The 276989-nt window shown below is 44.3% G+C and overlaps 6 protein-coding genes across 10 annotated transcripts in view; 4 read left to right on the top strand and 2 right to left on the bottom strand.

Moving 5' to 3' along the window:
• Nucleotides 1-29770, top strand: part of TELO2 (telomere maintenance 2) — a 41798-nt gene extending 12028 nt beyond the window's left edge. For both annotated transcript variants that reach the window (XM_089683201.1, XM_089683208.1), the window contains exons 4-21: nucleotides 1016-1084; nucleotides 3030-3177; nucleotides 6766-6868; nucleotides 6952-7020; nucleotides 9833-9974; nucleotides 10072-10208; nucleotides 10339-10439; nucleotides 10533-10610; nucleotides 12739-12827; nucleotides 12966-13054; nucleotides 15787-15903; nucleotides 16043-16114; nucleotides 17308-17496; nucleotides 17582-17673; nucleotides 19928-20027; nucleotides 25329-25393; nucleotides 27293-27408; nucleotides 29366-29770. In XM_089683201.1, coding sequence (XP_089539327.1) covers nucleotides 1016-1084; nucleotides 3030-3177; nucleotides 6766-6868; nucleotides 6952-7020; nucleotides 9833-9974; nucleotides 10072-10208; nucleotides 10339-10439; nucleotides 10533-10610; nucleotides 12739-12827; nucleotides 12966-13054; nucleotides 15787-15903; nucleotides 16043-16114; nucleotides 17308-17496; nucleotides 17582-17673; nucleotides 19928-20027; nucleotides 25329-25393; nucleotides 27293-27408; nucleotides 29366-29475 — 1886 coding nt within the window. In that variant the 3' untranslated portion in view covers nucleotides 29476-29770. The remainder of the gene's footprint in view (nucleotides 1-1015; nucleotides 1085-3029; nucleotides 3178-6765; nucleotides 6869-6951; nucleotides 7021-9832; nucleotides 9975-10071; nucleotides 10209-10338; nucleotides 10440-10532; nucleotides 10611-12738; nucleotides 12828-12965; nucleotides 13055-15786; nucleotides 15904-16042; nucleotides 16115-17307; nucleotides 17497-17581; nucleotides 17674-19927; nucleotides 20028-25328; nucleotides 25394-27292; nucleotides 27409-29365) is intronic.
• Nucleotides 29771-31638: 1868 nt separating this feature from the next.
• EARS2 (glutamyl-tRNA synthetase 2, mitochondrial) lies at nucleotides 31639-72335 on the bottom strand. Of its 2 annotated transcripts, XM_089683219.1 has the most exons (9): nucleotides 72172-72332; nucleotides 65843-65998; nucleotides 63287-63476; nucleotides 50839-51311; nucleotides 44840-44948; nucleotides 39702-39840; nucleotides 37186-37316; nucleotides 33885-34020; nucleotides 31639-31933 (listed from the first exon to the last, which is right to left on the bottom strand). In XM_089683219.1, exons 1-9 carry the CDS (start codon nucleotides 72275-72277, stop codon nucleotides 31850-31852), a joined length of 1524 nt encoding a protein of 507 aa, XP_089539345.1. In that variant the 5' UTR covers nucleotides 72278-72332; the 3' UTR covers nucleotides 31639-31849. The 2 variants fall into 2 exon arrangements, with proteins under 2 accessions (XP_089539345.1, XP_089539353.1); XM_089683227.1 differs by lacking the exon at nucleotides 33885-34020 and having other exon boundaries at nucleotides 72172-72335.
• Nucleotides 72336-72537: 202 nt separating this feature from the next.
• Nucleotides 72538-98418, top strand: UBFD1 (ubiquitin family domain containing 1). Of its 2 annotated transcripts, XM_089683179.1 has the most exons (8): nucleotides 72538-72643; nucleotides 78543-78602; nucleotides 79008-79253; nucleotides 83239-83447; nucleotides 84886-84951; nucleotides 87033-87138; nucleotides 93758-93840; nucleotides 97584-98418. In XM_089683179.1, the coding sequence occupies exons 1-8, from the start codon at nucleotides 72628-72630 to the stop codon at nucleotides 97692-97694; spliced, it is 897 nt and encodes a 298-aa protein (XP_089539305.1). In that variant the 5' UTR covers nucleotides 72538-72627; the 3' UTR covers nucleotides 97695-98418. The 2 variants fall into 2 exon arrangements, with proteins under 2 accessions (XP_089539305.1, XP_089539316.1); XM_089683190.1 differs by lacking the exon at nucleotides 78543-78602 and having other exon boundaries at nucleotides 72613-72643.
• Nucleotides 98419-106477: 8059 nt separating this feature from the next.
• Nucleotides 106478-184846, top strand: RAB40C (RAB40C, member RAS oncogene family). Of its 2 annotated transcripts, none has more exons than XM_089683155.1 (7): nucleotides 106478-106658; nucleotides 131363-131668; nucleotides 154889-154949; nucleotides 159186-159246; nucleotides 160405-160482; nucleotides 165775-165997; nucleotides 173858-184846. In XM_089683155.1, the coding sequence occupies exons 2-7, from the start codon at nucleotides 131527-131529 to the stop codon at nucleotides 174151-174153; spliced, it is 861 nt and encodes a 286-aa protein (XP_089539281.1). In that variant the 5' UTR covers nucleotides 106478-106658; nucleotides 131363-131526; the 3' UTR covers nucleotides 174154-184846. The 2 variants fall into 2 exon arrangements, with proteins under 2 accessions (XP_089539281.1, XP_089539290.1); XM_089683164.1 differs by lacking the exon at nucleotides 106478-106658 and adding an exon at nucleotides 128645-128772.
• Nucleotides 184847-205051: 20205 nt separating this feature from the next.
• Nucleotides 205052-217272, top strand: WFIKKN1 (WAP, follistatin/kazal, immunoglobulin, kunitz and netrin domain containing 1). Its single transcript, XM_089683141.1, has 2 exons — nucleotides 205052-206448; nucleotides 214900-217272. Exons 1-2 carry the CDS (start codon nucleotides 206290-206292, stop codon nucleotides 216391-216393), a joined length of 1653 nt encoding a protein of 550 aa, XP_089539267.1. The 5' UTR covers nucleotides 205052-206289; the 3' UTR covers nucleotides 216394-217272.
• A 6243-nt stretch (nucleotides 217273-223515) lies between these two features.
• Nucleotides 223516-241163, bottom strand: METTL26 (methyltransferase like 26). The gene is made up of 6 exons (XM_089683129.1): nucleotides 240887-241163; nucleotides 238960-239119; nucleotides 235399-235458; nucleotides 233007-233074; nucleotides 229394-229472; nucleotides 223516-226384 (listed from the first exon to the last, which is right to left on the bottom strand). The coding sequence occupies exons 1-6, from the start codon at nucleotides 241108-241110 to the stop codon at nucleotides 226337-226339; spliced, it is 639 nt and encodes a 212-aa protein (XP_089539255.1). The 5' UTR covers nucleotides 241111-241163; the 3' UTR covers nucleotides 223516-226336.
• Nucleotides 241164-276989: the final 35826 nt, after the last annotated feature.

Here is a 276989-nt window from a genome sequence, read left to right as displayed (position 1 = left end):
GGATTCTTCTTTACCTCATGCAGCATTCTGCTCTGTGCTCTTGCAGTCATTTTTACAGGATGACCAAGCCTAGGGAGAGTAGCAACAGTGCTAAACTTTCTCCATTTGTAGACAGTCTGTCTTACCATGGACATATGAACATCAAGGCTTTTGGAGATACTTTTGTAACCCTTTCCAGCTTCATGCAAGTCAACAATTCTTGATCGTAGGTCTTCTGAGAGCTCTTTTCTGTGATACATGGTTCACATCAGACAGTGCTTCTTGAAACCAGTAAACCCAAAACAGGTGTGTGGTTTTTTAAGGGCAGGACAGCTGTCAGCAACACATCCAATATCATCACACTGATTGGAGTCAAGGTTGGCTCACTCCTGGCTACAATTAGCTCTGGGAGAAGTCATTAAGCTAGGGTCTCACATACTTTTTCCTCCCTGCACTGTGAATGTTTACATGTTATGTGCAATTAAACCATGGCAACATCTAATGTTTGTGTAGTATTATGTTCAGCAGACTGTGTTCTTCTATTGTTGTGACTTAGATGACGTGCAGAGCACATTTTATGCCCAATTCATGCAAAACTCCACGTAATCCCAAGGGGTTCACATACTTTTTCTTGCAACTGTATACTCGCCTGCCACCCTGTTGATCTGCTGGAAGTGAAGAAAAGTCCTGTGTAAGCTGCAAGTTGTTGTAAGTCAAAGCAGAGGACTATGGACATCCCAATATACAGTGCTGGCTGGCCCAGGTCTGTCACAAGGAATAAGTCAAATGCTCATTCCTGTCTGGTCCACTCACTGATTCTGGGATACCAGAATGATCCCTTTTCATACTCCATACCCAGAAGTATTGGCTATTTCTTTTTAGCTTCCAGCACTGAGCAGAATAGAGGAGGAGTGAAGGAAAGGTAAGTATACTGTATGTCACTGGGAATGAGGAGAGTAAAGCAATTTGGTTGCTTTGCCATGTTAGGGGAAAAATGATTTGCCTCATTTTTTCATGTATTTTCTCTTCTTCATAGACGGGAAAGGCTGCTCCATCAATTTTGTGTCCCAGCTTCTGGGAAAAGTCTGCATGCAAGGCCGGCACAGTGAGTAGACTCCAACAACATGATACAGGCATGGCGGTGAAACAAAACACGCAATAATATTGGTCACAGAATGACTGACTGCTTCTCTTCTACATTGGCACAATTTCATACAATGGTTTACTATTTGCTCCCCTTTTCCAAATGTGGCTTCCTGTCAAAGTTGCAGAGAATTGTAGTGGTGATCTCAGATTTTCTACACCGATTTACAATTAAAAGTTGTTTCCATGTAGATATAACTGTGATCTGTGAGCCTTTTGTATACTACATTTTAATATGAAATACAAATTTGACCTTTCCAATCATTATAATAAAGACCAAATCATCCCACTCTTCTTTACTAAAAGTCAGTAATTTTATATGTTTTATATTTTATATAGTTTTATTTAGATTTATATATTGTATAATATTATTATACAGTATTTATAAAGCGCCAATGGTTCGCTCAGCGCTGTACATTACAAAGGGGGACAGAACATGTGACAGAACAATACCAATACAATGCAAAACATGAGGGGATCGAGGGCCCTGCTCTTTCGAGCTTACAATCTAGGAGGGATGGGATGGTGGCACAGGAGGAGATAGCTGTGGGGGATGGAGTGGTAGGAAGAGTGGAGGAGGTCGGCAAGTTAGCAGGGGGTGGGGTAGGCTTCCCTGGAGAGATGGGTTTTCAGGGTGCGCCTAAAGGAGAGGAGAATAGGTGATAATCTGATGGGTTGGGGCAGGGAGTTCCAGAGGATGGGTGACACCCTGGAGAAGTCCTGGAGGCGGGCATGGGAGGAGGAGACCAGGGAACTAGAGAGAAGGAGGTCTTGTGAGGAGCGGAGTGTGCGTGCTGGGTGGTACTTGGCTATTAGGTCAGTGATGTAGTACGGGGCAGTATGGTGGACAGCATAACGTTTATAGGGAAATTGCTGGGTCTCCCTATACTGAGTGCATCATTACAGACGTGTAGCCCCAAAGCCTAAGCCATGTGGCAGCTATTATACCCTCTTTTTAAGTGAATGGAGTTGCTCTGCAAGCACCCCGCAGCCTCATGCAATGCACGCAGTTGTGATGCACTAATGCAGGGATCAAGGGGTTAAAGCAGGCAGTGAAGAGGCGGTGGATCGCTCTTCAGAGAGCAAAGCATATGCAAATGAGCCCTTACTGAACAGCTAATGTGTGGTTCTCAAGTGTTGTGTTCTGGAACTTCACTCTCTGTCAACATTGACTATTTTTAATCCTTATACTGCTAGTATTAGTAAATACTGTAGATAGGAAAGTATATTATATTTAATCGTTTTAAACTTTTTTTTTTTTTTTTACATTTCTTCTGTTACTTCCTGGTTTCCATGCCTAGGCAAATGATGTCATACATTCCAGTAGTCTTCAGGAGGGGCGGATGGGCTTTCTCCGCTAAGCGCACCCTCCTGCCTGCATGCCTGAGTTAAGGGCATATGGATTCCAGGAAGTGAATGCTACATGAATCACCTGCCCTTACTCAAGTTGACCACAGCCAGAAATGCTAGAGGGTGTTTTTCAATGTGATTTCTCAGCAAAATAAAGCATGGAGCCATGGGTGAATGGTGGAGTTTGCTTTGAATGTTAAAAATGAATTAAATCTAGTTTTTGATTTGTGGTGCTCAGATGCAAGTCCTATCTAATCTAAAAAAATAGCATGTAATAATACAGCATATTAGTCCTTAGATGTGGTGGCTGCATTAGTTTTCATTTTATTCTCCAGGTTTTATTTTTTTTATTTTCACAAGGACTACAAAAAGCTCCCCCCTCTACTCTTCTCCATAACCTCGAGGGCTATAGAGGGCGATCTGATATAACAGACAAGGGAGCAGATAAGAGAAGTTTATTGCTGGGGTTTTCATTTCATGAACATTTTAGATAGACATGAAATGCATACCGGCGTTTGAACAATAATGGTGGTGCACTTTCTCATGTTTATTTACAGGAGAGCTGTTTTCAGTTCTGTTGCCACGTCTGACTGCCCTAGTCCAATCAGATTGCATCTGGCAGAGAATCTGCTGGAGACTGGTGGAGTCGGTCCCTGACAGATGGATGGAGCCGGTGGTGACTGGGCTTGCACAAATGGCACCTGGGTAAATGTCTTCTATTGTGTTCTCTTGTTGTCTTGGCTTCAGATTCCAACAGAAGCATTATCTGCATGGGGTTTGTATATTCTCCTTGTGCTGAGGATTCCTCTGTTTTTATGCTGGTTTCTTCCTGCAATCCAGAAACATACTGGTAGGTTACACAGCATCCACACCGACTAACCCCACTGTGTGACTGCTGTAGTGTTATTACATAGTTACATAGTTAGTCTGGCTGAAAAAAGACAAAAGTCCATCCAGTTCAACCATAGGAAAAAAAAAAAGTTATAATCCTACACCCACAGTTGATCCAGAGGAAGGCAAAAAAACCCAGCAAAGCATGATCCAATTTGCTCCTGCAAATTACACTGTATTTTCTTTTGGGAGGAAATAGATGTGACTGGTTCATTAGGCTAGGTTCACATCTGTGCGGGTGGTGCCGCTGCGGATCCACACAAAAATCTGTGCAACCGCACCACCCGCACAGAGGAATGCGGACCCGCGGACAGGTGCCATTAGTTCTAATGGCACGCCGCCCGCACTGGAAAACGCAACCGTACTGGGAACCGAGGTTCCCATGCGGGCTGCGTTTTCAGAAGAAGTGCAGGGACTTCTTCCCTACGGGCGCGGGAGTCCATTCAAATGAATGGGCTCTTGTGCCCGTGCAAAACGCAGCCCGCACTGCCACATATATGTGAACCGGGGCTTATTCTCTGTAAAGCTGTATGTCAGAACCATAGAAGTATAAAAATAAATGTCACTGTTAATGTTGATTGAGAGAGTTTACATCCGCCTTAACCATTGTAATCCTTTTGCTCCTAGCATTAGTAAATAGATTGGAAGGTATATCAATATTTGTTTTAAATGTGTGTTTTTGTTTTTTTGAGGTTTTTTTTTCTACATTTCTTCTTCCTGGTTTTTGGCCTAGGCCAAAATGATGTCATACATCCCATGAGTCGTCATTTCTCTTTCATCTGGAGAGGAGGAGGGGCGTTCTTAGCTAGGCACACACTCCTCAGCTAAAGGCAGATGGATCCTAGGAAGTAAATGCTACATGAATCCTTACTCAAGATGGCCATGGCTAGAAATGCTAGTGGGGTATTTTTTAAAGTGATTTGTGTTGCTTAGATACAGTTGCGTTCCACTTTAATAGCCTTCCAGATGCCATGCAAAGGCAAGTCCACAGCATGCCCTACAAGGCAAGGCCCTCTGGTTTCTCTGGGAGAATGAAAAAGAAGGGGACCACAGTGGGTATAGAACCCACGGGTTAAGGGGGTCCAAATGAGGACAAACTGCAGCTTCTGGTTTCTCTCTCTAGATATTTTCCATCTGGGGATTTTGTTAGTATGGTGTGAATAGTTGCTGCTGTGCAGGGCATGACAGGAGGATGATAGCATGGCAAGGGTACTTAGAGCAGACCTTTACCCAAAAATGAAAGTTGCTCTGGTTGTTTTCCTTCCTTCCAGCCTCTATCTAATTTTCAACCCCCCCCCCCTTTTTTTTTTAACAGTATCTGATCTCACTTTCTTAATCCTCACCTAGGTGATATTGAAATTGCTTCTGTTGTAACAATCCAGACCCCCCCTACCCCCCATACAGTATTTTCAGCTTCTGATTCAAAATTTTCACAAGCCCGGTTAACTTCCTCTTTAAAGGGTTCACACCACAAAGTGTATGTTGAGTGCAGACAAACACATGTTATGCACACTGATGTGCAAGACTCATGGGACGTATGACATCATTTTGGCCTAGGCCAAAAACTAGGAAGAAGAAATGTAAAAAAAAAAACACATTTAAAATAAATATTGATATACCTTCCAATCTATTTACTAATTTTAGCAGCAAAAGGATTACAATGGTCAATGTTGATTGAGAGAGTTTTTAGATCCGCCTTAACAGTGGCATTTACTTTTATATTTATATGGTTATATACAGTTGCAAGAAACCCCTTGGGATTACGTTGAGTTTTGCATGAATTGGGCATAAAATGTGCTCTGAACGTCATCTAAGTCACAACAATAGAAGAACACAGTCTGCTGAACATAATACTACACAAACATTAGATGTTGCCATGGTTTAATTGCACATAACATGTAAACATTCACAGTGCAGGGAGGAAAAAGTATGTGAACCTTTGGACTTAATAACTGGTTGACCCTCCTTTGGCAGTAATAACCTCAACCAAACGTTTCCTGTAGTTGCAGATCAGACCTGCACAACGATCTGGAGTAATTTTGGACCACTCCTCTTCACAAAACTGTTTCAGTGTAGCAATATTCTTGGGATGTCTGGTGTGAATCGCTCTCTTAAGGTCATGCCACAGCATTTCAATCGGGTTGAGGTCAGGACTCTGACTGGGCCACTCCAGAAGGCGTATTCTGTGCTGTTGCAGCCATTGTTTTGTTGAATTACTTGTATGCTTTGGGTCATTGTCCTGTTGCATCACCCATCCTCTGCGGAGCTTCAGTTGGCGGACAGATGGTCTTACGGTTTCCTGCAAAATGTCTTGATAAACTCTGGAATTCATTTTCCCATCAATGACAACAATCCATCCAGGCCCTGAGGCAGCAAAGCAGCCCCAAACCATGATGCTCCCTCTGCCATGTTTTACAATGGGGATGAGGTTTTGATGTTGGTGTGCTGTGCCTTTTTTTTCTCCACACATAGTGTTGTGTGTTCTTCCCAAACAACTCAATCTTGGTTTCATCTGTCCACAGTATATTTTGCCAGTAGTGCTGTGGAACATCCAGGTGCTCTTTTGCAAACTTCAAACGTGCTGCAATATTCTTTTTGGACAGCAATGGCTTCCTCCGTGGTGTCCTCCCATGTACTCCATTCTTGTTTAATGTTTTCCTTATTGTAGATGTGTCAACAAAAATGTTAGCATGTGCCAGAGATTTCTGTAGGTCTTTAGCTGACACTCTGGGATTCTTCTTTACTTCATGCAGCATTCTGCGCTGTGCTCTTACAGTCATTTTTACAGGACGACTACGCCTAGGGAGAGTAGCAACAGTGCTAAACTTTTCTCCATTTGTAGACAGTCTGTCTTAACGTGGACATATGAACATCAAGGCTTTTGGAGATACTTTTGTAACCCTTTCCAGCTTCATGCAAGTCAACAATTCTTGATCGTAGGTCTTCTGAGAGCTCTTTTCTGCGAGGCATGGTTCACATCAGACAGTGCTTCTTGAAACCAGTAAACCCAAAACAGGTGTGTGTTTTTTAAGGGCAGGACAGCTGTCAGCAACACATCCAATATCATCACACTGATTGGAGTCAAGGTTGGCTCACTCCTGGCTCCAATTAGCTCTGGGAGAAGTCATTAAGCTAGGGCCTCACATACTTTTTCCTCCCTGCACTGTAAATGTTTACATGTTATGTGCAATTAAACCATGGCAACATCTAATGTTTGTGTAGTATTATGTTCAGCAGACTGTGTCCTTCTATTGTTGTGACTTAGATGACGTTCAGAGCACATTTTATGCCCAATTCATGCAAAACTCCACGTAATCCCAGAGTTCATCTTTAGTCTACTATGCAATCTGCACCTTGCTGTAATGCCTACATCTGTATTATATACCTCTGTGTTATTCCTAGACCATCTGCTCTTTCCCAGTTACTGGGTGATCTGGTTTTGAAAAATAAGAAGACCCAGTTCATTCTCACTCAGAAGCTGCTGTTCCTGCAGTATGGTCACAAGGTAAATGGAAGCTTGCCACACACTTTGATAGAATTCACAGTGATGTTTGTATGTAACATTTCTCAATTCATGTTCTTGTGCAGAATGAGATGCTGCAAACTATTCTGGGATATCTGTCTATGGAAAATAATCGCCGGGCATTGTTGATTAAGGTGGGTATGATTGGTGGATATTTTTATGTTGCAGATTAGGAATGTAATACGGATTTTGTGTCAACGTGGTTCTAAAGGCTCAGAGTTTTTTACCTTAATGCATTCTATGCATTAAGGTAAAAATCCTTCTGGGTGCAACCGTCCCCCAGCCACCCCTAATACTTACCTGAGCCCCATCTCGATCCAGCGACATGCATGAGACCCGCAGCTCTCTTGGGTCTCTTTCTCCTCATTGGCTTACACAGCTGCTGTAAACCACAGCCAGTGAGGATAGAAAAGGGGGGGGGGCAAGTTGTGCTCCACGTATGAATGGACATGAAGAGCTTGGCTTGGAAGCGAGCCTGCTGGAGTGCCCAAATAGCAATTTGTTTGCTATTGGGGGCACTCAGCGAGGGACCCAAAAAGAAGTGGATCGGAGCTGCTCTGTGCAAAACATTACACTGAGTAGGTAATTATAACAACAACTGCCATAAACAAACCTTGAGAAATCAGCCAAGACCATAGCAAGTCTTGATACTTCCGCCAAACCCTACTCGCCGGAAGAACCAAGCCTACATCCTATATGCCCTGTCTAACATGGCATTATGTTTACTGCTACAGAGTATGTGCATTGTAAGAGCATTATTGTAGATCAAAGTAGGACTGAGGCTAGAAGTTCAGAGATGTGGCCTGTGGTGGGGAGGTAGAAAGTAGTTCAGATATCAGGACTAAGGCTTGTAGTAGAGGGGCAAGCTGTTTATGGAATATGCCTGAAGAGGTAGGATGTAGATTCAATAAAAAGAATAAACAAAAATGGAGAAGTTCAGGAGTGAAAGGCAAATGTGATGGCCGGCACAGTAAATTGGAGTAGAGATGTAGTATGTACTCTATAAAGAGTTGGAGATATTTAGTGGCGAGGTAGTATGTAGATCAAATAAATAAGTAGAGAGGTAGTATGTACTGTAGATCTGATAAACAGAATTGCAGATGTTAGTGAAGAGGTAGTATATTGAAACAGGTCTGTCACTTGCATGGTGAGGTAACACACACACACATGCACTGCTCAAAAAAATTAAAGGAACACTTTTTAATCATAGTCTAGCATCAAGTCAATTAAACTCCTGGGATATTGATCTGGTCAATTAAGAAGCAGAGAGGGTTGTTAATCAGTTTCAGCTGCTTTGGTGTTAATGACATTAACAACAGGGGCACTAGATGGGCAACAATGAGATGATCACAACAGGAATGGTTTTACAGGTGGAGGCCACTGACATTTCTTTCCTACTCATCTTTTCTGATTGTTTTTCACTAGTTTGGCATTTAGCTAGGGTCAGTGTCACTACTGGTAGCATGAGGCGATACCTAAACCCTACAGAGGTTGCACAGGCAGTCCAACTCCTCGAGGATGGCATATCAATACGTGCCATTGCCAGAAGGTTTGTTGTGTCTCCCAGCACAGTCTCATGAGCATGGAGGAGATTCCAGAAGACAAGCAGTTAATCTAGGAGAGCTGGACAGGGCCATAGAAGGCCCTAAACACAACAACAGGACCGGTATCTGCTCCTTTGTGCAAGGAGGAACAGGATGAGCACTGCCAGAGCCCTACAAAATGACCTCCAGCAGGCCACTGGTGTGAATGTCTCTGACCAAACAAGTAGAAACAGACTTCATGAGGGTGGCCTGAGGCACCATAGAGCTTGATTGACATTTGCCATTGAACACCAGAATTGGCAGGTCCACCACTGGTGCCCTGTGCTTTTCACAGATGAGAGCAGGTTCACCCTGAGCACATGTGACAGATGTGAAAGGGTCTGGAGAAACCGTGGAGAATGTTATGCTCCCTGTAACATTGTTCAGTATGACCGTTTTGGTGGTGGGTCAGTGATGGTTTAGGGAGGCATATCCATGGAGGGACGCACAGACCTCTACAGGCTAGACATTGGCACCCTGTCAATAGGTATCGGGATGAAATCCTTGGACCCATTGTCAGACCCTTTGCTGGTGCAGTGGGTCCTGGGTTCCTCCTGGTGCACAACAATGCCCGGCCTCATGTGGCGAGAGTATGCAGGCAGTTCCTGGAGGATGAAGGAATTGATACCATTGAATTGCCCCCACGCTTGCCTGACTTAAATCCAATAGAACACCTCTGGGATATCATGTTTATCTATCCGATGCCACCAGGTTGCACCTCAGACTGTCCAGGAGCTCAGTGATGTCTTGGTCCAGATCTAGGAGGAAATACCCCAGGACACCATCCTTCATCTCATTAGGAGCATGACCCAACGTTGTCAGGCATGCATACAAGCACATGGGGGCCATACAAACTACTGAGTATCATTTTGAGTTACGGCTCAAATTTTGGCCAATTCCTGCTGCATTGGTGAAATTTCATGCCCTGAGTGGCCTTGCAAACCCTACCTGGCTTGACGGAAGTCGATTAAAAATTGACTGGGCTGGATGGAAATATTTGGCCAGAGAGCAACTGCATCCTACCAAATTCATTCACTGTTTGGCAGTGCCATTGTATTCAATCCATTGTAATACAATAGCTGACAGTGGAGGTTCCTCCATCTAAGCTATAAGTATGGATAGGGGGATTGATTGAGAAAATTGAGCCATGTATGGTGGTCAGTAGTTTATAGATTGCATAAACAGGACTGTGATATGAGGACTGAGGTAGTATATAGATCTAGGTTATGAGGGGAGATATATTGCATAGACCAGATGAACAAGACTGTGATGTAAGTGTAAAGGCAGCATGCAGATCAGATGAGCAGGATGGGTGTTATGAGCGGTATATTAGAATGTAGATCATTGTTTGTTCTTGTGACAGGTTTTGCGGGAGCTTCTGGAGATTTGGTCATCGGGTAGCATGGTTAAACACTCGCCTTACCCCCAAATGCTACATCTCAGTCGTTGTATCTTCATCTGCATAAGTCTTCTGAATAAAGAGGAGATGGAGGGGTGCAAACAAGGTAGGAGACTGTACAACATGGCAGCAGTTCTCCACCTGTAACATGTTTCGTTTTTTGTTTTCCTACTACCAACTCATCTTTTGTCTCCTATGCACAGAGCTGCTGCATGCTTTGACTTCTGGCACTCGCTTATACCTGGACAGTTCTCTTCTTCCAGTCAGGTGTTTGGGAATGGTAGTGGCTGAGTGCCTGAGCCAGCAAATCGATCTTGAAGGTCCCAGTCTTTCCTTCCAGGTAGGGACCTTTGTCTAATCAGTGGACAAGGTTTTCAAACTTGCCCTCCCTCCTTCATTGTACAGGAGTTGGGCTTTAAAGGTAAGTGTGACAGTCCATCTAATGCACACAAACTCTCTGCATCCTGCAGTATGAGGAGGATGACGACATCAAAGACTTGAAGTCACTACTAAACCCACCATGTATTTGTCTGCCAGACCTTCCAGATCTTGCGAGGGCTCCATCTGAGAGGTCAGTGGATTTAAAGAAAGCTTCATACTGTGCTGGCATGTGTGTCTTGTTGTTATATTGAGCTTTGTAACAGATAGTATGTTGTTCTTATAGTTCTACAGTTCCAACCAGTAAGAAGGATGTAAAAGACCAGGATGAACAAAAAACTGGGTCCGAATCGGAACTGGACAGGTTAGTTTAATACTTGAAAGCCCAATTGCTGTTATTGCAGCTAATTTGAAGAATTAGGGTCTGTGCATTGTAAAAATCGGTCAGTTTTTGTTTGTTTTTTTCATTTTTATTTTAATAAGTCTTATACATACATTGCTTTCTAGCTGTATGTTTGTTCAGAGTTGATCATTCGCTGCAGAAAAAAGCTTGGTTATGTCGGCCCCTGTAGTAAGCGCTGGGACTTTGATGCAGACTTTCAGGGCAGCTTTGATGCCACAGATCTTCAGCATGAGAGTGAAAATTAGATATTTTATTTATTTATTTCAGGTACTTATATAGTGCCGTCAATTTACGCAACGCTTTTACATATATATTGTACATTCACATCAGTCCCTAACCCTCAAGGGGCGCACAATCTAAGGTCCCTAATTCACATTCATACATACACATACTAGGGCCAATTTAGACAGGATCCAATTCACCTACCAGCATGTCTTTGGAGTGTGGGAAGAAATCGGAGTACCCGGAGGAAACCCACGCAGGCAGAGGGAGAACATGCAAACTCCAGGCAGGTGGTGCCGTGGTTGGGATTTGAACCAACGACCCTAGTACTGCCAGGCGGAAGTGCTAACCATTTAGCCACTATTATTTTCTCTTTGAATGACCCATTAACACATGCCTTTTGACGTACGTTATGCTGTGCATCATCGAATGTTGGATTCATGCAGCCCATTTAAAATGATTGGGCTGCTAATGCACCAAAAGCGGTACATGTTTCATTTCTGGGAGTGCACCACAACTCGCATCAGTGCGCTGCGCTGTTCTGCAATGCACATCTATTGGCAAGGTGGGTTGGGGTGCCATGTTGCACCATTGCATATAACTTGAAGTAGTCCTTGAATGTTCATTGGGGGACACAACCTTCGGGGATAGAAGCCCTGCTCCAGGAGGATGGGCACAAAGCAAAATGATGTAAGGCACTGCTTGCATTCTGTGGGCTTTACCCCTCTGAACCAGAGCTGCATTGTCAGTTCACTTTTGTGTGCTGTCAGTGCTACAAGTAAAAGAATCCAATATTTCCAATGTGCCAAACAAAGAAGGTCGGCAATGGCAGCCTTTATGTTTGATTTCCCCCCGTGTAGCCCCTTAGCTCAGTTGTGCTGTGGTGATTATGGCTTTGGAGCCAGGAGAGCCCAGGATCCTGCATTGCTTCGATAGGAAAAATCTTAGCATAATTTCAGCTACTTGTATCTATGAATCTAATGATGAAAACATTTTGCATTTATGATAGATTTACTTTAAAATCATAAAATAAAAAGATAAAATCCCCAGGATATGGAGGTGCCCTCTAGTGCTTGACTGACCTTCCCTACATCTGACTGCTTTCTAATTGTCGCTGTAGGCTCTGCACAAATGTAAGGACAATACCACCCAACTCTGCACTCTTGTGACAGTTCTTATACCCAGTGAATGAGCACTGCCTTGTAGGAATGCAAAGAGGGTGTCAGGTATTTCTTTAAATTACTTGGAAGCACCTTAACTTTCAAGAAGGCTACAGCAGGGGAGAGGTGGAGGATGAGAGCAGGGAAGGTAAGTTATGGCACTTTGAGACTACCTGTTAGTGGGGATTATTGGAATATTTTGGCTTAAGAATGGCTGTGGAATGGCAGTGACATTGCCTGCCCCATTTGACAGAAAGGGTCATGTTGCCTCTGAGCCCACTATTATCCTTAGAAGAGGGAGGCTGACATTAGGAACCCTAAAAAGGTCAATATAATTTTTGCCTTTATGCCTTAAAGAGACTGCCGCCTGACCCTGCTTCCCTGTTGCTCATTCTCCATGGAATTCATGTTATTGCTCCCTGCCAGTTACAAAACCTTCTACTTTGCAGTGCTGGGACAGAGGATAGAGTGTAGGGGCATCTCTGTAAAGGCCAGTAAAAATAGGTCATGGGTGGGCTTCAAAGAGACCCCTTCACTGTGCCTTGAATGCTCAGGGTGACAGGGTCTCTGAAGTGAACCAGTAGTGTGATGATGACTCCTCTTCTGGGTAGCAGATATGTACTTTGCAATGCACACAGCTGCTATATTTCTGTCCTTACAATTTTTTTTTTCATTTTGCCAATGCTTTTTCCAAATCTCCACAACAGTGATGATGACCTGACTCCATATGACATGAGCACAGACACTGAGCTGAAGAAGAACAAAACCCCAGCGTATATTCGGGACTGTATGGAAGGTGAGATGGACACCCATTTGGTTCATCCATTTATACCAATTATTATATTTCATGAATATTGCTATGGCTAGAACAACTTGTTATGAGTCACATGTTTTTAATAATTATTATCTTGGTCTCATCATCTTATCTCTGTAGTACTGTTTTCAGAGGATGTGGAGAAGCTGGAAGCAACGATGTCATCAATGGCCACCCTGATCCGCTCAAACTCTACTGCCACCAAAGAGGTACTAGAGTAAACCCATAATCAATCTGAGAACTAGAGATGGTCCTTAACCACTTGCCGTCCACCTGCTGTTTATAAACGGCAGGGCGGTGGCACTCCTGGGGCGGGTTGCCGTTCATAAACGGCACCCGCCATTTCTAGCTGTGCGCGCTCCCTGGGAGCGCGCAGCACCGCGGTCCGGTGCCCGCTGTGTATTCCGGACACAGTGAAACACCGATCTTTGGACGGGACCTCTGTACGAGGTCCCGATCATGTGATCACTGATTGGCCAATCAGTGATCACATGCAAAGTAGTAAGCAAGATGTCACTTGTGACATCATTGCTTACTACGTGTGAAATCTGTGAATGATCACCGAGGTCACATGGTACAAGGCTATTCACAACAACCTTGTACCATGTGACAAGCTGTGACCAATCACAGCTCACTCAGTACTTCTCAATGGCTGCAAGAATGCAGACAGAGAGAAAGAGAAATGATTGCTTTTACATCCTTTATGGGTGTAAAAGCAATCACTGTAGTAAAAAAAAAACAAAAACATCACCCCCCACAAGTAGTACAGTGTCACCATGGTGACACTGTACTGCTAGGGTGACAGTATGGGAAAAAAAAACAAAACAAAAAAAAACCCATAAATAATAATATAAAAAAAATAAAATAAAAATGTTTAAAAATTATAATTTTTGGTTCTAAACTAATTTGGCTTATTTTTTTTTTTACTAAAAATATAACGGAATACATTTTGGCCAAGATTTATGATGAAAGATTATTTATTTGCAAAATTTTATAAGAAAAACACTTTTTTTTTCAAAATGTTTGGATTTTTTCATTTACATAGCAAAAAAAAAAAAAATCCCAGCGGTGAATAAATACCACCAAAATAAAGCTTTATCTGTCTCAAAAAAATGGTAAAAAATTCATATGGGTACAGTATTGCATGACCGCGCAATTGTCATTCAAAGTGTGATAGCGCTGAAAGCTGAAAATTGCCCTAGACAGGAAGGGGGTGAAAGTGTCCGGACTGGAAGTGGTTAAGGCCTTTATTGTGTTAATTCTGATTGAACAAATAAAGTAAATCTATACAGCACAATTTTCTTTACCATTTCTGCATGTTCATTTTAATACAAATGTTTACTTTCTGGTACGTTCATCATATGGATCTATATAACTGACTGCACACAGTATCTGTTTAACTCCCATTGTAAATTCCATCTTTTATTCCCCTGGAACAAAACTTGCTGTCACTGCAACGCTGTCGTTACAGCAAAAACGCGTTTGGAGCTCAGTTCCTATTGACATTGGCATACCCCAGAACTACAGATACCAAGAGCCCTTTCTCACAGTGTGGGCAGGATCTTGGAAGTGAAGGCAGCAGCATTGTTTTGCATGGGAAGAAATCGGTGAATGCATATGAAGAGGAACAGCAAGGGGTGGAGGATAGATGGAGTTATGTAGTCCAGCAGGTAGAGCTGACAATGCTGCATAGAATGTCAGTGCAGCACTGGAGTTCTGGGTGATCATCAGATATTTTTCTGTAGTTGCATCATTTTAAAAAAAAAACGATTGTGAAATGTGCATGTAGGGCAGAGATGTGCTGATCCCTTTTTTTTTTTTTTGCCCCAAAAACCACTACAAGTACAGAAGTGTAAAAAAGGAGCTGAGCAATCACAGCCATGCACCAACTCCATTCCGAAGAATACATTCACTGCAATAGGGAATGGCTTCTTTCATGTGAGCCTCTGTATGGCTTTGGCTTTAGAGGATGTGAGTTTCTGTATTAATTGCTGGAAGAGCCAGCGCTGAGGGGCAACTTGGCTTACTTGTACAGCATTAATGCTGCAAAAATAATTGCCAGGCTTTTTTTTTTTTTTTTTAAATCAGAAATAATGTTTATTAATGGTAAAGTCATATATTTCCAAAATGACAAGGCATGTACAGAATGGTAGCAAAGACTGAATCATTAACAAACCAAACAACATGGTAAAGAAAACCTTCCAGTGCCATCAATAAGACAAGAATTCAAGAGTCTGTGCAACATATACGGGCAGCACAGTGGCTAAATGGTTAGCACTTCCGCCTGGCAGTACTAGGGTCATTGGTTCGAATCCCAACCATGGCACCACCTGCCTGGAGTTTGCATGTTCTCCCTGTGCCTGCGTGGGTTTCCTCCGGGTACTCCGGTTTCCTCCTACACTCCAAAGACATGCTGGTAGGTGAATTGTATCCTGTCTAAATTGGCCCTAGTATGTGTATGTATGAATATGAGTTAGGGACCTTGGATTGTACACCCCTTGAGGGTTAGGGACTGATGTGAATGTACAATATACATGTAAAGCACTGCGTAAATTGACGGCGCTATATGAGTACCTGAAATAAATAAATTACAGAGAACACATTACAATACAATCAGATGATAAGACAATTTTGCATATACAGGACAATAGGAGTATCCCCATAACAGTGGACCCACGGGAAACAGAGAGCACTCCGCCCCCACCAGGGGATACAGGAGAGACATAAATTGGTCTTAAGAAAGTGATAATCAAATTGCAATCAAAAGTAACTACAGCAGCCTATGCATTATTAGATCAAAAGGGGCTAAACCTGGAGTGGCCAACCAAGCATCAATTGCCAGGCTTTTGTTCACAGATGTGCTTGATCATATCACATCCCTGCAGATGGAGTCTATTTTGCAGCAAACTACTAACTGCCATTTATTGTTCTTTTCATGCAGGTCAGTACAGAACTTGCCAAAATTCTCTTACACCTTGATGACCGTTTTGGAGTCGAGAAGTTCACAGAGCTGAGGTTTGCAGCCATGGTTGCTGTCACTGTTACTGATCCTGTACCGGTAAGACTTTCTAACCATCCAGCAGCCCTGTATTTATACTAAAGTGGAGTAAAATCTGCAATCTTGCATTCAAGGGTGTGATCCTTTGTTCTGTGAGCAGCTTTATGTGAGTGCAGCTTGACCTTTTCTATCTTGGCAGGTGTCTCAGTATCTTACAGAAGAATTCTACTCCTTGAACTACAGCCTGAGACAGAGAATGGACATTTTGGATGTATGTATGTCTCTATAATAATGAGTTTTGTGCTGTCAGATGCACCATTCCAGCATTAAGTTGGTTTGTTTGCTCAGTGCTAGTAGTGTAATCACTTAATGACCTTAAGTCAGTCCATGTATTACCCTATTTTTCGCTCCATAAGACGCACCTAGGTTTTAGAGGAGGAAAACAAGAAAAAAAAATATTATGAACCAATGGACTGCAGACACAGTACAGGAGATGACCAGAGACTGCGGACACGGTACGGGAGATGACCGGAGACTGCGGACACGGTACGGGAGATGACCGGAGACTGCGGACACGGTACGGGAGATGACCGGAGACTGCGGACACGGTACGGGAGATGACCGGAGACTGCGGACACGGTACGGGAGATGACCGGAGACTGCGGACATAGTACAGGAGATGACCAGAGACTGCGGACCTTTTGGGGGGATGGGAGTGGGAACTCAAATTTGACAGGTACCCGCTCCCACTTCCTCCCTCCCCATCTTCTGGAGACACATGAGACAGGTCCCAGAAGACTGCTGGACCATTCACAAAGCTCAGTGCTCTCGCGCATGCGCAGTGGGCACCCGGCTGTGAAGCCGCAAGCTGTCACAGCCGGGTGTCAACACTAAAGATGCCAGCGCCAGGGAGAGAAGACCATGAAGACACCGCTGGACCAAGGAACAGGTAAGGTTCTGCTGCAAAGAAGAGTCAAGCGGCTGACGCGGCGGGAATACTGGGCCGGCCGCTCTATATTCGCTCCATAAGGCGCACAGACATTTTCCCCCATTTTTTGGGGGGGAAAAAAGTGCGTCCTATGGAGTGAAAAATACGGTAATCATCTTTTTTTTTTTTTTTTTTTTTTTTTTTTCATCCAACTAGCGTGTTCGATTAGGGTTAGGGACTGATGTGAATGTACAATATATATGTAAAGTGCTGAGTAAATTGATGGCGCTATGTAAGTACCTGTAATAAATGTGAATGATTATATCATCAGTCTCCTGTGGTGGAAGCCATCCTTGTACCAGAGTGTGACATACGAATTCTCTGTATTGTCTATTCTCAGTTCTTGTTTCAGACCATTTAAAAAGAAGGTCCATGGTTGTCAGGCAGACTGCAGCAGCAGCAGCAGCACTGAGCTGAGTCCCGGCTTCTGGCCAGTAAGGTTTTCCTCTATCCTTTATATGTTCCTCTTTTTGCAGATTTTGGCATCAGCGGCTAAGGAACTTTCAGATTCAATAATCCCAGTAAAACCAGTAGATCCTGAAGCAAAGGCTGAAGATCACCTTTTATCTAGTCGCCTTGTAGCGACACAACAGAGTGAGGAACCTGTTGATTGGAGGAAAGTTGTGGAGGAGAGGATAGCAAGCAAGGTTAGACGCTTTGCTAAGGTAGGTGACTGAAACAGAAACGCAACACTTCAGGCAAAATGTACCCTACGCATGCACAGAATCCTGACGTTTGTTCTGCCTGCAGGGTCAGACAAGAGGCACCCCGGCTCCAACCCCAAACAGATTTCATACTGTTGCCGGCTACTTTTTCTTCCCTCTTATTCAGAACTTTGACAGGTGAATATAACATTATTGTTTGCAACATATGAAGTGAATCTTCTTTTGCTGGTCATGTGCTTGAAAAACTTGTTGCTTTTAAAGTATATTTAAGCCCAAGAACATAAATGTAATATATTGCAGCGTACCGTGGCTTAGATGTGGTGGCTGCATCAGTCTTGCCTTGTCTTGTGGTATACTGCCATCTACAAGAGGATGGGACCCTAGCAACCCTCAAAAACTGTAGGCCTGCTCAGGATAACCCTGCCCATTAGTTAGCATGCCTCAGTTTTTGGTATTGCCATAGGACGATGGACATCTGTGGGTCTGACAGGATCTGACAGGTCTGCTGTGCTAAGCACTTTTTCTTTGTGGTTTTTTTTTTTTTTTTCTTTTTTTAATTTTAATTCTCTACACTCTACTCGACATTACCGCAGGAGTTGCTTTTTGTCCATTACATAGTTGCGGTGCGGTTGTCCTCAGCCTGGCTTTTGGAATACCACATTTGCACCCTGTGACGGAACGCGGCGCCCGACCCCAGCCCTTTTCACCAATTCATGACCAGGGGCGGATTGACAACTCATGGGGCCCCCGGGCAATAGGGGATCATGGGGCCCCTGTGTCCTTGCCCAAACTCAAAAAAGCCTATGAAAAAGGTACCAGGGGCATCTCATGGGGCCCCCTACTAACCCTGGGCCCTCGGGCACTGCCTGAGTTTCCAAATGGTCAGTCCGCCCCTGCTCGTGACTGAAGGACCAGCCGATCTTACACCACGCTGTCACTTGTATAACAATGCCACTCTCAGCTGCGCCCTGCACAAAGATTTTCCAGCTCACGGGACTATCTGCAGCCTGAGAGCGATTGTTACTGGGTCAGGTTAATTACGCAATTAACCCTTCACACTGCCACCACCACCTTTTTACAGAGAAGGAGGAAACTATAATATTAGTATAAGCGTCTAATACACACTAAGATTTGTGAGTGTTACTGCTGTCACCCCAGACAGATATATTCAAAGGATTATTACATACATTAGCACTCTTCAGAGACAGGGATTTTTTAATTTGCATTAAAAGCTTTAGAGACAGTTCAACACTTTTCAGAAAATAGGATTTATTACTAAAAAGGTCAGAATGATGCAATTTAAATATTTACAGAAAAAGATATAACAAAGATATGAAGAGAGCAATAAAACATGGCTGAGACCTAAGAAGATGGTTGTCACATACAGCGTCCATGCCTCTATGGCGCACAGTCGTCACCCTACTAGACTAGACGTGGGAAAGGCTGGAAATTACATTCGGGCATTGGGATCATATAGAGCACTTTCCAGACTGCATTCTGGTAATTGTCAGCTGCAGAGCATTTTCAAGACCCAGAGATGTTGTTTGCCCGTTCTCTGAAGACTCCCAGGGGTTTATTTACTAAGGCTAGGTTCACATCTGTGTGGGTGGTGCCACTGCGGATCCGCACAAAAATCCGTGCAGCCGCACCACCCGCACAGAGGAATGTGGACCCGCGGGCGGGTGCCTTTAATTCTAATGGCACGCCGCCCGCAGTGGAAAACACAACGGTACTGGGAACCGAGGTTCCTGTGTGGGCTGCGTTTCCAGAAGAAGCGCAGGGACTTCTTCCCTGCGTGTCCCGGGGCACGGGAGTCCATTCAAATGAATGAGCTCTCGTGCCCATGCAAAAAGCGGACCACAGGAACACAGCTATGTGAACACGGGTCACTCAGGATCTGGTGCACTTCTGCATGGAAAGCAATCGGCTTTCAGGTTTCATTGCTAAAGCTTAATTGCACAAGCTGAGGTTAGAAGCTGATTGGCTACCATGCACAGCTGCACCAGATTCTGAGTGAACCAGCTTTAGTAAATAACCCCCCGTGTCTTTCTTAGGCTGGAAACAAAATTAATGCAGCCACCATACATAAGGACTGGTAAGCTGCAATACTGTATATTAATTTGTTGTTTTTTGGGTTTAAATACAATTTTATCTGCTTCCTTCGACATTATCTACTGGACTAGACAGAAGTGAACTTTTGGGAATCTGAAAAAAACTCGTTAAAAGGAAATGCCCTTCAGATCTATTGGTGTAAAAACCCATTCATTTCCTCTTTTTCGGTGTTCCAAAAAAAAAGTTATAGTGCTGGAGGGACTGTTCTGTTTACCTTTTCCTGTTATCTCGTTCATCCATTCTGCACTGAGAAGGCAAGCTTAGAACAATTGTATAATGTAAATTCTTTTTTTTTTTTCTTCTTCTCCATAATTTGAAGGCCAGTTGTCACGTTCAACCTTCTGGGTGAAAACCATCTCATGCTAGGAAGACTGGTACACACGCTGGGCATATTGCTGCACCTGGCTAAGAATGCCATGGTAATGTATATGCGAAGGGAGAGGAAAAACATGGCAGTTACCTGCTGCTACCAGTATTGTAGATGCTGACTCTATGGTGTATGCATCAGTTGTATGTGATAGGAGAGGACTTTTTCTCTTTTTACGCAACTTCAGTCTGAAGCCATCCTCCATAGTACTTCTTTACCACTAGATGCCACCATTTATTCTCTTTCATGGAAAACTCACAATCAATTATATTACTCAATAGCTTTAGTTGATATATAATCACTGTGTTTGTCTGTCTGTGTTCACCATGTGAAATCCAGAGGTTCCCATATTGGATTAGCAGTGACTTCATCATTGTGCTGCACATAACTTGTGCAGAGGAAAGCTGCGGAAAGAACCCAGCATACCTGCAGATAACTACGGGGGGGAATGCTGCTGCTGCTCCCTCTCTTTGTACAGTCATCCTGTACAAAGGGAGCAGCAGTGACCAAGTCTTTATTACAGTATAGAGGCATAGATTCATACTGGATTACTGCACAGATCTAGCATTAATACACAAAGCACACCCAATATTCAAGTAAAAATTCACATGCCTCCTGTTTTTTTAAATAATATTTTCATATCCCTAAGTTCCGCTTTAATTTAATTTTGGTATCCAATGCTAAACTTTTGAAAAAGCTATAAATACGTCAAATTAAGCAAGACAAAAAGAGAGGTTATTATTTATTTATTTCAGGTACTTATATAGCGCCATCAATTTACGCAGCACTTTACACATATATTAGTATTATACAGTATTTATATAGCGCCAACAGTTCGCTCAGCGTTGTACATTACAGTGGGAGACAATACATGAGACAGTACAATAACAATACAATGCGATACACGAGGGGTTCGAGGGCCCTGCTCCTTGGAGCTTACAATCTAGGAGAATATTGTACATTCACATCAGTCCCTAACCCTCAAGGGGTGTACAATCTAAGGTCCCTAACTCACATTCATACATACACATACTAGGGACAATTTAGACAGGAGCCAATTAACCTACCAGCATGTCTTTGGAGTGTGGGAGGAAACCGGAGTACCCGGAGGAAACCCACGCAGGCGGAGGGAGAACATGCAAACTCCAGGCAGGTGGTGCCGTGGCTGGGATTCGAACCAACAACCCTAGTACTGCCAGGCGGAAGTGCTAACCATTTAGCCACTGTGCTGCCCCTATTAGTTTAGTACCATTTTTTTATGCAATAAAGTAGGGATGCACCGAAATGTCAGCCACAGAAACATATCAGCCAAAAATAGCCCTTTTCGGCATTTTGCCGATAGGGCAAATTTAGCTGATACAAGTGCTGATACAGCGGACTGTGTGTACTGCAGATGTGAGGGGGGGACGGCTGAGAAAGGAAGGAGAGGAGTAGTGTATACAGTGACTGGCTGTCACTATAGATCAGTGCCGGTTTTTAAATGTAATTACTGACTTTTTTTTTTTTTTCTTCACTATAGCTCACAGAATTAGCTGTCACTTTCCGCCCAGCTAAAAGAAAACAAAGTTTCCTTTTAGTTTCTTTCCCAAGATAAAAAAAAAAAGTTTCCTTTAGCTCTGGGGAAAGTGACAGCTAATTCTGTGAGCTATAGTGAAGAGAGAAAAAAAAAAGCCGGTAATTACATTTAAAAACTGGCACTGATATATAGTGACAGCCAGTGAGGGAGCCTCTCTGTATACACTGCTCCCTCACTGTATACAAAAATAAAAATATACATGAAAGTAGAAAAAAATACAAAAAATATGGAGCCTCCCCTCCCCCACATTTTTGGCCATATGCATTCTGAATTTTCGGTATCTGTTTCGGCACCAGAATTTTTATTTTGGTGCAGCACTACAATAAAGTAATATTCCACAGTTCAAAGTGATGGTATGCATTTTTCCATTTGTGATAGTATAGAGAAATTCCATTTACTAGACATTTCTTTGTAAAGTATACAGACAAATATTACTAAGATGGTATTTGGAATTGTTCGTTGCAATGACTGGTAACAATAAAGCAGCTGAGTAAACAAATGTGAACCAACCAGGGGCGGACTGACCATTTGGAAACTCAGGCCCGGTGTCAGTAGGGGGCCCCATGAGATGCCCCTGGAACCTTTTTCATAGGCTTTTTTGAGTTTGGGCAAGGACACGGGCCCCATGATCCCCTATTGCCCGGGGGCCCCATGAGTTGTCAGTTCGTCCCTGGTCATGAGTTGGTGAAAAGGGCTGGGGTCGGGCGCCGCGTTCCATCACAGGGTGCAGATGTGGTATTCTTTATGTAGAAAACTATGATTTAAATCAAGCCTTACTGACTAGTGATTTAAATCAGTTTGATTTAAATCAAATCCACCCTGCATTTGAGCACTCGGACACTGCCCGAGGGCCCGGGGTCAGTAGGGGGCCCCATGAGATGCCCCTGGTACCTTTCATTGTCTTTTTCATAGGCTTTTTTGGGTGTGGGCGAGGACACAGGGGCCCCATGATCCCCTATTGCCCGGGGGCCCATGAGTTGTCAGTCCACCCCTAGAACCAACTGTTATCCTTTTTTAGGCATCTGAACGGGCAAACTAATAGGGCATAGTGTTGCCTGAAATAGCTAGTCTGCATAAGGGAGGAACGTTACTGACTCAGATACTTTCTTTTGGGGTTCAGGATAAGTAGAAGTTAGAGCTCTGAATGTTTCAGGGGTTGATTGGACTTTGGAGCCACACTTGTATATCTTAACCCTTTGATGCCGGGTGCACGCAAATATGCTGCCTCTCGGCGCCTGGGCGTTGATGCCGAGCGGCCACATATTTCGGTGCAATTAGAAAAAACATATGTGCTGAGAGCGCGCGCCCTGCGCGCTCCGAGCACATATGTCCGTGACTCTCGCAAAGGTCCTGATCTCCCGTTTCGATCGGGACCTTTTCAGATCATGTGAGTACTGTGACGGCGAATCACGGTGGTCACATGACCCTAAAACCCTGCCCGCCTCCTGGCTTCTGAAACCTCTTAAAGGGCCAGGAGGTGCAAGATCTAAGAGGTTAAAACTGAACTCCAGGCAGATATAAAATATAGAAATTAGCACAGCACTGTGGTGGATATAAAATTACTAGATCTATTTTTGTACTTACAAGCAGAGCAAGCTCCTTTGTTTGACATGGCTTCAGGCTCTTGCAGTCTCTTGTACAGTCCAGGACAGTTTCTCTTAAGTAATGGGTCGCGACCAGGGGTGGGCTGGGCCACGGAGCAAGTGCCCCCCCCCCCCTCCAAGCCCTCTCTAATGCACCTACCATCACCCCAGACTTTGGAACACTTATCAAGAGCAAGATGCATCCCCAATTTTCCCATTTAGTTTTGATTAATTACATATGGTTTAATTACCATTCATTTTTTTGTTTTTTTTTTTACCTAAATGGCACTTTTATTGTCACTAGTGCTGCTATTACTACACTATCCATTTTGGAAGGAAGCTGTTTGTTTTGCTGTTTAAAAGTGCATATACATTATACAATACTGCGCAAGTTGTTTTGTGGAATCAATTATAATGTTTCAGAAATTAAATTATTTTTTGGTCACAACTTAACCAAGAACAAATGTAGGTCCTGAGGTTCCACAGGTTGAGAACCACTGATAGACAGACAGACAGGACTGATAGGAGGTACTGATAGGTGGCACTGATGAGCTGGCACTTGTGGGCAGCACTGATGGCTGGCACTGATGAGCACAGGTGGTTGGCACTGCAGGGCATGTGGTTGGCACTGATGGGCACAGGTGGTTGGCACTGCAGGGCATGTGGTTGTCACTGATGGGCACAGGTGGTTGGCACTGATGGGCACAGGTGGTTGGCACTGCAGGGCATGTGGGTGGCACTGATGGGTACAGGTGGGTGGCATTGCCGGGCACCAATCATCAGCGCCGATCCCTTCGCTGACAACTGCCGGTTCTCGGCAGTACATTCCTCACGCTGTGACAGCGTGAGAAAAGTGCAGCTGAGAACGGCAACTGTATTTACAAGCTGATCACGTGGTAAATGGCTGCCGTGATTGGCCATTTACTGTGTCCGTAGGACACCTCGATCACCGGCGGTGCCGGGTGTGCGCCGCTGGGGACGCGTAGGGGGTGGGTTCTGGAATGATGTCCATGGTCGTTGTCCCAGGATTCCACAACCGTTCTGTAGTCTTCCTTCGGCTATAGCACGGTTGGGAACTGGTTGAAGCAGCACAAGAGTCAGGTGTTCTGCAGCAAATATGTGTCAACAGGAAACATGCTGATAGGAGGAAAGAGCAGAGTGACAAAGAGATGAGCTCAACTACCTGCTGCTTCTCCTTTTACTGTGCAGTCAGAGATTGGGGGAGGGATAAGACCCGTAAGTGTTACATGACCTCAGCAGAAAAAAAATCAGGTTGTCAACCCTTCAAACAGGATTATGCTTCATGTCAGAGTTTTGTTAATCTGAGGACAGGAGGGACAAAAATACAAATCCATTATATGTATTTCATTAGTTTATTTAGCCATTTGCCTGGAGTTCTACTTTAAAGCCGTGAATGTTGGCTGATCCATAGAGCCAATATTTAATTTTTATCTGTAACACATCACACATGGTTATTGGGCTCAATTTATATTTTTTTAATTTTGTTTTAAGTTTATAAACTTGCATTTTATATTATTTGAGAATTCGTTAAAATCCTCATTTATCAAATGTTTCTTGACAGTTTGCAGAGCACACTTTTAATCAGAAATCCCGGCACTACTTTATTTATTTCAGGCACTTCTATAGCGCCATCAATTTTACGCAGCACTTTACATAAATATTGTACATTCACATCAGTCCCTAACCCTCAAGGGGCGTACAATCTAAGGTCCCTAACTTACATTCATACATACACATACTAGGGACAATTTAGACAGGATCCAATTCACCTACCAGCATGTCTTTGGAGTGTGGGAGGAAACCGGAGTACCCGGAGGAAACCCGCACAGGGAGAATATGCAAACTCCAGGTAGGTGGTGCTGTGGCTGGGATTCGAACCAGTGACCCTAGTACTGCCAGGCGGAAGTGCTAACCATTTAGCCGCTGTGCTGCCCAGCTTACATACATATTGGCAGGCTCTGCTGATAGTCAGGATGTATCATCCGTGTTGAGAGAGGGAGGGTGGGGTGGTCTTCCAATGATCACTCAGCTGTCAGTATTAATACCGCAGATCATAGAGATTGTTTGTTTACAGTATTTGAATATTTGCAGGATTTACAAAGAAAATTATATATAAAAGATAAATATGCATTCCCCCCCAACAAAAAAAAAGTATCATGGTTCTGTTTTGTAGGTGGTCTCCCAAATGGGGAAAGCGCTGCTGGAGTTTGTTTGGGTCCTCCACTATCATACTGACCCGTGAGTATGCCAGCTTTATGGAATCTGGGATTTCCAATCGTTATCGCAATGTTAAAGCAGAATTTTGTTTGTAGTTTTAGATGATGGGAAAGGTTATAAACAGTCAGGGACATGAGGGGAAATCTCTTCAAAAGAGACTCAGACAGCAGTGTAAACCTGAAAAGTCTTAAAGTGGTTATAAACCCTTACATATATCCAGTGAAGTGACTGGCCTCAGGTGATACACAGAGATGAAACCAATCCTCCTACATAAGTTGTACCTGTTTATCTGTATCCTTTTCTTCTCTACATCTGTTCAAAGTGCAGAACTTCTACAGCTTTTTAAAGCTTCTAGAAAGCAGGGGGTGGAGAGCTGAAATTACACTCTGCAGAGCTCAGTGAAGAGATCTCTGAGAGCTGATTGGATGGAAGGTGCACAGCCCCCTCTACACAGCAGACAGAAACAGAGCTGAGTCTGTCAGTCACAGCCTGTACCATCCCGTCACCCTTTTTCTCTTGTCAGAAGTGACTTGAACAGACAGAGGCAACAGCTCTTAATGCTCTGGATTGAGACAAATACACATTATAGAGGGATAAGCTTTGCTCCTGTTTCATGTCAGGTTTATAACCACTTTAAAGCTGAAGTTTAGTCTGCCTAGGTTTCGCCTCCCTTCCTTCCTCATCAACGTGCCAATGAAATGATTAAATAAAAACTTGCTATTTTCATCGCATACTTTATTTAATACCCAGTGATGTTATCATTAGGTCTCTGTGCAACGCAGGCAGATCATGGCTGTTGGGAGCGGCTGGCAGGGTGCTATGTTTATATTTCAATATTTTTATTGAAAATCTGTAAAAACAGTATACAGAAATATAGAAAACATAACCCACCCACATGAGTTGTAGCAACACAATCAAAGTCATGGAATATATAGCCACATAATAATACATTGACCAATAATGTAGTAAACAATAAACCAGAAACCCCAATCGGGTATAGTGGAGTATAAGCAATTATTCCATCAATCAAATAGGTGTGGGTATTATTATATAAAGGGCGCCATGATTATGAAAACATCACAACACCCTGCCTTAATACTCCAAGAAGTTATGCAAAATGTCTTCATGGGCAGGTGCCTAGAGGAGTGGGCATTCCTAGTCAGGCTGCGTTGGCATGCAGAGCACCCTGGGTAATGCTCACACATTTTGGAGATGCAAACTAAATAGGAATGTCACTTTAAGAACAGAGTAGAAAACAGGAATAAGGATGGACTCTTTCCTTAGGACTGGAGGCAAAGTGCTATAATGACAGGACCCAGATGCTGCCCAGCAAACCTCAGAAAGAATTTGCATAACGTCAGATGGCTTTGCACCATAGAAAGGTTTCAAGTCAGGTACCGTAGGTAGGAAGGGATGAGACTAGTGACTGTCTGGGCGGCCAGCTTGCAGTGATCAGGACAGACAAGCAGCTTGCAGTGGCAGTCTGTTGTCCAGGCAAGGGTCAGGGCAGGTAGCCATCAAAAAACTAACCCGTTATCCAGGAAAGGGGTTAGTAACAGGGAATTCAGAGATGACAAGGGTACAGGAGCCTGGTACCAATCCCTATCACAAGTCCAGAGCCCTGGGCTTGCTATGCTCAAATACAATGCTGCAGCCAATCAGAGGGGAGAAGCATTGCAGACAGACCCAGGGGCGCAGGAAAACAGATCCAATTTACTGCTGAGCGATGGGAGACCAATGGAAGCAGAGGGCATTGTCTGCAGAGCTGGGCCTCTTACCCAGAATGGATCCTAAGCTGGGGAAAGCTTCGGGACTGCAAGGAGAGTGAGAGGTCCCTCCCTCTTAGTACCCATTTATTCAGGCTCTGCTAGGTGTTCCTCACTTCTACTGGCTGTGATCATTGTCATGTGTTCTGTACAGTTTTGTCAGACAAGGTCTTCTCTTCTGTGTGTCCACTGTACTGCTGAGTGTTCCCTGGGAGAGGCTTATGACTGATATGGCAGAAGAGGTCCTGGAAATGAAATGCTGGTTAGCAGGTGAGAAATGTTTAACAATCATCCTCAGAAATGTAACTTCCTGTTTTTCCCAGAAGGCTGCACTAAGCTACAAGTAACATTTTTTTTTTTTTTTGGTATTTTCGACAATAGGAATGAGATGCTTCCTAAGGATTAATTACTTTTAAAAGGAAAGAGACACTGAAACTTTCCTCATTAGAACACTGAAAGTGCATCAGCTGATTATATTGAACACAGACTCCCCCATTCAGGAATCAGTATTCCCAGGAATAGCCACTTCAGCTTCAGCTGGAGTTTGAGCTGCTATACCGGGATGATGTCTGCTACCATTTTTTTTTTTTTTAAAGAGGTGACGGTTGGCTTTGTTGTACTAGCAATCGGAATGGTTAGCTAGCCGCTTGATTGCTATTACAAGCAGTGGGAGGGGATGTCCCCCCACGGCTTTACCGGGATCTCCTGTCCCACTGGGAGTCATGATCGACCAGCCTGATCATGGTGCCGAACAAAGACCAAGATCGGCTTTGTTTGGCTCTATGCTATAGTAACCTGGAAGTGATGGAAGCGATGACCTTACATCACTTACGGTTTACTCGGAAATAAACAGTCCCATTTTTAAAAAAGTAAAACATTTGATCACACTGGTCTTGGTGTGATTAAATGCTTTTAAGGGCAGAGAGGGATTTGGGGTCTTATTGACCCCAGGTCCCTCCATAAAGAGTACTTGTCACCAGGGGCAGACTGACAACTCATGGGGCCCCCGGGCAATAGAGGATCATGGGGCCCCTATGTCCTTGCCCAAACTCAAAAAAGCCTATGAAAAAGGTACCAGGGGCATCTCATGGGGCCCCCTACTGACCCCAGGCAGTGCCCGAGTTTCCAAATGGACATGCCTATTGCTGTCACAAGGGATGTTTACATTCCTTGTGACGGCAATAAAAGTGATCTTTTTTTTTTTTTTTCTCTAAGGAACAGTGTAAAAAAACTAAACAAAAAAAAAAAAAAATCTGCCCAGGCTTGCGTGCAAAGGCAAATGTTCGTGTTGGTCCTGTACGTACGCAAACAGCGATCATCCCACACATGTAAGTATCGCTGCAAATGGCAGATCAAGGGCAGTAATTCTAGCACCAGACCTCCTCTGTAAATCTGAAGTGTTAACCTTTAAAGGCTTTTAAAGCGACGCCTATAAATAGTAAAATTTACATCATCTGTCGCTGGGTATGCGCAATTTTAAAGTGTGACATGGGGTGTTTACTTGGGGTAACATCAGCTAAATAAATGCCCAAATAAACAGTGCTAGCAAATAGCAGACTGTATAAGCTTTTAAGTAGGCATCTTTGTTTCTATGCTGTGTGCCCCCAGCAGCTTATGAAGCCCTGCTTACTCAGCTATACTATTTGCATAAGCATGCTTTGCATATTTGGGCACTTTTTTGTTTAAAAGGTCTTTTAGTAAGAACTAAATAGTCAGGTTTGTTCATATTCAAAAGATAAGTATGGGTTTCGATCCTCCACTGCTTCTCAGACTGAGAACTGAGCAATCAAAGACCGTTGATCACTCAGTTCTTAGCTTTCAGTGAGCAGAGAGATGGGGACTGTCAGTCACCAGCTCTCTGCACTTTCCCTCCAGCACACAGTGGAGCATCAGGCTGAGGAGGGGTTCAGAGCAACTGCCAGTCCAGGCATCTGGGTGGATCCTGGGAAATTGGGATCTTTCCAGAGCCCGGACCGGCTGAGTGACATCAGCGGACATCAGGCTTTAGCCCACTGTTGGTTGAAAACAGGTGACAGGAATGGAGAATGAAATCACTCCTGTGATCCATAGAAGTATAGCCAAAATATCTTTGGCCATACTTCTCTTAACTGTCATTTGCAGATAACATGGAAGACCAAGACTTCTTCAGTGTGTCTGACCTAATGAATGAAACAAGTATTTTTTGCATCTATATTTTCATTCTAAGCACAGTCATCCTACCTTACAGATGTGGCTGAGAAAGATCCAAATGAAGGCTGCCGCCGTCTTGCTGTAAATGGCTTGATTCTAATGGACAAGTACAAGAAGGATAACCTTCAACCAACCCCCCTTGAGTGATCGCCAATGTGGACTTCAGAATGGCTTCAGAAACCAGAATTTGAGAACTGCGTCTATCGCTGAAAATAAAAAACACAGAGGGCCCATTCACACTATATTGTGTTAATGAACGTATATCGTGTTGCAGTAAAATATATAGGTTGCCTTAATACAAGTGTGAATGGACCTTAAGACTTTGTCACTTCTAGAAATCATCGGGGATCCATAATTTACAGGAATCTACCACTCGGTGTATGTAAAAAGAAAGTGAAATGGTTTTCTTAACATGTAAATAAATATAATTCCTTGCACCCAACTGGTTTGTTTGTGCTTTGGTCGAAGTACAGTGACTGTAACTAACTGGAATGGGCCCTGTATGTCGTATCTAAAGCAAAACAAATGCAAATTCTAGAGCACAACTTTAGCCTCACCTGTTTATATCTCTGGTGCTTGCTGTACTTTTCCATTTTCTCCCCCTTCCCTCTCTTCTGCATCCTGCATTTAATGAAGGACATTGCAGCAATTATGCTTCCTGTCACAAGGAGATATCTGTCACGGCTGCTTTGTCCTATTGGGAACACACAACTTCCACAGAGCCAGTTTCATCTGAAAAAGTCAGTTGCAGAGCGCACTTCTTCTCTATGCATACTAAATCACAGGGCTCATGAAAAACAAAAACTACTTGATTGCAAAGTAACTGCTTTTTTATTCCCCCACTGTAATGAATTAGATGAAAAAATGTCAGCTGGTTAACCCCCACCCTGTCTACCTTTTTAGGTGATCTTTGAAAACTCACATATTCAGGGAAGCCTACCCTACCTCCACCTAAGAACTGTACTTGAATCACCTCCACCAGATCATCCCCCACAGCTATCACCTTTTGTATCACCTCCCCCTTCCTTTAGATTGTAAGCTCCACGAGCCGGGCCCTTCTATTCCTTCTGTACTGAAATGTATTGTAATTGTACTGTCTCCCTTATATTGTAAAGTGCTGAGCAAACTGTTGGCACTATATAAATCCTGTATAACAATAATAATATATAAATCCTGTATAACAATAATAATATATAAATCCTGTATAGTAATAATAATATATAAATCCTGTATAATAATAATACTTTCAACAGATCCTCAATTTAAAGCGGAACTATACTTGCCTCTGATCCCGCGATGCGCCATCCCAGAGCTCCCTGCTGGGTCCTGAACACCGGCCGCTGTCATTGGCATTCACAAGAGTTCCGTCAAATTCGACATTGCCAAATTTGTACATTGAGCTGCACGGCTCACTGTACAGGGGTGGGCAGGCGGGTAGATTTAGCTTTTTTAATGCAAAAGAGACAAAGCATATCTCTTCTATGTTAAAAAAGCCTGCCTGTCCACCCTTTTTTTTTATTTATTACCCAAAAGTTCCACTTTAAGGGCCCCTTTAGACCTTGTGCTGCAGTAACCTAGTTTAACCACTTGCCTACAGGGCACTTAGACCCCCTTCCTGCCCAGGCCAATTTCAGCTCTGTCGCACTTTCAATGACAATTGCACGGTCATGCAACACTGTACCCATATGACATTTTTATCATTTTTTTTGAGAGAGCTTTCTTTTGGTGGTATTTAATCACTTCTGGGTTTTTATTTTTTGCTAAACAAACCAAAAACTGAAAAGTTTGAGAAAAATGTTTTTTTTCTTAGTTCCTGTTATACAATTTTGGAAATAAGTGATTTTTCTCCTTCACTGATGTGCGCTAAAGAGACTGCAGTGATGGGCATTGACAGGCATCACTGACTGGCACTGAAAGGCAGCTCCGATGGGCACTGATATGTAGCATTGATGTGCACTGATGGGGCTACACTGATCATCAGGGCACACTGATGATCAGTGTACATATCCCCTCTGAGTAATGCCGATTACTGGCTCTCCTCATGAGCTGTCAGCGTGACACCTCGTGAGGAGAGAAATGCTGATAAACGGCATTTCCTTATTTACATGCGGTCAGCTGTAATTGGACACAGCTGATCGCTAGACTGAGCCGACGTCTTTGGCTCTTTCCCTTGATCTGCTGTGTCCCAGGGTGCGCAGTTAAGAGTGGGAGGACGTCATATGACGTCCTCTCAGAACGAGAGAGCCGCCTTGCACCTGTCATTTCCTTATATGGCAGGCGATGGTTAAACACAGAATAAGACACTTGATATTTTGGATTTCAGATATTTAATTACAAAAACAGTATGTACAAAGTGGTCCACATATGTTCCATTGAACAGATTTGTCTCCATGCTAACAGGTGGCTGTGTTAGTGCAATTGTAAGAACGCCGTACTTAGCCTTGTTCTCCTCATGTACACAGAAACACAGCGGACATGTAATATTGGCACTTTGGATCCAGGCAATTTAAATATCCTCTCCTCAGCTAGACAGAGCATTTTGTATCCGTACTATAGATTCCTGAGGACCCAAAGCCAGCATCATCTCTGCTACACTGGGACCAACCTAAGGAAAGAGAACACAAACCCTTCATCACTGGGCAATGAACATTCAGTATTCCATCTGCAAATGAACATTCCCCTGTCTTATACCAGATGCTAAATTATACAAGAGACATCCACCCCAATTCAAGGAACTTATGGCCAGATTTGTTTTCTCTTTGTATTGCATACAGTATATGCTCCCTAAAAAATTTTAACAACCTTCCCTTCTTCATTATGACTTTTCTGTGTTCAGGTTCTACCAAATTGTCACCATTATTGCACACACATACATGACTACAAAAGGGATGCTAGAGACTGCCATTAATTTTAACTGCCAGTAACACAGTTACAGAAACCAAACCATAGAAGAATAAAAAAAAAACAGTTCTCAGAGCTCTACTCACTGGGCTGTGCAGGGTATAATTTTAGCTCTCCGCCCTCTTTTTCTGGAACTCTCAGACAAGCTTTATAAACTCAGCACTTTGAACAGATGTAGGGAAGAGCAGACTGCAGATAGACAGGTACAACTTATGTAGGAAGATTTGTTGCATCTCTGTGTATCACCAGAGGCCAGTCACTTCACTGGGTATATGTAAGGGTTTACAACCACTTTGAATTCAGAGACAGACAGGTGGCTACCATGTTTAGAAAGAGGTCCACAATGGTAGCCTCCATGTATATAGGTCTTTCGGGCTAGTCACATGACATGCAGGGTCCTCTGTCTAGAGAAGTATTGATGAGGAAGTGAGTGGTCCTCAATGATGCAGAATGAACAGTGGTGATACTCCTCAGGGGTGGGCTATGGCTCCCTGTACTCACAGTATGTCCTCAGTCTTTCAGGACTGAATGATGTTGGGCACCATTCAACCCTCCAGACTAAGGACAGTTAGTGGCAGAATGGGATTTCAGCACTGGAGAGGAAGCAAGTATTGCAGCCAGAAGTATTTTTCGTGTTTAATAATAATTGGGGAGGGGTATAACAAGAGCAGGCTTAGGCTTTAACCACTTCCAGACCGGACACTTTTGCCCCCATCCTGACCAGGGCAATTTTCAGCTTTCAGAGCTATCACACTTTGAATGACAATTGCGCGGTCATGCAACACTGTACCCAAATGAATTTTTACCATTTTTTTGACACAGATAAAGCTTTATTTTGGTGGTATTTATTCACCGCTGGGATTTTTATTTTTTTTGCTATGTAAATGAAAAAGTCCAAAAATTTTGAAAGTGTTTTTTTTATAAAATTTTGCAAATAAATAATATTTCATCATAAATCTTTGCCAAAATGTATTCCGTTATCTTTTTAGTAAAAAAAAAATCCAAATTAGTTTATAACCAAAAATTATAATTTTTAAACTTTTTTTTTTTTACATTTTTATATTATTTTTTATTTACATACTGTCACCCTAGCAGTACAGTGTCACCATAGTGACACTGTACTACTTGTGGGGGGTGATGAAGTTTTTTTTTTTTTTACACTGATTGCTTTTACACCCATATAGGATGTAAAAGCAATAATTTCTCTTTCTCTCTGTCTGCATTCCTGTAGTCATTGAGAAGTACTGAGTGAGCTGTGATTGGTCACAGCTTGTCACATGGTACAAGGCTGTTGTGAATAGCCTTGTACCATGTGACCTCTGTGATCATTCACAGATTTCACACATAGTAAGCAATGATGTCACAAGTGACATCTTGCTTACTACTTTGCATGTGATCACTGATTGGCCAATCAGTGATCACATGATCGGGACCTCGTACAGAGGTCCCGTCCGACGATCGGTGTTTCACTGTGTCCGGAGGACACAGCGGGCACCGGATCGCGGTGCTGCGCGCTCCCAGGGAGCGCGCACAAGCAGGGTGCGGGGATACCGTTTATAAACGGCCACCCGACCCTGCAGTGCCACCGTCCGGCCGTTTATATGCAACCGCCGGTCGGGAAGTGGTTAAAGGAAGATGGAAGTGGAAAGACTTACCTCCAAACCACTTAGAATCCTGCGTAGAAGTTTCATAGATACACTGTACTTTGTGGCTTTCAGCTGCTGCAGATGGAGTTTGAGATCTTTGTTTAATGTTTCCACATTCATGTCATTGTGGCTTTTTTCTAAAATCCTATAAAGAAAAAAGTGCAAATTAGGACCGTTCCTTAATGTATGTGATCCTGCTCCATGTACATCTGAGGACCCTGTACATCGGAAAGCCATTACTTGCAACATTCATTATATTCATAGATGAATAAAGTAATTAACCACTTCCTGCCTGGCCCAGACAGGCGCGCTGCCGAAGCGGGTTGACGTTTCTAAATGTTACCCGCGTTCACTGCCTGTGCACACTCCCTGGGACACCGATTGCTGTACGGGACCTCTGTGTGAGGTCCCGATTCATGTGATCACTGATTGGCCAATCAGTGATCACATGAATAGTAGTAAGTAAGATGTCACTTCCTGACATCATTGCTTAATACTTTTGAAATCTGTGAATGATCACAGAGGTCACATGGTACAGGGCTATTCACAACAGCCTTGTACCATGTGACAAGCTGTGACCAATCACAGCTCACACAGAGACAAGGAGAAATGATTGGCTTTACAGCCTTTATGGGTGTAAAAAAAAGAAAAAAAAAATCTTCATCAACCCCCGCAAGTAGTACAATGTCACTATAGTGACAGTATGTTAAAAAAAAAAATTTAAAAAAATTAAAATGTAAAAGAAAAATAAAAAAAATTATAATTTTTGGTTATAAACTAATTTGGGTTATTTTTTTTACTAAAAATATAGCTGAATACATTTTGGCCAAGATTTATGAAGAAAGATTATTTGCAAAAATGTTAAAAGAAAAAAACTTTTTTTCAAAATGTTTGGACTTTGTCATTTATATAGCAAAAAAATTAAAATCCCAGTGGTGAATAAATACCACCAAAATAAAGTTTCAGCTGTCTCAAAAAAATGCTAAAAAATTCATATGGGTACAGTGTTGCATGACCGCGCAATTGTCATTCAAAGTGTGATAGCGCTGTAAGCTGAAAATTGGCCTGGACTGGAAGGGGGTGAAAGTGTCCGAACTGGAAGTGGTTAAAGTATAGTGTGGAAACACTTGCTCTCTATGTCCCCATTGAGGAGATTTTGCGACCATTGTTACTGGGAAAGAGAATAATGATCAATCCAATAAATTACAATGGTTATTCCAACAAGATTAGAAGGTAAATATTTTAATTGGGACACCATATCTGATATCTAACACAGGTTTCCCCCTCACTGAGGAGAGATTTCTACTCCCTTCCTGTTGTGTCTTTGGGACAGAAAGCAAAGACAATCTCCCAGATGAGGCAAACAAAAAGAGGAGTTACAACCTCTCCCACTGTGCCCAAGTCTACAAAGGCTTCACCTTTAACCCCTCGCCTACAGGGCACTTATACCCCCTTCCTGCCCAGGCCAATTTCCAGCTTTCAGCACTGTCACATTTTGAATGACAATTGCGCGGTCATGCAACACTGTACCCATATGAAATTTTTATCTTTTTTGTGACAGAGCTTTATTTTGATAGTATTTAATCAACTCTGGGTTTTTTATTTTTTCTTAAACCAGAAACCACTGAAAATTTTGAAAAAAAAAATGTTTTTTCTTAGTTTTTGTTATAAAATTTTGTAAATAAGTGATTTTTCTCCTTCACTGATATGCGCTAATAAGGCTGCAGTGATGGGCACTGATAGGCTGCACTGATGGACACTGATAGGTGGCACTGAAATATGGCACTGATTGGCATTGATAGGTGGAACTGAGGTGACATTGAAAGGCAGCTCAGATGGGCACTGATATGTGGCATGATGTGCACTGGTAGGTACTGATATGTGGCACTGATGGGCACTGGCACGTGGCACTGATGAGCACTGACAGCTGACACTGACAGGTGGCACTGCTGGGGATACACTGATCATCGGGGCACACTGTCCCCTCCGCGGAATGCCGATTACCGGCTCTCCTCTCCTCTGTCAGCATGGCAGCTCCAGAGGAGAAAAATGCCGATAACCGGAATTTCCCTGTTTACATGTGATCAGCTGTGATTGGACACAGCTGATCACATGACCAAGCCGACATCTTCGGCTCTTTCCGTGGATCGGTGATCCGCTGTGTCCAAGGGACATAGCGCACCACCGATCGCCGCACTCCGGGAGCCGCGCATGCGCGGGTAGAATGGGAGGACGTCATATGACGTCCTCCCAGAATGAGAGAACCACCTTGCATCCGTCATATTACTATATGGTGGGTGGGAGGTGGTTAAATACACTTTAAAGCAAACCCTTCATAAGAGAAACACAGGGGCTTCCTTTGCTAGTGTCCTTATGGATGTATGTGCCAATTGCTGGCTTACAGACTGATCCTTTGGCTTAAATACTTTCTAAGTCATTGAATTATAACAAGTATGAAGATCGGGAAAGTCAAACAATTGAAGTAAGAAGTCCTCAGCTGCATACCTGTTTTGTATTAGTAACTTAAATTAGTCAAACCAGAAGATTAACATGACTGCCAGGCAACTAACATTTGCAGAAAAAGCCAGCAACAGGCCCTATGCTCTTAACTCTTTATCATTTAGAATACATGTCAAACCACAAAATGCTTACAAGCTGGAGAACAAGTGCATACACACAAATATGAAAATAACACAAGAAATATGTCATTCAAGATGAACAAAGCTGGCTGCTTCTACATTACTCCCAAATGAAATCCTGAACAGCCACTCTATAGACTGGGACGCTATCTCCAATAGGTACAATATCTATACTCAACCTATGAGGTTTCCATTTAGGATGTTTTGCTTTCTCTCCTAGACGCCTTTCCTCCTGGCAGCGGCATTTTGGCAGAGCAAACAGCTGACCCTTTACACTTGTGTAGCACGTGTAAGGCAGCAGGGCTTGCTATTCATTTCATTAGCCAGAATAGGAATTTATTCTGACCACTGAAATGAATTAACATTCAAGTGCTAAGCGTTAACGTGCGCTGAGACACGTTTACATGTGTCAAGTGTTTTTTTCTGCCAAAACTGCACTGCTACTGAACATGCTGGCAGTGGGGTTTTCTTTCTGCTTCTAAATGCCTATGTGTGCATGGACACATAGGTTAACAGAGGGGCCTTAAGAGGCAGAAAAAAAAAAGGCAGCCACCCCTAGGAGCGTTAAAAATGTCCAGTGTGTATGAGGCCTTAGTGTTGCAATTTGAACCATGAAAGATCATTGGTTCCACTCAATAATGAAACCCCACAGGACTAAGAAATATACACACCCCACAACCAGACTCCCGATCTCAGTAGCCTCACTTGACAAGCTGTGCAGATCTTTGAGGTGTACAGAGGGCCGAATCCACAAATAGGAGTAATTTGGAGACAGGAAATCTGTGAGCAAACACAGGTGTCCCTGAAAAGGCAAAAGAAGAGGATTTTTAATTTAATACAAGCATAAAAATACAATAGTTACGATACATTTAAATTAAAATAACATCAAACTTATTATTGTAAAAGAATATATATATATGTGGGGGGGGGCTCAGATGATTTCCAATGCCGTAGTATAACTCTCCGAGCCTGTAAAAGATCTTTCGCAACTGCCTCCCTGGTAAGAGGCGGTAGTTGCAAATCATCTAAGACAGCGGTTCTCAACCTGGGGGTCGCGACCCCTTTGGGGGTCGAACGACCATTTCCCAGGGGTCGCCTAAGACCATCGGAAAACACATATTTCCGATGGTCTTAGGAACCGAGACACCGCTGCTGTCTCCGGCGATGTGTGGGCGGGATGATACGCTGCTCCTGTCACCTGGCCACACCTCCGGGATCGCTCAGCAGCTCCGCCTCCTCGCCGCTGATTGGCCACCGGAACTGTAGCTCAGGAGAGGCACACAGGCGGCCAATCACCGGCGAGGAGGTGGAGCTTGGAGAGGAGGAGCCGAGCGGCAGCGCGCGTACATCAAAGAAGACCGAGGGAGCTGCCGGAGCGAGTGAAGAGGAGAGCGGCCAGAGAAGGAAGACAGCTGACAGGTAAGTGAGAGAGCGAGCCCAGGCTGGAGCAGGGGTCAGCAAAGTAAGTATCATTGGTGTCAGTGGGAGGAATAGTGCCCCATCATTTGTGTCACTAATACCAACGATGGGGCACTATTCCTCCCACTGACACCAACGATGGGGCACTATTCCTCCCACTGACACCAACGATGGGGCACTATTCCTCCCACTGACACCAACGATGGGGCACTATTCCTCCCACTGACACCAACGATGGGGCACTATTCCTCCCACTGACACCAACGATGGGGCACTATTCCTCCCACTGACACCAGTGATGGGGCACTATTCATCCCACTGACATCAGTGATGGGGCACTATTCCTCCCACTGATACCAACGATGGGGCACTATTCCTCCCATTGACATCAGTGATGGGGCACTATTCCTCCCACTGATACCAACGATGGGGCACTATTCCTCCCACTGATACCAATGATGGGACACTATTCCTCTCACTGATACCAACAATGGGGCACTATTCATCCCACTGACATCAGTGATGGGGCACTACTCCTTCCACTGACACCAATGACATGGCACTACTCCTCCCACTGCAAAATTACAGTTATGAAGTAGCAATGAAAATAATTTTATGGTTGGGGGTCACCACAACATAAGGAACTGTATTAAGGGGTCGCGGCATTAGGGAGGTTGAGAACCACTGATCTAAGATGCCCAGTAGACAAGATTTAGGGACAGTGGGAATGGAGATTTGGAACATGGTATGGTATGCACCACCCCTGCCCAATAGATGTGTAATTTGGGCCATCGCCAGAATAAGTGAATTAGATCCCCATGGTCCCTGGAGCATCTACCACAGGTAGGAAAATTCAAAACACCCATTTTATATAACCTGGCTGGGGTAAAGTGTCCCCTCAATACTATTTACAGTTGCATAAGCTTTTGTGTCACATCAAGGGAGCATTGGGGTATTGCCTGAAGTGTCTCATCCCATTGATCTTCCACAAAGGGACCAATATCTGTCATTTGTCCCCTACTGTCTGAGTAAATGCTTTGTTATAAACCATTACTTCTGATATTGGTCACGTATGCACTGCCTATCTGATGGACTTCAATGTGTCAAAACAAAAACAATTTTTTGTTAAAATAAAATGTTGATCTTTTAACAAGTGACTTCTTTGTATATGTTTCACAGTTGCCTTAAAAATCCCACAAAAATGTAAAGGTAAAAAATTATCTTTGTATGAAAATCGGGATGATGGCAACCACACCCTAAGCAACACTGACTGACCTTCCACTGTCAGAGGACAAGACTGTAAGATCGCTTAGATTGTAAGCTCCAAGGATCAGGCCCTCCTATCCCTCTTGTATTAAACTGTATTGTTGCTGTATTGTCTCCCGTTATATTGTAAAGAGCTGAGCAAACTGTTGGCGCTATATAAATCCTGTATTATAATAATAATAATAATAATAACTGTAACATACTGCAGCACCTGGAAAATGCATTTCATCATTGACCCATGAAGCTGCACACCAAAGCAATTGACCAATAGTGAGCCGCAAAGGAACTTCAGGAACTAAAGTTGCTATATGCATGTTTGAGAGCCTCTTGGGGAACTAGAAGTACATGCAGGAGCTTCTGGGTGCCTGCTCTTTATGTCTTCTGGTGGCATTGTAGTTTGAAAATGAACACTGATTCACTTTAAATAAAAAAAAACCTTTAAAAGTTGCAATCAGCATGGTCTGAAATGTCTTCATAGTTTGCAAAATACAATTCAATTCACCTTCCTCAACATCAGTATCCTCTCAATATACTCTTTATTAAATGTCACGTCTTTGTATTTTTCCTGCAGTAGAGTCTGGAGTTGTGTGATCAGCTCTGCCCGGCTTTCCATGTTATCAATCCTCTTGGATAGATGAATCCTAACAGAAAGATGAAACGGTCAACCATCAAAAAGGATTTGCTGTAAATGGTCATTATGATTAGACATGATGTTCATACAGTGTACATGACCCCCGAACTAAATCCTACCCTTTATCCGTTAAGTAGTGTCCATAAAGGCTTTGCTCTGCAGGCTCTATTCTAATTTAGGGTTTGCAGACAACTAAATCAGTGTTTCTCAACCTTTTTTCAGTCAAGGCACCCTTTAAAATTATGGACAGTCCCGAGGCACCCTTTACAATTATGGACAGTCCCGAGGCACCCTTTAAAATTATGAATTATGGACAGTCCCGAGGCACCCTTTAAAATTATGGACAGTCCCGAGGCACCCTTTAAAATTATGGACAGTCCCGAGGCACCCTTTAAAATTATGGACAGTCCCGAGGCACCCTTTAAAATTATGAATTATGGACAGTCCTGAGGTACCCTTTAAAATTATGGACAGTCTTGGGGCACCCTTTAACCACTTGCCTACCGGGCACTTATACCCCCTTATTTACCAGGCCAATTTTCAGCTTTCAGCGCTGCCGCACTTTGATTGACAATTGCGCGGTCATGCAACATTGTACCCATATGAAATTTTGATCATTTTTTTCTCACAAATAGAGCTTTCTTTTGGTGGTATTTAATCGCCACTGGGCACTTTACTTTTTGCGCATTAAATAAAAAAAATGCAAAAAAATTGAAAAAAAAAAAAAAGTTTCTTTGTTTCTATTATAAAACTTTTCAAACAGGTATTTTTTCTCCTTCACTGATGTGCGTTGATGAGGCAACACTGATGGGCACTGATAGGCGGCACTGATGGGCACTGATAGGCAGCACTAAAGGGCACTGATAGGCAGTACTAATGAGGTGGCACGGATAGGCGGCACTGATATGCAGCACTGATAGGCGGCACTGATAGGTGACACTGATGATGGGTACTGATAGACGGCACTGACTGGCATCACTGCTGGGCACTGACTGGCGGCACTGACTGGCACAACCCCTGGGCACTGACTGGTGGCACTGACTGGCAGCACTGCTGGGCTGCACTGGTGGGTGGCACTGGTGGGTGGGCACAGGTGGGTGGCACTGGTGGGCACAGGTGGGTGGCACTGCTGGGCACAGGTGTGTGGCACTTCTGGGCACAGGTGTGTGACACTGCAGAGTGGCACAAGTGGGTGCACTGCTGGGCACAGGTGGGTGCACTGCTGGGCACAGGTGGGCGGAGCTAGTGGGCGCACTGCTGGGCACAGGTGGGCGGAACTTGAGGGTGGCACTGCTGGGCACCGATCATCAGGGCACTGATCATCAGTGCCCTGATGATCGGTGCCGATCCCCGCTCTGACAACTGCCGGTTCTCGGCAGTACTTTCCTCACGATCTGACAGCGTGAGGAAAGTGCAGCCGAGAACCGGCACTTGCATTTCCCTCTGATCAGCGTGTCATTGGACACCGCTGATCACGTGGTAAAAGGCCGCTGTGATTGGCCTTTTACCACATCACGTGATCAGCTGTGTCCGTAGGACACAGCGATCACGGAGATCGCTGGGTGCGCGCCCCCTGGGGCGCGCAGGAGAGCGCGTTCTGGGAGGACGTCATATGACGTCCACTCAGAACTGGCCGGCCGCAGTGCAGCCGTCATTCGGCTATCTGCGGTCGGCAGGTAGTTAAAATTATGGACAGTCCCGAGGCGCTCTTTACAATTATGGACAGTCCCGAGGCACCCTTTAAAATTATGGACAGTCTTGAGGCACCCAATAAAATTATGGACAGTTTTGAGGCACCCTTTACAATTATGGACAGTCCCGAGGCACCCTTTAAAATTATGGACAGTCTTGAGGCACCCAATAAAATTATGGACAGTTTTGAGGCACCCCTTAAAATTATGGACAGCCCCGAGGCACCCTTTAAAATTATGGACAGTCCCGAGGCACCCTTTAAAATTATGGACAGTCTTGAGGCACCCTTTAAAATTATGGACAGTCCCGAGGCACCCTTTAAAATTATGGACAGTCCCGAGGCACCCTTTAAAATTATGGACAGTCCCGAGGCACCCTTTAAAATTATGGACAGTCCCGAGGCACCCTTTAAAATTATGGACAGTCCCGAGGCACCCATTAAAATTATGGACAGTCCTGAGGCATCCTTCAAAATTATGGACAGTCCCGAGGCACCCTTTAAAATTATGGACAGTCTTGAGGCACCCTTTAAAATTATGGACAGTCCCGAGGCACCCTTTAAAATTATGGACAGTCCCGAGGCACCCTTTAAAATTATGGACAGCCCCGAGGCACCCTTTAAAATTATGGACAGTCCCCAGGCACCCTTTTTTTATCCATCACTGAGCTAATGTGACCCCAGCACTGATGGAGAGGGGCAGGGGAGGGGCAAACTAGGATGCTGTGCAGGCAGCTGACATCCTCCTTATCAACTGATACTGTTGGCTGAAAGGACGCTGGCGGCTAGAAGGTTGTAATGGTGCACAATGCACCACCTGTGGCTTTGTGTAACTAAAAGGCTTCTTCCACCCGCTGGCTTGTATACAAGTTTTGGGCAATTTAGACATTTTGCCAAGGCACCCCTGAAGAAACCTCAAGGCACCCTGGTTCAGAAAGGCTGAACTAAACACATATTACAAGGGCCTGTAACAACTGTGACATTAGCCTAGGTCCAGTGTTGCCACTCACACTGATCCCAGGTAGTTTAAAAATCCTAATATCATTCCATATCCAGCATCTCACGTGTCGCAGTGTTATAGCTTCATCCACTTCCAACATCTTGTGATGTAGTAGAAACATCCAGGGGAAATTAAACTTTGCTCAAGCCTTCAAAAACTAAAGGAAAACTTTGGATGGAGTCTTGCTCTAAGGTAGCGTGACATATATACATCCATTGTTTCCTTGATCCACAATGTCAGTCTTTGGGGCTGTGAAAGGAGAAATTCCGGATTGTTTTTAAGAGCACTGCAAAGCAGGGAGGACAAGAATTATCTTTATAAAGGTCTGTGTGAGGTATTCACTATGCTGACCTTTGTGCTGTCATTTCTTAAAGAAATACGGCTCCAAAAAGTGAGCGCAGACGTACTATGAGTTCACTACATTGGGTCCCTGTGCATTCTACTTTTGGTCCCTGCCTATTTGAATGAAAATGTGAGACATTCAAGAAGCGCTCCTTTAGTGCGGCACAATTTTGCCTTTTGGTCTGTGAAATGTACCACCGAAAGTGTGTTGTTATGCCTGTTGGATAAGTGTAATATAAAACTTGTGGATCCTGCCAGAAAGCTAACTTCTCATGCTCTCTGCTGATTGCTTTCAGTTATCATTGTTTCCAAAGGTTCTCAGCGGACTACAGAACTCCTACCTCTTATGATATGGTGCAGAAAAGAGGCAGAGGGGTGTTTTGTAGATTTGTGCTAGGGTGACAATGTTGCTCCTAAATAGGTGCAGTAATTGAATGTTGACACCGTAGAACAGGAGGTGTGCTACTGGCAGGATCATCAGGTGAAAATAAACAACAAAACAACCTTACAAGGAAAACTAATACAGCTACCACATCTAAGAACTGTTAGGCCCCATGTACACGGGACAATTCTGAACGATAGAAACTGACTGCTGGAAAACGTAGGTTAAAAACGTCTGTTTAGCCGCGTTTGCATAACATGTTTATGTTTAGAAGCGTTTTTTAAAGATAAGCACAGGAGAACCTCCCAAATGTCCAGAATGCACTGAAAAGTGGTAAATTATTAACTATTTCAGACTGTTGCAGAGAAATACAGAGTTTAGAAGCAGAGACAGAAGTATGTGTTGAGATTAGCTTAGGTGTGAGTTGCTCATTAACATTTCTTTTGTTTCCAAGGGTGGGAAGGTGTCTGGTGGAGGGAGTCATTAAGGCCACCTGGCAGGGGGTCTTCATGAGGAATTTGAGGTGTGAATGATCATTAACATATCTTTTGTTTCCAAGGGTGGGAGAGGTCTGAGGTGTGAATTGGTCATTCCAATGTGTGACAAGCTTGGTAGGAACATCCTGTGTTCAGTGTTTTGTCCATCTGAGTACCTTGAAAATGCTTTCCATGCATTTTTCATGATGAAAAAAGGCTCTGGACAGCATCGGGAAATGGAAGAGTTTTGCAAACGCTTATAAACGCGATATGCATTTGAAATGCTGATAATGCTGAAAAATAAAATTCTGCGTTCAAAAAAACGACTGTAAACGAAGATGTGTACATGGACACATAGGAAAACATTAGGGAGAGTTCAGGGGCTGCTGAAAAAACCACTGAACAGTTCCTAAACGTGAGTTTATCAGCTGCAGTGTACATGAGCCCTTAAAATGCAATATATTACATTCTTGTTCTTGCATTCAAGCCTCTACATTTTACAGCAATTCACTTAAAACAAATCCTGCTTGGTGCATATTTGATGTGGATCCCAGGGAAAAGTGATTTCCATAGTGATGCCTGTGAAATGTGTCCTCATACACACGGGACGTTTTTACAGCGGCTGTTTTTGGCTTTTGACGTTTTTTTCTACAGCCAGTAACCCCCCCAGCATGTTATCCTATGTGTCCATGCACACAGACTTGAATCAACGTTTTTTGGCAGAGACATTTTTTGGCTGGAAAAAAAACAGGATTAGTGGGTTTCTAGGGGAGTTTTTTAGCTGTAAATGCTGAAAAACGCGCAAAATGCCGCAAACCTGCGTTTTTTTTACCCCCCCCCCCCCAAAAAAAATTTTTTATCGGTAAAAACCGCAAACACAGAAAAACGACGCTAAACGCTAATGCAAAAACGCTAAAAGAAGCTGAAAAACTCACGTTCTTAATGTGACTTTACACAGCTAACGTTACCAGCGTTATCGAACCGTCCCGTGTGGACTAAAATGCTCTGCACTGTAATTGCACCATGTGAAAGGCAGAGGTAATGTAGCCTAAAATCTTTTGGAAAGTTACACATTAACTTGTAGTGATTCTCTGACACCCTACCATGAATAACATTTACCTGTTGTACTCTGGAAGATTGCTAAGGTCTATGAATGCCGAATGGGAACTCACTCTTTCCAATTCAAATTGCTCTATGAGTTCAGGCAGAGTGCGGCCCATCTGATTTCCTGTATGAAGAGAGAACACAACAAATTAAATCTGCAAAAGTCCAGCTTCAGGTTGTGTGTGTCACCTTTACAAAGTGGACATGTTTTATTTTTTTGTTGAAGCCTGGATGAAGGGGGAGTTATGTGACCCCCGTAACGTGTTGGCTTATGCGAGGGCTTGACAAATCCCAGGCCCCAGGTCGCCATGGCGACTAGAAATTGCATCCTGATGCGTGCGCAGCCATTTGCTGTCTGGCACCGGGACGCAGCCCACTGATCTAGAGATTTGATCCCCTCCCCGGTATACATCATGAACAGTTTTCTCAGGTAATCAGGTCCGAGCGCTAGGGACATCACAGTGATGTGACTGCTGGAGCAGGGGCGGACTGACCATTTGGAAACTCGGGCGCTGCCCGATGGCCCAGGGTCAGTAGTGGGCCCCATGAGATGCCCCTGGTACCTTTTTCATAGGCTTTTTTGAGTTTGGGCAAGGACACAGGGGCCCCATGATCCCCTATTGCCCGGGGGTCCCATGAGTTGTCAGTCCATCCCTGTGCTGGAGCCATCTGACCTCCTGCTCGATCTGAGATCAGAGTGTGGGAAAGTGTGCAGGGCGGGACGGCTGAGGAAGAGAGGCTCTATAATGGTGCATAGAGTGTGTTGGTGTGTTTACTCTTTTATTATGTGCCTGTTCTCCCCCTTCCATCCCTAATTCCCGCACCCTGAATTCTTATGTATTGTATCCTGACCATCCTTCCTAATGAAATGTCTAATCCTCTCCCCCCTTCCCGTTCAGATATCTAAACCCCCTCCGCCCTCTCTCTCTCTCTTTCGCTGTTCCGGGTGTCGGGCAGCCGATTTAAAAAACTGGTTCCAAGATTCAAAGCAAATTTGTCAAGCCCTGGCTTGTGCTTTCAATATATGTTTGGAATAAAATCCTACTTTTTGGACTCTAAAAACTGCATTGTGGCGCTTTGATTTATAGACTCAAAACACTGCACCTATACAAAGTGGAGGCAGAGAACTTGAACAGATATACGGTCCATCATTGTTCCAGGTTGTAATGACAATCTTGCACCATTAAAGCGGAGTTCCAGCCGTTTACTTATTTTTTTTCTAAAAGGCACCCACGTGAGAGTGGCAGCTTAGGCAATGAAAGCTGAGATCACCTGTACTTGGAATCCTTTGCTTTCCGTATAAAAAAAAAAAAAATTGTGCAGCTGGCTACCCAGCATGCACTTCCCGTTTTCGCTCCTGTGCAGTGTGAAAGAGCGATCTCGCACCCGCACAGTGTAAAGAAGGAGCGATCTCGCACCCGCGCAGTGTGAAGAAGGAGCGATCTCTCACCCGCGCAGTGTGAAGAAGGAGCGATCTCGCACCCGCGCAGTGTGAAGAAGGAGCGATCTCGCACCCGCGCAGTGTGAAGAAGGAGCGATCTCGCACCCGCGCAGTGTGAAGAAGGAGCGATCTCGCACCCGCGCAGTGTGAAGAAGGAGCGATCTCGCACCCGCGCAGTGTGAAGAAGGAGCGATCTCGCACCCGCGAAGTGTGAAGAAGGGCGATCTTGCACCCACGCAGTGTGAAGAAGGAGCGATCTCACACCCGCACAGTGTGAAGAAGGAGTGATCTCACACCTGCACAGTGTGAAGAAGGAGCGATCTCGCACCCGCGCAGTGTGAAGAAGGGCGATCTCGCACCCACGCAGTGTGAAGAAGGAGCGATCTCGCACCCACGCAGTGTGAAGGAGCGACCTCGCACCTGCGCAGTGTGAAGAAGGAGTGATCTCACACCTGCACAGTGTGAAGAAGGAGCGATCTCGCACCCACGCAGTGTGAAGAAGGAGCGATCTCCTACCTGCGCAGTGTGAAGAAGGAGCGATCTAACACCTGCGCAGTGTGAAGAAGCAGCGATCTCACACCTGCGCAGTGTAAAGAAGCAGCGATCTCACACCTGTGCAGTGTGAAGAAGCAGCGATCTCACACCTGCGCAGTGTGAAGAAGCAGCGATCTCACACCTGCGCAGTGTGAAGAAGGAGCGATCTCACACCTACGCAGTGTGAAGAAGGAGCAATCTCACACCTACGCAGTGTGAAGAAGGAGTGATCTCACACCTACGCAGTGTGAAGAAGGAGCAATCTCACACCTACGCAGTGTGAAGAAGGAGTGATCTCACACCTGCGCAGTGTGAAGGAGCGATCTCACACCTACGCAGTGTGAAGAAGGAGCAATCTCACACCTACGCAGTGTGAAGAAGGAGTGATCTCACACCCGCGCAGTGTGGAGAAGGAGCGATCTCACACCTGCACATTGTGAAGAAGGAGCAATCTTGCACCTGCGCAGTGTGAAGGAGGAGTGATCTCACACCTGCGCAGTGTGAAGAAGGAGTGATCTCACACCTGTGCAGTGTGAAAAAATCCCCGCGATCGCGTCACTTCCAGTCCCATAATACCGTGAGATTTTGGTATTAGGCATTCCCAGGATTGCTGGGATTGATGACGCCGATATCTTAGAAGCCCTAGGGAATGCCTGATGATGTAATCGCCTAGGCAGCCGGGACTGGAAGTGGAGACAGAAATTATCAATAAAAAGGTATTTAGGAAAAAAAATATAAATATGTATTGCCAAAACGGACTGTGAAAAGGGAGACCATTGTCTTTCAAGGGAGAAAAAAAAAAGTCTGGAACTCTGCTTTAAGCACAATGAAGTTTGTTTGCATCCCTGTTTTAGTTTAATCTTCAGGCAAGAATAAGTTTTGGGGCAAGGAGCAAAACCTGTTATTTGGGGCTCCCCTAGAAAGATTTACTCTCACTTTCTGTATGGCTAACAATCCTTTACCAGATAGGAAGTGAGGGTAACTCTACTACTATTCTAATAAAAACACAGACAGAAATTAAAAATGCGTTTCTTTAGTAGGGTAAGGAGCCGTTCCTGCAGATCTTGCCTCCCTTTCTCTGGTGAAACCATAGTTAGCAAAGAAATCTCTCTAATGGAGCCTCAGTGAACGGTAAAAACCCAACACTCCTAATTCTTCCCAATTTCAGTCAAAAGTAGAAAAAAATAAATAACAAGGTTGCAGAATATTAAAGTAGACTTAAAAACCAATAATGCACTTGCATTCCGACCATCTCACCTGGGTGTATTCATACACAGTATGGCTTGACTAGTTATCTATCCCAAAGAAGCCATTGTCAGGGCCTGGATCTGAACCCCGGACCTCTGCTGTATTTGGCAGTAACTCTTCCTGAGCCACCTGAAATTCTGGACAGCTCCCTGGACAACTCCTTGAATGATCCTGCCTTGAACTCCCTGCTCCTCCTATGAACTTTCTATTAAAACCATGCCTTTGCACTTCCTGTATGCCAGATTATTGTGCTCTCTCCAGCCAATATCTCGCTTTTGTCGCTTTTGGTGCCGCCCATATGTTTGCTACCACTCATTACTGACCTTTGGCTTGTTCCTTTTGCTTGATCCCAATGTGCAACTACTTGTTACCGACCTCTGGCTAGTTTACTGACTACACTTGTTTGATCCCTACCTGCTGTATCTACTACTGGATCCCGGCTTGCTCACCTCCTGGTGGGGCGATCCTGAGGACCACAACCTGGTACTAACAGGTAGAAAAACCCATCTCCACCTTCAGGAGCTCCAGTAAATACCAGTTAGTACTTAGACCCTGTACCTCTGGTGAGCCCGCATCATCCGCAATAGTGACTTGCTTGTATACCTATCCTGCTGGTTGGTGGGAGCCTCACTGCTGCTATAGCTTTTGGTCTCTGGGTCTGACCCCTGACCGTGACACCATTCCTCCAGAAGTAGGATGCACTTAGCAGTATGGACATACTAACATAGGATATAAACGAGCGCTAGGTATAAAGATGCTAGCATCATGGTAAACCTCCTACCCTCTAAAAAGTCTGATAAAACAGGGATGCAGCGCTAAAATTATACAAGTGAAGATATGTGCAGGCGCCTATAGGCGTAAAGGTGAAATCATGTGAATCGTCCAAATGTGACGTAAATACTGTAAACGCTATCTAATAATAAATATACTATAGTCATGTGACTATGGTGATGAATATGAAGTCCACTGAAGTGATAATCCAATTCCGTGACTTGAGTGCTTACAAAATGGTAATGTGAATGCACTAACCAGAAGCGCAATCTTTTTGCGCATTTGTGTAAATGGTATAACCCATCATGGTCATCTGGATGTGGACAGGACCAAGGCAATCATCTGGCACTCGTCAGCATACAAGTAGATTAGCGTATCCTACGCACACTTTCCAAGGACATCTCCTCACATGTACATGACCAAATGGACAGAGAGCCTCAAGGCATGTAGTGGTATCCACCCTGGAAGGCTGTATCCAACTCGCTTTTTACTTGTCCTTGCTTGGAAGAAGGGAACCCTTCAGAGTTGGTAGACGGATCGGAAGTAGTAAGGATGCCGGGTGATTTGAGAGACAGCAGTGAAGAAAAACATCCGTAAGTGATCACCGGTAACAGATCTTCACGCGGGATTTGTGATCGGATTCAATGTGTCGGATCTCTCCGATGGGAGTCACGTGTCGGATGACCCGTGTTCATCCGACACGTGACTCCCATCTGAGAGATTCAACACATTGAATCCGATCACAGATCCCGCGTGAAGATCTGTTACCGGTGATCACTTACGGATGTTTTTCTTCACTGCTGTCTCTCAAATCACCCGGCATCCTTACTACTTCCGATCCGTCTACCAACTCTGAAGGGTTCCCTTCTTCCAAGTAAGGACAAGTAAAAAGCGAGTTGGATACAGCCTTCCAGGGTGGATACCACTACATGCCTTGAGGCTCTCTGTCCATTTGGTCATGTACATGTGAGGAGATGTCCTTGGAAAGTGTGCGTAGGATACGCTAATCTACTTGTATGCTGACGAGTGCCAGATGATTGCCTTGGTCCTGTCCACATCCAGATGACCATGATGGGTTATACCATTTACACAAATGCGCAAAAAGATTGCGCTTCTGGTTAGTGCATTCACATTACCATTTTGTAAGCACTCAAGTCACGGAATTGGATTATCACTTCAGTGGACTTCATATTCATCACCATAGTCACATGACTATAGTATATTTATTATTAGATAGCGTTTACAGTATTTACGTCACATTTGGACGATTCACATGATTTCACCTTTACGCCTATAGGCGCCTGCACATATCTTCACTTGTATAATTTTAGCGCTGCATCCCTGTTTTATCAGTATGGACATACTGACTTTCATAAGACAGGGTTTGCATAGGATTTTCTGGAGGACCAAACGGAAGGCCACGCTGTTGGCAAAACTTGGCATCAGAGTGTGTATGGTATGTGTGAGGGAAATTGGTAATTTTGCCTTGAATATCCAGATGACAGGTGAGCTTTAAAGCATCCCTGTCACCACTTTTAAGGTTAGCAAAAAACCTGCAAAAGATGACAGTTAATGATGCCTTGTTTCACCATCTTTATGGCAAAGACTGCAGAATCCTTACATCTGACAATTCCAGATGTGCTGGTTGCTTGCATCCCCGCAGCATGCTGTGGTTGCCTCCACTGCCCACTACACAGTAGTGATGTATATGCCATCAGGAGGTACCACAGCACACAGCATGGGAGAAGAAATTTGACACATCCAGAAATGTGTCCAATGCAGAAGAATTTTCTGCAGTGGTAGCTCCTGGAAGAGAATGAAGATCAGTGGTGCTACAGGTGAGTAACTCTCTTCTATTGCAGGCCGATTGTTTTTAAATGGAGTCAGAGTTGCTTTAAAGAAAAACCTTTGCATATGCGCTGCATATTACTTTCACCAGTTTCTGTTATTCACCCTCTGCCAAGCATGGTTCTATGCCCATGTTCTTCGAAAATGGACACCACTTGCTTTCCAGTGTTACCAAGAAATCCTGATCCACAGTTTGATATAATGTCAAGCAGGGTGTCCGGCAGGTATCCACTCTTGGCGTAATGCTGGATAAATATGTCCCCCTGTCGTTTGGACAGTTTGCTGCCATCTTTGTTGAGAAGGAGTGGGAGGTGGGCATACGACGGAGGCTGCCATCCGAATGCGTGGTATAGGAGTAGATGCTTAGCAGTGGAGATCAGCCATTCCTCTCCTCTAAACACGTGGCTTACAGCCATTTTGTGATCATCTACGACATTGGCCAAATGGTAGGTTGGAAAACCATCTCCTTTCAGGATCACTGGATCCCCTTCTGCGCTTGCCACATCATGCTGAGTCCGGCCAAAAACCAAGTCCTTAAAAGGCTGAGGTCCTACGGCCAGCTGGAACCGTACCACAAACGGGAACTTTTTTGACAGTTTTTCTTGTATTTGTGCTGAGGTCAAGTGTCTGCAACGATTGTCATACCTACCAAGAGAAAAGACACTGGAATATTAGAGGACTGGATTTTTCATAATCCCAAAATGGCTTACATATAACTCACAATGGCTCACATATAACTCACAATGGCTCACATATAACTCACAATATCTCACATATAACTCAAAATGGCTCACATATAACTCACAATGGCTCACATATAACCCACAATGGATCAGATATAACCCACAATGGATCAGATATAACTCACAATGGCTCACATATAACTCACAATGGCTCACATATAACTCACAATAACTCACATATAACTCACAATGGCTCACATATAACTCACAATATCTCACATATAACTCACAATGGCTCACATATAACTCACAATGGCTCACATATAACTCACAATGGCTCACATATAACTCACAATGGCTCACATATAACTCACAATATCTCACATATAACTCACAATATCTCACATATAACTCACAATGGTTCACATATAACTCACAATATCTCACATATAACTCACAATGGCTCACATATAACTCACAATGGTTCACATATAACCCACAATGGATCAGATATAACCCACAATGGATCAGATATAACTCACAATGGCTCACATATAACTCACAATGGCTCACATATAACTCACAATATCTCACATATAACTCACAATGGCTCACATATAACTCACAATATCTCACATATAACTCACAATATCTCACATATAACTCACAATGGCTCACATATAACTCACAATGGCTCACATATAACTCACAATATCTCACATATAACTCACAATATCTCACATATAACTCACAATGGCTCACATATAACTCACAATGGCTCACACACAACTCACAATATCTCACATATAACTCACAATATCTCACATATAACTCACAATGGCTCACATATAACTCACAATGGTTCACATATAACTCACAATATCTCACATATAACTCACAATGGTTCACATATAACTCACAATGGCTCACATATAACTCACAATGGCTCACACACAACTCACAATATCTCACATATAACTCACAATATCTCACATATAACTCACAATGGCTCACATATAACTCACAATGGTTCACATATAACTCACAATATCTCACATATAACTCACAATGGCTCACATATAACTCAAAATGGCTCACATATAACTCACAATGGTTCACATATAACTCACAATGGCTCACATATAACTCAAAATGGCTCACATACAACTCACATTGGCTCACATATAACTCACAATGGCTCAAAGTAACATACTGATTATTACCGACGATCATCTCGCGTTGTCGGAGTTACCTAATTACTTCATGTTAACTTCAAATTTTTAGAAATGCTCAATTCTAGTACCAGGTGACCGATGAACTGATCACAGCAAGAAGTTCTACACTGTTAGCTGTATGCAGGTTTAGTTTAAGTGCCAGATGAGGAAAAAGAGAAAGAAGCGGGGGGTCAAGTAGTTTACAGAAAACAGAGACGCCATTGATGGCTAGGGATGTATGCGGGTACAGTAGACCTATACTGTATTCAGGTAAACCTGTTCTTTGCTCATGCACTTTAAAACCAGCCCCTGCAATATCTAATACTTTACTGTTTGCTGGCAAAAGCAAGGTATCCCTGTGTAAGGTATGCTGAGTTGTTTCCAGTGGAAGCTTACTAAGGACTGAATTGCCGCCCCAATGTGCCAGTGCTGGGCCATCCAACAAGCACTAGTTCTGTCATATGAAAAGCTCAGTACTGCTGTGACGGGAGAAAGTGCAATGCCCATGCGAAGCTCCGCTGATGCTGGGGGCAAGCATCAAACTGCTACAGTGTCCTAACAACAGGACAGGGTACAGATAGCTTGGGGAGTTTTTGGACAGGCTTCTGTGGGGGTGCCAATGGCCTACAGGTATTGCATTTATATTATTCAACGTTTTTAAAAGCTGCACACTTTTTATTATTATTCCTGTGTTTTTTGACTGCATAGTCTATTTTTGAAAAGGTGAACCTAACCTTTAAGGGACCAGGAGATCCAATTAGTTGGTTCTTCATATAGCACATGTCTTCAATAAAGACATTTTCCCCAGTTGAGCTGTTATTGGTCAATTTGGCAACAACTTCACGTTTATGGGACAATGAACCCTTTCCTATAGCTATTGTTTCTTCTGATATAAACAGCATTAGGAGTATCTTGTTCTCTCCTTTCAACGCACAGAGATGCACACTCAAGTGAAAAAAATGTACATGTGTCAATATGAAAAAGACCTCCGATGACAGTGGGATCATACCTGCACGTCCATCATCTGAGGTCTATGGCCACCCTAAGTGGTATGTCCAACCATCATCCAAACCTTCCTCTCCCCACTAGAACATGTCCCAGAATTATTTTGGTCACCCTGCACCCAGCTACCAGGCACCCAGCTACCACCCCTGGACACCCAGCACCCAGCTACCGAGCACCCAGCTACCGGGCACCCAGCTACCACCCCTGGACACCCAGCACCCAGCTACCGAGCACCCAGCTACCGGGCACCCAGCTACCACCCCTGGACACCCAGCACCCAGCTACCACCCCTGGACACCCAGCACCCAGCTACCGGGCACCCAGCTACCGGGCACCCAGCTACCACCTCTGGACACCCAACACCCGGACCACCCAGCGAATCGAGACGTCGCCCAGCGAATCTCCCGGACCACCCAGCGAATCTCCAGTCACCGAGCCGCCAGCATCACCAGACGCCGTGCCTACCAACACCCCCAGGCATCGCACCCTACGACCCCTCCACTCGCCGATCCACCGGACCCACTGAAGACCCCTCGGACGCCAGCATACTACACCCACAGATTGCAACCAGCCAGCTGCTGCCCTTTACTCCCACTCTCCCCCTACAGAAGGACTCTAGTGGACTCTTCCACGGTGATACAGACTCTCCACATCACCTCGCCCTGACCCGTATCCCTTCACCTCCCCTGACCCGAACAGCACTGCACTCACCCCAGCATGCCACCTGCACTTCTCCTCCTCGTTTTCCTCTCCTCCATCCCAAAAATCGCCTCCCTCTACCCGCCCACCCCCCCAAAACAGCTCTACATTGCCCCTTCACTTCTGCCCTCTCCCCACTATGGCACTCACCACCTCCTCCTGGTACTCCACTCCCCGGTCGACCCACGTGCCACCACTACCAGACCCACACGCTCCTGCACCTCCCATTCCCATGCCACCCTCCTCACCCTTCTCCTATCCGCTGGGGACATCTCCCCGAACCCTGGCCCCTCACCACCTCACCCCCCCCTCCAGGAACCCCCCCTCCAGGGACCCCCCTGCTCCCGCCAGCCGCCGCAACCCCCCCAACCTCATACCTGTGCACCTCCTCCCCGCATCCATCCCCCCTCTCTCGGTTGCACTTCTGAACGCCCGTTCGGTCTGCAACAAACTAACTGCCATCCATGACCTCTTTATCTCCCGCTCCCTCAACCTCCTAGCCATCACCGAAACCTGGGTACAGGCCACTGACTCTACCTCCCCTGCGGCACTCTCCCATGGAGGTCTCGTCTGGTCCCATTCACCAAGACTGAGCGGTCACAAAGGTGGTGGTGTCGGCCTGCTCCTATCAACGCTGAGCACCTTCCAGGTCCTCCCTAACCCCCCCTCCCTAACCTTCTCCTCCTTCGAGGCTCACTGCATCCGGCTCTTCTCACCCACCCCCCTAAGGATCGCAGTGATGTACAGGCCCCCCGGATCCATAGTCCGCTTCCTGGATGACTTCGCCGCCTGGCTTCCCTTCTTCCTCTCCTCTGAGCTACCGACCATCATCCTCGGGGACTTCAACATCCCCATCAACGACAACACCCCAGCTACCTCCCAACTCCTCCACCTAACCTCCTCCTTCGCGCTCACACAACACACTCAATCCTCCACCCACATCAATGGGAACACCCTGGACCTCGTCTTCTCCCACCTCTGTACCCTTAACCACTTCACTAACACCCCTTTCCCTCTCTCTGACCACCACCTCCTCACGTTCTCCATCTCCCCTTCCCCTAACTCCCCCCCCCCAGTGCGCCAAACCATCATCAGCCGCAACCTCCGCAACCTGCACCCGGCCCCCCTCCACTCGGCTGCCGACCGCTTACACGACAGCATCCAACCACTGTCATGTCCTGACCTAGCCACCACCGCGTACAACGACTCACTATCAGCTACCCTAGACTCGCTGGCACCCCTAACCACACGCAACATCAAACCCAGACCATTCCAACCATGGCAGAACGACCATACTAAATGCCTCAAACGTCGCAGTCGTGCGCTGGAGAGACTATGGCGCAAAACCAGGTCCCCTCATACATTCTCCCTCTACAAATCTGCCTTCCTCACCTACACCTCCTCCCTCCACGCCGCCAAGCAGGCCTACTTCGTTAACTTGATCAACACCCTCTCCACCTGCCCTCGCCGACTCTTCTCCACCTTCAACTCCCTGCTCTCTCCCCCCCCTCCTCCACTCAGTACCTCACTTACCGCCCACGAGATTGCCACTCATCTCCACAACAAGATTGACGCAATCCGCAAGGACATAGTCAACTTGCAATCTACCTCCCCATCTAGCCTCCCCCCTTCCATCACCCCCTCATCTCTCCCCTCCTCTGACCTCGCAACGGCACTGCCCCCCACCACACCCAAGGCCCTGCCTACCGTAACCCCCCCATCACTGCACTCCTTCAGCCCTACTACCACTGAGGAAGTCACCAGAGTCTTCTCAGAAGCCTGCCTCACTACCTGCCCCCTGGACCCTATCCCCTCTCAACTCCTCCGGTCACCACCCTCTTCCCTCATCCGCTCCCTTACCCACATCTTCAATCTCTCCCTCTCTACTGGCGTCTTCCCCTCCCCCCTAAAACATGCGCACATCACCCCCATACTCAAAAAGCCCTCCCTGGACCCAACTGACCTCAACAACCTCAGACCCATCTCCCTGTTGCCACTCACTTCCAAACTCCTGGAGCGCTTAGTCTACGACCGCCTAAGCACCCACCTAACTGACAACAACCTCCTTGACCCACTACAGTCCGGCTTCCGTCCCCTACACTCCACCGAAACTGCCCTCCTCAAAATCACCAATGATCTACTAACCGCCAAAGCCAAAGGCGACTACTCTGTCCTCCTTCTCCTAGACCTCTCCGCGGCCCACAGTCGACCACCCCCTCCTCCTTAATAAACTACTCTCCCTTGGCATCAGAGACACCGCTCTCTCTTGGCTCTCGTCCTATCTATCCCAACGCTCCTTCAGCGTTTCCTACAACGGTGCCACCTCCCCTTCCCTCCCCCTCTCTGTTGGGGTCCCCCAGGGCTCTGTCCTTGGACCCCTTCTCTTCTCCATCTACACCTCCTCCCTTGGCAAACTCATACACTCCCACGGCTTCAATTACCACCTCTACGCTGATGATACTCAAATCTACCTATCCACCCCTCACCTCACCCCCACATTCTCCGCCCGCATCACTCACCTCCTAAACGACATCTCTAACTGGATGTCGCTCCATTTCCTCAAGCTCAACCTCTCCAAAACCAAGCTTCTCATCTTTCCCCCTTCCCGCGCCCCCCCCCCATCCTTTCCATCACTACCAACAACACCACCATCAATCCCGCCCAGCAAGCCAAGGTCCTTGGCGTCATTCTGGACTCAAACCTTTCCTTTCAACCTCATGTCAAATCACTTACAAACACATGCAGGCTCCACCTCCGGAACATCGCCAAGATACGCTCCTTCCTTACCCCAGACACCACTAAACTACTCGTACACTCCCTGATTATCTCACGCCTTGACTACTGCAACTCTCTCCTCACCGGCCTACCCCAGTGCAAACTCTCCCCGCTTCAGACCATCCTGAACTCAGCGGCCAGACTCATCCACCTCACCAGCCGCTCCACCTCTGCCACCCCCCTCTGCCTCTCCCTCCACTGGCTCCACCCCCCTCTGCCTATCCCTCCACTGGCTCCACCCCCCTCTGCCTCTCCCTCCACTGGCTCCCCATTGCCCAACGCATTAAATTCAAACTGCTCACTCTGACCTATAAGGCCATTCACAACACTGCCCCTAACTACCTCACCAACCTGATTCCCAGGTACCACCCTACCCGTACCCTTCGCTCTTCACAGGACTTCCTTCTATCTTGCTCCCTGGTCTCCTCCCACGCACGACTGCAAGACTTCTCCAGGTCCTCCCCCATCCTCTGGAACTCACTACCCCAATCCATCAGACTGTCACCTTCCCTCCTCACCTTCAGGCGCTCCCTGAAAACCCACCTCTTCAGGGAAGCCTACCCCACCCTCACCTAACAGCCGCTGCCCTTCCCTCCTCCTACCACTCCATCCCCCACAGCCATTTCCTCCTGTACCACTACCCCCTCCCTCCTAGATTGTAAGCTCGAAAGAGTAGGGCCCTCTTACCCCTTGTGTGCTGTTTGTTGTTACTGTACTGTTTCATGTATTGTCCCCCCCTCTATTGTACAGCGCTGAGCAAACCCTTTGGCGCTATATAAACTCGATAAATAAATAAATAAAAAATTTTTTTTCTTTTACCTTGTTCTTTTAACAGTTTTATTACTCCGTGACAAGATCACTAGCCCAGCTTTTCCCAACCAGGGTGCCTTGAGGTTTCTTCAGGGGTGCCTTGTCAAAATGTCTAAAAATTGCCCAAAATTTGTATACAAGCCAGCCGGTGGAACAAGCCTGCCTTTTAGTTACACAAAGCCAAAGGTCTTCATTGTTCACCATTACGACCTTCTAGCTGTCAGCGTCCTGACAACCAATGACATCATCAGTTGATAAGGAGGATGTCAGCTGCCTGCACAGCATCCTAGTTTGACCCTCCCCTGCCCCTCTCCATCAGTGCTAGGGTCACATTAGCTCAGTGATGGAGAAAAACTGAGGGAGAAGAGAAACACTGGAATACTAGTCAGTACCAGTGTGCAAAAGTGTATTTGCTTTGGAAGAATAAATCACCTCTAATGTTGGGTGTCCTACATATATGGATGTGGCTGCGTTATATATAAAACTTTTCACATTTAGAATGGGGTGCCCTTTTAAAATTATGGACTGTCTTGAGGCACCCCATTTTAGAATGGGGTGCCTCAAGACTGTCAATAATTTTAAAGGTTGAGAAACACTGCACTAGACCACCATGCAGCTGCTGCTAGAAGCTCAGTCCTCACTGGTGTGGCACATCCCCAGGACTACATCTCTCAAGAGCTCTTTCCCTACAAACAGTTTATGGGCAGGTCCTTGGGAGTCAAAGCAGAAGTACTGATTGGGTGGGTAAGAATCAATGTATGCATGTGAAGTGGAACAGAGAGGGGCACGTGAAGGGAGGAGTTCTATTGTCCAGAAGGCAGAGCTAACCCAGCTCAGCATGTATTTGCAGCAAAGGCAGCATGTTGTCAGCCCAAACTGAAAGTTAGGAATTCTAGATTTCTGGCAGAGCAATAGGTATTCTTCTTTGCTTGCAGAAGTTTTAATACTTTTGCTGCCACCATTGTAACTATTGCAATGGTATCACATAGTTACATAGTTAGTCTGGCTGAAGAAAGACAAAAGTCCATCTAGTTCAACCATTAAAAAAAAAAGTTATAATCCTACACCCACAGTTGATCCAGAGGAAGGCAACCCAGCAAAGCATGATCCAAGTTGCTCCTGCAGGGGAAAAAAATTCCTTCCTGATCCCCCGAGAGGCAATCGGATATTCCCTGGGACAACTTAGTCAGCGCCAACATGTAAACATGCTCCAAACCCAAAAATGTAATATATTGCAGCTTATCAATTATTAAATGTTGTAGCTGCATGAGTTAACTTTTTTAGGCTTTTTTTTTTTTTACTTTCACCAGATGGTCTGTACATTGAAGTGCAGTTTACAGCGCCAGAGACGATAGCGAGTAGGCAGGTAGGGTCAATTTTATTGCAGAAGAGATTTTGTATGTCTCTTCTCCAATAAAAACCGGCCTGCTCGCTGTTTGTTACAGCAGGACTTTAATACCACTTTAACACACCAAGCTGTCCACCAAATTGGCAGTTAGAGTGTTGAGACAAAGTATTTAATGCCGGCCATAGACGGGTCGAAAATCGGCTGGTTTTTCAGCTGGAAAAAAAAAAAAATCGGCCGATTTTCGCACCGTTTGTGAGTTAATTGGTCGGCCGTTTTTCGGGATTTTTGCACATTTTTTTTATTGGGCATGTTGGAAAATTCGCAGCCCATTTTCCCGGTAATGATGGGCAAATTGGCCGATCGTTTTACCGATAAAAAATCTGCGCATGAGCCGTGACCTGGAAAAAGAAGAAGAAAATGAAGAAAAAAAGAAGGAGAAGAAGAAGAAAAAGAAGTAGAAAAAGAAGAATTCCAGTTCGCTATTATATTTTATATGAAAAAGTCTTGCGGTTGCAACAATGTATCCATTTGTATCCGAATAAAAACAGCTGTATCCGAAATGGATACATTGTTGCAACCGCAAGACTTTTTCATATAAAATATAATAGCGGACTGGAATTCTCCGTCTTCTTTTATTCTTCCTATTCTTATGTATTGCTCCCCTGTCTCTGCAAGGGACAGAAGTAATTACGGGGTTAAATGCCGGCTATAGATGGGACGAAAATTGGTTGATTTTTTTTAACGTTGGTGGTAACGTCGGCTGATCGAACGACCGATTTTACGTTTTGTTTTTTTTGTAACGGCCGATTTTTGACCCATCTATGACCTGCATTAGACTGACAGGGGTGCTTACAATGGTCAGCTTTTATTTATGTGAAAAGGAAAAAAAACTGTTACTGTAATTGCTTTAATTTGTTAGCCAAGTCCATCTAAATCCGCTAATGCATCTAACAATAACCTCTCCAAAGGCTGTCAATGCTGCTGTCCAAAGGTGCCTCTGTTGCTTCTCCACCCAGAGTGAACACAACTTAACATAGGAAGTGTGCTGCTGGCTGGATCACCAGGTGAAAATAAAGGGAAAAAGCCTAAATAAAGAAATCTAAGGCAGCCATCGCACCTAAGGATTGGTAAGCTAAAATATATCAATTTTTGGTTTTGGCGAATAATACCACTTTAAAGCTTAAATATTAAATCCATAAAATAAAATTCTATATAATTTATATCTATATACTGTAAATTTACAGTGCATTCAGAATAAACAAAGAGAGCCTCCTGCGCTGTCAATACAACTGATGACAACAAAGGAAAAAACACAGTAACCAGGAGTGGCTGCTAGCAGCCAACTATAATACCAAATAGTGAAGTAAACAAACAAAGGTGGTGCTGCGCTAATCCTAAATATATCTAAAGGTGAAAATGTGTATGGAAACTCAATCACATGCGGGGATGGACAGGTAAAGGGCACTGAGGAAGTCACGTGACCTGTGATGTAACGTGTAGGACAGAGGCGTGGTGACATCATTTCCAGTTTGGATGGCAGCCGCCATCTTGCTACACCCATGCAAGTACACCCTGTGTGTTTTCTTGCTCATTTTATGCTTGTGCCCTGCTTTTTTATTGTACGTAGGCATTTGGCTTGTGTTGCCTTAATAAATTTTACTAATTTACTACACTATGGGAGTCCGGTTTTTCCACTTCTTTTTGTTGGATCGTTTGAGAGGCTGTGTGGCTGACCACTGCTAGGAGGGGGATACCACCACCATTGGTACCATTCCTGGATTGTTGCCAAGGGTACAGATGTGACTAGGATCGCCCCACTGAACGCTACTTTGAAGTGTGTTGACCCTCAGGGGTCGCAGCGTGGAGGTGAGAGTGCATGCTAGCCGGTGGAGGATTTATGTGTTAAAGTGATAACCGGAAGCTGTCACCGATTTAATGTACACAGAGTTACTTTTTGGATTGAACACTGAGTTTACTCTGGACTGAGGCATCAACAGCGAGGCTCTTTCTTTCCATACATCATACATCCGCATCAGAGGTTGGTCATCAGCTCAGAGGAAAGGGATTTGTCCCTGAAACGCGTCAGCCATTTGACCGCACTGACAGTGAGAACACCTTGCTCGTCGTTGTGGTCATTGTCATTTTTCTATGCTTTTTAGATACATGCTTCGTCTGTGAGTATGTTTTTATTATTTCATTCCTACAATAAACCTTGGATAATGCACTAGGTGTGTGCACCACCTGTTTTCTCTCTCTCTTTACTCTGGACTGTGCACCATTGTTTCAGTTCACCTTTTTTGTCATTGGTTTTATACTTCCAATATTATGTCATTTAGATTTGCTGATCATTTTGATACACTCACTTCATTATCTATCACATTGTGGTTTATGTCATTGTGTATATGATTGCATTGCATTTATGGTCACGTGTATGATCACACTTCTTTACCTGTATATATGTTTTGTCCATCCCCACACGTGATTGAGTTTCCATACACTTTTTTTCACCTTTAAATATATTTAGGATTAGCGCAGCACCACCACCTTTGTTTGCATAAAGTATTCAGACCCTCTTCAAATTTTTCAATGTTGTTATGTTACAGCATGATTCGACAGTTGCTTAAATTCATTTTTTTCTCATTAAAATACACTCAGTACTCCATAATGACAAAGTGAAAACAGATTTTTAGAAATGTCTGTGAATTTATTAAAAAGTCTTTTTGGGTATGAAGCGACAAGCTTTGCACACCTGGATTGGGGGATTTTGCCATTTTTCTTTGCAAATCCTCTCAAGCTCGGTCAGGTTGGATGGAGGCCATCAGAGGAGAGCCATTTTCAGATCTCTCCAGAGATGTTCAATAGGGTTCAAGTCAAGGCTCTGGCTGAGCTACTCCAAGACATTCACAGAGTTGTCCCTAAGCCACTCCAGTGTCTTGGCTGTGTGCTTAGGAACCTTCGGCCCAGTCTGAGGTCCTGAGCACTGTGGAACGAGTTTTTGTTGAGGATATCTCTGTACTTTGCTTCATTCAGTTTTCCCTCAACCCTGACCAGTCTCCCAGTCTGTGCTGTTGAAAAACACCCCCAAAGCATGATGCTGCCACCACCATGCTTCACTGATGAGATGGTATTGGCTAAATGATAAGCGGTGCGTGGTTTCCTCCAGACATAACGTTTAAAATTGAGGCCAGACAGTTCAATCTTGGATTCATCAGACCAGAGAATATTGTTCCTCACAGTCTGAGAGTCTATCAGGTGCATTTTTGCAAACGCCGAGCAAGCTTTTGTGTGTTTTGTACTGAGGAGAGGATTCCATCAAGCCACTCTGCCATAAAGCCCAGGTTGGTGGAGGGCTGCAGTGATGGTTGGCCTTCTGGAACTTTGGATCAGGATCTCTGGAGCTCAGTCAGAGTGACCATCGGGTTCTTGGTCATCTCTCTCCCCCAAATACTCAGTTTGGCTGGGCGACCACCTCTTTGAAGAGACCTGGTCCTTCCAAACATCTTCCATTTGAGAATTATAAAGGCCACTGTATTCTTGGGAATCTTCAATGCAGCAGAAAGTTTTGTAGCCTTCCCCAGATCCCCCGAGTGCCTTGCAATAATCCTGTCTCTGAGCTCTGCAGACAGTTCTTTATACCTCATAGCTTTTGCTCTGAGACAGTATGCATTCTCAGCTGTGAGGCCTTTTATAGAGGTGTGTGCCTTTCCAAATCATGTCCAATCAATTTAATTTTCCACAGGTAGACTCCATTCAAGAATCATCTCAGCAACTATCAAGAGAAATGGGGGGCACCTGATCTAAATTTCAAGTGTTGTTGCCAAGGGTCTGAATACTTATGCCAATGTGATATTTCAGTTTTTCCTATTTAATAAATTCACAGACATTTATAAAATTCTGTTTTCATTTCATCATTATGGGGTACTAAGTGTAGATTGATGAGCAAAAAAATAAAAAGAATTTAAACAACTGTAGTATCAGGCTGCAACATAAAAAAACTGAAAAAAGTGAAGGGGGTCTGAATACTTTATGAATGCACTGTATATACATTCACTGTACAGCTCTGCAACCAAGGAAGTACAGTCATACCGCGGAGTCTCTTTGTTTCTCAGAGCTTCTTTCTTCAGTAGTTCCAGTCTCTGTAAGGTGCAGAAACAGCGGTATGCCGCCCCACGTTCCAAGAGAGTGTGTACAGCCTCATGGTACAGATTTAGTCGCTTAGACTGTTCATAGGGGCCGAATGCTCCCCCTCTCCTTGGACTCTCATGTGGTGGAATCCCTAAGACAGTAAGCAGTAATAATATTACAAAAACAATATATATGGTCATATATACAGTATTTTACAGGCAATGTTTAGTGGCTTTGCATTTCTTCTCTTCATTTATTGCAGTTAGGGGTTAATAGAAATTAATTTTTTCTTAGGTAGATATAAAATGTTACTTATGAATATTTTGCATGATCACCTCCTCCAGTAGGTGGAGCCCTTAGACTGAAGCTTGTGTTTTCCTGGCCATCCTTGCCTGCTTTGCTTAAAAAAAAATATATATATATATATTTTTTTTATAGAGTTTAACATCTACATAAGCTCATATTTACACACACACGTGAATTAATCAGGACAGTGATTCATCCCATGTTGCTGTTTTTGGACATACTCAAGCTCTTCCTGGTAGAGTTCAAGACACTCCCAAATGATAGGCCTTGTAGCAGATTGTATATGCCTGGATTATATTATATATGCCTGGACAAGAGTAGCCGCCTGATGTGTAAGCAAATACACTCACTGGCCACTTTATTAACTACACCTGTTCAATTGCTTGGAAACACAAACTGCTGATCGACCAATGACATGGCAGCAACTCAACGCATTTAGGCATCTAGACGTGGTGAAGACGACTTGTTGGAGTTCAAACCGAGCATCAGAATGGGGAAGAAAGGGGATTTAAGGGTCTTTGAACATGACATGATTGTTGGTGCCAGATGGGCTGATCTGAGTATTTCAAAAACTGCTGATCTACTGGGAGTTTCACGCACAACCATCTCTAGGATTTACAGAGAATGGTCCGAAAAAAAGAAAATATCCAGTAAGTGGCAGTTGTGTGGATGAAGATGCGGGTTTGCAGAGGGTGGTCCGAAAAAGAGAAAATATCCAGTGAGCGGCAGTTATGTGGACAAAGATGCGGATTTACAAAGGGTGGTCCGAAAAAGAGAAAATATAAGTGAGTGGCAGTTGTGTGGATGAAGATGCGGGTTTACAGAGGGTGGTCCGAAAAAGAGAAAATATCCAGTGAGTGGCAGTTGTGTGGATGAAGATGTGGGTTTACAAAGGGTGGTCCGAAAAAGAGAAAATATAAGTGAGTGGCAGTTGTGTGGATGAAGATGCGGGTTTAAAGAGGGTGGTCCGAAAAAGAGAAAATATCCAGTGAGCGGCAGTTGTGTGGACGAAGATGCGAGTTTACAGAGGGTGGTCCGAAAAAGAGAAAATATGCAGTGAGTGGCAGTTGTGTGGACAAAGATGCGGATTTACAAAGGGTGGTCCGAAAAAGAGAAAATATAAGTGAGTGGCAGTTGTGTGGATGAAGATGTGGGTTTACAGAGGGTGGTCCAAAAAAAGAGAAAATATAAGTGAGTGGCAGTTATGTGGATGAAGATACGGGTTTACAGAGGGTAGTCCGAAAAAGAGAAAATATCACGTGAGCGGCAGTTGTGTGGACAAAGATGCGGGTTTACAGAGGGAGGTCCGAAAAAGAGAAAATATCCAGTAAGTGGCAGTTGTGTGGATGAAGATGCGGGTTTGCAGAGGGTGGTCCGAAAAAGAAAAAATATCCAGTGAGCGGCAGTTGTGTGGACAAAGATGCAGATTTACAAAGGGTGGTCCGAAAAAGAGAAAATATAAGTGAGTGGCAGTTGTGTGGATGAAGATGCGGGTTTACAGAGGGTGGTCCGAAAAAGAGCAAATATCCAGTGAGCGGCAGTTGTGTGGACGAAGATGCGAGTTTACAGAGGGTGGTCCGAAAAAGAGAAAATATGCAGTGAGTGGCAGTTGTGTGGACAAAGATGCGGATTTACAAAGTGTGGTCCGAAAAAGAGAAAATATCCTGTGAGTGGCAGTTGTGTGGACGAAGATGCGGGTTTACAAAGGGTGGTCTGAAAAAGAGAAAATATAAGTGAGTGGCAGTTGTGTGGATGAAGATGCGGGTTTACAGAGGGTAGTCCGAAAAAGAGAAAATATCCAGTGAGCGGCAGTTGTGTGGACAAAGATGCGGGTTTACAGAGGGTAGTCCGAAAAAGAGAAAATATCCAGTGAGCGGTTGTGTGGACGAAGATGTGGGTTTACAAAGGGTGGTCCGAAAAAGAGAAAATATCCAGTGAGTGGCAGTTGTGTGGATGAAAATGCCTTGTTGATGTCAGAGGTCAGAGGAGAATGAGCAGACTGGTTGCTGCGACATTCAGATGGTAGGGTCAGAATTCGGCGTAAACAACATGAAAATCATGGATCCACCCTGCCTTGTATCAACGGCTCAGGCTGGTGGTGTACTGGTGTGGGGGAGATTTTCTTGGCACTAGTAAGGTGTACCTAATAAAGTGGATGATGAGTGTACTATTCCTGTACCACCCCAATGAGCTCAAACAGCAAACACATACCTGCCCACTCCAACATGTCTTCTATGCCTTCAGCTGCTCCGGGAACCAGGCGGCTCCTGTCTGTGTCTTCGAGTCGTAGAATGAAAGATCCTCCATGCTTCTTCGCAAAAATATAATTGTAGAGTGCGGTGCGCAGCCCACCCAGGTGAAGAAAGCCTACAAAGAGAAAGAACAGTACACACCAACTGCAAAATGACAAATATCAATAGGCAGCACTAAATCAGGTAATACCATACACTAGGTTCACATTAGTGCTTGCTTCCCTCTAAAAAGCAATCCACAGTGGACCACTTTTCAGAGGAGCTGCACATGTGGTGAGGAGGTGATATGTTGCCACCTTAGCACCTGTTTTAAATTGGTCAGTTCTGCACCACTGCACCATTGCAATGCATTAACATGAGCTTGCACGTGTCGTGTTTGGTGGCGGTACTGCCTTTTGAATGTGACAGGGGAGATCATTTTTGCCACAGCTGGAAAGCACTGCAACTGCAGAAGGTGTACAACCCCATTGCAGCCTAAGGAAGGATGGTACAAATGTGGCACTTCCTGTCTCACGGTGACAACACTTCCTAACCATACAGTCTAGAGAAAACAGCGTTGTCACACTGGGACAGGACTGCAGAACGTGGGGTTTTTTTTTTCCTTCTTTTACCCCACAGTGCTAACCTTTTCTAAGTTGTTTCGGAGATGCAGAACCTTTCTTATGCATCATTTTATCCGCTGGTGCATAATATATAATATTTGTTAGCTCCACTGTCATTTTATGTGAACAATCAAGTGGACCCTGAAGAAGCTCTCTGTTTTGGGCGAAACGCGTCGCTCCATATGTTCTATGCATGTCTGTTTGTACACTTCGTTGCTGTAATTACAATTGATGACAAAACATTTTATACTGATTTTTAATATGGAAATAATAAAAAAGATGTGCATTTATTGATGTGTTCCTTAATTTTGTTTGATATTTTGACACATTAACCACTTGCCTACAGGGCACTTATACCCCCCCCCCCCCCCCAGGCCAATTTCCAGCTTTCAGCGCTGTCACACTTTGAATGGCAATTGCGCGGTCATGCAACACTGTACCCATATGACATTTTTATCATTTTTTTGAGACAGATAAAGCTTTATTTTGGTGGTATTTAATCACCTCTGGGATTTTTATTTTTTCTTAAACAAACCAAAAACCACTGAAAATTTTGAAAAAAAACCCTTTTTTTTCTTAGTTTGTGTTATACAATTTTGTAAATATGTGATTTTTCTCCTTCACTGATGTGCGCTAATGAGGCTGCAGTGATGGGCACTGATGGACACTGATAGGTGGCACTGATGAGGAGGCACTGGTAGGTTGCACTGATGGGCATTGACAGGCATCACTGATGGGCACTGAAAGGCAGCACTGATGCATGACATTGATATATGGCACTGATAGGCAGCACTGACTGGCGGCACTGACTGACACTGTTAGGCGGCACTGATGCGCACTGATAGGCAACACTGACTGGCAGCACTGATAGGTGGCACTGATTGGCATTGATAGGCGGCACTGATGCGCACTGATAGGCGACAATGACTGGCACTGATTGGCAGCACTGATAGGTGGCACTGACTGGCACTGATGGTTGACATTGAAAGGCAGCTCAGATGGGCACTGATATGTGGCACTGGCATAAGGCACTGATGGACTCTGACAGGTGGCACTTCTGGGGCCACACTGATCATCAGTGCCCTGATGATCAGTGTACATGTCCCCTCCGCGCTGATTACCGGCTCTCCTCTCCTCTCGAGCTGTCAGCATGACAGCTCGAGGGGAGAGAAATGCCGATAACCGGCATTTCCGTGTTTACATGTGATCATCTGTGATTGGACACAGCTGATCACATGACCGAGCCGACATCTTCGGCTCTTTCCGTGATCCACTGTGTCCAAGGGACACAGCGCACCGCCAATCACCGCGCTGCGTGCTCCATGAGCCGCGCATGCGCAGTGAGAATGGTAGGACGTCATATGATGTCCTATCAGAACGAGAGAACCACCTTGCGCTCGTCTTTATACTATAGGGCGGGCGGAAGGTGGTTAAAATCCTCACACTGCCGTGGCCCCTATTGGGTTACCATGGTAACTCTGTATCCTTTTACTAGATAATACATAGGATAGTGCCATTTATTTTGATAGCACAGGTTCCCTTTTTACCATGTACCAACGATATATTTAACTGACCAAAAGACATCAAATATGAGAAGGTCATTGCTTGAGGTTGCAAACACTGTAAAGCTGAACTCCATGTAGATCTAAAAGACACAAATGAATGCAGCTCTGTCATCATGAACACATTATTATCAGCATCTCTCTATGACCTGATATCAGCCTCTTGCAGTCCCTGTAAAGCAGAGCTCACATTGGGGGAGGAAGTATCAGCACAAGAAGCCAGTCAGTTCATAAGCATGCTGATAGGAGGAGAGAGCAGAGTGACAAATGGACAAGCTCATCATTGTACTGCGTTTCCATTCACTGCCCAGTCACAGGCTGGGGGCGGGTCCCCAACAACCTGGGCACAGAGGAAATGCTGGTCATCAGACTGAGGACATCTAAAGGCAGAAAAAAGTACTGCAGGGGAAATCTGTGGATTAAAAGTGCTTATTGAAGCAAAACTGCCTTTATTTCATCTTTTACTGGATCATTCATTTTTATCTTGTTATTTTTGCCTGGAGTTCAGCTTTAGTTTTTTTGGTCAGCTATCCTTAAAGTATAGATTGTGAATTAGTCATTTTGGACACGGCTCTCCAATGAGAATCAGACAGGATGGCAACACACCATGCAAACACAAGAGTAGTGGTCTGACCATGTGTCAGTAGGGTTGCCACCTCATCCCTTTAAACCCGAACACATATTAACTGCTTCCCGACCGCCCTATAGCAGATATACTGCAACAGGGCGGCACAGGTGCACAAAATCACACACTTATATACTGTGTATATATATACACACACACACACATACATACACACACATACAGTTGCAAGAAAAAGTATGTGAACCCCTTGGGATTACGTGGAGTTTTGCATGAATTGGGCATAAAATGTGCTCTGAACGTCATCTAAGTCACAACAATAGAAGAACACAGTCTGCTGAACATAATACTACACAAACATTAGATGTTGCCATGGTTTAATTGCACATAACATGTAAACATTCACAGTGCAGGGAGGAAAAAGTATGTGAGGCCCTAGCTTAATGACTTCTCCCAGAGCTAATTGGAGCCAGGAGTGAGCCAACCTTGACTCCAATCAGTGTGATGATATTGGATGTGTTGCTGACAGCTGTCCTGCCCTTAAAAAACACACACCTGTTTTGGGTTTACTGGTTTCAAGAAGCACTGTCTGATGTGAACCATGCCTCGCAGAAAAGAGCTCTCAGAAGACCTACGATCAAGAATTGTTGACTTGCATGAAGCTGGAAAGGGTTACAAAAGTATCTCCAAAAGCCTTGATGTTCATGTGTCCACGGTAAGACAGACTGTCTACAAATGGAGAAAGTTTAGCACTGTTGCTACTCTCCCTAGGCGTGGTCGTCCTGTAAAAATGACTGCAAGAGCACAGCGCAGAATGCTGCATGAGGTAAAGAAGAATCCCAGAGTGTCAGCTAAAGACCTACAGAAATCTCTGGCAAATGCTAACATCTTTGTTGACACATCTACAATAAGGAAAACATTAAACAAGAATGGAGTACATGGGAGGACACCACGGAGGAAGCCATTGCTGTCCAAAAAGAAGATTGCAGCACGTTTGAAGTTTGCAAAAGAGCACCTGGATGTTCCACAGCACTACTGGCAAAATATACTGTGGACAGATGAAACCAAGATTGAGTTGTTTGGGAAGAACACACAACACTATGTGTGGAGAAAAAAAGGCACAGCACACCAACATCAAAACCTCATCCCCACTGTAAAACATGGCGGTGGGAGCATCATGGTTTGGGGCTGCTTTGCTGCCTCAGGGCCTGGATGGATTGTTGTCATTGATGGGAAAATGAATTCCAGAGTTTATCAAGACATTTTGCAGGAAAACGTACGACCATCTGTCCGCCAACTGAAGCTCCGCAGAGGATGGGTGATGCAACAGGACAATGACCCAAAGCATACAAGTAATTCAACAAAACAATGGAGGGTCAACCAGTTATTAAGTCCAAAGGTTCACATACTTTTTCCTCCCTGCACTGTGAATGTTTACATGTTATGTGCAATTAAACCATGGCAACATCTAATGTTTGTGTAGTATTATGTTCAGCAGACTGTGTTCTTCTATTGTTGTGACTTAGATGATGTCCAGAGCACATTTTATGCCCAATTCATGCAAAACTCCACGTAATCCCAAGGGGTTCACATACTTTTTCTTGCAACTGTATATATATATATATATATATATATATATATACCGTATTTTTCGCTCCATAAGACGCACTTTTTTCCTCCCAAAAAAAGGGGGGAAAATGTCAGTGCGTCTTATGAAGCGAATATGGAGCGGCCGGTCCGGTATTTCCACCGCCACCGTGTCAGAATACTGGGCCGGCCGCTCAGCTCTGCAGCGGGACCTTATGGAGATGACTGCTGACCTTTGGGGAGGTGGGGAGCGGGTACCTGAATTTGACAGGTACCCGCTCTTACTTCTTTGTTCTTTGATCTTACCTGTTCCTGTCTTCCCGGCTTCTGTAGTGTGGGCGCTGGGCATGACAGCCGGGTGCCAAGTGCGCATGCGCAAGAAGCGGTGCTTTTAGTGAATGGTAAGGCGGTACATAGGACACATGACAGATCCCATAAGCCGCCGGACCAATCACAAAGCGCAAGTGCTTCTCGCTCATGCGCACTGGGCACCCGGCTGTCATGCCGAGCGCCATTACAGAAGCCGGGAAGACAGCGCGCGGCTGGATCGAGGAACAGGTAAGATCAAAGAACTAAGAGCGGGTACCTGTCAAATTCAGGTACCCGCTCCCCCCCCTCCCCAAAGGTCAGCAGTCATCTCCTGTACTGTGTCCGCAGTCTCTGGTTATCCCTGTGCTGTCCGCAGTCTCTGGTCATCCCTGTGCTGTCTGCAGTCCATTAGTTCATAATTTTTTTTTCCTGTTTTCTGCCTCTAAAACCTAGGTGCGTCTTATGGTCAGGTGCGTCTTATGGAGCGCAAAATACGGTATATATACACACACACACACATATATATATATATGGTTATGCACTTCCAGGTAGGGGATAGATATATATATATGTGTGTGTGTGTGTGTGGTTTTGCACTTCCGGGTAGGGGGCACACACGCCCTACCCTTGCCTCCATTCATGTTCGCGGCTCTCAATCACCAGATCCCGCCCGGTAATTACTCGCCGGCGCCTGGTGATTTCCGATGATCTCCAACAGAGAGGACTGTTTTGTTTACTAACAGTTCTGCTCCCTGTCAGCTTGGGCACACTGCTTTGGATGGCACAGCCATCCAGAGCAATGTGATTACAGTGAAGCACACTAATACCGCCCCCCAGAAAAACACACCCAACACAGTTAACCCTTTGATCGCCCCTCATGTTAACCCCTTCCTGCCCAGTGCCATTAGTACAGTGTCAGTGCTTTTTTTTTAGCACTGATCACTGTATTGGTGACACCAAGTCAGTCCCCCCCCCCCCGTGTCAGAATGCCCGCCGCAGTCCCGCTACAAGTCGCTGATCGCAACCATTACTAGCAAAAATAAAATCCGAGTATCTATACCGCCATTTGCAAACGCTATAACTTTCATGTAAACCTATTAATTTACACGTATTGGGATTTTATTTAGCAGACATGGAGCAGAATACATTTTGGCCTAAATTTATGATGAAATTTGACGTTTAAAAATTTTTTTACTGGACATGTTTAATAGCAAAAAGTCAAAAATATTGTTTTTTTCTCAAAATTTTCAGTCTTTTTTTTATAGCGCAAAAAATAAAAAACGCACAGGCGATCAAATACCACCGAAAGAAAGCTCAATTTGTGGGAAAAAAAGGACGTAAATTTCATTTGGGTGCCGCTTTGCATGACCGCGCAATTGTCAGTTAAAGTAACGCAGCGCCGTAATGCAAAAAATGGCCTGGTCAGGAAGGGGGGGAATCCTCTGGAGGGCGAGGGGTTAATGACTCAGGTGCTGAGGCTGACTAAGGCGGTAATTAAACTCACCCAGTGCCTAATCTGCATTAAATCAGCCTCACAACCTGGCTCATTAATATGTGTCCGGGCATAAAGGGATGAGGCGGCAGCCCATTGGGTCAGTCCTGTCCAGGTAGATATGACTGGTCCTTTTTAGGCCTCTACCATTACCTGTAGGGCTGGGAGCAAAGCGGACCCGAACTTCCCTGGGTGTCCCCCCTGAGCACCTCCTGACCCCCCGGGGCAGAGCCGAACACACAACCCGGAGAAGTCTCATCTCCTCACACAACGTCTTCGGTCACAAGACCCTCTACCACCTGAGTCCCAGCCTGTCACTTCTAATTCTTACTTCTCCACATAAAGTGTCTTCATTGTAGTCGACATTTTGTCAAAGCCTCCCCATAGAGTTCAATGGTAGGTCTACAGCAAAATGTCCGCTTAGAAGGCTATATTCTGCACCTGCAGGAGGCGGGCGCTCCGGCCGGCCAGTGTTTGTCTCTATGGTACTTAGACCTCCGAGCGGCTCTCTTCCGGTCCTGGACAGGGCTACAGTTGCCGGCTGGGTCCAAAGGGGCTGAGTGTGAGTTTCCCGGCAGCCCTCGCGCTGGAGACTTGTACACAATCATCATGGCGTCCCAGGACGGTGGGTACCGGGTCCCCCGAGGGCAGAGCGCATGTGTGACCCGATTTGGGGTCACCGGGCACATGCTGCTATAGGATGGAATGTTATTGGCTCTGTGCTTACAAGTGACAGCTGTCCTCCACCCGTTGACTGTGTCTGTCTGGTCACCCCACCATAGCATGTGTGTGCCAACCTCACCACCCTGCCTGCCATGTGTCCTGTGTGAGGGCCCTGCTCTGACCTCTCTTATCAGGACTTCCACCCCTCCCCCTCTGTGTCCTATATGGGTGACCCCTCTGTGTGTTCTGCTACGTGGGTGACCCCTCTGTGTGTTCTGCTACGTGGGTGACCCCTCTGTGTGTTCTGCTACGTGGGTGACCCCTCTGTGTGTTCTCCCACGTGAGTGACCCCTCTGCGTGCTTCCCTTCATGGGTGACCCCTCTGCGTGCTTCCCTTCATGGGTGACCCCCTCTGTGCCATCTGCTTCCTTTGTACCCCCCAATATGGGTGACACCCTCTCTGCCATCTGCTTTCTGTGTTCCCTCTTATATGGGTGACCTCTGTGTGCTGTCCTACATCTGTGCCCACCTGCTTCCTGTGCCCCACCCATATGGGTGTACCATCTGCTTCCTGTGTCACCTTTCTATATGGATGACCCCCTCTGTGCCATCTGCTTCCTGTGTCACCTTCCTATATGGGTGACTCCTCTGTGCCATCGGCATCCTGTGTCCCCCTCTTATATGGGTGACCCCCTCTGTGCCATCTTCTTCCCTGTGTCCTGTATGGGTGGCTCCTTTGTGTCCCCTCCTGCATGGGTGACCCCTCTGGACCATCTGCCTTTTTGTGTGTCCTACATGGGTGACTCATCTGTGCCATCAGTTTCCACTTTTGTCCTTTCTTGCATGGTTGAACCCCCACACCCAACCCAGTGCTATCTGCTACATGTGGTCCCTCCTACATAGGTGACACCTCTGTGCCATCTGCTTCCCATATCCCCTCCTATATAGGTGACCCCTGTGTGCCATATGGCCCCTTGTGTCCTACATGGGTGACACCTCTGTGCCATCTGCTTCCCATATCCCCTCCTATATAGGTGACCCCTGTATGCCATATGGCCCCTTGTGTCCTACATGGGTGACACCTTTGTGTGCCCTCTTACATAGGTGACCCCTTTGTACTATCTGCTTCCTATGTATCCTGCATGGGTGACCCCTCTGTGCCTTCTGCACCTTGTGTGTTCTCCTACATGGGTGACCCCTCTGTGCCATCAGCTGCCCATGTTCTCTCCTACATGGGTGACCCCTCTGTGCCATCTGCTGCCTGTGTTCCCTCCTACATGGGTGACCCCTCTGTGCCATCTGCTGCCTGTGTTCCCTCCTACATGGGTGACCCCTCTGTGCCATCTTCTGCCTGTGTTCCCTCCTACATGGGTGACCCCTCTGTGCCATCTGCTGCCTGTGTTCCCTCCTACATGGGTGACCTCTCTGTGCCATCAGCTGCCCGTGTTCTCTCCTACATGGGTGACTTTGTGCCATCTGTTTCCCCTCCTAAATGTGTGACCCTTCTCTGTGCCATCTGCTGTCTGTGTGCCCTCTTTGTCTGCACCATCATAGGTGACCACTCTGCCATCTTCTCTCTGTGTGCTCCCTGTGTCCCCAGCTACATAACCATTCTGTGTTATGTCTGATCTCTCCTGGTGTACCAGTCTTCCCCTGTTCTCTGTGGAGTCATGTGTGTGCCTTGTGGCTGATATGGCTGGCCATTGAGTCATCACCCTGACATTTACTTTCATTTTCACTTTGGTGCGATCTCTTGATGGGTCATATATTTCTGTGTTTCAGGTATTTAGACTCCCCACCCCCCCCCCCCTTACTTTGACATTGTTGGTACTTCTGCTGGCTTTTTAACAACTTTGCAGCACTTGTGTGAATTGACGTCTCCTGGCTACAATGACAGTTCATACAATTTCCTTGATTGTATGCAGGGTGGTTTTAGCTGTTAGGTCAACTCCGCAGAGAACAATGGGGGAGGGGGTTTTCAAGGCAAGGTTCAGAAAAAATGGGAAAACCTTTCAATGGGAACAAAGACAAAACTGCGTTTTTAGTATAGTAGGAAAGAGTTTGAATTTTTGAAAATATTTTTATTGCTATCTGTGCCTTCCTCTTCCACAGTTTGAAGGAAAGAATCACTCAATTCCTCCATCAATCCCTTCTGCTGTGCTATTGTATTCTGTTAGTGGCAGGTTTCCCCGCTGTCAGAATACGATTATAGCTGGTGGCTATACACGGCAGCATTAGTGATCGTATGGAAAAAATCCAACAGGCTGGTTGTACTGAAGTTGATCAATTGATCGACATCAGTACAACCAGCCTGCCCATAGATGGATTGAAATTCGCCTGGTTCCTGCTGAACCTCTGGAATTTTGATCCATCTATGGCTGAATTTAAGGTTACAATCTTTCTACAACCAACCTTAGATTTACCAAAACGTTGACTTAAACACTGAGAGATGTAGGAATGCAGTCCTAAATCGTGGTGTCTTTTCTGGCTATTCTGAATGACAAATTGTCTGTCTTGAATCCCTGGGTCTGAAGACTGACAAAGACTGATTTCTGGAAATCCTCCAGCTGTGTATCCAAGAATGCTAAAAGCCAATGCACTCCAAAACTGATATGTCCAGTTTCCTGGCCCTTTAAATTACATTCTGCCTTCTTACAAAAGACTGCAATAGAAAGATTCTCCTTCATATAAGAAAAATCATTTGAGAATCCAGCACAAGAATGCAACATCTTCTTAAAGTGGTAGTAAACTCTGCTACAATTACTTCTTTTTAGGGGCCCCCAGGTGTGTTATTTCATCATGTACTAGTATGCAACGCATATTGGCACATTATGACACACATGTCAAATCGAGCCCTCCAGCGCTGAGCTGTGATCGATCCGGCAGGTCTCGGGAGCTTCCATCTTTGCCCAGTCTTCCATCTGGGTTCTGTGCCTTCTGCCACAATGTCGCTTCCACACGTGCGCACAGGAGTCACATTGCAGCGGCACAGGCCATAAATGTTCGCTGAGCTGCACATGCATGGCTCCGAGTACAAGATGGCTGACATAGGAGGAAGCATTGAGGACAAGAGACCAATAGGGTCTCTTCTATCATAAATATCCTGTATGTCAGCAATTTTAAGATTTGTTAATTTAACAAACTCTACTACCACTTTAAAGCCTTGCTGGGTTCAAATGGAGATCAGTGAGACATATCGGAATCTGGGTGTTCCTAGAAGTACCCACAATTTAAAAAAATCTGTTTTGGGTGGAGCTATGCTTTAGGTGAGCAGAACCAATTCACTTAAAGGATAGGTTCACCTTTTGTAACCTGTAACAAACACATTCACGGTGTAACATATTACTGTTGCAGCATCTCTTGCACCCCCCCCAATCCCTTGTTGAGACTTCTCCCCGAACTTGCTGTCACAATGTTTTTTTAAAAAGCGTCCGTGTAGGGCTCCACCCACCCATCCGCATCATTCAATCAGAGTTCTGTGAATGGGAGAACTACAAGTACCAACAGTCTTTGCGACTGTCGGCTTGTAATTCTCAAACTGCCAGGGTGCTGTTGAGTTCTTTTATGCTTCCTGTCATTGTGTAACTGCCTGTCCATACGAGGTACGATCAGATAGAACACACTAACAGTCGGCAGGAGCCCTGCATCGCACATGTGTTCAGCTGATCGCAGGTACAATGTTTTGCAGGCTCCAAGTAAAATAATAAATGCGCTTTTTTTTTTTTTTTTTTTTCCTGCAAAAGATGTGCATTTTATTTATATTTATTTTTTAAAGGTGATCTTATCCTTTAATCGGGAAGTGAATGAAGTGACGTTAAGCTGGCCATAAATGGATTGGCTGGTTTATCAGGGACCGGGTAAATTTCGATTCATCTATGGCTGTCCCTGTTCGAGAGGAGTCGATTGAATGATTGACTCCTCTCATACATGACTAGTAGTAAATTTTCACTTGATCAGCACTGCAGCCGATTGCAGTGCTGATCAGTGTATTTTGACAGTGAATACAATAGCGCAGATGGGAGGATCCAGTCAGTTTTTTTTTTTTTTTTTTTTTTTTTTTCCCCAAACAGCCCGCCAGTCATCTATGTCCAGCTTTGGGGATGTTCGTTTTAGCAGCCATTCGGCTGTCTAGTTCAATTGCTTGTCCTGCACTAAACTGTCATTATTATTCAAATGATTGAAATGCTGATAGTAATTATTAGACCTTTCTTTTCAGTTTCCCATAATGCATGGGGCAGAAGAGAGTTTGGTTGGATTGCTATTGGCAACATTTTTTTTGTTTTCTGATTTCTCAATAGAATTCTTAACGTATATCTAAAGGCAAGACTTTTTTTTTTTTTTTCAGAAAGAGTGGAGATGGATTAGAACCCCTGTCAGTTTTTATTGCTGTTTGTGCACCTTTAGGGAGATTCACCCTCTCTACTTGTCCTGTTTAGCATTACCATTGATAGTAAAAGAAAATCCCAGATCTTGGGTTCTCCCCAGAACCGGAAAAAAGGGGAAATCTTCCAATTGGGACACTGGTTCCTGTGACCCTGGTGACAACCAGGGATTTCCACTTCCCGTTTCAGCTATGGGACAGGAAATAACAGGAAATCTTTCCAATTGGCTGCAGCCCGCTGATCAAGAATTTTTTTCCAACAAGTCTAAATGACAGGAGTCAATCGTTGAACAGATTTGTTTTAAATGGGAGCAGGAACAGATGAATTTAAGCTGGCCATAGATGAATCGAAATTCATCTGGTTCAGCAGGGACCAGCCCGAATTTTGATCCATCTATGGCCAGCTTAAATTCAACCAAAACTTCTGTATTACAAATTTTAGAAAGCATTTGGAAGAATTAGAATATACTAGGTTTTCATAACTGTGTCCTTAACTTCCTGTCCGAGTGAGAGTGGTCAACAGGAAACGAGGGGAGATGTCTCTAATTATGGCCATACATGCTTCAATAAATCAATTTCTTTTCCGATTGATCTTTCCAATAGGATCGTTATTTTACACTTTGAAGTGGATTTCAATCAATCGGATACTATTGTAACTTACGCTTGTAAGTTCTTGATCGCATCTCTATATCTACCATGTAATCTCATCATCTGACCGGTTGAAACATAATCATAAACAAAGGGGTTGATTTACTAAAGGCAAATAGTCTGGGTACTTTAATTGCAGTTGCTCTAGATCTGCGGGGAAGCTCTGCTCCTTTCTATCATCCAATCATGTGCAAGCAAAAAAAGCTGTTTTTTTTTATTTTCCTTGCATGTCATTGGGTATTCTTTGCATAGTGAAGCTTCACCTCATTTATTAAGCTGTGGAGCAACTGCACTTCCAGCGCACGGTATATTTGCCTTCAGTAAATCAACCCCATGGTATATCAGTGATGCTAATTGATGCAAAATGGCTGATAAAATTAAACCCCGTCTTATTGGTTGAGTCTAAATCAATCAAAAGGGAAGTTGCGGCTATTCTGTTTGCATATTTAATCATTTTGATCGACGCCTATCGATCGGATAGTAAAATTGAAGTGTGTATGGCTACCATTCTAGGGATCCATCCTCCAGATGGCATTGCAAATATATTGCCCCTTCCTCACTCTGTGCAAAAACCATAGTATATATGTATAGAAAGCTGTGTGAATCTTGGATGGAAGCATTGATAAACAGACAATTTACTGATTGAGCTGACATATTGCTTTATTGGGTCTTGTAGCACAAAGCCTAGTAAAGTATCCCATAACATCCAGATTTGAGTTTTAATGGCATCATCACAATCCGTGAAAGATAAAATTTGATTGGTTGCTGCATGTTACAGCGCTTTATACATTCTTTGCCTCTTTTATAATATAGAAGAATTTATTGTTCACAGCCGGTGAGACCGATAAGTGGAAGGAGCAAGTGTCCTCCCAGTCTTCGATGGACATAGAAGGTATGCAGGATTGCCATTTGGACCTTATCACTTGGAGTTTTTTTTTTTTTAACCATTTTCATATGTAATGAATGAGAATATAAAGTGGGAATTCAACCCTTAGGACCTTGGGATCTAAGTATCCTGAGCAGGAGATAGAGATTCTATTGTCTTGATTACCAGATTCAAGGCTTGTTTCACTTGTGATACCTATAGAGATAACATAATGAGAAGTCATAGTCCTTTTTTTTTTTTTTTCTTTTTTTTTTATGAAGCTTGATTATGTGATCCTAGCATGAGCTGTATGTTGGGATGAAGGGAAGAGGCCCCTGATTCTGCTGACACCATTTATCATTCAGTGTGGAATAATCTGCTTTGTACGTTGCTGCCCTGACCAGCTCTCCTGTCTTTTATTTCCCTCTGCAGAAGTGGAAGAGCTGGGGATGGAGGCGGATGGACAGAAGTTACAACTGAGCTGTGCAGAGGGTGAAGGCGCATGTTCTCAGGACGGTGGCTCTGCACAGCCAGAGGCAGTCAGCAATGGAGAGGACTCTGAGTCAGAGAGAGAGCATGTGGAGTTTAAGATCATCTGGAATAAGAACAAGTATGACGTGAGGCTCCCATTGGACAGCACCGGAGCAAGCCTTAAACAGAAGATTCATACACTCACAGGTGTGACTTTTTGCATATGCTGTCATCGGGATTGCTACATTGGGAATTTGGCTTTAGAAAGAAGATAGACTCTTTATGATGTTGGTTCTCAGTCTTGTCGGAGCATGGCAGGCAACCGGCTTCTTTTACTGATGTTTGATTGCCATGCAGGACCACTAACCTTTAATAAGAGTGTGAAGTGTCAAAAAATGTTAAAGCCACATTAGTAGTGGCAGACTACATATTTCTGTCTATATAGTCTTTAAAGTTAGCCCTTTAAACCCTGGGCTGTATAAGAAGAGCATGTATACTTAACTTTGTGGTAGCCAGGGTCTTCAGATTTGCTTTAATACTGAAAGGATGAACCTCCTGCGCTAGGAATGGGGCCCTATCTTACAAGCCGCTGACACTAAACCTCCTACCAAAATGAGTGAATAACAATAAATGATCTAATTGTTTATTGTTAGCGCTGCACTTTATATCATTCAAATTTGCTTTGCTGCTTCCAGGTAGATATCAGTATTCCACACTTTCAGGCATGGGAGATACCTGCTCCCCCTTACTGCACACTTTGGTTCCTTCCTCTACCCTGTACATTCTCCAGTGATGTACGAGATGGCTGGAGGAACCAGTGTGCAGTGGGAGGGGTAGGTTTTGACATGCAGCAGAAGTATGAAATACATGCAGCAGCCTGGGAGCAGCAAAGTGGCGATGTTGGGATACCGAAAATAATACCAAATAAACGTTTTGGCTGCTATACCTCAAAATAAATATTGTTAAAGTGTCACTAAACCCAAATCATAAAAAAGCCTATCAATACATTATTATTACAAGTACTTTTATATAGCGCTGTAAATTTTACGCAGCGCTTTACATATATATTGTACATTCACATCAGTCCCCAACCCTCAAGAGGTATACAATCTAAGGTTCCTAACTTACATTCGTACATACACATACTAGGGCCAATTTAGACAGATGCCAGTTAACCAACCAGCATGGTTTTGGAGTGTGGGAGTAAACCGGAGTACCCAGAGGAAACCCACGCAGGCACAGGGAGAACATGCAAACTCCAGGCAGGTGGTGTTGCGTTTGGGATTTGAACCAACGACCCTAGTACTGCCAGGTAGAAGTGCTAACTGTTTAGCCACTATACATGCTGTTACATGCTGTTCATACTCACTCAGTGAGTATTCGTTTTCTGTATTCTGCAAAAAACCTGGTTGATCCTGCTGCTCTCTCTCTACCTTCTGTTCATGTCCCCAATTCAGCTACGGATTTTGCAACTGTAGTGGCAACTCTACACATGCTCAGTGAGCTTCTATGCTGAGCATTTCCTCGCTATCATATCTGAGCAGCCCATGTGATTATAGAGCCACACACGTGGGCGTATACACAGTGGTAAATTACAGCCCACTCCCTCCCTCTTCCTCCATACCCGCTAACCAACTAAACACAATGAGGGGAGGATATTACATGTAGATTAATGGCTGCGTCATCCCCCGGTTATGCTAAGACACAGGCTGGAGGGCCGTGACACAGCCTGAGACTGGCAGAAATCCATCCACACCATGTTTTTTTCACAAAATAAATGTTTGATTTCAAATATGTATTTGTATGCCAACTTTACACAGTTTATTTAAAAAGCTGTTTTATTTTGAACATGTGACCAGCAGCAAAATACTTAGAGCCAACATCCACATACAGAAATTAAACCGTGTGCGTTTTTAGTATCACTTTAATGATTAACCTCATCCAAACACAGTAGCTGCTCACACTCTGCCACTCTCATACATTTGTGAAATAAAAATTAAATCCAGATCAGTGCCGCGTTACTTAATAGTAATAAATAAACATTAAACTAACACTGCAAAATTTGTGCATCTGAAAAAATGGTGTGTTGCAATTATATGTAGACTTCCCACGCCAAAAACAGTCTCCTTGTGCTTTACTTTCAACTTAAACCACCTCACTTTGTGCATCCAGTATCATAATCGTGTCAAATTCCAACTTCTTTCACCTCTATGCAACACCAGTTGTGCTCTGACTTTCTATCCATGACCAGGGGCGGACTGACAACTCATGGGGCCCCTGTGTCCTTGCCCAAACTCAAAAAAGCATATGAAAAAGGTACCAGGAGCATCTCATGGGGCCCCCTACTGACCCCAGGCCCTCGGGCAGTGCTCGAGTTTCCAAATGGTCAGTCCGCCCCTGTCCATGACCCATATATTATATTGGGTCATATATGGCATCTTTCCCTTTTTTAAATAGGGTTCCCAAATCTTTCAATCCGGCATGCACCTTTTCTCCTCCTCCTCCGGTCTTCAGGGCAGACAGTAAAAAAAAAAACCCCAAACACTTTATAGCGTTTTTTACCATTTTTAAAACCTTTTATTTAAAAAACATTCCAGTAAACCACTCACGTTATAAAGGGCACGTAATTGCATTATAAAGTGCACTGTGGAACATCAGCTGCCTATATACATACAGAGAATCACTGTTACTTCCTGGGTGATGACGTCACCCAAGCTCCGTCTGTTGTGTTTAATCACTAACATGTCTTCCTCGGATCGTTTTTGTGGTAGAGTTTTTATTGAATAATAGTATCCTAATTTATGTAAATAAGTTTGCTCATCTGTGATTTGGTAAGGGCAGACTGCTCAAAACAATCACAAATGAGAGCAGGTTCACCCTGAGCACATGTGACAGACATGAAAGGGTCTGGAGAAGCCATGGAGAATGTTATGCTGCCTGTAGCATTGTTCAGTATGACCGTTTTGGTGGTGGGTCAGTGATGGTCTGGGGAGGCATATCCATGGAGGGACGCACAGACCTCTACGGGCTGGACAATGGCACCCTGACTGCCATTAGGTATCGGGATGAAATCCTCAGACCCATTGTCAGACCCTATGCTGGTGCAGTGGGTCCTGGGCTCCTCCTGGTGCAGGACAATGCCCGGCCTCATGTGGTGAGAGTATGATGGCAGTTCCTGGAGGATGAAGGAATTGATCCCATTGAATGGCCCCCATGCTCGTCTGACCTAAATCCAATAGAACACCTCCTGGGATATAATTTATCGGTCCATTGGACGCTGCCAGGTTGCACCTCGGACTGTCCAGGAGCTCAGTGATGCCCTGGTCCAGATCTGGGAGGAAATACCCCAGGACACCATCCATAGTCTCATAAGGAGCATGCCCCAATGTTGTCAGGAATGCATACAAGCACATGGGGGCATACAAACTACTGAGTACCATTATGAGTTTCTGCAATGAAATTTCAGCAAAATGGACTAGCCTGCTGCATAATTTTTTTTCACTTTGATTTTCGGGGTGTCTGAATTCAGTCCTCTTTAGGTTGATAATTTTTCATTTCCATCAAACGATGGGGCATCCTTACATTCCTAACACATTACCCAGTCCATATCAGTATAGATATCCAGCATATTTTTCCCCGTTGAGGTCTGATGTGTTTTCAAAGTGTTTCTTTAATTTTTTTTGAACAGTGTACAAGCTTTAATATATTAATGTAATTCCAAGCATTAAGTTTAATCTTTTTAAATTTGCAGATTTCATTAAAATACTTGGTGGTCCTGCCATGAAGGTACTTCCTGTTGCAGGGTGACAACTGCTTCTCTTTTGTGCTCCTGTGTTAACCACACTGGTGGAGACCATAAGCTGCCATGTCATCACACATTGTGCAGGCAATAAATACTGTTCTTCCAGGAGGCCAGTCCACAACAATGATATGTAGCTGTTGCTGGAGTGTGTATGTAGACAGGAAATGTTAAAAAGCAATTTTATTAAAACAAAATGTTGATTATTTATAATACAAAGTGATTTCATAAACTAAAGGGGTGTAGTTCCACTTTAAGCTAGCTCTATGAGATTGTCGTATGGCATGGCATGAAAATTAGCAACCAAATGTTTGTTTAAACATTCGACTGACACCAATTTGCTGAACATTTCTCTTCGGATAATTCTGACTCTTCTCCTTTTTTCCTGAGCAGGTCTTCCACCAGCTATGCAGAAAGTCATGTTTAAGGGGTTACTTCCCGAGGACAAAACGCTAAGGGAAATCAAAGTCACCAATGGGGCAAAAGTAATGGTAGTAGGATCCACTATTAATGATGTCTTGGCTGTTACCACCCCCAAAGAAACCATCCAACAAGAAGTGAAAGAAGAAGAGAACAAGAAGGAGCCACTGTGCAGACAGAAGGTAAATGTAAAATAAAATGGATTATAGTCCTTCCTCCCAAAATCAAAAGCTGAAACGAGTTTTATCCTTTCCCTTTGCTGCTAAATAGAAATAAAAATGCTTTTTTTTTTTTTTTTTTTTTTTTTTTTTATATCTGTATTGCTGTTGGAGATGTACCCTCATTTCTTACAAACATTCCATACACATTCTATGCACCACTCCTGGTGTCTGTAAGATGCCAAGAATGGAACCAGGTGCCAGTGCAGTATAATACATTTGCTGGAGTTACAGCATCAGCAGCTTGACAGTATAATACATATACAGGAGTTATATCATCAGTGGCTGCCCAGTGGCCAAAAGGAGAAGACCGTGGGCTGGAAGAAGACCAGGAAAAGCGACTGTGGACAAATATCCATGTTCTAATTTGCATTTCAACAGAGCCAGGGGTGGACTGACAACTCATTGGGCCCCTGGGCAATAGGGGATCATGGGGCCCCTGGGCAATAGGGGATCATGGGGGCCCCTGTGTTCTTGCCCAAACTCAAAAGCCTATGAAAAAGGTACCAGGGGCAGCTCATGGGGCACCCTACTGACCCCGGGCCCTCGGGCAGTGCCTGAGTTTCCAAATGGTCAGTCCGCCCCTGATGTCAGATATTGTACCCTTCAAAAGACATGTAACCTCTTGGACAATCCATCGGTGTGGTGGTTTTTTTTTTTTTTTTTTTTTTTTTTTTTGACAGATGTTACCAATTAGCAATATATTCTTACCATGAGTATTTTTTTATAATTCAGTATGCTGGTAACACAGTGAGCTGCAAGTCTGAAAAATAAATAGTGTCCCCGTCTGGCTGTGCAGTTTGTGGGAAGACTGGCTGAGAAGTGTTTACAAAATATTTTGGCAAATCCGGTCACGTGCAATGTATTTTAATTGCTTATTTAGAGGTTTACCTGGCTCTTCGAACATACATACTGTACATATATAATATCTTTGCCTAGAATATACATTTTTCTTTTACTGGCTTTCTTTGTCCAGTGTACCTAATTGTAAGAGCCTAGGACTAAGTGCCTCTAGGTTTTTTTTTTTTTTTTTTTTTTTTTAAATGTAATACGTGTTTATTATTATTATTATTATTATTATTATTATCTTATCTGATTTGAGGTGTAACTACTTAAAGTGCAACTTCAGACAAAGCCTAATCAAGGTTCTATTATATATAAAATCCATCTCTTCTGACTCTTCTCAATCAGTTGATAAGACAAGAAGAGAGAAAAACACTCCCTAACAGGGAAACGGCCGTAATAAAAATCAGACACAGGTTCTAAACTTTCCCATTTACTTGTGCTATAAAATACAGCATGTTTTGCCTGGTGTACAACTTCAGGGTGTTTTTTTGTTTTTGTTTTTTTCCTTTTAGTTTCCTGTTGCTCTGAACTCTAATCTAATATTCTATATTTTTAGCAACATAGAAAAGTGCTGGATAAAGGAAAACCCGAAGATGTAATGACATCTATAAAAGGAGTACAGGTGAGAAAGCATGCTCCTGCTCTTCAGACCATTGGGAGTGTAAAGTCATCTGTCCTCTAACCGTAGCAGCTGTCCAGTGTTCAACAAGAAATGTGGGCGGCCTTTTCATTGACCGTCATCTGTGGTGTTTCTAGAAACAAGCAAATGAAGAGATATTGCTGTTTCATAGCTGCTGGGTCACCTTAACACGCATTTCATTTTCACCTTGCATTCTCGGCTCTGCCATTGAAAATATTTCCATTTTAATGCATGTTTGAATGCATAGTTGGCATGCATTTTGGTATGGTGCGTTTTACACGTTGAATTTTTAAATTGAAGTGGGAAGAAGTTGCTTGTTTTTAAGGCCCACAGACTCTCTGGACTCAGTGGATCTGCCCACTCAGTGGGGAATCTGTCTGCTAATCACCCTGCTGAGCAGGTGTATGACAGGTCCGTGTCCCCTCCGCTTGTGCAAAGTTGACACGGACACAGACAGCTTTTCTCAATGGGCGCTCGGATGTAAATGAACCATCAGTACATTTTCATCCAACTGTATTCCGATTCGTTCTGCTAGACAGATTGGGAACGGATCCCTCATCTGTCTGTTTTTAGCAGTTTGGATGCAGGTAGATGTACATACGCCACTTTATAAAGGGCAATGGATGGTCCCATTGTGTCTGTCTGTGTGAAAGGGGCTTACCCCAATAAATCTTAGATGAGATGAGTTCTGTTTAACAGAATTTTATCTAAGGCTGGCCACAGATGATTTTTATTTTTCATTAAGTACAAAGCAATTTGTTTCCACATTACATAGTGAATGCCAACATCTCTGAATTATTGTACACACAAAAAGAGACCGCTATGGACTGGAACTTTTCAGGCATTTCAACTACTTTATAAATAGCTGTATAAAATGAACTTTTTTTTTTTTTTATATAACCCATCAGAAAATACACTAAAATATTATATGGGTTGCTGTGTAAACAGTTTGTGTTTAAAATATTTGTGTACAATTTTTTTTCACGTTCCAAAGCATTTAGAGGTTACTCACTTCTTCAGGGGAACTGAGAGTGCCTACAGGCAGAAGGGTAGGCAAAAATACCATCACTTACAGTGCTTATATTTTGTCCCCAAACAAACATACGCTTTTTTTTTAATGCACTTACTACCTAAATAGATCACAAAGCATGCAGCAAATAAAATCAACTCCACACTGTAGGTTGAACGACGTCGGAACATGAGAATATTGACCACCCATACATGTAACCTGTTATGAAAGGACCAGATCCCCCCCCCTCCCCCAACCTAAAAAATAAAACGCGTCGCTCATTAACAGTATTCTGTGAATGGGATACTATAATTCCAAACAGCCTTAGTGGCTGTTGGCTTGTAGTTCTCAATGAACTACAATGGTGCTGTTGAGCACTGTGGTAACTCCATTGATTCTTCCTGTCAGTAAGTATCTGCTTGCCCGTTCAATGTACCTGTGTGGAATCAGCGATCTGCTGATTGCTGTTGTAGTGCTTTTAAAGGCTCCTTCCTCAAAAAATAATAAATGCACATTTTTTTTTTTCTTTTCTTTTTTTACCTTCAAAGAAATTGCATTTAATATTTTCTGTTGAAAGGTGAACTTATCCTTTTAACTGCAGCAGAGAAAGTCTCCTGCCCTGCCAGATTAGGCTGGGCTATGCGGCAGGGCTCTGTAAATCGCAGGACTGCATTATCAAAAATACAAACCATTTGATAGTAAGAGGTTCCCTTATGTGTATTTCATCTGTGTATTTATCTGATTCCTGGAGTTTAGCTTTATAGTGTGATAAAATAGAGGTATGAATGGGCCTTAAGCTGATAGCAGATTTAACCTGAGAGTTGATTTTATCCTTTTTAATAAAACTCTGAAGCTGCTTGCCTAATCTATGAAATATTTGTGATTTGTAGTAAACGATGGGTCGTAACACAGTTAGCATTGCATGTTGCAAAGTGATTTGTACAATTTTATACCTGAGCAGTAGAATGCTTGTTCACTGAGCTGGATGAATTGTGATTTCATGATTGCCAATACAACAGCCACAGCTAGTGCTCACTATTACTGTGTGTTGCAGGAGCGGCTTCCAACTACGCCAATATCCGGTATGTACAATAAGTCTGGGGGGAAGGTCAGACTGACATTTAAACTGGAGCAAGACCAGCTATGGATTGGTACAAAAGGTGAGTAAGAAGTTGCGATCACTTATAAAAACATACATTCCAAAATTAAAGGGCCAGTCCAGCCAAAAGTGATGTTTTAATTATAAATGCAGCCTTATGCTCTGATTCAGCCCCTAGCTTAATATCAGTTTTTGAATACTGCAACAATGAGATTCTCTGCCAGAATTTATTACTCTGCTACTCTATTTGTTCTTGCCTGCTATCAGTTGATTTAACTCTCTAGCATCTACTGGAAACTAAATAAATATGAACTTTGTACTTCCCCCTAAAAATATTTTCTTGTGGTCCATTGAGGTACACCGCAATTCTATTATAGTTTCGTTATATTGCTGCCTACACTGGCAAACTGGACACTGATCTACAGAAAAAGTTGTAAGCCAGTGCCCAAATGGTCCCTCCTCAGTCTTGTGAGAAAGCAATACACAATGAAATGGCCTGGTCAGGCAACCAATTTTGGATCAAGATATCAATTTTGTAAGAGCCCCCACAACATAACATTTCAATGGATGGACAAACAGGGGTTAGGCAGAACCAAGGGTACCTCACAACCCAACTGGTGCACCAAAAACGCCCTATCTGAAGGATAAGCAGAAATCCTTCCACCCAACATTTAGTGTGGCTGAGGTGACTGATAACACTGGCCACCTGTCTGACTAATTCTGCAATATGATTCTAGGGGGTTGATTTACGGTAGACTGTGCACTTTGCAAGTGCAGTTGCTCCAAAGCTCCGTAAATGAGCAGAAGCTCTTCTGACTTCCATCTTCCAATCACGTGCAAGCAAAAATGCTGCTATATATATATATATATATATATATATATATATATTGCACGTGATTAGGTACTCTTTTCAAAGTGAAGCTTTGCCTCCATTTACTAAGCTCTGGAGCAACTGCACTTTGCAAAGTTCAGTCTGTTTGTCTTTAGTAAATCAACCCCTTGGAATCGGACACTTGTCCCAAGCTCATGCTGCATCTTTCACTGAGAAGCAGGTGGCAGGCATCTCCAGACTCACTAATAGAAGCATTCGTCTGGGAGCAGGAACAATTAAGGAATCTAAAGGAACTTCGTCAGCGGCTGTTTTGAAGCACCCACTTTCTGATGATCAGGTCCCATGGACACTTCTGGACTCCATTTCCTTCACAAGGAATACATGCAACAGGATCCTTGTATGTTCCATCTGCTGTCAGTCCAGGTAAGTACAAGGCCATCCAGATATGAATACTTCCTGCTGAATCCTTGCACCTCGATGGGGAGATCCGGAAGCGGTCTTCAGATTTGTCACCAGGAGAACCATTGTGGTCAAAAAGGAGAGTTTGCAGACCTTCCCAGGAGAAGATCCTGGAGAACTCAAAAGATGTCCAACAGAGCTCTGGTCTGTACACACTCACAGAAGGATCCGATAAGGTGGTTTTAGTGAGCCAGATGTGGAGACCCACTGAACGAGAAACCTTTCCAGGGTGACTGGAAGACACCTCTCTATCTCCAGCCATAAACAGCAAAGTAGCATCTGGGACTTCTTGATATCGAGGAACACCTGGATGCCTCTTTGAGCCCAGTCACTCCAACAAAAATGGGGAAGCTGAAGATGGCTAAGGTAAGGAAAAGAGCACAGGTCCACAGAAAGATGATCTCTTCAGTGAGGGCCTAAACTGAACTTCATTGCCTGTCGATGAGGCAAAATTACCAGCGTTAAATCCAGGAGAGGCCATCTCCAAGTGAGGCTTGCACGTGTGAGGTTCAGAAAAAAGACTCAGACTGTGAGAGTCCAGGAAATACACTCTTTATGGAGAGTCTCCGAAGTGTTCCACAATAGAAATGCAAGAAGAAAGTAAATACGGAGTTCTGCTTCGCTCTATGGGGAGCTGCCTTCACCTTCCATCCACCACCTAGGACCCTTTTGACTATGGACTTCCCCGTCTCCATTTGTCGCTTCATCGCCACCCCATTTTGAACTCATTACTATTGTACGCTTATTCCCCTATTTGTAATTGTATCCTGCTGTATCTGTCATTTTGTCACTAACCTATCTAGACTCTTCGTGTGTGGTCCTCTCCCAGCGCCATTTTGTTTTTCGCATGCAAGAAGAAAGCACTGGGGTGGAGGTAAAGTCTACTGCTTAGAGCGGGTTCTTTGGGGGATGTTGAATAGATGGAATGTTATCAGCAAAAGAACTGTGAGCCCTTCTGTCTCAGTGGGAAATGGACTCTAAATGCTTACATACAATGACTGCAGTAGTTGTTGGAATACGGTGGGATTCCTCTGACCTTTCCACACTCCTCCTGCACTGAAGCAGGAGTATATCCCCAGCCATTGCCAGCATTGCTAAGGTCAAGCGCAGGTATAAAGAGATGGCATCCCCCCAAGGACAACCAAGTCAGATGTTCCTTTCACATATTATTGGCGTCCGAAATACTTAGCCAGAGTGCCTTACTCATCTATACAGACATTAATTCAGTGCAAGACACAAGTTTTGATGCTTGCTAAAAGCCATCACAACTTAAGCACAAGACTCCGGACAATTTTTTTTCTAATCGCTCAATGACACAGGGGCCTGCTTTGGCAGTGGAGGAGTTCTCTTTTAAAGGATTTTATCTGCTCTGACATGGTTTAGCAGATTAAGGTCATCACCAATATAGGATGGAGAGACACTCCAGTGAGTTCAAACTTGGATCTGAGCAGGGAGTTAAGCTGTATGTCAGTGAAATTCTGAAAGATAAGGACATTTCTAACCTATCAGGTGGTTTGCCTGTAATTGTGGATAACTGGTGCATCTGCTATGGAATGGCGCTGTCAATTTGAGGTCTCTCACAAAAGGGAAGAGTTTTGACACACTGTCAGGAGCGGCCCAGGACCCTTCAGTGTTTTTTCAGTCCTCATAGAGGAATGACTTAAATAGCAGTTGTAGTGGGAAGGTCTTGGCAGCTTTAGGAGCTCTAAAATACCTAAGACCTGTGACAGCAGGTTGAACCCCCAGATAAAGGGTTGTACACCCTATCAATCAGGTTTGGGGCAACCCTTTGTAAATCCGAGTCATCAGCAGGCGGCTCAATATCCACCTCTATAGAGGAGGACTGTTGGAACTTTGAATCAGAGATGGTGACCAGGCCGTTGGGCTGAACTAGATTTTGGGGTTCAAAGGCTGGTTCTGCTGGAGATGGTGCCCAGTCATGCTTGGAGCCTCTGTGGACAAATTGTCTCAGTAACTGGGCACAAACAGGAGGTCCAGAGTGGACACTGAGGTCCCTGTGGACATGAGCAAGGCCTTTGTCTCACCCAACAGAGCTGCAGGAGAATCTGACAAAAAGGATACAATGACCATAAGGGTCCCAGGTTCGAAATTGCAGGCGTCTGTTCCTTCTGGAGATGCTGGATAAATTTCTCTAGTGGGGTTTGGTTACGGGCCTCCGAAGCAAGTGCGGTGGAATTGAAGATTCACATATGCTGCTATGTAGAGACCAGCTCAAGCAGCAGTATAGCAAGGAGTCTTGATTGAAGTCCTTAAGAAAAAAATACCAGCAGTGTGGTAAAAGTTGTTGCCAAACAACTTTTTGTTTTTTGGCTGTTTTAAAATGTCCTAGAATTGAACTGGCTGTTCATTAAAAGTGATCAGTTTTACAGTGGTGGGGTTTTCCAGTGTCCTAACTCATTGTAGGAAGCAGTACAGCCTGACTGTGGATGAGTTCCTGTGTCCGTCAATGAATGGTAAATAAAATCAGTTTTGATGCGCATGGCACTTTAAAAATTCAGATATCAAGAAAATTCAGATATCAAGAAATGAATTTCAGTAAGTACTAAAATCTTACTGACCTGGGGTACACCAGTAACCGTATCCACCAGCTTCCTTTTACTCTTGTTCCTTTTTTATTGAATGCATTCTGTGCTAACTTTATATTGATCAATCCTGCTCATGTAAATAGGGAAAAGATGAACAAGCAATTAAATATTAATGGACCAATATAGGCTTTCATTATTCATAAACTGCTAAGTTATTTGCCATTAGTAATTACATACAGTAATTGCAAAGGGCAAACAAATCAACTCTAGCTTTAACTTGCTGCAAACATTTTCTAGTTCAGTGAGCCAAACAAATGAAATCAGAGACAGGCAAACAGCTGGCTGTGTGAATTCAGCCTTTGAAAAGCACAGATGACCCAGAGACCCATATACCTATCACAGCCTTTGTGAATTAATCATCCTAAATTGATGTCTCCTTTGTAAATACCCCCCAAAACCTTTTTTTTTTTTTTTTTTTTGTCTTTTCACTGTATAATGGTTTTCATAGACAGAGGAAGTTGCAAGATATTTCATACATACATCTAATTTCCCATTCTTCTGAAGCCTGATCCTGGTGGTGAGAAAGCGATGTGATGCCTCCCCACTGCCTGTTTTAACCCCTTTTTCCAACAAATGGGAATTTGTGGCACTTCCCCATTGGCTTGACTGTGTTGCGTTTGGCGGGCTTACTGCCTGCTTATCACTACATGTTGGGTGAACTTTGTTGCGGGCGCAAGGAGAAGTTCCATTGTACATAAACACCCCTGTCTGCTGCCTATAGCAGCTTAGAGTAGAGTTGTTGTTTTTTTTGTGGCTCAACTATGCATTTTTTTTTGCCACCCCTGTGCACTTTGCAAAGTGTAGGTGCTCCAAAGCTTAGTAACTGAGGTAAAGATTCACTTTTGCAAACAATACTCAGTCATATGCAAGGTAAACTAAAAAAACAGCATTTTTGATTGCACATGATTGGAAGATGGAAGTCAGCTGAGCTCCTCTTTGCAAGAGCAGGTGTTCCAGAGCTTAGTAGAGTGCAACTGCACATGGCAAAGCGCACAGTCTATTTTGCCTTTTTAGTAAATTAACCCCAATGTGTCTATACTTTTACCACTTGAGGGCACCCAGATGGCAGCGATTTGTTACAGTGCAGTTTTACAATGGGGCCTGAACTCGGCATATTCTTGCTGCAATCGGCGTTGGACCATGGCTGTCACTAACAGTTGGTTCCAGCAACAAGCCCAGGAGCTGAATTGATCAGTGATCCTGCTACAGAAAATTCATTAAGGGCAGAGCGATTTAAAAAAGGCTGTCTATCCAACTTGTGTCTGTGTGTAATCTGAGATCCTGCTATTCAGGACTACATTTACAGCACAGCAGTAAATTGGCTATCTGAAACCATGGCATGCCAAACCTGCACTTGTCACCTGCTTGCTGCAAAAGTGAGAAACTTCTGGTAAATGGAGACTAAAGGCATTTTAAAAAGCAAAGTGGGGATGTCGGTGTCCCTTGTTCAGGTAGTGCTGGTAAATCTCCCCAATAAGGCATGTATAAAAATCTAGAATTGATGAAGATTCTAACTTTTTTTTTTTTTTTACTGCTTTGTGTAGTCGCCAAAGAATTATGTTCCAATTTTGTTTATTGGAATGTTTGGTGATTAGATAATTACATAGTTGTATTATTATTATACAGGACTTATATAGCGCCAACAGTTTGCTCAGTGCTTTACTATATAACGGGAGACGATACAGTTCAATACAAGAGGGATAGGAGGGCCCTGATCCTGGGAGCTTACAATCTAGGTCACACTAGGTTTGTTCGCAAAATTAAATTGAGGTTCAGCTGCGGTAACCCTGTAACACAAAATACTCATCTCCTGGTATAAAATCTAAAAATAATTGTATTGTTGGCAATTGTCAAGTATACCTGGTGTATGGATAATTCCTTATTTGACCATTTTTCAATACAGCACATCACAAAGGTGCTAATATGGGTTAGCAATGAACTGTATTATGTGTATTGGTTCAGCTTACTAATTCATGCTTTCATTGTGTCCTTCTGAAAAAAAGAAATCAAACTTGTAACTGGCTTGGGTCACGTGATTGTAGTTTGTCCATGGGTGCAATGACTAAAAGCCGTAAAGTAATAAAACCATTAACAGTCTGCGTCTTGAATGGCACCAGCTGTACAATTATCAGAGTGAAACCTTTTTACAGAAATTTGGAAGGTACAAACATAACTTCTTACAGTAAGGGCTCGTTAACACTTGTTTCTAACTCTTGCCAATCGCCCCTATAGCGTTTGACAGGCTTTAGACAGGAGTTTGGGAATCGTTTTAACGCTACTCAAACGCCCTATGCGTGTTCTTGAGGCATTTGTGGTATGGTTTTAATGCTTGTCTAACGCCTATAATGAAGTTTAAAGGTGTTAATGCTCTGCAAACGCCTGCCAAGCGTTTCAGGAGCATCACCATAGACTTTAATGGGAGGCTTCAACTTCTCCTGACTGGACATGAGGCGTAAGTTTTGCCACGACGCTAACTCTTCAGTGTGAACAGCACTGTGTGCTGCCATGTGCAGAATTTTCATAGCCATTTGGGAAGCGTTAACGCATCTCAAACGCCTGTCTGACTCCTGCTGACGAAGCTAGTGTGAATGTAGCCTTAGACAGATCTACAAACACATCCAGACAGGTCAAATTGTAGGAAGAGATTGAGTCCAAAGATCCCAGATGCTATTGAAGCAGAACCCTTAGCTGGTATAATGGGAGAGCCTTATTGATCAGTTGTTTCCATTCTGATAGGGTTTTGCAATATATCTTAGGATATTTATGCTTTTATTTTTCTGCAGAGAGGACAGAGAAAATCCCCATGGGTTCTATTAAAAATGTAATCTCTGAGCCTATTGAAGAACATGAAGATTATCACATGATGGTGAGCATTTTATGTATTTTCCAAGCTTGTTTATGCCCTGAGCCTTGTTTTACACATAGTTTGCCCCATCTAAAAATAACCTTTTGTGTAATTCGTAGTTAAGCAGAATTATTAAAGGTGAAGTAGGGCCAAAGCTCCTTTAGGCCTACTTCTCCTATGGATCACAGGAGTGCACTTCATTCTGTGACCTGTTTTCAGCTGGCAATGGGCCAAAGCCTGCTGACGTCACAGAGCCGGACCGGACTCTGGAGAGATCCCGAATTTAGTGTCAGGATCCACGCAGATACTCAGTCTCTCAGTGATCCACTGAGAGCCTGAGCAGGCCAGTCCCACCCCCTCCACAGCCTGGTAATTCAGTGAGCACTGGAGGGGCAGAGCAGAGAGTCAGTGATTGACCGTTACTGGCTGTCAGCGGTCTTTGCTCAGTTCTCAGTCTTAGAAGGGACAGATGCAGCATCGGATCGATGCTGTATCCACCTAGGTGAGTATACATTTTTTTTTTTTTTTTTTTTTCTTTTTTTACAATCCCAAACTTCTTTTTTAATGTAGGTATTGTAATCACCAAGGTATGTGTAATTCTATCCAGATTCAGTTAAGTGTTGCCTTCCCAGTCTGAACATACTTATTTTCCTTCAGTCTTCTGCTGGTTTGTTTGCCCATAGGAGTCAAGTGAGAAAGTCGTGTGTAAGCTCTAAGTTGCCAGTTGCCCAAACAGGGCTGATGATTCTCTCCCTACTCCTTTGTGAAATCACGGAGTACCTCAGGGGCCAGTCTCCATTCACCTGTGCTGTCACGTGAGGGAAAGGGGGAAGGGGGGGGTCACAAGCTCCCTATACCCAGAAGTACCACGTATGTCACTTCCCTCTCCTAGGGGAGGACTGAAGGTTAGTATATACTTTTGAGGATGGCAGAAATTAAGTGAACCTGTTGCTTTTTGCTGCATGTGCATCATTGGTTTCAGCATTTTAGTATGTTCGGTTTGGGTTCCACAGGACCTTTTCCCAGCACTGACTCCCAAGTAGAATCTGTGTGCTATGCTTAATGTATATCTAAAGGCAAAGCATTTTTAGTAGTTTTGGATCAAATAAAGTTAGAACCCTTGGCAGGTTTTTATTCCTGTGTCCCAGCTGGGGACATTACCCACTTTCTGACCATCTGTCACTGAGATTGGAAGTGAGGGAAATGCACATTTTTGAGTTGTTACCAATGCAGTGATCACTTTCTAAGAGGATATCCTTCACTATTGAATTCCTCTCACTTCCTGTTGTCTGTGAAAGAGGAAGTGAAGGCAAATCTCCCCAATGGGACACAGATGACAAAAAATGGGTGTTTTTTTGACTTTTTTTTTTCTTACTCTGTTGAAATCCTAACATTAAAAAAAATTGGCTTTAGTTAGTTTAAAGGCTAAGCAAAAATCTGATGTCCCAATGCCGCATTCTCTCATGTTTATGGCTAGCGTTTTAGGTTAGGCTAACAGGACAGTTTTAATGGCATGCTCCTTTACAATTTAACTGCTCAAGGAGCTACTAAAGAGGTGGCTGTCAGTGAGTGGTTGCATTTCACAGTAGTATGTGATTTAAAATCTCCTAGTTGGCGTAGCTCTACAACTAGCCTTTGATATGTGATAGCGGTCAGGAATGGTACTCTGGATCTTTACATTAACCTTTCTACACCTATCCCAAGAGATCTGAGGGAAGGTTAGAAAGACTTGGTCAGTCTGTCTTGTTTTTTGCAATACAAACTGTCACTGGGATTGCCTGCAATCCTTCCCATTCAACCCACTTTACACAAAACATGAATGCTCCCATAAGGCCAAGTATATATGGGTTTTAATAATAAAATAAAAGTGCAGCTCTAGAAATAAAATGTGACACAATAAAAAGTGATCAGAAAGTCCCAATTGTGGTGACCTAGGGTAACAATGCACACTAACCAGAAGTGCACATAAATAGTGCAGTGTAGGAAGGATGGAGTTCATAAGGTAGTCATCAGCATGGGGAGGGTAGATGTATTCCCTTGATCAATGAAGGTCCACACGATGATACAGAGCTAGGCAGAAGAAATCCACTAGATGGCAGAAAATGATCACGGCTCCACCAAAGAAAACACTGCTCCTCCACTGTACACCAACGATATCTGAGAGAAAAGATGCTCCCCACAAGCGATCAAGAAAAAATGCCCATAGTGAAGTATAGTTAAAAGGTATTTATTGGGTTTTGTCTTGCTAAAGACCTCTCAGGGCAGTGGAATTTTGTTAATCCATCCAATCAGGGCTTAAAATTTTGAGTCTAGACCTACTAGCCAGGCACAAACCTTACACTCCACCAGTTGCTCCACCCAAACCTTGCCCAGGTCCACCTCCAACCACACCCCCTTCAAGCTTATGAAATTACATTTTTCTTTAGAATAGAGTCCAAAATATAAAAAAAACTGCAATTATAATATGTTTAAATTGACATAAAGCTAACAGCAATATTATTATTATACAGTATTTATATAGCGCCAAAGGGTTTGCTCAGCTCTGTACATTAAAGTGGGGGACAGTACATGAGACAATACAGTAACCATACAATACACGAGGGGTTCGAGGGCCCTGCTCTTTCGAGCTTACAATCTAGGAGGGTGCAATTACAGCCAATAAGGAGAGGGAGGGCGGGGACGAGCTGCAGCTCTGCATGTGAATTGATACGCAGAGCAGCGGCTCGGGTGCCCCATAGCAAGCTGCTTGCTCTGGGGGCACTCGGTAGGAGGGAGGGGCCAGGAGCGCCGCTGGGTGACCCAGGAAGAGGAGGATCGGGGCTGCTCTGTGCAAAACCACTGCACGCAGCAGGTAAGTATAGACATATTTGTTGTTTTTTCTTATTCAAAATAAAATTACCTTTAAAATCACTTGAACCTCTGACAGGGGCAGCTTAGCCACACTCTGAAAAACAATCCACCATGGATCACTTTTCAGAGCAATGAGTGTGAACCTACCCTAAATGTGTGGAGATCTTTGCTCCTATTATTCTGAAGTTTGTAAACTGACTTTGCAGAGTGGGAATGGCTGAAATTCAGTGCAGAAATCAGTGTATGCTTTGAGGCCAGACCACAGAAGCCAAGAGTTACCCCATAGAGATGAAGGCAGTGCCCCCTGTCAGGGGCCCTCCTCACCTGCACTCAGTCAGGCCCAGGACACTCCATGCAGACAGGTGACCTGCCCCCAATCCCATGCCCTGGCTGCTGATACCCTGTCACTGCTGTTGTCGTGCTCGGCTCCCCCGGGCCTCTCCTCTGGAGCTCAGACATGTCGCTGTGTGTGGTGATGAGGTCTCCGGATTAGCAGCAGGTAAGTAGATGGAGGGATCAGTGGGGAGGGGGCAGGTCCTGGCACTCCTAGAAGTGCGGGCTCCTCTACTCCCAGCCTGTTACCAAGGGACACAAGGGCTTCACTGCTAGCGCGGGCTGTCCTGGAGGTGCCAGTGAGCTGCACCTTCCCCTCCTCTCCCCTCTGACAGTGGGGCGAGCTCAGTGAGGAAGGGCCACTGTCCATTCACATCATACTGGGAGTGGCCGTGTGTGGACCGCACCTGCCTCGGGACGCCGCTGCTTGCCACACAAGGATTTCCCCTCGCATTGGGCGAGCGGCTTTTTCAAGCCCTGCACCCGATAATGTTCTCATGACTATTGCCAGTGTGTGTATATAGTGCACTTGCTTCCCATAATCTCTGCTTACATTGGTGTTTCTTTTGCTATGTTGGCAGGCTTTCCAGCTGGGTCCTACTGAAGCATCTTACTACTGGGTATACTGGGTACCAGCGCAATACGTGGATGCCATCAAGGACACAGTGTTAGGAAAATGGCAGTATTTTTGAAGTTACGTTCACCTCTGGCATAGAATGGAAGACGTTGGGAGGAGCCAACCAGACCGCCTATTTCCATCCTGCACCACAGACACCAATTTCCCCACCCCCTCCCATGGTGATTTCCCATTTCCCAGTGCTCCATAGAACCTTACAGGGGTGGAACTTTTGCCATGCGAAGCATCCTGTGGGGCACAGAAGGCTTATTCTATAGGAGCCAGAGGTGACTGATCGTACCTAGTTTACATTTTTAACGTTTTTCAAGTTGTGGGATCCTGACCGCAGCTACATCAGCCATATACCCAAGAATAAAACAAAACCCTCTTTTTTTTAAAAATCCTTTATCTGCAAGAGAGACTAGTAGAGATCACTCCCCCCTTCCTTCTCTATTGGTCTCCCTGAACCACTTTGACAAGTATTGGTTCTTTTTTGATGCTGACAAGCCGCTATCTGGGGACACGACCTGCACAGGGCATCCTCACAGCAGACAGGGTTTCCTTCAATACATGCTGACAGCCCCCGGTTATGGTTATCGCCATTCATCAGATTGCTGTGATTATACTGTGACAGCAAGACAAGTCTTTTCATGATAATTAGCATTTGCCACAACCATGATGGAGGATATCAACCTGCTTCATGAATTTTTTTGTTTTTGTTTTTTTTGTTGTTTTTTTTGAATTATTAATTTAGAAAACAAAATAATTAAATTGGTGCAGGAAAGGCTGTACTGTCTAAATTTGTTCTTGTCGCTGTGCTTCATTTACCTGTGCAGTATTATATAATAGGATGCAGACTGAAGTGTAAGATGAGTCAAATATGTTTTTTCTACTGTTGAATAAAGTTGGAAAGGATTAGAATGTCTGAGTCTTTATTACTATCCAGTGCTGAGATTTACCCTTACTTCCTGTGCTGCTGACAACAGTTTCACCAGACAGGAAGTGAGGGAAAATCTTCACAAAGATACAGATATTTATTTCTGTCAAGGGTTCTGGTTTCTACTCTACTAAAGGACAGCATTTTTACTTCTATTGCTGTTGGAAAGTTCCCCTCGCTTTCTGTCTAGTAACACTTTTTCAGCAGGACAGAAAAATAGTAGAATTCTCTCAGACTCTGATAGTCCTCAAAAGAAGGGAGTCCTGGATAGTAGTAAAAACCTTTCAGATGCTAATCCTTCCCACTGTTTCCAAAATTAAGAAAAATGTCTTAGCTGGACATACTAACACTGAAGATATATACAGGTTGCCATTGCAGATTTCTTTTTTAAAATGCTAGTTGCCTGGCTGACATTGCAAACCTTTTGACTTTTGTATGCCTAAACACTGACTCACAACTAGTAATAGAGATAAGGAATTCTGCTTTCTTCCAAGTTTTATTAGCTGAAAAATTGATCCAGGTATTTGACCGTTAACCACTTCCCGACCGGCCGTTGTGTATAAACGGCCGGACGGTGGCAGTGCAGGGTCGGGTGGCCGTTTATAAACGGCCTCCCCGCACCCTGCTTGTGCACGCTCCCTGGGAAGCGCGCAGCACCGCGATCCAGTGCCCACTGTGTCCTCCGGACACAGTGAAACACCGATCGTCAGACGGGACCTCTGTACGAGGTCCCGATCATGTGATCACTGATTGGCCAATCAGTGATCACATGCAAAGTAGCAAGCAAGATGTCACTGGTGACATTGCTTACTATGTGTGAAATCTGTGATCACAGAGGTCACATGGTACAAGGCTATTCACAACAGCCTTGTACCATGTGACAAGCTGTGACCAATCACAGCTCACTCTGTATTTCTCAATGACTGCAAGAATGCAGACAGAAAGAGAAATGATTGCTTTTACATCCTATATGGGTGTAAAAGCAATCAGTGTTAAAAAAAAAAAAATCTTCATCACCCCCCACAAGTAGTACAGTGTCACCATGGTGACACTGTACTGCTAGGGTGACAGTATGTAGAAAAAATAAAAAATAATAATATAATAAAATGTAAAAAAAATATTTAAAAATTATAATTTTTAGTTATACTAATTTTGATTTTTTTTTTTTTACTAAAAAGATAACGGAATAAATTTTGGCCAAGATTTATGATGAAATATTATTTATTTGCAAAATTTAAAAAAAAAAACAAAGTCCAAAAATTTTGAAAAGTATCATTTCCATAGCAAAAAAAATAAAAAATCCCAGCAGTGAATAAATACCACCAAAATAAAGCTTTATCTGTCTCAAAAAAATGGTAAAAAATTCATTTGGGTACAGTGTGGCATGACCGTGCAATTGTCATTCAAAGTGTGTAGCGCTGAAAATTTCCCTGGTCAGGAAGGGGGTAAAAGTGTCTGGTCTGGAAGTGGTTAAGCCTCATGCACACGGATGGTTAGAAGGTGTAACATCCCTGGCACCAGGGGAGCCCTACATGCCTTGTGCAGCTGCCAATACAAGTGAGTAGCTGTATGTGGCCATGCCCTTATACTTGCTAATGACGTCTGCATGAAATATGGTGAGAACTGCTGTATGTGCATACACAGGTAAACGCTGATACAGAAGACATGAGCGTTTACTCGAGTATGGCCAGGTACAGCCATTCACTTATATTTTTGGCTGTACACGACACATGTGGCTTCTCCGTTGCCAGAAAGCCCCAGAGATGTTACGCCTTGGCACACAGGAGCTGCAGAGCACCTGTGTGCATGAGGCCTTAAAGCCAACCATAGCATCTTTCACTCCTGACAGGTACAATTTAGGTTAGGTACAGACTGACGCGGTGCGAATTGATGCGATTTCACAGTGCAATTTGTGTTTTGACAGGTCCAAATTTAATATAATTTCTGAGGGGATTGGGCATAGCTGGAGATTAAATTTGCACCACACCCTCACTAAACTCACACAGGTCTCTTTTTTTATTTTCTGGATCAAAATTGCACAGCATAGATGTGAATGACCTTCATAGAAAAAAAATGTATTTTCAGACAACATGCAAATCTATTCCTTATGGATCACATCTGATCTGCATCAGAATCGCATCAGTGTGAACCGGGACATGAAAGTTCGAGTTCAACTCAGACAAACCTGACATGAAATATGAGCAAATCCTATCCCTCAATAGTGTGTGGTCATGTCAATCCAGACCAGTAAGTGTCATTTCAGTCTGCTGCCTTGGACGTCTATCTCCATGAGTCCTGTCTGACAAATTTTCCAACACTGACCACAAGAATATTTAGCTAGTGTCAAAGCCGCTATAGTGCAAACCTAGATCGAAAGATGACATCAATCCCTTCAACATCTGGCAGTGATCTGGCCTAGGGATTGTTGAGGAAAGTAGAAAAATTGTGTCGGTTCCATAAGGTCATCCTAATGGTATTGCTTTCTTAGTATATTGATGCAATTGATCTAGTTCTCGGGAAGGAGGCTTCTATGCACCACTGCTAATGGCCCAGATATGACTTCAAAGTATATGTGAAATCTCACCTTGTAAAACATCCTATTCAGTTGAAAATAGAAATGAATAGTATAACATAAATTCCATTGTCCCCCCCCCCCCCTTTTTATTATTATTATAAGAAGTGGTCCCATACCCTCTATTCTCAGCAGCATAAGGAGCTTAGAAAGCTGAAGAAGGGGAAACAGCAGTACACTGGTCTTCCTAATGAATGGATGTGCGGGGGCGGGGGGGGGGTCAGGGCCAGTCTGATCATTGAAAGAGAGCAGGCTGAGTTCCTAGCACAGCTAAAGAACTGACTACATTGTGCTCTCATGCCTAGTATGATCAGTTTTTAATAGAAAAGCAGAGGGACTGGCAGGAACACCAAGGTATTTCACACAAAGGAAGCAATATAAAGAGAACAGCATAGTTTTTCATACAAGTACATGGAACTGCAGGCACATATCAGGAATATGAAATTTGGGGTTTACATATTCTTTAATTCTATAAACATCAGGGACAATCCAAAGAATAGCCAATGCATTTTGGGGGTCCAAAAACACCCTCTTTATTGGGGCTAGGAAAAAACATAAGGACATCTCCATGTCAATACAATGTTGATTAGCCACCAGGCCTGAGCACTGCATCATGAGAGGATGTTGCATACTCCCCTATATGTGAAGCTCAAATGAGTCAAATATATCAGTTAATACAGGTGTTTATTTGACCTGCCCTAGTATTAATTAAAAAAAAAGGTATGAAGGACTATGTGACAGCTCTAGGCAAATAATCTAGAACAATGGATATTACATAGGGAGTCCATAGCTGGGTACTTTTAGCTGGAGAGGGAAGATATAGGTACATGGGTTAAAAAAAAAATTGACACCACTCCTAGCTCAGGGCTTGTCCAACCCACGGCCCAAGATGGCTATGAATATGACCCAACACAAAATTGTTAATGTACTTAAAAATGTTAATTTTTAAAAAACATTTTTTGTAAAAATGCGTTTACACTTAGCAAACACATGCGGCCGAACAAAAATTTGACAGTGTTGCTTTACTGGATTTTTATACATTTTATCTTCCCAAAGAAAAATCTCCCACTCTTCACATTCACGCCTTATTCACCGCATTCGTTTTCGGCAGCACCTATAATTGTGAGCAATTTTGATCAAATATGAAGGGCAAAATTAGAACCAAAATATCTGATGAGCACCTTGGGAATTCATTGGGAATTAATACTACATCCATCAAACCAGATATTGATGTGTTAGGTTATCCAAAACAGTGTCAAATATTGCACTAGTTTTATGTTGCCCTCTTTTCTAATTAAGTTTATATATGTTTTATCACTCAGATAGGTACATTATCTATATCAGTGACCATTAACTGCCCAACCTTTTCTGCTCATCAGTTGTCATTATAAGTAGATTTTATGTACGGCCCAAGACCATTCCTCTTCTTCCAATGTGGCCCAGGAAAGTCAAAACGTTGGATACCCCTGTTCTAGTTCATCCAATAGAAAACAATAAATAAAAAAATAGAAAACATCCATGCACACAATCTCATATGCACAGTTGATCCAGAGGAATGCAAAAAACCCCTATGAAACATGGTCAAATCTGCTGTAAAGGGTGAACAAAATTCCTTCCTGATTCCCCAGGAGACAAACAGCTAATCCCTGGATCAACAATTTCCGGTGTTATCATCTATAAATGTTAGATAAATATATATACAGTGGGGAAAATTATTTTTTTGATCCCCTGTTGATTTTGTAAGTTTGCCCACTAGGGTCTATACTTTTTATCATAGGTGTATTTGAAATGATAGACACAGAATATCAACCAAAAATTCAGAAAACACACATGGTAGAAATATTATAAATTAAGTTGCAGTTCAGTGAGTAAAATAAGTATTTGATCCCCTACTGGCCAACAATTCTGGCTCCCACAGACTCGCTATGTGCTCATGTGGTGCACAGATTAGTCCGGTCAATTGAAGAAGGTGCTCCTAACGACAACTTGTTGTGTGTATAAAAGACACCTGTCCACAGAAACGTTTTCTTCCATTCAAACCTCACCACCATGGGCAAGACCAAAGAGCTGTCAAAGGATGTTAGGGACAAGATTGTAGACTTGCATAAGGCTGGAATGGGCTAAAAGACCATCAGCAAGAAGGTTGGTTAGAAGGAGACAACTTTTGGAGCGATTATTCGCAAATGGAAGAAATACAAAACAACCATCAATCGCCCTCGGTCTGGAGCTCCATGCTAGGTTTCCCCTCATAGGGTAAGGACGATGATGAGAAAAGTGAGGGTTCAGCCCAGAACTACACTGGAGGAGTTTGTGAATGATCTCAAGGCAGTTGGGACCACAGTCACCAAACAAACCATTGGTAACACAATATGCCGACATGGATTGAAATTCTGCAGTGCTCGTAAGGTCCACCTCCTGAAGAAGGCACATGTACAGGCCCATCTGAAGTTTGCCAATGAACATCTAAAGGATTCAGAGGATTGGGAGAAAGTGATGTGGTCAGATGAGACCAAAACTGAGCTCTTTGGCATCAACTTGACTCGCCGTGTTTGGAGAAAAGAAAAATGCTGACTATGACCATCCCTACAGTCAAGCACAGAGGTGAAAATATTATGCTTTGGGGCTGTTCCTCTGCTAAAGGTACAGACCGAATTTGCCACACTGAGGGGCCAATGGACAGGGCCATGTATTGTAAAATCTTGGATGAGAACCTTCTTCCTTCAGCCAGAACACCGAAGATGAGTCGTGGATGGGTCTACCAGCATGACAATGATCCAAAACATACCGCCAAGGCAACAAAAGAGTACCTCGAGAAGGAGCACATTAAGGTCATGGAGGTGCCTAGACAGTCTCCAGACCTTAATCCTATAGAAAATTTATGGAGGGAGCTGAAACTTCAAGTTGCTAAGCGACAGCCAAGAGTAAAATTTAGAGAAGATCTGTAAAAAGGACCAAAATCCCTCCTGAGATGTGTGCAAACCTGTAACCAACTACAAGAAACATCTTGCCAACAAGGGTTTCTCCACCAAGTACTAAGTCATGTTTTGCTTGGGGATCAAATCCTTATTTTACTCACTAAACTACAACACAATTTATAACATTTGTATCGTGTTTTTTCTGTCTTTTGGTTGATATTCTGTCTCTATCATTTAAAATACACCTATGATAAAAATGATAGACCCGTCATTTCTTTGTAAGTGGACAAACTCACAAAATCTGCAGGGGATCAAATAATTATTTTCCCCACTGTATAAAAGCATAACTAAAGGCAAAACTTTTATTTTAGTTTTGGATAGATTGGAGAGGGATTGCGAAACAAAATCTGACGGGTTGTAACCTTCCCTTGCTCTAACCAAAAAAAAAAAAAAAAAAAAGGTTTTGCCTATAGTTCTACTTTAACCACTTCCCGTCCGTCCCATGCACATAAACGGCTGGACGGGAGCAGTGCCGAAGCGGGTTGACGTTTCTAAACGTCACCCGCATTCACCGCCTGTGCGCGCTCCCCAGGAGCACATGGCACCGCGATCCGGTGCCCGCTGTGTCTGGATCGCTGTAAGGGACCTCTGTGTGAGGTCTTGATTCATGTGATCACTGATTGGCCAATCAGTGATCACATGAACAGGTGTAAGCAAGATGTCACTTCCTGACATCATTGCTTACTACTGGTGAAATCTGTGAATGATCACCGAGGTCACATGGTGCAAGCCTATTCACAACAGCCTTGTACCATGTGACAAGCTGTGACCAATCACAGCTCACACAGTATTCCTCAATGGCTGCAAGAATGCAGCCAGAGAGAAGGAGAAATCATTGCTTTTACAGCCTTTATGGGTGTAAAAGCAATTAGTGTAAAAAAAAATCTTCATCAGGGTGACGGTATGTTAAAGAAAACCCCATAAATAATAATATAAAAAAATGTTTTTGAAAAATTATAATTTTTGCTTATAAACTAATTTGGGTCATTTTTTTTTTACTAGAAAATTAACTGAATACAGTTTGGCCAAGATTTATGAAGAAAAATTATTTATTTGCACAATTTTATAAGAAAAACACTTTTTTGTCAAAATGTTTGGACTTTTTCATTTATATAGCAAAAAAATAAAAATCCCAGTGGTGAATAAATACCACCAAAATAAAGTTTTATCTGTCTCAAAAAATGCGGAAAAATTCATATGGGTACAGTGTTGCATGACCGCGCAATTGTCATTCACAGTGTGATAGCGCTGAAAGCTGAAAATTGGCCTGGACAGGAAGGGGGTGAAAGTGTCCGGACATGAAGTGGTTAATATCCATTTAAATTTTGTGCATTTAGGACTGCATCCAGCTCTTTGGGGCAGCCTGCACAGGTAAGCATGGAACACCTGTGAATCCCCATGCGGATAAACACGTCACATGAGCATATGATGTATCCACCTGTGTGAACGAGGCCTTAGGATGCTTCTCTCTTAATGTCTGGTCATTAATCTCCCATCAATGTACATGAGGGGCAAATCCAAAATGTTGAGTTGTCACCAGAACAGGAAGAGAGGGGTAATCTTCCCATGGAGACGTGTTTCCGTGACAACTGTCTAAGGCCTAGCTCACATGAATGGCTGTATTTATGACAGCCCTGAAAAGTGATCTGCAGTGGAACACTTTTCAGAGCTGGTGGACAGGCAGTTCCTAAGCACCTCCTGAATGGCTTTTTTTGGGGGGGGGATCCTGTTGCAACACAACTGTGTTCATTACATGCAGTTGCAACTTGATCCCATTCACTTGAAGGGGTATGTTTGGCCAATACCACTTGCCAAAGGGCATGCTGTATAAAACGTGCTTCACATTGGAAAGATACCACTTCCTGTTGGGTCTACAGAACAGGAAGTGAAGGTAAATCTCCCTAAAGAAGCACCATGGCAGAGATTTTCTAACAGCTTCCCTTTGCTATCCAGAATAGAATAAAAAAGGTTCTTTTCTGGTACTTTCAATCAACTTTCGTTTCAAACCAGCACACATCAACACTTCATTTCCCATTATAGATCCTTTTATTCCCTTCTTTGGGCATTTGCCTGTACACTGCAGCGTCTGCGCACGCGCTGGGCAAATGGTTGCGCGTGCACTGTGTGCCTCCAAATCCTCGCGGGAGCGAGCACGCACTCTGGGGGAAGCCGGCGTGCCTAAAGCGAAGGGAATGCCGCATAGGTGGGCGTAACCTAGAAAGCTTTCCATAGGAGGCGTGGCCCGGAGCTGCAGGAGGCGCTGTCACTTGGGTCTGAGGCAAAATGAGGGGGCGTGAATGGGAGATGCTCTGCGATGATTGGGCGCTGGTTCAGGAAGGGGTGGGGAGTTCTTTGTGTGACGGAGGTCCTGTTGTTGTGGGCATGCGCAGTGTGATGGATCTGTGTGGGGGAGATTGGACGCGGTAAAGCTTTGAGTGCTGAGCAGAGAACACCTCCGGAGAGGACGGCGTGTGGGTGCGGGGAGGAGGCCGAGGCAGCTTCGGCCTGGAGTATTCTGCGTCCGCTTTGTTGGGCCTTCCACCTGGACGTGTAGTGGTGAGTTCCGCCTGTTCTCCGGCCAGCATCCGGCCAGCCTGCTCTTCTCCTCCTGGCTGTACGGGAGGTACCGGGGAGGCGAGGTACTTCCTTCTCCGTGCACAGCACTGGGGGCTTCCTCTGGACAGGGCTCATGGATCCCTCCTTGCTGGAAATTGTGCAATCAGATTGCATGGCCAGCCTACACCTTCCAATCTGATCGTACGATCTCTGCTATAACAAGTATGCAGTGGAAGGGGCGAGCCTAAAGGAGACATTACAATCAGATTGTATAGACCTTGTACAGACTCCTGTAGGGTCGCCCCACACCTTACTATCTGACTGTATAATCGACTGCATATCTACCAAATCTATGCGATGACCTGCCTATGCCATCCTATCGAGCTCTCTGCATCCTGACAGGGCCTTGTACTGTTTATGGTAGATCTAAAAGAGGTTGTACAATCAGATTGTATAGACTTGGTACAGGTTGTGCGCCGTGCGATTGGATTGTATAGACTCGGTCTCGGCCGTGCGGTCGGATTGTGTAGACTCGGTCCCGGTCGTGCGCCGTGCGGTCGGATTGCGTAGACTCAGTCCCGGTCGTGTGCGGTCGGATTGCGTAGACTCGGTCCCGGTCGTGTGCGGTCGGATTGCGTAGACTCGGTCCCGGTCGTGCGCCGTGCGGTCGGATTGCGTAGACTCGGTCCCGGTCGTGCGCCGTGCGGTCGGATTGCGTAGACTCGGTCCCGGTCGTGCGCCGTGCGGTCGGATTGCGTAGACTCGGTCCCGGTCGTGCGCCGTGCGGTCGGATTGCGTAGACTCGGTCCCGGTCGTGCGCCGTGCGGTCGGATTGCGTAGACTCGGTCCCGGTCGTGCGGTCGGATTGCGTAGACTTGGTCCCGGTTGTGCGCTGTGCGGTCAGCTGTATAGTACAAGGGTCTGGCTGATTGGATGGATTGTTTAGGTTTGTCATTCTCTCCCGTAGGTTAGGTAACACTCCAGCCTTACTGTATACTAGCTGTTGGGGGTCAGATATACTAAGAAGGAAATTGATATTTACCTCTTTGTGCCCCAGTAACCCGTGTGTGCGGCACCAAAAACGTGGGCTTTCATGTCCACACACTGCACATACAGTCCTTGAAAAAAGTCGTCATACCCCTTGAAATTTTTCCCCCATGTTGTCATGTTACAAACAAAAACGTAAATGTATTTTATTGGGATTTGATGTGATAGACCACCACAAAGTGGCTCATAACTGTGAAGTAGAAGGAAACTGATAAATGGTTTTCAACATTTCTTACAAATAAATCTGTGAAAAGTGTGGTGTCCATTTGTATTCAGCCCCCCGGAGTCAATACTTTGTAGGACCACCTTTCACTGCAATTCCAGCTGCAAGTCTTTTTGGGGATGTCTCTCCCAGCTTTGCACATCTAGAGAGGGACATTTCTGCCCATTCTTCTTTGCAGAATCGCTCAAGCTCTGTCAGATTGGATGGAGAGCGTCTGTGAACAGCAATTTTCAAGTCTTGCCACAGATTCTCCATTGGATTTAGGTCTGGACTTTGACTGAGCCATTCTAACACATGAATATGCTTTGATCTAAACCATTCCATTGTAGCTCTGGCTGGATGTTTCGGGTCGTTGTCCTCCTGGAAGGTGAACGTCCAACCCGGTCTCAAGTCTTTTGCAGACTCTAACAGGTTTTCTTCTAAGATTGCCCTGTATTTGGCTCCATCCATCTTCCCATCAACTCTGACCAGCTTCCCTGTCCCTGCGGCAGAAAAGCATCCACACAGCATGATGCTGCCACCACCATGTTTCACAGTGGGGGTGGTGTGTTCAGGGTGATGTGCAGTGTTAGTTTTTCACCACACAGTTCACAAAGTTCCATTTTGGTCTCATCTGACCAGAGCACCTTCTTCCACGTTTGCTGTGCCCCCCACATGGCTTCTCACAAACTGCAAACGGGACTTCTTATGACTTCTTTCAACAATGGCTTTCTTCTTGCCACTCTTCCATAAAGGCCAGATTTGTGGAGTGCACGACTAGTTGTCCTGTGGACAGATTCTCCCACCTGAGCTGTGGATCTCTGCAGCTCCTCCAGAGTTACCATGGGCCTCTTGGCTGCTTCTCTGATTAATGCTCTCCTTGCCCGGCCTGTCAGTTTAGGTGGACGGCCATGTCTTGGTAGATATGCATTTGTGCCATACTCTTTCCATTTTCGGATGATGGATTGAACAGTGCTCCATGAGATGTTCAAAGCTTGGGATATTTATTTATAACCTAACCCAGCTTTCAACTTCTCCACAACTTTATCCCTGACCCGTCTGGTGTGTTCCATGGCCTTCATGATGCTGTTTGTTCACTAATGTTCTCTAACAAACCTCTGAAGGCCTCACAGAACAGCTGTATTTATACTGAGATTAAATTGCACACAGGTGGACTCTATTTACTAATTAGGTGATTTCCCACGGCAATTGGTTCCACTAGATTTTAGTTAGAGGTATCAGAGTAAAGGGGCTGAATGCACATGAACGCCACACTTTTCAGATATTTGTTTGTAACAAGTGTTTGAAAACCATTTTATCATTTTCCTTCCACTTCACAATTATGTGCCACTTTGTGTTGCTCTATCACATAAAATCCCAATAAAATACATTTACATTTTTGGTTGTAACATGACAAAATGTGGAAAATGTCAAGGGGTATGAATACTTTTTCGAGGCACTGTATGTACCTCACTGGACGGGCAATGTGTATATGCTTGGAGCACTGCCAGCACAGAGACCAGCTGGCAGAAATGCTCTTAGTCCTGAGTAAACATCGGTATCCAGTGGGACAGTCAATCACACTGGTCACATGGTCATCCTTGGAGTATGGAAATCCACATGTGGGGGGGGTTATTAGCCTTAGTGTGTTTCACAGGAACACCCCACTTCTTTTTACCCCGGAGGAATGCCTGGCAAAAAGTTGAGATTGCGGGGGACACCTGAAGTAATGTTTACATCTACAGCTCCTGGAACATCAGTGGTGTGATCAGTGAGCTGTCTATATAACAATTATTTTTTGAAATGGCATAAAATAGAATCAATATGTAAATGTACCTGTTTATTGCAGAGCAAAGCACAGGGTGTCAGGAGGGCACACTACATGGGGGGGCAGCAGGGCACATTACATGGGATCTCAGCACATGGGATCACAGCACTGTACATGGGACCAGGGCACATGGGATCACAGCACATGGGATCACAGCACTGTACATGGGACCAGGGCACAAGGGATCACAGCACTGCACATGGGATCACAGCACCACACATGGGACCAGGGCACAAGGGATCACAGCACTGCACATGGGATCACAGCACCACACATGGGACCAGGGCACAAGGGATCACAGCACTGCACATGGGATCACAGCACCACACATGGGACCAGGGCACAAGGGATCACAGCACTGCACATGGGATCACAGCACCACACATGGGACCAGGGCACATGGGATCACAGCACTGCACATGGGACCAGGGCACATGGGATCACAGCACCGCACATGGGACCAGGGCACATGGGATCACAGCACCGCACATGGGACCAGGGCACATGGGATCACAGCACCGCACATGGGACCAGGGCACATGGGATCACAGCACCGCACATGGGACCAGGGCACATGGGATCACAGCACCGCACATGGGACCAGGGCACATGGGATCACAGCACCGCACATGGGACCAGGGCACATGGGATCACAGCACCGCACATGGGACCAGGGCAGCTGTTTCTTTATTTGCAGAGCTAAGCAGGTCCTCCTCTGCTGTGCTGTTCCTCACTGGCCTCTCCTCCAATTTTCCCTTCCTGTCCATTGTGGGTGATGTCACATACAAGCAGGAGGAGCCAGCGGCGAGCAGCGCTGCACCGCTACATAGTCAGAAGCCCCATCTCAATCCAGCACTGTGCACGTGAGCCTCGGCTCTCCCTGTTCTCTCTCTCCTCATTGGCTGAGACACAGCAGCGAGACCCATTGGCTCCCACTACTTAAATTTACAGCCAGTGAGGAGACAGCAGGGGGTGGGTCCAAGCCGTAGCTCTGTGTATCTTATTGAACGCATAGAGTGGGGCTCGGGAGTGTGCACACTCAAATGGTCCCATAGCAAGTGGGGGAGCTCCCAATCCATTGTAGGCTAGAATGAGGCACTGCAGTTCCAGAGCCTTTCCGGATATGCACAGCATATGTGCACATGGGGTCAAGCTCAGTGAGTCTTTTAAAAGGCTCATTTTTCCAGAAAAAAAAAATGAAAAGGCAAACGAACACTTTAACTTACCCACTCAGCCCCGGCCCTCACTGTACTTACCTCCATTGATGATACCTGTCACTGTCCACACAGCTGCGGGAGCAGTCCAGACTGTTCTCCCCTCCTTTCTGTAGGGTTCCCAGGATGGATCAGAGCGGTTCTGATTGGTCAAAGTAGTCATGCCGGTAGTGACCAATTGGGATTCACTGTGATCCGTTCCACAAGGGGGAGTGACTGGGGGGCTGGTGTGGAGTAGGGTGGATAGGGTGTTGAAAAGGTGAACTGTGCTGAATAATTGATAACATCGATAATCTGCTATGTGGAAACAAAGCACAGTTGTATGTAACACTTAGGCTACATTCACAGTAGCTTTGTCAGCAGACCTCAGACAGGCATTTGGGAAGCATTTTTAACGCTTTTCAAACGCCTATGAAAATTCTGCACATGGCAGCACTCAGTGCTGTTCACACTGAAGCGTTAGCGTCACGGCAAAACTGATGCCTCATGTCTAATCAGGAGGAGTTGAAGCCTCCCATTCAAGTCTATGGTGCAGCTTCTCAAACGCCTGGCAGGTGTTAATACTATTTAACTTTATTATAGGCGTTTGTGGTGCGGTTTTAACACTTGGGAAATGCCTATCAAATGCTTCAAAACTGCGCATAGGGTGTTTGGGGAGCATTTGAGGAGCTTTAAAAATGCTTCCCAAATGCCTGTCTACCGCTTGTCAAACCCTATAGGGGCGTTTGGCAAGAGTTAGAAATAAGTCAAGTGTGAACGAACCCTTAGTCCTCATGCACGTTGGGCACTTTTTTTCTACAACCAGTAAACCCCCCAGCATGTTATCCTATGTGTCCATACACACATAGGCTTTAATCAGCGTTTTCTGGCTGGGAAAACCCCACAACTAGTGGGTTTCTAGAGGAATATGTTAGCTGTAAAAACATTCTAATGTTGGTAAATGCAGCAAACTGGCGGTTTTTGAGCCAAATTTTTTGGTGCTAAAAAAACACTAGCGCTGCTAAACGCTAATGCAAAGACGCAAAAAAAAATGCAAAACGACTTTATACAACTAACGCTACTGGCGGTTTTAAAATGACCAGTGTGCATGAGGACTTATTACCAGTGTGCATGAGGACTTATTACCAGTGTGCATGAGGACTTATTACCAGTGTGCATGAGGACTTATTACCAGTGTGCATGAGGACTTATTACCAGTGTGCATGAGGACTTAAAATATTACCAGGATATGGGAGTATTGAAGAATGGGACAATAGATGTCCTGCAAACAACGAGAAATCAGACCACAGACATCTTGTAAATCGGAGAACTGACTTGGCTGACCAAGTTTTCTCTCTTCGCTTTTCTATGATTCAAAGGTCATTCCCGTCCCGATTAGTATGCATGTGTGTACTAACAGATATAACCAGGGGCGGACTGACCATTTGGGAACTTGGGCACTGCCCGAGGGCCCGGGGTCAGTAGGGGGCCCCATGAGATGCCCCTGGTACCTTTTTTTTTTAATAGGCTTTTTTGAGTTTGGGCAAGGACACAGGGGCCCCATGATCCCCTATTGCCCGGGGGGGCCCCATGATCCCCTATTGCCCGGGGGCCCCATGAGTTGTCATGCCCCTGAATATAACTGAGTGCGAACCATGTCTGTTATTTGTGTTACTGGCGGGATGTTGATGAGGCAATTATGTAGAAACCATTTTCATCACCTCACTTACTCTGGGCACAGGTGATCTGTCCTTGAATCTGCACTGCAGGGTGCAATGAATACATTGAATGTATTGTACTGACTCATGATGTCCTCACTCAGAAAGGTGTGTTGTCTGCCATTGTTACTCTGCTGTGAATCTGGAGATCAATTGACCTGGAACAGTCCAGGGTTGGTTTCTGTTGTTTAGATGCGGTCATTGTTGTTGCTGGTGTGTGGGTTTTTTTTTTTTGTTTGTTTGTTGTTTGGCTTCCCTTTGTTCCCTATCAGTAAAACTTCATTAGCTCTCAATGTGGCCAGTATGGACAATGCTTACTTGAAGCTGAAGATGGAGTAGGCTGTCCCATAGCCCAGAACAACAATGGCACCCGTCCTCTGTTGGCCTTGTATAGGCAGTGCTTTGGCTGTAATATTTTGCATCACAGACCTGTAGAAGGTATAGAGATGAGAAATTCTAGCTCATAAAGCAGATCTATAGGACATGTCATATTTTCCTGCCCCCCCCCCCCCTTTTTAACAATTGTTTATATATATATTATTTAATAGTGCACCGACATGAAAATTCTGGTGGCAAAACCAAAAATGAATAATGCACTTGGCCGAAAACTGAAACCGAAATGCGCATTTTTTAACAATGAATATATATTTTTTGGGAAAAAAATACTGATTAAAAAAAAAAAATATATATAACCCAATTTTGTTTTGTAAAATATGAAAGAGGATGCTACGGCGAGTAAATAGATACCCAACATGTCACGCTCTAAAATTGCGCCCGCTCGTGGAATGAAACTGCGGTATTTAAAAAATCTCCATCAGTGATGCTTTAAAAATGTCTACAGGTTAGCAGTGTAAAGTTACAGAGGAGGTCTAGTGTGAGAATTAGTGCTCTTGCTCTGACGTTCGTGGTGATTATCCCACGTGTGTGGTTTGAACACCATTTACATATGTGGGCGTGGTCTACATATGCGTTCTACTACAAGCGAGCATGGGGGGACGGGCACTTTAAACTTTTTTTTTTTTTTTTTTGTTTTTTTGCACTGTCCCTTTTTAAAAAAAAAAAAAAAAAATGTTTAATCACTTTTATTCTTATCACAAGAAATGCATGCATCCTTTGTGATAGAAATAATAAGTGACAGGTACTCTTTATGGAGAGATATGGGATCCATAAGACCCCACATCTCTCCTCTGCAATGAAAAACATTGGATCAAAAAAAAAGCATTGATTTAGTGCTATTAAAAATTGAAAAAAAAAGCACCGATACAGGTGCTGAAAAACCCCCGCCCCTTGCCGCCCGGTTGTTTTCAGCCTTACCTGAGAAACCATCGATCCCGTCGCTGGGCATAGAGATGAGTGAAGGAAAGATGGCCACCACTCATCTCTATAAAAAAAACAAAAAAAACATTGATCTAGTGCTTAAAAAAAAAAAATGGCCGGAATCGTAAGTGACATCGCTCCGGTCCACCAAGGGCATAGAGATGAGTGGTGGCCATCTTTCCTTCACTCATCTCTATGCCCTTCTAGGACTGGAGCGATGTCACTTACGGTTCCGGCCATTTTTTTTTTTTTAAAGCACTAGATCAATGTTTTTGTTTTTTTTTTTTTTAATAGAGATGAGTAGCGGCCATCTTTCCTTCACTCATCTCTATGTCCAGCAACGGGATCGATGGTTTCTCAGGTAAGGCTGAGAACAACCGGGCGGCGAGGGGCGGGGTTTTTTCAGCACCTGTTTCGGTGCTTTTTTTTTTTTTTTTTTTTTTTTTTCAGTTTCGGCCAATGGCTGAAAGGGGTGTTTTCGGCTGAAACGTTTTGGCCACCAAACGTTCGGTGCATCCCTAATAATATTTCTTTTTATAATCTCTTTTATTTGTACTGCCGTGTTTCCCGCCTAGGTCAGAATTATATTTTCTTCTCTTTCCCCCAGCATGCACAGATGTACTGCAGGTCTTTGAGCCCTGAGCAAGCTCTTTGGTACAGCTGCACAAGAATAGGTTTTCCCAATCATCTGTTCATGCGCTGACAACTAATAGGGAAGTCACATCCCTCCGTTGTCTTTGCGCATGCATCTGAAATCACATCTGCGGATGTGCCAAAGGGCTCTGCCAGGACCCAAAGGGCAGAGCCACCTGAGAATTGGGTCTGCTTTAACAGCATGCTTGTTCCAGGCACGTTGGTGCAAAGGGGTTGAAGCCGGACTCAAGCTTGCCATAGACAACTCAAATTTCAGGCCAATTCTGGCTGGCTTGGTCACACTTTAACCCCTTGACACCCGACATAACACAAATATGCGGCCTCACGGAACTGGGCTTTTTTCCGTGGGGCCGCATATTTGCGTGCGGCGCACTCCCAGCACAAAGACCGCGGTGTCACTGAGAGCACCAGGTCCCGTTCTAACGATCAGGACACGGGACTCCCAATTCCGGGTCACATGATCGCTGTGTTAGCCTCTGATTGGCTATCACAGTGATCAGTCACTGTACAGCCCACCCCCTTGTTTGTTTGTTTTTTTTCTCTCTCTATGAATGGAGAAGAGAGATACATTGTATCTCTCTAACTCCTGGCATAGAGGGGAAAAAATACCTAGATCAAGTTTTGATCTAGCTTAGTGCCAGGGTTAGTGTCAGGGTCTAGGTCAGGGTCAAAGGTCAGGATTTAAAAAAAAAAAAAAACACGCTTAAAAACGCTGTGTTTTTAAGTTAAAAAAAAAAGACAAAAACAAAATGCGCACTATTGTTTCTGGGCTGTACTACGGGTACAAACCACAAATAACATACACATATATGGTATCACTGCGATCGTCAAGAGCTGTAGAATTTATTTTGGGTTGTTCTGTGGTGGTAGGTTATGGTAGTAACAAGAAACACACAGCTAAATTTAAAAAAATATATTTTTTTTTTACTATTTTGAGCCAGTTTTCCTTTTTTAATAAAAAAAAAAAAAAAAAAATCAGGAGATATCCATTACCATTTACCACCAAATGAAAGCCCAATTGTTCCTGGAAAAAAAACGCGGTATAAGTCACCTGGATGTACAAAGCAGTTGTGATGATATGGACGGTTTTACTATCACATGTCAACGTTGCAAAATTGTGCTTGGGCATTAGGATTTGTTTTACCCTTAGGTGTGAAGGGGTTAAGCCATGAGTGCCCTATTTGGCACCATCCGGTTCAACAAACTTCAATTAATAAGTTGAAGGAGAAGGACAGAAAAATGAAAATCAGCTGAACGGTGACTGCATCTGATCAAATGTAGTCACTGTTTGAGTATTCAGACAGCTGTGGCACTTATAGCCATCGGGAATTTCTTCTATCCGTGCTCTTCACTGTGGATGAGGAAATCGCAAAAATTCTTTAGTTCATTTTGCGGAGCTGAAAGAAAGATCTAAATGTTTATGGATGGCCTTGGCTAACGTAGTCCCTAGCATTTTCATAAGGAGTCCAGCAGTCCCTGTACTTCTCTGATGACAAATGATATCAAGAGACCCTTTCAGTTTGCCCATCAAAGACCTAGTGAGAGGGTCTGTGTAGAGCTGACCACCTGATACTTTCCATCAGAACCTGGGAGAACATGCTCCTGCTTCAGAACCTGGGAGAACATGTGACCTTCTCCTACAATGCGGGGCTTGGGCTTAGCATCCAATCATCGGGCTGGAGAACTGTCGGTCTTCAAATGGGGCACTAGTTCTGGCGACACACCAAGATTCCCTCACTTTGGAGGGATTTTCTCTCACTTCCTCTTTTGGCTATGGGACAGGAAGTTATGGGAAGGCTCCCCAATAGAACACAGAGGGCAAGAAAGACCTGATAAGGGTTATAGCCCTCCCCTTACCCTGTCCTAAATGAAAATAAAACATTGTGCCTTTAGGCTACTTTCACATTGAGGAGTTTTTGAAGCAAATGTGCGGCCTCCCGGTGTCTGGGTGTTGGCACATTTGCGTGCAATTAAGAAAAACATAAGTGCTCCCAGCACACATGTCTGGTACTCACAGGTCCCAATCTCCTCTTGCGATCGGGACCTTTCCTAATCATGTGACAGCGAATCACGGCGGTCACATGACCCTAAAACCCACTCGGCTTCTTAAACTCTTAAAGGGCCGGGAGGCGCTGTTGCCAAGGGGTTAAAATAAGTGTGTGTGTGTGTGTGTGTGTGTATATATATGTATATATGTATATATATATATATATATATATATATATATATATATATATATATATATATATGTGTGTATATATATCTCAAGAAAACCACTTCCCTATGTATGTGAATGTATCTATGTACAGTTGTGCTCAAACGTTTACATACCATATTCAAGGCTTTGGACATCTTTTTATGTCCTTTTCCATCTCTATAAAGCTCCATTACCTTGTTACACAGGACTTTTGACAGTTCTTTTCTGATCCCCATGGCTCAGTATCTAGCCTAGTCAGTGCTTCCACATAAGATGTGGGACATTAACCTCTAACTGGCATTCTAACCCGTGTGTGTCACCTTGTGTGTCTGTACCAAGGCCAAACATTCCAGGGGATGTAAACTACTGATCCGGGCCATTTGGGTGATTTCTGTTATTATGATTTAAAAAGGAGCCAAACAACTATTTGATAATAAATGGCTTCATATGATCATCATCCTTCAATAAAGAGCATTTTGTGACATGATCAGTCATATTTTCAATATCTGCCAAAATTTCACAATTTCTGTCAGGGTATGTAAACGTTTGAGCACAACTTTGTTTTCCACATTCAGGCGTTGCGCTTGCTGTGCGGCGTAAAAACTCCTGCTTGCAGCATCTTTGGAGCATGTATGGGGAGTTGGAAAACAAATGCCCCAAAAACACCTCTTGCCATTGAAATGCCTGAAAAATGCCTCTGAGAAGCGTTTTTTGGTGCTGTTTTTAAGTCACGTGTCCTTTAAAATGCTCAAAGCGCGGTAAAAATGCCTATGCGTTTTTGCTGTGTTTTTGCGGCAGATCAGTGTGAAAGTAGCCCAAGGCTACGTTCACACTAGCGTTGTGTGCAGGCGGCAGAGAGGCGTTTAAGAAGCGTTTTTACCGCTTCCCAAACGCCTCTGCCAATTCTGCACATTGCAGCACATGGTGCTGTTCTAACGGGAGCGTTTGCGTCGCGGCAAAACGGACGCCTCTGGTCGAGCCAGGAGGCGTTGAAGCCTCCTATTCTAGTCTATGGTGCCATTTCGCAAACACCCGGCCGGCGTTTGCGGTGCGGTTTTGACGCGGTTGCGGGGCGTTTGCGGAGCGGTAACTCCATTCAAACTGCATTATAGCCATTTGTGGGGCGTTTTTAACGCTCGGCAAATGTCTAGCAACCGCCGCTAAACCGCGCATGCGGCGCGTTAAAAAAATGCTCCGCAAACGCCGGACCAACGCTTGCCACACGCTATAGGGGCGTTTGGCAAGCGTTGGTAAAACAGCCAAGTGTGAACGAGCCCTTAGTTCTACTTTTAACCTCCTTGGCGATAATCCCGAGTGTAGCTTGGGCTTACCCTGCGGAGTTGCTCTGGGGGTCCCTGCAGTACTTACCTTGTCCTTCGCTCCCGCGATGTGTCCCCTGCAGCGTCCCCGGCCATCTCCTCCGGCCGATGCCGGCATCCGGCTTCTGTGTTCCGGACCCTGTGACATCGGGACGTACGGGCGGCGGGAAATTTGAAATTTTTAAAGAAATGTCATTTTTGCTGTCATTGCTGTTTCAATGCATTTCACATATATTTTGTCCCTACTGCTTTGTCCTGCGCCCTGCCTGCATTTTGAATGTTCTTTCTGCCTGGAAACTTAGAAAAGTACATGGCGTCCAAAAAGCGTCCCTTTACGTCAAAAGCGGTTTTAGAACAGCGATAGTAAATCAGAACCACTTGCAGAATTGAGTGATAATGATTTGTGGGGAAATTCGTCATCAGACACTGAAAACGATTTTGCAACTTTGCTCAGCGATGTGCAAATTTGCCTCTGTATTTCAAATTTCAGTGTTTTTGGTTTGATTATATTATTGAATTAAATTTGTTATTATTTTTTTGATTATTTATTAAATTATAATTTATGATTTCGTGTTTCAAATTTTATCATATCCGGAATGTTTAATAGACTCTTGTTCGGACAGATTTCAGTGAGTTATTCCTAAATATTACAGCCTACAATAAAAAAACTACATATTTCCATGCAAAATAATGGTACCGCTTTCAGCAAAAAAAATCGGAAAGAATCATACTGCCAAGGAGGTTAATGGTGACTGTGCACTTTGTACCCGCGAGTGGGAAGTTGCACCCACAGGTGGGAAGTTGCACCTGCACAATTATAACATACAAGAGAAGCCTGGGGACCGTGACGTACTTTGCATGGTTTCAGAGAAGCCAATACACTGTAAAGCTCTTCTTGTAGAGATGAAACAATTCTGTAGGTGTGTTTAAAGAAGAGTGCATACTTTGTGGTTTTCTCTTTGTTTTCTCCTTTCTCTAGTGTTCAGAAGTCACACGCATGTAAAGGTAATTATATACAAATGCTCCGTCAAGAATGGAAAATAAAAACCGTAGTGGAGTGCTACAGGATCTAAAGGTCATCTTCACGCAGAACTGAAATCTCACTTTTTGGATGGCTGCAGCGAGTTGAATCACATTGATGTGTAGTATGTGTCGGGGCCTCTGCTGGTTAAGTAATTCAGCCAGATTTTCCAGTTCTGTTCCAGTAGCGGTTACAAAGTAAAATCCTAGTGTCACACTTCCTCAGGGGGTTCTTTATAATAAATAATTACTCACCGGACAATTTATTAGGTACACCTGTTCAGTTGTTTGGTAACACAAATTGCTAATCAGCCAATCACCGGGCAGCAACTCAAAGCATTTAGGCATCTAGACGTGGTGAAGATGACTTGCTGATGTTCAAACTGAGCATCAGAAAGGGGATTTTAGTGACTTTGAACATGGCATGGTTGTTGCTGCCAGATGAGCTGGTCTGAGTATTTCATAAACTGCTGATCTACTGGGATTTTCACACACATTCATCTGTAGGGTTTACAGAGAATGGTCCAAAAAAGAGAAAATATCCAGCGAGTGGCTGATGTCAGAGGAGAATGGGAAGACTGATTCCAGATGATAGATAGGCAATGAAGATCAAAATTTCTAAGGAATGTTTCCAACACCTTGTTGAATCTATGCTATGATGCATTAAGGCAGTTCTGAAGGCAAAAGGGGGTCCAACCCGGTAGTAGCAAGGTGTCCCTAATAAAGTGGCCGGTGAGTGTAGGTAGTGTAGTAGGGATACACCGAAATTTCAGTGGCCGAAAACACCCCTTTTGGCCGAAATGAAAAAAAAAAAAGCACCAATAGAGGTGCCAAAGAAACGCCCGCTAGCCGCTGCTCGGTAGTTCTCAGCCTTACCCAAGAAACCATCGATCCCGGCGCTGGGCATAGAGATGAGTGAAGGAAAGATGGCGACCACTCATCTCTATGGCCTTGGAGGACCGAAGCAATGTCACTTCCCATTCCGGCCATTTTTTAATGTTTAAAAACTACTAGAATTTTTTTCTTCCAAAATGCTGCTGCCAGGAGGAATGACCTCTAGGAGAGATGGCCAAACGTCCAGTGTGCAGGAAGCCCTAAAGAAGGGGCGCAGTACCTAATGTAGAGCTGGTGGTCACAGAGGTATAAACCCCTTCTTCCCCCCCCCCCCCCCCCCAGTCTGATTTGGTGTGCACTGAGATCTGCTAGTGCAGGGGTGGGCAAACTTTTTACTTGAGGGCTGCAATGGGTTCATATATTGGACCCGGGGGCCGGACCAAGAGTAGATGAATGATGTGTATGTGTCATCCATAGTAAGTATAGTAATATTCCCCCATAGTAAGCATAGTAATTCATCCCCCATGTAGTAAGTTCCCCCTGTGTCAATTTACTTACCTTTGCTCCGCGCGTTCCTCTCGCCGTGTTCCCGCGCCGTTCCGGTCTACAGGGCGGACTGTGAGAGGAGCCTAGCTCCCCTCACGTTCGTCACGCTGCCCCGCCTACACACATCCTGACAGCCTCACATCATGCTCCGCGGGCCGGATTAAAAGGTCCGCCGGGCCGTAGTTTGCGCATTGCTGTGCTAGTGTGTAGCACAGATACAGCCTACGATATCGAGCCACTTTACATACAGCTGTCTCTGGCTCTCTCGTATTGAGACAATGGCTTGTATGTTTTAAAGTCTTGAGGAACAATGTGGTAAGAGGACCTGTCAGGTTCTAGTGAAGACACCGGACGTAGTGATGGAGAATAAGGGGCTATCTAGGGGAGGAATGACAATTTAATGGAATACGAGAGAAAAGAGGCCAGGGAAATTCAGGCATGCTTACCATCCTTACTATCCTGTTTGCTCTGAAAAAAAAACTTCTCCTGGTTGGCTGAGATGGTTATTTTGGCTAATGGTCATTTCTAGCACCCTCTACTGGTAACAATGATATAACCACAGTGCTGGTTAGACGCACAGTACCAGGCCATGCAGCAGATGCAGAGCTTACCTTCACCACCTCCCGCCCGCCCGCCATATAAGGCAATGACATGCGCAAAACGGTTCTCTCGTTCTGGGAGGAAGTCATACGACGTCCTTCCACTCTAACCGCACGTGTGCGGCTCTGTGTGTGTGCGGCGATCGGTGGTGTGCTGTGTCCCTTGGACACAGTAGATCACCGATCAACGGCAAGAGCCGAAGATGTCGGCTCGGTCATGTGATCAGCTGTGTCCAATCACAGCTGATCGCATGTAAACAGGGAAATGCCGGTTATCGGCATTGCTCTCCTCACGAGCTGTCACGCTGACAGAGGAGAGGAACCATTAATCAGCATTCCTCAGAGGGGACATGTACATTGATCATCAGGGCACTGATGATCAGTGTGCCCTGAGGATCAGTGTAGCCCCAGCAGTGCAATCTGTCAGTGTCCATCAGTGCCAGCTGTCAGTGCTCATCAATGCCACCTGCCAGTGCACATCAATGCCACATATCAGTGCCTACCAGTGCACATCAATGCCACATATCAGTGCCTACCAGTGCACATCAATGCCACATATCAGTGCCTACCAGTGCACATCAATGCCACATATCAGTGCCTACCAGTGCACATCAATGCCACATATCTGTGCCTACCAGTGCACATCAATGCCACATATCTGTGCCTACCAGTGCACATCAATGCCACATATCGGTGCCTACCAGTGCACATCAATGCCACATATCAGTGCCTACTAGTGCACATCAGTGCCGCCTTTCCGTGCCCATCATCACTCATCGTCACTGCCCATCTGTGCCACCTACCAGTGCCTCCTCATCAGTGCTACCTATCCGTGTCCATCACTGCAGCCTCATTACCACACATCAGTGAAGGAAAAATTTCACTTATTTACAAAATTTTACTGTATAACAAAAACTAAGAAAAACCTTTTTTTTTTTTTTTTTTTTTCTCAAAATTTTCAGTTTGGTTTGTTTTAGCAAAAAATAAAAAACCCCGAGCTGATTAAATACTACCAAAAGAAAGCTCTGTCTTCAAAAAATGATAATGTCATATGGGTACAGTGTTGCATGACCGCGCAATTGTCATTCAAAGTGTGACAGAGCTGAAAACTGGCCTGGGCAGGAGGGGGGTATAAGTGCCCGGTAGGCGAGGGGTTAAAGGAAACCCTTGTCATGGAATCATGGAGCCTGACGTTTATCTCTCCTAATAACAAATCACACTGCTTTGCACGCGCTCAGAACAGGTGTAGTTGCAACATTCCTGATCTGCAGACTTTGGACTGTTAGGAGGTAATTATAGTGACTTTAGTTCTGCTTTTAAGGGCTTGTTTACGCTTCTAGATTTGGGCAGTAAAAATGTGCATTTGAGTTGTGTTTTTACCACTCCCCCTTAAAAGGTAAAAGTGAAAGGGGGTGTACATATGCAGCAGCTGTGATGCTTTGCAATGCAAAAACTATCCCTGCGGAACTACCTGCTAAACATGATCCATTCAGCTGAATAGGGGTGCCATATGTTTTTGTTGGGTTTAAGGGGTTAAAACAGGAGGTAATAGAATAGCCTGTTAAATGCCCCCTGAAGAGCAATTGTTCTTCAGAGGGCACAGCATGTGTAAGTGAGACCTAACTGAACAACGTGAAGATCGGTATGCACGGTTGCTCCAGGTTTGATCAGTTCTCTCCCTGCTGTGCAGTAGAATATAAAGCAGGGGTGAACAATGAATATGGCATTCAGGAGCAAGTCTGTCCAATCCTGGAGCCAGCAGGATGTTTTAAGGAGCCGGCTCCATTGACAACTAGAAAAAACCCCTCAAAAGTTGGGTGGCAGCTGTAATGTCCAATAAGCTTTGGCTGCCGGACTCCTGGGATTGGTCAGCCCTGATGTGAAGGTAAACCTCGATCTTTGGTGTCATTGCTGGAGTGGGTGACAGTTGGGGCTCATTCACACCATGGCGCACAGTCATCAGTTCTTCTGCAAGGGCACAACCAAATCAGTTGTTCTCTGTGTCCTGTTCACACCACGACACTGCTGTCACGCACAGATTTTTTTCTGCGCAGGAATCTGAAACATGTATAAAACTCATCGAAGCACGCATGAAATCTGATGTCTCTGCAAGTGAAATCTGCGCATCAGTTTCCATGAGTTTTCCTGCATGTATGGTGTGAATGAAGCCCTAAAGTGTTACTAAACCCACAACAGTCTGTTTATGCAGTACAGCATGCTTGTTATACTCACTGTGCAACCTAAGGGGTTAATGCTTTGCATTGTGTCAAAAGTGGGTTTGATCCTGACTTCTCTGATCCTCCCCTTCTTCCAGGGTCCCCCTCTTCTCTCCTGATAAGACATATCGGGTGGAGTCACTCTGCACATGCTCAGTTTCCTGTGTATTGCTAGAGTTTTTTTCTTCTTGGGAGGGTGTTTGATTCTGACTTCTATGATCCTCCCCCTTATCTCTTGATAAGACATATGGTGTGGAGACACTGCACATGCTCAGTTTGGTGTGTATTGCTAGAGGTTTTCTTTTTTTTTTTTTCCCTGGGAGAGTGCATGTGATTAGCACGGGGCCAATCAGCCCTGTCCAGATAGAGGGTCAGGGGTTCTGCATCCTTCTAGAGCAAAATGAAAACTCCTCCTACAATCTTTAACCAGTGCTCGACTGGACAGATAGATGGATAGAAGTCACAAGACTGCTCTAACTGCTGATGATAAAAGGTGTTTAGCAGTTTATATTTACTAAAATAATTGCATTTCCATGTTCTGTGTACTGTGAGAGACCAGATATAGTGAATGTAGGTCTGGGCAGACCAGATATAGTGAATGTAGGTCCTGGGAGACCAGATATAGTGAATGCAGGGTCCGGGGAGACCGGATATAGTGAATGCAGGGTCCGGGGAGACCGGATATAGTGAATGCAGGGTCCGGGGAGACCGGATATAGTGAATGCAGGGTCCGGGGAGACCGGATATAGTGAATGCAGGGTCCGGGGAGACCGGATATAGTGAATGCAGGGTCCGCGGAGACCGGATATAGTGAATGCAGGGTCCGGGGAGACCGGATATAGTGAATGCAGGGTCCGGGGAGACCGGATATAGTGAATGCAGGGTCCGGGGAGACCGGATATAGTGAATGCAGGGTCCGGGGAGACCGGATATAGTGGATGCAGGGTCCGGGGAGACCGGATATAGTGGATGCAGGGTCCGGGGAGACCGGATATAGTGGATGCAGGGTCCGGGGAGACCGGATCTAGTGGATGCAGGGTCCGGGGGGGGGGGGGGGGGCCGGATATAGTGGATGCAGGGTCCGGGGAGACCGGATATAGTGAATGCAGGGTCCGGGGAGACCGGATATAGTGGATGCAGGGTCCGGGGAGACCGGATATAGTGGATGCAGGGTCCGGGGAGACCGGATATAGTGGATGCAGGGTCCGGGGAGACCGGATATAGTAAATGCAGGGTCCGGGGAGACCGGATATAGTGGATGCAGGGTCCGGGGAGACCGGATCTAGTGGATGCAGGGTCCGGGGGGGCCGGATCTAGTGGATGCAGGGTCCGGGGGGGGGGGGCCGGATCTAGTGGATGCAGGGTCCGGGGGGGGGGGGCCGGATCTAGTGGATGCAGGGTCCGGGGGGGGGGCCGGATCTAGTGGATGCAGGGTCCGGGGGGGGGGGGGCCGGATCTAGTGGATGCAGGGTCCGGGGGGGGGGGGGCCGGATCTAGCGGATGCAGGGTCCGGGGGGGGGGGGGGCCGGATCTAGCGGATGCAGGGTCCGGGGGGGGGGGGGGGGCCGGATCTAGCGGATGCAGGGTCCGGGGGGGGGGGGGGCCGGATCTAGCGGATGCAGGGTCCGAGGGGGGCGGATCTAGCGGATGCGGGGTTCGGGGGATGGGCTTTCATGCTTGCACAAATCGCGGCCCGCGCAGATGTAAATCAGGGGTTATTGTGTTCTGCCAGTGGGGAGCTCCAGGGAGCATTCCAGCATTCCCCACCACAGAATACAATGATCACCGCTGGAGGCTATAGCTGCTGGCAAGGATTGGGTAGAAAAAAAAAAAAAACAGGTTGGTTGTGCTGAAGTTGATTGACAGATCGACTTCAGTGCAACCAGCCTGCCTAGAAATGGATCGAAAAGTATTAATCCACTGGATCAAAACCAGATTAATTTTGATCTCTCTACAGCTGCTTTTGTTGTTGAGTGTATTACTAGCTAGAGCATACACCCCCCCCCCCCCCCCCCCCCCTCAGCCAGTTACGGGAGTGAGGAAACCTGGTCCAACATGCTCAATTGTCATGATTTCCTGATGTACTACAATACACTGCTGGGCAGAGAGACTGTATAGCGCTGCTTAGCATGTTCCCACCTGAGCAGGAAGGCTCCATGTACACCAGCAGCTCCTAAACTCGAGTTTAGGAGCTTTTGGCATTTTTTCTGCCAAAGTTCCTAAACTCAACTCCATAAAAGCCTGTCCATGTACACCTACAGCGAATGATTATTATACAGTATTTATAAAGCGCCAATAGTTCGCTCAGCGCTGTACATTGCACCAACTGTTGTCACCTTCTCACCAAGCTGCTTGGCGATAGTTTTGTTGCCCAGTCCAGCCTTGTTTAGGTCTACAATACTGTCCCTGACATCCTTGGACAGCTCTTTGGTCTTTGCCATGGTGGAGAGTTTGGAATCTGATTGTTTGATTGCTCCTGTGGACAGGTGTCTTTTATACAGGTAACAAAATGAGATTAGCAGCACTCCCTTTAAGAGACTGCTTCTAATCACATCTTGTTGCCTGTATGAAAGACACCTGGTAGACAGAAATCCTGCTGAATGATAGGGAATCAAATACTTATTTTCCTCATGAACATGCAAATCAGTGCATCATTTGTTAGACATGCATTTCTTTTGAAGTTTTTGTTGCTATTCTGTCTCTCAGTGTTACAATACACCAAACATTCGATTTTTAGACCGATCATTTTTTTGTGAGTGGGCAAACATTCCAAATCAGCAGGGGATCAAATACTTATTTATTTCACTGTAGGCTTTTAGCAGAGTTTAGGAGCTGCCGTGTTTAGGTGAGGTTAAACCTCCCTCTCCTGAACGCGGAAGAATCACATTAAGGATAGGAACGCTTTGACCGCCGGAAAATGCAAAACCGCGGTCAGGGTAGGCTCATGTACATGGCCTTAAAGCGTGACGTATTTCTGATTTTGCGTCTGTGCATCCAGCTTTGTTCTGTCTGTGTCTAGCTTTATGCTGCCCAAGTATTGCCTAGTCAGAATCTTCTCAAGCATTGGTCTTGTTTATATATGTACAGGCGAACCTCGATTTACGAACACCTCGGTTAAAGTAATTTTCAGTTTACAAATGAAAATAATGGCTCGGTTTATTAATTATTTTCGCAATACGAATGGATTAATTGGTTTTCATTGCATTTACAATTTTTTTTTTTAATCATGTCCCTGTACAGTACTATGCCTTTAAAGTGCACTTTATAAAACGTTTTGAACAGATAAAAAGACTTTTTTACTTTTTTTTCTGACCTCCGGAACGGATTAATTGGTTTTCAGTGCATTCCTATGGGAAACCGCGTTTTTGGTTTACAAATTTTTCACAATACGGAAAGTCCCGTGGAACGCATTAAATTCGTAAACTGAGGTACGCCTGTATATTGATTGGTACAGTCCAAAAACAATGGAACTTGACAAAGCGTCTTTAACCACTTGCTGACCGCAGATAGCCAAATGACGGCTACACTGCTGCTGGCCAGTTCTGGGAGGACGTCATATGATGTTCTCCCAGGGCGCGCATTCAGCAATCTCCGTGATCGCTTTGTCCTATGGACACAGCTGATCGCGTGATGTGGTAAAAGGCCAATCACAGCAGCCTTTTACCACGGGATCAGCTGTGTCCAATGACACAGCAGATCACCAGTAAATGCAGTTGCCGGTTATCGGCTGCACTTTCCTCACGCTGTCACATTGTGAGGAGTACTGCCATTAACCGGCAATTGTCAGAGGAGGGAACGGCACTGATCATCTGGGCACTTATAATTGGTGCCGCCCACAAGTGCCCAGCAGTGCCGCCAGTCAGTACCGTCGGTGCCGCCTATCAGTGCCCATCATTTTTGCCTATCAGTGCCAGCTCATCATTGTTGCCTATCAGTGCCTTTCAGTGCCCATCATTGTTGCATATCAGTGCCAGCATATCGGTTCTGCCTCAGTACCACCTCAGTGCTGCCTATCAGTACCACCTCATCAGTGCCGCCTATCAGTACCACCTCATCAGTGCCGCCTATCAGTACCACCTCATCAGTGCCGCCTATCAGTACCACCTCATCAGTGCCGCCTATCAGTACCACCTCATCGGTGCTGCCTATCAGTGCCCATCATTGTTGCATATCAGTGCCAGCATATCGGTTCTGCCTCGGTACCACCTCATCATTGCCGCCTATCAGTACCACCTCAGTGCTGCCTATCAGTACCACCTCATCAATGCTGCCTATCAGTGCTGCCTCATCAACGTACATCAGTGAAGGAGAAAAATTACCCGTTTGCAAAATTTTATAAAAGAAACAAAGAAAAAAATTTTTTTTTTCTAAATGTTTGCTTTCTTTTTTTGTTTATAGCGCCAAAAATAAACCAACAGCGAGTAAATGCCACCAAAAGAAGGCTTTATTTGTGTGAAAAAAAATGATGTGGGTACAGTGTCACATGACCACGCAATTGTTATTCAAAAGTGCGAAAGCGCTGAACATTGTCCTGGGCAGGAAGGGGGTATAAGTGCCGGTAGGCAAGTGGTTCATTAACTGTGTATTAGCCCAGAGCAGCCATTTGAATCGGATTTGTTGCTGTCGGCCAAAACGATTCCATAAATGAGGCCGGGGATGATTTCCTCCTCCTGAAATGGTCTCTACTGCGTGTATAGTGCTGCGGATGGACATGATTGCTTCTTGGTCTTGGTTCGGGATTGATGCGTCTAGATTTAAGTACTCTGTTGAATAAGTCGGTTGTATATAAACAAATCTTATAGACGTCAGTCCATTGCTGCAGAATGTCTTCCATTTCCTTACATCTGACATGCAGCACCCAGCTCTTTGTGAGTAGAATTTCCTTTTTTCTGTTTCTATTTCTGCTTTGTCCTGTGTGCCAGCTGGATGGAGTGATGTCAGCGGGGGGCCCGTGGAGACCCCCATCTTTGCATACACGAGAATTAAGATGAGTCACTATCCACGGATTCTCATCTTGCGGGCTTTGAATGGCCTCCAGGTCGCTATATGGTGAAAGCATAATGCATTCCCCTCATTTCACTCATTAACCCTGCCATTGCCAGGAAAGCTGGCCTAAAGCTGTGATCTGAATCCCAGTGCAGGACTCCTCAGCCTTGCAAGGGTTAAGATGCCGAGCCATCTGCCTGTGTTTTGCTCTTTATGCAAATAGCTCTGTAATCCGCCCCCCTGTCCAGGGAGGGACTGGAAATACAAGCCGGGTTGTGATTGGATGAAGCTGGCTTTACCTCTCCCTTCATCAGTATGCTAATACAGGGTGGGAAGAATGGGCTTTTATGCTGCGCTGTACTCTATGACCAGAGGATGAGGACAGCGTGGATGGACAAGAGGGGAAGCATCCTACAATACGGGGATCCTGTAACGCAGGTTGTATGCATCTGCAGATGTGTGTGATATCCTACAGGGCAGGGGTGTGTGGATCATTGTTTACTATCCTTTAATATGTGGGGGAAATATTAGGCACTGGGTGTTGTTTAAAGGCAAATTTGTCTTTATTAGGTTTTGTAATACATCAAACAATACATAGCATCAAAGAGAGAATTATGAGAACATCAACAGTGACATGGGTGGGAAAGAACAACAATATAGGAATTGGTGTGGTCTATGGATTGGAGAGATACGGATCCCCCCCCCGTAGACTTGGTGTTGTTTCGATTGTCCCATCAAGAATTGTCGGCCATTCAGAATAGCTTTTTTTTTTTTTTTTTTTTTTTAAACTGACGTACCATTAATCGGTGCATGCTGTGATAAATTCCCATCGAGGCAGCAGAGATGACAGGAACATCTTATGTAATGGTGGTTTCAGAGGACAAAACAAGTGTTTTAACACCAGCAGTGGGCAGATCGATGTCGAATTTAGAAGCTAGTTTGTGCGATTTGTTTGTCAGCGAGCTGTTTGCTGGAGCTGCATACATGGGCTTCGAGAGATGCAAAAAATAAGGCATGTGTGCGGTTTAATTTTTTATATTTCAATATTTTGATTGAAAAACTGTGGAAAGTAGTATACAGAAAAATAGGAAACATAGCCCACCTATATGGTGAGTTGTGGCGAACGAACAGATTCATGGAATATATAGGCACATAAGAATACATCAGCCAATGAGGTTGTTCCCTGGTCTCCTCCTCCCCTGCCCGCCTCCAAGACTTCTCCAGGGCGTCACCCATCCTCTGGAACTCCCTACCCCAATCCATCAGACTATCACCTACTCTCCTCTCCTTTAGGCGCACCCTGAAAACCCATCTCTTCAGGGAAGCCTACCCTACCCCCTGCTAATTGCCGACCTCCTCCACTCTTCCTACCACTCCATCCCCCACAGCTTTTCCTCCTGTACCACTATCCCCTCCCTCCTAGATTGTAAGCTCCGAGGAGCAGGGCCCTCAAGCCCGTCGTGTATCGCATTGTATTGTTCTTGTATGTCGCATGTATTGTCTCCCATTGTAATGTACAGCGCTGAGCGAACTGTTTGGCGCTTTATAAATACTGTTTAATAATAATTATGTTGTAAACGAGAAAACACAGCCCCAGTAGGGTAGCACATATTCCATCGGTCAATAAACAGTGGTTTAATTTTTTAAAATGTATAATTTTTTTCTATTCTTTTAATTTTTTATTTTTGGAGCATTGGCTTTCTGTGGTCTGGAATATTTCCAATCCTGTTTGTTGTCCTTTTTTTGCCTTTTTAAATCATATTCTTGGAGTGATCATTGTATCCCGTATAGGGTATGAGCACTCATAGGCTGTCCATAAACATACACATCTTGTTTCTTAAATGGAGATTTAATAATCAAATTCCACAATTTTTCCATTGTCCGTATCATTACATCATCTAATTTCAAAACTTTTCCTCTTTTTTTACTTTTTTTATTTTAAGCTTTTTTTTTTTTTGTTGAAAGGATAGTACATGGGGATACTGATAAAGCCACAGCAAATGAAACTATTTGGTATTGGTATCTGAACCCTTGCAGCAGTTTCAATGAACCCTTGTGCTTGGAAACGATGGATTGTAATTTTGACGATCCCTCTCACTCGCTCTAAGCAGGATAGTCATTGACATTCCCTTTTTGCTTGCTCACAGCTAATCATTTTCATGCATTGCGGGATGGTGTTCACTGGTCGGGCTGCAAGAGAAGATCACTTTGTGACCTTAAAGGGATGGTTAACCCTTACCTTGTAATACAACCCATTATGTTTAATATAGAAATAAAAGGCAAAATATTTGTGTATAGATGAACATAAATACCCTGTGTTTTTTTTTTTTTTTGTTTTTTTTTTTCCTCCCCCCCCAAGGATCACATTTTCTCTGTTCTCAGCTGTATAAGAGCTGGGGGAGAAGAAACAGCAGAACACTGAACTTTCCAGGCTTTGCCTAGTGGGGGACAAGTCTGATCATTGGAGGAAGCACATTGCGTTCCCAGCATATCTGGGGAACTGACTATGCTGTGCTATCATGCCTACTGTGGTCCGTTTTTAACAGGAAAGCAGAACGACTGGCAGAAACACCAGGGAAAGGAACCAATACAAAGAGAACAGGATACTTATTCATCCAAGTACATCAGGGGTGTCAAACTGACAGCCCTCCAGCTGTTGTCAAACTACAAGTCCCATCATGCCTCTGCCTTTGGGATTCACCCTTGTAACTGTCAATCTTGCAATGCCTCATGGGACTTGTAGTTTGGCAACAGCTGGAGGACCGCCAGTTTGACACCCGTGAAGTACATGGTACGGCAGACACTTATCATAAATGTGAAATGTTGGGTTTACATATTCTTTAAATGGTACAGATACTTCTCTTCTGATGCAGAATGGTATGGATGGAATGTGTTGGATATTTCTGGCTGGGAATATACAGCATATTGAGATCTGTGGGTGTGTAGTTGGCTCACTATACTGTTTAAGAAGTGTAAATTGGCAGCTTGTTCTTTTCAGTGAAAGTTGTGGTTTTGTTTTATCTTGCAGGATCATCTCTCCAGCCTGTCTCCCAGGAATATTTAAATGAGGCGATAGAAGCCAAGCATCCCATCTGCGGTCTCACTACCACCCCGGGCATCGCTAACCAGCAGCATCTTCTTACAGAGGCACCTGGAGGGGCCTGACATGCCGTTTGCCTCCTGACAAGGAGGATGGGCACCCAGGGCAGCCCTGTGAAGAGCTACGATTACCTCCTGAAATTCCTGCTGGTGGGGGACAGTGATGTCGGGAAGGGGGAAATCCTGGAGAGTTTGCAGGATGGCGCATCAGAATCTCCATACTCCTATAGTAACGGTGAGCAGCTGTCGTACTGAAAGCTATGTTTTTGTCTTCTCAATTCCATGCACCTGGTAATCCCCATGGCGCTATGTCCCAGATCGCTGTCAGTCTGCCAAAAAAAAAAAAAGGGGGGGGCAGTCTATCTGAATAAAGAATAGATTGGGCAATCTGAGACGACTCATGCTTAAATTTAGAAAATTTGGCTGTAGATGTGTATAGCCAAACGTGGGCGATTTCTTTTGTTCAGCGCAGCTTGCCAGGCTTCTGTAACCTGAGGGGGACAAAGTGAAAGGTTGCACAATGACTGCATCCATGAGAAGATACTAACTTGTAACTGAGCATATAATAAATGGGCAAGCAGGGTATTTACTTTCCATACATATTCCGAATGTCAGATAGCTAGGTTTTGTAGCTACTTTTTTTTTTTTTGTTCAGATGGACTCTTACCCTAGGTTCACATCTGTGCGGGTGGTACCGCTGCGGATCCGCACGAAAATCCATGCAGCCGCACCACCCGCACAGAGAAATGTGGACCCACGGGCGGGTGCCATTAATTCTAGAGGCTGCCGCCCGCACTGGAAAACGCAACCATATTGGGAACCGAGGTTCCCATGCGGGCTGCGTTTTCCAAAGAAGTGCAGGGACTCCTTCCCTGCGTGGCACGAGGAGTCCATTCAAATGAATGGGCTCTCCTGCCCGTGCCAAATGCGGCCTGCACAGATATATATAGATATAGATATATATGTGTATGTATGTATGTATGTATATGTATGTATGTATGTATGTATGTGTATATATATATATATATATATATATATATATATATATATATATATATATATATATATATATATATATATTGGTGTGTGAACCAGGGGTCGAAATGTAACACTTGGCAAGTCGTTGTGACCCTTGCTATATGCCCCCCCAACTGCCGGCACTGATTAGTGTTATGAGCCTCAAGGGTGCAGTGCAGGGGGCCTCAAAATGCAGCAATAGCCAATAAGTATCTCATGGTGAGTCTACCTGCTGGCAGCATTCCAGGTTGGAATAATGCCTTCAAAGGTCAGAATAATGCCTTCAAAATATGTGGCCTGTTTGTTTTCAAGCTCCAACTTTCATAACCCTGTGTTCTACATGTATCTTTCATTGGCTAATGCAAGCCATACATGGTTTGAGTTCCGAACTATTTTTTGTCTGAAAATCGAAAACGTTGTTTGCTCGGTAATCCGATGATGCCATCAATGATTTCAAAAATCCGCCGACCAAGTCATAAAGTTCATCCCATATAACAGGTGAAACTTCTGTTCCTTCCAGGTCACGGCTCATGCGCATATTCTGTTTGGGGAAAAAAACGATCGTACAATTTGACCATCATTGAGTCGAAAATCGGTTTGTTTTTCCCAAATTTTCCAACATGCCCGATCACCGAAAAGGGGAGGAACCACGGAAATCGGCCAGTGTCATTGACCCACTAACAGAGCGAAAATCGTCCGATTATTCTTCGGACCGGTTTTTGGACGAAAATTCGATCGAATTTCGACCCATGTATGGCCAGCATTAGGAAATGCCATAGTAAGCATGCTTATGTGACAGACGTTTAGGTAGAAAAAGTAGGGAATCACATAGTGATGGTCCACAAAATGCCCATTTGACAGCCTAAAGGAGAATTCCTTTTAATATGTCTGCAGTGGATGGCTGTTGGGGAACCTTTCATCTAAAGTTATACTGCCTGCAGACCCCAGAGACTTCTTTCCTTTGCTGCTCCTGTTTCTTTGCCTTTGAGAATTGCCAGCTTTGCATCTATGCCACCACATTTAGAGGCTTTCCTTGCGAAGACTCTATGCTGAGCTCCAGGCTACTGCTGCTATCGGGCAGTAACAGAAAATGGTTTAATTTCCTTCTTCGGGTTTGAATTGCAGTGTAGTAGCTTCACAATTCAAAAACTGACATTTTAATGTATTAAAGTGTTTGTAAACCTCAGACATAAAATATGAACAAAGCATATCTCTCTATATTGTGTACTGGTCTCAATCCAAAGCACGGCGTGTTATTTTTGTCTGCTGCCTTGTTCCTCTGCTATCTGCATGATTCACTTCTGACATGTTTTCCTGACACCAAGAGAAAAATGGTGACGAGGGAGGGCACAGCCTGTGAAGAACTGTCAGGAATGGACTTGCCAATAGTGGTGGGACTCACCTGCCTTGTGGGCTGCAGTACCAGGGCTGGCCAGCGGGTGCTCTCAACAACCAGAGGTTCACTTCGGCAATTAGCCATCACCTGGGGCTGATTGCAGGTGTATTTTAAGGGATGGTCAGACCTGCAGTCTGTGCCTTGGTGTGTGTTTTTCCATGGGCCCCTGTATCTTGTAACCTGCATTCCTGTTCCTGTTTCTGCCTGACTTGTTGCTGACCCTGCCTGATCCTGACCTCTGCTGACTTCTCCTGTTTGATCCCTGGCTTGTGACCCTGACCATTCTCTGCCTGACCCCCTGTACCTACCTGTCCGTTAGTTGCTGTACCCGGCTCGTGACCTGACTACTCTCCGCCTGCTCCTCCTGTACCTACCTGCCCGATAGTTATCGACCCGGCCTGCCTGACTACATTGTGCTCTATATGTGTATGTACCTGTGTATCTATATCAGTTTGGGTTTGTTTCACCTTGTTGTATGTATTTGTGTTAGCTTGGGGTTTGGTGCACTGCGTTTATATTTGTATTGTTAGTCTTAATAAACTGTCTTATTTATACCATATCTGAAGCCTGCATTTCCCTGTGTCAGTCCACACATCTCTGGTCATACCCGGAGCCCTGACAGGAACAGCCTCAGCAATGTTTCTATGTACTGTGTGAAGAGGGGGGGGGGGTGTCCCTTTCCTCCAATCAGCTCTCAGAGCTATCCTTACTGATTCAACTTCACAACCCCGCCCCCTGCTTTTCAGAACTGAGAAATCCTGTGTAAATTCTGTGCTTTGAATGTAGAGGAAAGACTGCTGTAGATAAACAGGTACAACTTGTGTAGGATTTGTATCATCTGAGGCCAGTCACTTCATTAGGTATAAGTAAGGGTTATCTCCCATTGCTGCAGTGCATGGGGGAGATCTGTGAAAGATGTCCCTAAAGGCGAACCAACCCTTTAAATGTGCGCAGCCATGCTGCAATTTAGTTGTTTTCCAGGCTATTGTGCTTATCCAGGGACTTCCATATTTTGAGTATCTTTTCCACATCAGGTGTCTGGACAGAAGTTACAACTTGCCTCTGACTGCACTAGTTTGCTAGGTTCAGGTCAGTGACTTGGGGCACAAAACATACTGAGCAGTATTAGAGCAGATTATAGATTTGGTTGGCATACAATAAGCCTCCAGTCATACTATGAGACTTGTGCTTTCATCTGAGTGGGCACAAATGTACAGAGGGAGCCGTACATTCCGCTGGCTTGTATTTTCAGAACAAAATCGACAACCTCTATTTCTTGGTTCATAGTTTTTTTTATCCTATGATACTTTAAAGTGTTACTAAACCCACACCAGTACAATCAGTCTGTATATGCAGTAAAGCATGCTTGTTATACTCACTGTGGAACCCAAGGGGTTAATCCTCTGTATTGTGTAAAAAGGCTGTTTGATCTTTACTTCTCTGATCCTTCCCTTCTACTGTCCTCAGTCCTTCTGATGGTAATGAGCCCTAGTAGGCACATGCTCAGTTTGGTGTGTATTGCTAGAAAGGTGTTTTCTTTTTTTTAATTTTGGGAGAGTGCAGGTGATGATCAGTACAGGGCCAGTCGACACTGTCCAGACAGAGGGTCGGGGTCATGTAGCCTCCATAGGACAATCAGAGGATAATGATAACCACTCCTGAAAGATTAGCCAGTGCTCAGCCAGACACTGATAGAAGTCACAGGACTGCTCTATACTGCTGATGAGAAAAGGTATTTACCGTATTTGCCTGCGTATAAGACGACTTTTTACCCCTTGAAAATCTTCTCAAAAGTCGGGGGTCATCTTATACGCCGGTATACAGCATACTGACACTTTTTAGGGGGGCGGCGCGGTGCCGCCGCCCCCCCCCCCCCCTTCCAACAGAAGGGACACTAAGTATAGGGGTGGGCAGGGGCTGCTGTCTCTTACCTGGCTCCGGTCCCACGACGATCCGGTCCAGGAAGCGCGGCTGCTCCTTCCGTTCGGCCACTGGATGTTCGTGCGGCTGCTCGGCTCCACCTCCTCACCGGTGATTGGCCGCCAGAACTGTAGCTCAGGAAAGGCACACAGGCGGCCAATCACCGGCGAGGGGGCGGAGCCAAGAGGCCCCGCGAAAATCGAGTGCAGGAGCAGCAGGTAAGTGTGCAGTGTAGAGGTGCTGCTGCAACCACATATGCTGGCTGCAGCAGCACCATACTGCAACAGGGGTCAGCAAGTGTAATTGGTGTCAGTGGGAGGAATAGTGCCGCATCATTGGTGTCACTGATACCAATGATGGAGCACTATTCCTCCCACTGACACCAATGATGGGGCACTATTCCTCCCACTGACACCAACGGTGGGGCACTATTTAAGGTATTAATAATGCCGCGCTCCTATTTGTATACATATATATCTCTATGTCTCTATATCCAATCTGTGCTCATTCTACTTAATAAATAGTGATATTCCATAAACTAATATAATTAAATAATTGCTGATATATTGCCAATACACACATACACAACCTAAATTTGTGTGATAAATAATAATCAATATAGGACCTTGATATAATGTGAATAATAAATAAGTGAATATATCAATAAAAGTATAAATATAATTAGTGCCACTCTAATTATATGTGATCAATCCGGCAATATTAGTGCAAAAATATACTAATGTGCACGTGCATAAGTGTAATACATGAAAAATAAATAAATAAAGTCTTTATAAGCAAGTGCCAAAGTGCAGGTGAATCCTTGTTTCCTCTCGCCAGGTGCCTTATGGTCTCCCTATGCGCTCACCTTTAAGTTTGCCTGAATGAATTCAGGCAAAAAAACTATTTCCCCCCCCCCCCCCCCCACTGACACCAACGATGGGGCACTATTCCCCCCCCCCACTGACACCAACGATGGGGCACTATTCCCCCCCCCCCCCACTGACACCAACGATGGGGCACTATTCCCCCCCCCCCCACTGACACCAACGATGGGGCACTATTCCCCCCCCCCCCCACTGACACCAACGATGGGGCACTATTCCCCCCCCCCCCCCACTGACACCAACGATGGGGCACTATTCCCCCCCCCCCCCACTGACACCAACGATGGGGCACTATTCCCCCCCCCCCCCCACTGACACCAACGATGGGGCACTATTCCCCCCCCCCCACTGACACCAACGATGGGGCACTATTCCCCCCCCCCCCCCACTGACACCAACGATGGGGCACTATTCCCCCCCCCCCCCCCACTGACACCAACGATGGGGCACTATTCCCCCCCCCCCCACTGACACCAACGATGGGGCACTATTCCCCCCCCCCCCCCCCCACTGACACCAACGATGGGGCACTATTCCCCCCCCCCCCCCCCCACTGACACCAACGATGGGGCACTATTCCCCCCCCCCCCCCCCCACTGACACCAACGATGGGGCACTATTCCCCCCCCCCCCCCACTGACACCAACGATGGGGCACTATTCCCCCCCCCCCCCCACTGACACCAACGATGGGGCACTATTCCCCCCCCCCCCCCCCCCCCCCCACTGACACCAACGATGGGGCACTATTCCCCCCCCCCCCCCACTGACACCAACGATGGGGCACTATTCCCCCCCCCCCCACTGACACCAACGATGGGGCACTATTCCCCGCCCCCCCACTGACACCAACGATGGGGCACTATTCCCCCCCCCCCCCCACTGACACCAACGATGGGGCACTATTCCCCCCCCCCCCCCCCACTGACACCAACGATGGGGCACTATTCCCCCCCCCCCCCCACTGACACCAACGATGGGGCACTATTCCCCCCCCCCCCCCCACTGACACCAACGATGGGGCACTATTCCCCCCCCCCCCCCCACTGACACCAACGATGGGGCACTATTCCCCCCCCCCCCACTGACACCAACGATGGGGCACTATTCCCCCCCCCCCCACTGACACCAACGATGGGGCACTATTCCCCCCCCCCCCACTGACACCAACGATGGGGCACTATTCCCCCCCCCCCCCCCACTGACACCGACGATGGGGCACTATTCCCCCCCCCCCCCCCCACTGACACCGATGATGGGGCACTATTCCTGCCACTGATACCGATGATGGGACACTATTCCTGCCACTGACACCAATGATGGGTCACCTATTCCCCCCACTGATACTAATGATGGGGCACTATTCCCCCCACTGACACCAATGATGGGGCACTATTCCCCCCACTGACACCAATGATGGGGCACTATTCCTCCCACTGACGCCGATGATGGGGCACTATTCCTCCCACTGGTGTGCATTGGAAGAGGGGTAGTCTTATACGGCGAGTATAGCCCAAACACTACATTTTAGCAGGAAAAGTAGGGGGTCGTCTTATACGCCGGCAAATACGGTAGCAGTTTTTTATATTTACTAAAATAATTGCATTTCCATGTTGTATGTACTGTGGGAGACCAGATATAGTGAATGCAGGGTCCGGGGAGATCAGATATAGTGAATGCGGGGTCCGGGGAGACCAGATATAGTGAATACAGGGTCCGGGGAGACCAGATATAGTGAATGCAGGGTCCTGGGAGACCGGATATAGTGAATGCAGGGTCCGGGGAGATCAGATATAGTGAATGCGGGGTCCGGGGAGACCAGATATAGTGAATGCGGGGTCCGGGGAGACCAGATATAGTGAATGCGGGGTCGGGGAGACCGGATATAGTGAATGCAGGGCCCGGGGAGACCAGATATAGTGAATGCAGGGTCCGAGGAGACCAGATGTAGTGAATGCAGGGTCCGGGGAGACCAGATATGGTGACTGTAGGGTCCAGGGAGAGCGGATATAGTGAATGCAGGGTCCAGGGAGAGCGGATATAGTGAATGCAGGGTCCCGGGAGACCGGATATAGTGAATGCAGGGTCCCGGGAGACCGGATATAGTGAATGCAGGGTCCTGGAAGATCACATATAGAGAAAGAAGGGTCCTGGAAGACCAGATATAGTGAATGCAGGGTCCGGGGAGACCAGATATAGTGAATGCAGGGTCCGGGGAGACCAGATATAGTGAATGCAGGGTCCGGGGAGATCGGATATAGTGAATGCAGGGTCCGGGGAGATCAGATATAGTGAATGCAGGGTCCGGGGAGACCGGATATAGTGAATGCGGGGTCCTGGGTTTAGTTATACGTTTAGCGTGTAGCTGCTCTTACTGCTCATAATATTAAAGCAGTATCAAACCCAAAAGCTTACTTTCTTAGATGTGTTGGCTACATTTTTGTTTGTTTTGGGCTTTCTTTCCTTTTATTTTTAGGACACCATGCCCTCACAGGAACGTGCTGTGTTCACATGCAGTTATGTGCATTTTGAATGGGCTATAATCGCACTGCACTAAAAGTAGTGCATGCACTACTTTAGAAACACACTGCAGCTGGATCACGTGGTACCAATGTTGTGAGCTCAAATGCACTGCGTTTGTAGTGTCAATCAGCCCTAAAGTCCTTTTTTTTTTTTTTTTTTTTCCCAACAGAGCAGGCTGTCCTGTAGATGTAGCAGTTGCAGGATCGCGGCAACCCTTTACCACTGACAGTGGTGTTTACAATGATCAGCTTTTATTTATTTATGTAAAACTTTTATCCCGAAAGGAAAAAACTTTTTGCTGTAACTGCCTATAAAGTATTAGCTGCAGTTTGGCATCAATCTTGTTAGTTTAACTAAATCTGCTAGTACAGATAAAACTCCTCTCCCCCAATATTAACAATGCTGCTGTCCAAATATGACCCCCTGTGCGCCTTCATCCAGAGTGGGGGCACTCTAATACAGGAGGTGTGTTTACTGGCTAGATCACCAGAGGGGAAAAAGCCTAAAAAGAAAACGAATGCAGCTACCACATCAAATGACAGGTAAGCTGCAATATATAAAATTTTTAGTTTTGGGTTTAATGTTGCTTTAAAGCTGGTGGATCAACACAACAGCCAGGCATCGAACATTTTCAGATGGTGAAGTCAGCAACTACAGCCATAGGGGTAGACTTACTAAAACTGGAGTACTGAGAATCTAGTGCCGCTGTGCATGGGAGCCAATCGGCTTCTAACTTAGGCTTGTTTAACCACTTGCCTATCGGGCACATTTACCCCCTTCCTGCCCAGGGATTGGCAGCTTTCAGCACTGTTGCACTTTTGACAATTGCGCAGTCATGCAACACTGCACCCAAACTACATTTTTATCCTTTTTTTTTTGAGACAAATAGAATGTCAGAACTAGCAGACCACGCTGTAGCAGTTTTTTTGGCTATAGCACGGTTGGGAAGTGGTTATTTAAGATTTGACAATAAAACCTGGAAGCTGATTGGTTTCTATACAGAGCTGCACCAGATTTTGCACTCTCCAGTTATAGTTAAAAAAAAAAAAAAAAAAATCCATATTCTCTCAGTGCAGGTTTTCTGTATTTGGTGATATAACACCTGCCTTCCTCCACTTACGGATTAGATTGTGTGGCTAAGTAGAGTTGCTTTAAACAGGTTAAACATCGTTTGCTTTAAGGTTGTTGCAAATTACAAAGGGGTACTCTTTGCGTGTGAAGTTGGAGGGATATGCTCTGGAAACAGGGTTCTTTACAGTAAAAGCCATGAAGATGTGAATAGCCTTCCACGTAGGATAGCTCAAGCCAATTATGAAGTTTGTATTCATGAAAAGACTAGATATGATTCTAAATTGCTCCGAATAATAACTGATTGTTTAGAAGTAATAAAACAGTGGATTCTTGCTCCAGAAGATATACAGTTGCCCCAGGGCAGGTAGGGTGGCATGTCGTGTTTTTACTATAACACAAGATATAAAGTGAGTGCAGATATTATGGTAGTTGTGCTAGCACAAAAGGCAACGTAGGAAACCCACAGGAATCCATTCAAATGGAAGTGTGCGCTAAAGCATAAGTGACAAATTTCATCGTAGAGTGCTTATGTGAATAGAAGTGTTCATACAATAAAAACATCTCAGATCATATAAAATCATAGAATCATAAACATAGTGAATATAAAAAGTCCGTGGCACTACAGGTCACAGAAGTGCCAAGTGATATGTGTGAGCTTATTAGCAATATTAGTGATTATATATAGTCTGTGGCACTGAAAGTCACAGAAGTGCCAAGTGATACATGTCCGCTTATTAGCAATATTCGTGACTATATATAGTCTGTGGAAGTCCCGGGCATTGCTGTGACCTGTATATATAATCACTAATATTGCTAATAAGCTCACATGTATCACTTGGCACTTCTGTGACTTTCAGTGCCACAGACTATATATAATCACTAATATTGCTAATAAGCTGACTGACTTTTTATATTCACTATTTATGTGCAGATTTTTTGAGTTTTTTATGATTCTATGATCTTATATGATCTGAGATGTTTTTATTGTATGAACACTTCATGTTTTAATAGGTTTACAGAAAGATGCTCCCAGATGATCTCCTGTTCCACTCCTTGCATCATTTTATAATCTAAATCATTTATAATTTACATCTAAACATTTCTGGCAATGTTTTGTGAAATCTTTCTCTGGAAGTTAACATTATAGTAAAAAATGCAACCTGCAATATTAAATCCCGTAGTTACCCCGTAATATTTTTGTGGGGGGGAAGTAGGTGTGGCCCATAGGTAGACCTAATACAATCCCCCTGAAAATGTGTTCCTCTGCATTCGGCACAATGTTTTATCGGAGATTGACGTGCCTGCTATAGGGGATCAGGAAGGAATTGTTTTCCCTGTTGGAGCAAATTGGTTGTAGTGAGCTTAATTACTGTGCTCATCCCAAAAACTGACATTCCTCTCCACCCTTTTGTTTCTGTAAAATTGCTTGGGACTCCCTATGGGATGTGAGTCAGACCAGAGTTTTTCTAATGTAGTCACAAGATTGCACAGCTGTCATTGGCTGGCCTCAATCACACCCAATGGCGTGCTGGTCAGAGGGACACGGCTATCATTTTTATAGATCCAGTCCCGCTCGCTCCACAAACACTTCTTTTGTTTGTTACAGTGAAATGTAATTAATAGCACCCTGTGATGATAAAGCGGTGATCTGCACCAGTCCCTAGATTAATCATCATTGATTGCTGCAGGTTGATGTTACAAATTACAAATCAAATCCTCAGAAATGGAAAAGCAGAAGTGTTTATGGCAGATATTCAGATGTGATTCCAATATTAACCCGTACTTCCAACATGCACCTATCCACCTTCTGTTCTTTATATTACTAGACAAATATTCGTATAATTGAAAAGGATATGTCTACTTTTAAACTGTCTTTATTATCCTTGTTTAAAATAACTCCATTGTAGGATCCTGGCTATTATCATCTTTTTGTTTGTTTTTTTTGTTTTTTTTTTTTGTTTTTGTTTTTTAAATGCGTTGCAGACTTTGATATATTAAGGAGTGTATTAGCATTATTATTATACAGGATTTATATAGCACCAACAGTTTGCTCAGCACTTACAATATAACGGGAGACAATACAGTTCAATACAAGAGGGATAGGAGGGCCTGATCCTGGGAGCTTACAATCTAGGAGGTCATTTGCATTTAGTAAAAATTGTATGTCACAGCAGGGACTATGCCCAGAGTTAAAGGCAGCTACATCTGTATGCATCTCTCATCTTTTCCTGTAAAAGTTGAGCTTCTTCCCACCCCTTCCTCTTCCATATCCTCCCTGTTAATTATTAGGCCCTATTTCTACTGTTGCACTTTGAAAACAAATGCTTTTTGCTTCTGGTCTGCATGTGTCCAGGAACCTTACAGTAGTGACAGGCTTACTATTTAAGACTTAACTAAACATATCTATTTAACGGTTTTTCAATGCAGTGTCATTCAAGACATGCCGTAAATAAGGTTCCATGTACGGGGGGCGTTTGGAAAACGCTTCTGAACAATGGAAACTGACTGCTGGAAAACGTAGGTTAAAAAAAAGTCTGCTTAGCCGCGTTTGCATAACGTGTTTGAGCGTTTGCATTTAGAAGCATTTTTTAAAGATAACCTCAGGAAAATTAACTATTTCGTACATTTTGAGAGAAATAGAGAGAGTAGAAGCAGAGAGAGCAGTATTTGTTGAGATTAGCTGTCTTTTTTTTTTTTTTAGATTTTTTTTTTTTAGATTTTTTTTGTGGTGTTTGGATGTGTTTCAGCTTATTTCTGTGCAGAAATTATTGCAGCAGTGTCTAACATATTTTCTTTCATGTGAAACCTCAAAGTATGGTGTACCAGGATTATTTGAGTACTGGGAAAATGCTTTGCATGCATTTTTCATGATGAAAAAGGCTCTGGACAGCATCTGGAAATGGAAGAGTTAAAAAAAAAATTTCAAACGCTTATAAACGTGGTTAGCTGTGTTTACAAGCATTTGGCGTTTTGAACCGCTGCTAAAATCTACCAAACGCAAGTTTGGTGCGTTCACAAAAAAAGACTGTATACTCAACTGCCTGTAAACGAAGATGTGTACATGGACACATAGGAAAACATTAGGGGGAGTTCAGGGGCTGCTGAAAAAAAAAATGCAGAAAAGCTCCTAAACGCGAGTTTATCAGCTGCAGTGTACATGGAGCCTTACTGTCATGGTTGCTTGTGCTCTCAAATGATCTCCTAGATTGTAAGCTCCAAGGAGCAGGGTCCTCCTATCCCTCTTGTATTGAACTGTATTGTTGCTGTATTGTCTCCCGTTATATTGTAAAGCACTGAGCAATCTGTTGACGCTATATAAATCCTGTATAATAGTAATATATAAATCCTGTATAATAGTAATATATAAATCATGTATAATAGTAATATATAAATCCTGTATAATATATAAATCCTGTATAATATATAAATCCTGTATAATAATAATAATCATGTGCAGCACCAGCTGCAGATTATTAGGAGGCTAAGATGGCAGCTTTCTTGGCTATATAGGACATTGGGGTGTAGTTCCCCCTTAAGCTGGCCATAGACCTGGTGACAGTCTGATTTATTTGCATTAGGCAAAGTGCCTGTGTCTGTGGCAGTGGCAAATGTCCGCTGTGCCAACCACACTTGGGTAAGGCCCCATTCACAAGTCCTATATGGCCGTGGTGCAGTAAAGTATACTACGTGTATCTGGATCCAGGATCCCAGGTGTTTTGTTCAGTGGCAGCTGACTAACCTGTACAACTAAACGACAGGCTGAAAAGAGTCTGGGCTGTAAGCATATATCCACATATCCAGCAATTGACTGCTGTTAGGGACAGATATCCTATCCCTGCAATCTAGGGCAGGCCTCTGTCCTTAACAGCAGGTAACTGCTGGCTGTGCAGACATGTTTACAGCTGCGGACAGCCCCGACTTTTTACAGCCTGTCATTATTATTATTATACAGGATTTATATAGCGCCAACAGTTTGCTCAGTGCTTTACAATATAATGGGAGACAATACAGTTCAATACAAGAGGGTTAGGAAGGCCTGATCCTGGGAGCTTACAATCTAAGAATCAATTGTATGGGTTGAGCCAATGCTAATTTCAACACCTGGGATCCCAGCTGCAGGTATACTTGCCATTTGAAAGCCTTTCTCTTTATCATACACCACAGGAGAAAGTGTATCTTCATCTCCATTATGATAGGGTTATGCTGCCACCTTCAAGTGATTGGATACCGGCAAAAAAAAAAAAGATACAATTCTCCTAGGCATAACCCTTCCCCATTAGGCAAGGCTTCAGTTTTTTGCTGGTGTCCTAGGTCTTTTACAGCTGAGTGGCCTCCCAGTGAGGGTTCAGTGGAACAAAGTCACAGCTGTGGTGTACATAAATCATCAAGGAGGCTCGGGGGAAGTGGATCTCGCCCTGTCTTAGGTGGAACTCCATTTTCCTATGCCACGGGTGTCAAACTGGTGGTCCTCCAGCTGTTGCCAAACTACAAGTCCCATGAGGCATTGCAAGATTGACAGTTACAAGCATTCCTCCCAAAGGCAGAGGCATGATGGGCCTTGTAGTTTTGCAACAGCTGGAGGGCCGCCAGTTTGACATCCCTGTCCTATTCTGTCCACTGTCCACATTCTAGCTGTGCAAAATTGGCAGGCGGATTTTCTCAGCCGCCTATAACTGTCTCTGAGAGGATGAGATCTTCACCCAGAGGTGTTGGAAGAGCTCTGGTGACAGTGGGGAACCCAGGATGTGGTTCTTATGGCGTCAAGGTTTAATGTGAATCTGCACAGTTTTGATTCCAGGATCAGGGGGTCTCAAATTCTCCCTAATGTGCTTTTCTGCGGTTTAAAGCTTCTACCTCAAATACTTTGCAGGATTTGAGTGGAAGGAATTCTGGTGATTCTGATTGTCTATGCCGGTGGATGACCCTTTTGGATCATTTCGATCTACTGAGGTGTGGTCTCCCATTCTTTCCACTCACAGGCTTGGCAGTCTTTTTTTTCAGAGACTGTTTGCATCACACTTGTTGGTGCAGGCCTTTGTGCAAGGTGTAGCGTGCATTGTGCCACCAGTTAAGGTTCTGTGGGAATTCAACATGGTACTTGCAGAATTTTCAATTTGAACCCATTTGGAATATTTTTTAGTCCTCCTGACTTGGACGGTTATTTTTCAATTTGCAATTACTTCAACTTGCAGAGTATCGGAGTTGGCTGCTGTTTCCTGTAAGGAACCGTTCTTGCTGCTCCACCGTGACAGGCTGTTTTATGGCCTGAGCCAACCTTTTTACCTAAATTGGTTTCTTTTTTCCATCTCAAGAAGAACATTGTGTTGCTATCCTAAGCCTCAGATGCCAAGGGGACAAGGCTGTTCACACCTTGGATGTGGTTCATACTGTTAGGTTTTACTGAAGTCTGCTGCTGCAATTTGTCAGTTGGGTTCCCCCTTTGTGCTTCCTGAAGGCCCAAGGAAGGGTCACTTAGCCTCCAAATCTACAATTTTCTCAATTGCTCCATCAACTCCTCTCTCAAGCTTATGGTCTAAAAGGAAATGTTTCACCATTTTTGGTAACTTCTTTCTACTAGGAGTGTCAGAGCTTCTTGGGCTATTTGTCATCAGGCTTCAGTAGCTCAACTTTTTAAAGCTGTACCTGGTCTTTTAACAAAGTTTTACCAAGTGGATGTTGGAGCTGCTGAAGTTCTAACCTATTATGGTTTAGTTTTGGGACCTGTTGGCTTGTTGCCGTGTTTCCCTCCCTCATGTTCAGTGTTTTTGGATATCCCTGTTGTAATGGAGACAAAGATACCCTGTGTCTTTATATGTACAATAAAGAAAATTAGATTTTTGGTTTATCTGCAAAATCCCAGGACACCGGGATCTCCCCACTCTTCCTTGTGGTTTATGGCTTGCTGCAAAAACTGAAGCCTTAGGCGGGGTTTTGTCTAGAAGGGGACTTCCTGGCTTTTTTTTTGGGTGGCAGCATAACCCTATGGTAATGCGGATGAAGATTCCCTATGTCCTGGAATCTACTCCAAGAACAGGATGTTACAGGTAAACCAAATATCCAGTTTCTTATAATTTGTTCAATATAAACAACATTAGTATTGTCTAGAACACTGGTGTCAGATGGGCGGCCCTCAAGCTGTTGCCAAACTACAAGTCCCATGACCAGGGGCGGACTGACCATTTGGAAACTCGGGCACTGCCTGAGGGCCCGGGGTCAGTAGGGGGCCTTATGAGATGCCCCTGGTACCTTTTTCATAGGCCTTTTTGGGCAAGGACACAGGGGCCTCATGATCCCCTATTGCCCGGGGGTCCCCATGAGTTGTCAGTCCGCCCCTGCCCATGAGACATTGCAAGACTGATAATTACAAGCATGGCTCCCAAAGGCAGAGGCATGATGGGACTTGTAGTTTCGCAACAGCCAGAGGGCCGCCAGTTTGACACCCCTGCTCTAGAAGCTCCTTTTTACCTCCCCTCTTCATTTATTAATCCCGTACACTCGGCTGCTGCTGGCTGTTTAGTACCCTAACTTGCCGTAGGACACTTGTATGTCTGCGTCCCCCTTTGGGAATGTTCACAGCTGGCATTAATACCCATATTTAGTAACTGTCATTGCGCACACACAGTGACAGTTCAGAGACAAGCAACATACTAGAGAAAGAAAAGTGTGGCAAGGGAAGCATGTGCTCATGGTTTACAAACCACAAATAACAATTGTTGGTGGGAACATTCCTAGTTTGTTAAATATACTCTGAAGATGATGATCTGTGCCCCCCAAAAAGGACAAATCTAACAGACATAAGGAATAGACCTGAATAAAAAAAAACAATTTTAATTCTGTGGCTGCAGATTAGCCTGCGTAGATTAATTGTGTGTACTGTAGATATTGCTGGTAGGTAATGGATTCGTCTGTGTGATGCTGCAGAGGAGGTTTCATCAGCCCGGAGTATCCTCTTTCCCCGGGTTGTAGGATTGTATTACAGCAAACAGGGGGTCCGCAGGGAAAGCCATTTGCTGGATTGGAAATACTGGATCAGCCCCTAATGGCTTTGGGGAAATGGCTGAGAGAGCGGTGAATGCATTATTCCATCTTATTACAGGGATGTTCTTGTATGGAAAACACATCTTCCAGGCTGTTAATATCATTTCTACACTGTTAGCATATCGATTTGGACAGAACTAGAAAGAGATGGTGGTGTACAGGCGTAATAAACACATTCACAACCGCAGCGCTGGTCTGTGGCTACAATGAATTCATGCAGGATTTAGCTTTATCCAAAAATACTTTAAGGGCTCCATGTACACATAGTTAGTCTGACCGAAAAAGACAAAAGTCCATCCAGTTCAACTATAGAAAAAAAAAAAGAAAAAAGTTATAATCCTGTACCCACAGTTGATCCAGAGAAAGGCAAAAAAAAAAAAAAAAACCCAGCAAAGCATGGTCCAATTTGCTCCTGCTGGGAAAACAATTCCTTCCTGATCCCCCGAGAGCCAATCGGATATTCCCTGGATCAACTTTTACCTATAAATATTAGTATCCAGTTATATTCTGTGTATCTAAGAAAGAATCCAGGACTTTTTTGAAGCAATCCACTGAGCTGGCCAGAACCAACTCTTGAGGGAGTCTATTCCACATTTTCACAGCTCTCACTGTGAAGAAACCTTTCTGTGTTTGCAGATTACATTTCTTTTCCTCGAGACGTAAAGAGTGCCCCCTTGTCCTCTGTGATGACCTCAGGGTGAATAACTCTACACCGAGTTCACTATATGAACCAATGATGTATTTATACACTTACTTACACTGCAGCTGATAAACTCACATTTAGGAGCTTTTCTCCAAGGATCGGGCCCTCCTATCCCTCTTGTATTGAACTGTATTGTTGCGGTATTGTCTCCCGTTATATTGTAAAGTGCTGAGCAAACTGTTGGCGCTATATAAATCCTGTATAATAATAATAATATATAAATCCTGTATAATAATTATTTTCTGTGTTTTTTTTTTTTTTTGTTTTTCTTTTCAGCATCCCTGAACTCTCCCTAATGTTTTCCTATGTGTCCATGTACACTATGTTGTTTACAGGCAGTTGAGTTTACAGTCGTTTTTTTTTTTTTTTTTTTTTTTTTTTTTTAAAGCACCAAACTTGCGTTCAGGAATAGATTTTATCAGCATTTCAAACGCTTGTAAATGCAGCTAACCGCGTTTAGAAGTGTTTTTTAACTGTTCCATGTCCAGATGCTGTCCAGAGCTTTTTTCATCACCAGAAATGCATGTAAAGCGTTTTCCATGTATTCAAATGGACCCGGTACACCAGCGCAGTCAGTTCCAGGTTTTGCGTGAAGGAAAATGGTAGAACGTGCTGCATTATGCTCATGATGGGATCCATAGTGAATACAACCGGAAAAGACAGGTCATCTCCACACATACTGCTCTCTCTGCTTCTGCTCGCTCTATTTCTCTCAAAATGTCTGAAATAGTTAATTTTTTACTGTTTTTCAGTGTATTCTGAGCATTTTGGAAGTTCTCCTGAGGTCATCTTTAAAAAAAACGCTTCTAAATGTGGTATGCAAACGGGGCTAAACAGACATTTTTTTTTTTTTCTTTTTTTAACCTACATTTTCCAGCAGTCCGTTTCCATCGTTCAGAAGTGTTTTCGAAACCTCCCGTGTACATGAGCCCTAATAGTAAAAAAAAAAAAAAATTCTGCATATACTGCTGTCAGGATCAGCGGCGGACTGACAACTCCTGGGGCCCCCGGGCAATAGGGGATCATGGGGCCCCTGTGTCCTTGCCCAAACTCAAAAAAGCCTATGAAAAAGGTACCAGGGGCATCTCATGGGGCCCCTACTGACCCTGGGCCCTCGGGCAGTGCCCAAGTTTCCAAATGGTCAGTCCGCCCCTGATCAGGATTGATGTGGACGGCTTTGTATTGAGACGTGTGTAGTTGGGAACATGAAGCTTGGTTTCAGGTACATTCAGCTTTGAATTTGAGATTCTTCTGAGAACATTCAGCGTTCCTTCAGAGGTTCTTCTGACCTTTTTTCTAAGCCGTTTAAAGCTGCTTTTGCATTCCAGTTGAGTTGTATGGAAATAAGTATTTTGATGCAAACAAATGGTGTACACAAGTCCTCAGACCGCACGACTGGCAGTTATAATCCGGTTGGGGTGTTTGCAAGAGCTATTTTGTCTAAATCTGTTGCAACCGTGAAAATGTGAAATAATGGTAACGTGAGTAAATTCTCACATAAAAATACTGTAAATTAAGATTTTTAAAGCAGTATTAAAACCTAAAACAAACCTTTTATTAAATAGTCGCTTATCAGTTCTTAGATGTGGTGGCTGCGTTAGTCTTCTTTTTTAGGGTTTTTCATTTATTTTCACCTGGTGATTCAGCCAGCAAGTCTGTTTTTAAGTGTACTTTTAAAGCGGAACCTCACGTTCTCAATCAACATTGACTATTTTTTAATCCTTGTGCTGCTAGCATTAGTTAATAGGTAAGTATGTTATATTTGCTTGTTTTTTAAGCTCCACCCCCAGTCTTCCAGGACAGCCCTTGAGATATAGCTCCTCCTCCTTGTGAGCAGGAAACACATTGCCTTTATTATAAAAGGACGTTCCAGCTCCTCCCTCAGCTATTGTGTTTCGTCCAGCTGGATTCGATGCTTTGCCCATACAGGAACCCCTTATGATTTTCTGATGGGGAAGCGGGCCACAGTCCAGGGACTGGCCAGAAGCAGGTGGATGTGAAGGCTGGTGTATTATGCTTTGTCTTACTCCCTTCTTGGGCTGGCAGACAACCTCCTTTTTGTAGGAGGGATCTGCAAGCCATCTTCCCCGCAAGTCGCCGTAAGCTCGCGGTTGGATGTTGAAGCTGACGTCATTTCCAGCGGACGTGCCTCATCACTATGTGCTGAGGTCAGTGCTTCCGGACCTGGTTTTAAAATTCTTAAGTTACTTCCTGGTTTCCCTGCCTAGGCAAATGTCATATATCCCAGGAGTCTTCAGGAGGGGAGGAGGAGTTTTCTCAGCTACTGCTTGGACCTTGAAGAAGGGGACATTCCCCGAAAGCTTGTCCTCAAAATTGTATGTTGGTGCAAATAAAAAAAGTGTCACGTCAGTACTCAATAGTTTCTGTCGCAAGTGCACTAATACGGCTACAATCTCCTTTTTGGGATAAAATGTAAACTGGAGTTCATCTAACACTACCCTCTCACAGACTGACAATGCTGCTGTCCAAAGATGTCGGCTTTACTACTTCATCCAGAATGCAGACACCCTAAGCCCTGCTTCACATATATGCGGCTGTGCGGGCTGCGGTTTGCACGGGCACGAGAGCCCATTCATTTGAATGGTCTCCTGTTCCCCGTGACATGCAGGGAAGTCCCTGCACTTCTGAAAACACAGTCCGCGCGGGAACTGAGGTTCCCCAGTACGGTTTCGTTTTCCAGTGCGGGCGGCGTGCCATTAGAAGTAATGGCACCCGACCGCAGGTCCGCATTCCTCTGTGCAGGTGGTGCAGCTGCATGGATTTTTGTGCCGATCCGCAGCTGCACCACCCGCACGGATGTGAACCTAGCCTTAGGCTGGAAGTGTGTTATTGGCAGATGAAAGGAGAATGAAAAGCCTAAAAAAAACAAAAACACAAAAAAAAGCAAATGCCAACACATTTAATGATTGGTAAGCTGCAATATATGAATTTTTTTTTTCTGTTTGTATAATACTTCACATTACGAAATGCAGAGCTGTGTAAATGTACTGATATATATAGAACGGAGATCAGGTACCACGTACGGTGTGGGCAGCTCCTCATCAATCAATGTGTGTTGTGGATCTCTGTAACCGCTGCGCAGCGCTCTGAAACTGTTTGTACTCTTTAAATAATTGATGATGAGCATAATGTAAGGAAGCCAGCCGTGCTTGTACAGCGGGAAACAGGAAAGCTCGCCATTTATTAATAGCAGGAAAGTGTTTGTCTTTCAAGAGCCCTTCATCAAGTTTTCACCCGTCAATAATGTAAATAGAATGAAATCCGCTTGGTAATCCTGGCGATAAGCTGGAGGCAGAATGATTAGGGAAGATGACAATACTCTGCTGTGCTGACGGGAATGTGAAGCAATAGGGCTGATTAGGAAAACTTTGGACAAGTGAACTCAGTAAGTCTTCAGTTTTAACATGAATTACATCAGTCGCTATTAGAAACGGATTGCTATTGGTAACACTGACCTATTCATCCTGTGGGGTTAGGGCGGGAGTCTCCAAACGTTCTAAACAAAGGACCAAGTTACTGTCATTCAGACTTTAGGAGGGCCGGAGGGGCCGGTGGGAGTAGTAAATATCTCAGTGTCAGTAGGAGTAAAAAATAAGACACAGTGCTTATAGTCAGTGGAAGGTGGGGAATAGGAGGAACAGTGCCCCATCATTGGGAGTAGTTGGAGGAACAGTGCCCCATCATTGGGAGTAGTTGGAGGAACAGTGCCCCATCATTGGGAGTAGTTGGAGGAACAGTGCCCCATCATTGGGAGTAGTTGGAGGAACAGTGCCCCATCATTGGGAGTAGTTGGAGGAACAGTGCCCCATCATTGGGAGTAGTTGGAGGAACAGTGCCCCATCATTGGGAGTAGTTGGAGGAACAGTGCCCCATCATTGGGAGTAGTTGGAGGAACAGTGCCCCATCATTGGGAGTAGTTGGAGGAACAGTGCCCCATCATTGGGAGTAGTTGGAGGAACAGTGCCCCATCATTGGGAGTAGTTGGAGGAACAGTGCCCCATCATTGGGAGTAGTTGGAGGAACAGTGCCCCATCATTGGGAGTAGTTGGAGGAACAGTGCCCCATCATTGGGAGTAGTTGGAGGAACAGTGCCCCATCATTGGGAGTAGTTGGAGGAACAGTGCCCCATCATTGGGAGTAGTTGGCGGAACAGTGCCCCATCATTGGGAGTAGTTGGCGGAACAGTGCCCCATCATTGGGAGTAGTTGGAGGAACAGTGCTCCATCATTGGGAGTAGTTGGAGGAACAGTGCCCCATCATTTTTATTAGCAGAAGGAATATTGCCGCATCATTGGTGCCAGTGGGAGGAATAATGCCCCATCATTGGCGCCAGTGGGAGGAAAGGTGCTTCATCATTGGCGTCAGGGGAAGGAATAGTGCCCCATCATTGGCGCCAGTGGGAGGAATAGTGCCCCATCATTGGTGTTGGGAAGGAATAGTGCCCCACCATTGGTGCCAGTGGGAGGGCTAGTGCCCCACCATTGGTGCCAGTGGGAGGGCTAGTGCCCCACCATTGGTGCCAGTGGGAGGGCTAGTGCCCCACCATTGGTGCCAGTGGGAGGGCTAGTGCCCCACCATTGGTGCCAGTGGGAGGGCTAGTGCCCCACCATTGGTGCCAGTGGGAGGGCTAGTGCCCCACCATTGGTGCCAGTGGGAGGGCTAGTGCCCCACCATTGGTGCCAGGGGGAGGGATGGTGCCCCACCATTGGTGCCAGGGGGAGGGATAGTGCCCCATCCTTGGTGCCAGGGGGAGGAATAGTGCCCCATCCTTGGTGCCAGGGGGAGGAATAGTGCCCCATCCTTGGTGCCAGGGGGAGGAATAGTGCCCCATCCTTGGTGCCAGGGGGAGGAATAGTGCCCCATCCTTGGTGCCAGGGGGAGGAATAGTGCCCCATCCTTGGTGCCAGGGGGAGGAATAGTGCCCCATCCTTGGTGCCAGGGGGAGGAATAGTGCCCCATCATTGGTGCCAGGGGGAGGAATAGTGCCCCATCATTGGTGCCAGGGGGAGGAATAGTGCCCCATCATTGGTGCCAGGGGGAGGAATTGTGCCCTATATTTGGTCTCAGTGGAAATAATGGTGCCTTCTTGTTGGTGTCAGTAGGAGGAATAGTACCCCGAGGGCTGGATAGAGGCAGTCAAAGGGCTGCAGTTTGGAGACCACTGGGTTAGGGAAATGACCATGAATTCTCAGTGAATGTGGGCAGCTAAGGTCGTCCTGCTTGAGCCTTTTGATCTGTGCGATTTAGAAGGCTGTAAATAAGAGGGCTGCAGATGAACAGGTACAACTTATATAGGAGGATTTGTTTCATCCCTGGATCGCCTGAAGCTTGTCACTTCAGTGGGTGTTTTATATAAGGGATTACAACCACTTTAAACTAGCTAAATATATTCCATGCAAATCAAAACAGAAGGTGTGCAAAGTCGTACATTTTTGTTTTCTTAAAAAATCAGCCACAACCTGAGTAGGAAAGCCTGCCCCCTGCCAGAATGCTGTAAAGAATGAGAGTTGCTCTCTGTGGTCCCTTTGCAGAGATCCAATATACCCCCTTCTGGGTCAGAGCTAAAGATCTGCAATCAGCAGGGAGCATGAGCTTTGCTGATTGGAGAGGTATTAGTGTGACTCATGAGGGGGTTTCATCAGACCACTACAATAAAGCCACTGCTTCCCCACAGAGGCGAAGGGTCCCATTTTTGTAACTGCTGACAGGGGACAGGCCTATCTACTCATGCTATGGCTGTTTTAGAAAGAAAATTACCTGTTCACATTACTTGAGAGATCAGACCTGCCCAGAGTGAGCTACAATCCCCCCCCTTTTTAATAGATTGTATGTTTGTCCCAGTTTTGATAGAAAAAGTGACATGGGATACACAAGGCTTTCTAGACTAATGTGATCTGCTGTGGTATTACATTTATTTATTTTTTCTTCTTGCAGTGTCTAATCAACAACTTTATGTATGAATGTTGCAGTATGGTGGTTTTGGCACCTTTTGCTGACAGTTAGAATATTTGGCACTATAAGGTACCCAGTATGCACCTTCAGTTTTACTCTCAGACCTGCCAAGTCACCACACGCTCTGCTCAGAGCGGAGGGGGAGAACTGAGCGATCAGCGGTGTTTGGTTGCTCAGCTCCCACAATAAAGCCGATGGGGGACAGATGCAGCATCTGCATAAATGTGTTTGATAAAAAAAAAAACCCCAAAAAACAAAGTTCATTCTTTTTATGTCTTCCATGTGTATAATATATTCAGTTTGTGGAAACCATTGTTGTACAGTGGGGGATTTCCATCATGCTGGAATGCAGGAGTGGGCTGCGTCGACCAAGCGATTAAGAACTGAATTGTTAAGAGGGATAGCATTATGGTGAAAGAGGAGGAGGCCTGGGTCCTTAGAAATATTATCAGTGAACCTTTGTGTTAGGTGTGTACTTGAGTCCAAAAATGATGTAAGCGGAGGGCAGGACCAGAAGTTGTGCAGTAGATCTGCTTGTGGTGTGCATCACACAGCCCACAGGAATCCGGGATGAACGGATTAAAATGGTCCTTTGTCATATGAGTGATGACATTCCTCCATCGTCTTACGAAAACCTGGTTTTGTTACACTTTGCTTGGTATACTTGGCGTGACCTTTGTGATATCATCTCTTCCGATTCCCTATGACCAGTTCTTGAGCTGCAGTATCAAGTTTCACCTAATGGTGGCACTGCGGGATAACTGTGAAAGAACATCACTGGATCGCATTAAAACCACGCAGATCAAAAGTACCCATCTGTACCAATCACCAATTGACTGGATATAATAATGTTGGTGGGAGATACTGATCTGTCTGGAATTTTATTTTGTCTTCTCCACTAATTTTTTCTTTTAAATTTTCTTTCTTTCAGGTATTGACTACAAAACCACTACTATCCTACTGGATGGTCGGCGGGTCAAGCTTGAACTCTGGTAAGGAAGACGCTGGGAAAAGCTTAGTCTGGTTCAGACTATGGGAATTGAAATAGGATTCTAACCTAAAGCTAACTAGTCTTGAAAATGTCCCTTCCCCCCTCCTATTATTATTATTATTATTATTATTATACAGTATTTATAAAGCGCCAATGGTTCGCTCAGCGCTGTACATTACAAAGGGGGACAGAACATGTGACAGAACAATACCAATACAATGCAAAACATGAGGGGATCGAGGGCCCTGCTCTTTCGAGCTTACAATCTTACAACCTAACACCTATGCTGATTGCTTGTCAGTTTGGTCACATGAACCAGCTTCCCTGTGTCAGCCAGCAGCGGCTGCAGGGGAGAGGAGCAAACGTTGACAATGACTGGGACATGGGAGACGTCACCGCTCCCAGGCATTCCTAGCTGTTGAGCTTTCTCCTCTCCCATGCAGCTGCACGTGACCAGAACGGTTACTCGGCATAGGATCAGGGGCGGACTGACAACTCATGGGGCCCTCGGGCAATAGGGGATCATGGGGCCCCTGTGTCCTTGCCCAAACTCAAAAAAGCCTGTTAAAAAGGTACCAGGGGCATCTCATGGGGCCCCCTACTGACCCTGGGCCCTCGGGCAGTGCCGAGTTTCCAAATGGTCAGTCCGCCTCTGCATAGGATTTAAGAGGTTGGAAAGAACAATTTTAAGACTAGTTAAGTTAATGCTGAAATACAAAAGTTTTGACTGAAGCCAGCAGGCCTTATATTATTCCCCCCCCGGTTACCCAACTACTGAATCAGGAGGTTTTTTGGCTGGATCAGACAATGGCCTTGTGTCTGCATGCACTATTCTCCTCCCTGCTCCCACAACCTCTCTGCTCACACCTCAACATGACCTTCCTAAGTCAACCTCCAGGACCGTTTACTTGTGAGATGGCTTTACCCAAATGCAAGATGCATTAGACCTATAGAGTTCACAAATCTTCCAGTAGTTCTCCACCCTTAGGCTGGCCATAGATGGGCCAAATTGTTGGGCGATAAACAAAAAATCGGTTGTTGCCGATGCTGCCACCAATGCCTACAAAAAACAGCTGTTTTTCGTGGATTTTCCAGCATGACCGATATGAAGAAACGAGAAGATCCACGAAAAACGGTCGACGGCATTGCCCCGCTAACGGCGTGAATATCGGCCGATTTTTCGTGCAGATGAAAATGCAGCCAATAAATAACCCGTCTATGGCCTGTATTCTTGTGGTTCCTGTATACACACTCATGCTCAGCACTGTTTCCCCACGTGGTTGAATGAGAAATACCCTAAACAGCACCCCACCCTTCATTTTATCTGCTACCTTAACCCCTTGACGCCGATGTAACACAAATATGCGGCCTCACAGAACTGGGCTTTTTTCCGTAGGGCCGCATATTTGCGTACCTGTCTTTCTACTGGGAGCGCACCGCACAGCACGCTCCCAGCACAAGACCGCAGTGTCACTGAGAGCACTGGGTCCCATTATAACGATCGGGACCTGTGACTGCCGATTCCGGGTCACATGATCACTGTGTTAGCCTCTAATTGGCTAGCAGAGTGATCAGTCACTGTACAGCCTGGCCCCCTTGGGTTTTTTTTTCGAGAGATCGAGAGAGAGAGAGAGGGGGGGGGGGGAAATGTTTGTATAAAAAAAAAAAAAAAAGAAAGATAAATCTAAAGCGAAAATACCTAGATGAAAGTTTATCTATTTCAGTGCCAGGGTAAGTGTTTGGGTCATGGTCAGGGTCAAAGGTCAGGATTTAAAAAAAAAAAAAAGTGCACTATTGCTTCTGGGCTGTACTACGGGAACATATAACATACACATACATGGTATCGCTGTGATCGTCAAGAGCTGGAAAATTTATTTTGGGTTGTTCTTTGGTAGTAGGTTATGGTAATGACACACAGCTGAATTAAAAAATAATTTTTTTATTTTTTTTTACTATTTTTAGCCAGGTTTCCTTTTGATAATAAAAAAAAAAATCAGGAGACATCCATTACCATTTACCACCAAATGAAAGCCCAATTTGTCCTGGGAAAAAAAAAGAAGGTATAATCTACCTGGATGTACAAAGTAGTTATGGTGATATGGACGGTTGTCAACGTTGCAAAATTGTGCTTAGGCATTTAGATTTGTTTTACCCTTAGGCGTGAAGGGGGTTAAGGACCTTCCAATGACTCTGGTGGCAGCCATTCAAACCTCCCCGTGAACTTTTGTTAATCTCCGACATCCACAAGGTGCCTTCATGGCAAACCATCCTGCTCCATGTGTTGGCACCTGAATTCCAGTAGAGGGCTCTTTCCTTATACCTATAATGCTGTCATTCCCTCCATTCCCCAGCAAATTCTTGGTAGGAATTAATAGAGAATGTGTTTGGGTGAGATGAGCCTGGCAGTTCAGCTCAAAGCAGAGCCCTGACTGTCACTATAAGGATGGAGATCTCAGTAGCGGGGTCACAAGCAGTAAAGACCCAACAGCAGGTAAAATTGTGCTCCCTCCATGGTGCAGAGATGTGAGCAATTCCTCCCACACCTGTATCGGCAGGGTATGATACTCCTTTAGTCTAGGGAGGTGTAATAGAGAAGACCTGTCCACCAGATCACTTGGCGACAAGGTTTTTCCACAAAAGAAGGCTTTATTGGAAAAGTCCCGATATACAAGCCAGAGGAAACCTCATAATACTGTACAATTAACAATACATTGCAGTATACAGCAATATTTATTTCAGGTACTTATATAGCGCCATCCATTTACGCAGCGCTTTACACACACACACACACACACACACACACACACACACACACACACACACACATAGTACATTCACATCCGTCCCTAACCCTCAAGGGGCATACAATCTATGCTCTCTGACTCACATTCATACATACACATATTAGGGCCAATTTAGACAGGATCCAATTCACCTACCAGCATGTCTTTGGAGTGTGGGAGGAAACCGCAGTACCCAGAGGAAACCCACGCAGGCACAGGGAGAACATGCAAACTCCAGGCAGGTGGTGCCGTGGCTGGGATTCGAACCAATGACCCGAGTACTGCCAGGTGGAAGTGCTAACCATTTAGCCACTGTGCTTCCCATAGGAATGAATGGGCTGCTTCGTTCAGACATAGGCTGCTGGAAACTACTGAAGGCACATTGTGAAGTAAGCTCAAAATATCTTGCAATAAAAGTAGAACATTTTTTATTATTATTATACAGGATTTAAATAGCGCCAACAGTTTGCTCAGCGGTTTACAATATAAAGGGAGACAGTACAGCAACAATACAGTTCAATACAAGAGGGAAAGGAGGGACGTGATCCTGGGAGCTTACAATCTAGGAGGGAGGGTATACATATATATATACATACATATATATATATATATATATATATATATGGAGGGGACATATATATATCTAAATAATGCTTAGGAAGAGCAGTTCAGCAGGATGCATTCGAAGCTAATAAAAAGAGCCACATAATTTCCTGAGAGAAAATACATTATTGTACCGATATGATCACGACTTTCCAAAAATTGCTAAACCAGTGGAAAGGCCAAACCAGGAGTGTGACCAATAAAGCTGCCTTTGCTCTTTGACAGAGGTTTTAAAGAATATGTCAACCCAACATTTCATATTTCCGATTTATGTTCCTACTGTACCATGTACTTGTATAAAAAAAAAAAGTATCCTGTTCTCTTTGTAGTGCTTCCCTTTGTGTGAAATCTTTGGTATCCCTGCCAGTACCTCTGCTTTCTTATTAAAACTGAGCACACTAGGCATGAGAGCACAGCGTGGTGAGTGTGCTGGTGAGTGTGCCTGCTCTCTTTCAATGATCACACTTGTATTGACACCCCCCCCTCCCTGCACAGCTATTCACTGGGAAGATCAGCTTGCTTGCTGCTTCTCCACCCTTACCTCTGTATGCAGCTGAGAACAGAGGGAAAGTGATCACAATAAAAAAAAAAAAAGGCAGAGGGAGGTAGCAAAGGTATTTATAGTGTGTGTGTTTTAATATCTATATACAAATGTTTTTTCATTTCTATTTTAAACAGAATGAGTTGTTTTACAAGGTGAGGGTTTACATATACTTAACTCTGCCCTACTGTAAAAACAGAAAACTACAGTTGTGGCTGGAGTTCCACTTTACATTGCTACCAGCACTACAAAAGGTTTGTCATTTTTTCCTCACCTCTGACCTGATTTTTTTTTTTTTCTTCTTTACCAGGGACACCTCTGGCCAAGGCAGGTTTTGCACAATCTTTCGGTCTTATTCTAGAGGAGCTCAGGTAAGATCACATACACAGCCCCAGGAAAAGATTAACAAAATCTTTGTTTACTGGTGTCATTTAATTCCAGTGTCCACTGGTGTTTATGAATACATATCTGTATTGGTGCTTAAAGCAACAGGTTCACCAAACTGCACCCTTTTTACATGCATGGTCTGCTTGGACAAATCACAGTTCACTTTGAAGAAAGCCTGTGCTGAAAGATGTACAAGGGTTAGACCAAAAAATGGAAACACTACATGATTTGCAGGTGTGAAAGTGACAACATGTTTTGCGATAAAAGCGGAAGTGATGTAATATTCTTTTGCTTCCGCTGTCTGATGAGACACCCAGTTAACAGGTGGGAAGCCTTTTGTCATTCACTGCATGTGCTGCTAGTAATACAGAGTCATGTCAGAGCTTCCGGAGCTTCAAAGAGGACAAATTGTTGGTGCCGCTTAGCTGGTGCCTTTGTGAATGGAGTTACCAATTTTATTTGCCATTTGAGGTACAGTATCAAAGATTATGATGGCTAATACAGATTCTGGGAAAACATCGTCTGATGAACATAAACGGTCGACTTGGTCAACTGACCGAAAGACAAAAGGATATTGTGTAGGATTGTAACTGGGAATAAGAAAACTGCTGCAGAAGTGACTGCATAGCTCAATCTCAGTCCTGTGAAGACTATCCGTTTTTCAGGCACACCCGATCAGAACCTTGATCCTCCTCCTATGGAGTGGCGGGTGTAAACAGACATATGTCCTTTAACACCCACCTACATTCGATCTGATAGGCCCAAAACAGGTGGATGGGGATTTGTTCTCCTCCCGTCCAGCTGATCGGATGGCAGCCAGGTGTAAACAGGCAGCTGTTACATCCGACCGCCCATAGAGGAGAATGGACTGTGTCCGCTCTGCATAAGCGGAGCAGACAAGGACCTGTCATCTTCTTCCTCAGTGGACAGATCTCCACAGAGCAAGCGGATCACCATCACAATCCACCCCAAATGAAAGCGGCCTTATGGGTAGGAAAATATTGTCCAGCAAGATCAGTTGAGATAAATCAGTAAAGTTCTATTTCCCGTGTGTTCTATAATTATACTAGCAAAATGATTGTGTTGGAGCCTTTTTGTTTTGATTTTGAAGTGTGCCATTTATTTAACTTCATGTTTTCCAGGGGATCCTCCTTGTTTATGACATCACCAACCGGTGGTCCTTTGATGGAATTGACCGATGGATCAAAGAGATAGATGAGGTAATATTCCTTGGAGCTGCAGTAAATAATGGGCTAACAGTGACAATTAATTTGGAAGATGAGATTGAATGGTGGTAGTAATGACTGCCCAGTACCATAACTTTCCCCCTTTCACTTCTTGTTTTTAAGTTACATTGTTGCTTTGCCCATGCAAGGCATGGTGATCGTGTCTCTGGAAAGTCCATTACATAAATCCTTTTCAGGAGAAGTCTCTATGATAGAACTTTGATTCAAGTTGATCCACTCCAACACCACCATGTTTCCTGTGAGACATTCCCCCCCCATCAGATAACGCACTCACTGGAACGTGGTATTAACCTCCCTGGCTGTCTGATTTTGTCAATATTTTTGAATGTCAAAGCGGTACATTGTTTTTCATGGAAATTTGTTGTTTTATATTGTAATTCTTAGGAATAACTCACTTAAATCTGTCCAAACAAGAGTCTAGTAAACATCCTGGGTACGATAAACATTGAATCCCAAAATCAAAAATTATAATATAATTGTTATAAAAAATACTATAATAAATGTAATTCAAATGTCATCTTTGGTCGCTGGTTCCCACTTTCTGCTTCTTGGAAACTTCTGATGCAGAGTAGCCAATTGTTGCTCTAGGTACCGGTTTGTCTCAGTAACAGTTTTTTCAATAACCTCATCTGCCAGAAATAATTGTAAGTATGCCTAGGGAGAAAGGTCAGCTGAACACCGGAGGATAGATGAATATAGTGTGTATTTATTAATCCATAGGACACACAAAACACCAGGACCTCTTAATGCGTTTCACACGATCTTGTGCTTAATCATAATTAAGCATGCGATTGGGTGAAACGCGTTAACAGGTCCTGTATTCATGTCCTGGTGTTTTGTGTGTCCTATGGATTAATAAATACACACTATACTATATTCATCTATCCTCCGGTGTGCGGCTAAACCTTTTTCCTATTGCATCGTGTGTGGTGGCGAGCCAGAGCCTGCACCTGTTGTGGATTGATCTGGATTGTTTGCCTGAGTGGTATACTTTTTGTTTTAAGTATGCCAAGGGGTTGTCGTGTTCAACGTCTACTTTCATACTAGATGCTCCAGTAATTGGGAATTTTGGTGGTTCTGCCTGATCCGTACTTCATTCAATCCGCACATCACTGAGCTCAGTAGCAGAATTGTCTCTGTCGTCACTTTCAGTATCTGATGATGCATTTCGCCACAAATCATTATCGCTCAATTCTGCAAGTGGTTCTAATTTACTATCGCTGTTCTCTAGCTGGCCTTAAACCGCTTTTGACCTAAAGGGACACTTTTTGGACGTCATGGACATTTCTCAGTTTACAGGCAGAAAGAACAGTAAAAGTGCAGGCAGGGCACAGGACAAAGCACTCGGGACAAAACTGAGGTGAAATGGTTTGATACAGTAATGTAATCCTAACAGATTACAATGTATTGTGTGTATGCCATGTTTTGTTTACTTTTTTTAATCTCCCGCCGGTTCCGTCCCCTGCGTCGCTGTGCTTGTAGGGAAGGGAACCCGGAAGTCGTAATTCTGTCTAAATGCTCTATTCAATTACCATCCCCCATAAAATAACACTCACATTAGGATAAATAGTAAACACATGAAATAGCAATAAAGCACTTTTCACCGTATGGAATGGCCGACTGGCGTCTCACCACACATCCGTGTACAGCCCGCTGCACCACTTCCGAGTAGAAGAGTTGTTGTCAAATCAGATGAATGTGCTGATGTCACGTATGGTCACGTCCTGACGTGTTTCGTCATCACAACTTCCTCAGAGGGTATCCTAATGTGAGTGTTATTTTATGGGGGATGGTAATTAAAGCATTTAGACAGAACTATGCTGCGTGGTTTGTGCTTTATATTTATGAATCGGATTGATTGGATCACATTCTCTGTGGTGGAGATTGCGGGACCAAGAGGAGGATTTATGTTCTGCCTAATTAATACCATGTTCTGGTGAGTGTGTTATCTGATGGGGGGAATGTCTCACAGGAAACACGGTGGTGTTGGAGTGGATCAACTCAAATCAAACTTCTATCATAGAGACTTCTCTTGAAAAGGATTTATGTGGTGGACTTTTCTTTATGCACTTTACTACACTTGGTGGAGGATATTTCAATTATTGATGACCATAATTTACAATTACTGTTATGGTTATCTTTATTAGTATATTGTTATAGCCATAATGGGTGAAGCGCTGTTTTTGTGAGGATCCATATTTGACTAGTAATATTTGAACTTTAAGTACAGTTTACATCTACAATGAGCACTCCACCCAATCCCAGTGCAGCATCACCACAAACGACCAGCCTTTTAGAGCATGGTGTCCTTGGATGATCTACACATGGTCTATGTAGATTCTCAGGCTGCAATTCCAGTCTGAATCAGTAGATGGCAATATTGATGAACCCTAGATGTTCAGCTTATTGAGCCTAAGAAGCCAAGGTCTTCATGAGGCTCCCTTTGTTACTACACAGAATAAAGCAAAGGTAGATTGCTATTAAAATAGTAAATGTCCTTTTGTATATTCTGTAACATGCAGTAAAGGAGTTTTTGATATCCGTAATCTCCTTGAAGTACTTCTTAACTACTTGCCAATCGCAGATAGCCGAATGACGGCTACACTGCGGCCGGACAGTTCTCCTACGCGCCCCTGGGTTCTCCGTGATCGCTGTGTCCTACGGACACAGCTGATCACGTGATGTGGTTAAAGGCCAATCACAGCGGCCTTTTACCATGTGATCAGCCGTGTCCAATGACACGCTGATCACGGGGAAATGCAATTGCTGTTCTCGGCTGCACTTTCCTCACGCTGTCAGAGCGTGAGGAAAGTACTGCCGAGAACCGGCAGTTGTCAGAGCAGGAATCGGCACTAATCATCAGGACACTGATGATCAGTGCTCTGATGATCGGTGCCCAGCAGTGCTGCCAGTCAGTGCCCAGCAGTGCTGCCAGTCAGTGCCCAGCAGTGCTGCCAGTCAGTGCCCAGCAGTGCTGCCAGTCAGTGCCCAGCAGTGCTGCCAGTCAGTGCCGCCTATCAGTGCTGCCAGTCAGTGCCGCCTATCAGTGCTGCCAGTCAGTGCCGCCTATCAGTGCTGCCAGTCAGTGCCGCCTATCAGTGCTGCCAGTCAGTGCCGCCTATCAGTGCTGCCAGTCAGTGCCGCCTATCAGTGCTGCCAGTCAGTGCCGCCTATCAGTGCTGCCAGTCAGTGCCGCCTATCAGTGCTGCCAGTCAGTGCCACCTATCAGTGCTGCCAGTCAGTGCCACCTATCAGTGCCGCCTATCCGTGACGCCTCATTAGTGCTGCCCATCAGTGCCCTTCAGTGCGGCCTATCAGTGCTGCCTCATCAACGCACATCAGTGAAGGAGAAAAATTACCTGTTTGAAAAATGTTATAATAGAAACAAAGAAAAAAATTTTTTTTCAAATTTTTTTGCACATTTTTCATTTATAGCGCAAAAAAGTAAAGCCGCCTATCCGTGCCCATCATTGTTGCATATCAGTGCCGCCTATCCGTGCCCATCATTGTTGCATATCAGTGCCGCCTATCCGTGCCCATCATTGTTGCATATCAGTGCCGCCTATCCGTGCCCATCATTGTTGCATATCAGTGCCGCCTATCCGTGCCCATCATTGTTGCATATCAGTGCCGCCTATCCGTGCCCATCATTGTTGCATATCAGTGCCAGCTCATCAGTGCCGCCTATCAGTGCCACCTCATCAACGCACATCAGTGAAGGAGAAAAATTACCTGTTTGCAAAATTTTATAACCGAAACAAAGAAATTTTTTTTTCAAAATTTTTGCTCTTTTGTTGTTTATAGCACAAAAAATATAACATCCAACGGCGATTAAATACCACCAAAAGAAAGCTCTATTTGTGAGAAAATGATAAAAATTTCATATGGGTACTATCTTGCATGACCGCGCAATTGTCAATCAAAGTGCGACAGCGCTGAAAGCTGAAAATTGGCCTAGTAAAGAAGGGGGTATAAGTGCCCGGTAGGCAAGTGGTTAAACATGGTCAGCTCAACAGTAGCTCTGGGTAACATGCTGAGTGGTAGCCACAGATTGTATGCTCCAGCCTCACCGCTCTCACATAGAATGTCATAAATCCGGGTTGGGTTGTCTACAATCTGGTGCATCTAACCTATAAAGCTGTTTTGCTGGGACAGTTAAATAAGTCATAGAAACACTGAAATCTTTAATTTTTCTCCATAATCTGGCCGCGTAATCACTCTACTGAAGGGGAGGATCAAATTTGAGATTGATCAATCGTCCTTTCCAGCAGGGGTGTAATCTGATCCCTAGATTTCAGTCATGTGACAAGCACTGGAAGAGCCTGGAGCAGCATTTTCTACAGCAAAGGTAAATATTTTATTCCTTCTGTTAGGCTCCATTCACATATAGGTGTTTTGAATTGTGGGCAGAATCGCTGCCATTCTGCCCTCAGTTTAAAAACGTGCTGTTAAAATGCCAAATCGCACAGCGGCGTGTTCAGGTGCCATTCATTTCAGTGGTACTTAAAAACCCAGGGTGATTTTGCTGCATGTGACAAATCGAGCTGCAATCGAGCAAACCAAATTGCCCAAAAGAAGTTCCGGAACTTCTTTCGGGCAATACGCGTTGCACGATTTGGTTTGCACGATTGCTGCGCAATCTGTTGTGGCAGAATCACCTTGCATTTTTAGGTGCCAGTGAAATGATTGGCACCTGAACAGGCTGATGTGCAATTTGACATTTTAACAGCGTGTATTGAAATCGCGGGCAGAATCACGGCGCTTGCGATTCAAATTGCCTATATGTGAACGGAGCTAAACTTTGTCTAGTCTTTTTTAAAAGCAGTAGTCACAACCCTAAACAATTCAAAGTGAACATATGAATAAAAGACATCCAGTGAAAATTGTAAGGATCAGTAGATTCAGAATGATAGAAACCTCAAGTTAAATGCAGATCTTCCTTTTTTTTTTTTTTTTTTTTTTTTGGAAAGCCAAAAGTGTTCGGCTTTGAATAAAGTTTTGTTCTTTTGGAGAGATCTTCAGTCACTTTGTCACAGTGATAACTTTTACCGGGCAGAAAGTGAGTGTACATTTACATGAGATACAGACCAGCATAAAAAGATGGGGATAATAGAAATGATTACCTACTGTGTTGCTGTTAGAGATTTACCCTAACATCCTTACTGATGTTTACAGTTACTTGTAGTTCTTTTTTTACGTTTTCACCTTTCTAAATGATCATTTAAAAAATGAAAAAAATTTATTTTGCCTTTTTCTTTTTTGCAGCATGCTCCAGGGGTCCCTCGTATCTTGGTGGGAAATAGGCTGCACTTGGCCTTCAAGCGGCAGGTGCCCACTGAACAGGCTCGGGCCTATGCCGAGAAGAACGGTATGACCTTTTTTGAGGTCAGCCCGCTGTGCAACTTCAATGTGACAGAGTCCTTTACAGAACTGTCTCGAATAGTGCTCATGAGGCATGGAATGGAAAAGATATGGAGGCCAAACAGGGGTGAGTGTCCTATGCCAAGGGGGGAAAGTGACAAGGTGACTGTGTTAGAAAAAGAGCAAATTGAACACATCTTGTGGTTATGGTTTAATGCTGAGGACAAAAACATGGTGGTAGGAACTGAAACTTTATGGCTAATGGGACAATTCTAATAATCCATAACATACTTTCTAATTTAGGCCAGAAATTGTGTTGTTTTTTTGTCATTGTATTTTAGTTTAGTTTATTCGTTAGAATTGTTTTTTTACTGTTGTTACTGAACCCTCTGTACACAGTGTGTTAAACACCGTATGGGGGGCTCATCAGTCCTCCAGGGTTAAGAATACAATATATAGATGTTTGTCATTCAACAAGGTAAAAAATACACTATATGCAGATGCATTACTAGCCATCGAAATGCATTAAGGATAGGTTCACCTTCAGAAACATGTTACACCTGCATTTAGGGTGTAACATGCTCCTAATCAGTGGCAGTTAAATTCATGTGCCTTCAGTGTAGGATATCAACATCCTTTTGTAAACCATTCATAGGACACATGGCTCTGTGCTGCTGTCGTAGACCGATTCTGTATGTAGAATAAGTGTCAATAAAGGCAACACTTTTTTTTTTTGTTTGTTTTTTTTTGTAGTGTGTATAGGGATTCGATTTCTTGTCGGGTTTTTGTTGTCTGTGCCGCTATTAGAGCTTCACCCTCTCCTTTTGTCATATTTACCATTATTTTCTCAAAACGTGTTCCAGGACAGCCCCCTTGAGACATAGAGCTTCTCCCTCTGGGACAGGAAACATGTAAGCACAGTACTTAAAAAGGCGTACCTCCAGGCCTCCCTCTTCAGTTTTTTAGTGTTTCCTCCGGAAAGATGAGTGCACGTTCAAAGGAACCTATATTGAAGCTCAAGGGTGAGCCGAGACTGCACGGCGGAGTGGAGGCAGGAGGACAGCGAGGCGGGCAGTTAGCTGCGACTTCTGGGGGTGGAGCAACTGCGCTCCAAACACCAGAGGTTCCGGTCGCGGTGACGTTGGGTGCCGGGAGACTTCTGGTTCCGGTCTCCATTCGTGGCACAGGCATCAAGCTCGGGCGGTCGGTGCGGTGTGAGAAACCCAACAGAGGCTGTGGATACCACACCACAAGGGACGTGATGAAAGGTGCTGGCCCCTCTCAGCAAGCAGACCCTGGTTCCTCAGGCACCAACTCCTCTTAGGTAGGCTTGGGGACTTGGGGTTCCCTCTTGCTGATTCCGGGCGGTGGTTTTCTTTTCCTCAGTCTAAGTTGCAGGTGACGGTGGGGTACACTTCCATTTGTCTTCCCCAGCACAATGGTGTTTGGATGAGGAGCCTGGGGCTGATTATCTTCTGTATTGTGTGGTTTTTTTTTTGCTTGTTGTAGGTCAAAACCCAGGACAAGACACAGAGTTGGGCCCCTAAGAAGAAGTGTGCAGTTCGTGTGGCGAAATTGGGTTCTGCTTGGGAAAAGCCCTTATGCCAAAATTGTGTGGATAGCCTAATTAAGGATCAATCATTTACAGCTTGCCATAGGGTTCTCACCTCCATTAAGGATGACATGACAACTACGTTTCAGTCTTTTAGATCCCTGTTGGATAAAATGCAGACACCTCTGGGGCCTTGGACCCAGTCGGCTAGTATGGCAGTATCAGGAAGGGAGGAGGACCCGGAAGAAGATCCTAGGTCCATTGCTTCCTCACAGGCAGGTTAGGGCTCAGAGAAGGATGACTGTGAAGCTTGTGCCTTCAGAGGTTCCAGGTACAAATTGGCCCTTGATGTGAACAACCTCCTAAAGGCTATCTATGAAACCTTAGAGATCGAGGAGGGGGACATATGTCTGTCTAAGCATGACCTCATGTATCAGGGTCTACATGTAAAAAAGACTAGGGTTTTTCCAGTCCATAGTTCCCTGGCTGATACCATTAAGCTGGAATGGAAAAACCCTGAAAGGAAGCCCTTTTTTTCAGGTAATCTAAAAAAGAGATTTCCTTTTTGAGGACGACGGATCCCAGCCATGGAACAAAGTTCCAAAGTTGGACGCCCCCCTATCTAAAGTTTCTAAGAGGACAGACTTAGCATTTGAAGATATGGGGGCCCTAAAGGATCCTATGGATAAAAGAAGGGAAATCTTACTCCGCAGGGCCTGGGATTCCGCCTCTATTTGCTTTAAACCGGCTTTATCGGCCACCTGTGTCGCCAGACATTTTGAGTGCTGGCTTACCCAGTTAGATGTATCTATCGGCATGGACTTCCAGGCAGCAAATTCTAAAATCTTTTCCTTTGCTGTTTAAAGCGGTAGGTTTTCTCGCGTATGCCTCGGCCAAATCAGTCAAGCTAGCTGTGAGGACTTCGGCCCTGGTGAATTCAGCCAGAAGGACATTATGGTTAAAGACCTGGGCAGGGGACTCGGCGTCCAAACTGCGCCTTTGTGCCTTACCCTTTTACGAGCAAAAACCTTTTCAGTCCAGGTCTCGAGGAGGCTCTGGAGCGTACGGCCGATTAAAAAGAGGGCATTTCCTGGGAGTATGAAGAGATTTTACTCCAGGAAGGTCCAGCAAATTAAGGATATTCAGCCCAAGAAACATTGGACAGGGCACAAGAACAAGGGTAAGGGGGGGATCTTATTCAATCCTCCTCAGAGCCCTGCCCCATCAATGACTTTAGCGTCCCAGTGGGAGGAAGACTGGAGACCTTTCTCCCTCGGTGGGCTTCAATCCCCTCGAACTTGTACATTCTGGACTTGATAGAGAGTACAGGCTAGAGCAGGGGTGGGCAAACTTTTTGACTTGAGGGCCGCAATGGGTTCATATATTGGACCCGGGGTCCGGACCAAGAGTAGATAGTAATTCATCCCCCATATAGTAATTCATTCCCCATATTAATTCATCCCCCACAGTACTATTCCCCCCCCAAGTAGTAAGACAAGTCCCCCCTGTGTCAATTCACTTACCTTTGCTCCGCGTGTTCCTCTCGCCGTGTTCCCGCGCCGTTCCGGTCTTCAGGGCGGACTGTGAGAGGAGCCTAGCTCCCTTCACGTTCGTCACGCTGCCCCGCCTACACACATCCTGACAGCCAATGTTTGCCTGCCCTGGCTGTGTTTTTTTTTTTTTTTTTTAGCATGCTCTGCGGGCCGGATTAAAGGGTCTGCCGGGCCGTATACGGCCCGCGGGCCGCAGTTTGCCCATTGCTGGGCTAGAGTTTGACTCCAGTCCCCCCACCAGGTATCTAGTAACCAACCTTCCCAGGGATTGGGAAAAGGCACAGTCCTTTGTGTGGCCTAATTGGAGTCCTGGTAGATCAGCAGGTCCTTACTCAAGTTTCCCGGAATGAGCAGGGGAAGGAGGTGTTATTCCCATGGTTTTTTTTTTTTGGTTTTTTTTGTGAAAAAGTTTTCGGGCAAGTTATTCGCCTTATCTGCGCCCCCCCCTCCCAAAATGTCTTTAAAATACAAACACTTCAGGATGGAATCTGTCTTCTCTGTAAGGAGCATCCTTTCCCCAGGTTGCTTCATGGCTCCGCTGGATCTAAGGGATGCCTATGTCCACATTCTCATTTAACGTGCATGTCAGAAATACCTAAAAATAGCGGTAAGGATGGGTTCAGAGATCCATCACTGGCAGTGTCAGGCTCTACCTTTTGGTCTGGCCTAAGCACCAAGAATTTTTACGAAGGTGTTTGTGGAGACCTTAACTCCCCTAAGAATGAGGTCTGTTATGATCATTCCCCATCTGGACGATCTCCTCTTTGTGGCCAGGTCTCAGCAACAGTTGACAGAGGATCTGCAGGTTGCTCAGGACTTCCTTCAGAGTCTGGGGTGGCTTGTAAACAGGGACAAGTCATGCTTGGCTCCCTCCCAGAGACTTGCCTATCTGGGGTATGAGATTTCCTTGGCAGAGAGAAAGATCTTCCTTCCATGAGAAAAGTTTCTCAGGATAGATCAGGTGCTGGCAGGGTTGCAGAGCAATTTGTCCACAACAATAAAGGACATCATGAGGGCAGTGGGTCTCATTACATCATGTTTCCCAGCTGTCCCATGGGCAAGATTCCACCAGCGGCCACTGTTGGCCTTTCTTCTGAGGGTTTGGAACGGGGACAGATCTGCTTTGGATCTGGCAGCCTGGCTCCCGTCCAGCATCAAGAGATCCCTTTGGTGGTGACAGAAGCAATACAAACTGACCAAGGGTCTGGAGTGGAACACTCCTTATCCGGTTATCATTACGACTGATGCCAGCAGCTTTGGTTGGGGAGCCCATCTGGGCAACAGAGCTGCCCAGGGGTCATGGTCCGTGGAGGAGGCTTAGAGATCCTTGAATCAAAGGTAGCTTCTAGCAGGCCAGCGAGCATTAGATGCCTTTCAGGCAGAGCTAACTGACCATCACCTGCAGATCTGTTCAGACAATATGGTTACGGTGGCATACATCAACAAGCAGGGGGGTACACAAAGCCCTCCTCTTCATACAATCATGGACAGCATTCCATCTTGGGCCGAGCAAAACTTGCTTTCGATATCTGCTATCCATCTGAAAGGAGTGAAGAATTCCCTAGCAGACTTCCTAAGTTGGCATCCAGTCAAACATGACGAATGGTCTCTCAACCAGGAAGTGTTTGCGATCCATCACTCTCAGGTGGGGCATGATGGAGGCCGATCTCTGCTTCCCAGGAAAACAGGAAGGTCAGCTGGTTCTTCTCCCTAAATCCATGAGATCAGGCTTTGGGTGTGGATGCATTCGCAAGCATGTGGGAGTTCAATCTCTGTTATGCGTTTCCTCCAGTGAGGCCGATACCAGCAGTCCTGCGCAAGTTTTTGCTAGAAAAGACAAACTTCATTCTGGTGGCCCCGTTCTGGCCAAAGAGGCCATGGTTTTCTTTGCTGTGGAGCCTGGCCTTGGTTCCCCTTTCCAGAGAGGGAAGATCTGATCTCTCAGGGTCCAGTGCTGCGCCCTCAGGTAAGAACCTTGAGGTTGGCAGCGTGGCTACTGAAGAACAACTACTCCTGAAAGTTCAGGGGTTTTCTGACAGAGTAATTAGGACTTTGGTGAACTGCCGCAAACCAGTTACTAGCGTTATTTATTCTGCAGTCTGGAAGAGATTCAACTCCTGGTTGTTGAGGTCGGAGCCCTGCAGATATCCCTACGGTGTTGGATTTCTTCCAGGATGGGGACTTTTGGTTAACACTTTATAGGTGCAGGCCTTGGCTCTTAGTGTTTTCCTTCAGGTCCCCCTCCAGCAAGATCCCTCTGTAGCAGATTTTTTCAGGGCTCTCTCTAAGTCCAGGCTGGCGGCGGTCAGGTCCTATCCAGTTTGGGATCTATTTTTGGTTCTAAAAGCTTTGTTCCTTTGTCCCTTTTGAACCTCTGGAGAAATCTTCTATAAAGTTTTTAACCCTAAACTGTATTTTTGGTAGCAATCACATTTGCCCGTAGGGGTAGTGAATTGCAGGCGCTTTCTATTAGGGAGCGCTGTTTGGCAGTTTGCGAGGATAGAATTGTGCTTCAAAACTGATCCTGGGTTTCTTCCCAAGGTTTCCTCCTCCTTTCATAGGTTTCAAGATATAATTTTGCCGACCTTCTGTTCTGCTCCCGCAAACAAGAGAAAAGATTGAGTTATTGGATGTGAGAAGGAGCCTTTTGGCCTATCTTAGTAGATCCAGAGAGTTCAGAAATTTGGACTCTTTGTTCTTTTTGCAGGAGTGCGGAAGGGTTCCAAGGCTTCCAAATCCACCATAGCTAAATGGATTAGGATGGCTATTGCAGAGTTGTACAATTTATTAGAGATTCCGCCCCTGTTTGTTAATGCATACTCAGCCCGCTCCTTGTCAGCGTCCTGGGCAGAGAGAGCCGGTTCCTCACCAGAACAGATCTGTAAGGCAGCCATCTGGTCCAGCTTTTCTACCTCTGTGAAGCGTTATCGACTGGATCTGCTTTCTAGCAAAGATCAGGCATTTGGGTGCAAAGTCCTCCAGGCAGTAGCCCTGCCCTAATGGGTAGGTTCTTGATCATCGTCTCAAGGAGGTTGTCCTGGAAGACATTTTGAGAAAACCAGAGTTAGACTACCGGTAACTCCTTTTCTATAAGTCTTCCAGGACAGCTGGGATTTCCCACCATAAGGTTGAACATTAATATATGTTTATGCATAAATGGTTATGTCTTTTAGTGTCTTCCTGTGGTTCTTGGGTGAAACTAAAGAGGGAGGCCTGGAGGTCTGCCTTTTTAAAGTACTATGCTTACGTGTTTCCTGTCCCGAAGGGAGGAGCCCCATGTCTCAAGGGGCTGTCCTGGAAGACTTCTAGAAAAGGAGTTACTGGTAATTCTCACTCTGGTTATCAACAGTGAAAGTAAACGAAAATCCCAAATTTTGGGTTCCAAGGGGGACATCAACTCTAATGACCCTAGTGACACACCAGGATTTACTCACTTTGGAAGGATTTCCTCTCACTTCCTGTTTTTGTGGTATGAAGGGAAATCTCCTCTATGGGACACAGATGGCAAAAAAATCTGACGGGGTGTAACCCTCCCTTACTTTATCAAAAAAAAAAAAATATGTCTTTAGTGACACTTCATGGCTGTTGACATCCTAACATTGTGTGAGACCTTTACATGTGGTGACACTCAACATCTCTTCGCTTTGCATCTGTTTGATTACATAAGTGGAGAGACCATTATGGTTCCTAGTTTTCTTTTCACTTGGGATGTGTTATTACTAATGACAAGTTCCATGTGCTGTCAGAGGTGGGATGTGTTATTACTAATGACAAGTTCCATGTGCTGTCAGAGGTGGGATGTGTTAATACTAATGACAACTTCCATGTGCTGTCAGAAGTGGGATGTGTTAATACTAATGACAACTTCCATGTGCTGTCAGAGGTGGGATGTGTTATTACTAATGACAACTTCCATGTGCTGTCAGAGGTGGGATGTGTTATTACTAATGACAAGTTCCATGTGCTGTCAGAGGTGGGATGTGTTATTACTAATGACAAGTTCCATATGCTGTCAGAGGTGGGATGTGTTATTACTAATGACAAGTTCCATATGCTGTCAGAGGTGGGATGTGTTATTACTAATGACAAGTTCCATGTGCTGTCAGAGGTGGGATGTGTTATTACTAATGACAAGTTCCATGTGCTGTCAGAGGGGGGATGTGTTATTACTAATGACAAGTTCCATATGCTGTCAGAGGGGGGATGTGTTATTACTAATGACAACTTCCATGTGCTGTCGGATGTGTTATTACTAATGACAAGTTCCATGTGCTGTCAGAGGTGGGATGTGGTATTACTGATGACAAGTTCCATGTGCTGTCAGAGGTAGGAGGGAACAAAAGGGAGCTGCCACTGCTGATGTCCATCTGCAAAGGTCTTTCTCTATTTGTAATGCTGATGCTTTGGCTTGGTGCTTTTTGAGTCACAGTAGTAGAACAAGTATGCAGATCTGTCTTCACTGGCTACATGCCTATTCTGGGTCAGTGCCTCCAAAACGTATTGAAGCCAGAGATAACCCGGCAGCTAGATCGGGTCACCAATAGCAATAATCACAATTTTTTTCACATCTGTAAATGAAGTGTGCTGTGGACTATTGTGCCCATTATGGAGAGAGCTGTCTTAGAAGATGGGTCTCTAAGGATAGTTTTAGCAATGGGGGTCCACATCTGGAGGGAACAGGATGAGGGACAGTGCAGAGACGGGTTACATCCGCTGCTGTAACTCTGCAGATGTAGTGTAGGTGGATGGTATTTGTAGTTCAGAAATGGTCCACTACAGATTCTGAAAAATACAGGTGGCCAGTGACATGGACAATATAATTGTGATTCATACTCTCCTGATGTTTGTGGAATCTCTAACGTGTGTTGTTTTTCTTCTCCAGTATTCAGCCTGCAAGATCTGTGCTGCCGATCTATTGTCTCCTGCACACCAGTCCATCTTATCGATAAGCTTCCTCTGCCAGTGGCCATTAAGAGCCACCTCAAATCCTTCTCCATGGCCAACGGAATGAATGCTGTGATGATGCATGGACGTTCCTACTCTGTGGCTGGTGGTGGTGGTGGGGCTGCAGGAAGCGGTGGGGGGAGCAAAGGTAACAGTCTAAAACGATCCAAATCCATTCGGCCACCCCAAAGTCCCCCTCAGAACTGCTCAAGAAGCAACTGCAAGATCTCCTAGCATGGAAACCTGGAGTGTGCAGGGCTGAAAATAGAGTGCCCAGCCATTTGACCATGTGGAGAGGCTGCTCTGTGAGCCGCACCTTGGGCACCTGTATGGGCCTGGATGCCAGTCCGTGTTTGTGCCATTTTTATAATCTTCTGGCAAATGGAAGCCGGTGATCGTAACGGAGGATGTCCATCTTGTACCTTATTGACTGACTTCTTGTCGCCATACACCCAATCCTGATTCCTTCAAGGGTGTCACACTGCATGATGGCTCTGACTCACTCCTACTACCCCTGGGGCAGCACTGTGCTAAGACAGCTCCCCTACCTCTTCCTTATTTATAAATAAGTATAAATATTAACGGACACCTCACTTTTTTTATAAATATAATGCCTGACTATACAACACTTCTGTATCATGCTGTAAATAATTAACATTCCTACCTTCCCTTATCAAAGGGACAAACATGGGGCTTCTGCTACTAACCACTGCATGGATTTCTATAATATTGCATCACACTGGGACCTACTGACCAAACCTGGGAGAAAAAGTGTCACCCAAAGCAACCAGTTAAATGTAAGCTTTCATTTTCTCTGCTAGCAGAATGGTAGCTGGAATCTAGTTGCCATGAGCAACATTTCTACATTCCTTGTCTGCAGTTTTTGTAAATCACCTTCCATGTAAAATTTTTAAATATCAATGGGCTATTTCTAGAAGAAAAAGTGTTGTGCAAATTGGAGAAAACCTGATTATACATTTTAGTTTTAGAACGTGCAAGGAGTAGAACCTCTGTCTGGTTATTGCTATCCATGGTACCATTACAGCGATTTCACCTCACTTGCTGTCCAGTGAAAAATGGTTTCACCAGATAGGGTGTAAAGGAAAATCTCCAACGACAAAAAAAAAAAATAAAACATTTTTCTTCTGTTTATTGAAGGACACAGCCAAATTGTTAGACAAACACATTTTTTGCAACTAGGGTTTGTTTACTAAAGACAAGTCCACCAAGTCTTCTGGAGCCAAGTGTACCTGGCAGCCCAAGGCCTGAGATGAAAGGCAGCTAGTGATCCACAAACAAGAGAAGGTGTCCTCCTACCTGAAGATGTTGAGGTGGGAGTGTCCTTATCGGTCGGTGTCCCTGTTGAAGATTTTCTGTCAATTCTCTTGATCGTTGTCACTCTGACAAGTGAGATGAAATCACTCTAATAAAACCACAGCTAGTAGTAATAACTTGACAGGTTCATTTTGGTGGGGATTACACCTTACATGGGGGCTGGAAATAGAACCCCTTCTCCAGCACAGTACAAAATGACACCTTAGACCCACTTCCCATTGAAGGAATCATCTGGAACCCAACAAAAGTATAAATTCTACCTCTGTATTTTTAGATTAAGGCCTTTTTTGGAAACAACATAAACCTCAAGTCTGATTACTGAAGGTAGGACTGTTGTCTGTTCTGATTTCGCACATCGTCGTGTGTGTGACTTCTTTACTTTCTCCCCAATGAATCACGTACTCATGGGGTGTTTTACCATCATGGAATCTCTCCAGTAATCTGTATTTTGTTTGATTTTTTTTTTTTAAGTAATTTGATCCTGAGGTACAGTGTGTGGTAATGGTATATTTGAGATGGTTCTTGTTAATATTTAGCCTTCATCAGTACATTATGGGCAGTCAGGCTTTAAGACTGCGGACAATGACATTCAAAAGTGTGGTTTGGTTATAAATCATGTTGGTTCCGCTCACATAATCCAGACTTTCAGACCGCAGGATCATGTTCCTTACAGGACCAGTAAAAGGAAGGTGCTTATCACGTTACTTGGGATTATGCCTTGGTGACGGCCATCTTGGTTTGCCTAGATTTGTACGATTCAGTACATAATCCTTGTTGCCTGTCTATGAAGTGAGTTGCATTTTTGTTGTCAACAAATTTGGCAGCTGCTGAGAAATCAGGCCCGTTCCATGGTTTGACATATTTCACTGTGACCACATCCAGTCTATCTTTACCTTGGCTGGTGGCCTCCTCTGTTTTGGCATTGGAAAGCTTTCAAAGGTGAATGAAGCAACATTTCTGAGCATATATAATGTATATGTCAAAGGCAAGTAAAGGGCACTTATCCCAAAGTGAGTTCTTATACACATGACAATAACTTTTTGCACCCAGGTGCTGATAGTTTTCTTTTTCATTGACTTGTTATCCTGCTGCTGTTTGAGGACATCTGAATGTTCTGAGGTGACCATCTGATTATATAGTACTGGGAGGGTGGGGTCCAACTTTCATCCTATTCCTTGACATTTGAGTGGTTTAGGCCAATCAATAACAGAATCTGATTATATAGCACTGGCCAGCCTATAACAGCCTCATGCAATGATTAATGTAGGCCAGGGGTCTCCAAATTGCAGACCACATCTGCCCATTACAAGATTTTATCCGGGCCCCCAGCTAGGGTCATTGGTATATCCTCCATGTGCAATGAGTGAGGATTAAAGGATAAGTTCACCTTTTAGTAAAAAAAAAAGTGCATTTTTTTGCAGGTAACAAAAATGTGCATTTAATATTTTTTGTCTGCAGGAGCCTGTAAAGCATTGCTCCAGCAATCAGCAGATTGCTGGTGCCATGCAGGTCTCCTGCAGACCTGCCAGTATATCTGCTGACCTGTACGGCAGGGGTGTCAAACTGGCGGCCCTCCAGCTGTTGCGAAACTACATGTCCCATCATGCTTCTGCCTTTGGGAGTCATGCTTGTAACTTTCAGTCTTGCAATGCCTCATGGGACTTGTAGTTTGGCAACAGCTGGAGGGCCGCCAGTTCGACACCCGTGCTGTACGGGATGTACGAGCAAGCGAAAATACTGACAGGAAGAATTAATGAACTACCACGGTGCTTCACAGAGCCGTGGTAGTTCATTGAGGGCTACAAGCCAACAGCCGCTAAGACTGTCGGGACCTGTAGTCTCTCATTTACAGAGGACTGGGTTTTTTTTTTTGGTTTTTAAATTTGACAGTAAGGGGAGAGAAGATCCCCTGGTAGCTATCAAAAAGGGGAGCAGGGGCCGGTCTGTTTGTAACAGGTTACATGTTACACCCTGAATATGGGTGTAACATGTAACCTGTTACGAAAGGTGAACCTATCCTTTAAGGTCAACAGGGGCTTCCTATGGTCTCTACTTCTCATGTAAGGGGAGAGTATCATGGGGATTTTTTTGTCATGCAAACAGTGTGGCTCCCATACTGAAACGTTTGAAGACCCCAGATAGAGGCAAAAGAGTGGGAAACCACTTTTTTTTTAATTCGATGTTTTTGTTCTTCCATTGCCAACAGAGAGTTCCCTACCTGGCACCAAGTAAAGGCGTGCTTAGTTCATGGCTGCCCATTCTTCATTATCATTTGTCATCATTACATAATGGGACCATCTGCTTGTGCCTTGTAAGGTCACTGGTAACCATAGACTTTATCACAAGGAAGATCCCAAGAGAAGAAAGGGTGATGCCATCAACTCCCTCTTTCAGTATGATGCTTGTGGGATGGGGCCTTAGATGTCAGAAGAATGACCCAGCAGTGTTATACAGAAAACCACAATGGCGTGGAAAGATCGCACCTTGCGGAACTTATCAAAACTCGTTTTGTGATATTTGCATTTTTACTGACCTCTTTACTAAATAGTTAGAACATATAAAGCCCCCCAAATATCTAGCAATGTAGAATAAGAATAGTTTTATTAAAATGTTTATTGTTAGAATTCTTCAAATGTCTAATATTAGAAATGTAGTTTCTAAGTTCTTTATATTATTAGACTCAGGTTGTGAAGGGGCTCTTCATATTAATAGACTCAGGTTGTGATGGGAAGCATAGTCTATTATAAATGTAAAAAAATCAAAGTGTAATAAGTGTGTAAAGCCAGGTTGTGGATGGATAGTGAGAAGCGCTGTACTCCCCAGAGTTTCTATGCAAATAACCACTTTTCTGGAAGTCTGTATTTGCATAGACATGCCTAACGAGGCACGTGGCCTAGGGCTACTTAGATGGAATCATACCTAAAGCCAATTTTGTTTTTCTATTTTGGACAGTGTAGGGAATGTTTAGCCCCTCCCTGCCCAACCCAGTGTAAAAAAGGTCCTGAACTTTTGGGGGACAGGAGTGACTGGCAATCATGTGACTATTGTCATTGGCTGGTCACATGATCAGGAGCTGGTGACGGAGATCTGTCTTCAGCAGCTTGATCTGCGTGCTGCGAACACGTTCTCCGCACAGAAACCTCAGCCACTCATTGACGCATATGTGCGGGGTGTGGGAGTTAAAGCCCACCCTTTTTCCATTACACATATATGTTAAGCAGACAGGAACAGGTTAAATCACCTGTTAAGTTTGTTTACCGTTTATGTCCCATTTGGGGAAGAGGTTCCTTCACTTCTGTTTTGTAGACACAAGAGAAAGTGGGGAAAAAAAGTCTCCAAAGTTATGCAGTGCCCCTTTAGACTGTTTACACCAGAAAATGGTGTTGCCATTTTAAGAGTTACCCGTTATCCCTGTTCCAGTGTCATTTCAATATTTTGGATCTTCTTTCCATGCTTGGGGAAATAGTGATTCTCCCCAGCAGGGATATGAACAGCAATAAAAACTTTACAGGGACCCTAACTTCTTGCCACTCCATCCAAAACTGTTTGGTTTTAGATGCATTTAAAGGAGAAGTTTACCTTTGGGAACATGTTACATGCTCTGCCCGGTTTTTAGGGTGGAACATGTAACATGTTCCCATAGCCGCTGCCCCCCCCCCCCCCCCCCTCTGATAATACGAAGAGACTTCTTCCCATACTATCTGTCAAATTTTAAAACTGTGTGGCCGTGCTGGACTCACACGGCTGTATCATTCATTCACGGACTTCTGTGAATGAATGAACTACAAGTCCTGACAGCCTTGGCGGCTCTCAGCTTGTAGTTTTCAATGAACTACCACGGCGCTGTGGAGCTCCTTGGTAGTTCATTGAAGCTTCCTTTCCTGCCAGAATATCTGCTTGGCCTTACATTCCATACGGCAAGCTGATATTCTGACAGGTCTGCAGGAGACTTGCATGGCACCAGCCATCTACTTATCTCTGGTGCAATTCTTTACAGGCTCCTGTAGACAAAAATAATAAATGCACATTTTTTTTAAATTTTGTTTTACCTGCAAAAAAATGTGCATTTTATTATTTTTAACTAAAAGATGAACTTATCCTTTAATAATCTAAATACTGTGAGATTTTACTGCTTGTTGACAGTTCTTTCATTAGCCTCACATTGATTTTAGTGTGCTATACTTGGGATGACTGCCAACAAGCAATTAAATCTCAGTAGCAGATGCAATCACCCATGTAGCCCTGGTCTCAGGGGAGTGAGCATTGCGAGATGTGGAGAGAGCGTGCTTTTGTTTTTTTTTTCTGCATTCATGGGTGTTTTCAGGAAGCTGTGATGGTGGTGGGAGGACCTTTTTAAAGTAACTATGAAGGTATAATCTGGCACCGTATCATTCATGATGTCCAGCAGGGACCTTCCTATAAATGTTTTTGTACTGCATTTTGGGGCCTATGCATGAAAGGTGTGCCAACAAGAATTTCTTCTTGCTAATAAAAACTCATCATTTTGTTTCATTTGAATACGTAGACTTACCGGGAAACAAAGCCCTCCAGAGGCGCGCTGTCAGTGCTGTAGGCGCCTCCATCTTCACCCGGTCTTCCTTCTGGGTTCGCGAGGCTATGGTGGTATGAATGGCCGAGCCACGATGGCATGCGCACATGGGAGTCGCTCTTTACGGCACAGGGCTCTAAAGGAACGGCATAAGTTGCTGCCAGAGTAAATATCTCCTAAATGTTGTACATTTCACAGATATTTACCGTACCGATAGGTAAGCCTTATTATAGGCCTACCTATAGGTAAAATTCAACCAAGGAAGTTTACTCCCATTTTAACCAGAACCTTCAGTTTTGGTTGGTCGCTGCAAAGGTGATCACATTGCCATCTTAAATCTTTCATGCACCCCAATCTACTACCAGTATCTCTAGTTCCACCTAAATAGAAAAATCTGTGATGAATGTGGTGCACTACCCTGATGGCTGCAGCTGTACATGAGTGACCTCTTTTGCTAAGGTTTTGTGGGGTACATGACAGGCAACTTACAATGTGAAAATCTGCCACTGGATTGCCCAAGGTATGTCAGTGAGTGATTCAAGTTGCTTGTGCCTGCCCAAGCTGCCTGTTTTTGATAGAGCTAGCCTTTTTTTTCAACAAAGTGTACCTGTCTAATAAACTCACTGGTCACTTTATTAGATACACCTTGCTAGTGCCAAGAAAATATCCCCACACCATTACACCACCAGCCTGAACTGTTGATACAAGAGATGGTATTCTGCATCACTTGGTTATAGTGAGTGGTTATTTGAGTTACTGTTGCCTTTTTATCATCTTGATCCAGTCTGCCCATTCTCTTCTGACATCAACAAGGCATTTTCATCCACGCAACTGCCACTCACTGGATAGTTCCTCTTTTTCAGACCATTCTCTGTAAATCCTAGAGATGGTTGTGCGTGAAAATCCCAGTAGATCAGCAGTTTTTGAAATACTCAGACCAGCACGTCTGGCACCAACAACCATACCATGTTCATAGTCACTTAAATTCCCTTTCCTCCCCATTCTGATGCCCTGTTTCAACTTCAGCAAGTCGTCTTCACCACATCTAGATGCCTAAATGCATGCCGCCATGTGATTGGCTGACTAGCAATTTGAACAGGTGTATGTAATAATGTGACCGGTGAGTGTATATCTCTTTTAGATGGTGAAGGCAACCATTTTTTAATTCCTTTTCGTCACTTGAGGGTGGCCTCCAGAGCATGTTTGGGGTATGTTTTCATACTGCCTCAGTTCATAAAATGGGATCTAGTGCTCTGTAGAGATAGTACATGTATGTGCTTCACTATGAACAGCATGTTCTCACATATTCTACACCCCTACTTACCTACAACCCCAGGTATGTTCTTTGCTGCCCTGTAGAGGACATAAGTGTGTTACTAGCCTCCTCCATTTGGAAGGGGAATGGATATGAAGCCTGTGATCAGTATATTCCAGTTTTACAAGTATAAATGATATGCCTCACTTGTTCTGGATCTCTGCGTTTTTACTGATGTTTAAGGAATGACACCATCTAAACCAGTGACGTAGCATGGAGAACTCCCAGAGCAAATGGAGTATACAGCTACACGGACCTATGGAGCTGCAATATATATAATTTGCTGCTATGATTCTGCCCCATCTGTGTCTGGAAGTCTTTTTGTATATATCACGCATCTCCTTGTGGAGCCTTGAGAGACCCCGAAAGGAACAGTGAGGGGAGGATATCACAGCAGCATATCATCTGCTTCTAGTGTTGGGACGTGTACTTTATGCTCCATCTGTGCTCCACCATTCCCTAAAAAAGATAACGGAGTCCACCAAGTATTTCTTGGGTAACCCAGTGGTGAGATCTCTCTGCGAAGTTTCTGGCTGTCTTCCCACACTTCTTGCTGTTCTTCTTAGGGAATTTTCATTGGGTGCTTCATGTGACCAATTCTGCTATCCACCTGGCTGCTGTGGCACCTCCGCATCTCATGTTTTTGTTGGCTGAGACAATTCACGACCACATGGGGAGGGATCCAGTGTGAACAGGCTAGGAAGGTCCACCAACCTCATAACCATGGATAACCCTGGTGGGTGCTTCTTGAATGTCGCACCAGCCATCCCTGGGGGTAGCAATGTAGTTGTATTTTCTATACAGCTTCTTTCATCTCGTCTGGCAGAGAAAAATGTTCTTTTGGTTCTTATAATTACTGTGACATGTACAGACCTGGGATCTTCACCAGCGTGCCTGAGAAATAGAATTAAGTGTTGTAGTTCTTCAACATCCACAAAAAGAGAAGACTTATTTAGTTTTATTGGAGTTTTAATTTTGCCATTTTATTGACAATACCTCCAACAGGCAATGAGGCCAGGTTCACTCTGCTGCTACCCGATTTTGATCCATGTAGGGCTAATTGGATGTAACTTTGATAAGGTTTGTATATTCTATGAGGCCAAAATTGCACTGGAATCGCACCAATGTAGTATAGAAAGCCTTTCCAAAATCACTCTGTGCTGAGTTGCATGTGAATGGACACCATTAAAAAGAATGAGATTTCCATTGTAAACACAATTCTGTGCGACTGAAATCTCACTAGTGTGAACCAGGCCTTAACTCCTTGGCGCCTCCCGGCCCTTTAAGGGTTTCAGAAGCCAGGAGGCGGGGCGGTGGTTTTAGGGTTATGTGACTGCCGTGATTTGCCGTCATGGCGGTCACATGATCGGGAAAGGTCCCGATCGAAAGAGGAGATCGGGACTTTTCCATGAGTACCGGACATGTGTGCCGGGAGCGTGCAGAGCACGCGCTCTCAGCACATATATTTTTCTTAATTGCGCACAAATGTACGGCTGCTCGGCGTCTAGGTCCAGACGCCGGGAGGCTGCACATTGGTGTGCGGCCGGCGTGAAGAGGTTAAACAGCCGCCTTGAGGCTCTCCACTGCCAGTGTCCCCTAGACTAGCTTGGTTTCTGTGCTTTCACCATAATATCTTGACTCGCATTTCTGGCCTTGTTCTGCAGAGTTCTTAATTCTTATGTATGGAACCAATTAAAAGTCAGACTAGTACATGGGCAATTGTGATTGGTTGCTATGGGTTGGTACCCTTCGGAGTTATGAACTCTATTAAATAAGGTCATTGGACTGAATCATGATTTGTGTTCAAGTTTTGGGATATTTCACGCTTATTTATGAACATTCCACAAATATTTTCCTGATATTGTTACATTTAATATTTAGTCCGCTTGGTCTTCCTTAGTATCTGGCCATGTATTGCCACCATTTGCCTTGCTCAGGATAATAACACTAATGTAGATGCATGGCCCTTGTAAAGAACCAGCTGCTTGCTCCTCTCCCTTCCATGTGTCCATGTTCAGATGCTCTCCACTACCCATTATACATGAATGACTTCTCTCGTCACCTACACTGTGCTCCTTGCAACTTCAGAACAACTGTGTTAGATATTTCTGCATTCACTAATGTCATGTTTCCATTTGGGTATCAATTGTTTGTCATATTTCATCTGCTTGTGCATTGACTTGTCCCAATGATATTGGGAGATGTATCTGTACATCATCCAGAGAGAGTCCAATCATAGTAGAACATGAGATTAGGCCGGACGTTAGCTGTAGTTCCTCAGCTGTTCCAGCCTTAGCTACCCAACAACAAAGATGTAATCTATTGTAGCTCCCCAGTCCTTCACCTGAAAAATTAAAAGGAATGTAGCCACCCCATCTACGAGGGGCGACCTGAGAAGTTCTCGGCCTACTCGTGAAGCATTTGTCTTAGCCCAATTTTATTTTTGGTACTCATAGTACATATCTTTGCAAGGTACCATAACAAATTTCTCACAAATGGCTTTTCCTTTGTTTCAGTTATTGAAGGCTGAGGTACAGAAGGTCATCAAAGATGGAGAAAGTGAGGAAACGTGCTGTTATCCAATACCTGCTGTCTGTCGTGTTTGTTTTCAACAGTCAACATTCTCGGGACTCACTGACTTGACACCTTGTGCATGTCCAGCACTACTGTTAAAATGTGTCCAACGCGTTCCTGGGATATACCCACTTTCACTGCGATGAAACGTTCTGTTACACGCCTGTCTGCCGTTACGAGATCCTGGATTGCTGTGATGTTTTCCTCTGTACAGGCAGTTGCTGGCCTTCTACTGCGAGGGGTATCTTGGACAGAGGGGTTCCCCCTCTTGAATTCCACCACCCACTTTTTAACTGTGGAATAGGAAGTGTCATCCTCCCCTAATGTTTCCATCAAGTCCTTGTGGATGTCCTGTCCACTCATTCCCTTTTTCAGCAGGTATTGGATAACAGCACGTTTCCTCACTTTCTCCATCTTTCAGACAAAGATGACCTTCTGCACTTCAATCTTCAATAACTGAAACAAAAAAAAAAACTATTTGTAAGAAATTTGGTATGTAACCTTGTAAGGATATGTACTATGAGTAGCAAAAATCAAATTGGGTTAAGACAAATGCTTCACGGGTAGGCCGAGAACTTTTCAGTCGCCCCTCGTAAGGTATCTTCTGCACTTGCTGAGAGTGTTCTGTTTATCTGAAATGTAGTGTCCTGAGGACCCTAAAACAGAAAATGAACTTCCTTTTTGTAATCTACAATCCCCTCCCCCCCCCCCCCCCCCCCCCCCCCAGCATGGGTGGAAACCCTGGCTCCCTCTGTACATACAGTAGAGTGGCTGGCTGAAGGGAGGGGGGGGGGGGGCGCAAACAGATTGTTGTTCACTGAATCACCTGCTGAAAATAAAGGAAGAATCCTGAAAAAGAAAACACAAGCAGCCACGACATCTACAGACTGGTAAGCTGCAATAGCTTCATCTTTTTCTCTGGGGGTTTGCTATGCTTCAAATCACCCATGTAGCTTAGTGTTCAGTATGACTGATATACATTCACGAGATCAAAGGATACAAATTTGAGCCAAGGCGGTGACAACTTTTTACAACTCATTTGTGTTCTGCTGCTCTGATCTGATTTTTAGCATTCCATGTATGGTATAGGGCTAAACTCACCAACTGTGAAATCCTGATATTTTATTTTCTAAATAAATGAAAATCCCTCACTATGACAGATGTTATGGCTTTTTATTGTGTGTTTGGGCTGACAGCTGGATTGTAATGTATTCTGTAGAATAGAGGAAGATTTCTTCTAAATGAAGGATCAGCACAAGGGACTCGTTCTAATAACTGCAGATTATGTCCCTTGTGTTGATTTTTGCTATACCTGGGTAACTGGTATAATCAGACATGTCTAATGTAATCGAAGGCTCCTGTAAATGGGACTGTCATTGCTGAGCACCAGAAAATGCTCACCTAACTGCTGGTCGGAGCTCCTATTCTCTGTGCTTTTTCTGGCTTGGTAATTTGTCAGTTTACACCCGCTTACCTCCAATCCAGTACAATCCAGTCCGCTAAAAAAAAAAAAAGTAAGGATCTGTCCCCCTCTGTCTAGGCCAGGGGTAGGCAACCTGCGGATCTCCAGCTGTTGCAGGACTACAAGTTCCATCATGCCTCTGCAAGTCATAGCTGTAACTGTCAATTTTGCAATGTCTCATGGGAAATGTAGTTCCACAACAGCTAGAGAGCCGCAGGTTGCTTACCCCTGGCCTAGGCTGATCAGGGGGCAGTCCGCCAGGCTCTGTCCTTGCCCAGAAACCGCAAACCCAAATACTCCTGTTCTTAGGGATGGACTGATTATGACCACATCGCTGACGTCCTGGAATGTGCACTCAGAGGACGGGAAGTCCAAATGTACTGAATAAAGAAAAAAAACAAACCGAGGGCGCACCGGCCTAGTGAATTGCCTTAAAGAACATTTACTAAAGCAATAAAAGTAGTTATTGTACTCACAAACGACAATACAGTCCAAGGCACATCATGAAAGAACAGCTCTGTCCAATCTGCACTACGTGTCTGTCCACAATGGGAACCCTGACTAACGCGTTTTGAGGACTTGCCTCTTCCTCAGAGCATGTTTACACCCACTTGCCTCCAATCCAATACAATCCAGTCCGCTAGAAAAAAAAAATGTAAGGATCCATTCCCCTCTGTCTAGGCTGATCAGGGGGCAGTCGGGTAGGTTCTGAAAAATAGGGAGAATTTCCCTAATGGGGGCACAAACGGCAATAAAATACGGACTGGGGTTCTACGCCCTCTCCACTATCCAAAACAAAAAAAATGTTGTCTTTAGTTATACTTTATGACCGAGTTCACACTAATGCGGTGCGGGACACATGTAATTCGCACACAAATCGCACTGCATTAAATGCGATGTCTGTGTGGTGTGACTTGAGCCATACAAAATGTGTAGCTCAAATCACATCACATCCGCACCAAAAAGGTGCAGGATCCTTTTCTTATATTTTTTTTTTTTTACCTGCACCTCAATTTTTGAGAATTGCACTGCATTTTGTGATCTGTTTTGGGGTGTCATTAATTTAACATTGACGCCCGCACCAGATCGCATGAATGCCACGCGGTGCAAAACGCACAGGATTCAGTGTTTCCCGCACCACATCAGTGTGAACCAGGGGCAGACTGACCATTTGGAAAATCGGGCACTGCCTGAGAGCCCGGGGTCAGTAGGGGGCCCCATGAGATGCCCCTGGTACCTTTTTTTTTTTTTTTTTTTTTTTTTTTGCCTTTTTTGAGTTTGGGCAAGGGCACAGGGGCCCCATGATCCCGTATTGCCCGGGAGCCCCATCAGTTGTCAGTCCGCCCCTGGTGTGAACCCAGTTTAAAGTTAAATACTGGGCTCTTTATCCCCCCTAGGAGCAACCTTGCTGTTTGTAAATAAACTGTGATGTAATGACACCACCTCAGACGGGCCCATGACAAGCTGCACTTACAGTATCACCTCAATTTTTGGTTCAGCAAGGGTTACACCGGACCTGTGAGGACAGATTCCAAATACAAAAAAGCAAAAGTAAGAATGTATGTTTGCATACTCGAACATTTTACTTTTGAAAGTAAAACTACAGTTTTCTTTTAGGCTCCATACACACTACCGTGTGTCGTTTAAAATAAGAAAGTACAGCGCTAGAATTAAAAGAAATAGTCCACAAAGAATGAAAAAATGTTAAATAAAGGCCAGCTAAACGGTATTAGTCCATAAGTGACAATCTGTGCAGGTATAAGGTGAATAGCAGCAATGCTTCAGTGATGGTGCTCCAGAATAGTGGGGTAAGAATACGCACTCACCAGATGCGTAATGATAATACACATTAAATCAATCAGTGGAGGTCCCCTTTAGGAACCGGATGTGAGCAAGGCCAAGGATAATCCTCCCTCTGGATAGGGGTGGTGCATCAGAAACTCCCAGGTGGTAAAGGATCCATTCAGCCAGAGGTCCCCTTTAAGGGATGGGTGGGTGTAGAAGCCTTGGAGACAGGAACTCCCTCCTCTGGATACTGCTGTGGACTCTATAAATTAATTGCTCCACAGTGTAGTAGATATTGTAAAAAAATTTATTCCAGAATTTGCAAATTCCAATATAAAACGACTGTTAAAAAACAGACTGATCGTCCTTGAGCAAGATGGCTGCTGGACCTACACGTGGCTCTGGCGGCGTGACGTCATGACGTATTGGCTACTTACGCGTTTTGTGCGCATGCACATCTTCAGAGAGGATGCCAATGTGTTTTGTTTTTGTTTTTTTTCCTTTTTTTTTTTTTTTAAAGCTCCAAAAATGCTCATAGTAGCAGTTTAGGAGAGTTAGCCTTTTATTAGTATTTTCACAGTACTTTTTAATTTTTTTTTTTTTTTAAAGCTCCAAAAATGCTGATAGCAGCTTTTTAAGAGTAGCCTTTTATTAGTGTTTTTCACAGTACTTGTAGAAAAAAGCTGTTAGGAGTGTTTTTAGTAGCGTTTTTGTTTTTTTGGTTTTTTTTTTTGTCTGCTGAAGAAACATTCCAAAAAAAACTCTACAAAAACTTTTTTTTGGGGGGGTTTTTTCCTGCTCCTAGATGCTGAAGCTCAACAAAAGCTAACAGCCTAAAGTAGTGTTCTTGGACACACAGGAGAACATGATTTAGCTTCTAGGAGCTTAAAAAAAAACAAAAAAAAAACCTGATAGTGTGCATGGAGCCTGGCCGATACTGCCACAGCTGAGCCTCAGACTATCAAAGCCCAGAACTGACATTTTCAAATTACGGACCTGTTCTAAGCATGTAGCAAGTGAGGTCAGAATGCCAGATCTGCACGTTCGTTTCTGAATCCAAGAGATCAGTATGACAGCCTAGCAACATCAAAATGAGATCAGCATTGTTAGCCTCTGTATTTCACATGATAAGCTTTAAAAAAAAAAAGAAAAAAATCTAGTGCTTGGGTGGCCAGTAATTCTGGGACTTCCTACATTCAGTTAATTGGGGGCTATGCAAATTAAAATTGATGACATCAGCCATTCACCTCCCCAGATTCATTTTTTTTAATGAAAGTAAAGGTCCTCTTTGTTGTTGCAGTCGTGCACAATTAACTGGAACTATCTGCTCCTGTGTGGTTCCCACAGCCTCCAATTGTGATCTGTTTCATGGACCGTCTCCAGCTACGCAGTACAACTGAAATCCGACGTGGAATCAAACTTTTACCAAACCGGTTTTATTTTTACCCACACATGCATAGAAAAGTACAGTGTAGGTGATCTATGAAGCTCAGCGCTGATATTTTTACAAGGGGCCAATTCATATTAATGCACAGCAAAATGCGCAAAGTACCGCAAAATATGGATGCACCCCAACACATTTACACAATGTATTCCAATGTGCTTGTACACGGTTGTAAATCTTTTATACGTTGTGTGCTACATTGAAAAAAAAAAATGCTGCATGTCCAGTTTCAGTGTGTTGTGCTGCTTTGGTAAATGTATCTCTGGCCCAAATTTTTTTTTCATAGCTTTGAAGAGAGTAGGGAGTGGGGGAAAGGATAGCACCCCCCCCCCCCTTTTTTTTTTTTTATTTAAATTTTTTTTATTACTTTAATTTTTTTTTTGCATTTTTTTATTACTTTAATTTTTTTTTAATTTAAATTTTTTTTATTACTTTATTTTTATTTTTTTTTATTTACATTTTTTTTTTTTTTTTTGTATTTTTTTTTTTTTTTTTACCAGTATCCAGGGCTCCATTACCCTAGGTCAGGGGTGGGCAACCTTTTTTTTTCAACTGAGCCAAATCTCGCCAAAACCATGATTGAAATTTATTTTGAGAGCCACATTTTTAAAACTGAAAATACATAGGATGGTACACTGTTTTTAGTTTCAATAAGTTTTTATAGTAATTCCTCCCCCCTATAGTAATTCATCCCTCATATAGTATTTCATCCCCCACAGTACTATTCCCCCCCAAGTAGTAAGCCATGTCCCCCCTGTGTCAATTCACTTACCTTTGCTCCGTGCGTTCCTCTCGCCGTGTTCCCGCGCCGTTCCGGTCTTCAGGGCGGACTGTGAGAGGAGCCTAGCTCCCCTCACGTTCGTCACGCTGCCCCGCCTACACACATCCTAACAGCCAATCACTAGCTATTAGGATGTGAGTGGCAGCGAGACTGGCCAATCATTGCTGGGCTAGCTGCACAGTCCTCGGCCGCCCGAGAGGAGGGAGGGGAGCGGGCGCCCGGCACACAGAAGAGCCACATTAAAATGCGTAAAGAGCCGCATGTGGCTCGCGAGCCACGGCTTGCCTACCACTGCCCTAGGTTCACACCTAAGCAGTTTCCACTTTGTAGAAACGCATTACACTCCATTTAACATGATTTCCTATGGGACACGTTCACATCTCGGTGTTTTCACCCAGTGTGGTTTTTTTTTTTTGGAAAGGGTCAGGGTGTTTTTGGTCCTATAAACTTCAATGGAAATGCTGCAGAAAAGCATGTAGTGTGTTTTTTTTTTTTTGCTGCGTTTTGCTTTTCAAAGCTGCCTAGCAACAAGAAAAAAAAAATGTGAGTGCAAAAATGCAAAGCGCAATGCAGAAACGGATAAAATGCAAACTGCATAGGTGTGAACCCAGCGTTGGAGAACCTTATCCTGACTTCCTATCCTGCTGATGGTGTTCCAGACAGGAGGATGGGGCACTATTCCTCCCACTGATACCAATGATGGGGCACTATTCCTTCCACTGATACCAATGATGGGGCACTATTCCTCCCACTGGCACCAATGATGGGGCACTATTCCTCCCACTGATACCAATGATGGGGCACTATTCCTCCCACTGGCACCAATGATGGGGCACTATTCCTCCCACTGGCACCAATGATGGGGCACTATTCCTCCCACTGGCACCAACGATGGGGCACTATTCCTCCCACTGATACCAACGATGGGGCACTATTCCTCCCACTGATACCAACGATGGGGCACTATTCCTTCCACTGATACCAACGATGGGGCACTATTCCTTCCACTGATACCAATGATGGGGCACTATTCCTTCCACTGATACCAATGATGGGGCACTATTCCTCCCACTGATACCAATCATGGGGCACTATTCCTCCCACTGTTACCAATGATGGGGCACTATTCTTTCAGGAGGTGGGAAACGCTCCTCTTTTTTGTGGCTATACACACTTCGTTGTTAAGGATCGATTGCGCTTTTCAATCACAACAATCCAATCTAGAAACAGTCAAATAGCCATAACTTCCCTTCCGATTGAATTAGGCTGGCCATACACTATACAATTTTCTGTCCAATTGCCTTTAGATTTACCTTTATTTAGATTTATTTCCTATGTAGTGCACTAGGGCCCGCCTAATTGGATACAGTTGAAAGTGTGGTTAAGGTTTTTGACCTTCTGGCCAGCCTTAGCCTTTATTTTTATCAGATTTGATCACCTGTGGCAGAAAATGATCGATTCCTTTGCATCAATCCTTAGCAGAGAGATGCTTTGATCAATCAAAATACGATCATACTCATAAACAGATTATGAGATTGGAACCCTTTTTCCCCACCATGTAATTGGGCGGACTGACCATTCGAGCACTCTGGCACTGCCCGAGGGCCCGGGGTCAGTAGGGGGCCCCATGAGATGCCCCTGGTACCTTTTTCATAGGCTTTTTTGAGTTTGGGCAAGGACACAGGGGCCCCATGATCCCCTATTGCCCGGGGGGCCCCATGAGCTGTCAGTCCGCCCCTGGTTGCAATTGATAACTAATGATCACATCAGAGTTTCTCAGCTTCCTCATGTGTGGCATATCATTCAAATAGGTTGCCAACTTTAGATCAATTATTTCTGTAGTGATGGATTGGAAAAGGAATGGATCGTTTATCGCAGCGTGTATTGCCACCACATTTACATTCATTTCTAAAATGAATTCTCACAATATTTTTGTTGAATGAGGGGTGAGACTACAAGAATTTTAATACATTTCAGTTTATTAAAAAAAATAAAAATAAAAAATGAAGTACCTCTATTGTTCCTATTACTCCTCTGAGCAGTGGTCTCCAAACTTGCACTTTGCTTGCCTTTATCTGGTCCCTGGGGCACTATTCCTCCCACTGGCACCAATGATGGGGCACTATTCCTCCCACTAATACCAATGATGGGGCACTATTCCTCCCACTGACACCAAAGATGGGGCACTATTCCTCCCACTGACACCAAAAATGGGGCACTATTCCTCCCACTGGCAGCAATGATGGGGCACTATTCCTCCCACTGACACCAATGATGGGGCACTATTCCTCCCACTGACACCAATGATGGGGCACTATTCCTCCCACTGACACCAATGATGGGGCACTATTCCTCCCACTGATACCAATGATGGGGCACTATTCCTGCCACTGACACCAATGATGGGGCACTATTCCTCCCACTGACACCAATGATGGGGCACTATTCTTCCCACTGACACCAATGATGGGGCACTAGTCTTCCCACTGATACCAATGATGGGGCACTATTCCTCCCACTGACACCAATGATGGGGCACTATTCTTCCCACTGACACCAATGATGGGGCACTATTCCTCCCACTGACACCAATGATGGGGCACTAATCCTCCCACTGACACCAATGATGGGGCACTAATCCTCACACTGACACCAATGATGGGGCACTATTCTTCCCACTGATACCAATGATGGGGCACTATTCCTTCCACTGATACCAATGATGGGGCACTATTCATCCCAGTGATACCAATGATGGAGCACTATTCTTCCTACTGACACCGATGATGGGACATTATTCCTCTCCCTGACACCAATGATGTGGCACTATTCCTCTCACTGACACCAATGACGAGGCACTATTCCTCTCACTGACACCAATGAAAGGGCACTATTCCTCTCACTGACAACAATGAAAGGGCACTATTCCTCTCACTGACAACAATGGCGGGGCACTATTCCTCTCACTGACACCGATGACAAGGCACTATTCCTCTCACTGACACCAATGACGGGGCACTATTCCTCTCACTGACAACAATGATGGGGCAGTGTTCCTCTCACTGACACCGATGACGAGGCACTGGTCCTCTCACTGACACCAATTATGGGACACTCTTCCTCTCACTGACACCAATGATGGCGCACTATTCCTCTCACTGACAACAGCTGAATTGTTACCAATGCCAGGACATTTTCTACTCCCAATGGCCACAGTCCAGCCTGTCTAAAGTCTGAAGAATAATAAAATGGCCCTTTGTTTAGAAAGTCTGTAGACCCCTGATTTAGAGGTTGGATGAAGGACTTTGTGTAATATAGCACTTTTGATAGATAAAGTTGAGGTTTAGTTTATGGATTTAGTTACATTACTTACCTGTAATGAATTATGTCCTATGATATGCAGGTTGCTGGATTCTGTGGAAATCTTCACTGCAGGGCTGCCCTGTCCTCTTCCTGCTGCTTAACTTCCAGCGCTCTGGGGTTTACTGCTTCAGGTCTTCACCTGTGCTAATGATAAGCCGACAGGGGCACGCCCCCGCCTGACCTCTCCTCCATTTGGAAAAATTCTTTCACTGATTATACTGCCTGTAACATGATCTGTGAATGGAGGAGAGTCTGATCAGTCACATGATTCTCTCCTCCATTCACAGATCATATTACAAGCAGTATAATCGGCAAAATACGTTTTCTCAGTGGAGGAGAGGTCAGGAGGGGGCGTGTCCCCATCCGATCATCTTCAGTGCAGCTGAGCCTGGAGACCCAAAGCTGTTAACCCTTTGAGGATCGTAAGATTTTGGAGCGCCAAAAGAATCAATTTTTTTGTTTTTAAAGTTCGTACACTTCAGTTGCTGTAACTAAGCCATTTCATGAAATTATTGGCAAAAAGCTAGATCCATTTGTTGTTTGTTGATAAGAACTAATATTTTGACTCAAACCAAAAAAAAAAAAAGAGTTTTAAGTTCTTAATCAGATGATACACGCAATTAAAAACATGGGACAAATACGGCCCTTGGTCCTCAAAGGGTTAACACCCACAATGTTGGAAGTCAAGCAGCAGGAAGACGGCAGGGCAGCCCTACAGTGAAGATTTCTACAAAATCCAGCAGTTTTCATGTTGTACAGCATAATGAGCCCTGAGACCGAAAGCTGTTAACCTTCACAGGCCCAGAAGTTCTGAGAATCGTTGGAGGAACCCTGGTTGAGAATGGCTGTTGTAGAGCGTAGGGTGACTGAGCGTACAAGTGTGAATCGGGACCATTGGGAAAAAAAATGGGATTCTGTAGTCAGGCATAGGGAAATGATCAGAGAAATGTCAGATCTAAAAGGAGGGATGACTGAGGAAAAAGTGGGATTTGGATTTAAAAGACTGACGGACAGTCAAGAGCTCTGCTTTCAGATCATACTGATATTAAAACATAAAACAGCGCAAATAAAATACAATAAATAATAAAAAAAAGGAAATAATCCAAAAAAACATATAATACGTATAAATTAAATTTTTTTTTTTAATATAAATTAAATAGAATAGTGAGTAGAATACAGAATACAGAATACAGAATACAGTGTATTCTACTCACCTTATTCATCTTAATAATTTGGAGTGGGATTATTCTATTTAATTTATATTAAAAAAAAAATAAATTTATATGTATTAGAAGTTTTTTTTGGATTATTTCCTTTTTTTTTATTATTTATTGTATTTTATTTGCACTGTTTTATGGTTTAATATTTTTTTTTGTGTTTACACTAATGAGTAGCAGTATTTAATTAGGAATTATTTCACGTTTTTTGGCACTGGTGATTTTTTTGTATGTATTCAGATCATACTGGCCTGGACTTTACAGTGAGGTCTTTGAAAATGTTTTATTTTTTTTTTATATTTTGGTAAGATTTGATTACAAGTTTTCAGTGCAGGGTCAGTCGTTCTCTATAGTATCTCAAGCACAAAGCCTAATATATCATTCATTCCCCTGATTAATACAAAGGATTGCCCGCAATGGTAAACAAGAATAGAAGACGCAATTATTATTGAAATTGGTGCACTCTTACCAGACGGGGAGCTCATTAATCAATAGGCATCCCATTGTTCTCCTCCCATGAAAGGTTTGATATTTGTCCATTTCACGCCGACCCCCTGATCTACAATTCCCTGGCTGGGGGTCTGGGCCTCCTCATTCACATCTCAATGCTGAGGAGGACACGTGTGGTGGTTTGAGTCCTGACACAACCTATCATCTCCATCTTCCCCTGGGGTCTTGGCCAAATATTCATGTAAGGCCACAGCTGGGATTTTGTCCCAGTAATAGTTATATAAATGCTCCGTATAATTGGCAGGACGTGAAAAATGGAAAAGAGAGCGCTATTGTTCTTCGGGAAGCCGCTAGCCTACGTGGGATGGCGAGGCCCAGGAGAGCAGATGGGCCAGGCGTAGGCTTCGCTGCACGGAACATAAATTTGATGTGTGTGAATATGAGAGATGTCTGGCAGGACACACAAATCTTAGATCTGTCATTACTTCAGACACGCGGCAATCCGGAACCAATATGGGAGATTAGCTGCCATTTCAAAGCATAAGCGTTCCCATAGCTGAAGAGCTGTCATGGATGCTGAATAGAATGTTAGGTCTTCAACAAAGATGGCTTTGAAGTCACATTTCTGGAGCAGAACGTATGATATTGTTTGAGGGATTTACGTGGACCTAACATCAGATAGGTTAGGTCAGTACTTCTCAACCTTTTTTCAGTCAAGGCACCCTTAAAAATGATGGACAATCCCTAGGCCCCCCTTTAAATGATGGACAATCCCGAGGCACCCTTAAAAATGATGGACAATCCCGAGGCACCCTTAAAAATGATGGACAATACCGAGGCACCCTTAAAAATGATGGACAATACCGAGGCACCCTTAAAAATGATGGATAATACCGAGGCACTCTTAAAAATTATGGACAATCCCTAGGCACCCTTAAAAATGATGGGCAATCCCTAGGCACCCTTACAAATGATGGACAATCCCTAGGCACCCTTAAAAATGATGGACAATCCCGAGGCACCCTTAAAAATGGACAATCCCTAGACACCCTTAAAAATGATGGACAATCCCAAGGCACCCTTAAAAATGATGGACAATCCCTAGGCACCCTTAGAAATGATGAACAATCCCTAGGCACCCTTAAAAATGGACAATCCCGAAGCACCCTTAAAAATGATGGACAATCCCTAGGCACCCTTAAAAATGATGGACAATCCCGAGGCACCCTTAAAAATAATGGACAATCCCTAGGCACCCTTAAAAATGATGGACAATCCCGAGGCACCCTTAGAAATGATGGACAATCCCGAGGCACCCTTAAAAATGATGAACAATCCTGAAGCACCCTTAAAAATGATGGGCAATCCCGATGCACCCTTAAAAATGGACAATCCTGAGGCACCCTTAAAAATTATGGACAGTCTTGAGGCACCCCATTCTAAAATGGGGTGTCTCAAGGCTGTCCATAATTTTAAAAGGGCACCCCATTCTAAATGTGAAAAGTTTTATATAGCGCAGCAACATCCACACATGTAGAACAGCCAACATTAGAGGCGATTTATTCTTCCAAAGCATATACACTTTTGCACACTGGTACTGACTAGTATTCCCATGTTTCTCTTCTCCCTCAGTTTTTATCCATCACTGAGCTAATGTGACCCCAGCACTGGTGGAGAGGGGCAGGGGAGGGTCAGACTAGGATGCTTTGCAGGCAGCTGACATTCTCCTTATCAACTGATGACGTCATTGGTTGTCAGGACGTCGGCGTCTAGAAGGTCGTAATGGTGCACAATGAAAACCTGTGACTGTGTGTAACTAAAAGGCAGGCTGGTCCACTCGCTGGCTTGTATACATTTTGGGCAATTTTTAGACATTTTGCCAAGGCACCCCTGAAGAAACCTCAAGGCACCCTAGGGTGCCTGGGCACCCTGGTTGAGAAATGCTGGGTTAGGTCATTTTAGTTTGTGTGGGTCCCACAGTTCTCAGTGTAGGTGGTTGTGGCTGCCGGTATTTGTGCGGGTCCCGCAGTTCTCTGTTTGGGTGGTTGCGGCTGTCGGTATTTGTGCAGGTCCCGCAGTTCTCTGTGTGGGTGGTTGCGGCTGTCGGTATTTGTGCGGGTCCTGCAGTTTTTTTTTGTGGGTGGTTGCGGCTGTCTGCATTTGTGCAGGTCCTGCTTTCTCTCTGTGGGTGGTTACGGCTGCTGGTATTTGCGCGGGTCCCGCAGTTCTGTGTGGGTGGTTGTGACTGCCGGTATTTGTGCGGGTCCCGCAGTCCTCTGTGTGGGTGAATGCAGCTACCGGTATTTGTGCGGGTCCCGCAGTTCCGTGTGGGTGATTGTGACTGCCGGTATTTGAGCGTGTCCCACAGTTCTCTGTGTGGGTGGTTGCAGCTACCGGTATTTGTGCGGGTCTCGCAGTTCTCTGTGTGGGTGGTTGCGGCTGTTGGTATTTGTATTTGTGCGGGTCCCCCAGAGTACTGCGGGACCCGCACAAATACCGGCAGCCGCAACCACCCACACAGAGAACTGCGGGACCCGCGCAAATACCAGCAGCCGCAACCACCCACACAGAGAAATGTGGGACCTGCACAAATAATGCCGGTTTGCGGAGTTTTACCACGTTTTGCTGCGTTAGAGCGTTTTTACAGCTGAAAAAACACTAGTTCTGGGGTTTTTTTCCAGCCAAAAAACGTTGATTACAGTCTATGTGTGTATGGACACATAGGATAACATGCTGGGGGGTTTACTAGCTGTAGAAAAAACATCAAAAGCCAAAAACAGCCGCTGTAAAAACATCTCGTGTGCATGAGGACTAAAACAGTACACAGAACATAATGTAAAACACACAGCACACAGTTAACCCTTTGATCAACCCTCATGTTAACCCCTTCCTGCCCAGTGTCATTAGTACAGAGTCAGTGATTTTTATTAGCACTGATCACTGTATTAGTGTCATTGGGATGTCAGTGGCAGTCGGTTCCCCCCCAGTGTCAGAATGCCCTCCGCAGTCCCACTATAAGTCGCTGATCGCCGCCATTACTAATATAAAAGAAAAAAAATTTCCAGTATATATACCGCCATTTGTAAACGCTAGAACTTCCACATAAACCAATTAATTTACATGTGTTGGGGTTTTTTTTTAGCAAAGACACGGAGCAGAATACATTTTGGCTTAAATTTATGACGGAATTTTATTTTTTAAAATTTATTAACTGGATATTTTTTATAGCAAAAAGTAAAAAAAAAATGTTCAGAATTGTCAGTCTTTTTCTGTTTATAGTGCAAAAAATAGAAAAAAAAAAGTGGTGATCAAATACCACCAAAAGAAAGCTCTATTTGTGGGGGAAAAAAATGACAGAAATTTCATTTGGGTGCAGCGTTGCATGACTGCGCAATTGTCAGTTAAAGTAACGTGGTGATGTATCTCAAAAAATGGCCTGGTCAGGGAGGGGGGTAAATCGTCTGGAGGGCAAGAGGTTAAACTAGCCATAGATGGTTCAAAATTCATCTATGGTTATTCCCACTCAACAGAAGTCGATCAAATGATTGACTTCTGTCGAATGGGATCGTTGGAAAATGTTCATTTGATTGGCACTGATCAGTGTTATCTGATAGGGGAGGAGTCCCTGCTGTTAGAATACAGTAGCACAGCTGGGAGGATTCCTCCATCTACTTTGGGCATTGATGGCCTGGTCAGGAAGGGGGGGTAAGTGGAGGTTAAGTGGTGAAGGACTTTACTTGTGTGGTTAATATACTAGCCATCACATTATACATGTTTTTTTTTCTTCTTACTGCGCCAAATATTTCTCTTGTTATTGTACACTGTGTGCTGCTTTTACTAAGGGAAGTGATGGATCTTATTCCCTGCTTTGCAGGGACACATGATCCATCACTTCCCCACTGTCAGAACGGAGCTTTTCCTTGTTTACATAGGCAGAGCTCCATTCTGTGTCTCTGCCCCATGATCGGCAGGTGCTGGGCAATGCGTTAACTAGGTGGATGTGAAGAATCGCATTTATTTATGTGATTTTGCATAGGTAGGCCATCCTGTAGCAGTATATCTGCTATAGGGTGGTCCTTAACCACTTCCAGTCTTGACACTTTCACCCCCTTCCTGCCCAGGCCAATTTTCAGCTTTCAGTGCTATCACACTTTGAATGACAATTGCGCGGTCATACAACACTATGAATTTTTTAGCATTTTTATGAGACAGATAAAACTTTATTTTGGTGGTATTTATTCACCACTGGGATTTTTATTTGTTTGCTTTATAAATGAAAAAGTCCAAAAATTTTGAAAAAAAAGTGTTTTTATAATAGAATTTTGCAAATAAATAACCTTTCTTTATAAATCTTGGCCAAAATTTATTCATCTATCTTTTTAGTAAAAAAAAAAATAAATAACCCAAATTAGTTTGAAAAAATTATAATTTTTCAAAAAATGTTTTTACATTTTTATTTTATTTTTTTATATTATTATCTGTTTTTTTTTTTAACATACTGTCACCCTAACAATACAATGTCACCATAGTGACACTTTACTACTTGTGGGGGTGATCAAGATTTTTTTTTTCTTTTTTTTACACTGATTGCTTTTATACCCGTAAAGGCTGTAAAATCAATAATTTCTCCTCTCTGGCTGCATTCTTGCAGCCATTGAGAAATACTGAGAGAGCTGTGATTGGTCACAGCCTGTCACATGGTACAAGGCTGTTGTGAATAGCTGTGTACCATGTGACCTCTGTGATCATTCACAGAATTCACAAGCAGTAAGCAATGATGTCAAGTGACATCTTGCTTACTACTATTCATGTGGTCACTGATCCGGACACAGCGGGCACCGGCCACCCACTGCTGCACTGCTCCCGTCCTGCTGTTTATGTACATGGGCCAGACATGAAGTGGTTAAAGCGGAGTTCCACCTGAAAAGAAAAAAATAAAGTCAGCAGCTAAAAAAACTGTAGCTGTTGACTTTTAAAATACAGACACTTACCTGTCCCTCGGTCCAGCGGTGTCTTCACCACAGCTGGTTTCACCGGCCGTCTTCTCTCCCTGGTGCCGGCATCTTTAGTGTGGGCGCCCGGCTGTGACGGCTTGTGGTGCCCACTGAGCATGTGCGAGAAGTGCTGCACTTTGTGAATGGCCCCGTAGTCTTCTGGGAACTGTTACGTGTCCCAGAAGACTACGGGGAGGGAGGGGGAGAGGACAACTTCCGCTTCCAATCGCCTAGGTGATAGCAGCGGAAGTGGGAGCGGGTACCTGTCAAATTCGGGTACCCGCTCCCCAAAGGTGCCAACCCTTAATGGGGAGCAGGAGACAAAGGCTTAAAGCGTAACTTCCTCATTTGGGTGGAGCTCCCCTTTAAGTGATTATTGTAATGTGGAGCTCTGTGAGCCTCATTCACATTCGACCCTCAGATTTCCATGGTATTCTATTGTGCGTGTCCACATCTGAGCAATGCGTTGTCACCTAATGTCCAGGAAACTCCAGGAGCTTCTTTGGGGCATGACCGCGCATTTTTGGTACGATACACTTTAACAGGAGTGCCAATAACAACCATCTTTTCCTCCTCCTAGTAACTAGCTTTCCATTGGCCAAAACAAAAATGCTAAGCCTGACGCGCAAAAAAGACGCCGGCGCTCAAGTGTGAAGGTAGCCTGAGAACTTTTTTTTTTTTTTTTTTTAATTTGCTGTCCCAACAACGACTTCCCTAGAAAGGATGTGGGAGAAAATCGACAACAAAGACAGAAAAAAATGGCTTTTCTTAGCAGAGTGGAGGAAGGAGGAAACCCGGTCAGGTTTTATTGCGACGGAGTCCTTGTTGCGAATAACTCGTACTTCCTGTCTGCTCCAACAATCATCACCAGGACAGTCATCAAGAGGAAATTCCCAGATTGCTGCCAAAATATGGAAGAGGTTCTAACAGGGGCGTACTGACAACTCATGGGGCCCCCGGGCAATAGGGGATCATGGGGCCCCTGTGTCCTTGCCCAAACTCAAAAAGCCTATGAAAAAGGTACCAGGGGCATCTCATGGGGCCCCCTACTGACCCCGGGCCCTCGGGCAGTGCCCAAGTTTCCAAATGGTCAGTCCGCCCCTGGGTTCTAATGATCCGTTGGGTGACAACGCTCTGTCCCCATCTCCCAACTGTGCTCCCACGTTGTCACCCTTCCCATAGGCTTCTGATGGAGACTGGTCCCCAGCTGTCACTATTAGAAAACCAACTCTAAGAGCTCATGTACACTGCAGCTGATAAACTCACATTTAGGAGCTTTTCTGCTTTTTTTTTTTCAGCAGCCCCTGAACTCTCCCTAATGTTTTCCTATGTGTCCATGTACACATCATCGTTTACAGGCAGTTGAGTTTACAGTCGTTTTTTGAACGCGCGTTCAGGAATAGATTTTATCAGCGTTTCAAACGCCTAACGCTTGTAAACACGGCTAACCGCGTTTATAAGCGTTTGGAATTTTTTTTTTAGCTCTTCCATTTCCAGATGCTGTCCAGAGCCTTTTTTTCATCATGAAAAATGCATGCAAAGCGTTTTCCCGGTACTCAAATGGACCCGGAACACCATACTTTAAGGTTTCACATAAAAGAAAATATGTTAGACTGTGCTGCAATAATTTCTGCACAGAAATGAGCTAGAACACATCCAAACATCGCAAAAAAAAAGACAGGTCATCTCAACACATACTGCTCTCTCTGCTTCTGCTCTCTCTATTTCTCTCAAAATGTCTGAAAGTTTTTTTTACTGTTTTTCAGTGCATTCTGGGCATTTTGGAAGGTCTCCTGAGGTTATCTTTAAAAAACGCTTCTAAACACAAACGCTCATAAACGCGGTATGCAAACGCGGCTAAACAGACTTTTTTTAACCTACGTTTTCCAGCAGTCAGTTTCCATCGTTCAGAAGTGTCCCGTGTACATGGAGCCTAAGAAAGCCAATCAACCATCACTGCAGTGCATGTAGATGGGAAGTGACTGCAAAGAAGCTGCAGGAGATCAGCAGCTGAGGTGCAAAGAGATCTAAAGCTATATTCACATTTCCTCCTTAGGTAACTAATGCGTTATCACAATGCTTGGTAATGCACATGACCAGGGGCGGACTGACAACTAATGGGGCCCCCGGGCAATAGGGGATCATGGGGCCCCTGTGTCCTTGCCCAAACTCAAAAAAGCCTATGAAAAAGGTACCAGGGGCATCTCATGGGGCCCCCTACTGACCCTGGGCCCTCGGGCAGTGCCCGAGTTTCCAAATGGTCAGTCCGCCCCTGCACATGACGTGTAGCGATGCCATTCCTTTTCAAAGGCACCCGGCACACCTGCAATGCAGCTCACTGCAGCCAGGGGTGTATTTACCACAAGGCAAACAAGGCATTTGCCTAGGGTGGCATTTTTCAGGGGGGCAGTGCCGTCCCCCGAAAGAAGGAAAGGAAGAAGGGACACATGCAGAACGGGGACCAGGTGGGATCTGAGAGAGGCTGCAGGCTGCTTGATGGTGTATGCAGATCCTGAATTTGTTCCCGGGGATGTCCGGGGCTGTGAAGATGAGTGTCTTATCTCTTTCTGGGGTGGGGGGTGGTTGCCAGTGTATGGGGGGCAGTGGTAGTGGAAGGCTCCCTTGGGTGAGGGGGGGTGGCTGGAGTGTTGATGGTCAATGTCAGGCACTCTTCGCGGGGGAGGGGGGTGTTGGTCGGTGTCAGGGTCTCTCCGTGGGGAAGGGGGGCCAATTTTTGTGTTGCCTAGGGCAGCATGAAACCTAAATACACCACTGACTGCAACACACTGTAGGCCGCAGGGGTGTCAAATCAGTGGCCCTCAAGCTGTTTGGAAACTACAAGTCCCATCATGCCTCTGCCTTTGGGAGTCATGCTTGTAACTGTCAATCTTGCAATGCCTCATGGGACTTGTAGTTTGGCAACAGCTGGAGAGCCGCCAGTTTGACACCCGTGGATCATTAGAACCCAGGGGCGGACTGACCATTTGGAAACTTGGGCACTGCCCGAGGGCCCGGGGTCAGTAGGGGGCCCCATGATATGCCCCTGGTACCTTTTTCATACGCTTTTTTGAGTTTGGGCAAGGACACAGGGGCCCCATGATCCCCTATTGCCCGGGGGCCCCATGAGTTGTCAGTCCGCCCCTGTTAGAACCTCTTCCATATTTTGGCAGCAATCTGGGAATTTCCCCTTGATGACTGTCCCTGTGATGATTGTTGGAGCAGACAGGAAGTACGAGTTATTCGCAACAAGGACTCCGTCGCAATAAATCCTGGCCGGGTTTGGAAAGGGTCGGGGACTGTATTTAAAAGAAAAAAGCAGCTTTTTTGCTACAATAGATTTCAGTGGAGAATCTGCTGAAATGCACGGTAGTGCATTTTTGGCATGTTTTGCATTTTTATTCTGCCCAGCAAAAAAAAAAAAAAAAAAAAAAGGTGAAGTAAACGCCATAAAAACGCATGTAGAAAAATGGAAAACAAACTGCAAACAGCACTGGAGAAAGCATGAAACGCAAAATGCATATATGTGGACGGAGCCTTAAAGCCGGCCCCACCTTACCACTACTACCTGCATTGCATGCGATTGCAGCACAGCTCCATTCACATGAATGCGTTGTGTACGCTGGGCGGTAATGCCCACTGAATGCGACAGGAGGCTTCATTTTTGCCGCAGCATGTGTGCATCCCGGTCAGCTGTCTTTGCAGCTTAAAGGGGGAGCCCTTTGGGGGGGGGTATAAACGCAGCACATTTGCATGTTGGCAGCCTATTCTTTTTGGATAGTTGGCCCTAACAAAACAAACACTAATGTGCAATATAATGCACTAGAAGGCAGCAGGCAATACTGGTTCACACTACTGCTTGCTAGGGTGCGCATGTGCGTTTTTGATATGTTCATGCATGTTGCATGTAGTGTAGCCTATTCATGTCAATGGGCCGCCCAATATGCAAGAAACACAGAAAAGAAGCTGCTGACTGACTCTATTCCAAAAACGCATATCACCATGCTTTATACTGGCAGCACAGTGGCTAAATGGTTAGCGCTTCTGCCTGGCAGTACTAGGGTCATTGGTTCAAATCCCAACCACAGCACCACCTGCCTGGAGTTTGCATGTTCTCCCTGTGCCTGTGTGGGTTTCCTCCGGGTACTCCGGTTTCCTCCCACACTCTAAAGACATGCTGGTAGGTTAATTGGATCCTGTCTAAATTGTCCCTAGTATGTGTATGTATGAATGTGAATTAGGGACCTTAGATTGTACACTCCTTGAGGGTTAGGGACTGATGTGAATGTACAATATATATGTAAAGTGCTGCGTAAATTGATGGTGCTATATAAGTACTTGAAATAAATAAATAAATAAAAAGTCCCTGAACCTTTCCAAAAAACTGCAGAGATGTGAAGGTGACCCATAGGAAGTAATGTTCCATGGACTGTAGTGCATTTCTGCAAATGCATAGACCTGAACCTGGCCTTAGAGTTTCCATCTACTTTAGACCTGGTTCACGTTAGTGCGTTGTAGGAAATGTAGTGAATCCTGAGCATTAATCGCATGGTGTCCGTGTCATCTGGTGCAGGTGTCGATGTTGAGTTAACGACGCCCCGGAACAGATTACAAAACGCAGAATTCGCATAGCTACCTATGGGTTGGGAATCAGGTGCAGGGGGGAAAAAAAAGGTCCTGAACCATTATTTTGGTGTGGATGCAATTTGAGCCGTACAAAATGTATAGGTCAAATCATACCGCACAGACATTGCATGTGATTAGTGCAGGAATGCGGTGCAGTTCCTGTACAAATGACACGCGGTGCGATTCCCCCATGTGGTACGATTCCTGTACAAATGACACCCGGTGCGATTCCCCCATGTGGTGCGATTCCTTTACAAAAGACACGCTGTGCAGTTCCTGTACAAATGACATGCGGTGTGATTCCCCCATGTGGTGTGATTCCTGTACAAATGACACGCAGTGCAGTTCCCGTACAAATGACACGCGGTGCGATTCCCGTACAAATGACACGCGGTGCGGTTCCCGTACAAATGACACGCGGTGCGGTTCCCGTACAAATGACACGCGGTGCGGTTCCCGTACAAATGACACGCGGTGCGATTCCCGTACAAATGACACGCGGTGCGGTTCCCGTACAAATGACACGCGGTGCGGTTCCCGTACAAATGACACGTGGTGCGATTCCCGTAGAAATGACACGTGGTGCGGTTCCCCCATGTGGTGCGATTCCTTTACAAATGACATGCGGTGCAATTCCTGTACAAATGACACGCGATGCGGTTCCTTTACAAATGACACGCGGTGCGGTTCCTTTACAAATGACACGCGGTGCGGTTCCCGTACAAATGACACGCGGTGCGATTCCCCCATGCGGTGCGGTTCCCGTACAAATGACACGTGGTGCGATTCCCCCATGCGGTGCGGTTCCCGTACAAATGACACGCGGTGCGATTCCCCCATGCGGTGCGGTTCCCGTACAAATGACACGCGGTCTCCCCCTCCGCACACGTGTGAACCTAGACTTAACGATCACATCTTCAACCAATTTTTTTTTTCATGTATTTCCATTTTTGAAGCGATCCGCGGCCCTGGTGCATTGTGGATCTTGTAGTCCGGGAAGGTTTTGGGAGAGGAAGCAATGGGGCCGTATTGTCAGGCAGATGTCAATGAAAGGGATTATGTGTGGGAAGGGGTTAAGTGGCAGCGGCCTTTGATCCCCCCATCTAGTGTCTGGAAGAGGCCGGGCCTTTTCAGTGTGAATGAAAGGAGACAAGGGGTGGAATTGGGTTACTCCCCATCACCCACCCCAATGGCAGTGCTGCCCCCATCCTCCTCCCTCTGCACACCTCAGTGGCACTCACTCACCCTGTCCCCCTGGACACACTGCACCCTCTGTCCCAATCAGGATGTATCTGTGTGACCCCTCGCCGGGGCACCCTGCCTAGAACCCACCGGCGTGCCCACACCCGGCTCGGCTGCAAGTTCCATGCATTGTCTGGCTCACGCAACAACTGTTACAGACAACAAAGACGCATTTTCCTTGCTGCGATTTCCTCGTCGCGTATACCCACCTGTGCCGATTCAGTGACCATGGCGCAGCTACGGCCATGCCGGGGGCAGAAGCGGGTGGCCAGGGCACTGTGGCCCCGTGTCTAGGCACCATCAGTCTGCCACTCCTCCCTGCTGTCCCCATGTCTCCCTGTAAAAACAGACACACTACCCCCCTCTCCTTCCACAGACACAGGGCTTGCAGCTCCCTCCCATCCTGGACTCGGCTTATTAGAAAGTTATCCTGTCCCACAGCCAGGGGCGGGAGGGAGGAGGACAGGGGAGGAAAACCCTGGCACGTCACACACCATTTCTCTGGAGGCTGTGCCCACTGGATGCCTTCATCTCCCTCTCTCTGCAATGCCAAGGGTGGCATTGTGACACCAGGACACCTCTGCCAATCCTAGGAGCATGGCCATCCAAGGGTGCACATCGCAGGTACATGCCGCCTGGACTTATATTGTAGCCACATAACCCATACCCATACTACAGACATACCTGTACCCAACCTGAAAATACACGCCTTCAGATACACATCCAACATATCCATGCAACATGCAGCCTACACACGCACACGTCATGCACTTATAAGAATGGTATGTTGGCGCCCACATTTTATTTTTGTTTACATGACGGATGTATGACAAAAGTCGCATACCGCCTGCATACACATAGGCTGTAAAAAAGGACACACATAAAAATCACGTAAAAAAGGGACATACATAAAAATCACATAAAAAAGGACGCACATAAAAATCACATAAAAAAGGACACACATAAAAATCACATACATAAAAACCACATAAAAAAGGACATACATAAAAATCACATAAAAAAGGACACACATAAAAATCACATACAAAAAGGACATACATAAAAATCACATAAAAAAGGACATACATAAAAATCACATAAAAAAAGGACATACATAAAAATCACATAAAAAAGGACATACATAAAAAAAGGACACAAATAAAAATCACATAAAAAAGGGACATACATAAAAATCCTAAGTTCCAGAAGAGCGCAGAGTGTGCCAGGTGAAAGGAGATGTGGTCGGTCATTGGGTTCGTGCATCTCTGCCTGGTGTCACAAGGCGCCAGCCTGAGCCCGACCAGGGGGCATTTCGGGATCTGTCCCAACCAGCTGAATGCCAACCTGTGGGTGGACGCCCAGAGTACCTGTGAAAGGGAGTGTGAAGCCGATCAGGTAAGAAATGGTTAATTCTCTGTGCTTGTAAGGCTTTTTTATTGCTTACCTCTTTCTGAAAATGCTAGGCGCCTGGCTGTAATGCCAGATTTCTGTCTTAAATACTTTGATAGAATCTCTTCCCCTTAGACGTAAAGAGTGCCCCCTCTTTACGTCTAAGGCTTCTTCACAGTAAGAGCTGTGAACCGGTATAATAGACCCCCTCAAGAGCTGGTTCTGGCTCAGTATCTCCAAATACAGAAAGGCTTGTTCACAGTAAGAGTTGTGAAACGTTAGAATAGACTCCCTCAAGAGCTGGTTCTGGCTCAGTATCTCCAAATACGGAAAGGCTTGTTCACAGTAAGAGTTGTGAAACGTTAGAATAGACTCCCTCAAGAGCTGGTTCTGGCTCAGTATCTCCAAATACGGAAAGGCTTGTTCACAGTAAGAGTTGTGAAACGTTAGAATAGACTCCCTCAAGAGCTGGTTCTGGCTCAGTAAATAGTTTTAAAGGCCTGGCTTCTTTTCTAAAGGCAAAAAATATACGGGGATACTGATATTTATAGGTAAAGTTGATCCAGGGAATATCAGATTGCCTCTCGGGGGATCAGGAAGGAATTTTTTCTTTTGCTGGAGAAAATTGGATCATGCTTTATTGGTTTTTTTTTTTGGCTTCCTCTGAATCAACTGTGTATATAGGATTGTATATTTTTTCTTTCTCTTCTATTGGTTGGGCTGGATGAATTTGTGTCTTTTTTTAACCAGACTAACTTTGATACACTAAAGGCTGCCATACACAGCTCAAATTTTGGTCAATTTCCGCTGAGTCAGCTGAAACGCCAGATGAGATGTGAGTGCCCCTCTCGGGACCACCACTTGACTTTTGTCGAAGGAGCTGGGTGGAAATCTGTTAGCTGAACAGCCACTGCATCCAAATCAGATGGCGTCACAGTTCGGGTATTTTGACAGCTTCACATGTCAGCTGTGTGTACAGTAGCTGCAGCAGGAGATTCGTCCATGTGTTCTGTGTAGTATGGATGGAGGAATCTGACTTCTTTCATTCAGCCCACAGGCTAAACAAAAGAAATGTGTAATGCCGGCCATACATGGGTCAAAATTACACCATCGCTATGCGATTCCCCACTTTTTCCACCCAAAAGTCTGTCGCATAAGCAGGGGCGGACTGACCACTTGGAAACTCGGGCACTGCCCGAGGGCCCGGGGTCAGTAGGGGGCCCCATGAGATGCCCCTGGTACCTTTTTCATAGGCTTTTTTGAGTTTGGGCAAGGACACAGGGGCCCCATGATCCCCTATTGCCCGGGGGCCCCATGAGTTGTCAGTCCGCCCCTGCGCATAAGCATGCTGCATGCTTACCATGGCATTTCCTAATACCGGCCATACATGGGTTGAAATTCGAACGTTTTTTTTGCCCAAAAATAGGACCTAAGAATAATCGGCCGATTTTCGCTCTGTTAGTGGGTCAATGGCACCGGCCGATTTTCGCTCTGTTAGTGGGTCAATGGCACCGGCCGATTTTCGCTCTGTTAGTGGGTCAATGGCACCGACCGATTTTCGCTCTGTTAGTGGGGTCAATGGCACCAGCCGATTTTCGTGGTTCCTCCCCTTTTCGGTGATCGTTCTTGTTGGAAAATTCATGAAAAACAACCGATTTTCGATGGTCAAATCGTAAGATCATTTTTCCGAAAAGAATATGCGCATGAGCCGTGACCTGGAAGGAACAGAAGTTTCGCCTGTTATATGGGGTGAACTTTACGAATTGGTCGGCCGATTTTTTAAATCATTGATGGCACCATCGGATTACCAAGCGAACAACGTTTTTGATTTTCGGATGCAAAATCGTTCGGGATTCGACCCATGTATGCCCTGCATAAGTGTATGGCCAGCTTAACCCAGAACAAGCATGCAGGTAAGGATTTCTTCAATAACGCCAACTTTCCTGGCCTTCATGTTTTTGGGGGGTCATTAACCGAAAACTGGGAAGCCAGAGGATCAGCATGACAGCATTGGAAAAAGGGGGGTTCACTAATGACAGACTCATATTTTTCTGGAGGAAAGGTTTCTTTAAGGTACCCATTTTTATGTGACTGTTGGCACCTGATGGATTGGGCAATGTTTAATTTATTGATCTTTTATATAATCTATCTGTGTGTGTGCAGGTTGTAATAATATTTGTACACGGGCCAGACATACATGTCAATCAAGTATACATGCAGTGCTCTGCCGCTCCCCTCTCAACCATATGGGTCAACTCAGACCCATAATGATTTACTGAACTCCATACAATGCCAAAGTGACTTATCCTGTCATTGATTTTCTCCCAGCAGTCAGCCAGTAATGCAGATTGCACTGCCTAACATGCAAAAAGCCATGAGGCCTGGTTCACACCTATGTGTTTTTTTTTTCGGTGCTCTTTGCAGTACAGTCCATTTTTAACTTTTTTTAAAATGCAAAATGGTGTGTTTTTGGCTCAATAGACTTCAATGGAGACGCTGCAGAAAAAGCATGTAGTGCGTTTTTGACGTGTTTCGCATTTTTAATCTGGCAAACAACAAATTGGCCAATAGAAAAAGCATTAAAAAGCGAAACGCATTAAAAAAAGTGTGAAAAACACATCATAGACACGTATTACAAAACACAACGCAAAAAGCACTGCAGAAACGGATCAAAAGCAAACTGCATAGGTGTGAACCAGGCCTTACAGTGCTTTTACCATGTATACCTTCATGAAAATATAGCACATCGAGCAGGAAAAATAGAATCATAGGAAATGACCTTTTAAGAATGCATTACCGAAAAATTCAACTGAATACTAATAAATGAAATTACATGCAATTAAAATAATAATTAAGTATGCATTACAGAATAATTCAAAATGTGTAACTACGGAAAATAAACTACACCGTGTATACACATATATATTTATATGGATGTGATATTGCAAATGCATTCTTCTTTAAATAATATATTTTGAACTATTACGAAGTTAAAGTTACCTATATAGTTTGTAGTAATATAATGACAAACTCATATGTTTGTACCCTATGGATCTCCTTACATTACCAATGCTCACATTGTCCACTGTAACGTTTAGGTCAGCCTTTCTCAACTCCTTTAAACTGTAGAAACCCATTATATACCTTTAAAGAGTTACTAAACCCTGGACCCTGCGTTCACTATATCTGATCTCCCAGGACCCTGCATTCACTATATCTGGTCTCCTCGGACCCTGCATTCACTATATCCGATCTCCCAGGACCCTGCATTCACTATATCCGGTCTCCCCGGACCCTGCATTCACTACATCTGGTCTCCCAGGACCCTGCATTCACTATATCAGTTCTCCCCGGACCCTGCATTCACTATATCCGGTCTCCACGAACCCTGAATTCACTATATCCGGTCTCCCCGGACCCTGCATAAACTATATCTGATCTCCCAGGACCCTGCATTCACTATATCTGGTCTCCCCGGACCCTGCATTCACTATTTCTGGTCTCCAGGGACCCTGCATTCACTATATCAATTCTCCCCGGACCCTGCATTCACTATTTCTGGTCTCCAGGGACCCTGCATTCACTATATCAGTTCTCCCCGGACCCTGCATTCACTATTTCTGGTAACCCAGGACCCTGCATTCACTATATCAGTTCTCCCCGGACCCTGCATTCACTATATCTGATCTCCCTGGACCCTGCATTCACTATATCTCTTCTCCCCGGACCCTGCATTCACTATTTCTTGTCTCCCAGGACCCTACATTCACTATATCAGTTCTCCCCGGACCCTGCAGTCACTATATCTGATCTCCCCGGACCCTGCATTCACTATATCTGGTCTCCCCGGAGCCTGCATTCACTATTTCTGGTCTCCCCGGAGCCTGCATTCACTATTTCTGGTCTCCCCGTACTCTGCATTCACTATATCTGGTCTCCCCGGACCCTGCATTCACTATATCTGATCTTCCCAGACCCTGCATTCACTATATCTGATCTCCCCGGACCCTGCATTCACTATATCTGGTCTCCCCGGAGCCTGCATTCACTATTTCTGGTCTCCCCGGAGCCTGCATTCACTATTTCTGGTCTCCCCGTACTCTGCATTCACTATATCTGGTCTCCCCGGACCCTGCATTCACTATATCTGATCTTCCCAGACCCTGCATTCACTATATCTGATCTCCCAGGACCCTGCATTCACTATATCTGATCTCCCAGGACCCTGCCTTCACTATATCTGGTCTCCTAGGACCTTGCATTCACTATATCTGGTCTCCCTGGACCCTGCATTCACTATATCTGGTCTCCCAGGACCCTGCATTCACTATATCTGGCTTCCCAGGACCCTGCATTCACTATATCTGCTCTCCCTGGACCCTGCATTCACTATATCTGCTTTCCAGGACCCTGCATTCACCATTTCTGGTCTCCCCGGACCCTGCATTCACTATATCTGGTCTCCCCGGAGCCTGCATTCACTATATCTGGTCTCCCTAGACCCTGCATTCACTATATCTGATCTCCCAGGACCCTGCACTCACTATATCCGGTCTCCCAGGACCCTGCATTCACTATATCTGATCTCCCAGGACCCTGCATTCACTAGATCTGTTCTCCTAGGACCTTGCATTCACTATATCTGGTCTCCCAGGACCCCGCATTCACTAGATCTGGTCTCCCAGGACCCCGCATTTACTAGATCTGGTCTCCCAGGACCCTGCATTCACTATATCTGGTCTCCCTGGACCCTGCATTCACTATATCTGGTCTCCCAGGACCCTGCATTACCTATATCTGATCTCCCCGGACCCTGCATTCACTATATCTGATCTCCTCGGACCCTGCATTCACTATATCTGGTCTCCCCGAACCCTGCATTCACTATATCTGGTCTCCCCAGACCCTGCATTCACTATATCTGATCTCCAACAGTACACACAACATGTATGTGCAGTTATTTTAGTAAATATAAACTGATAAATACCTTTTCTCATCAATGGTATTTAGCAGTTGTGACTTCTATCAGTGTCCAGCTGAGCACTGGTTAAAGCTTTTAGGAGGAGTTTTCATTCAACTCTGACTGTCCTATGAGGTTGCATGACGCCTGACCCTCTGTCTGGACAGTACTGATTGACCCTGGGGATCACATGCACCCTCCTAAAGAAAAAAAAAAAAACCCTAGCCATACACACTAAACTGAGCATGTGCAGAGTGACTTATAGCGCTCTGTACTAACAGCAGAAGGATTGGGGACAGCAGAAGAAGGGGAGAATCAGAGAAGACAGAATCAAACAGCTGTTTTTTTTTACACTGAGGATTAACCCCTTGGGTTCCACAGTGAGAATAACAAGTATTCTTTACTGCATATACAGACTGATTTTACTGTTGTGGGTTTAGTAACACTTTAAGGTCTCACGGAACCCCTCCCAATAATCACTATATCCACAGCTTATAATATATTAGTGTGGTGGTAAGTCGGACGAATTCCCCACAATTAGTGGCCATTAGTAAGAATGTGCCCCTTACAGAGAGCTGGTGTCAGTGGTAACTTACCCGAGAGGCAGAGATTTCTCATTGCTCCAAGAAGCCCTAACAACCTCTGGAGGAACCCCAATGTTCCAAAGGACCCTGGCTGAGAAATCCTGCTGTACATCTTCGTAGGTGTAACCATAGCTTGGTCTTGGCTTTTATGCTGGCCTTGCAGTTGTGTTTCTTTAGCTTTTAGCTATAAGCATTTTAAGCAACCAAAAGTAAAAACGAAGGTGGAAAAAATAAAAACAAAGCATTCTCTAGTGCAGTGGTTCTCAACCTTCTTAATGCCGCGACCCTTTAATACAGTTCCTCATGTTGTGGTGACCCCCAACCATAAAATTATTTACCCATTAATTATAATTCATGAAGTGTCGTTTTACCTCCAATACTGCTGCTTTCAACACAGTAGCTGCTTTCTACACAGTAGCTGCTCTTTACACATTGGAAATATGTGTTTTCCGATGGTCTTAGGCGACCCCTGTGAAAGGGTTGTTCGACCCCCAAAGGGGTCGTGACCCACAGGTTGAGAACCACTGCTCTAGTAGCAATGTTGTGGTCAGTTGCGTCCTGAGGCAGGTGCAGGGGGTGTGCACTGCACTGGGTGACACCGACCGCACGGGGTGACACCGGACCCGCTCCACAAAAAGGTAAGTTGTAAAGCAAGCCGACGATCCCCGCAGGATGGATCGGATCTGCGGATTGGGGAGCATAATGGATCGGAGTCCGATCCATTATGCTCAATCCGCAGATCTGATCCATTATGCGGGGTTCATTGGAGGGGGTGTCACCAAGTGTTATCACACCGGGTGACACCAACCCTAGGGACGCCCCTGAATGTGGTGGTTTCAAATGATTTCCACACCATTTTCTATCATTTGTCTTCTGGAAACTAGAAATATACTTAGAAGAGGACCAATTAAAAGCCACCAAAGTTTCTAGTACAGTATTGGGCCAGCATGACTACTACCTTGGCCAGTCCTTGGAAAGGCCATCATTTCTCAATCACTATTTCTATAAATTTCAGTGAGGGTTTCAAGCTCCGATCTTCATCTCCAAACATGGAGAGCTGGTGGATCACTACTAGTCTGAGTCTTCTTTGACTTCTGGCAAGGGTGACTCCAGCCAAGCCAACCCAAACCAAAACCACAAGAAAAAGCACAAAACCCAACCAGCAGAACTGCCTGCTCAGACAGGGAGGCCCCCCAGTCATAACAAAATAATGACCAACATCTAGCACATCTTCTGAAGGCATCATTTGCAGGCAAGGCCCCAAACCATAACAAGGTAACGACCCACATCTAACACATCTTACCATAGCATCATTTATATGTATTTGTTTATACATATTATATATATATACTCAAGTATATCAATCAATCAAAGCAGATGTTACACACTTGTCCAATACAACAGGTCTGTAGTAAGACAAAATGGCATGCCCAAGGGCGGACTGACAACTCATGGGGCCCCCGGGCAATAGGGGATCATGGGACCCGTGTCCTCGCCCACACTCAAACCACACCCAAAAAAAGCCTATGAAAGGTACAAGGGGCATCTCATGGGGCCCCTTAGTGACCCCGGGCTCTTGGGCTGTGCCCAAGTTCCCGAATGGACAGTCCGCCCCTGGGCATGCCACATCATCAGAACAAAGGTGACAAACTGCTTGGAGAAAAAGGCCATCTTCATGTAGAAATTTCATAGCTGATATCAGGACAGAAGTCCCATCAGAATGATCCAGTGACGTAAGAGGAGACAGAAAGATGAGAGGAAAAGAAAATAAAAAAGGGTTGTTCAGGGCCAAGTAACCCAAGGATTAAAGGATAAGTTCACCTTCAGAACATGTTACATGTTCCACCTGTTTTTAGGGTGGAACATGTAACATATTCCAGTACCTGCACCCTGCACGCCCAATCCCTACCCCCACCCTGTGACATCAGATGGAGGATCTTCATCCCGCACCCACAATTTTAAAATAACTTGGCCACGTCATTCATTCACAGTTTCCTGTGAATGAATGCCTACAAGTACCCTCAGCCATTGCGGCTGACAATTTTTAGTTCTCGAAGAAATACGAGGGTGCTGGTGAGCGCTTTGGTGGTTCATAGATTCTTCCTGCTCTTGGGTAACTTCCTGCCCATACAAGGTACAAGCCGACGGCTATGCTGCAGGAGCCTGAGATTGCACCCGTGATCTACTGATCGCGATGGCAATGCTCTGCAGGCTCTTTGAAAAAAAAAAATATTTAACATTTTTTACCTGCAAAAAATGTGCATTTATTTATTTTTTTTTAAAAGGTTGAACTTATGCTTTTTTAAAAATATATTTTTTTAAAATATATTCTTCAGATTTTTTTTAACATATAAAAAAGTCATTTTAACATATATTTTTACATATATTTGGAAATGCATTCCAAAAATGTAGATTTGTATTTCTAAAGACATACAGTATATTTGAAATGTATCTTTAAAAATGTTTTTCATATATTTTGTAATAAAACCGCATTTCAACATGCAGTGTGTATATATATATATATATTTATTTATTGAAATATATTGAATATGGACAAAAGTGTAGTATTTCAAATATATGGCAATATATTTGGGAAGAATATTTTTAAAATATATTTCAAATATATATTTCTTCTATATGGGAATCAATGCAGCACCATGGCACATTTTGCATGTTATACATTGTTTTCCTACGTAAATCTCTCCCTACTATAAAAGGGCTAGCTGGCTGTGTTGCTCCTGAGGCAAAAGGTTCCCAATCCTTCCCTGATCAGTTTATAATGCAGGGCATGCTTTGAGTTTGAATATTTTGTCACCTGATTGGATACATGTTGTCCAGTTTTCCCCAGATTTGAGAAATATGTGCCTAATGGACCTTATACATGTCTCTATTATGGTTTCTTTCCTCTTCCAGGAGTGTGAAATTTTCGAGAAATGCTGCACAAACGTCTGTGGACAACGAAGCTGTGTGGCCGCCCGGTATCCAGACTCTGGCCTGCAGGCCCCTGGGTCTCTCCGCCCTGCTACCTGCTCTGGTTTTATTTGCACTCAGCAGGGTTCTGACTGCGAGATGTGGGAAGCTCGTCCAGTGTGCCGCTGTCGGGAAAGATGTGGAAAGCAACCGGGCTTCACATGCGCCTCGGATGGCCTCACTTATTACAATCGTTGCTACATGGATGCTGAAGCTTGTGCTAGGGGTATAACTTTAGTGGAGGTGCCCTGCAAATTTGTGTCATCTTGGCCAGCCACAACTACATCACCTTTTGAGACTACCCCCCTGACCACCCAGCCTTCCACTCCTCTGGAAATACCTGTGCCTCCTGCATTGTACCATTCACCCTCACCACAGTCGGTTATAGTAGGTGGTACTGTAGGGCTACAATGTGAATCTAGTGGACGCCCACGTCCAGAAATCCTATGGGAGAAGCAGGGAGATGGTCCCTCAGCTCCTTTGATGAGGCCAGACCAGATGTACGGAAATCTTGTTGTAACCAATTCTGGCCAGCTGGTCATCTACAATGCTCGTCCAGAGGATGCTGGAATTTATGTTTGTATGGCCCGGAACTCTGCGGGACTGCTGCGTGCTCAGTTTCCCCTTTCTGTTGTCAATAAAAGGACCACCACAGCAAGTTCAGGACATCAGCGGCTAGTCCAGCCCTCTGAATGCCTAAAGCTCCCAGAACTCAGAGAATGTCTAGGTCCTCAAGTCCTACGCTGGTTCTATGCTTCACAAAGTGGTGACTGTCAAACTTTTCTTTATAAGGGGTGTCCAGGTCCTGCTAACAACTTTCATACTTATGAAGAGTGTCGTGCATCATGCCACACTCGGCCACCAGATCCCTGTTCATTGCCACCTGTAAGAGGTCCATGTAAGACTCCAGAATGGAGGTGGGCCTACAGCCCTCTCATGCGCCAGTGCTTCTCTTTCATGTATGGTGGTTGTCATGGAAACCAGAATAATTTTGAAAGCAGACAAGCCTGTGAAGATCGCTGCCCTTTGCCACGGGCCAAGCAATGTCAAGGGTGTCACCTTCGAGGAAGGCTGGTGTCCAGTTTGTGCCGAAGTGACTTTGTGATTGTGGGAAGACTGGAAGATTCAGGGGAAGAACGAGTGCTCCGCGTTCTTCTCATAGAGGTGCTAAAAGATGACCACATGGGTCTTCGTCTTTTCCATACCAAGTATCTAGAGGTCACCATGGGAGAGGGTGGAGGAGGAGGGGTGTGTCCCTGCACCAATCTTGCAGGTTCAGGGGACAATCCACTTTTGATTATGGGGGAAGTACAAGATGGGATGGCTTTACTGGGACCCTCTAGTTATGTCCGGCCAGCCAGTGAAAAGAGATTAAGGAAAGTCAGAGACATGCTTGATAAGGGGACATGTCAGATGCTGAACCGATTTCAGGACTGAAAGAGACTTCTGGTGTTAAACACAGCATTTAAGGACTACAGTTGAAAACATTCATTTTTTTCTATAAGAGTAACAGACCACTGGGTTTATCTTGAATCAGCTGTTATAGTTTATTGACATGGGTCTGTAAGGATGGTCCCCACCCAGCAACCCGTAGGATACATGTGGTTCTTGGCTGCTTTTGAAGTTTCTTCCAAACTCTTCATTGGTGCTCATTACCTGTTTTTTAGAAAATGTTCTTTATTATACATTGGCAAGGCCCAACAAATCCAGGTGCCAGTCCTACCATTGGAAGCCTTCTAGCGTGGATTCCCAAGGTTTTTTTGTTCCTCATAATTGTGCTGTAGAAGAACCTTACCCCAGCTGAGCACCTCATAAGACTTATGCTCCCACCTGGAATTTATGTACTATGATGTTAGCTTACAGGAAAATCTAGCACAGCCATATTATGAGATTTGTGAAAGAGCTGGATGGTTCTCCTATGGAGGGAAAACCATGCCATTGAAAAATCTTATGAAACATTTATTTAGGAATCCCGCACCAGAGGGCTGATAGGGCTAAGCCTGTAAATGGGATTTGTCAAGCCCAGCACTTACCATAACCATGAATTGAAGCTGCCTATGTTAACTACTGCCATTGTTATTAAAAAGTCAGCTCAGCCAAAACAAACATTTCAAATACTGTTGGTTACTGGTGGGCTAAATCACACCCTGGCTTCTTGCGTCTCATGGACTCCATCAGAAAAATTTCCTCAATGGAATTTCTAGATGGTTCTCACACTGCATTGGAGTCTTGGTCCTCCTGCTGCAGTCCAAGAGATCCTTATCTTTTTGCTGCAACCTCTGTAATGTACAATAAAAGAACTTGATTTCCTCTGAATAGTCTGTAGTTTGGTGGGTGGGTCTGAAAATCCAGAACAATAGGTGACTGACGTGCCTCCCATCATTGAACCACATCAAAACACCCATTTTGGAAGGACTGGTTAGCCCTGGAAACCGACTTTTAAGCCAGTGCCTGAGAGTTGGGTGACTGTTCTTTGCTAAAGGGCTTTTAAAGTGATCTAGAACAGTCATCTTCAACAATTCTTATGCCAATAGATTTGCATTGTGTGTACAAACACGCATTATATCACTAATAGAAGCTATTATGGAATTTTAGTTACTACCACTCTAGTTAATACCATTCAGGTACAGTTGGCCACATACATTACAATGTGATTGTACAATCTCCTTCAGATCGACCAACAACTATGGAGTGGGAAAGGCCATGTGATTAGATATAAACTGAATGTTAAATAGACCTTCTGGTTATATAGTTGCTAGCAAATCTAAAGGAGATTGGACACAGATTGTATGATCGGCTTGTAACATGTGTGGCCAAGTAGTAATATTAGTTTGGCTTCAATTTGTTAATGTTTTTAAATCTGCTATTGTATCTTACACCCCCTCCCCCCAGACTGACAATGCTGCTGTCTGTTGTGCCCCCTGTGCGCCTTCATCCAGAGTGGAGGCACTTTAATACAGGAGGCGTGTTACTGGCCAGATCACTAGGTGACAACAGAGGGGAAAACAGCTTAAAGTGGTTCTGAAGGTAAAAAACCTTCTGTACAGCCGCCCCCTCCAAATACTTACCTAAGCCCCACTGTAGTACAGAGAACTCTCGTTCCTCAATGGCTGAGACAGAACTGGGAGCTCCCTGTTAATCACAGCCAGTGAGCCAATGAGGAGAGAAAGGAGGCAGGGCCAAGCCACATCTGTGTGTAAATAGACACACAGAACAGCGGCTCAGGAGCGAGTTTGCTTGGGTGTCCCCATAGCAAGCTGCTTTCTCTGGGGGCACTAGGCAAGGGTGAAGGGCCAGGAGCGCCGGCAGGGGACCTGAGAAGATGAGGATTGGGGCTGCAGTGTGAAAAACTACTGCACAAAGCAGGTAAGTATAACTTGCTTGTTATTAATAAAAAAAAAAAAAAAAAAAAAAAAAAAAACTTGCCTCTAATATCACTTTAAGAAAAGAAAACGAATGTAGCCAACACATCTAATGATTGGTAAGCTGCAATATATTCGATTTTTAGTTTTGGGTTTAATACCATTTTCACAGTCGTATGCGTTGCTGGGAAATACGCAGTGACAGGGGCAGTTTAAATGTATCTGTCATCACTGTTATCAACAGCCCGTCTGTGTACAATGCAGCCAAGAGATGTAGTCTCTATATGATATCCGTGTATGTGAGTGTCCCCGAATGCAGACGGTGTGAATTCGGGGGTCACATTTGCACAGATGTCAGATTGGGACAGGACACAGCTAGTGCTCCCATGCCTCACCGGTCACACCACCACGGTTTAAAATCGCGAGATTTGTGTGCCTTTTCAACACGATTTCTGAAGACTTTATTGCTACTTGTGAAGATTTTCAACTATTTCTTGCAATTTGCAGTGCGATTTCCATTATATCCTATGTATGTGAAATCCAAACAAAACTGCAGAAGTAATACAAGAACTACTTTAGAAATCGTGCTGCAGCAAATCACGTTAAGACACTGACATTCACATTCATTAGATGCGATTTCAATTCGCAAATCGCACCAGTGCGACTCGGCCCGTAGACATGAAGAAGACTGTCTGCACAGAACACCTGTGCATCCCATGCGGGCAAAGACAGCCTTTATATGGTTGTATGTGAGGGCGGAGTTCCACTCAACCTATCAAAAAATAAAAGTCAGCATCACACTTGTTTGATAAAAAATGGGAATCATGGAGGGATTATAGACATTTATTGCATGATTAACCACTTGAGCTCCAGAGGATTTACCCCCCTTAATGACCAGGCCTCTTTTTGCTACTCGGCGCTGCACTAATTCAACTGATAATTGCGCGGTCATGCAATGCTGCACCCAAACGAAATTTACGTCCTTTTTTTCCACACAAATAGAGCTTTCTTTCAGTGGTATTTGATCATCTGTGCGCTTTTTATTTTTCACACTATAAACATAAAAAGGCCAAAAATTCTTGAAGAAAAACAATATCTTTTACTTTCAGCTATAAAAAATATAAAGTAAACTCAAAGTTGGTTATAAATTTAAGCCAAAATGTATTCTGCTACATGTTTTTGGTAAAAAAAATCCCAATAAGTGTATATTGATTGCTTTGTGTGGAAGTTATAGCGTCTACAAACTATGGTATAGATACTGCAATTTACGCCATTTTTCTGCTATACAGCGCTGCGCTAGTTTAACGGACAATTGTGCGGTCATGCAATACGGTACATAAATGAAATTTACATCCTTTTTTTCCCCACAAATTGAGCTTTCTTTTGGTGGTATTTGATCACCTGTGCGGTTTTTATTTTTTGCACTATAAAAAAAAGGCTGACAATTTTGAGGAAATAAAAACAATATTTTGGACTTTTTGCTATAAAACATGTCCAGTAAAAAAAAAATGCAAAAATCAAATTTAGTCATAAATTTCTGCCAAAATGCATTCTGCGACATGTCTTTGCTAAAAAAAAAAACCAATACGTGTAAATTAATTGGTTTACATGAAAGTTATAGCGTTTACAAGTGGCGGGAAAGATACTGGGATTTTTAGGTTTTTTTTTATACTAATAATGGCGGCGATCAGCGAATTATGGCGGCGATTAGGGACTTATGGCAGCGTCCAGCAACTTATGGCGGGACTGCAGCGGACATTCTGACATTGGGGGGTACTGACTTGGGGTCACTGACGTCCCCAAAAACACTAATACAGTGATCAGTGCAAAAAAAAAAACTGACTGTACTAATGGCAATGGGAAGGAAGGGGTTAACTTTATTTTGCAGGGAAGGGTTATAGGAGTGAGGGGAGTGTTTTACTAGGGGGCGGGGGTGTACTGGGTGGGACAAGGCTGATCGAGAAAGAGAAACTGTTCTTTCTTGATCAGCTCATCCTCGAGCTGACAGGGAAGTGACAGACAGCACAGCTACTGCAGCTGTACTCTCTGTCACTGTTTGCCGCCGATCGCCGGAACATAGCCGCTAACGAGCGGCTGTGACCCGGCGACTGACATCTGCGGCGGTGATCCGCGGGACAGATAGGGCGGCGGTGCACCTCGCGCGCCCCCTATTTGTTTACAAAACACACGTCTTAAAACGTGGTTTTGCCTGCGAGTGCCGCCCTGCCGCCGTATATGTACAGTGGCTGGGCGGCATGTAGTTAACAATATTTCATGTGAAGGTTGACTGGCATATACTGTTGACAAATATGTCACTCAACCTACTTTACCATCTACATTTTTCATGTACTTGCAATCCACTCTTTTCTACTTCTCTCTTTCATATTAATATACTTTTCTGCATTGTACTTTTCAAAAGTGCCTTGTTTTTGTAAGTATCATCTGAAACTGTACTGTTGTTTTACAGTCTACTTTTGCAAAATAAAACCGTTTGTAAATAAAAAAAGATAAAAGTCAGCATCTACAAAAACTGTAGCTGCTGACTTTTAAAAAACAGCCACTTACTTGTCCTTCGGTCCCATGGTGTGTCCCCCGCAGCCCGTTTCACCGGCCGTCCTGGATTCCTGGAGGCCGGCATCTTCAGTGTGGGCACCCGGCTGTGATAGCTTGTGGCTACCCACTGCACATGCGCGAGTAGCGCTGCGCTTCATGAATGGTCCTGTAGTATGCTGAGACCTGTCATGTGTCCCAAAAGACTACAGGGAGGGAGGACACCTTCCGTTTCTGATCACCTAGGCGATCGGACCGATTGTGGGAGCGGGTACCTGTCAAATTCGAGCACCCCACCCCCCAAAGGTGCCAATGCTTAATGGGGAGCGGGGGAGCAGTCCTTAAAGCGGAACTTCCCCTTTTGGGTGGAGTTCTGCTTTAAGTACGCCTGTGTGAACGATTCCTAAATATTGGTAATAAAATGAATCTGTTGTTAAATGATGCTACCAGGGGCGGACTGACAACTCATGGGGCCCCCGGGTAATAGGGGATCATGGGGCCCCTGTGTCCTAGTCCAAACTCAAAAAAGCCTATGAAAAAGGTACCAGGGGCATCTCATGGGGCCCCCTACTGACCCTGGGCCCTCGAGCAGTGTCCGAGTTTCCAAATGGTCAGTCCGCCCCTGGATGCTACTAATATTTTTATGGTTGACAACATTGATAAGAATTGCATTACTTCAACTAGCCACAAGAGAGCACACGACTCCCATCACAGATCTTTTACATTCAGCTCCTAGTAATCATTTTTCTATTAGGACTGGAGGCTCAACGTTTATGTGTTTTCTATTGTACCCAAATGTATAGCTGCCATGCTGGAGTTGGGAAAAATTAAAAAAAAAAAAAACCTTTATGGAATATTTAAAATATCTTTTCATTTCTGAAAGTACCACGTGCAATGGCTTTATATGCATTAAATGAAACAAACTTTTTGGATGGTTTGCAGATTTCTTTTAAAAATCAAAACAATAAAACTCAGGGGTCTCATCTCCTTTTATCTGCCAATGACTACACCTGCTATGAAAACACACACGTGAACTGGTTTAACTACAAAGATCATTCTAATTCCGCTCATCCAGTTCTGTAACTCACACATCTCTGCCACACTGTATAGCCAGGATGGTGGCACTATTCACTACTGCAGCTTCCTGTCACCTGTTTTTGTTTTATTGGACCACGAATAAAGTTCATCATACTTCAGAAGTTATCGCAGCACATAAACCCCTCCCCCCCTCAGCTCCCTGTGCTTGAAAGCAAGTTAGACTGACATCCCTGTAAAAAAATAATATAACTTGATTGGCTCACAGTGTAGATCCTCCTACTTTTGGCCTGATTTCTACTTTGCAGGCGATTGGGGGGGATTGCTTGGGATCTTACATTTAAAGATGCTGCTAACTTGTCCCTGGAGTTAACAAGTATCTACTGAGGAAAGCAACAACAAAAAAAAGAAAAGCCATTTAGGGTGGTAATAAAAAAAAACAAAAACCCGGGGAAGAAAATGTTTGAGAAATAGAAACTTCTAATAATTAAAGGTTCATTTCCTTTGAGGAATAAAGATTCCACACCACTGTGATATTTATTTCTGTGAATTGAACACTCAGGTGGAACTCCGCTTTAATAAACAATATTTTATCTTTTATACAGCGCCATTCGTTTTGTTTAACCGCTTTCCCCTGCCCTATAGTAGAACTACTGCTACAGGGCGGCAGGGCTGCGCCAAATCACGTCTATATATATATATCTATATATACACACGTGATTAGCATTTCCAGGTAGGGGGCGCGTGACTGGTGAGTGTTCTGTGTTTATGGTGGAGGATTTCGGGAACACTATGGCACTGACTGTTGGAAATGGAACAGTTTTTTGAGCACGGACACATTAATATGTTTGAAGGCATTGTGCATTAGGGCTCATGTACACTGCAGCTGCTCAACTGACGTTTAGGAGCTGTTCAGCGTTTTTTTCAGCAGCCCCTGAACTCTCCCTAATGTTTTCCTATGTGTCCATGTACACATCGTCGTTTACAGGCAGTTGAGTTTACAGTTGTTATTTTGAACGCACCAAACTTGCATTCAGGAGTAGATTTTTCAAATGCCAAATGCTTGTAAACACGGTTAACCGCGTTTAGAAGCATTTTTTAACTGTTCCATATCCAGATGCAGTCCAGAGCCTTTTTTCATCATCAAAAATGCATGTAAAGCGTTTTCCATGTATTCAAATGGACCCGGTACACCAGCGCAGTCAGTTCCAGGTTTCGCGTGAAGGAAAAAATGGTAGAACGTGCTGCATTATGCTCATGATGGGATCCATAGTGAATACAACCAGAAAAGACAGGTCACCTCCACACATACTGCTCTCTCTGCTTCTGCTCTCTCTATTTCTCTCAAAATGTCTGAAACAGTTATTTTTTTTTACTATTTTTCAGTGTATTCTGGGCATTTGTGAAGGTCTCCTGAGGTTATCTTTTAAAAAACGATTCTAAACGCAAACACACATAAACTGACGTTTTTTAACCTACATTTTCCAGCAGTCAGTTTCCATTGTTCAGAAGAGTTTTCCAAACGCCCCGTGTACATGAAGCCTTATACTGTGAATAACTGAAAGCATGTGGACACTTTATAAGCACAGAGAGACTTTACTGAAGCACAAAGGACACTTTACTGAATCATGTTTAATTGTTATTTGAGGATATGACCATTGTAGAGAATATGCTTGTTTATTGCACATGTTTAGACAAAAACCAATAGCGCCATATAAAAGATAGGGGTATATACAGTAGAAGGGCTGATACGGTTAGTATAGCACTTGGTACAGAAGGTGTGGTGAATTAAAGGATCACATCTAAAGCGCTGGTTCACATTATTTAAATGGCTTTTAATAAACAATACAAGGCAGTAAAAAGGGCTGTCAATAATAACAGAGCCTACACTATATATAATAACATGTAAGTTCCTTTTTATTTTAATGTCATTCCAGGTTTGTACCTTAAAAAAAAAAACACATCGGCGGCATCAGCTGTACGAATACATTTTACTTAAAGGAGGCCTGATAGGACAAATATGCAGGCTGCCACTTATTTTAAAAATTCCAGCTGCCTGGCTGTCATGCCTTATCTATTAAAGCCCATCTCCGGGCTGCTGCTGAAGTCAGGACATCTAATTTGCATCTCGGAGCGGAACAGTGGCTTAGTGGTTACCACGTCTGCCTTGCAGTAAATGGGTCATGGGTTTGATTCCCAACCATGGCACCTCCTGCATGGAGTTTGCATGTTCTCCCTGTGCTTGTGTGGGTTTCCTCCGGTTACTCCAGTTTCCTCTCACACTCCGAAGACATGCTGGTAGGTTAATTGGATCCTGTCTAAATTGGGTATGTACGAATGTGAGTTAGGGACCTTAGATTGTACGCCCCTTGAGGGTTAGGGACTGATGTGAATGTACGATATATATATATATATATATATATATATATATATGTGTAAAGCGCTGCGTAAATGGACGGTGCTATAAAAGTACCTGAAATAAATAAATCTTCATTTGGGGGGTCACAAAAGTTAAGGACCTAAAACTGAACTCCACAGAAAGGAAAAAAGCTCCCTTGTTATGTGGTTGCCCTCAAACTGCAAGGGCTGAATGTAAATGTATGTCTAGGAGTCTGAAAAAAGCAGTTTTACTTAGTCGATCCTCCACTCCCCTGGCAAAGGGCACTCTCCTCTACTCCCCTGTGCTCAAAGGGACGCAGGTCCTGTGACTGGGAAGAAGAGGCTGGTGTTACAGCATGGAGGACCTTGCAGGAGTAGAGGATTAGGTAAGTAAAAATACATTTTGCAGCCCCTATATATAAAAAAATATTTAACCTGAAGTTCAGCTAAGATTTTAAAATGTTTGAAGCAGTGACCCCAAACAAAGATACAGGTTAGATGTTCCAACTCCACCAACTGCACTCTTTTTCATGGTCTGTTATTCCAAAACTGTTAGACCAGAAGATCACTGACAGCCAGGAAACAAGCATTTTCAGGGAGAGGTCTGTCACAGCAGATTCAACAGTTAAGTCATGACAGGTTCCCATTAGGATAAAGTCTTCATTTATCATAAGAATATCAATAAGACATGATTTTCTTTCACGAAATGTACAAAAATATTAAGACTTCTCTGCATTAAGTGTGTCTCTCCTGAGGCTGCTGTGAGCGACACTGAGTACTACTGGATATTACAACCAATGTATCTATATAGTCCTCCCGCGCTCAGAATGTCAATCTCTAAATACAGCCGCTAACACCCTACCACATACCAAAATTATTATATTCAATTGTATGTTAGTGCAAATAAAAAAAGTATCACAGACATTACTCAATTGTTTCTATATTCAATCAGAGAATGCTTTGCATTCATTCAGAAAATGCAAAGCTTTTACTGAGAGGCGCCGTACCAAGTGGCCAGCCGCTCAGCACTGGACCTGGGAGCAAGTGGAGATCACTGGAGTAGTGGTGTATACCAAAAGTAATTTCCACATTCCAGGGGCTAGGCCAGCTCTGAAGAAGGGAGTTTGTCTCCCGAAACGCATTAACCTGTCCCATCTAGGGCGTATTATTCCATTGGACTGTCTTTATGGACTACCTGCTGTTTTTATTTCCTTTTGGTTTGTGAGTATAATCTATAGTTTTTAATAAATACGGGGTGTACCACGGTAATTCACGATGAAAGTGCGCCCTTGTTTGTTTTTGTTCACCAGTACCTAGATTTCCCGATCTCTTAAAGGCTGCACCTCAACATTTGGCATTCAGATTTCCCTTTAGTCTGCATAAAAATTTGAGCGCTGGTTTCATTTATTTTTTGGATAGTATATACACTGAACGGCCACTTTATTAGGTACACCTGTTCAATTGCTTGGTAACACAAACTGCTAATCAGCCAATCACACGGCAGCAACTCAATGCATTTAGGCATCTAGATGTGGTGAAGACAACTTGCTGACGTTCAAACTGAGCATCAAAATGGGGGAGAAAGAGGATTTAAGTGATTTTGAACATGGCATGGTTGGTGGTGTCAGACGGGCTGCTATGAGTATTTCAAAAACTGCTGATCTACTGGGATTTTCATGCACAACTATCTGTAACTATGTATTAAATATCCATACCTGGAACTCTTCTTTAAAACATCCAGCTAAGGCACGGCACAGCATTGAAGAGTAAATAAGGGCAAAATAAGGCAATTAAGGGCAGAGACAAGAAAAAAAGTAACATGAAAAAATTAGGGGGGTGAATGTTTGATTTTAGGACCAAAGACCAGTGCTGTTTATTGGTTCCAGATTTTCTTCTATATCAAAGCATACTGCTGCACAAACATACTCATACTAGAAGCCTCATCAACAGAACAGACAAACCGGCAGCTTGGGAGAACCACATTGCAGACATATCCATACTGCATGTCCTAAGAAGGCTGATGGCCTGTTGCTGTCCTCCCCAGTGATCAGCGCTCACATCTTACGGAAGATCAAACACTTGTTATTTGCCGGCATATCCACCTGTAATAAAACAGCAGACCGGAGATCAGTGCTACAAAGGTAAGTGTGTCAATGTCCCTGCAGGGCTCACAGCAATTGGTTAGTTGTGGTCATGTGTATGCGGAAGTGCAGAATGCAAAACAAACAACAACCCACATTTGGGGAACGTATGGAAATGCAGATGGTGTCACTGAGCATTTTTGCTGGTGTGACTCAAGACAGTCACACAGACTTAGCAGATAATAATGAGCTTTCCTCTAGTGGACTATTAACCTCAAATGACAGAGTATAGTGATAACGTCGGTATGTGCTGTAAGAAGGACACCATGTAAGTGTTTGGGGACAGAAAGGGGAATAGGGGGGGCAAAAGTACCTGAATGCTCTGAATGCATGAAAGTAAAAAATAATTAGTCTTTGATTTAATGCTTAACCTCCTTGGCGGTGTTCCCGAGTGTAGCTCGGGGTAGAATTTCTATACCAAGAACGGTAACCCCGAGCTACACTTGGGCTTACCATGCAGCGTTCTCTGGGGGTCCCTGCAGCACTTACCTTGTCCTTCGCTCCCACGATGGGTCCCCTGCAGCGTCCCCGTCCATCTCCTCCGGCGGATGCCGGCATCTGGCTTCCATGTTCCGGTCCCTGTGACGTCGGAACGTTCGGGCGGCGGAACCGGCGGGAAATTTGAAATTTTTAAAAAATGACATTTTTGCTGTCATTGCTTTTTCACTGCATTTCACATATATATTGTCCCCACTGCTTTGTCCTGTGCCCTGCCTGCATTTTGACTGTTCTTTCTGCCTGGAAACTTAGAAAAGTCCATGGCGGCCAAAAAGCGTCCCTTTACGTCAAAAGCGGTTTTAGAACAGCGATAGTAAATCAGAACCACTTGCAGAATTGAGTGATAATGATTCGTGGGGAAATTCGTCATCAGACACTGACAACGATTTTGCGACTTTGCTCAGCAATGTGCGAATTTGCCTCTGTATTTCAAATTTCAGTGTTTTTGGTTTGATTATATTATTGAATTAAATTTATTATTATTATATTATTATTTTTTATGATTATTTATTAAATTATAATTTATGATTTCGTGTTTCAAGTTTTATCATATCTGGAATGTTTACTAGACTCTTGTTCGGACAGATTTCAGTGAGTTATTCCTAAATTACAGGCCTACAATAAAAAAATACATATTTCCATGCAAAAAAATGGTACCGCTTTTGGTACAAAATTCCTGACATAATCATACCGCCAGGGAGGTTAATGCCATAATGTTTTTTTAACTATCCCCAGGTGGTTTAAAAAAAAAAGAAAAGAAAAGAAAAAAAAAATCAGCTTTGACTGCAATACTCACCCTCACTTTGGAGCCATTTCCCTGTATATTTATTTTTCTCTCTCAAGATGTCCCCATTCTTATGGGTTGAATGACACTGAAAACCACCCAGGATCACTCAATCCTTCTTATCAGCAGATCTGTGGATGCAATGTCAGGCTCCTGCAGACTGTCAGTACATGGTCAGCCTGTACCTCCTGCAAGGGTAGGCAGTTACTAAAGTCCAACAAGGTCGATGGACGAGAGCGCTCACCAGTGCCCCTGCAGGTCACTGAGAACTACAAGCCATCAGCTGCAAAGGTCGACAGTATTTGTAAGCATCCATTCACAGAACTCTGAATGAATGATGTGGCTGTGTAGGCGGAGCCACGCACAACTGCAACGTTTTTAAATTGTGACAGCAGGTCCAGGGAGAAGGTCCCCCCCCCACTGTCACAAGGAGGGGGCGGATCGGGGGTGGGGCTGTGGATGCTCAATATGTTACACCCTAATTAGAGGTGTAACAGGCTGAGAAAGGTGAACTTATTCCCTTAAACTTCCAAATTAAGCAGCCCATAGATTATGCAATTTTCTTTACTTCCACCATGGGTGGAATCCCTCCCATGGAGCTATAGTGTACAGCTGATGGGAATCCTTCCCTGCCAGTAGAAAACAATAATTACTGCTAGTGGCTATAGCCACCAGCAGTAATTGCATGTAACAAATCTGACAGGCTGGCTGTACCAAAGTCGCTCCATCGATTGACTTGGGTACAATCAGTCTGCCCATACATGGATCGAATCTCGGCTAGTCCTTGCTGTACCGGCTGAGATTCGATCCATCTATGGCCACCTGCTATAATAATACATTACTAAAGCTAACCTACTGCCTCTGCTGAATTCTCTACTTCTCTAATGTCTGAAGCAATAAGAAGTGAGATTTCATTACGGTCATGAAGGGTGATGGGCATTTTCGCAGTAAGCCAGAAGGTTATTTAATCTTGCAGCTTCCATAAATGATAAAACCCTACATGAAAGTAATCCTTATTATGAGCACAATAATTCGGAGTCAACTGTGCTAATCACGAAATGTAATTAATAATTAATGCTGGCCATAGAAGGATCAAAATTTGTCCAGTTCAGCAAGAACTGGCCGAATTTTGACCTGTTTGGCTGTCCCTGTGAAGCTGGAAAACTTATTGACCAGTGGCTGCAGCCGCTGATCAGTGAATTCTGCCAACATCGAGTCCAGCTCTCAGAATACAATGTCCTGGCAGAAAATGGGAAGATTTTGAGCCCAAGGGGAAATACATGAAGCAGTAGAGTGGGATATATGAAAGTACTCCTTATTTAGGAAAAGAGGAAATGGAGAGATGCAGAGTGGGTGGTTTTATTTATTTATTTTTTGAAGGGGGGGGTAGGTTTTCAGGGTGGGCGGGGCATTAGATGGGTGGAGGGGGGTAATGGGAATAATGATAGCAGGGGATATAACTGATGGTTTTCTATGTTATATGAGAGTAATGATGGAACATGTTTTTTATATGTAAAATGAATAAATATTTAAATTAAAAAAAAAAAAAGCAATGTCCTGGCAAGGGGGATTCCTCAATCCACCTCATTGGTTTGGATGGAAGAATCAGTTTTCTTTTGTTCAGCCCACTGGGTAGGTATACATGATAGCCACAGTGGGAACATGTTAGTATAAGAAGAGGGCTTTACCATTCTCTCCAATGTCAAGCCACAGGATTTCGCTAGCTCCTGCAGATCTCCTGTATCCCAGATCCCCCAGTCAGGATTACTGCAAATGAAGAAAACTCTTAGCTCAGGCAACAAATCAAACAAATATTAGAAGCAGGCAGTTTAATGCTGCAAGCTATATTGCAGATAATAAACCACCATGGAAAAATGTATGGAGATGTAAGAGATATATATATATATATATATATACACACATATACACATACACAGTGGGGGGCAGTGCATGCTATAAATTCTGCAGGGTGCCCAAACTTTTGCAGACGCCATTTTTTCATTTTCTGTTATTTTGAAAGTGTAAATGATGGAAATAAAATCTAACTTTTGTTGACATATAAGAATGTCTAATCTGTAATTTGATGCTTTTTGGAGATTTTTCCATCTTTCCTTGGCTTCTTTATGCACATTAATACAAATTTTTAGCTGGGGTGCCCAAACTTTCGATCCCCACTGTATATATATAGTGAAGCAAATAAGTATTTGATCCCCTGCTGATTTTGAATGTACGTTTGCCCACTCACAAAGAAATGATCATTCTAAAAATCGAATAGTAGGTGTATTGTAATAACTATTGTCACCTTCTCACCAAGCTGCTTGGCGATAGTTTGGTAGCCCAGTCCAGCCTTGTGTAGGTCTACAATCTTGTCCCTGACATCCTTGGACAGCTCTTTGGTGTTTGCCATGGTGGAGAGTTTGGAATCTGATGGTTTGATTGCTCCTGTGGACAGGTGTCTTTTATACAAGTAACAAAATGAGATTAGCAGCACTCCCTTTAAGAGACTGATTCTAATCACAGCTTGTTACCTGTATGAAAGACACCTGGTAGACAGAAATCCTGCTGAATGATAGGGGATCAAATAATTATTTCCCTCATGATCATGCAAATCAGTGCATCATTTGTTAGACATGCATTTCTTTTGAATTTTTTGTTGCTATTCTGTCTCTTAGTGTTACAATACACCAAACATTCGATTTTTAGACTGATCATTTCTTTGTGAGTGTGCAAACATTCAAAATCAGCAGGGGATCAAATACTTATTTCCTTCACTGTACATATATATTATATAAACACATGGCTGTAGTGTCAGTCTGGAAATTGTGGATTCACCTTCACTATGACAGATGGACACAGTCTAACCAACATATCTAGGTGAATTGCTAGGTATTGCTGGCCTTCATGTACCACAAATTTGATGCTCATCTGCAGATGACGTTTGTTTTGACTGGGATAAGTCTGATTTTGCCTGCAATGAGTAGAACTGAACTCTACCCAGGGAAACACATTGCAGTCCAAGGTCAGAACTTGCTGTTTATACTGATTAAAGTACAAGAGCATACAGCAGCCTATGGAGTGGGAGGTGGATGCTGATGCAAAGACAGCACAGACACAGCTGCATGTTAAAATTGAACACACATTCAGGAGTGGGAGTGGAGAAATGGGCGTTCAGATCTGTGCACCTGCTCAAGTTTTGACATGCGGCTGTGTTTGTGCAGCTGATGCATCTGCATCCACCTCATAGGGCTGCCTGCTTGCAGCTTGGGGTAGATGTAGGCACAATAACAGATGTGGTGACAACTCCGATCTGAATGAAGCGTTACACTGCTGTCACTAGAACAGATGTTCCCACTGGAAGATTTCCTCCCACTTTTTGTTCTGTTGACAACTCTAACATTTTTTGGATTTCTGACCATTTTCTTGCTGGATGACAGCGGTCTATAAAAGCTTAACAGACAGCCTTTGGCTCGCCATAGATGGATCGAAATAGAGACAGTTCAACAAGAACCGGCTGAATGTCAATCAGTGTATGGCTTTCCCTATTCAATAGAAATCAGTCATAAGGCATCTCAATCAGTGGCTGCAGATCAGTGCAATCTGACAGTGGAGGAGTCCCGCTGTCAAAATACAATGGGGTTGATTTACTAAAACTGGAGAATGCAAAATCTGGTTCAGCTCTGCATAGAAACCAGTCAACTTTCAGTTTTTTTTTTTATCCTCAAAGCTTCACCACCTGCAGACTGCCCTCCGCCTTTTTGCTGCATTGGATCATGTACATGGTCAAGCATTTACAGGTAGGGGAACGCATGTACCTGCCACCCCATCTGTGCTGTCATTGGCTACAGCACAAGTCGATTAGCAGGTCCCTGCAGATGATTTATGGCCGGAACCAGCTGATCAGCTTAGCGAATCACAGTACAGAGCCCTGTGTTTACTAAAAACACAGGGCTCTGTACATGGAGCAGGGGTACTTTGTACGAAAAAAAACACAGCCACATCTATTAGTAAAAGCAGCACACATTACACATTGTTAGGCACACAGGTAACCCTTTGATTGCCTCTAGATGTTAACCCCTTCCCAGCCAGTGCCATTAGTACAGTGTCAGTGTAGTATTATCACTGATCACTGTATTAGTGTCACTGGTGATGTCAGTGTCAGTTACTCAGGTCCCACCCAGTGTCAGATTTTCCACTATCACAGTCTCACTACTATAAGTCACTGTTCACTGCCATTAGTTTTATATATACATATATATATATATATATATATATATGTTAAAGTGTCTACAAGCTAAGGTATGTATATACTGGAATTATATATATATATATATATATATATATATATATATATATATAATCTATCTATCTATATTCCAGTATATACATACCATAGCTTGTAGACACTTTAACTTTCACAAAAACCAATCAATATACACTTTTTTTTTTATATACCAAAGACATGTAGCAGAATACATTTTGGCCTAAATTTATGAAGAAATGTGATTTTTCTTTTAAAATGTCTATATTGGATATGTTTTATAGCAAAAAAATATAGTTCTTTTCAAAATATTAATTTATATAATTTGTTGTTTATATAATAAAGGAAACCCCAGTGGTAATCAAATACTACCAAAAGAAAGCTCTATTTGTGTGTGAAAAAAAAAAAAAGGATATAAATGTAATTTGGGTACAAAGTTGCATGACCAGGCAATTGCCAGTTAAAGCAGCGCAGTGCTGAATAGCAAAAAAAATGGCCTGGTCATGAAGGGGGTAAAACTTTCTAGAGTTTAAGTGGTTAATTGAACAAGCTGAAGTTAGAAGCTGAATGGCTGCAATGTACAGCTGCACCGGATTTTGCACTCTCTAGCTTTATCAACCCTAATGTCTCAGTGGAGAGGATTCTTCCATTTAATTCACTGCTGCCTGATTGAAATAAAAGGAGTCATCTGTGGCCAGCTTTACCCTTCCTGTCTCTATACAAAATCTAAAAAGAAAGGCTTTGCTTAGAGGTAGGCAACCTGCGGCTCTCTTCAACTCAAAAAACAGCGCAAAACACAAAAACCTGCGGCTCTCTAGCTGTTGTGGAACTACATTTCCCATGAGGCATTGCAACATTACAAACTGACAACTACATATATGACTTGTAGAGGCATGATGGAACTTGTAGTCCTGCAACAGCTGGAGAGCTGCAGGTTGCCTACCCCTGGAGGTACACTGTACACAATGAGAGCTACTATAACACAACAGACAAGGCCATTGCTAGATGTGCACACGTACATACAATATACACAGAAAGGGTACCTGTTTTTCAGACTCTGATTAAAGTCGATATTACTCTGAGGGGTGAGGATGCCGTTTACAGAGTAAGGCTGCGGAAAGAACAGATGCAATTAGTGCGCGCTAATAATAATAATAATTTGCTAATAATGTTTGCTGATATAGAGATGTTTCTCCAGATTAGAAAGAAAGATTAGAAAGAACACTAAGCCTCCTTTAGATGAGCATTTCACATTTCACATTTACATTGTACTTGGATTGCTGTGAAGGGTTCAGAAATAAAGGTGATGTTAAGAAATGTTGCAGCACACAGAGAGCAATCCTGGAACCAATCAGTGAGTTATGCAGGCCATACATGGGTCGAATTCCGAACGATTTTTTGTCTGAAAATCGAAAACATCGTTCGCTCGGTACTCCAATGGTGCTATCAATGATTTCGAAAATCGCCTGGCCAAGTCATAAAGTTCACCCCATATAACAAGAGAAACTTCTGTTCCTTCCAGGTCACAGCTCATGCGCATATTCTTTTTGGAAAAACGATCGTACGATTTGACCATCATTGAGTCGAATATCAGTCATTTTTCACAAATTTTCCAACATGCCCGATCACCGAAAAGGGGAGGAACCACGAAAATCGTCTGGTGCCATTGACCCACTAACAGAGCGAAAATCGGCCGATTATTCTTAGGTCCGATTTTTGGATGCAAAATCGGTCGAATTTCGACCCATGTATGGAAAGCATAACCATGTTATCCAGCAAACCCTCCAACTGTGCTAAATCAGAAAGTGAATTCAGTTTTCCTAAAGTCACTAAAGGAGCAATTACCTGTTATGATCTGATACAAACTGTTTGTATCCAGGGCTGATCATTGCAGGTAATCCACGATCGATAACATGTGAGTGGCCATGATTAGCTGCAGGAGCTGTCAGTCTCCCATTGCTTTCAATGGGGCTGCCGCCTGCAGCTATTCACTGGGACCCCCCGCTACATCTCAAGCATGTAATTGGTAACGGCTCCATTTGCAAGTGTGAATGGGGCCTAAAAGACTGACTTCCGGTTGAGTCCAGGCTCTGCATTATTATTATTGGTACAGTACATGAATATAAAGGGAAACCGTATAGTTTAAATACAATTCAAGACAAGGCGGCTTTGCTCACGTGAGCTTACGATCTAAAAGACTGTCTTCCATGATCTGCCCAGCATTGGTCACACCTCCTTGCCGTTTACTAATCTGTAACTGAAGGCTCTCACAGAAGGCTTGAATTTCAGTCCATTCCAGCTGAATCAGCCAAAATTGAGTTGAGGGTGGCCCTGCAAGCACCCACTGGCTTGACAAAAGTCTATTTAACCTCTTGGCGCCGGCCAAACACAAATGTGCGACCTCCCTGCGTCTGGGCCTAGACGCCGAGCGGCCGCACATTTGCGTTCTATTAAAAAAAAACATATGTGCCCTGTCTGGTACTCACGGAAAGGTCCCGATCTCCTCTTTCGATCGGGACCTTTCCCGATTATGTGACCGCCATGACGGCATGCCACGGCGGTCACATGACCCTAAACCCCACCCTGCCTCCTGAAACCCTTAAAGTGCCAGGAGGCGCCGTCGCCAAGGGGTTAAAAATCCATTCAGCCAGGTGCAAAATGATCAGCTGTACAGCTACTGCATCCTATCAGATACAGGTACTGCTTGGCAGCAGCTCTGGTAGCTGTGGCTGCCTGAATGCAAACTGCTGCCCCGTACACACGATAAGAAAATCGTCTGAAAAACTTCACGGAACCACTGATCGAACGATTTTCTCTTCGTTGATGAGCAGGATGTTTTAACCGATAACGATATTGTGAACGAAAAAAATCTGGTTGAACAACAGTGAAAAATTTTGTTTCACATATGATCGACCAATTTTCTAAGCAGTGGTATGACGGTTGTATAAAAAAAATCTATCAAGCGCTATCACGCATGAGCGGAAAAGAAGATGACCCGGATGTTTATGTCCAAGGAATCTTCATAAAACGCGAACGAAAAATCCAAATGTCAATAGTCGATTGGCCTAATGAGATCATGAAACCAGAATTGTGCAGATTATATTTTATGTATCACTATTTATGTATATAGGTCATGTAATAAACGATATTATACTCATTGCTGGGAATTGTTGTGTATATCGCTCGTTCTGGCCGGAAGGGCGTGGCTACAAGGTCACACGTACACCGCATCACTTCCACTTGTACGGAAGACGTCAACACTACGTATTGCCCGACTATTTTTTCTAGATTGGTTAATGTGGGCCACAATTTCGACCAACGAACGAACGCCTCTTGGTTGTCGGATGACCGATCGGTCGATTTTCTAATCGTGTATTCCCACATTTAGACCTATCATGTAAAAAAAAAATTCAATCCAGAAGAGGTCAGTCTTACCCCATAGGTGAGGAGCACACCGCCAGGCTGAAGCACATGGCCCGCTCCAATAAAGAGACCCTGTAACAGACACAGTGAACAGAAAATGAGAAAAAGGGGACCGATAAAGAGAAAGGTCACACACCAGGCATGAAAATACAACAGAAAGAAGGCAACATGTGCAAATAATTGTATCATTATATCTCATTATTATTATTATACAGGATTTATATAGCGCCAACAGTTTGCTCAGCGCTTTACAACTTGAGGGTAAACAGTACAGTTACAATGCCATTTAATACAGTAGCAATCAGAGGGTCCTGCTCCTTAGAGCTTCCAATCTAAGAGGGAGGGTCAAGTGATACAAAAAGATGATAACTGTGGGGGATGAGTTGATGGAGAAAATAAAAGTACAATTGTACTTTTGTTAGGATAGGCTTTTTTGAAGAGAAACGTTTTCAAGGATCGCCTAACAGTGGACAGAGTAGGAAATAGCTGTACAGATTGGGGTAGGGAGTTCCAGAGGTTGGCAGAGGCTAGGGAGAGGTCCTGGAGGCGAGCATGGGAGGAGGTGACAAGGAAACTAGAGGTCTCACCTTCAAATACAGGGTACTGAGATCTGCTTGTCTGGTTTTCAGGCTGTGGAGGTTTTATATATGTGGCCACAAGAAATTTAAAACTGTAAGTGTATCTTTTGGCCCAAGGGGAAACAAACAAGCACAGCACCTCTAAGGGCTCATGTACACTGCAGCTGATAAACTCACATTTAAGAGCTGTTCAGCATTTTTTTTTCAGCAGCCCCTGAACTCTCCCTAATGTTTTCCTATATGTCCATGTACACACCTTTGTTTACAGTCGTTTACAGGCAGTTGAGTTTACAGTCGTTTTTTTTTTTAACGTAAAAAACTTGCGTTCAGCAGTCGATTTTATCAGCGTTTCAAAACACGTTTATAAGCATTTGCGTCTGAAATTTTTTTTTTTTAACTCTTCCCGATGCTGTCCAGAGCCTTTTTTTGAGCGGTAAACTCAAAAGCAAACATTTATTTGAAGACCTTACTGGTGACGAAACGCGTCGGGAGAAGCCAGAGCGCATGATGTCAGCAGTACAGGAACGTGGTGGCCATATTATGGGTTTGAAACATACCATTTGGTTATATGGTGACATGCTGTTTTAACTTTTTTATTGATGTACGTTCAATACTACGTTTTAAGGCAATAAATCCTTTTGAATGTACTGCACTATGAGGATTTTCTTGCTTTTTGGGTATTGTCCTCTTTGACGATAATTCATTTTCACAGGTCTATCTCTGGCTTAATTCTTGAATTATCAGTTGAGAATCAATGTCTTGATATGGAAATCTTTTGAAAGTGATCCAGCAGGCATTTTCCTTCATTCAACACATGGGAGTCAGTTTATTCCTTCGGAACCAAAAAGTGTCTGGGTTCGTTATTCACATTTGCAATCTGTTCTGTCTTTTGACCCGTTATTAATTGGGGGGGTCTTTTCGGTCTGGTAAGAGGTAGCATTTTTTTGGGGTGTTGGTGATGGTGGACTCTCCCCGTCTATTGGAATTTTTGGGGGAATTTATTTGATATCCACATATTTTATTACAAAATAATTTATTTTTATTTATACCGGACATTATTGGACTTTTATTTTATTAATTGTGGCTGCTTCCTTGTTGTTTGTAGCGAGCTCCGTGCGGCTCCCAGTTTCTAGAGCAGTGAGTCAGTTACCTACTACACTATGAGTATTTCCCTGTGTCTCCTGCGAGAAGCTTCTTCAACCTTTACAGCCCTGAGTGATTCCTGTGTCAGCTCCTGAGAGGGGGAACTACATCTTGGCAAAGATTTCTCTGACCTGCTGGACCACATCTTCACCACACGAAGGCGCTTGATCTTCATTCTTTCCAGTTTTTCCCGTGATCAGACCAGAAAGGAGAGGGGAATCTTCAGGATATTTATTCACATGCGTATTACCTATACGCTTCTGGTTAGTGCGCATTTCTACCATTTGCACCCGGATTCAACGAGCACCTTTTACTGGACTGTGTCTTATTATTATCCATTTATTAATACTACCACAACCATTTATGATATACTAATAGCGCTGCATTTACTTATATAGATATTTCTTGGTACTTTTATGCGTTTTCCTTGAATGTTCAGCTGCTAATTAATGAGAGCGCTCACTGCAGTTTTACATTTTTCTTAATTTTATTAATTGTTTTTCTATTTTATGATTATCTGTAGCACTGCACCTTTGTATTCTATTTATTATATTGCAGCTTACCATTTCCTAGATGTGATGGCTGTATTTGTTTTTTTTTTTTAAGGCTTTCTTCTATTTTTTTATCTGATGATCCAGCTAGCAAGTCTGTTATTTCTCAAAAAGCACAAGCTCTCCAGCAGAATGTATCAGTTTACATGGATGATACAAACCATTTACCACTGACAGGTGTGCTTACAATGATCAGCTTTTATTTATTCTAAAGGGACTTTAGATTGTATGCCCCTTGAGGGTTAGGGACTGATGTGAATGTACAATATATATGTAAAGCGCTGCGTAAATTGATGGCGCTATATAAGTACCTGAAATAAATGTAAAACCTTTATCCCAAAAGGAAAAAAAAATGTTTGCTGTAATTGATTATAAAGTCTTAGCTGGAGTTTGGCTTCAATTTGTTATTTGTATTCAAATCTGCTAATACATTTAACACTTCCATCCCCCTAGATGGACAATTCTGCTGTCTGCTCTCCCTTCTGTGCTCCTTCCTGCAGAGTTGTGTCACGCTAATGCAAGAGGTGTGTTACTGGCCAGATTACCAGATGAAAACAGAGCAGGTGGAAAAAAAAACAAAGAAAAGAAAACTAATGCAACCACCACATCTAATGATTGGTAAGCTGCAATATAATACACTTTTGGTTTTGGGTTTAATACGGCTTTAACCTGTATGACAAGCTTTACAAGCAGGCAGCAGAAACACGAACTATTGGAGGAAAAGAAATGTAATCTTCAAACACGGAAAGGTTTCTTCACAGTGAGAGCTGTGAAAATGTGGAATAGACTCCCTCAAGAGTTGGTTCTGGCCAGCTCAGTGGATTGTTTTAAAAAAAGTCCTGGATTGTTTCTTAGATACACAGAATATAACTGGATACTAACATTTATAGGTAAAGTTGATCCAGGGAATATCTGATTGCCTCTCGGGGGATCAGGAAGGAATTTTTTTCCCCAGGAGCTGCAAATTGGATCATGCTTTGCTGGTTTTTTTTGCCTTCCTCTGGATCAACTGTAGGTATAGGATTATAACTTTTTTATTTCTATGGTTGAACTGGATGGACTTTTGTCTTTTTTCAGCCAGACTAACTATATAACTATTGCTCACATACATTTTGCTACAAGCAGGAACTATGCCACCTCTATTCTTAATTGGAATCTGAACATGATCTGGAAGGGGGAGCAAAGTCCTGGTGGGTCTCAGATCTCACCGACACACAAATCTCGTAACCCATCAGCCCCACACATGGCCAATTTTACTTTTCTTTACAGAGGAAATACAAAAAAATAATAGATGCAGTGACCTTGGTACAGCTCGGCTCGGTGATATGGATCATGTTGATGCAGACGATAAGATGCAGAGAGTCTGGCGCCACTCCCCAGGTCTCCCAGCTCAGAGAGGAATTCAGAGTACGAGGCTGCTCCACATTGGTCAGAGATCCTTTACTGATGTATTCAGAAATACTGTCAGGAGAGAGACAAGATATGAAGCAGGTTAGCAGACGTAGCTCATCAGATTGGCAATACGAAGTGTGACAATTTAATTCCCGGAATGCCCGCAGCATAGCACTATGGTGGTGAGTCACACAGCCATTCACAATTCTGACATGTGTTGACTTTCACTTACCTGGGTCACAGACCAGTTGGCTCAGACTTTACAGAGTAGCAGAAGAAATAACACTCAAATTTTGCGTGATAGATGGCAAAAGTGCGAGTGAAACTTTAGCTCTGTTACAACAGACTTATGGTAAACATTCCATGAAGAAATCAAATGTTTTTGAATGTCGTAGGTGGTTTACGTAGGGGTGGGAGGATGTCCACAATGACGCAAGAAGTGGGCAGCCAAATACTTAAAGGATGGATGCAAATGTGGACAGAGAATCTGTTCCAAGGAAAAGACTGGAACTCTGGTGTGACAAGTGGATTCTGCACCACAACCATGCTCCTGCACATAATGTGTTACATGTTCAAAAGTTCCTGGCCCAGAACTCTATTCTGAAACTTCACCAACCACCCTGTGACTTTCGGCTTTCTCCAAAATTTACAAAAGCCTTAAAAAATGTGTGGCTGATACTGGCAGTACAGACACACATTTCAACATGGTAGAATTATGAACCCTACTAATGTGAGACTCTAGAATGTTAGTTGGTACACATGTCCCATAGCTTTGTGGGGGCGGGCAAGCATAGAATAATAAAGCTGACATGCAAAAGTTTTTCTTTGTTTCTATTATAAAATTTTGCAAACAGGTACATTTTCTTCTTCACTGATGTGCGTTGATGAGGCTGCACTGGTGGGAATTGATGGAGGCACTGATGGGCACTAACTGACAGCACTGACTGGTGGCACTGATTGGTACTTTTGGGACTGCACTGGTAATCAGTACAGATGTCCTCTGTGATTCTTGCCGGTTATCGGCAGTACATTCCTCACGCTGTGACAACGTGATGGAAGTGCTGCCATACCCAGCAACTCTATTTACTTTGTGATCAGCTGTGTCATTGGACACATTGGTCATTGGACACAGCTGATCACATGGTAAAAGGCTGCTGTGATTGGCCTTTTACCTTGTCATGTGATCAGCTGTCCCTGTAGGACACAGCGATCGCAGACAGCACAGGGTGCATTCTGGGAGGACGTCATATGAAGCCCTCCCAGAACATGACAACTGCGCTGATGCCATTATTCAGCTAAAGCCTGGTTGTCAAGTGGTTAATCAGTCATTGATAAATAATTATACAACTAATGTGTTCGGTTTGAAACGTTTGAGGTGGCAACCGTAAAGTGTGCATGAGCACATAGGATAACAGGGGGGGTGTTTACAAACACCTGATGCCCCTAAAAGTGGCTGTAAAACTGCCCTGTCTGCATGAGGCCTAAAACTAAATTAAAAAAGAATAAAACAAAAACTTTAGATATATGGTTTGAATAAAGTGTGGAGGGATTTCTGGTCACTTTGGAGAAATTTTTCCTCACTTCCTGTTCAATCTTCCAGACCGGAAGTGAACTCTCCCCAGACAGCAATACATCTAGTGGAAGTCCCCCCTCCTCTCTTTCATACAACTAATAAAACCCTGTGGTCAGTGGAGACACTTTATTTGGAGACTGGATGGGGTGTCACATAGAACACTGCGACTCATTCCAGAGCCCACTGCCGCCATTCCTTTAGCCGTCACGTGACAGCTGCCCAGTCTCCAGGGTCATGTGATCCGCTCCAGTCACATGGCTCACCTCCGCAGGCAGCGCTGGTCCATCTCAGAGGGGATCCAGCGCACGTTGGGCAGCGCCCGGGAGAAGTGGGCGGCGTGCTGCCCGGTGCCCGAGGCCACCTCCAGCACCCGCGCCACCGGGACCTCCGGGTTCACATACTGCCGGAGCACCTGCAGGATCGGCTCCTTGTTCCTGTCCGCCGCCGCGGCCACTAGCATCTTGCCCCAGCTTCCTCCTAATCCCATAAAAATCTGCCGAGCGCCGTGCCGAGTCCTGAGCCAACGATCAGGGGAGATAGTCGAGCGCCGAGCTCCAGCCTGACGACAAGGCGCTTAACCCCACAAATGCCGGGCAGCCCCCCCCCCCTTGTAAGATGGTGGACGCATGAACAGGCCAATTCTGACACCTTTTACATGTAAAAATCACTATTTTTGGCTGAAAAGTCATTCAGAATCTCCAGACATTCTATATTTTTTTTAGGCAGAGGCCTTAGAGAAATAAAATGGTGGTCGTTGCAATTTTTTCTGTCACACAATATTTGAGCAGCTTTTTTTTTTTAGTACAGTTTGGAAAAAATACCCTTGAATGAATTTTAATGCAGAAAACACAATATAATACCCAAATGGTAGGAAAATAAAGATGATAGGGTGGAGGAATGGCGGCAAACCATGGTACTGAAAAATCTGCATAGGTGATGCTTTAAGGGCCGGTTCACACTATAGAAGCGCGGTCCGGATGCGTTTCCGCATGCACGGTGTTTACATGTTCCAGTGCGTTTTTGATGCGTTCCGGTGCATTTTTGATGTGTTCCAGTGTGTTTTTTGCATTCTAGTTACTTTTTCCATGTAAATAAGGACCAGGGGCGGACTGACCATTTGGAAACTCGGCACTGCCCAAGGGCCCGGGGTCAGTAGGGGGCCCCGTGAGATGCCCCTGGTACCTTTCTCATAGGCTTTTTTGAGTTTGGGCAAGGACACAGGGGCCCCATGATCCCCTATTGCCCGGGGGCCCCATGAGTTGTCAGTCTGCCCCTGATAGGGACATGTGCGTTTTTCATTACTGCATTCCAGTGTAGTGCTGTGCAGGAAAATCTTAGCCTGTTCTACTTTTTTTTTCTGCACCCGGAACGCACTGGAACTGCAAGCACTGATGTCAACTATGACACTGACAACCATATCACCTACTTTATGTGTGTTTTGGATGCATATTTTTTACCTGCAAAAATTGTGCATTTATAATTTTTTGTTTATGGAGCCTCTAAAGCAGTGGTCTCCAAACTGTGGCCCTTTGCCTTTAACAGGCCCTTGAGGCACTATTCCACTGACACAAGACACTATTCTGCCCACTGACACTAACAGGGCATAACTCCTGCCACCAATTTCAACAGTGGGACACTATTCGTCCCACTGACACCAATGATGGGGCACTATTCTTTCTACTGACACCAATGATGAGCCACTATTTGTCCCACTGACACCAATGATGGGGCACTATTCGTCCCACTGACACCAATGATGGGGAACTATTCGTCCCACTGACACCAATGATGGGGAACTATTCATCCCATTGACACCAGTGATGGAGCACTATTCCTCCCACTGACACCAATGATGGAGCACTATTCGTCCCACTGACACCAATGATGGAGCACTATTCCTCCCACTGATACCAGTGATGGAGCACTATTCCTCCACTGATACCAATGATGGGGCACTATTCCTCCCACTGACACCAATGATGGGGAACTATTCATCCCACTGACACCAGTGATGGAGCACTATTCCTCCCACTGACACCAGTGATGGGGCACTATTCCACTGACACCAATGATGGGGCACAATTTCACAACAATGAGACACTATTCCCACTGACAGTAATGATGAGCTACTATTCTCACTGACACCAATGAGGTGGACACCCTCCCAGAACACGCGCCCACAGCGGCGCTCCACCATTGCTATGGTAAAAGGCCAATCACAGCAACCTTTTACCACGTGATAAGCTGTGTCCATTTACACAGCCGCTCACAATGTAAATACAGTTGCCGGTTATCGGTTGCACTTTCTTCACGCTGTCACAGCGTGAAGAAAGTATTGCCGATAACCAGCAGATCTGCACTAATAATCAGGGCAATGATTATCAGTGCCGCCCAGCAATACAGCCCATCAGTGCCCAGTAATACAGCCCATCAGTGTCCAGCAATGCCACCCATCAGTGTCCAGCAATGCCGCCCATCAGTGCCTAGCAGTGTCGCCCATCAGTGCCCAGCAGTGTCGCCCGTCAGTGCTGCCCAGCAGTGCCTCTAGTTGGTGCTATCAGTCAGTGCCGCCCATCAGTTTCACCTATCAGTGCCTATCATTGCTGCATATCAGTGCCTCCTCATCAATGCCCACCAGTGCTGCCTCATCAGTGCTACCTATCAGTACTGCCTCATCAGTGCTGCCTATCAGTGCAGCCTCATCAACACACATCAGTGAAGGAGAAAAATTAGCTGTTTGCAAAATTTTATAATAGAAACAAAGAAAGCTTTTTTAATCTTTGAATTTTTTGCTTTTTTTTAATTTATAGTACAAAAAATAAAACTCCCAGTGGCGATTAAATATCACCAAAAGAAAGCTCTATTGGTGTGAAAAAATGATAAAAATGTCATATGGGTACAGTGTTGCATGACTGTGCAACTGTCATCCAAAATGCAACAGCACTGAAAGTTGGCCTGGGCAGGAAGGGGGTAGAAGTGCAAGTGGTTAATAGTTTTTTCATAGGAAGTACTTTCCTCCACAGTAGATGTTGCTGTAAGAATGAATGGTCTTCTCTGTGTGGTGAGTAGAATGTGAGGCAGCAATATTGTTAAACAGCTGGGACACGTCACACTTCCTGGTGACATTTGATAAAGTAACCTTGAAACCTCCCCCATGCTTTTAATGTGGGATATCCTTTGTTGTTCATGGAAAGGGGAATAGACTCTACCATTTTAAATTCTCAGGGGGATCTGAAGTTTCAGTGACGAGATGAATGTCCCAAGAACAATCCTGACGGAACATAGCATGCTGGGGAAAGAGAGACTTAGACATTTCTAACAATGTCCTTCAACCAAGGACACTGTATAGCACGGTGTTCAAGGAAACGATCACTGTCTGAGTTTGACCTGGAAGCATGTCTATAAAGCTGTATACTTCAAAATGCATATTTTATATTTTGAAATGACAAAAGACTACTGAGTAAAATAAAATGGGAAGTATCTTAATTTGTAATGAAGTCAAGAATAGTATGGCCATAATCGCAGGTTTTTGGAGGGAGGGCAGGGCTGGTGTTTCTTTCCTCCATGTTTTCCCAGTTAACTCATTCGGTGCACATACGAAGACTGCCCTGGGTTCTCCTGGGCGACACTGCACCTGCGACAGGATCGCTCTTCTACACGTTTTTGGTGCATGCCCCTTCCTTAAGTCATGTGTTTGCAACCGGCAGTAAAAGTTAAATGGATCCGGGGAGTAGGGGGTTTGGGTGGTGGTGTGGGATTGGGTTGGGGGGGTGTATGAGTGATCCAGGACCCTCCAATAAAATGAATACCTTCCATACTCCTCTAATCAATCCATATATAAATCCAGAAGGTTTCCCTTTTCCAAAATAATGCAAAATGCTCATTTATTTTGAGGGAAGCCTCTGGTATATATTCAGTGGCCAACACAGTGAGGGACATCATCAGAGGGTTCCCTCACAATAAATTAGCATTTTGCATTACTTTGTTGGAGTGAACCTTCTGGATATATAGGAGGAGTCCTGGGTGACTCATCCCCTTAGCTCTCTATTTATATTTTACTGCCAGGTTCAATCACATGACCCGAGGAAGGGACGTGCCCCGAAATGTGTCGTCCTACAACTGGCTGTGTCCTGCTTCCCCTTGTGCTCCCATTCTGTGTGGCTCATCTTTCTAATAGGAAGAAGGGTCAGCCGCACACCGGAGGATAGATGAATATAGTGTATATTTATTGATCCATAGGACACACAAAACCCCAGGACATGAATACAGGACCTGTTAACGCGTTTCACACGATCTCGTGCTTAATCATAACAAAGAAAACAACAAAAGTGCTGTCTTATGTAGTTAATAAAGAACACCTGCCCTAATCAGCACTCCTGAATCCTGAGGGTACACCTACTAATACATTGTAACAAACATATAAAACCATTGTATCAAAAGTAGTGATCTCAGAGAACAACAAGAAAGGAAGAAAAGGAAAGTGAAGTGGAATAAAAGAAGAAACAAAGGAAGAGAAAAAGAATGGATAAAAATAATTATGAAAAAATTACAAATTAAAAATAGAATAACAAACACAGATAAAAGTGAGTAAATATCCCAAGAAGATATGGGCTAAGAAGCCACATTTGTAAATAATCAAAAATGTAAATATAAACATATGAAAAAAACGCATTAAAAAAAAATGCATGTCTACTTGGGATAAAATACAAAAAAAATCACAAAAAAACATACATATTCAGACCAGAATATATCAAAACAGCAGAAAAAAAAATATTTTTTACATATATCATAAGTAACGCATCGAAAAGCAACACATCAAAAAACAAAAGGAACGCATCGAAAAAGAAAATCCCAAAGGGAAAAGAGGGATGGTATCCTTCTGGATCCTTCTAACGGTTTCCTGTCCAGTTCCTTACGTCACTTCTGTCCCAACGGCTGTGTCATTCCGGGTCCCCAAGTGGCTCTGTCTTCCGCATCCCATCTGCAGCCGGAACCCAACCTACGACCCGTAAACTGTGAGGGACACCGGCTTGGCACTGGTTCCTCTGCTGGGACCGAACATACGAGTCATTCACCACCCCAGCCGGCTCCATCCTATCTGCAAAGCCTCATGAAAGCCTAATTTATGCACAAGTGGCATTTTTTTGGTTTTTGGTGCTTTTTAATAAATGTTGACTTTTGCCGAATAATTATTAATACCTGACTCGGTTCTCTCTTTCTTGGTCTGGACATTATAACAGTGGCAGTGACTTTTATAGACTGCAGGCGCTCCAATTGTGACTTGTGCTTGTTATTTAATATCGTAAAGTGCTGAGTAAACTGTTGGCGCTATATAAATCCTGTATAATAATAATAATTATATCGTTGAGAAGAGTATGTGTGCAGCCAGCGGTTTTGTATTACATTGAATGCTTTGCCCGAGTTTCTTACCTATGTGCCTGGTGACAATTTGGGTTGTACCGACATATCCTCCAGCATTCTTGCCCCATACCTCTGTACGTACTTTCTGTTAGCCGGAGAATGTCCATTTTTAGCAGAGAGCGGCGCATCTAAATAGAGTACTAGATTGGTGCAGACATCTGAAAATCAAACTGCAGGTCGCTATGGAACAATTCAGGTCCCCTACACCTCTAAAAGTGCTTCCATTGAACCCAGCACTCCCTTCTCTGATCTTGTACAACCACCTGACAATAGATAGCGCCTACATACTGACTCGATAGATTTCAATACTTATGCCATGTCACTGTACCTCTTGGCTCTCTACTCGATCTTAGGTAATCCTAAATTCTTGTGGAAGCAGAAACAAAACCTGTGCTCAGAGACCCAGATCAGAGTTCAGCGGTTGAACCATATATGAAAGTTCATCCGGTGGCCGATCAAAGGTTGTGCAGCTCTAACACAAAGCTAAGGAAGCCCAATAACAGCTTTAACAAAGAACAAAAACAAAAGCGCACCAACCTTGCGCATTACTTCAGTGAGTAAAGGGTGAATTTAATAAATTGAGATATACAGTATACTCACAAAAGTAGCAATATTAAAAGGATATAAAATCCAACATCAGCTCCCTGGGATAGCAGACACGTGCAGGTCCCGTCGAGAGGGAAGACTCTCAGGATAAAGCTGACGCATTTCGGAGGGTGATCCCTTCTTCCTCAGAGCTCTGATGGATTATATTTATGTATAAACTATTTGGATTTGAGCACAGGTATATGTTATTTCTATCTCATAGCGCAGGTCAGTGACCAGACCTGAACCTGTAGCTCTCCTACAACATGTGTCTATTTGTTCCCACTATATCTACTGAATTATGCTATAAGCAAATTAGCATTTTGCAGAGCAGAGTAGGGACTGGCCAGAGAGGGATTACTTTGATGCAGGTAGCAATCTTAAACATGTATTGCAATGTATGTGAACTAGAAATCCCTGTTTTCATGCAAAGTTTGCTAGAAAGGGTGTATAGAAGTATGCAGAGGGTTCATTCATAATTTTTGAAGGATGCTTCTACACCTAAGCCTGTGAAGTGGCACAATTGAGCCATGTTTCATATTTGGTCTATGAAACTACCCACAACTTTTTGATTTTCTGCTGCCACCAGAGGGACTGTCATTTGCAGCATGTCAATGTCGGGAGCAGCGGATCGATGTGTTACTTCTTTCAGTGGGCGTCTTTAATTGTGATTGGATTGGAATCTGGACAATGTGACTGTTGTTGGATTTACATCATAAGACATTTTTTCATTTCTTTTCTCAGTTTCCAACATTTTTTTAATAAAGTATTGTCAAAAAGCGCAATTACAAATATGTAAGAATTATTTCATCTCACAGAGATATATGTTTCAATATTTAGGTACTACATGACAATGATAAATAGGAAAGCGTTATATATCTAGAAAATAATATGTGTAATCCAATGTCTTTGGTAGCTAAGGGCCTACGAAGTCTACTTTGTCGCCTCTATAAAAGAAGCTCAAATTCCAATTTGGAGTGTCACAGTAAATGATGGAATACATCCCTCATAAAAATAGATGGTATCCTGGAACCACACTTGGTTCTGAGGGAAGTGTTTGTGGATTCCTACAGTGTTGGTAACAACACTCCAAAAAAGTACACACCATCTGAGAAAACCAAAGTTTTGCAAAAAATCATAGGCAGAGAAAGAGAAAGTGAAAAAAGAAGAGATAAGAAAATTAGAACAAAAATATGGGGGATGAGGGGAAGGGAGTCAGTAAGAGGAGAGGACAGGTAAAGAGTTGAAGCTTTTTTTTCCCTCAACCCTTTAACCCAGGGGTGTCCAAACTTTTTTCAAAGAGGGCCAGATTGGGTGAAGTGAACATGGTGGAGGGCCGAACATTTTTCCAAACATTCTTTGAACCATTACAATTAAATGCAAATAAATTATTTTATGCCAAGTTACCGTATTTTTCGCCGTATAAGACGCACCTGACCATAAGACGCACCTAGGTTTTAGAGGCAGAAAACAGGGAAAAAAAAATTCTGAACTAATGGACTGCAGACACAGTACAGGAGATGACCAGAGACTGCGGACAGCACAGGGATGACCAGAGACTGCGGACAGCACAGGGATGACCAGAGACTGCGGACAGTACAGGTGACTGCTGACCTTTGGGGAGGTGGGGAGCGGGTACCTGAATTTGACAGGTACCCGCTCTTACTTCCGCAGTTGTTCTTTGATCTTACCTGTTCCTCGATCCAGCCGCGCGCTGTCTTCCCGGCTTCTGTAATGGCGCTCGGCATTACAGCCGGGTGCCCAGTGCGCATGAGCGAGAAGCACTTGCGCTTTGTGATTGGTCCGGCGGCTTCTGGGATCTGTCATGTGTCCCAGGTACCGCCTTACCATTCACAAAAAGCACCGCTTCTTGCACATGCGCACTTGGCACCCGGCTGTCATGCCCCACGCCCACACTACAGAAGCCGGGAAGACAGCGCACCGATGGATAGAGGAACAGGTAAGGTCCCGCTGCAGAGCTGAGCGGCCGGCCCGGTATTCTGACACAACCGCGGTGGAAATACCGGACCGGCCGCTCCATATTCGCTCCATAAGACACACTGACATGGAGGGCCGTATTAAACCGACCCTCGGGCCGTAAATGGCCCGCGGGCCGGACTTTGGACATGCCTGCTTTAACCCTTTCGCTACCACTGTCTGTATGTACTGTATACTCCTAGAAGATGACACAACTGGCCAGCCAGAGAAGAGAGAGCTGTGCCAAACAGACAACAAAGGACTGCTGACTTCTTTAATTAAGTCACCGGTCACACCTCTGTGTTTTAAAATCGCACGATTTGTGTGCAATTTCAGGTTGATTTCAGGCGCGATTTCTGAAGATTTCATTGCTACTTGTGAAGATTTTCTACGATTTCTTACAATTTGCAGTGCAATTTCCATTTAGAAATCGTGCTGCAGCAAATCGTACATGTTAAGACACTGACATTCACATTCATTAGATGCAATTTCAGGTGCAATTTCAATTTGCAAATCGCACCTGAAATCGCAATGGTGTGACCGGGCCATTAAAGGAAAACTAAGGATGCATTCACACTTGAGCGTTTTGAAGCTTGAAACTGCGAAAATGCTCAAAGGTAAAAAATAATTTGTTCTCTGTGATGCCTTTTCGCGCGATCAGGTGTGAACAGGCACCATAAAGAACAATAGATTTTTTACCTTCGAGCAAAAACGCCCTGTGTGTATGAAGCCCTAATCGCACAAGCTGAAGTTAGAAGGTGATTGGTTACTATGTGTAAATGCACCAGATTCTGTGTGCACCAGTTTTATTAAATCTCCTCCTTTGAGTCTTTGATTTGGGACAAATATGCAGAGTGAGGTTGGAACTTGGGATCTCCATACTTGTGCCAGCTCAGTGACAGTAGAGAAGCCAGTGGATCATCGCTGGACATGCAGAGACTCCAGTCCTTTCAGATAAGAGATACAGTAAGTACTGCAGTGTGATGCCCATACAATAAATTAGGATACGTAAGATTTGAACAGCCATAAAATCTCTTCCCTACCTTATTAAAATAGTATATACAACACAATATACACCAGGTACAGAGAAGGGTTCAGGAGCACGTTCATACAATGTAGTATACCAAGTGGATCACTCAAAGGTATGTAAACACATAAACAGAAACAGTGTACACAGGCAGTCAGGAGTATGCAAAGTAAAACAGTGTACAGAGCGAGGTGGTAAGGAGTATGTAAATACAATACAGAATATGACATTTAGGAGTATGTGAAGCACAATCAATGTATAGGGTGTAGTGATCAAGAATATGTAAATCGGGCGGACTGACCATTTGGAAACTCGGGCACTGCCCGAGGGCCCGGGGTCAGTAGGGGGCCCCATGAGTTGCCCCTGGTACCTTTTTCATAGGCTTTTTTTAAATTTGGGCAAGGACACAGGGGCCCCATGATCCCCTATTGCCCAGGGGGTCACTAGGGGGCCCTATGAGATGCCCCTAGTACCTTTTTCATAGGCTTTTTTGAGTTTGGGCAAGGACACAGGGGCCCCATGATCCCCTATTGCCCGGGGGCCCCATGAGTTGTCAGTCCGCCCCTGATGTAAATACAACAAAATGTATAGAACGAGGGGGTACAGCACACAACAAAGGTGGCCAAGAGTATGTGAAGCACAATGCAACATAGAGAGTATAACGGTCAGGAGTATGAACATAGAAACACAGTATAAAGAACAAGGCATTCAGAAATACTGTACGTAAATGCAATAAAAAGTATAGAGTAAGGTGGTCAGGAGTTTGTAAAGTGCAAAAGGAGTATGCAAAAAATAACAGTGCAAGGTGATCAAGAGTATGTGAGGTAAAACACAGCATACAATGGGCTCCATTCACAAAGCAGTACCTTACCAGGCATACTGGGTTCGATGACATCACAAGGGGGCCCCTTAGTTTATTCAGCAGCAGGAGGCAGAAGAGCTGTCATTTGTCGGGTTCCTTTTTTTTTTTGTCCTGGTCGGCTGCTGGTGTTCATCGTGATCGATGCTGGTTCTACACTGGGGGAAAATGTTTTATTTTTGTTTTTTTTAATAAAGCACTGGTCAAAACCGGCCTCCTGTATTTATTTACTCTACACTTTTTTTGGTGAATGAGTAGGGGTATTATGTACCCCTACTCATTCACATAGGGGAGGGGCCGGGATCCGGGGACCCCCTTGTTAAAGGGGGCTTCGAGATTCTGATATTCCCCCCACAACCATCAGCCAGGGTTGTGGGGAAGAGGCCCCAACATGAGGACAAGGTGCTTTGGGGGGGGAGCCGCCCCAAAGCACCCCTCTATGTTGAGGGCATGAGGCCTGGTATGGTTCAGAGGAAGGGGAGGGGCACTTGTGCCTTCTTCCCCCTTTTCAGACCTGCTAGACTTCATGCTCAGATAAGGGTCTGGTATAGATTGGCAGGGACCCATTGCTGTTTTTTTCACCAATTTTTAAATGCCGGCAATTCTGTTTTTGTTACCCCCAACAGGTAGCTGGAGCTCTTCTCAACACGTTTTTGCTTTGGATTGTGAATGGGTGCTCAGCGTTGTCACTTACAATGCAAGACTGCTGGTATTGTTTATACTAGTATTGCTAAAGCAGTAATCCATAAAATTTGTGATTTTTAGAAATGTAGTATCTCCAATAGCTTTATAATCATTATTCATCACAGTTCTTTCCATTTTTTATGCAATTTTTTGGCTGACACCTCTCTTGATCATTCCTGCCATGTAGTCTTTACATTTTCTGCTGTAATGGTTGCCCCCAGGTTTGAGAAAGGGGCTTGATCCTCAGAAATGTGTTCCTGTTTTTTTTCCCATCCCTCTTCACGGTTCTGCAAATGGTGCTCTGTGCCTCTCACCCACAGCTTCCTTCTCCTGTTCTGGAGCACTGTAAACACTGCGATTGCCAGCTCCATGCTGAGGCTGCCTGAGTGGACTGTCTTGGGATCCTGGACCTTTTTCCATTCCACGATTTCCACCTGTCCTGATGGGAGAGTTACTGTAACTCTAATTTACTTTTTGTGCTGACATCCTAATTGTCTGATGTAGGTGGATGCTTATTTTATTTCCAATAAAGTGAATTTGTTGCCGACATCTTGTTTGCGCTCTGCTCCTTATATATACTGCTCTGAGACTGGACCTTCCTAAGGTGGTCTTTTTGTGGATTTTGCATCTTGAAGTACGGCAGACCCCGATTCTCACAAGCAGGGAATAAAGAGGGCCATATACCACCAAGCATTATTTTCCAATCAATGGACAGATGTCATAAGACTTTTTTCCCACACAACTTGTGTTACTTTCATGCTCTTACTTATGCACTTGGCCTTTATTATTCCCTAATTTCTGTTCTCTGTATTACATTGGGGGAGATTTACTAAAACTGGAGCACTCAGAATCTGGTACAGCTGGGCATGGTAGCCAATCAGCTTCTAACTTTAGCTTGTTCAGTTAAGCTTTTGCTATGAAACCTGGAAGCTGATTGGTGTCTATGCAGAGCTGCACAGAGCTGAACAAAATGTATGGCTCCAACCGCACCACACACAAATCGCATGCGGTGCGGTTCCTGTGTGAATCACATGCGATATACCGCACAGCATATATGTGAACCCAGGCTAAAATATTATCTTTTGTATAGAGATGTACACATCAAACCAAAAAGGACAACTGAAACTACATGAGGGACAGAGGAATTTGGTCTCAAAGCAGGGACAATTGGGAGCCATGCCAAACATTGCTAGACCCCTGATGAAACTCTCCAGTTTAGGGCTCATGTACACGGGGCGTTTGGAAAACTCTTCTGAACGATGGAAACTGACTGCTGGAAAACGTAGGTTAAAAATCATCAGTGTAGCCACGTTTGCATACCAAATTTTTGCGCATTTATGTGCGTTTGCGTTTAGAAGCGTTTTTAAAAGATAACCTCAGAAGACCTTCCCAAATGCCCAGAATACACTGAAAAATAGTAAAAAATTAACTATTTCAGACATTTTGAGAGGAATAGAGAGAGCAGAAGCAGAGAGAGCAGTATGTGTTGAGATGACCTGTCTTTTCTGGTTGTATTCACTATGGATCCCATCATGAGCATAATGCGGCACGTTATACCATTTTTTCCTTCATGCGAAACCTGGAACTGACTGCCCTGCTGTACCGGGTCCATTTGAATACATGGAAAACATTTTGCATGCATTTCTGGTGATGAAAGAAGGCTCTGGACAGCATCTGGACATGGAACAGTAAAAAACGCTTCTAAACTCAAACACTTATAAACGCGGTTAATTGCATTTATAAGCGTTTACACACGTTTGTAACGCCAGTAAAATCTACTCCTGAACACAAGTTTGGTGCGTTCAAAAAAACGACTGTAAAATCAACTGTCTGTAAATGAAGATGTGCACATGGACACATAGGAAAACATTAGGGAGAGGTCAGGGACTGCTGAAAAAAACGCAGAACAGCTCCTGAACGTCAGTTAGCAGTTGCAGTGTACATGAGCCCTTACAATCGAGAAGAATTGAAGTCATTGATAATGAGTATACAGTAAATCAGCATATCAATCAATTCACTGACTGCTGGAAAACGTAGGTTAAAAAACATCTGTTTGGCCGTGTTTGTATAACGCGTTTATGCACGTTTGCATTTAGAAGAGATTTTTAAAGATAGCACAGGAGAACCTCCCACATGTCCAGAATGAACTGAAAAGTGGTAAATTATTAACTATTTCAGACTGTTTCAGAGTAATACAGAGAGTAGAAGCAGAGACAGCAGTATGTGTTGAGATTAGCTTAGGTGGGAGTTACTCATTAACATTTCTTTTGTCTCCAAGGGTGGGAAAGGTGTCTGGTGGAGGGAGTCATTAAGGCCACCTGGCAGGGGGTCTTCATGAGGAATTTGAGGTGTGACTGGTCATTAACATATCTTTTGTTTCCAAGGGTGGGAGAGGTCTGAGGTGTGAAATGGTCATTACAATGTGTGACAAGCTTGGTAGGAACATCCTGTGTTCAGTGTTTTGTCCATTTGAGTACCTTGAAAACGCTTTGCATGCATTTTTCATGATGAAAAAAAGCTCTGGACAGCATCGGCAACCGGAAGAGTTAAAAAACGTTTCAAACGCAAACGCTTATAAACGCGATTTGCCACATTTACAAGCGGTTTGCGTTTGAAATGCTGATAAAATCGACTGCTGTACGCAAGTTTTCTGCGTTCAAAACAACGACTGTAAACTCAAATGCCTGTAAATGACTGTAAACGATGATGTGTACATGGACACATAGGAAAACAATAGGGTTAGTTCAGGGGCTGCTGAAAAAAATGCTGAACAGCTGCTAAATGTTAGTTTATCAGCTGCAATGTACATGAGTCCTTAGAAGGTCTAAGATTTTGAATCCACCTAAATCATTTCCTTCCAGATAAACAACAAGGATTCAAACACAGATCACACTTGCAAATAGTGAATATGAGCAGCCAGCTATTCCATATACTTAGCCCATATACCCTGCAAGAGAACTGGAATCTTAGCAGGAGGAAAAATAAAATCCTCCGCACCAGAAAACATCAATGTCAACTATTCATACTATTATTATTATTTTTTGTTTATTATTAACCATTTGCCGCCCGCCCTATGGCCGAATGGCGGGCGGCAAATGTCATCAGTGTTCCGGGTTGACGCCATATGGCGTCCTCCCGCACATGCGCAGATTGCGCTCCTGCGCGATCTGTCACCAGCCGTGTACCTCGGACACGGCCAATGACAGATCTGAGTATCGGCCCCGTTGCCAGTACCAGGTGACCTGCTGTGACCAATCACAGCAGGTCACATGACAGTTGTATACACTGGATGGCTTCATTCATGCCATCCATTGTATACTAGTGACTAGCTGTGAATGGTCACAGCGATCACATGCACATGGTCACAGCGATCACATGCATCACAGCTAAGCAGAAAAAAAAAAAAAAAAAAAAAAACTCTGAATGAATCGATGTCATTCAGGTAAATGCTTGCTTATAGCAAAGTAATTCTTTGCTATAAGCAAATTGTGTAAGAAAAAAAAAAAAAAATACTGATCACTTCCCGAAAGTAGTACAATGTTACTATGGTAACATTGTACTACTTCAATCATAGTGAAATACGAAAAAAAATCTTAAAAAAAAGAAAAAAATGTAATAAAATATAATAATAAAAAAATAAAAAAATTTAAAAAAATATTTTTTTTCATACTGTCACCAGTCAGTGTCCCTGATCACCACCATTCCAGTTATATGATGACACTGTACTGCACTGGTGACAATATGTAAAAAAAAATAGTGAAACTAAGTTTTTAATTTTTTCATTTTCCGAAAAATTATGACAAAAAAAAATACAACTTGAAAAAACTCGCCATGCCTCTTATGAAGTACGTCGGACTGTCTACTTTGCAAAAAGGGGTCATTTGGGGGATATCTGTACTGTTCTGACATTCTTGGACCTCAAGAAATTAGATTGGCTGTCAGTACTTCAGGATTGATCAATATTCAGATCTATACCATAGTTTGTGAACTCTATAAATTTCCTACAAACTACAAAATACATCCTAATTTGGGTTATTTTCACCAAAGACATGTAGCAGAATACATCTCGGCCTAAATTTATGAAGAACAATTATTTATTTGTAAACTTATATAACAGAAACAAAGAAAAACTTTTTTTTTTTCAAACTTTTTGGTCTGTTTTTGTTAATTTAGCAAAAAATAAAAACCCCGGCGGTGATTAAATACCACCAAAAGAAAGCTCTAGTTGTGTGAAGAAAATTATAAAATTTTAGTTTGGGTACAATGTTGTATGACCGCGCAATTGTCATTCAAAGTGTGAGAGCGCTGAAACCTGAAAACTGGCCTGGGCAGGAAGGTGTAATATTGCCCGGTATTGAAATGGTTAATTATAAAAGGTGGGAACATATGTAATAAATGCAAAGACAGATGGAAAGAGCAGGACGCCCATCTATGTCTTGATTCACTCTCTATGCAGCAGCTGCATATCTTGCACCATCATCATCTTTTAAAGACAGATTTAAGTTACAATTCTGATAAAAGTGAGACAATCACATGCAAAGAAAAAAAAAGGAAAGTCTTGGAAATAGTTAAAATTGTTGAATCAGCTCTATTGGGCAATGTGAATGTCCTAAGGCATGAAAGCTGCCTATCCTTGTCTTGCTATTCGGATTCTGCAAACACTTCTTTCTAGCAAGTTAACAATTTACAAACTGAACTGAGTGGGAAAGCAATTTTAAAGTGTTTTACAGGTGAAACTCGAAAAATTAGAAAATCGTGCAAAAGTTTATTTCAGTGCAGCAACTTAAAAGGTGAAACTAATATATGAGATAGTTCAAGCTGTGATTTGTCATCATTGTGATGATTATGGTTTACAGCTCATGAAAACCCCAAATCCACAATCTCAGAAAATGAGAATATTCCATGCAATCAATAAAACAAGGATTGTACATAGAACAATATCGGACCTCTGAAAAGTATAAGCATGCATATGTACTCAGTACTTGGTTTGGGCCCCTTTTGCAGCAATTACTGCCTAACTGCGGCGTGGCATGGAAGCTATCAACTGCTGAGGTGTTATGGAAGACCAGGATGCTTCAATAGCGGCCTTCAGCTCTTCTGCATTGTTCGGTCTCATGTCTCTCATTTTTCTCTTGGCAATGCCCCATAGATTCTCTATGGCAGTGGTTCTCAACCTTTCTAGCGCCGCGACCCCTTAATACAGTTCCTCATGTTGTGGTGACCCCCAACCATAAAATTATTTTCGTTGCTACTTCATAACTGTAATTTTGCAGTAGGAGGAATAGTGCCACGTCATTGGTGTCATTGGGAGGAATAGTGCCCCATCATTGGTATCAGTGGGAGGAATAGTGCCACGTCATTGGTGTCATTGGGAGGAATAGTGCCCCATCATTGGTATCAGTGGGAGGAATAGTGCCCCGTCATTGGTGTCAGTGGGAGGAATAGTGCCCCCTTCATTGGTGTCAGTGGGAGGAATCGTGCCCCGTCATTGGTGTCAGTGGGAGGAATAGTGCCCCGTCATTGGTGTCAGTGGGAGGAATAGTGCTCCATCATCGGTGTCAGTGGGAGGAATAGTGCCCCATCATCGGTGTCAGTGGGAGGAATAGTGCCCCATCATCGGTGTCAGTGGGAGGAATAGTGCCCCATCATCGGTGTCAGTGGGAGGAATAGTGCCCCATCATTGGTGTCAGTGGGGGGAGGAATCGTGCCCCAACCTTGGTGTCAGTGGGGGAGGAATAGTGCCCCATCGTTGGTGTCATTTAGGGGAGGAATAGTGCCCCATCATTGGTATCAGTGGGAGGAATAGTGTCCCATCATTGGTATCAGTGGGAGGAGGAATAGTGCCCCATCATTGGTATCAGTGGGAGGAGGAATAGTGCCCCATCATAGGTGTCAGTGGGAGGAGGAATAGTGCCCCATCATTGGTGTCAGTGGGGGGAGGAATAGTGCCCAGTCATTGGTGTCAGTGGGAGGAATAGTGCCCCATCATTGGTGTCAGTGGGAGGAATAGTGCCCCATCATTGGTGTCAGTGGGAGGAATAGTGCCCCATCATCGGTGTCAGTGGGAGGAATAGTGCCCCATCATTGGTGTCAGTGGGGGGAGGAATCGTGCCCCAACCTTGGTGTCAGTGGGGGAGGAATAGTGCCCCATCGTTGGTGTCATTTAGGGGAGGAATAGTGCCCCATCATTGGTATCAGTGGGAGGAATAGTGTCCCATCATTGGTATCAGTGGGAGGAGGAATAGTGCCCCATCATAGGTATCAGTGGGAGGAGGAATAGTGCCCCATCATTGGTGTCAGTGGGGGGAGGAATAGTGCCCCATCATTGGTGTCAGTGGGAGGAATAGTGCCCCATCATTGGTGTCAGTGGGAGGAATAGTGCCCCATCATTGGTGTCAGTGGGGGGAATAGTGCCCCATCATAGGTGTCAGTGGGAGGAATAGTGCCTCATCATTGGTATCAGTGGGAGGAATAGTGCCCCATCATTGGTATCAGTGGGAGGAATAGTGCCCCATCATTGGTGTCAGTGGGAGGAATAGTGCCCCATCATTGGTGTCAGTGGGAGGAATAGTGCCCCGTCATTGGTATCAGTGGGAGGAATAGTGCCCCGTCATTGGTATCAGTGGGAGGAATAGTGCCCCATCATTGGTGTCAGTGGGAGGAATAGTGCCTCGTCATCGGTGTCAGTGGGAGGAATAGTGCCTCGTCATCGGTATCAGTGTGAGGAATAGTGCCCCGTCATCGGTGTCAGTGGGAGGAATAGTGCCCCATCATTGGTATCAGTGGGAGGAATAGTGCCCCATCATTGGTGTCAGTGGGAGGAATAGTGCCCCATCATTGGTATCAGTGGGAGGAATAGTGCCCCATCATTGGTGTCAGTGGGAGGAGGAATAGTGCCCCATCATTGGTGTCAGTGGGGGGAGGAATAGTGCCCCATCATAGGTGTCAGTGGGGGGAATAGTGCCCCATCATTGGTGTCAGTGGGGGGAATAGTGCCCCATCATAGGTGTCAGTGGGGGGAATAGTGCCCCATCATAGGTGTCAGTGGGGGGAGGAATAGTGCCCCATCCTTGGTGTCAGTGGGGGGAGGAATAGTGCCCCATCCTTGGTGTCAGTGGGGGGAGGAATAGTGCCCCATCCTTGGTGTCAGTGGGGGGAGGAATAGTGCCCCATCCTTGGTGTCAGTGGGGGGAGGAATAGTGCCCCATCCTTGGTGTCAGTGGGGGGAGGAATAGTGCCCCATCCTTGGTGTCAGTGGGGGGAGGAATTGTGCCCCATCGTTGGTGTCAGTGGGGGGAGGAATCGTGCCCCAACCTTGGTGTCAGTGGGGGAGGAATAGTGCCCCATCGTTGGTGTCATTTAGGGGAGGAATAGTGCCCCATCGTTGGTGTCAGTGGGAGGAATAGTGTCCCATCATTGGTGTCAGTGGGAGGAATAGTGCCCCATCATTGGTGTCAGTGGGAGGAATAGTGTCCCATCGTTGGTGTCAGTGGGAGGAATAGTGCCCCATCATTGGTATTAGTGACACCAATGATGGGGCACTATTCCCACTGCCACCAATGATACTTACCTTGCAGACCCCTGCTCAAGCCTGGGCTCGCTCGCTCCCTCCCTCTCCCATGGTACCGACACTTACCTGTCAGATGTCTTCCTTCTCCGGCCGCTCTCCTCCTCTTCACTCGCTCGATCTTCGCGGTGCCGCTCGGCTCCTCCTCTCCAAGCTCCACCTCCTTGCCGGTGATTGGCCGCCTGTGTGCCTCTCCTGAGCTACAGTGCCGGCGGCCAATCACAGGCGAGGATTGATCTCGAGGTGTGTCCAGATGACAGGGGCGGCATGTCATCCCGCCCACACCTGGAGACGGCGGTGGCGGTGGCGGCGGCGGCGGCGGGGAGCGGTGTCTCGGTTCCTAAGACCATCGGAAATATGTGTTTTCCGATGGTCTTAGGCGACCCCTGTGGAAGCGTCGTTCGACCCCCAAAGGGGTCGCGACCCCCAGGTTGAGAACCGCTGCTCTATGGGGTTTAGGTCAGGCGTGTTTGCTGGCCAATCAAGCACAGTAATCCCACGGTCAGTGAACCAGGTTTTGGTGCTTTTGGCAGTGTGGGCAGGTGCCAAATCCTGCTGGAAAATGAAGTCAGCATCCCCATAAAGCTCGTCTGCGGAAGGAAGCATGAAGTGCTCCAAAATCTCCTGGTAGACGACTGCGTTGACCCTGGACTTAATGAAGCACAGTGGACCAACACCAGCAGATGACATTATTATTATTATACAGTATTTATATAGCGCCAAAAAGTTTGCTCAGTGCTGTACATTAGAGTAGGAGACAGTACATGAGATAATACAGTAACAATACAATACACGAGGGGTTCCTTGGAGCTTACAATCTAGGAGGGAGGACTTTGGACCACTGAGCAACAGACCAGATCTGTTTTTCTTTAGCCCAGGTAAGACGCTTCTGACGTTGTTTGTTGTTCAGGAGCGGCTTGACAAGAGGAATACGACATTTGAAGCCCATGTCCAGGATCCGTCTGTGTGTGATGGTTCTTGATGCACTAACTCCAGCCTCAGTCCACTCCTTGTGAAAGTCCCCAACACTTTTGAATGGCCTTTTCCTGGCAATCCTCTCCAGGCTGCAGTCATCCCTGCTGCTTGTGTGCCTTTTTCTTCCACACTTTTCCCTTCCACATAACTTTCTATTAATGTGCTTTGATACAGCACTTTGGGAACATCCAACTTCTTTTGCAATTATCTTTTGAGGCTTTCCCTCCTTATGGAGGGTGTCAATGATGGTTTTCCGCACAACTGTCAGGTCAGCAGTCTTTCCCATGATTGTGATTCCTACTGAACCAGACTGAGAGACCATTAAAACGCTCAGGAACCCTTTGCAGGTGTTATGGCTTAATTAGCTGATTAGAGTGGGACACTTTGAGCCGAGAATATTGCACCTTTTCACAATATTCTCATTTTATGAGATTGTGGATTTGGGGTTTTCATGAGCTGTAAGCTATAATCATCACAATGATGACAAATCACGGCTTGAACTATCTTGCTTTGCATGTAATGAGTCTATCTCATATATTAGTTTCACCTTTTAAGTTGCATTACTGAAATAAATGAACTTTTGCACAATATTCTAATTTTTGAGTTTCACCTGTATATGCAGAAGAACAGATTGATTTCATTGCAATAGCGATATTACATGACATGTTGAGTGCAATTTGTGACCCAATAGCAGCATGTAGACATAGCTTCGAAAAGTCTTTTTAGCCCGGGTTCATAGATATGCAGTGCGGTAAATCGCATGTGATGTGCACAGGAACCGCACCGCATTCCTGTGCAAATCACATGCGATTTGTGTGCGGTGTGATTGGAGCCATACATTTTGTATCGCTCTAATTGCACCGCACCCGCACCAAAAACGTGCGCATGAATGGACCCTACCCAGGAATGCAAAATCATGCATTTATACGTGATTTTGAGCACCCCTGCCACCCATGTAGCAGTATTTCTGCTATAGGCGTCGGCAAAGCGGTTAACACCAGTTTTTTGTTTGAAGGTATGTATGAATGTAAGTTAGGGACCTTAGATTGTATGCCCCTTGAGGGTTAGGGACTGATGTGAATGTACAATATATATGTAAAGCGCCGCGCAAATTGATGGTGCTATATAAGTACCTGAAATAAAAATAATAATAATAATATGAACAGAAATTAGCCATAGAAAGTCCACTATATAAAGTGCAAATCCAGTGCTGTCTTCATGGGAAACAGAACAAGTTTCTCCAAACTGGTGTGAATCAAAACAGAAAATGCTTCCACCAATCCACCACCATGCAGGTGAATACACCTTTACCAGGTGATAAGACAACCGGTTAGGGTATGGTTATACAAGCTCCAAAGAAATCCACGCTTAGACTGTCACTCATGAACAACAGGGTTCCTCGTGACGTGGCATCTCAAGGGTATTAGTAAAAATATGTAGAGACAACAAGGACTCTCATAGTGTAGTAGATAAAAGAACTTCACAATTTATTAAAAATACTCACAAAAGTGAATAGGTGCCAAGCAATAATCATACAATCTCCACAATGTATATCTTCCTCCACTCGTTCTGTGCAAAACTCCACTTCTGGGTCTCGATCAGTGTAACAGAATATAAAGTTGATGCAGCGCTAAAAAGACTAAAGACAAAATATAATGAGACCAGATAATAATAACATGACCCAGGATCGCCTGGGGATACAAAAGACAATAGCCCTTATGAGACTAATAACGGTGATAAGTGGTTTAGGTGCAGGCTAAGGTGTCCATAGTTCATACAGGGGTGTAAGTGAATCACAGCACACTCCAAAAAAAGGTGACCCCGGGCAGTCTTGCTGCAGTGGCCTCTCACCTCCACTCCACGACCCTACAGGGCCATAAAGCGTAATGTAGATCACCACGAAATCCTCCAATAAGAACTCTTAAGATGAATGAATGAACAGGAACAGATTTCCTCCAAGCCAGTGGATGCATAGAAGGCACTCTCCTCCGATATCACAGCCGCTCATATGCCCATAAATGAGGAGATAAACACAATCCTCATAGTGTATTACCGCTTTATTTGAGTATAAACAGCAAACAAAGAAAGGAAGGTAATCCACTTACATAAAAACGGCTTGTATGGAGATGCAATGCTGGGTGTAAGCAGGATCAAAAAGGTGCACCAAGATGGCGTCCCGCCGGAAATGCGTCACCACGCTATTGCCGTCGACGCGTTGCGTCACGTACCTCGTGACTTCATCAGGACAGCGTGATAGGCCGACAGCACTTCCTTATAAAGGCCGAAAACCGCACCCACCAGGGTCACAATGGGCGGTGCGATCGCGGCCATATTCTCATAGTCCGACATGCCAAACAGGAACCCCGGCGGCCATATAAATGAAGTCTGTTAGAGACCAACCTTAAACAATTAGGTCTGGCAAACCCATTGAAGCCATACACCATAAAAAACGCACTACACATCAATGTCTCTCCAAACACAGCACATAGAGGGACTGATATGTGAAAAATGTGTATGAATAAAGAAAAAAGAAAAACGCATAATTAAATTTAATAAAAATGAGTAAAAATGAATAAAAAACGAGCATAATCAATAATGCCCCATATAAGATACACTATCAAATATAAAAAATATATATATATAAAACATATATATATTAAATAAAATACTGAAAAAACGCTCCTTTGTAATCCTGCATAGACTCTATATATCGAGTACTAAACACACATAATATATTCATGGGAAAAGTTATCGATCGCTGATAAAACAGTTCAAGTCGAACTCAATATTGAGTCCCATCGGAGTAAATGTATCCATAAGGAAAATATATTTTGATTCGATCTGGCTTAAAGATCTCACTTTATGGGACCCTCTCCAGTGTTTTTTATATTTCTCAACTCCCCAGAATTTAAGACCAGAGGGGTCCTGATTATGATAAAGCCGGAAATGATTAGATAGACAGTGTTTTGGAAAGCCCTTTTTTATCTTCTGGACATGTTCTCTCAACCGGACCCATAAAGGTCTTTTTGTCCTTCCAACGTATTGTAAGCCACATCCACATTGGAGAACATACACAACCCCCTCCGTTCTACACGATATGAAGTCCTTAATTTGAAAGGACCTACCATTACTAGTGGCTGAAAAAGAACTCAATCTAGTATTAGAACCCCTGGTGGCTCTACAGGTGTAGCAGTTCTTACACGGGAAAAACCCTTTATGATCAAGAAACGTAGCCTTAGGACTTTTTATAGGGGGGTTCAATACACTACGAACCAATTTGGACCTGAGAGAAGGGGCCTTCCTATATATGAATTTAGGTGTAGCCGGTAATAGTTTAGAAAAAATAGGAAATCGATCAGTGTAACGACGTCACATCCCGTGGTCTCGCCCATAGGGGGCAGGGCCACAGGATGTGACGTCATTAGCCAAGATGGCAGCATCAGCAGCCGATTGAAGAATGGACAGGTGAGTGGTACAGTATTTGTAGCTGCTGACTTTTAATTTCTTTTGGCGGGGGGAACTCAGGTTTAATAGAGTAGAAGAGGACTAGAACCCTCATCAGCTTCCCATTTCGGTCTTTGTCCTTGTTGCAGATTTGCCTTTTGTTCTGGCTTGACATATATTTTATTCTAATTTTTAAAGTCATATTCAATATTTTACAATCTTCAACTTTCATTAAAATAAAATCTGAGGTTCCCGCCACAATAGTCCTTGTTCACACACTTCCTGTTGTCAGGTCCAGGGGCGGACTGACAACTCATGGGGCCTCCGGGCAATAGGGGATCATGGGACCCCTGTGTCCTTGCCCAAACTCAAAAAAGCCTATGAAAAAGGTACCAGGGGCATCTCATGGGGCCCCCTACTGACCCCGGGCCCTCGGGCAGTGCCCGAGTTTCCAAATGGTCAGTCCGCCCTGGTCAGGTCCTGTTTTGCAGTTACGTTGTCACCCTATTCCATTGGCTTCCAATGGAGGCTACAAGTGGCCTTTTCAAGACACAACCATAGTCCGCTGTTGTCACCATCAGTGAACCTTCCCTGGGAAATGCCATGCAGTCATCGTATACAAATGGTCTGCCACAAAGTGGCTTCCAAAAAGGCTGCATGAGAACAGCAGCAGTGTGATGCAACAAAGGATGGAAAACTGGTGAAAACAAGTATTTTATGTATAATATGTCAATGGTATATGTTACATAAAAATGTCATTCAGTTAGGGTTTACATTTATCAATAGTACCCTGCGTTTTCCCATTCTTTAATACCTAGAATGGGATAGGCACATTTTGAATAGTTACAATGACCAGTGAAATCAGTGCAAAAAATCAAGTATAACATAGTGACACAAAAAAATATACAATTAAATATTGTGCTAGAACAAATAAATGTAAATATCTAAAAATCAATTAAATTAAAATAAATCAGTAACAGTCCAATTCATCAAACACATAAATACTTCAAGTCCACCAGAAAAAAGAAAATAATAAGCAAATTAAATTGAGTAAGTGCATGAAACTTCACTCAAGTGTCACCACGTGCTCCAGAGGAAAACCTCCCCCAACTCCTCCCCTCCAGAATATTTACTCCATCACTCCCGGGAACTGGTCACGATGTCATATTTTGGAGGATGTCCCACCATCTAATCAGCCTCTAATTGCCGAGGGGCTAAGCGTTTGAGGATCCTTATAACCTTTGACACTCACCATAAGCATGATTGTCTATCAAGTTTAGATGGGCCTCGATATCTGGTGAGTGCCACTGAATTGGGGGAGGTTCTACTCTGGAGCACGTGGTGACACTTGAGTGAAGTTTCATGCACCTACTCAATTAATTTCCTTTGCTCACTTGATGACTTTAGTAGATCAGAAGGACTTTTTATTCAATCACAGTTTATTAATCATCAATTAATAATCAATTTTTTTTTTGTAGACTTATTTGAAGTATTTATGCGTTTGATGAATTGGACCTTTACTGATTTATTATAATTTCATTGATTTTTATATATTTACATTTATTTGTTATAGCACAATATTTAATTGTATATTTATTTGTGTCACTATGTTATACTTGATTTTTTTTTTTTGCGCTGCTTTCACTGGTCATTGTAAAGATGTTTGGGGTGATTATTGATTTATTCACTTATTAACCACTTCAAGTCCGGACACGTTTACCCGCTTCCTGCCCAGGCCAGTTCTCAGATGCTATCACACTTTGAATGACAATTGCGCGGTCATGCAACACTGTACCCATATGAATTTTTTAGCATTTTTTTCAGACAGATAAAACTTTATTTTGGTGATATTTATTCACCACTGGGATTTTTATTTTTTTGCTATATAAATGAAAAAGCCCAAACATTTTGAAAAAAAAGTGTTTTTCTTATAAAATTTTGCAAATAAATAATCTTTATTCATAATTATTGGCCAAAATGTATTCAGCTATCTTTTTAGTAAAAAAAAAAAAAAAAAACCCAAATTAGTTTATAACCAAAAATTATAATTAAAACATTTTTTTTTTACATTTTAAATTTATTTTTTTATATTATTATTTGTTTTTGTTTTTTGTTTTTTTTTAACATACCGTCACCCTAGCAGTACAGTGTCACCATAGTGACACTGTATTACTTGTGGGGGGTGATGAAGATTTTTTTTTTTTTATTGATTGCTTTTACACCCATAAAGGCTGTAAAAGCAATCATCTCCTAGATTGTAAGCTCCAAGGAGCAGGGCCCTCTAATCCCTCTTGTATTGAACTGTATTGTCTCCCACTATAATGTAAAGCGCTGAGCAAACTGTTGGCGCTATATAAGTCCTGTATAATAATAATTTCTCCTCTCTGGCTGCATTCTTGCAGCCATTAAGAAATACTGTGAGAGCTGTGATTGGTCACAGCTTGTCACATGGTACAAGGCTGTTGTGAATAGCTTTGTACCATGTAACCTCTGTGATCATTCACAGATTTCACACGTAGTAAGCAATGATGTCAGGAAGTGACATCTTGCTTACTACTATTCATGTGATCACTGATTGGCCAATCAGTGATCACATGATCGGGACCTCATACAAAGGTCCTGTTCAGTGATCGGTGTTCACGAGGTGCTGCGTGCTCCTAGGGAGCGCACACAGGCAGGTAGGTGGGAGGACGTTAATAAACGGCCACCCGCTCCTGCACTGCTCCCATCCACCGTACATGGGCCGGGAGAGAAGTGGTTAAGGCGGCAGCACAATAGATGCTCCTTTTATTCATTCATTTATGTGAGTTATTTGCTATTCACTCATTAAGTTGTTAAGCAATTTAAAATTAGTTATTTAATTTTTTTTTTTTTCGGTGTGTGGTTTTGAGCGGTGAATTTGCTTTTGATATATTTATTTATTCAGATATTGTGAATAGTGATACCATGTATAGTCTGCTTTGGATTCATGAATAACTATTGTGACTTAGAGGATGAGTGGGAATCATACTGAAACATTGGATATAGGGCACAGTGTTCTGTTGCCAACAGTCTTACCAGGTTAAAGTGGAGCTTACATTAGTTATTAAACCATTTTGGGGCCGGTTCATTATTTCACAGTTACTTGTAGTTTAATGAATGCCCCGACCACAGGAAGCTGCAATTGTCACCTAACTTGAACCTTTGGTTTTTCTTTTTTAATAATGTCTTTATTTATAGGAAATTCTCCAAGAAGGCGGAAAGTTCAGCAGAATGACACTAATATCAGCTCAATGGATACATTGTAGTCTCCACTCTCTGGATATTTTAGAGTGTTCAGTAATACAATTTTAATGTCTGTTGTTACACATGACAAATAAAGTTTTTGATACATAGCAGTTGTGAGTTCATTCTTTGTATGTTGCCTTTCTATGGCGTTTCCCCAAGTTCTATACATGGCCAGTGATAACTCGCCGGCGCCCGGTGATTGCTGAGCATCTCCGACAGGGAGGAGAACTGTATTAAACAATACAGTTCTCCTCCCTGTCAGCTCGTGCACACTGCTTTGGATGGCTTTGCACAGCACAGCCATCCAAAGCAGTGTGATTACAGTGAAGTACGCACACACACACACACGGGGCTTACAGTGAAACAGCACACAGTTAACCCTTTGATCACCCCTCATGTTAACCCCTTCCTACCCAGTGCCAGTAATACAGTGTCAGTGCTTTTTTTTTGCACTGATCACTGTATTGGTGTCACTGGGGATGTCAGTGACACCAAGTCAGTTCCCCCCAGTGTCAGAATGCCCACTGCAGTCCCTCAGTCCCGCTGATCGCCGCCATTACTAGTTAAAAAAAAAACAATTCCATTATCTATACCGCCATTTGTAAACACTCTAACTTTCACGGAAACCAATTATTTTACATGTATCGGGATTTTTTTTTAGCAAAGACATGGAGCAGAATACATTTTGGTCTAAATTTATGACGAAATTTTATTTTTTAAATGTTTTTACTGTACATGTTTAACCACCTTCCGCCCGCCCTATAGTACAATGATGGGCGCAAGGTGGTTCTCTCGTTCTGATAGGACATCATATGATGTCCTACCATTCTCACTGCGCATGCGTGGCTCAGGGAGTGCGCAGCGTGGCGATCGCTGGTCCGCTGTGTCCCTCGGACACAGCGGATCACGGAAAGAGCCGAAGATGTCGGCTCGGTCATGTGATCAGCTGTGTCCAATCACAGCTGATCACGTGTAAACACGGAAATGCCGGTTATCGGCATTTCTCTCCTCTCTAAGCTGTCACGCTGACAGCTCGAGAGGAGAGGAGAGCCGGTAATCGGCTTTCCGCGGAGGGGACCTGTACACTGATCATCAGGGCACTGATGATCAGTGTGCCCTGATGATCAGTGTGGCCCCAGAAGTGCCACCTGTCAGTGCTCATCAGTGCCAGGTCCACATCAATGCCACATATCAGTGCATACCAGTGCACATCAATGCAACATATCATTGCCCATCTGAGCTGCCTTCCAATGTCACCTATCAATGCCAATCAGTGCCACCTATCAGTGCCACCTATCAGTGCCAGTCAGTGTCGCCTATCAGTGTCAGTCAGTGCCGCCTATCAGTGCCAGTCAGTGCCGCCTAACAGTGCTAGTCAGTGCTGCCTAACAGTGCCAGTCAGTGCCACCTATCAGTGCCAGTCAGTGCTGCCTATCAGTGCCGCCTATCAGTGCCATATATCAGTGTCATGTATCAGTGCTGCCTTTCAGTGCCCATCAGTGCAACCTACCAGTGCCTCCTCATCAGTGCCACCTATCAGTGTCCATCAGTGCAGCCTATCAGTGCCCATCACTGCAGCCTCATTAGCGCACATCAGTGAAGGAGAAAAATCACTTGTTTACAAAATTGTATAACAAAAACGAAGAAAAAAAGGGTTTTTAAATTTTTCAGTGGTTTTTGGTTTGTTTAAGAAAAAATAAAAATCCCAGAGGTGATTAAATACCACCAAAATAAAGCTCTATCTGTCTCAAAAAAATGATAAAAATTTCATATGGGTACAATGTTGCATGACCGCGCAATTGTCATTCAAAGTGTGACAGCGCTGAGAGCTGGAAATTGGCCTGGGCAGGTAGGGGGTATAAGTGCCCTGTAGGCTAGTGGTTAATAGCAAAAAGTCAAAAATATTGTTTTTTTTCTCAAAATTATTGGTCTTTTTTTTTATAGCGCAAAAAATAATAAACGCACAGGCGATCGAAGAGCACTGACAGAAAGCTGTATTTGTGGGAAAAAAGGTCATAAATTTAATTTGGGTGCAGCGTTGCATGACCGCACAATTGTCAGTTAAAGTATTACAGCGTCGTAATGCAAAAAATGGCCTGGTCAGGAAGGGGGGTAAATCCTCTGGAGGGCAAGTGGTTAACTGTCATCTTCATAACCTGAAGCTATGTTCCCAAATGTCACATCTGTAGTAGAAAATAAAGCAGATTACGCAAACTGTAGTTAAAAAAAAACAAAAAACAAACAACCTCTAGGCTTTGAATAGCTGCGGCTCCTTGAGGCAGACAGACACTACACTGATGCAATACTGGGCTGTGACAAGGTAATAGTTGTCTCATAGGACAGATAAGCCGCAGTGTGGGTGTCAGGTACAGGCTGGATCTCATATACAATGCTATGTAACAGAAGGGCCCATAGACATACACAGTAGGGGCCCCCAGCCTATGTCACTGGCATTGTACACATAAAATACCACTTCAAGTCTTTTGTTAATAATAAATACGGAATTCCAATAATGCTTTTATCAATTAACTTTTGCTTGAATTAATGCTACTGATTGTATTTAGGGGTTCAGGGCTGTAGATAGTTTTCCTTTCTGGGGGGGATCATCCTTGGGCACTTTCTGGAAACAAGTAAGGAGGGATGCTTAGTGCGCCACGGCGAATTGTTGGTGTGGCATAATTTCGGTGGGGCTTAAAACTTGATAAACTTGCAAATCAGTAGAGCTCCCCCCCCAGTACAGATCCCCCCCCACCATGTACAGGTTTCTAAGCTCCATGTGTACATGGGAACTTATGGCACAGTCTTGTACCCCCAAATTGTCCTTTATTTACTGTGCCACAAGCAAGCGTCTGATAGGGATCAAGGGATCAGGAGTGTGTAAGGCTGAGGTTAGTAGACAGCGTACAATAAAGAATTACCATAACAAAAAAGATCCCCCCCCTTCCCACCTGTACATTTCTCCCCAGTATAGATCCCCCAACCCAACAGTACATCTCTCCACAGTATAAAGCCCCCACCAGTACACCTCCCCAGTACAGATCTCCCCCCTTCACCATACATCTCCCCACAGTACAGATTTCCCTCCCCCCAACAGTACAGCTCTCCCCAGTATAAAGCCTCCCCCCACCAGTACACCTCCCCAGTACAGATCTCCCCCCTTCACCATACATCTCCCCACAGTATAGATTTCCCTCCCCCATACAGTACAGCTTCCCCCAGTATAGGTTCCCCCCACACACACACCATTACAGCTTCCACAGTATACCCCCCCAACAGTACAGCTTCCCCCCCAATACAGATCTCCCCCCTCCACACCTCCCCCAGTACATTCCCCCTTCACCATGCAGCTCCCCACAGTTTTCCCTCCCCCCCAACAGTACAGCTTCCCCCAGTATAGATGCCCCCCTCACACCATCTTCCCCAGTACACCCCCCCAGCAGTATAGCTTCCCCCCAGCATAGATCTCCCCCCTCCCACCAGTAAACCTCCCCCAGTACATCCCCCCTTTACCATACAGCTCCCCACAGTACAGATTCCCCTCCCCTCAACAGTACAGCTTCCCCCAGTATAACCCCCCCCCCCACACACACACACAGCATTACAGCTTCCCCAGTACATCCCCCCAAACAGTACAGCTTCCCCCCAGCACAGGCCCCCCTCCCACCAGTACACCTTCCCCAGTACATCCCCCCTTCACCATACAGCTCCCCACAGTACAGCTTCCCCCCCTTATAGACTCCCCCCACCACCACCATTACAGCTTCCCCAGTACACCCCCCCCCCCCCAATAGTACAGCTTTCCCCCAGCAAAAATCCCTCCTCCACCACCACCACCACCAGTTAACCTCCCCCAGTACATCCCCCCTTCATCATACAGCTCCCCACAGTACAGCCTCCCCTACACTCAACAGTGCAGCTTCCACCCAGTATAGATCCCCCCCACCATTACAGCTCCTCCAGTATATCCTCGCCAGCAGTACAGCTTCCCCCCAGTACAGATCCCCCCCCAACAAGTTCAGCTCTCCCCAGTACAGATCACCCCCTGCACAAAACAGTGGATTTTCTGGGAGTAGTTGGACCCCCATATCCCCCCTGTAAGGATTCATGTACACAGGTCTGAAATGCACGTCACACGCAGGTCAGGAAATTCCAATGGACTCTTAAGGAGTAGTGCAGATCGCAGTTCATGGGCTGCCTTGTTCATTATTATCACAGGTATTTATATAGTGCCAGCAATATTGCACATTCACATCAGTCCCTGCAGTCCAGGGTCCCTACCTCACATGCATACATATGCATACTGGGGGTACATCTCCTCCATTCATAGAATCCATACTATAGCTTCCATCAATGAAGAGCACTCAGTGAATGGAGAACAGGCAAATGAATGACAAAAGCATCTTCTCCATTATTAGAATCCATACTATAGCTTCCATCAATGACAAGCATTCTATGAATATAGAACAGGTGGATGAATGAATGGTCCATCTCCTACATTCATAAAATCCATACTATAGCTTCCATTAATAAAGAGCACTCAATGAATGGAGAATAGGCAGATGAATGAAGAGTCCTTCTCCTCCATTCATAGAATCCTTACTATAGCTTCTATCAATGAAAAGCATTCTACGAATGGAGAACAGGCGGATGAATAAAGAGTTCATCTCCTCCATTCATAAAATCCTTACTATAGCTTCCATCAATGAAGAGCACTCTATGAATGGAGGGCAGGCAGATGAATGAAGGGTTCATCTCCTCCTTTTCATTGATGGAGGCTGTAGTACATCAGTAAGGGAGGGTTATAACCCCGGTCAGTTTTTTTCAAATCTGTGTCCCATTGTTGAGATTTCCCTTCACTTCCTGTCCCGTGGTCACTGTACAGGAATCCCTAGGCTCACCAGAACTAATATCCTCTGATTTTCTGTTCTGATGACAACTTGGGATTTTCTATCCCTTTTGGTGAAGATAATCAGGAGAAATAGTGTGACCAGCAATAAAACCTGAATTCTGAATATCACCCCCACGCATCTTGCATACGTGCGCACATTTGTGCCCCCATAACGCATGTACCACAGTGCACTGTGATGTTACAAGTCCTGTGTATCTCGTACATAGGACTGCCAAATGAAATGAATGGACTGCCCTAAAATGTGACGTGAAAATGAAAAGCGCACATGTTTGGACGCACCTCCTGGTGTGAACAAGGCCTTATAGCAGTGGTGTCCAAACTGCGGCCCAGTTGGCCAGATTTGCTTGCTTATATCTGGCCCTTGGGGCACTATTTTCATCCACTGATACCAACAATGGGGCATAATCCCACACCCTCCCCACTGACACCAATGAAGGAGCAGAGATACTCCCAATGACACCAAAGATGGAGTACAATTTCTCCCAATAACCCCAACAATGGGGCCCAATGATACCAACAATGAGGTGCTATTCCTTCCAATGACACCAACAATGAGGACCAATAACACCAACAATGGGGCCCAATGATACCAACAATGAGGTGCTATTCCTCCCAATGACACCAACAATGGGGCCCACTGATACCAACAATGAGGTGCTTGCTATTACTCCCAATGCCATCAACAATGGGGCCCAATGACACCAACAATGGGGCCCACTGATACCAACAATGAGGTGCTATTCCTCCCAGTGACACCAACAACGAGGCCCAATGATACCAAGAATGAGGTGCTATTCCTCCCAATGACACCAACAATGAGCCCCAACAATGAGGTGTTATTCCTCCCAATGACACCAACAATGGGCCCACTGATACCAACTAAGAGGTGCTATTCCTTCCAATGACACCAACAATGGGGCCCACTGATATCAACAATGAGGTGCTTGCTATTCCTCCCAATGACACCAACAATGAGGCCCACTGACACCAACAATGGGGCCCACTGATACCAACAATGAGGTGCTATTCTTCCCAATGACACCAACAATGGGCCCACTGATACCAACTAAGAGGTGCTATTCCTCCCAATGACACCAACAATGGGGCCCACTGATATCAACAATGAGGTGCTTGCTGTTCCTCCCAATGATACCAACAATGAGGTGCTTTTCCTTCCACTGACACCAAAGATGCGGCATTGTTTATTCCCACTAACGTTGGGACCTTTTCTACTCCCAATTCTCACAGTCCAATCTGAAGGATAGTAAACTGACCCTTTGTTTAGAATGTTTGGAGACCCCCGCCTTATAGGAATGCATGTTCTGTAAATTGAACAGCAGAAGGGAAGGTTGTTACATAGAGAAAATGAGAAATTAAGGTGGTCTTCACTAGTGCCCCAGTGTTCACTAGATGCCTCAAGAACTGGCAATAAGGAGGGCAATGACACAGGCGGTGCAGAAGTGTGCATTCTGTAACATGTTGTCACCTACCCCAAGCTGTGAATTCATTTACAAATCCTTCTGTGTAAGGGCCGGTTCACACTGCAGAAACGCAGTCCAGATGTGTTCTGGATGCGTTTTTGCATGCACATTTTTCATGTGTTTTTGGCGTGTTCTGGTGTGTTTTTTATGCGTTTTTTATGTGTTCCAGTTCATTTATTCCCCTCTCTTTTTCTTTCATTTAACCACTTCAAGTCCGGACACTTTCACCCCCTTCCTATCCAGGCCAATTTTCAGCTTTCAGCGCTATCACACTTTGAATGATAATTGCGCGGTCATGCAACACTGTGCCCATATGAATTTTTTAGCATTATATTGAGACAGATAAAGCTTTATTTTGGTGGTATTTATTCACCACTGGGATTTTTATTTTTTAGCTATATAAATGAAAAAGTCCAAAACATTTTGAAAAAAAGTGTTTTTCTTATAAAATATTTCAAATAAATAATATTTCATCAGAAATCTTGGCCAAAATGTATTCAGTTATCTTTTTAGTAAAAAAAAAATAACCCAAATTAGTTATTATAATTTTTAAACTTTTTTTTTACATTTTTATTTTTTTTTTTATATTATTATTTATGTTTTTTTTTTTTAAATACTGTCACCCTAGCAGTACAGTATCACCATAGTGACACCATGCTACTTGTGGGGGGTGATGATTTTTTTTTTGTATACTGATTGCTTTTACACCCATAAAGGCTGTAAAAGCAATCATTTCTCCTTCTCTCTGGCTGCATTCTTGCAGCCATTGAGAACTACTGTGTGAGATGTGATTGGTCACAGCTTGTCACATGGTACAAGGCTGTTGTGAATAGTCCTGTACAGGGGCGGACTGACAACTCATGGGGCCTCCGGGCAATAGGGGATCATGAGGCCCCTGTGTCCTTGCCCAAACTCAAAAAAGCCTATGAAAAAGGTACCAGGGGCTTCTCATGGGGCCCCTTACTGACCCCGGGCCCTTGGGCAGTGCCCGAGTTTCCAAATGGTCAGTCCGCCCCTGGTCCCTATTTACATGGAAAAAGTAACTAGAATGCAAAAAACACACTGGAATGCATCACAAATGCACCAGAACGCGTAAAAAACGCACTGGAACATGTCAAAAATGCACCAAAACGTGTAAAATCCGTGCATGCGGAAATGCATCAGGACCGCGCTTCTATAGTGTGACCCGGCCCTTAAGGTGTCATCTATGCAGGTTGTCAGTACCATGGTTTGCCGCCATTCCTCCACCGTATCATCTTTTATTTTTCCACCAATTGGGTATTATATTGTTTTCTGCATTAAAATTCATTCAAGGGTATTTTTTCCTAAAAAAAAAAGCTGCTCAAATATTGTGTGACAGAAAAAATTGCAACGACCACCATTTTATTTCTCTAAGGCCTCTGCCTAAAAAAATATAGAATGTCTGGAGATTCTGAATGACTTTCTAGCAAAAAATAGTGATTTTTACATGTAAAAAGTGTCAGATTTGGCCTGTTCATGCGTCCACCGATTCACAGATTTCACACATAGTAAGCAATGATGTCAGAAGTGACATCTTGCTTACTACATTGCATGTGATCACTGATTGGCCAATCAGTGATCACATGATCGGGACCTCACACAGAGGTCCCGCCCGACGATCTGTGTTCCACTGTGTTCGGAGGACACAGCGGGCACCGGATCGCAGTGCTGCGCGCTCCCGGGGAGCGCGCCCAAGCAGGGGCCGGGGAGGCCGTTTATAAACAGCCACCCGACCCTGCACTGCCACCGTCCGGTCATTTATATACAGCGGCCGGACGGGAGGTGGTTAAATAGTCACATGTGCGTTCCAGTGTATTTTTGGTGCGTTCCGGCGCCTTTTTGATGCGTTTTACTGCGTTCCAGTACAGTTCTGTTCAGGGAAAATGCAGCCTGTCCTGCTTTTTTTTCTGCACTGGAACTGCAAGCACTGATGTGAACTATTTATTTCAGGTACTTATATAGCGCCATCCATTTACGCAGCGCTTTACATATATATTGTACATTCACATCAGTCCCTAACCCTCAAGGGGTGTACAATCTAAGGTCCCTAACTCACATTCATACAAACACATACTAGGGACAATTTAGACAGGAGCCAATTCACCTACCAGCATGTCTTTGGAATGTGGGAGGAAACCGGAGTACCTGGAGGAAACCCACACAGGCACAGGGAGAACATGCAAACTCCAGGCAGGTGGTGCCATGGTTGGGATTAGAACTAACGACCCGAGTACTGCCAGGAGGAAGTGCTAACCATTTAGCCACTGTGCTGCCCAAACTATGACATTTACAACCATATAACCTGCTTTATGTGCGTTTTGAATGCAGAAAAAAAGCAACAGAAATGCATGCAGTGTGAACTGGCCCTGAATCCGATCCAACTTGCATCATACACACAGAGATAGCAGGCGGTGCAGCGGGTGTCGGGCCTGGTGTACACACAGCAGTCATTAGTTACTAGATCAGTACAAGGTCGAATAACGAGCAGCAGCTACAGTATGTAGAGCAGAGGTGAGCTACTCTGGCCAGTCGGAGCACTACAAGTCCCAGAATTCCATGGGGGACAGATGACCTTTGGCACCTAAAGTTGCAGCTGTTCAGCCAGGACTGTTTTTTTGTATCCTGATGGTTGCAGGGTGTCCTTGGACTCGCCTTTCACAGGACTTCCCTGAGTTTGGGGAATTTGTCCTTGAAAATGTCCCCTATCCTGACCACTGATAAACTCAACATGAGAGTCACTGATTTCCACCCGAACACGTCAGGCTAGATGGAGGTCAGTGCTCCTCCACCCCATAGAGCCCCGGGCCCCGAAAATTCCCCCGAACCCTCCATTTCCCGATAGGACACGTTATTCTCACAATAAAAGTAGGGGCGTGTGGGAGGCCGGGGGGGCACTATTGGGGGACATTTTGCTGTACCCATGTACAGGGGCGGACTGACCATTTGGAAACTCGGGCACTGCCCGAGGGCCCGGGGTCAGTAGGGGGCCCCATGAGATGCCCCTGGTACCTTTTTCATAGGCTTTTTTGAGTTTGAGCAAGGACACAGGGGCCCCATGATCCCCTATTGCCCGGGGGCCCCATGAGTTGTCAGTCCGCCCCTGCCCATGTACTTGTATGAAAGAGTCTCCTGTTATCTTTGTATTCCTTCCTTTGTGTGAAATCCCTGCTGTGCCTGCCTGTTGCTTTGCTGTTAAAACTGACCACACCGGGCAGGATAGCACAGGGCAGGATCCAACTTTTCCTGACCCCCCCCCAATACACACACGGCCATTCACTGGGAAGACCACTGCACGCTCTCTATGCAGCTGAGAACAGAGGAAATGTGATAACTTATAAAAAAGGGGGAAAAGGTATTTATCAGTTTTTTGTATATTTATACGCACATTTTTTGCCTTTCATTTCTATTTTAAACTGCATGGGTTGTTTTACAAAGTGACTGTTTGTATATACCAGTGGTCTCGAAACTGTGGCCCTTTCCTTGCCTTGGGGCACTATTCCTCTTACTGATATGAGACACTATACCTTCCACTGACACCAACAATGGGGCTTAAGTCCTCCCACTGACACTGACAATGGAGCATAATTCCTCCCACTGACACCAATGATGGGGCGTAATTCCTCCCACTGACACTGACAATGGAGCATAAATCCTACCCCTGACATCAATGATGGGGCACTATTCCTCCCACTGACACCAATGATGGGGCACTATTCCTCCCACTGACATCAATGATGGGGCATAATTCCTCCCACTGACACCAGTGATGGGGCATAATTCCTCCCACTGACACCAATGATGGGGCATAATTCCTCCCACTGACACCAGCAATGGGGCGTAATTCCTCCCACTGACACTGACAATGGAGCATAATTCCTCCCCCCTGACATCAATGATGGGGCACTATTCCTCCCACTGGCATCAATGATGGGGCATAATTCCTCCCACTGACACCAACACTGGGGCATAATTCCTCCCACTGACACCAATAGTGGAGCATAATTCCTCCCACTGACACCAAAAAAAGGACACTATTGCTCCCCCTAATGTCAAAGATAGGGCACGGTTTACTCCCACTGCGCCGGGACAATTTCTACCCCGACTGGCCACCGTCTGAAACCCCCCGCCCCCTAAAGTCCAAAGGACAGC

The sequence above is a fragment of the Staurois parvus genome, unplaced genomic scaffold, assembly GCF_062004578.1.
Source record: "Staurois parvus isolate SC_StPar_1 unplaced genomic scaffold, SC_StPar_1.0 ptg000018l, whole genome shotgun sequence".
NCBI classification, from domain to species: domain Eukaryota; kingdom Metazoa; phylum Chordata; class Amphibia; order Anura; family Ranidae; genus Staurois; species Staurois parvus.
Note: the sequence above shows the minus strand (reverse complement) of the source record. Positions and strands in the feature narration are given on the sequence as shown.

What these genes read in the sequence shown, in the direction of transcription:
- UBFD1 (XM_089683179.1), top strand. An exon ending in GTCTTCGATGGACATAGAAG is followed by an intron (nt 78,603 to 79,007) that starts GTATGCAGGATT and finishes TTCCCTCTGCAG; the next exon opens with AAGTGGAAGAGCTGGGGATG. An exon ending in GCTATGGATTGGTACAAAAG is followed by an intron (nt 87,139 to 93,757) that starts GTGAGTAAGAAG and finishes ATTTTTCTGCAG; the next exon opens with AGAGGACAGAGAAAATCCCC.
- WFIKKN1 (XM_089683141.1), top strand. Translation starts at nt 206,290, where the DNA reads ATGTGGTCGGTCATTGGGTTCGTGCATCTCTGCCTGGTGTCACAAGGC. An exon ending in GGGAGTGTGAAGCCGATCAG is followed by an intron (nt 206,449 to 214,899) that starts GTAAGAAATGGT and finishes TTCCTCTTCCAG; the next exon opens with GAGTGTGAAATTTTCGAGAA.
- METTL26 (XM_089683129.1), bottom strand. Translation starts at nt 241,110, where the DNA reads ATGGGATTAGGAGGAAGCTGGGGCAAGATGCTAGTGGCCGCGGCGGCG. An exon ending in GACCAGCGCTGCCTGCGGAG is followed by an intron (nt 239,120 to 240,886) that starts GTGAGCCATGTG and finishes CTCTCCTGACAG; the next exon opens with TATTTCTGAATACATCAGTA. An exon ending in CCGAGCCGAGCTGTACCAAG is followed by an intron (nt 235,459 to 238,959) that starts GTCACTGCATCT and finishes TGTCTGTTACAG; the next exon opens with GGTCTCTTTATTGGAGCGGG.
- EARS2 (XM_089683219.1), bottom strand. Translation starts at nt 72,277, where the DNA reads ATGAGACTTCTCCGGGTTGTGTGTTCGGCTCTGCCCCGGGGGGTCAGG. An exon ending in AGAAACAAAGAGACTCCGCG is followed by an intron (nt 51,312 to 63,286) that starts GTATGACTGTAC and finishes TTCTCTTGGTAG; the next exon opens with GTATGACAATCGTTGCAGAC. An exon ending in CTGTGGATCAGGATTTCTTG is followed by an intron (nt 44,949 to 50,838) that starts GTAACACTGGAA and finishes CTCTTCATACAG; the next exon opens with GAAATCAGATGGGCCGCACT.
- RAB40C (XM_089683155.1), top strand. Translation starts at nt 131,527, where the DNA reads ATGGGCACCCAGGGCAGCCCTGTGAAGAGCTACGATTACCTCCTGAAA. An exon ending in TCCATACTCCTATAGTAACG is followed by an intron (nt 131,669 to 154,888) that starts GTGAGCAGCTGT and finishes TCTTTCTTTCAG; the next exon opens with GTATTGACTACAAAACCACT. An exon ending in GGATCAAAGAGATAGATGAG is followed by an intron (nt 160,483 to 165,774) that starts GTAATATTCCTT and finishes TCTTTTTTGCAG; the next exon opens with CATGCTCCAGGGGTCCCTCG.